Below are 245,054 nucleotides of genomic sequence, written 5' to 3'. Positions count from 1 at the left end.
ACAGAGGAGAAAACTTTGAGCATGCAATTACATGGCATGATCAGCAAGTGTCATCTTTCAACAATATAATGTCCACTAAAAAGTTGGCAAAAAGTCAGGATTTGCAATTGTTCATCAGTTTTAGGAACAAATGAGTGGGACATTTTACTTTCCTTTGTTATTTGAAAATTCTGTAATGCTTGATTTGTAATTATTAGGGGATTTTGAATCATCCCTATAACACCCACTCTGCCTCAATTTGCTTGTTATGCTACACAGATGACATTCTGTGATGCAGTAAAAATGTGATATCTGTTCTTTCATATATTTTCCAGTGGTTTCAAACTACCTTCTTTATTATTCTTATTTGAATGTTTAACTGAATCAATCTCGCAATCAGTCTGTTGCACAGGTAATTAAAAAGAGATTGTCGCAATGTTTAAACTTTATCAAAGAAATGTTAGATCTCTTCAGTGTTTCACTTTACAGCCCCTTTTTTGACACTCAAAAAACATTATAAGCTCCAAATTAATTCTCTGTGAATTACTTTAAGAGTGATATAGTTGTGTATGTATTAAACCTCACAACTTTACATCATTCTGTTGCTAAACCTCATTAACAATTCCAATCACAACCTACATTGTGAATATTCATTGTCCTCAAGTGAACTGTGATAATGGCTGCTTGCACCATGTGACTTAGCGTGGTATAAAGGTCAATCATGTGACATACTTTTGACCCCGGAAAAAGACCACACAAAATTGCACTGTAAGTTCTGCTAAATGTGAAGCTTAGTCTCTTGCAGACCGTGTACAATTTTGAATCACTTAAGGGCTCATTTTGGTGTGTCACAATCCTTGGACAAGTATTCAACAAAACGTAAGTGTTTCAACAAATCTTATCTTACGTACCACCTACATATGTCTAGAGTAAAGAATTCTGCTTGCGCTCAGAAGTTACTAGACTAAGTACTTGTATTTCTACTTGATGGTTATGAACAACATTAAATATTAACTCTAGTGTAACATTGATTAAAATATCTTGATTTCTAATATGATTGATATTAATGTGATTTTTGAAGTCAACTTTTATAAATTCAGGAACCTTCATTTTGAGATGTACCGGTACAGTGATTTCAATGACCTTTGACCTATTGTCAAGTAGCAAACCATGGTACTCGCTAGTACACCAGATTTGTGTGGCTCGATCACTGCTTCAAAATAAAGTCAGAAATTGTGAAGGCAATTAAGAGTCAATGAGTTCTATCAATGTAAGATTTCCAGGCATGTAAAAACAATCTATGCAACAATGCCAGCATGCTTATTAATTTGACACAACACTCTTCTGGACAACTGATTGACCAAAGTTCACTACATCTGCACTTGTGATGTTGTTACTTTGGATACTGAAGTATTCTGACCTCAAGTAGTGTTGAAGTTCTGACACATAGGCTATTGAAGTTTTTTGTGAGCTAGCTAGTGGAAAAATGATGGACTGTTACATATAAAAGGGATTGTTGAAGTTTAGATAAAATTTAGATCTCTTTTATAGAACTACGGTATACCTGGTGATTCATCAAGTTTACAGCAAAACCTTGAACATTCTAGTTAAAGCAATTTTTTCTCGTTCAGCCGTTTGAGTTAAATATTTCCTTCTCACAAACCTGTCACCTGATTGCGTTGAAATTGCATGTGCAGGTGCATAATTTAAGGTGTATAATACTCAATTTTGAGACTTTGACAATTATAGTTAATTTTAGTTTTCAGAATAGTGAATAACTGGTAAATTTGTCAATGTCTTGCCAAGATCTACACTGCACTGCATTAGAACTCCTATGAAAAATAACATTTGCATGAAAAATTTTTTGAACTAATTTTATGAATACAGTTAAGTTTAAAGTATCACTTTTGTTTGACTGGCAAACTTTACCAGTTACTGCTGAAAAATTGGCAAATTTTCTTTTCAGAAATAATTTTTTGTGGCCTTGAAATGTTGGTTAAACTAGGGTGTTTAAATTTTGTGTTTTCACCAGTTAGATTGATTATGTCCAAAAACAGATATTCACAGCCAAACTCCTTGTAGAACTCAAACGTTCTATAAAAAATACTGACCAGTATGAGACACAGAATATACTTTGTATCAACATCCATTCGTTGTAATGAACAATGGAGCCTGTCATCATTGAGAGTATTTTTCCAATAGCTGCTTTAATAGTTTAACATACATGTACCATATATCTAAGCTGTAATGGATGGTAAATCAACATTTTCAGTAAGGCCAAGCAAAATAAAAAGTTTGTTTCTCATCCTAGACAAATTGCAAAAATGATGCGGTGAAGCGTTTTCTTTTCCTCAATTTTTTTTTCTTCTTCAACTAAGAAGAACTTGCAAAAAACATTAAAACAACATAGGAATGGACGCAGAGATAAATGCACAGAAGTGTTGCTTTAGTGTTTTTGTATAGTAACAGTTCTGCGGTTTGAATTTTAGTGCAGCAATGCACAGTTTTGACAGCCTAATATAACAGTGACACATGTGTACAGTTCTGAATGGAATGTTAGCGTCAGTTATTTTGCTTACAGTTCTGTTTTATACAGCACTGTGTTATGCACTATTGTCGCATATTTTTTTCATTTTATTTCTGCATGATAATTATAATTCATGCTATTTACTTGTATTTAATATACACTTTTGATGAGTGCAGTGTCTTTAAATACCTAGAGATGATATAACTGACCTAAGTTTTGTCAAATGCCCGGATCAATCATTGGAATCTTTAAAATAAAACTTTATTTTTCAATCAGTAATATTGTGAACTAACAGAGTTCAGATTATGTTTCATGAAAATTACCATACAAAGTTACATTTTTGATTCATAAAACCTTACTATATGACTTCAGTGAAGTCTGACTTGACAACTTTTATCATGATGCAATTTTGTAGCTAAAATACAGAATAAAATGGCAATCACAATTGATATGACATTAAAGGCCATGATTACAATTAATTATAGTAGTTACAGTCAGCATGAGTTGACATCTGTTGTAAATGTATCTACCATCAGACCTGGAGTATTATGGTATGTCTTGGACATCAACTTGCACAAGAATTATACAGCGTTTACAGGCAAGCCTTGCCACTTCAATGCCTAAGTATGCATGTTTTTTTATACACTCTAAACGTTTCCATATCATTAACTTGAAGGAACCTAATGACTGGATTGTTTGTACAGGATAAACAACAGAAAACCGACACCGAAATATATCTGACATGTAAACCTTGAGACAGATTACCAGTCTGGGGTGCAAATTGATGTCTTTACGACCAGATGGCTACTGACTAACACACATCCAAATTAAAATCAGGCACACTATTACAAACAATTCAGTCATAAGGTTCCTTCTGTTAATGATATGAAAACGTTTAGTGTGTGTAAAAACATGCATACCAGGCATCGAAGTGGCAAGGCTTGCCTGTAAGCGCTGTATTACACTGATCACTTTCTGTACATTGCCAATTTTAAGTTAGACTTGTTGAAGCAGTGTAAACAGAGACATAACTGTCTGCTATATATCTAATTCTCAAAAACTTGTGCCAAGAGAAGTTATACATTTATCAATGCATTGACATGTAACGATCCAACAAATAGTATTTATGGCTTTCAACAATCCTAATGTCTGTTAAGTGGACTTTGGTCTCTGTACCAACCTATACTGGTCTACTTCCAAATCACATAGGGTCATACATACAGTATCTGTGGATGTCAGTCTGATTCTAACTGCTTCCCTGTGGATTACTCAAAACTTCAGCTTCAGATTTCAACGTATCTGCAAATCAGACAGACTCAGTGAGTGAGATTCAAACAATATACCAATGTGAGACAGTTTTACAGGAAGTAATTGTGTTGACAGCTTGTGTTGAAATTTCCACCAAATGGCATTGTTTACCAAAAGGTCAACTTACAGCAAGTATGGTGAATTTTATTGCCCTGTTTGTGCAAGAGTTGTCAAGCAAATATTCTGTTCAGATTTCATCATTACCGTCAAGCTACAGGAAAATTATTGCATGGATTCTTTTGTTAGCACGATTTGTGCTAATTGATCACACAACTATATAAATGCATTCCTATAAGAAGTTTCCCAATGAATTTCAAAGGTGTACGAGAAGTGTTATCATAAGAACCAATGTCTTGACCTAAAATGAGACAAGCGACCTAGCAGCCGATATAGCTCCTCTGTGTTTATGGAGAGAATAACTATTTTTTACACATGTTGATGAAGAAGGTGGAAATCTTTGATAGCTCAATGCAGTGGCCAGGAAAAAGTGGCTAAATAAGATGCAAAAATACACAATTGAAGATTTCATCATACTTTGAACATATCACATCGGATCATCCCTAAGAACATGTCAACCAAAGCTATCTGATGAGTAGTTTTTTGAGAATAAAATTTTCTGACCAAAAATGGCAACAATTGCCCCTAAAAATAAAATTGCAGATTTCATCGTAATTTCAAAAGATCAAATTTAGTTCATCTATAGAAACCTGTATACCAAATTTCAAAGGTGTTAGACCAGTACTTTTTGAGAAATACATTTTTTGACCAAAAATGGGAAAAATTGCCCCAAAATTTAAAATTGTCAGATTTCATCATAATTTCAACAAATATCATTAAGGTGATCTGTAGAAACCTATATACCAAATTGCAAAGCTATCAGATGAGTAGTTTTAGAAATACACATTTTTTGACAAAAAATGGCAAAAATTGCCCCAAAAATACAAAATCGCAGATTTAATCATAATTTCAATAAATATCATGTAGTTTATCTGTAGGAACCTGTATACCAAATTTCAAAGCTATCAGATGAATAGTTTTGGAAATACACATTTTTTGACCCAAAATGGCAAAAATTGCCCCAAAAATACAAAATTTCAGATTTCATCAGAAATTCAATATATATTACTCAGTTCATCTATAGAAACATGTATACCAAATTTCAAAACTATTAGACCAGTACTTTTTGAGAAATACATTTTTTGACCAAAAATGGCAAAAATTGCCTTAAAATGCAAATTTGCATATTTCTGCACAATTTGAACAAATCTGAAATAGATCATCCCTAGGGACATATGTACCAAATATCAAAGCTATCTGACTGGTAGTTTTGAAGAAGAAGATTTTTAAAGATTTTTTTACCAAAAATGACAAAATTGCCTTAAAAATACAAATATGCAAATTTCACCATGATTTGAACAAATCTGACTGGAGTCACCCTAAGTAGACTGCATATCAAATTTCAAAACAATCGGACAAGCGGTTTCAGAGAAGAAGATTTTTTTACCAAAAACACCAAAATTGCCCCAAAAATACAAATATGCAAATTTCACCACGATTTGAACAAACTTAAGTAAGGTCACCTAAAGTGAACTGCATATAAAATTTCAAAGCAATTGGACTTGCGGTTTCAGAGGAGAAGGCAATTGTTGACGGACGACGACGACGACGACGGACGACGGACGACGGACGACGAGGAAAATCAACCTATTTGATAAGCTCCGCGTCGCTGACAGCGGAGCTAAAAACTAGATCCAAATTTGCATATGCACATTTCACCATCGATTGTACAAATCTGAAAAAGGTCATCACTATTGACGTCTGATCATATTTAATTGCTGTTTGATGAACAATTTGAGAGATAACACTGAGAAAAAAATGAATCAAATTGTATCTGCAAATTGTACGCTAAATTATGCACAATCTCAATAGGGAATCTCTCAGAAGCTACACATCTAGTTTGAAAGCACTCACACCAGATATATAGACAAAATATTTACATAAAAACCTCAGACAATGAATTTTATGGTTACCATTTGAACACAATAGATAAGGTCACCCTTGGCAAAATATACACAAAATATTATTGCAATTGGACAGTGCCACAAAGATAATAATCTTTGCAGCCCTGATACGATTTTTGTGGACCAAGTTCGAATGGCGGATCACCCTACGACTGAGGTTCACAAAAACCGTATCAGGGCCGTAAACGTTTTATCATATACCTTATTGAATGACAAATATGTAATAAAAAATATTGTGCACAGATTGGGGATAGAAAAATTCATGCAATGTAAACAGTTATCGCCATGTTTGTACACTTTTCCGGAAAAGCGATGACCATATCCCGTCGCGTATTGAATACATAATGACGCCATTTTTCTACCTGTAGAACTTGTAGAGTAATGAACGTATCAACAAAGAATGAGGCGTAAATTGAGGTGTAAGAAGAGGGCCAGCGTGGTGTATCTTAATCCCCCTTATCATAAATGTCAGTGCACTGGGCAGGAAGATGCAATCATCAGTGAAAAGCTCGATTGAAAGAAATAATATGCCTTTACATGTAATTTTATGACGATTTCGCATTGAAATGACCGTGTCCATGAAAGTGGGCGATGGGTGACGGCGCGGCTTTGCGTATCTGTCGCATGATCACACTCGATCTATTTATAATCAGTTCACTTTCAAATCTTGCAAAAACGAAGACATTACCAATAATGTGCTTAGTCAACACTGGAATTTGGTCTGGGCGCGATTATTACATAAATCTGAGGGTGTCTTTTCCCACAGCGTTACACAGGAACGTGGCTGGAGGTAAATGAAAAATGAAGAAAATTGCACAAGAAAGGAAAGGCATTCTCCAAACTTAACATATGCAAATCCAATGATAATTTTAATAACACTTAATAACAACATCCCTAAGAAGCTAAATATCAAATTTGAAAGCTGTAAGACCTGTGACATCAGAAAAGTTTATTTCTCAGGTACACACTGAAAATCACCTCAGGGCAAAGTATCATTATGAGTGTGCCAATATAGAAACTAGGATTGCTTTTATCTTGACGCATCAGTAGCATTACTGCCATCCCAATACATTAAAACTTGGTATGCCATCACTTTAGATCATTTGAAATGAGTCATTCAACTTTTTGAAATGCTTTACTGTTAAGGAAATCTTAAAATGTTTTTTCATAAAAAAGGGTCACAAGGCAAAGTTTTGTGCTGTGCATCGAAATTATACGGTATGTCTAATCTTGACCAATATTTATTATTTAAAATACTATCACTGCTAAAATGCTAAAATTCAAAGATCAATTTGATTTCCTACACAACAAGATATTCAGCTATGTAACTTTAAAGGGCAATGGTCGTCGGAACGGCACTCAAAGGTCACTAGGGACCCCTACGACTGAAAGCTAATTTGGTGATTGATGAAAGTTAAAACATGTTTGTCTTAATGTACATTGTAAAATTTAAATGTTGCATCTATTTTGACATGATGCATCTATATATGTAGTGCATGAAATACATTGTTTGTATACAAGAAAGCTGCACATGCGCAGTTCCGACGACCACATCCCTTTAAGTATGTTCACACAACCTGTAAGCTTGAAAAAAATTGAAGAGTTTGGATTTTGAAATTTGATAACAAAGGCATGTACAACCTCAATCTGATTAAAACCACATGTTGAGATGGCGATCTATGTTTCTTTGTTTCTTTGCCGTTCCCTTTTAGTGATTGTCACCTCAGTACAGTACATCTATCCAACTGGCATAGAAAAATGTTAAAAATCATTTACTTTGCAAGAGCCTATCAGGTTGCATTTTTAAATGTGATTGGAATGTCGCCATCTCTACATCTATTTTTAACTGGACTAATTCAGCCTTCAGTTGGTTTAACAACACAAATATCACTTTGAAGGTGTGTTTTGTAATAGTAAGTATTGAACCAGTCTCAACTTAGTAAAATGGAGATACTGAAAGAAACTTACATAGAGGAATTGTTCCTCAAAATTCAGCGAATTTTGAAAATAATTACTTAAAATTTTTCTTTCTTTTGATACAGGTTTTCTTTGGACGATCAAGTAAATTTTTCCTTTTCTATATTCAAAGACAGCCTTAATCTGTGAAAGGCTACAGATTTGTTGATGTACACAGTACATTGAAACATTACCTAGTGACAAATAAAGGCAACTATGGCAGCATTGATTGTATCAATATCACGGAACAAAGACTCACAAAGTTCAACAACCTGGCAGCTGATCAGTGATTTCTGTGAAAAGATACTGAAGACGGAGGCAACCGAGTTGTCTGCAATTCACTGCACTGTCCTTGATGTTGAACTGAGTGAAGTTCAAAAGGAAGATGCAGAAAGACATGGAGTTACTTTGATTCCTGCAACTAGACCCAAGTGGTCCAATCCTGCTGAAGATCCACCTGCAATCCATTGGCTTCTAAATCACAACAATTACTATCCAGGACTTGCAAAGTTAGAAGATATCAAACATGTGGTTGGGTTGTCTGCAAAGACACACAATGCTGCATCTGCAATACGTGAAAGTCTCTTCAAAATTGCCGAACTTCATCTGGTGCATTCTAAACCTGCGGCATTATTTGTTGGAGATTCCTGGAACAGAGATGAGCTGGGTCTGACAGGATTTCACAGAACTCTTATCCAAGATTTCTGTGAAAGGAAGGCCAAGGCAGGAGAAGATCTGAAAGCCTACTCTACTGTACTTGACGTCAAAATCAGTGATGACCAGAAGACAGATGCCGAGAGCTGTGGTGTTACCTTGATTCCGGCACAAATAGACGAACTAGCTGATCCAGAAGATGAACTTCCTGCATTGAAGAGGTTGGCATATCATCAAATATACTACCCAGACCTGAGAAAATTGGAAAATATCCAGTACGTTATTGGTTATGCTCCAAAGACAGGATTTCCAGCAGCAGATATCAGAGCAAAACTGTTTCCAGGTGCAAAGTTAGTTCTCATCAATCATGTCTGTCCAGAACATAACTGTCTGCAAACTGTAAAGAGCAGATTGCAGGACTTTGAAGAAAAGATGCTGACAATGGCAAGTAAAGCAGATCTGATATTTTCCATCGGACCTAAGATCCACCAGTACTTTCAGAATGCATACAGGGCTGAGGTCAATGGTAAATGCTTGTCAGAGATTCCACATGAAGACCTTCTCCCAAGACCTGTCAGCTGTCAGTTGGGGAAGGATCCTAAAGAAGGGGAAATTCAACAACATCATATACTGACCTGTGGTCAGATCGATACACAAGAAGCCCTAGAAATATGTGATGTCATGGCGGCTTCAATTGGTAATGCAGCCAACCTTAGGAAAGCAAGTTACATGGACCTTCCTGAATGGAAGATACAAGGTGTCTCTCAACAAGTAGAAAAGACTGCTGAAAAGTTTCTATCCGATAAAATGCATTGTCCTCATATCAAGCCCACTCTTCATCCTGGACATTCAGCAAAAGCTCTACTCAGATCTCTACAACAGTCTCATCTCTGTCTGCCTGCACCATGGTACATCGATTACAGCTTTTATGGATTAGAAGCAATGGTATCTGGTTTACCAACGACTGTCTATGAGTATTCTCATCTGGCTCACTTCATCATGAAATACTTTAAAGATCATGCTGATTACTCCGTTGTAAGAAGTCCTGAGGAGAATCTGTCAGACACAATAGTTAAATATCTCAAAAACACTGCTTTGGCCTTTAAGAGAGCAAAGCAGCTGAAAACAGACTTGGTGAACAGTAAAGTCATATCAAAAAGCCATGCCAGATTTGCGACCCTTTTAACTACACCTGCCCAGCAACAAAGTGGAGATGACAGTGAAGATCAAGGAGTGGAGAGTAATGAGAAAGGTATTCATCTAGTTTGAATTTCTATAATGACTGCAATTTTTTAAAAGGCAATTAAATGATCATAAATTTAGAAATCATAGTGAACATTAACATTAATCTCTTCTTGTTGTAAATTGTAAAAAATTCATGTTTTTAATTGTATCATTTATAAGGCTTTCAAAAAATATGTTAAGAAGTTAGATTGAAAAAGAAATTTGCGAATAAGGAAAAGCTTTTGAAGGTACATTGCCAGTTTTCTAAAATGTGCAAACTCAAATTTAAATTTCAACACAAGTGTTTACAATTCGTCTTCAAGTGATTAAAATCATACACCTTAGGGCAATGAGACTAAGGATTTACTGTAACAGCAATACCTTCATTACATTTGTAAAACACTACAAATAAGTGAGTGGATAACAGAAAATGCAAACAATGAAATATTAGTAAGAGCGATTTTGTCTATTGTTTTCAATTTAATACTTGAACTGTTGGAATATCCCTCAGTGTAATAGATGGTACCGAAATCTAAATTACAATACCGGGTATTTAGGATTAATTTGATAGTAATATGAAAAGATTTGCAACAAATAATTTCCATTTACACTTTACATCATTAAATTAGATATCACATTGCATGAAAATGTTTTAATATTGGCAGAGGTGTATCCTTTATGTGATTTCCCCAATAGTATTTCTGTAATCCTTTCAAAGTGGATTTCAACAACTTGTGTCAGGCTGAGTAAGTTTAAATATCAACACTAGTTTCATCATCATCTGAAAGACCTAGGGGAACAAGTCACAACCTTCCTAGCAAAAATGACAGGCTATAATTCATGTCAATGTAAATACCAGTCAGCTGGAAAGACAGTTTTTCAAGAAAGGTCTCTTAATTGTCCATTCTTGGAAATTTAGTCATCATTTATTTCCTCAGAGTCTCTTGATCTACAAATAGATTTTGACAATGGTGTCTATGACCAGCATCTGAAAGAAGTAATACTTTCTTAGTCAGTTCTTCCAAAGAAACTTTTAGTCTACTCTTTTATCCTGTTTGTCCATTTAAGCTGTAGTGTATTCTTTACATCATTCATTTCCACAGAGTCTCTCGATGTCCAAATAGATTTAGACAACCATGTCTATGACCAGCATCTGAAAGAAGTAGAAGAAGAACTTAAAGCCCTTCCTGCACAACTGAAAAAGGAAAAGATGGAGGAAATGATCACTAAATTGAAGTCTGCATGGCGAGACTGTAAATGGGCAATGAAACGTAAAGTTGAAGAAGTAGTGGCTGATGAAGACGACTGTGGTGGTGTAAAGAAAGTCTGCAAGAAGACACTTGGTGATGGGGTGGATCCACTCAGTGCAACAGCAGAGTCCTTGGCAATCTTACTTAGGATACTAACTCTTTACAATCTCTACAGAGTAAAGCAGACTTGTAAATGTGGAAGTCTGGCCAAAGCATTTGAACCACTACTGATAACACATGAAATGAGAGAGATTGCTGCCAAAGTTGGAATGAAACTGAAGTTGAAGGCCACATACAACCCAGATAGGTTCAAGGAACTTGAATTCTTCTTCATCAATCGTAAGTTTTGATGATTTAAACTGAATATTTTGTAATTCTGAAAAAATTGTGTATGGTTTCAGGGAAAGTTATTATGATGATTGTTACTGTATTGAGTGTATCAGTATTTGCTTTTTCTTTTTTAAACCACTTATTTTATCATTAAACTTCCTCATTTTTTACTTGAACAATTTAAACAAATAAATAAATGATTTAAGAATATTGGGGAAATATTTCATTAATTGAAACAAAGAGCTTTTCAACTTCAAATGAAATAAGCCTCCTAATTTGCTGATGAATAATTAGTGAGTCATAAATATCATTTACAGTATTATCTTGCAATCATACAATACAGTTTGATTGGTTTCCACAATTAAGTAAAAACAGCCGATATAATTTTATTTATGTTGTATTAAAATATTATAATGTACATTATCCTTTAGGAGATGGTGGTGGAATTCAACCAATGGAAATCTATGATATCCTGGCGGAAGACAGTGATGAAGATGTGCAGATGAGTTCCAATGTAAGTAAATTATTATTTCATGTCATTGGATGTTAAGAGTTACACATATTCTGCCACAACAGCTATTGAATTCAGTAAAGTCTTGATTAAATTCAAACTTACAATATATGGCACTATGTCACCTATCATATGACACTGCAATGGTTGAGTTAGAACAAAGTTGTTAATTTGTTTTATTGTATTCAAGCTAGACAGAAAAGTGTTCACAATGGAAACTTATCACGTAGCACCATTGTGATGGCTTTGATCAACTCCTGGTGAATTGCAACTTTTATCAGTAGAAATCTGTGCACATGTATACATACAACATAGTTCATTTCAACTCTTTTTTGAGTTTTATTGGCTATTGGGTGAAAAGAAGTTCAGTTGCAATACTTTACTAAATCTAAATCCCAGGGATTAAACAAGCCAGTGAATATATTTGACTTATCTTGTCAAACACTGACAAAGGATACTGATGTTGGTGGTCCCATTGTTGTCTGCAATGAAACTCAGTTTTGACAATCAAATGATGTGAAATAATGAATTACAGTCTCATTATAACAAGCATGTATGTAAAGGTTAGCAAATGTACCATAATGCAGTAATATTTATCTTTTAGAAGGCTGAGGAAACTGGTTACGTTGAAGACAATGTCACCGAGAGTTCTCTGGATGATCTCAAAGAAGGTAGGGTACTAACTTTACAGGTTTAACCTTTGCCTATTGAAGAAATGAAATATTTTAAGTCAAGAACCGTACATGAAAGCTGCTTCTTAAGTACAACTTCCATATTCATTTTACTAAAAACAATCGTATCATTATCATGGATGACATCAAAGAGAACATGAAAAGCTTGCAATTTATTTCTAATTTAATTATGTCATATTTCACTTATACAGACAGGATGATTTCATATGCAGAGAGTTTAATTCATGACAAAAAAGTTGTTTTTCCATCAAGAGCCAAAATAATACATTTTCTTCTCAAATTCAAACAAAAATAACAAAATCCAAAGGAATTCATCTATATAACTTTCATATTATTCATCATTCTATTCCAATTAGTAGCAACCTTAATCATTTTCATATTAATTATTTTTGATGCAGGAAAGGATCCATCAAAGTTGTTGCTACTTGAGGTTGACCCAACACTGGAAATGAAGTCATCCACTGAGACTAGTGTACAGACAATGTTCAAAGCTGAGAAGTGTATCAGACTGAAAGGAAGGCAGTGTGATATGCTGCAAGTACTGACAACAAATACAGACACAGTTCAACATATCCTATCCTGTAGACAGGATGTCTTAGCACTACTGGGTGTTACAAGGTATCTCTTGACTGATGCACCAACTCAGGACATGGATACTCAAGGTAACAATTACTGATATTGTGATTAATCTAAGAAGATAAACTATAAAGTCAGTATAGGAATACTTACAGGCACTGTTGGCAAATGTACAATTTTACTCAAAGGTAATGCAGTGACTTATGTTCAGGTCTCTATGAAGACATTAACTTTAACTGTTTTCACTGACAGCAGGCACCAAAAGGTAAAGACAGGTCAAAAGTTGTATGTTGTTGGCTTCTGATCTGAATTAGGTGTATATTAAAATCTGCATTACTGGGAGAGCTCTGTATACTTTGTAAATTCTAAAATACAAGAAATGTGAGTCACAAATAATGTAATGTGTTTTGTCACAATTGTCTTTATGAAGACTCAACTCAAAATATATTTTCATAATTTGAAATGTTTCATGAGTAAAGAAAGCAATTTTCAATACTTCAAATATGGTCATGAAAAGTTGATTGTGAAACTGTTAAATTAAGCAGGAAAATTACACTTATTGATTGAAACAGCAAATATGTATGCTACACTGCATTTAAAGCAAAGTACAGTACATACTGGCTTGCACAGAATGTTATTTCATATTCAATATCAAGAAGAGAGGTTGTTTGGTTGCAACAATATCAATGGTAGCTTTTTGAAGAGGTAAACTACAAGATGCTTTTGAATATTGTGTAAGGGAGTATGTATTATGTTGATCTGTCATGAAATGCAGTCACTAGCATTCGGTGGCTGTCAGGCAGATCACTTTAATAGTTTATCTTTTTCTCTCTTTAAGAAAACTATCTTGATTATTACAGTCATTATCAATAAATTGCTCTTTTCCTTTATTACAGAAATGCAGTTACAACTTATCAGCGATGGCACTAAAGTTCTAACTCTACCAGTATCAGATGAAAATGTCAGTTTACTTGCTAGAAGTTTACTTCCATGTCAAATTAGCCAGGTCCAAATCACAGAGTACATAGTGAGGCAGCTATTAGCACAAATAAGTGAGAAATATTCTGAAATAGATCTTCAAAAGTCAGTTCTAAAGCATCAACTAGATGAAGCTAAACAGGAAAAGGCTACTTTGGTAGAACACATCAGAAAATTAACTCAGACAATAGACATAACTGAAAAGGAATTGACCAAACGTGTTGGCATTGAGTCTGTGTATTCATCTGAACTGGTAGAGAAGGAACGGATCATCAGTGATCTAGAGGCAAAACTGTCAGCTCTGGAAGTGATACAGTCTGAGTTGAAAATACAGGGACAGGATGAAATGAAAGTTGGAAGTCAATATTCCGATGAGGAGGAAGGAATAAAAGGTAAGACCGTTAGAGTTGACATCTGTCCTACTATTCATGATAAAAAAGGATAAAACTAATAATTAGATATGTTTTGAATCAAGGATAATGCCAAAAGAATTCTTATTTAGATATGTAAAAGAGCATCGCGTAATCAAAGCTTTCAGACCAAGATTTATCCTTCATTAAATCAACACACTCATATGTACAGCTAATAGTTCAGTGAAAGCCACTATTAATCTGAATCACATGAATAGATACTGTGTTGAAAAGCCAAATAATAGGAGTGCTTCAACAACTTGCTATTAATGATAAAACATTACCAAAGGTTGTAGTCACTGACTGGCCCTTTAAAATTCAGACAAAAAATTAAAAGACTTTACATCATTTCTTTAAACCTGTTTTCAGATCAAGATGTCAGTGGCACTATATTGGATTATACTTTGAGTATAACAAAAGTACCTGACAGCGAAGACAAAACAATGCAGCTAACTACCGGTACCAGTACAACTGTCTGGGAGGGAAGTGAGATGGAGACAGCCACACCAACACAACCTGAGATGACTGGCAGGGACGGAAGTGAGATGGAGACAGCCACATCAACACAACCTAAGATGACTGGCAGGGATGGAAGTGAGATGGAGACAGCCACACCAACACAACCTGAGATGACTGACAGGGAGGGAGTGAGATGAAGACAGCCACACCAACACAACCTGAGATGACTGGCAGGGAGGGAAGTGAGATGAAGACAGCCACACCAACACAACCTGAGATGACTGTCAGGGAGGGAAGTGAGATGGAGACAGCCACACCAACACAACCTGAGATGACTGACAGGGAGGGAAGTGAGATGAAGACAGCCACACCAACACAACCTGAGATGACTGACAGGGAGGGAAGTGAGATGGAGACAGCCACACCAACACAACCTGAGATGACTGTCAGGGAGGGAAGTGAGATGGAGACAGCCACACCAACACAACCTAAGATGACTGTCAGGGAGGGAAGTGAGATGGAGACAGCCACACCAACACAACCTGAGATGACTGGCAGGGAGGGAAGTGAGATGAAGACAGCCACACCAACACAACCTGAGATGACTGTCAGGGAGGGAAGTGAGATGGAGACAGCCACACCAACACAACCTGAGATGACTGTCAGGAGGGAAGTGAGATGGAGACAGCCACACCAACACAACCTGAGATGACTGTCAGGGAGGGAAGTGAGATGGAGACAGCCACACCAACACAACCTGAGATGACTGGCAGGGAGGGAAGTGAGATGGAGACAGCCACACCAACACAACCTGAGATGACTGTCAGGGAGGGAAGTGAGATGAAGACAGCCACACCAACACAACCTGAGATGACTGACAGGGAGGGAAGTGAGATGGAGACAGCCACACCAACACAACCTGAGATGACTGTCAGGGAGGGAAGTGAGATGGAGACAGCCACACCAACACAACCTGAGATGACTGTCAGGGAGGGAAGTGAGATGGAGACAGCCACACCAACACAACCTGAGATGACTGTCAGGGAGGGAAGTGAGATGGAGACAGCCACACCAACACAACCTGAGATGACTGACAGGGAGGGAAGTGAGATGGAGACAGCCACACCAACACAACCTCAGATGACTGTCAGGGAGGGAAGTGAGATGGAGACAGCCACACCAACACAACCTGAGATGACTGACAGGGAGGAAGTGAGATGAAGACAGCCACACCAACACAACCTGAGATGACTGACAGGGAGGGAAGTGAGATGGAGACAGCCACACCAACACAACCTGAGATGACTGTCAGGGAGGGAAGTGAGATGGAGACAGCCACACCAACACAACCTGAGATGACTGTCAGGGAGGGAAGTGAGATGGAGACAGCCACACCAACACAACCTGAGATGACTGACAGGGAGGGAAGTGAGATGGAGACAGCCACACCAACACAACCTGAGATGACTGTCAGGGAGGGAAGTGAGATGGAGACAGCCACACCAACACAACCTGAGATGACTGACAGGGAGGGAAGTGAGATGGAGACAGCCACACCAACACAACCTGAGATGACTGTCAGGGAGGGAAGTGAGATGGAGACAGCCACACCAACACAACCTGAGATGACTGTCAGGGAGGGAAGTGAGATGGAGACAGCCACACACAACACAACCTGAGATGACTGACAGGGAGGGAAGTGAGATGGAGACAGTCACACCAACACAACCTGAGATGACTGTCAGGGAGGGAAGTGAGATGGAGACAGCCACACCAACACAACCTGAGATGACTGTCAGGGAGGGAAGTGAGATGGAGACAGCCACACCAACACAACCTGAGATGACTGTCAGGGCGGGAAGTGAGACGGAAAGAGACACATCAGCACATCAACCTGAGAAGACTGCCAGGGATAGAAGTGACATGGAGACAGCCACACCAACAAAACGTCAGAAGACTGCCAGGGATGGAAGCAGGATGAAGACAGCCAAACCAACACAACCTGAGATGACTGTCAGGGAGGGAAGTGAGATGGAGACAGCCACACCAATACAACCTGAGATGACTGGCAGGGAGGGAAATGAGTTGGAGACAGCCACACTAACAAAACCTGAGATGACTGGCAGGGAGGGAAGTGAGATGAGACAGCCAGACCAACACAACCTGAGATGACTGCAGGGAGGGAAGTGAAATGGAGACAGCCACACCAACACAACCTGAGATAACTGTCAAGGAGGGAAGTGAGATGGAGACAGCTACAACAACACAGCCAGAGATGACTAGTAGGGATGGAAGTGAAATGGAAACAGCCACAACAACACAACCTGAGATGACTGTCAAGGAGGGAAGTGAGATGGAGACAGCCACACCAACACAACCTGAGATGACTGGCAGGGAGGGAAGTGAGATGGAGACAGCCACACTAACAAAACCTGAGATGACTGTCAGGGAGGGAAGTGAGATGAAGACAGCCACACCAACACAACCTGAGATGACTGGCAGGGAGGGAAGTGAGATGGAGACAGCCACACCAACACAACCTGAGATGACTGGCAGGGAGGGAAGTGAGATGGAGACAGCCACACCAACACAACCTGAGATGACTGTCAGGGAGGGAAGTGAGATAGAGACAGCAACACCAACACAACCTGAGATGACTGTCAGGGAGGGAAGTGAGATAGAGACAGCCACACCAACACAACCTGAGATGACTGGCAGGGAGGGAAGTGAGATGGAGACAGCCACACTAACACAACCTGAGATGACTGGCAGGGAGGGAAGTGAGATGGAGACAGCCACACAACCAAAGACGCTGGAAGAGGGTATCAGAAAAGACACAACAATTTCACCAACCTCATCTTGTAGAAAGCAGTTTCCATGAAGAAGGACTAGTTACCTTGGGAAAAGAGCGTAAGAAGAGTAACACCTTTTCTTGTATTTTTTATTGCCATGGATAAGTAATATCCATCGATTAGACTATGAAAGTGAAGCAATTTTATTATGATAGCCAGAGAACTTCATACGACAAAACATGGCATGTGCTTTCAGTTCTAACTATTATTATATAATTACCAAAACCCCATGGCAAGACTGAAAGTGATCTTTACTCAGGGTAATTGCTCTCAGATTAAGGATGATAAATACCAAATTGTTCATTTTTCTGTCAAATTTTCAAATTCTCTGAGAATATGCCTTGAAGTAAGACCCAGAATTGAGATGTGTCACCAGTTCAAGATAAGGAATGGTTTCCGTGTAATTCACAATTTTTAAAAATCAAAACAAATGCACGTGGCTATCCCGGATAAATCGGGAGCTTTTGTAAACATTGTGGACACATTTGCATTGCTATTTCCATAATCCATCTTGAGTGACACAACGTTGCGTTGCACTAGCTAATTTACATAATGACGTGCTGTGACTTCTCCAAACACCAGGATTACTTCCGTCTGTGAACAATAAACCATAATTAAATGTTTGTTGAAGCCTAGTCCAATAAACAAATACAGTTCCAGACATAGTCTACACGAGAGAGCAAGTCATTTTTCTTAGTGTGGTCTAGACATCGTGTCAACGACGATTTCTCAGCAGTGCGACGTTTTATCACTCTTTGCTTAGGGTTGGTCGGAGCCTGCACACGCCGCTTTACGGTGGTTGACGTCTTTTTCGCAATATTAGATAAACAATTACACGGTGTTCATTCTAGGATTTAAAAACAACGGGCCACTCCTGTCCCAAGTGGGCCATTTTAGAAAATCGGGGGCCATCATCATCACACATGTAAAAACCTTGAATTTTCTGCAGAAATACAATAGTCCATCAAGTCAAGAAAAGGAGAATACTGGAGATCGGGCCCCCCGTAACCAACCAAGCCTACTGCAAAGTTGTCCCTTGTACGTACGCAACAGGCCCAATAATGGCAACAGCAAACCGTTTGGTTTGATTCAATTGTTTACGTAACTTATGTGATGAATTATTGATATGTTGGACTTAAACAACTGTACAATTGCTAAGGACTGTCGGATTTTGACTGTGGAAACGATCATCAAAGCTTAGCGCACCGGTAGGATTTCTCCGAGAGTGGCCCTCGATTTGCACGCATCGACAATTAGGCTACTCATACACTGATATAGCACGAGACTGTAACCCGTACGACCTAAATAAAGTGATCGATACATCAACTTTTCAACATAACTTGTATGTATTAGCAAATTTACGATCATTGGTTCTGGCCAAAGGGTACACAGCGGTGTTGTTCTATGCAAAGACCTGGCTACTCTGGAAAAACGACATGTGTCCGACCTAAAATGTGTTGCTCTTCAAAACAATCATGGACGTTTTCCTTGCAGTGTTCAACGTTTCGTTTGTATGGACGGTAGATGTTGCAAACGCTTCAATTTAAGGGACTGCCCGATCATCCTGGGTTCATCAACTATACCGGCGTTAAAAATCCGAGTGTCGACTAGCTTTCCACCTTTACGCAGCGGCCAGTGCCGTTGTTTTATATTCATCGGCCATGCCACATGCGTACGGCTCCAAAACACCGTTGCCCCTACATCAGTCCTTTCTACCCAGCTTCCTATGTACCACCATATACCGTATGCTGTAGTGGGTATTTAATTGCAAAGGTTGATAGGTAACTGAATCGTTTTACATGTCACACTATGACTGAGGTAATGACCTTCGGGGAGCTACGCGAATGTATGAACTACGTGAACTCTGCGTGATCGACCCATTCATATAATGTTGCGCCCTTAGTGGCGCGTCAAACGTAGAAATGAGGGCCATTCGAGATTTTATTGCGCAATGGCGCGTCCTAGAATTAACTTTGCAATTAGTGCGATAGTACGCTATCAAGTTCTGCAATGTCTATATAGCGTGTGAGGGGAGTGTGATCTGGGGAACGCAAACAAGCTTATCTGCATATGAATTTAGGACACGCCCGCTATCAGTAATGACTGCTGACATCATTGTTTATCCAACTGAAGCCATTCGCTGTGGTGATGTGTCGACACGCAATGCTCCAAAAATTGGTAGTTTTCTGCGATTTATTTTATTTTCCTGGGACTTTTTCTCTGAACAACTGTCATTCCCAGCCGACATCATCACTTGGTAACAAAGTATGTCTGTGTTGAGGCTTGTGCACGTCTAATTATCAAATGCCGTAGCGTAGAAGTATCAAAACATGTTTTTTGCGTTTTTCTCGAATTCAATGTGTGAATGAAGTACCCTTCTTTGGCACCTCGTCAATTCGCTCTCACAAATACTAGCTGCTTGAAATTCACTCTGTCCATGGAAACATAATGAACTCAAAATCCGTGTCTGGGATTTCCTTTATATGCCTTTGTTATTTTTTAATGCGCTCTTAAAGGTGTTGGACGAAGGTGCTTTTCAAGGAATTTTAATTATCACGCCATATAATTTGAATGAAGCCTCCGAAAAAAATCGCAGACACGGTTTTTGAAGGATATTGTCAAGGCTTGTCAATGAAGAAATTCCAACCGAAATCTTGCAGCGTGTTCGCATAAGGCCGGGAAAACCGGTTTTTTGGAAGGTTCAGCAAAACGCTTGTCACGTGACTCTTATGCAAATAATGACCATGCACTGTGCTTGGTCGGATAGCTCTATATCAGGGCTTTCAGAAAATGTATACTTTATTGGGGTTTGGGACATGTTCAATCGAGAAAAAAATAAAACTCTGAAAGTGTCTAAAAGATATTTATCATCCTTAATGCAGTAAGGCTTGTGGTGTATTTGGCTGTCCCAGCATTCAAAAGTTGCTCTAGGAGGGATGGCTGCAAAATACATCGCAAGCCCTTGTGCAAATACTCAGAGTACAGCATGCTTTTACAAGTCTTCATCTTACTTCCATCGATTAATTCAAAAAAATTAAGTATACAGATGTTTACAAAGATGTCATTGGATATTGTGTTATGATAGCCAGTGAAAATGCACGATGAAAAATATCATTATTAAGTTAGTCAACTGGTTGTCATTTTATAATATGGAAATTCTTAAATTGAAAATTTTGATAAAAATGTTCCAATAAATGCCTACACATTTTGTATAATAGAGGAACTGAAATGAGCTGTATTTATTGAAGATCAGAGAATAGACCATAGTTGGCAAAGTATCATTGAAGGAGAAAAAGATCATTCATCCACAATTGCAGTAGTTGGAACTGCAATTTGTTATGACATTCAAGAGGTTTTCTGAGTAATCCCCCTGACAGAATTGTTGGATTAAGAATATTAGTCTCATAACTCTGTTTATGCTTGTAACATTATAAAGGTACAGCTGTGAGAATTTACTTTTATGTTACATGTTAAGTACAACAGTTGATGTGGATGAGTGATATCAATCAAAGGAGTTCATTGATACCATTTTTTTTACAATAAATTGCACTACTGTATTTGACTGTAGCTTTTGCAAGCATAAAAGAGACACAAGAAAATATTCCAACAAATCAACGGTCTCAGACCAGACTTCTTACACTTGGGGGGGGGAGGGGAGTTTTGTCTAACACTAACTGGAAAAAGAAATTCCCCAACTCACTCTCAGCCCATTCATGAATATCAGTTTTGTGTGTTCAGAATCATAGTACAGAACTTACTGTTGATGTAGGTATTTCTTATCCATTCACAGAGAAGAAAGACTCTGGTGGCATTTTCAGCAAGATCTCCAAGCGTATCTTTGGACGTAAAGAGAAATTTGATAGCAGTACAGTGATACCTAAAAGTAAACAGGAACAGAGGAGTTCAGTTAGCACTGGTAGTAAAGAAATGCCTAGTGGTCCAGTGTCCTCTAAGATGTCTGGTGGTGCAGCAACTACAAGAAGTAAACATGAACAGAGGAGTTCAGTTATTACTGGTGGTGAAGAGATGCCTAGTGGTTCTGTGTTCTCTAACATATCTGGTGGTGCAGGAACTACTGGAAGTAAATCTGGTAAGTAAGTGTCAATTGTAAACACTCTTTGTTTCAGAATTTAAACTTCCTGTGATCACTAAGCAGTTCTAGTATATTAATAATTTTACCATAGGTGGTGTGAGTTTTCATCTTATCAGAATGACAAACTGGTGTACCTCGCACATATATTAATAAATTTATGTATCTGAGGATGAGGGGGCAAAAATAACCAATGAGCAAACCTGATGACATAAGTGGGAACTGGATCTTACTGCAAAACTTCAGACGACAAAACACGGCATGTTTTCAGTTCCAACATTTGTTGTATAATAACAGAACCCCATGTCAAGACTAAAAGTGGTAGACACTTTGGGTAATTGCTCTAAGAGTAATCCACTAAGGCTTGTACTCCGCCATCCCTCCTCTCCCCCCCCCCCCCAACTCACCAGATGCACTAGCAGGGATGGTACTAGAAGGGATGGCCACAGAATACACCTCAAGCCATAATGAATGCAAATACCAAGAGTATGGCATCCTTGCACATAATTCACCTTAGATTAACGCAAAAAAAAATAAAGTATACAAAATTACACAAATATGTTATCAGCTGAAATATAAATTATACTACGGTAAATTTCTTTGGCAATGACTTCTCTCATTGTAGTGCCGTTGGTCCATGTTCTTCAAACTTTATTTGCCAAACTGTAAAAGCTCATTCAATTTGTAAGTTATAAATCAGCAGAAGCAAATATGCCCAGCGTTTTCACTAGTATTTATCATCAATTTACATAGAACTGTCATTAACTTTGGATAATTCCCTCCAGTAATCACCTATTAAAAAAAAATGTTAAAGTATACAAATTACCAATCAGTTGACATAGCAAATTTCATCAGCTTTGGTCAAGTGCTTTCAGTTAATGTGACAAATTTGGAATTCATTCTTTGAAAATGCAAATCATAAATTAGCTGACATGAAAATGCAAACTTCTTTCACCGATAAAATATCGTTGTCTTATCAACAGCAATTTTGAGAAATTTTGCCTAACTGTAAATATGCAAGTTAGTAGTTAGCTGATCTCAGATGATGAAATGACCTTCATGAACATGATATGGTATCTGTTATGTACATGGCAAGTTTTGTCAACTTTGGTGAAAACTTTGAAAGTTTATCAAATATGCAAATTCACAATTAAATTTCATCTCAACCTTTAATATCTTTGCTGATATATTCTTGTGTGATTAGCATTTGTAGGAAATCTCATCAAATTTTAAGCTGCCATTCTCTATGTATACATGTCTTTTTTTCAAAATCATTAATAAATACAAATAAGCATAAAATATTCAAGCCACACACACCAAACACTAATCACTTTTTACCATTCCCAACCGAGATCTTTGTACAAGATTTCATTCCAATCCCATCTGCTGTTCTTGAATTTTATCATGCCATCAGACAAACAGACAAACAGGAACATAGACATACAGACATACAGACATACCGGTACAGACAGACAGACATCAATGGGACGATCACATGTGTGAACATGTGATCTACCAGTATAAGTTGACCACATGTACGCTAAGTATTAGTAAAATTTGCTAGGTATTAAATCTCATCTTTGTCAGGCTGAAAACTAAGTTACTTTGCAGTACATTGGAAACACAGAAAGTAAAATTTGAAGTCCAGAAATTCATGACTTGTGAGCCCAATCAAGGCTGTACATGCTGGACTACCCCAGGTAGTATTCTGTGAACTGTAATTATAATTTATATATTAAGAGCTCAATTCTGCAGATTTACATAGGAAGTATTATGTAAGATGACCCACAAGTATAGTTGACCTTTAAGAAATATGCACTTTATTGTCCACCTCAAACCCCCCCCCCCCAAAAAAAAAAAATGTGAATCATACAAGAGACAGTGTTTCACGAGAGAAAAGCATAAGAAGCAAGCTGGTTGAAGTACTGCCTGAATTTCTCTGACATCCAGAATATTGGTTTGAGAATTCAATTACTATTTGCACTTATGCCAGATTTTAACATTGTTGACAACTGTGAACCATAATAAGTGCTAGCATGCAAGCACTACCATGAAATATTCAGTGTATCATACGATCCTAATTTAGGAGTGATATCAACACAACTTCCTACACACATATCAGTACTGTGATAAGACTTGCACATACAGATAATTAACACTGACAGATACCAGTTTGAAAGGAAATTGTTCAAAGGATAAGTGTAACACTTAATCAATAGCAAACACTTTTCCAATAATTTAATAACACTAGTGCCGATAAACTATGAAAATTGAATTATACATAAAATGTTGAACAGCTACTGTACATGTACCAGTAAACCCACACTAAAACTGTACATACATGCTGACATACTGTACATTGTATGTAAACTGACCAAAAGTAGATGAAAAGAATATATGTACCAAAAAGATCAATTTATGAGATAATAGGGATATTATCTGAAATAACACTTGCGTAGTGCAAAGTAATTATATTACCCATAATTCAACATGATTTGTACAATGACGTCAAAAACTTTAGTAATCCTGCAAGAGACAACTTTCAGTAATTTTGAGGATGTAGTTTTTGGCTCCCATTTATTTTCATTGTGTATTTTGGATCAACTGTGGAGAAGATGGCAATTTCAAGAAAGATTGAAATGTTTTTGGAGACAGCTTTATGATTACCATGGAGAAACTAGTTTCAGCTTTATTGCCGACACAAAGTGTGGCTACTTTTTGAATGTATGTAACAAAGGAAATTTGCATTTGTTCTCCTTAAAGACAATGACCAACTTGGTCAGTCATTTAAGTCGGCAAACAGAGCAAGATTTTATGTACCTGTAAACCTTGATATATCAATGGATCAGCTATTCATAAAATTTGGCAGGATATTTTCCAGGGCTGTGTCACCTTAAGTAATCCGACCATTATATACCAATTTTTGTTTTCAAGAGTTTGAATTAACTGAACAAAATATTTCTCTGAGCGGCATTCTGCTAAGTTTAACAGACAGGGTATGTAAATCATACTCAAGACAGTGTGTCACATGACATCAGCATGGGAGGCTAGCTGGCTAAAGTAATGCCTGACTTTCCCTGACATCCATAATGTTGCTTTGGTATTCAATTATCATTTCCACTGACTGTAGGCCAGGATATGAAGGTAATTAAGGTGATACCGAAGGATTTAAGTATGTAGGTAATGGTTGCTAAAAGGTAAATTTGTCAAATCCACGAAAATATGAGTTTTTGTGCTTTTATTGACCCAAAGATGTAATACAACGGCACCAAAACCAAGCAGATGCATGTTTGCCAGTCATGGAATGCGTGACATCATAGATATGCAGATATGACTTTGAGATTTGAGATATGCTCAAAATCGCCTGAAATTTTAGATAGCGATACTTGACATACCCTACACTCAATGACAGTCCGGTACATAGCTTTGGTGAGCCATGCAACAAACACTCTGTTTTGAAATGGCAAATGTGTACTTGTAATTTCGTAATAATCCTATTCTTGCCATATTTCAAGAATTATTGAGAATTTTCTAAAACACATGCTTTGAATTGGTGCTGTAAACAGTAACAATTTTCGGGTGCAATAGTGTGCACTGCCTACCATGGCTATCGCACACGCATTGAATCCTTTGGTATCACATTAACACTGACAGATACAAGTTTGAAAGGAAATAGTTTAGATATTAATGGTAACACAGAACAGTTGGCAGAATCTTTTCAAGAAATTTAGATACTAGTGTCCATGTGTTGAAAGAATAAACAAGAACTGAAAATTACTTAAATAAAATGCTGAGCAGCTACCAGTAAATCTACACCAATGCTGTATATGCATGTTGACTCCATTGTATGTGAATTGCTGGATGAAAAAAACATTTGTGATGAAAAAGATCAATTTGTAAAAAAAATATCCTGTGTAATTTTTGCAAGGTTTCGGTGCAAAGTAATAAATGCTACACACATTTTGTCAGGAATTTTGAGAATAATTTCTATAGACTGGCATTAACTAAAAGCAAATCACAATTCCCCCCCCCCCCAAAAAAAAAAGTACTCTTGCAGACAAATTTATGATAAAGGTAATATGTGAAAATGGAGAAACCAATTTCGTATGGCTATAGCAAAGTATGGTCACTTTTTTGAATGGATGAAACAAAGGAAATTTACAGATATTCTCCTTAAAGACAATGACCACCTCAGTTGGTCATTTCCAGTTCACACCCAGCTAGATTTTACAGTACCTGAAAGCCCTGATATATCAATGTATCAGCTATTCATAAAATTTGGCAGAATATTTCCCATGGCTGATGTGTCACCTTGTGTAACCCAGCCATTATACGGTATAATACTAATTTTGTTTTCAAGAGTGTGATTTTCAGAACAAAATATTTCTCTGTGTAACAATTTGGCTGACATTAACTGACAGAGCATGTGAATCATAGAATTGTCATGTGACATAGACTTGTCAAGCTAGCTAGATTAAGTACTCAGTACTACCTGACTTTTCCTGAAATCTGTAGTGTATATTGCTTTTCATTCAGTAGTCACTTGTACTGTGTGGAATGATATAGCACAGTACAATGTTCTTCCACAAACTTTGAGTACGGATGAGACCAGTGCTAAGGCAGAAAAAAAAATTGTGCTGTTCCGATAACCTGACCTAAGGTACTCTACTTTTTACCTGCTGACCCTAAACTTTTTAAAGCTACTTAAACAGAGAAGTAAATGAAAGAGAGAAAAAACCCATAAAAATCACGCATTAATTACCTGGCATTTGATTTTTGCTTGAACGAGGATGTCTGTTATGCTTTTAATACTCGTCCGAGTATAAGCCCCCGGAAATTCCTTTTTAAATGAATGATATTTTTTTCTGGAAATGCTGTGGTCCGTGTTTGATTGCCCTGAACCCTTGACAAATGGATTCTTAAAATAAAAATTTCTTTTGAAAAAAATCCCTGCCGACCTACCTACCCTATTTTTGAAAACCATGTTATCGGAGCAGCACAATTTATATTTTTTGGCCTAACCATGATGAATGTTGGTATGCCAGCACAACCATCAAATATTCACTGTATCTGTGCTCTCGCTGTCGCTCGTAACGTTCGTAAATTACGAACAAAAATGAAAATTTACGAAAAAAAATACATGCCCGATCGGCCATTTACGAACAATTTTGTTATTTTTGAAGCCTGATTTTCGGTCAAGATTATGAATTCCGGGAAATACTGTCATATCTCGTCTTTCAAAAACTACTCTGCCCCGGTATCGGCGCATCGAGAATGGCAATAGCTTTGGACTTTGACCTGTGCTAACATGAGCATGCGCGAAAAGGTTTCAAGATCCCCGCGTCGTGTACTCAGATACTGGTGTGCCATGCATTACGGTAGTTTCGAGATACCCAAACACTCACATGCTGTCAACTTTCCGAATGGACGGTTGAAGCGGATCGAGGGAAGCGGGCAGTCACAAATGCTTCAGATAGATAGTATCCTCAGCTGGGAAAGAAAGTTGGGCATAAATACGGCACCTGATATGAAAAAATTGGAAACAATGAAACCGCCGAGAAGAGATCAAGACACTGAGTCAGCCGGAAAGACAGTCGAACTGCAGTCTGGACCGCGTTAGCCCTGCGTACGATGCTGTGTGTTCCGCTACAGCTGTGGTGAGCGGGGCTATTAGCTGTAGCGGAACACACAGCATCGTACGCAGGGCTAGGACCGCGCATGGTTGAACGATGTACCGTACCGCAAAGTGTTTGTCTGTGCATGGAGGCAGCCGGAAATCTTAGCCGGAAATCTTATAGTTGTCATAGATTGGTCATTTGACGATCTGCAGATTGATTTTTTTTTTCAGTGAACTTGCCAATTTTAATAGGTTTCCTTCAAAATATTTTACAAAAAACTGTCTCAGCAAATGTTATGAATACTGATAGTTTTCTTAGATAATCCAAAGACAATGCTGTGCACAGTCCCAAGACGAAAACGTTTATCCAGACAAAAAATAAATGACGATCATCTGCAGCGTTTTAAAAGTATAACTGTCTCTAAGAAAACATTAGCAGGATCACCAGTCTCAGTTTGCGTACTTAAATTTGCTGTTATAATGAGACAAAATTTGTGCGAAACCACAGACTGCCAAATGTTCTGATCAGTGGTTGTTTTAAAAGAATTTTAGAGATGAACATGGCATAATGACTGCAGCTACCAAGAGGCACCACCTAACACCTATGGATGACATGCATACTTTCAAAGTAACAGAGCTTTCCAAATATGAAAAACTTGGCAGAGATTTTCTAGCATCTAAAACTTGTGCAAACACTGATAATATTAATGACCACTTCCCGATATATAATCATAAAGCACTGACTACACACACAAAGGGAGTTACACTTTGTGTCACAATATACTTGAAAATGTTATGTTGTGTAATAAAGATCGATTAATTGAATAACATTCATGGGCCGGTTGACCAAAATGACACACTTTATTGAAACAAGGAAGAAGTTTCAATGTTACAAGCACTCATGACCCATGATGTACTGTGTTATTTAATGGATCTTTTGAAAATGTGTATCAAAATATGAGTGTTCAATGTCAAAAAAACTAAAAAGGAATTTTTCACTTTCCTTTGTCTATAATGAAATCATTCATCTATACCCTTAACATCATTTATTGAGTACCAGAAGTGCTTGTTGAAATGGGCGGGCTCAGCATTACATAATTTGTGCTTACTAATTTATTTTGAACCAAATTCGTAAATTTACTAACAATTTCGAAAGGCCAGGGAGAGCACAGTGTATCATCACTTTTTCCTAATTTTGGGAAGTGACTATATCAACACAATGTCGTAGACACATACCAGTTTGAAGGGAAATAGTTCGATGTTCAGGTAGAATGCATCTATTCGATCTCTCAAATTTTTCTGTTTTGCCCTATCCTACCACTTGATGGGCTTATTGAAGCTCTTGAAGTGAGTAAAGTTTTCATCCGCTGTGTTTTGAGAAAATCAGGAATTTTATTTTCTCCCGTAGAGATAACACTGGGATGGTGGCCATTTTGAATTTAAATTCTTGTTGAATATTGGGCAATTTGTTTCCCTAGTACCAAAATTTACACAGTTACCCCGGATTTTGTTCATGGTTTTGAAAGATTATGGTTAAAATTCACTTGAGGAAAATTTAAGCAAAAGTTTAAGTTGTTCATTTTTTGTTTGCTATAAAGAAGAATTTAAGTCTTTCATTTAAGAGGCATAAACTACAATACCGGTATGTGTAACACTAACAAAGGACAAAAACCTTTTTAGTATTGTTCATGTTGAAAGAATGAAATATGAATTGAAATCAACTTACAGGTTCAAGAAGGCCCACACAAATCTCTACATGCATGATGACTCCATTTCATGTAGATGTAAATTGACCTACAATAGAGAAAAATGAACATGTGTACCAACAAACATCAAGTTGTAAGGGATAAATATCCTCTGAAATTACTCGGTAACTTTTCAAGGGTATGATGCAAATTACCCATAATTCATAGCAGTATTTCGATTAGGTCAGCACATAGACACAACAGATTCCAGTTTGAAAGGATATAGTCTAACATTTGCATAAATCTGTAGAAAAGGCAGAAACTTTTCAAGTAATGCAATGTAATTTGGTATTATTGTTCATGTGTTGTAAGAATATACTACGAATATAAATCTACTTACATTAAATTCTGAGTAGCTACCACTTAATCCACACTAAAGCTGTACATACACGCTGACTCCATTGTATGTGAATTGACCTACAACAGATGAAAAAGAACATTTGTAACAAAAAGTACAAATTTGTTAGCAAAAATATATATTCCTAAATTACTGTAGGAAATTTTTCCAAGGTTCCAGTGCAAAGTAATTGATATTACCCATAATTCAACATGATTTATACAATGGCTAGAAGTTTCTAACAATGGCAGAGACCTGTTTGAAAGGAAGTAGGTAGTTTGAAATTCAGCATAACTCTGTAGAAAAGGCAGACATTTTTCTAGTAATGTAATGGTACTCTTGTTCATGTGTTGAAATAATAAATTCTGAATTTAAATTTTGCGTACATTAAATTCTGAGTAGCTACCAGTAAATCCACACTAATACTGTACATACATGCTGACACCATTGTATGTGAACTGACCTACATGTACAACAGATGAAAAAGAACATTTGTAACAAAAATATCCTCCAAAATTACTTTAGGTAATAATTCAAAGGTTCTGGTGCTGGGTAATTTATATTACCCATGATTCAACATGATATGTACAACAACTTTGAAAACTCTAGCAATCTACTTATCTAGTGTACAGAAATTCAGAGACAAATTTCAGTGATTTTAGAGGATGTAGTTTTGGGTTCCTATTTAGTCTAATTGTATAATTTGAATAAAATCTAAAAGTAATGATGATTATTTTGTGGAGCAGATGGCAGTTTTCAGAAAGATTAAAGTGTTCTTGTAGACAGCTTTGTGATAAAGGTAATAACTGAAAATTGAGAAAACAGTTTCACATGTCTGGCCAATAGAATGTATCGTCACTTTTTTGAATGAATGTAACAAAGGAAATTTACATTTATTTCCTGAAAGACAATGACCAACTCCGTTGTCATTTCAAGTTGATACACAGAGCAAGATTTCACAGTAGCTGTAAGCCTTCATAAATCAATGGATCAGCTATCCATAAAATTTGGCTGGATATATCCCAGGTCTGTGTCACCTTAAAGGGTATATCTCACCTAGAAAACATTTTTTAAAATTTTTGTCAATAAATCAATTTATCAATCAGTACAGTTTAGGGAGCAACTAATTATGAAAGGCTTGAGTCTCATTCACATGATATTTTGGATGGGTTAGCCAGCGGTTGAGCTAGCTTGGCATGGGGTCGGCTGTTGGTATTATCATACTCTCACTCAATACACAACTCTACTATGCTCCCATGGAAATATTTCTAGGTCCACACCAAATTAACAGCACATATGTTGACTAAAACTATCCAGGTTGTGTTGTTGCAGCCCAAAACTGTGCATCTTGTCATCACAGCAAACTACCTGAGATTTTCTCAAAGTTGGTACCCAATGCATTGACTACTGCTTTCAAAGGATTGCTCTCAGAGGTTAGCCACTTCTGATGTCATGCCATGTGACCAATACACGGCAAATATGAACTCAGACATTTCCTGACAGGGTGAATTTTTCACAACTTTAACAGTGAAATACACTACCATAGAAATAGTTGCCACTACAACAATATTGATTTTTTGAAATAGTGAATATTGATTTATGCAATTCAATTAAGTTCAGACATACATATACCCGGTAGGTGAGATATACACTTTAAGTAATCAAGCAAAGAGTTGTATCTTTCCATGAAATGTATTCTCCGAATGACAATTTGGCTAAAACAGACAATCATACTAAAGGCAACGTTTCACATGAAATTGAAAACCAGCTTGATCCAGTACTGCCTGACTTTGTCTGACATTTAAAATATTACTTTGGGTATTAAGTTACCATTTGCATTGACTATAGAATGATATACAGTAATGTTGTGGTGCTGAGTTTGAATACAGATGAAACCTATGCTAACCATGATGAATGCTAGCATGTACCGGTAGGCACTAACCATGAAATATCTGAATAACCATAAAATATCATCACTTTCCTAATTCTAGGAAGTGATATCAACACAACTTGTAGACACATACCGTTACTGTGATAAGGCCAGCACATAGGGGTTTTAACACTGAAAGATACCAGTTTGAAAGGAAATAGTTTAATCATGAAGAATGCGCCTTTGGGAAAAATATTTGATGTCTCAAAATTTCACTATTCTATTGTGGCCTACCACTTGTGGGGACTTATTTTGAAGCTCTTGGAGTGAGTATAGTTTCCATCAGCTGTCTTTTGAGAAAAATCAGGATAATTCATTTTTTCCCATAGAGATACCACTGGGATGGTTGTCATTTTGAATTTCAATTCTTGTTGAATATTGGGCAATTTGTTTCCCTAGTACCAAAATTTGCTTAGTGGCCCCGGATTTTATTCTTTATTTTGAAATATATGGTTGAAAGTTTGCTTGAGGAAGGTTTTGAGCAAAAGTTCAAGTCTTTCATTTTCGAGGCACAAACTACATGTAACGCTAACAATCACCAGGTAAAATACTTGATATATTCCTGTATATTTAAGCAACAAAACACACCAAGCCATGGTATACCACAAGATGTTGATCAGTTCATGACATATATGCTTGAGCAATAGCGAGTGCATATGTCGTGAACTGATCAACATCTTGTGGTATACCTTTGCTGGGTGTAACTTATTGCTAATATTGTATCATAACAGTATATTGAAATTCTGGCGTGGAACATCAAAACAGGATTTTTGTTCAAGCCGAAAGGTCGCGCGTGTGCCAGTCGTGGTATATCATGAATATACCATGGGTCTATTCACGTCTCGACCAATCAGATAGCTGCACCATCAATATACTGGTATGATATAATTATGTATATGAAGGTATATGGAACACCACGTAAGTAGTATACGTAGTGTATATCTAATGTTGTGTTCCATATACGTTCATATACATAAATATACAAGAATGTATATCAAGTATTTTACTGGATGAATGTGTAAATAATCTATTAATGTAATGGTACTATTGTTTATGTTGAAAGAATGAAATGTGAATTGAAATCAACTTACATAAAATGCTGAATAGATTCCAGAAGGCCCACACTAATACTGTACATGCATGATGACTCCATTGTACGGTACGTAAATTGACCTACAATAGAGAAATGAAACATTTATTTTAAAGCAATAGACATAAAGTTGTCAGCAAAAAATATCCTCTGAAATTACTCTAGGTAATTTTTCAAGGGTATGATGCAAATTACCCATAAGTCATAGCAGTATTTGTACACTGACATCAAAACTCTAGCAATCAGTCGTATAGAAATTCAGAAATTCAGAGACAATTTTCAGAGGGTGAACTTTTTATTTTCTATTTATTCTTATTAATTTGAATAAACAGGGAAATTAATGATGACCTTTTGTGGAGGAGTTAGTAATTTCCAGAAAGATTAAAACGTTCTTACAGACTTTCAGTCTGACAGATTTATGATAAAGCTAATACACGGAAACAGAGAAACCAGTTTCACCTGTATGGCCAATACAAAGTATGGCAACTTTTATGAATGGATGAAACAAAGGAAATTTACATTCATTATCCTTAAAAGAGTGACCAACTTGGTTAGCTATTTAAATTTGACACAGTGCAAGATTTTGCAGTACCTGTAAGCCTTGATATATCAATAAACTTCATCATTTAAATTTTGATATCATAGGTTAATGATAACAGCAATATTTCTAAAACTGTCTAATGATGAGTTGAGGCTGTATGAAAACTTTGAAAAAAATAAAAATTATCATTCAATAAATAAATAACATGTGTAAAAAGAGCATTGTCCTCATTATTTAATTATAGTACCACTGTGCTTTGTGTAATTTTTAGAGAATTTTAAATAAACATTACCAACAAAGAGAGTACACTATAACTGAGTTATAAATTTTAACATTTGGTCCACTAGTGTTGCTATGACAACATATCAATAAATTTATCAAATAATAAATTGCACAACAGCAATCATTCACAAAATGAGTGAAACATTTAAGTACATGCTGATGTTATTTACTTTGTAAAATGACAGAATTTATCATAGGTGGAAAGTTCCAACTTTGTTTCATTCAGCAAAATTGCAGAAACGTCATTTTAACAAAAAAACCTGAATTTTGTCATTATATTTGATTCTTGAATTCACAATGTACTGACAATTCAATGTTTACTATAATCCAAAAAGGTTTTGTAAAGAATTTTCATTTCAACAAAAGAAACTCAGAAGATATACCAAAATAACAATTTTTGAACTAAAATCTACAAAATGTTGCCATGGTAACATGACTTTCCCTCAATCAGCTACATTGGACAAAGTTCCCTTTAATGCACTAATATGTCTGGGTCAAATTTGATAGAAAAACATATAAAGAAGCTGAGATATTGTGAACAACATTTGGAAATGACCTTTCAGATAAAATTAACACTTGTGTTGCCATGGTAATAATGTACTAAAATGTAAGATAGGATGATGAGAAAAAAAGTAGAAAGTTTGGTTGAATAATTGACTTTGTACTTTACTTTCATTTGTGTCTATATCTGTTTTAACTTCCAAGATATACGAGCTCCAGTACAGCCTGTCAGTGTATTTCTATTTCATGTTCTAATGATCCTGTTTTGACCTTTGACCTTTCAGAACATTGGTCAAGAAGAACTCTGAAGGGTCATCAAGGACACAAGTTCAAAGTTGTAAGAGATCTGGCATTCCACAATGATAAACTTTTGGTGTGTGACAGTGACAACAATATTGTACACATACTGAACAAAGATTACACTTGCGAAAAGGAGTTGGGCAGTTTTAGTGGTCAATTTGCCAAGCCATTCCAGCCAGTGTCCATAGCTGTCTCTCAGGACAACCTCTATTTCATCCTTGATGTCAGTAATGTGCAAATAGTTGTTTGTAATCAAGATAATAAAGTTATCAGAATAATTACCCTACCTGCAGACTCAGATCCCTGGTGCATTGCTCTTGGAAAGGGGTTTGTTATTGTTTCAGATGTCAAAGGTCACCATGTCCTGAAGTACAGCCAGGATGGACATTACATTGGACAAATTGGTAGTCTTGGTAGTGGCCATACACAATTCAACCACCCCCGTTTTGTCGCTGTCAACAGTAAGGATGTCATCATGGTGTCTGACTGTTGGAATCACTGCATCAAGTGTTTTGATGCTCAGTTCAATTTCCTGTACCAATACGGTCACCGTGGTCACGGCGATAGTCAGCTGTACTACCCACTCAGCATTGCCGTTGATGGCGCTGATCATGTTTATGTTTGTGATTCATACAATGATAGGATTTCGATTTGGAGTGAAGATGGAACTTGTATAGGTCATCTTTTCCATCGTCAAGGGATCTACCCCTGGTACATGGCAGTGACCGCCGACGGTGATAGAATTGCTGTTAGAGGATTACCCACCGATGAAATCGAAGTATTTTCTAAGTAGACAGAAACACCAAGATGATGTGTAATGTCTAAATTTCATCAAAATATTGAAATTTGTTCAAAAGTTTTGACGCGCTAATTTTAATCGTCACTCAAGCGTGACGAAACGATCGGCCTGCACTGTTTACATCACCCTCCAAACTAATAATCGGTTATTTCTCGCATTTAGAACCGATATTCTGGGGACAAAATATTCAAAGTTGTTGTCGCTACTTCTCTAGAGTTTGAACATGATGAAATTTAATAATTTCAGACACATTTTCAGTGAAAAAATTGAGGAACTTTGACAAGACGTGTATGACAATCGACGGTGATTTGTCAACATCACAACACATGAGTCATGTCAACAAATCAATATGGGGTTATTTTCTGCATTTCCAAACAGAATTTTGAACTGAAATATTTAATATGGCTGTCGCTTCATGTCTTCGATACAAATATACCAAAAGTGAGTTGTTTTGGAGAATTCGTACCGAAATATTTGAGTCATTTTGTCAAGAGGTGTGTGTTCTGCAATGCAAGCTTAGGGGCGACGTCAAAAGTTCAATGAAGGATAAAAAACTTAATTCTTTTAGTTTGGGGGTGGGGGGGTTTTGACCTAAAAAAGTTTCTATCCTACAAATCGATTTAAGGTACAATTGCCAGGGGAATGAATATTTTGAAAATAGAGCAGAAATGCACACTTTCGTGTTGAAGCCAGCGGATTGAGTGGTTTAAAACGGTGCAGAGCTGCACCTGGCCTAGTTAGTGTAAACAATGCAGGCTGTTGGCCTCTGTTGCACCATAGACGGTAGTTTCTCTACTGTCTAAATGGTTGCACTCGGACTTTATAATTGTATTTTGCTTCATTTCTGGTGCACGTGTAGTCCGCCTGAATGGAGTAGTGTGAACTGAGTTGTTACAACCACCAGGACAGTTGAGATAGTTTTTATACCTCTGGAAGGAGAAACCTGGACTTTATTGTTGTTGTTGTTGTTCATTCATTGTTAGTATGTTGTATTTATATTTGATGAAACACAAAGTGTGTTCCCAATCTTAAGCCCCACTAGCTTTATCTTTTAGCATTATTTTTATGATTTTACTTTCAAACTAAAATAATTTGGTGACAATGTAGTCATTTAGGTCTGTGTACACACTTATAACTACCTGCCGGGGCTATACTATATGCAATTTTGAACAAGATAAAGATTACACTGCGATTAAATGTTCGCCCAAACATTAAATCACAGCTCTAGCCCCATGCAGAAAAGCTAAAACCTTGATACTATGCATATCTGCACTGAAATCTTCATATAAACTGCACAGAGTAGTCCAAATTGTAATGCATAGGGGTGAATGTTTTCAACTGTGACACTGTATGTTCTGATTCCTTTTTAATATTACCAATTTTGAAAATGCCAGGAAATCAAAATGACCGTTAAAATTTTAATTTACATGTGAAATGTTTCTGAAAGGAATGGTTTCCTAATGCAGTAAAAGTTCATATCTCTTCAGAGGGTAGATTTCAGAAAGGAGAGAATAGGTAGATAATTTGAGGTCAACAAATTTCAAGAGTTACAGCTAGTGGGGCTTTAACGATGCATTACTTTATTTCACCCCTAAATTGACTGATCCTTAGCTTTGCTTTACATAGAAAGAGCCTGGCAACAGGTTCAATATAAGTCAATTAAGTTTCTAGGGGGGTGGGGGGGTTTGGGGAGAAACTAAGGGATTAAGTTTTTTATCCTACATTGAACTTTTGACGTCGCCCCTTACTGATTACAGAACTGATTCCATCACATCTCAACTCGTAGAGAATGGCGAAACAACAGTTGTGTGTGCAAAATAATGTTTTAAAAAGTTACCTGCATATCCTCTGTTATCTCTGTTATGTATGGTTTTAAGATTTCCTATCGATGAACCAAAATCACACCGACATAAGTCATTATATCCAACGTCCCCGCAGGCACGATGTTGATACGACGCCATTACGATGAACGATGACAGAGTTTGTATAGAGGGCGCTATCGCACATACAAACCTACTGACGCACATGCAAAAGATTAGCAATTTCAAGAATCGAAAATGATATTAATGCAACATCTGACATTATTTACTGTATTACTTCCTTTGTAAAATATGCAGTTTGGAATATTCGAAATTCGGTTACTCTTGATGGGATTAAAGTTTCCCTTCAATCCTATGTCATGCAATTGAAATGTTATCTCTCCTCATGGATGAATACATTGTATTTCACTTATAAGATGATGAACAAAACTGAGGATTTTATCACAAAGTTTTCAAGCCTTGTAAGACTTGAAGGAGAAGAATGCATCCTGAATGCATTCATATGATGATCTTTTTAATTAAGCAGCTAATTATTTGTTTGTTTGTTTTTTCAAACAAGACGCATTGTAATTTTAATGCATTCACGGTTATGTAGATTTGTTTTATTTGTGACTATGTTGAAATACATTTATCTTTTTCAAAAAAAAGACGTACATGCAGCTGAGACGAGTATACGTACAGGACAATAATCGGTGAATTCTTCAACAGTGATTGGCAATGCGCAGAAAGGATGATTTAATGTCAGCTTTCCACGGTTGTTTTATTTCTATATTGACAATCGTTTTCGTCACAAGACGACTTTTTTCAACATTATTTATCCATTCAGTGTTTTCCGTTTTCATCATGAGAAAAAAACTCCGGTGGCTTGGAGGGTCCCATATAATAAGTCAACTCAAAGTACAAATTCACAATTGTTTTCTGTGGCAATATAAACGCCGAAAGGGTCCGTCTACACTTTAGTTTCCCCGACTTCCCTTTTTGTGTTTAAGAGGAGGAAGGTAAAATTTGGTAAATGCAGACGGTAATTCTGAAACGGTGACAAAATGTTCAGTGTCGCCGGGTATAGGGCTGTTCATTCAGAGGTGAAAGTGAAAATAACATTTTGAGAACCTGAGGTCGTATCGAAGGTATGCAATTTTCATTCGAGACAAATAAACCAATATCATCCGTATTCTAATTATACAAAGCTCACGTCTTTGTACTCATGTCGGTGTCTATTACATCCATGGTATACTTTCCGCGTTAGATTCATGTCCAGAGTGACGACCGCAAGTACAGAGAACGCTATGGAGCTCGCTCTATGAGACACAGTGACTGTGATTGGAGACAAATACCCCGCAGCTAGGGAATTGATGATACTAAATTTTCTTAACATTTTGTTTTAATTATGTGTTCGTACTGATGACCAAAAAGACGATTAAAGTAGCATAGAAATCAATCGTGCAATGTTTAACTTTCCTTCGCTATTCTTGTTGACCCACAGGCGCTCCTTAGCTGGGTCGTCTGCTAAGTAGATCGATTTTCGGATCGATCTATTGATCCCGTAGTCGATATGCCCGCCACTGCAACCTAAATACTCACGTGAGTATTTAGGTTGCAGTGGCGGGCATATCGACTACGGGATCGATAAATCGAGCCGAAAATCGATCTACTTAGCAGACTAACCAGCTACGGAGCGCCTGTGTGTTGACCGACAGCTTGAAGATCTTCCGGTGCCCTAATATTTATTTAGTTCGAATAGTTTTTTCCCAATTTTAAAGCATTGCATTAAAGTCCAATCAACATTTCCTCATTAGTTTTGTGGCAGAAACATTGCGACACTGGGTTTCATGTATCAATTCGCCTTTGAAGAGAGTGAAATATGACGGTACATTTACACAACAGTTGACATTACTGGAGGAGCGGCCGGGCTTTGGTGTATAGCGCCCTCAATGTTGAATTCTTTGAAGTGCTTTCGTTCGTATATTAAATCCTATTTTAAACTTCAGAGCTTGAGTTTCTGATTCAGTTTAAAGCCATGACACTAAGATATGGAGACATATTTTCAGCACAAACGAAAAATGAAGTGGTACAGAATATGGCACTTTTAGGCCAACCATATTTCGATGTGGAAATCACAGAAAGACATGATAAATTATGTCTAAATTGCATTTTGTTCAATTCAGTTCAATTCAATTACTTTATTATCCACAATTAATGTAGAAATTTGCCTTCAGGCTCATCATATACAAATTAAAATAGTACAACTAGCAAAAGTATTCTATACAAAGGGACGCTATTAAACATTGAAATGCTTAAAAACACACACAAGGTAGCGACATAGATACAAAAATTGAAACACAGACGGATACAACAAAGGACCAACATACAGACGGATACAACAAAGGACCAACAGGAGGTTTAAAACAACTACATCGAGTTTGAGTTTAAAATTGAAACTGCTGATGGAAGAAATGACTTTTTGAAGAGATTTTTCTTTGCACGAGGAACCCGAAAACGTCTCCCTGACGGGAGTTTCTGGAAGTAACCATGGAGAGGGTGATCAGAATCATTGACAATATTTTGCACTTTCCTTTCGCTTTCCTCTGTGGCCTCTCCGCTAGGCGACTGATGCCGTATGTTGTGGGTTCCAACCCGATTGAAAACTAGCCGTATTTTCACTGCCAGCTGGTAAAGGTTTACAAGGGAATTTTGACGACAGACAATAATTTTTTCTGCCATCCTCACAATACGAGAAAGCTTACTTCTGTTTCTGACAGTCAAATTTCCATACCACAAAATGATATTATAGGTTAAAACACTCTCAATGAAGGATCTGTACACCATTTGTAAGATATTTTGACTCACATTGAACGATTTGAGTTTCCTGAGAAGGTATAATCTTTGTTGGGACTTTTTCGCTATATAGTCAGTATTTTCATCAAATGTGAGTTTTTCATCTAGAAATGAACCTAAGTATTTGAAACATGAAACGACTTCAACAGATTCATCGTTGATTGTGACAGGAGTAAAATCCAGGCAAACTTAACAGCCCATTACAAGCTCTTTTGTTTTACTAATATTCATATCTAAATAGCTATCTATGCACCAGTTCTTTAAAATTTCAACATTACTGGAAATATTCAGAAAGACAATCTTCCTTTTTAAGTAGCCCAACAAGAGCCATGTCATCAGCAAATTTGAACAAACAAGATATTGCAGTATTGCACCTCATGTGATCTGTGTAAATAGAAAATAGAGTAGGTGATAACATGCAACCTTGTGGAGCACCAACATTCTGTACAATTTCCTCTGACATGTAGCCATTTACATACCCGTTATGGTCTTTCTCTAAGAAAATCACTGATCCAGAGAATTATGTTGGCATCGACATTCATATTGATAAGACGTCTAAGGAGAACATATGGTTCAACTTCAATGGTGTTGAAAGCGCTTGAAAAGTCTATAAAAAGAATACGAATGTATGCATTTGCGGATTCTAAATGTTGAGAAAGTAAATTAAAAAGAGTGATAGATGCGTCTTCAACCCCTCTATGAGCTTTGTACGCAAACTGAAACGGATCTAACTTATCAGCCACATTACAAAGCAAATGCTTCCGCACAGTACCTTCCAGACACTTGCTCAGAATTGATGTTAAGGCAATGGGACGATAGTCATTCAGCTGCTTTGGGTTGGGCTTCTTTGGAACTGGAATAATTGTAGATGTCTTCCATGTACGGGGGACAACATGAAGATTTAATAACATCTGGAAAATGTAGGAAAAATGGGACCGAGTTGTCTGGCACAATTTTTCAAAACCCTTCCTGTAATTTTATCGGGACCTGCTGCTTTGTTACTGTTTAATTGTTACGGATTTCAAGACCTAAGGAAATGATGTTTTCAAGCATTTTTTACATAAATCGCTGCAAATTTGTTAACGAATTCGGTTGAATAGCGCGAGGTGCGCGATACATTTTGTGATACCTCAGAATGTAAAAAATGCTTTACAGGAATGCCTTACTCTGGTATCAAACTTTCTCTCATATACATACGAAGATTGCTTGCTGAACTTTTTGTATAGCAGCGCATGTGTAATGTTAATTTCGTAAACGTACCAGGCTGGACCAGCGTAAAACAGTATTTCTGGCTCCATATTACCATTGATTTGTAAATTTGTTTCTGCTTTTAATGGTATGAAGTGTATTATTTTTCATATCAGGGAAATAAAGTGTCTATATATATATATATATATATATATATATATATATATATATATATATATATATATATATATATATATATATATATATATATATATATACACATATATACCATACCATACCACACCATACCATACCACGGAAAGACTGCCATTATTGTAGAAGCCATTGCGTTGATACGGACGCATAATAAAGTCCAAGCCGCCTTCGCAGAATTCGCATTAAGCATATTTTACAAGCTAAGAGCAATTAATCAGTGCAAAGACATGTCTATAAGAGATGCAGAGAAAAAGAAGGCAAAAGAAGGTAACTGCAGGTACCTTTACAGAAATCCGGATCACAAGACCTAGTCTAAATATGCTGGGGCAATTAAAATATTTTGCCTCTGGTAAGAATACGGAATATCTCTAATACTCTTTCTATTTGAATCATGGAAAGAATATTACTCAGAGTGCCTGCTTTGCATCATCAAGTATGTATATCATCGAGAGTGAGTTCTGCTACAGGTTGCAGTCTGCAGATAGTGTCATGGATGTAACAGGAGTTACTTTGCGCTTAACATGTATCCTGTGTTTGGAAGGCATACGGACAGATTTGTCGTTCACAGTCCTCATATATATGTCTTGATGTTAGCTGTGAGTTTGTTCATCAATTACAGGGCCAGCTGTTCCTACATCAAACCAGCAAAAATGGTCGAATGCTACATGTAAACAAAATAGCTTGGAGACAGAACTGCCCTGGCTTAATTTGCTTGGCCACCATGTGACCTCTGGCTGTGATAGCGTCAGTTCTTTCAGAGGCAAAGGCAAGAAGGAGATGATAAAACTGCTGCTGGGAAGTGATACCTACACTTGTACATTCCATGAGTTAGGAATGTCATGGACATTGTCTGATACACTGATGACACAAATGGCGTCCTTTGTCTGTGATTTGTACGGACAAAGTGGGTGTAGTGATGTAGCAAGATAAAATTGCTATCGTCTTGGCCTGCAAAGTAATGTACCCTCCCTCCAAATAGAGACACGCAATATTACATACATAGAGTGCAAACTATGAAACTGAAAATATAAAGGCGGTGTTTGCGGGCCAAAGTGGATGTACATTATAAATTCCCATATGGAAATAGATGGATCATAGCAGACACGCACGGGTGCATACTTATCAACCCATTGGATGACTTTTCTTGATGCATATGACTCTGTCTTCAACTTCGTAAGCTGTAACGAGAAACGTGACATCTCTGTCTTTCAAATGTACAGAAGAAGGAGAATGTCAAAGTTGGAAGGCAGTAGAAATGCATTTTTGTTTGTTTGTTGTTTTTAAATTTTCCTTGATATGGAAACTGAAAACTATTAGATAGATTTATGAGTGTAGTCATTTCTCTTTAGAAATATTCAATCCTTCATTTCTGGAATGTACAACAGAAATCTTTAAGACATAGTCAAAGAGAATTCATGACGGTATGGTTTACTCGGTATCGAGTGAAAATGGAAATACAGGAATTTTTAACTATTCTGTCACAGTGTCAAATGTAATACCTAGACTCATCAAGAGTTTTCTCTTAGAGTCATAGTTTGTTTCAAAGAAATCGTCTGGAACGCACTTTTTGAGGTGTTTCCTCAAGTCTTAGTGAAAAAGTAGAATAAAAATGCGATTTGGGTCGTATCAAGGTGTGATTAATGTTTAAAAAACCTATGTTTATGCATGTCAGTAAATATGAGAGTAGTAAAGAAAGAGTGGACAACTGGGATGAAGTAAGAATTTTACACCCATTTTATTCATTTATCTACATGAAGCGAAGGAAAATTTAACCATCCATGTAACTAAAGTGTGACCCTGACCTATATATGAACTCACGCGCAGCAGTGCATTGTCCTGAACTAAGCGGGGAAATTCCCTGCTGAGTCATTCACATTCCAAATGGAACTTGCGCAATACACTAGCTATGACTCACTATCAGTACATCTGTCGGAACAACATTATCGGATCATTTGTTAGATAGATTCCGACTGTGCTGCAGCTCTGTACAGCTCCTTAAGGATTCCAGTGCTGATTCTCGTCTTCTGGAGGTAAGTATATACTTGTTTTCTATGTGTTTTTCCTACGCCTATCGGAACGAGATTTTAGTCCCTACCGGAACCATAGGGATGTTGCGCAACCCTCTTTTCCAGAAGAGTCTTTCCAGGACTTTCCAGTAGGGACTTTCGCAATACCGGACTTCAGTTACTTAGCAACTTGTCACGTGGTTTCAGAGGTCTGAAACTCTACAGTTTTCAGAAAATTTTCTGTGGAATTTTTTCTGAACGACTCTAGTTAACTAACTTTCATATCCATTCAATCCATAATATCGTAGATATCGCTCCAGCGGCGGACTAAATCCTTCTTGTTTTTGTATTTCTAGCGCCTGATGAAATATGTTCTGAATAAGTTCTGACTCCGGAGCCTCCTCGTTCCGAAGGGTTGCGCCTTTTTCTTGTATTTGTGTAAGCAGCTGTTTATATTGAACATAATAATGTTTATATTTCTCTCGTCTCTTTGCTACACCCGTTTTCCCTTGTATCACATCAATAACAACACCTGGTATAGGAGTTAAGGCTAACAGTACCGGAACTGTCGGAATTGCCGCTATTACAGCAGAGCTTACAAGAATTCCTTTAGTAATATTAAGAGCCATATCAATTCGACCCATTAATTTATAACTTCGTCGATATGCAGCGCTAGTTCTTTCGATATAGTCGGCCAATTGTTCAACGCTTTCAACAACTGAGATGTGCATTTTTTTTACTGTATATGTAAGGGGGGATAAAAAATAATTGTAGTAATATAGAAATACAATATGGCAGAAGGAGGAGAAGATATACCACTCCAGGATTTCGATGATGCAAATTTGAATGATGATGATGATGACGCTACTGCTGAAACATACTTTATAGACGATGATAATGCCCTTGCAGAAGCTGATCCTTTCCTTGCTAGCCCAAAGGTTGATCGTTTGACTGAACTTAAAGCAGATGAAAAATTAAGAATGGTTAATAAATTCTTAGATGAGAATAAAATTACTGATCCGGATGCACTAAATGTATTGGCTATGGAATCTGAGATTAGGGATGGAAAGCTGTATTATAAAAACCTCAAGCTGTCTAAAGATAGAGGAGGTGGATTTTATAAGCTCACCACACTAATGAGAAAAAAAGGAGGACATGAATTTATGAGAGATGTACTCGGAGGTCGCTCTAGCGCAGAGCCCGAATATGTGAATCGTACATTGCATTCTGAAGATGTGAAAAAGGATAAAATACCGGCTGAGAAGATGTCACCAAAAGACATGGGTATATACAAAGATAAACTGACAGAGTTACGGCAAGATGCTTCTGGTAATGCACACAAAATACAAGCTTTTGAAAATAAATCGAACAATGGAACAATCTAAACCCAGAATATAGAGCTTTTGTTGATGAATTAAAGATAGCAAATATGCGTCTTGATGAGCTTTACAGTGAAAGAGAAAATCTGTTAGAGCAGACAGAACTTACACCCGAACTCAGAACAAGACTAGCTAAAATTGATGATCGAATTGAAGTACAACTTGATATGATCAGTGGGGCACGTGAAAGACTGGCGTCGACTAGGTCTCTTCGTGATGTAATTTCCGATCCAGAATTGTCACTCAGGCTGAAGCTGACAGAATTATTTAAACGAAATGGTATTACAATCGCTGCAATACTGACTGCCCTTGGAATGACAATATCAACAATTGCCCTGGCTGTGACTAGAGGAGGAGGGGGAGCAGGGGGAGGAACTGGCGCAAACGCAGGAGGTTCAGGTCCACCCAAAGTATATACAAAAGCGAAAGAAATTATAAAACAATTTGGCGAATGGTTAAAAACTTGGCCGCAAAAAGTGCTGCTGCAATACCCGGTTTAATCGGTTCCCTCGTCAGTTTTCTATTAAAACAGCAGGATCGGTTGTCGGATTTGTCGGAGAACAGCTATGGGATATTTTTAACTGGATTAACATTAGTCATTATAAATAAAATTATGTATTAATATGGCATCAACATGTTTGGTGAAAAGAATATTGCAAAGTTTCTTTCTAAAATAAAGACCTGTTTGGTTTCTCTGTCGAATTGGAATGGTGCAAACTTCGACGGTAAATCGACATATCCTTCGAGCAAATCCAGGTGTCCGACTCAAAGATGATAATCTATATCATAACATTTTAGCTTTCGTGAAGGAATGTCAGAAGACTAACTTCTTTAAGCGACTAGAATTCATAGCTGTATTCCAGGATACTGAGGATGACCAAGAGGCTCATCATCTCCAAGAATATTGGGTCCTTCGATTGATTCGCGACACAGGCAATCGATTTATCTTTCAGGCAGACGGAAATATTTATGTAAAGATGTGATTTATTTTCTTTTTTTCTTCTACTATATACATTACACGAAAAATGGGGTACGATAGAACATTATCACCGACTTTCACCAACCGAATACCGAATGGAACGAAGTCAGAAAGAACTCATCACGTGATTGCTCATAATCCAAGTGAGGCAGATCCAGGCCAGACACTTATCATACGATGTCCAAAGTTAGAAAGCGGAGTACTCTTAGTTCCAGATACTTTCGACCTGGTTTTTGATCTCGAAGTAATGGGAGATGAATATAACCGAGTAGTACAAAATGTTGCAAAAAATTTGGTGGAGCGTATGAAACTCACATTTGAGGGTCAGACACTTTTCGATTTGAATAAATATAACCTTATTGAATGTTATCGCGATCTCTTCAAACATAAAAAGGAGAGAACTAACATGACACTGTACGGAATTCAGAACGAAAATCTAAGAAAATTGAGAAGTGTTGCGAAAGATGCAGATGCCGCCGTCGTGGGTGATATTTTACTTCTCAACACATATAGAACAAAATATGCTATTCGTCTTACTCATCCCCTAATAACAGGTCATGGAGTTGCATATCCAAAAGCGTTAGGGAGTCATATTGAATGGGAATTACGTTAGCCCCGCCCCCCAATTACTTGTCAGTAATCAGGTTGTTACAGCCAATTATAAATTAAAAAACATTCAAATGGAATACGAAACAATTTCTGACCTCGATCTCGCGAGGTCAACTGCTGGTTATTACAACGGTGGAAAAAGTTACCTTTACGAGCATATACATTATTTTAGAACAATCCCATTCAAAGAATCGGACACGGTTATCATGAAAATATAAATGTACCACGACGTAGCATTAGAGGTATCGCTATACTCTTCACTAAAATCAGAATCAGGCAGAACTGAACAGTGAACTTTTCTTTAACCCATCCATTGAATCTGTGTCTGTATCAATCGAAGGCATTGCAAATAAAGTGTACGCTCAGAAGATGATACCAAGACAATTTTGGCGAGAGGTGCGACGGTATTTTGCTGAAGATAAAGATTGGTGTGAAATTGATATAGATGAGGTCGATTATTTGAAGAATAAATTCTGTCTGTTTATCGATCTGCGTAGTTTTAAAGATATTGAGTTTCATGGAAATGGTCTTAAAGTAATGAACACAAAGGACGGAATTCAACTTGAAATTCTGAAGAAAGATACCGAGTGGGGTGGCGATGACGCTCACAATGATAATATATTTGCCCACATTTATGTTATCAGTGATGCCCAGGTCACTGTTGAAAATAGTAGATTAATGTCTTTACAATATAACCATAACCATGACCCGTCGTCCGTCCTATCGGCCATGTTTCTGCCAGCCATTCGCCTGTGTCTGGATTGTATAGCTGCACACGTTTGATATCATTTGGCGCCATCATGATTTTACTACGCTTTTCACTACGGATTTCTCCAGCCTTTTTCCGTACAAACTGTACAAACTGTGCCGGCTCCGGCTTCTTCCCAGTTTCAAATAGATCTTTATAATCTTCAAAGTTCAAATGTTTTCTAACACAAACATCTTTCACCCCTTTATTTTTTTTCGTCTCCGAAGTTGGAGTTCGAAAAGCATACACTTTGAGCGTATGCCGACAAAATCAAGAATAGGTTCACCATTCAACTCATCTTTAAATTTACCTATCACTTTTTTATTAATCTTCGGAAAGTTGGGGGCCACCATGGCCCCACTCATCCCACTAGTATCATATATAGACTTCTCACCATTCTTTTCAACATCTTCTCGGACTATATCATTGAAAGTGCTGACGCGTGAGCCGTCCGGGTCCGGGGAGGCGTTCGGGATCGGTACACTGTAAACAAAACTGTCAGTATCCATGTAGGCTAATCGTATTCCAGGAACTTGACCCGAAAGTAATTGTAATGGACTCATACATAAGCAGCTTAGAAGTCCAGTACTGCGGCGCCGATGAAAACTGGTTTTACATATCTATGCTCATCCGTTTTCAGTTCCAGTAGGGCACTGTCGCAGGAATCGCCATCCTCTTCGAAGTTATGAAAGTTATATGTTTCATCTTTGGATTATACTTCTGAATCTTTTACGTCCACTATCCGTGCCGTTCCAGTCCGAAACAAATTTAAAGTCTCTGTACTTTCGAACATCTTCTATTGTCTTACCGAACATTGCATTATTCATCAGCTTATAGAAATTCTTTTCGAAATCTGTCCTCCCCTTTGCCCTCATTTTAGTGTTAAAGTCAATATATTTCGCGAGACATGGAGCCTCATCGAAAGCAAGCACCCGATAAATCTTTTTCAATCTCATTCCCATCCGAAGATAGAATTCCAGCAACTTGTAGTGTAAGACATAGGACTCTCTGTCCAACACACTTGTAATCAGTCGACTGCCCTGCCTCGGAAATTCATAGTGATGCGGTGCTAATGGCAAATCGCTGTGTTCTTCATGTAATTCGGCTGGGTATTCTAAGTCTACTTCTAGAAAACTTGGTGGAAAGGTGGAACCAGGTCCCCACCCTCCGGCTCCGCCTCGGGCCCCGCCGGCGGCCCATTCCTCCCACTCTTCCATCGTCATCCAATGAAGTCCGCCCGTAGGCATTGCCTGACTCATTGCCCAGCCGTAGAGATTGTTTGCATCGAGATATTTTATTTCGGTCACCGGCTTCTCTGGATCGTAATTCCCGCCAGCTCCGCCGGCGACGGCCGGATGATTTGTCTGTAAATAATGAATATTACACTGGCTGATACCGCCTCGAATCCCCTCTGTACGAAAGTCATCTGCTCAGCATCTTGAATGAGCCCAAATTTATTACCGTGTAAAGTAACATAGCATCCCATGTCAAGCCAGGCGCTGACATATAGTGGGCTGGATCTAACTTGTACGCTTCTAAACATGTGTCACGGAAATTTTCGAATATATTTGCAAGAAGTAGAACGTCCGTCTCACAATAGAATTCCATATAATCACGGATCGTCTTACATCCAACTTCACCCCATACTCGCAAAGCATGTTCGTAATCGGACTCCGAAATTCCCTCTTCCGTCAATTCGCTATAAAATTTGCCCCTCTCCGGGAGCTCCTCCTCTTCTAGTCTGTCAACCGAGTCTAAATATTCGTAGGGGAAGAAACCTTTCGCCCTTTGAATGTCCGGGTACGTAAGTGGTACTGCCGTCCATCCGTGGTCCGGCACAGTCGTTGCCACTTCGCCAATGACCCCATCATCAGCTGAGCACTGTCCATAAACTTTATAGAAAAGAAACGTCTCTTTATCTCCCTCTTCCCTCCGGAAACAACAATTGAGGCGTGAAAATAAATGTTTTCGAGAGACCCATAATTCCTCCATTGCTCGTCTTAGCTATGATTTTAGGCTCTGGTCCCCCTCCGGCGTCGATTTCATGTAATTCTTTCAAATAAAAGAACCATCGTATCCCTTGAGGTTGTGAAAGTAGATAGGAATGGTTCTCGACGGCCGGCATCCTTCGCAATAGAAGGTCGCCTCCTCCTTCACTACTCGGTATCCTGCCGGCTCTCCACATGCAATACAGACTGGATCACATCCGTCGCGCCGGTAATTAGAAGGATCCCTCATCGGTATTATTTTCCAATAATACGATTTCGAATAATACTCGGCCCGTTCTTTCATATCCTTTAGAAAGTCTGTAACACAGGAGAGACCTGTGAATGTTCTTTTACCATAAACAGTGGGTCGGCCCGGGCCCCGTTCCACCATAACATACGAAAGACAAATTGGAATGTGCCGGCCGGTCCCCTTCTCAATAATTGCCTCAGTATCTGCATAGACGACGTAGGGAGAAGGAACCTTCTTCCGATGTCCTTCAAATTGACACACTTCCTTAGGAAAATCTGGCTGGGCAGTGTCTGTTCCACAGTATACCTGATGTTTTTCTAATTCTTCTGTTGACTTAAAACCTCTTTTACAAACCATACAAATACACTTCCGTCTGCGCTCATTCTTTCGATTAGTACGAGAATTACGAAGGCGATTTTCCGCAGTAATTGGTACGAAGTGAGAACGGCCGCCGTCTTCGCCAACTATCAGTAAGATATTTGCTATTTGATTCCTATCGGCTCCGCCTTCGGAACGGGCTCCGCCTTCGGAACGGGCTTCACCTTCCCCTATCGGAACGGTTCCGTCAGGGGCTCCGCCAGGGGCACTATATAACACAGTTATGTCGGACGGGGGAGCGGGATCATTTTCGTAGATCTGAAATACTTGAAGTTTGATGCCTGGATTTTGCTGCTCGAAGCGCCTGAATACAGTCAGATCGGCGGGCGTAGGAAAGGGAATACCTTCCCAACAGTAGTCAGCAATAAATGGGGCGTACGTATTCCATTTTCTCCTTACCTGACCACATTTCTTTTCACGAAACTCGGGGTCGGTCAACTTTAAACTTGCTACGATGGCGTATTGAAAACAGTTCTCGCTGCCCGAAGGTAGCACCAGATCGCTAACACAATGCTTATTTTTAACCATCCGGGAAGTTGGACTGCGCCAGCCCCAGCCCCGAGTAAAACTTCTACTAGAATTACTTCAAAATTAAGTATCTCCTCGAGAACGAGACCAGAACCCTCAACATTTTCAATTGTATCAAGCATACGATCGTAGCGATCTATTAATTGTTGCCCCACATCCAATCCCGATCCTCTTACATCTTTTGTGTATGTATCATTTAATTTAACATACAATGAACGCGGTTGTGTATTACCAGTTTTCGGATCCGATAATTTGACTTCCATTTCGGTATAAACAGAGTACATCTTTCGTTCCGTTTCTTTGACCATACCTTCAATATCCACCAGCTCCCCGATATCCTTGACTCGCTTGACTTCAGGAAATTCTTTTCGTAAACTGCTCCCTTGAATGCTGTATGTAATCGACGGGCCATAATAATCTTTATGATATATACTATCCTAAAATTTTTAAAATGAAAAATAATTATTCTATGATAGGTCATCAAAATCCACTATAATATTTTTGTCAGCATTTATTTGTTTATATATCTCACCTAATCTTTCTAAGTCGACTAGTTCTTCCACATCTTGAATTTCTGGTTTATTAGGCGCAGCACAAAATATTAATCTCTCAACAGTGAAAGAAAGGCCACGCTTACTTAAGCGCGGTTTAAATGCTAAGAATTCTATCTTACTACCTTTTCGGATATTACGAGGTACAATAGCAGGATTTTCTCGGACTGGTAGTAACGGACTCACTGTTTTAAAACCGCAGTCAATTTCTTGAACCATATCAATACATGTAGCGAAATCGTTATTTCTCCCTCTCCCTCTCCCTCTCCCTCTTTTAAACTGAAATTTAAAATACCTCATGCCCGGCTGTGCCTCGCTCCCTCGCTTCTGATACACTTTAGATGGATTGTAAAATCCACAGGAATTATTCTTGGAGTGAGCGGCCAGGCTTAGAGCATAACTTTTAGCAGTAGATGCATCGAAACTTTCACCTAGGGTACGGAATATTATTAAATCAGTAAACTTTTGAAGACTCAGTTGCCAACTGACACACCCCCATCACATGTAGCTGGATCTCTAGAACCGTACTTAGGTCCGATGTTGAAAACTACTTCTAGCTCACTGTCTACGTATATGAAAGGATCTACATATTCACCAAATACTAATTTGCCTCCATCATCAATTTTGATGTTTTCTCCGGTTTCAAGTATTTTTATTGCATCTGAAATAGAAAGGATTGTCATTGTCTTATAGTAATATCTTAATAAAAAAAAAATTTAAAAAAATTTCTATGATATAGTATCCTAAAATGTCATACATATTCATAAATGGACCACTGGAAGTGGTAAGAGTTACGATGCAGTAAATTTGGATCCGTATCACGTACCAGAATTTGACACTAGTTTTTCCAGCAACATTGCCGACTTTTATAATGGGCGTGTACTTGTTTCGATTGCCGATTTTCAGAACCAGTTTATAGAACATACGCTTAGTTTACAATGTCAGGCTGGGAGGAGGAGGGAGGAGGAGAAACCTCCTCCCCCTCCCTTCAGAACACTACATTATTTGTGACTCTTCCATAATTCAACATCTGACTTTTTCTCGAATCCGGGCGTTTCCACGGAGTCGGAAGAAAAAAAGATTGTTTCTAGAGCATTTGACCATTTACCCAGTTTCATTATCATATTCAAAGATATGCCTTGGGATTATTGCAGGCGGAATGTGTTGACTCGAGCCAGGTCGTACGAAATAGCCGCCTTAGAAGAACTAGAAGAGATTCACAACAAGTTCAAACAGACTTTCTTAGAAATTTGCCACGACTACAGACTTCCATGTTTGGTAATTCGGAACGCTCTTACCCCCCTCGTTCTCAAGAATATACTTAATCCAACAATTGATACCGAGACAGTCGGACCAGTAGAATATCCACGAGCTTTTGACTTTGGAATTGCATGGAGCGGCGGCAGCCAGGGATTTTTAATAGACGGTTTCAAGGAGGAGGAACTTGAAAAAGCGTACTTCCCACCTGGTCAAGAACAACTAGAACAACCTCGAGTCTCACTCAAGAACCTACACAAACTTCTTAACGCTTGTGAATCTGTGTGTGCTTATAATGCTTCGTTTGACCTACGAGCACTTGACATTATGAAAAGGGGGGACTTTGAAGTTACTTGTCTATGGCTTATGTCAGTTGTGTACATTATACTTCAACCAGAACTTATAGATAAAGCTGAAAAAGGGGGACTCGAAAGAACGGACTGTGGTAACATGAGAAGTCGTTTTGAAGATCTTGCAAACTTAATATGTTCAGGAACTGAGGGGGTACCACCTCATCCACATACGGCTGAAAAAGATGCAGTAAGTGAACATTACTTACGACAGTACATGATAAATACTTGGCCAGTGGGGGGTGGAAGTGGGGTGGTAAACTGACACTTTCGGCTTTCAAGAAATTAAGACTTTTTCCATGGTACTTATTGAATAACTTTCGTAAATACTTACGTTAGTACTTACGTAGTACTTGACAAGTACCATGGACAGGAACTTACGAAGTACTTACGTAGTACCAGCACAGGACTTACGAAGTTCTAATAACATTTTCCTCCGGCTCCCAACTATTGAAACTTTCTGGATAACCTTTCCATTTTATCAGATAATATTTCTTTCCTCTAATTTTTTTCGTCTTCAAAATTCGTTCTACTCTGTACAGCTCGTCGCGTTCTGAAGGTGCGCTCTGAAGTTCATCGGAGTAGAAAGTGCCGAGTATTTCCTCTCCATTCAGATCTTTTATTTTGTAAACTGGTGGTGTTCCCAAGCCAGCTGCATACACAACTTTTGAAACTACGAAAATCTCCTCTGTCCAATTTGGCAAATATCCTTTCTTAAAAGTGGTCTTGTATTTTGTAATTCGGACACGTTCTCCCCGGCTTGAATTCAGGGTTGGCTCCCCCGGCTGCCAACTCAGGACCGAATAGTGTATAAAATGCCTGCCAATCGTTCTCCTCTGTTACGTCCCTGGGTTTCATTTTGATACTTCCGTGAACGGTGTTATTGTAATTCTCGAGAAGTTCTGGTAAAATAGAAAGCCATTCACGTGTCTGTTTATATGTGAAGTATTTCCACATCATCGTCTTAAGAGTCCGATTAAAACGTTCAACGACGCTAGCTTTTTTGTCACTGTAGGTGTGAAACCAGTGAATTCCCACCTCCTCCAACCACCCCTGCATTTTTCGGTTAGTAAATTCCCGCCCCTCATCTGTCTGAAGTTTGTCGGGCCTTCTCCCGGATTTCTTAATCACGTCTTGTAGCGCCTCTAACGTATCATCAGCCGTTTTTGACTGTATCGGCCTGGCCATGCGTATTTGCTGAGCACATCGATTACTGTTAGCATGTATCGAATGTTACGGTTCTCTTTTGCGAACGGGGAGGGAATTCCACGAGATCCGCTTGCCATTGAGAGTCTATCGATGTTACAAAAACGCGCCGGCCGCCCGTAGCATGAGAACGAGGTACCGGTTTATGTAGATTATAAGTTAGCTGAGTTTTTAACCACTCCTGCACCTCTTTCTTGGTCACTTTCAGTCCGCTGGCCCGTGCTGCGTCATACAATTTTTGTACACCTCCAAAACCAGTTTTCGGGTTGTAATATAATTCTCTAAGAGTACCTTCGGCTTCCATAATTGCTATATTATACGAATAATTTTATGTCGTACGGATTCCGTAAACGAAATACTAGTTTACTGAATGGCCTACTTTTCAATTGCTTGATTAGGCCCACGGCTTCCCGTTCTGACACCTCCATTCCATATTCTTTTATAATAGTTTTGTTGTCTATCTTGTTCGGTGTGTAAAATAGTACTAACATCTGTATGTTTTCCCTAAATGGTTTACTAATACTAGTATATTGTTGAGTCAGAACCCAGACAGATAATCCGTCATGTCTTGCGCTGAAACCAAGTTGGACTAAAACGTTACTGCGCTTCTTCATATCTTTGGACGAGGCGCAGTCGTCGAGGATTATTAAAGTGTTCGTGCCGGCCCATTCTTTATGCACGTAGGTTAATGTATCATCCACTGCATCGAGTCCGACTGGAAATATAAACACATTATCATCGGTGAAAATGAATCTTCTATTATACGCTTTATTATTCATGAATGTTGGGCAAATGAATATCACATATTCGAATTTCCTTAAGTACGGACCGGTGAGGAGGTCCAACATAAATTCTGTTTTTGCCAGAATATGTCGGTCCAGTTATAATCATGTTGAATGGTGGGGTTACGTATATTGACATTTCCTCTGGATCTATATACTGTAAATTAATGAATCTCTTCTAGTTCTTTTAAGTTACTGGTTCGAGTTAGATGAAACCCAGTCACATCGACAGCATCTGAATGAACTATATAGTTAGTGACTTTATTCCAGTACCTACAATAGTAATGAATATTGCTAAAGATAACAAACCAATTTTACCATATTCGTGAATAGGGTCTGCAGATGCTGCCCGTTCTGGGGAAGGGAGGCCCCCCAGAGTCGTGTCATTGTGAGGAGGTGGTGATCCTCCGGGCTCGTCCTGCCACTTCACGGGATCCCCCTCCTCCCCTCCTCCTTCCATCTCGTGTACAGCACTTTCTCGAACTTCCGTGTTTATATCACCGTTCACCCCGAAGGACATAGATTCTGTTGCGTATTGCAATTCATTATTATAACCCGAGATTGCCGGGCCCGAAAGAATGACCATCTCAGACGGTAAGAGAAGTAAATTGGGGAGACTGCCATATCAAGTTTGACACCAGTATTCATTATTGTGTCTTGATATCGCCTATAACTAATTACTTTGTCGGTATTACGAATTTCATCTTCGAGGAGAACGCCGAATTCTTTTCGGACTTGCTGTGCACTGCCAGTATCGCCCACTATGGTACTACGAATATTTGCTTGTGCGCCGAGTATGCAATATACGTAGGCTTCAAGACTTTCGTTGAGGCGAGCGAGACCGGCCTTTGTTAGTCCCGAGTCTCCTGTCAGAGGAATGAAACTATTGTATTGTCCCTCCGATCCATCATTTCGGAAGAAATAGTAGTGCGGTCGTTCTTTGTCGGACAGTACATGTTTTTTCTTTCCAAAAATGGTATGTGTATAGAAAACGCCTCCGTCGGCGGAGAGGAAAAAGTCCCGACCGTTGTATATCGCTTTTGGCTGTCGAACGGGACCACGATTAGTGTAATATTCATAACCATAACCAAGACCTTTATTTTGACCTTTTCGATAACGAAAGTCGGACTTCGTTGGACTTATATTTCCAAATTCAGTACATAGAAGTTCATATTGGACGAGATTGTACGGATTGTCGCCCGCTTTGAAGGTGGGGGTATCGTCTGGAAGTGCAACTCCCATTTCGTGAAGGATACGACGTATTGTAAAATATACATGGAAACGGCAGAATGATCGTATTTGGGGCGGAAATTTCTTATCAAAGAGATGGGCGAATGATATACCACAACCAGTAGTGCTACACCATACAGCGAAATTTAATTGCTGGTCCCAGTATTTCATCTTTGGGCCGCCCAGCCAGACATTACTTTCTTTTGCTGTTCTATGAGTGATTACATTATCTTTGAACACATCCCGTGGATGAAAAGTAAATTTTTCTGTCGGCGTTACATATATTTCTAAGTCCATGAGAATAGGTTTTATTCCTCCGTTCGGTTTGGAAGGAATATCAGAATGCTGTACTGTTGGTATGCTCGTCTTATTCAATTGAAAAGCAACTGGGAATAAGTCTGTACTCATGATTTGTGTTTCTATATACAGATAGATTTAAATGGAGGAGAATTTTCCATACTTCGGAATGGTACTAACATTCCAGACCATGTTAATATTATATTTCGGATTCAGGTTTAAACGAATTTTTTATTTTTTACTAAGAATAGATAATATACTGCAAACAATGGAGAATTTAATAAAGACATCGGCAAATACAACTGTGGCACTACCAACCGCAGCGTCGGACAATAATCGATCCATAATAGAGACGAAACGTGAAAAAATACTCTGTGTCATCGCAAGTGGTCAAAGCAAGTTATTTTTTGGTAAGGAGATTTCAATTGCTGACGTAGAAAAATGGGGAGATGAAACGGTGAATAAAGCATTTAAAGTCTATGAAGCGAAATACAGTTCTCTTATAAGTGATAATATCACTCAAAGTTTCATAGATCTAGGAGCCCGTGCAATCAGTCAGGTAGTTCCAATCGATGATCGAGATAACTATGCCACTGATCTTAAAAAAGATTTTATTCTAAACAGTGAAATAAAAAGATTATCAGGACGGATAGCGTACACGTGGGGCCCCATACTTGCTCTAGTTTCCACCGGTTTAATTACGGGTAAACATTTAAATTTTAAAAAATCGGGTTTAATATAGTACCTGAAATAAATGGATTCAACTTCGCCGACTCAGCAAACGACTCCGTTAGAAGCCCCGCCGACGGAGCCCACACCGGAAACGGAAACAACGACTCTACCACCGACACAGCGCAACATAGAGAAAGTGACGTTACCGCCGAAGCATCCAGGGAGAGTTGCTGCGGGCAAGAAATTAGCGGAATGGAACAGGCAAAACAAGGAGAAGAAACTAAAAGCAATGAAAACGAATGATAGCGATGCAGTAGCGACAAACTGTATAAGCCTACCTCCTACAATGAAAGAACAGTGTGATAATAATTCACGCTGGTATAATAAATGTTATCTTGTTTTAGGAATTGTGGGAGTTTCATTGACTGCATTAGGGCTATATTGGGGGCGTGCTCGGCATACCCCCTGTCCCGTTAATCGATCGAGTCCAGATCGGAAAGATCCTCCCCAAAATAAGAAAGCGGAAAAAACAGAGCCAGTAGCGGCTCCCTCCAGAACAGTTCCGACGGGAGGGGAGGGAGAGGGAGGACCCAGCTCCTCTACATTGTATGAGATGGATTAACTCCCCATATTTTTTATTTTTTATTTTTTATTTTATATACTAGTCAGCAATCATGGATACTAAAACAGTTGTAAACACAATGTACGATGGTATTGTAATCGCAGGACTTGCGATGGGATATCTTATGATCTCCAGCAAATTTCTGAAAATAGAGGTTGGCGATCCAAGTCGACCAAATTTGACTCGCTTGGCAAAATTAGGTGGTGCGACTGCTGCTGCGGTTGCGACCAAAGATCTCCTTGAACAGAAAAATATTATTCCTGCTGAACCTTATACTGTGTAATAATATTCATCGAACACTTATACTTAGTAATATATACAACGTACAACAATGATCATTTGGATTGAAAGCCAAACAGGTGAACCAGTCACTGTTAATTTTTACCCTTGCATTGACACGACACAGTTTACGAAGATAAGACTGCTAGAGTGCGGACTATATAATTCATGGCATAACATAACATCGACGAATAATGTAATAAAATATCAGAAGGTGACCAACCGAAGAAGACTAAATCAATACGTCCAGTAACTACAATATCGATACGTTAAACAAAGCAATCGGGTTGAAGCAAAAAATTAATTTTGAAAAACATCTGCCGACAAACCATGTTTATCTAACTTTGGCTAAAGATATTAAAGTCTATTTCAATGCCACAGGTAGCTTCGCCAACGTCGTCGGCTTTTCAGATAAACCTGAGGACAACCCAGTTATAAAAAGTACTATTAGTCCGAAGAAAGTGGATTTCTTAACAGTCACTAAATATATAGTTCATTCAGATGTAGTCGATGTTACTGGAAATTATGTTTCATTTGGTTCGGGTGCCTCCGGAGGATACATACAGGGGAAAGTATCGAACTGTTTACAAATACTTCCCATCCGGGATACGAGAGAAATAAGTGAAAAGGTTACTTACGATTTTAAAAACGGAGCAATTTCTATGCCATTGAGAAAAGGGGGAGATTACATGAATTCAATGCGTATCTGGATAACAGATCAGGATGGGAACATGATCGATTTCAATAACTGGCCAATTAGCTTTTGTATTGAATTATTGTAGTCCCGAAGCGGGCCCCTACCGGTGTAACATAAACCATCCCACGACTAATCCTCCAGCATATAGATCATCTCATATTTCTTTTGCTCAGGGCTGGTTGATAATAATCTGAGAATTGAACTGGACTTGACGTAGAGTTGCTTTGCACCGCTTCTGCTTCTTCCAGGATTTCTGCATCTGTATCTCTTAATTCTGCCGCAGCATGTGCGTCCTTTGCCTGATTTTCTCTTTCCCAGTCAGCCTGTAGTAATCTTTTTTCTGACCAGACGTTGCGATCATGTTCAAATTTTTCTAATGCTTTATCATGTCGGACTTTCTCTTCAATAAGAGCATCACCATTCCCAGAAAGCTTTTGTCCGATAATATTTCCTCCTGTGAATGCCGTTGCATTTAGTACAGCACCGAGAACTGTCATTCCTATAGCTGAAGCCATGATGGTTAGTTGTATATTACAAGGTATTATTTTAATTTTCACTGTATATAGGTCCCTACGGAGTATGTCTGATCCAAGTGGCTTCGGTCTAGGTACAATTCGTATGCAAAATCTTGAGCTTGAAGATCTGAGTGATGTTAAAGTTAACAATAATACTAAGATGGCTGCTAATCATAATAAGGATTACGTCCTTCGTTATAAAGACCGCGAAAAATATTTCGTTTTAGCCAATGCCGCGGCGCCACCCCACGAACATGCTGTAGAATTTTCCGAACTTAAAGACATTGATGAAACTGTATTGACGCCACAAAGGCTTCGAATGATTCTACTCCTTTTGCTCTGACATGGGATTCGGCTAGTCAGAAATTCATGCCTTATAATGTGCCGCGTAACATCTTAGATATATTGGATAGTGAAATTGCAGGAGGTGTTGCTGGACCACCAGGAACTCCGAATGTGATTTATTTTGATAGCAATGTAAACAAATATAAATTGTTAGATTTTCGTAGTTGGCTTACTCCTACGAATCCATACATTGCACTTCTTGGTATACCAATTCATCTTAAAATTAGTCCTCTTAATACAATAATGAAGGCAGATAATACACTAAGAAGGTGGATAAACGAGGGGAGAATTATTGCTCGTATACAGCTAGCGGAGTTCCAGTTAGATTATTTTGGGACACAACTTTAAAGAAACTGGGTCTTAAAAGTGTCGGTGATGAGGCAGCTGTTCTCACTTTACAGACAGTAAATCAACAGATGACTGATAATATGAAAATACTTCAACATGGTACAGTTCTCATTAGATGTGTAAAGTTAGCTACTGGAGATGAATTTGACGATTTGGTTGGATATTATGCTATGAAAACAGATAACAGAACAACTTGTGATATTATCATAAGTATTGATAAAGATCGGGGAGGGAAATGAGTATTGAATGTTTGTTGGTGGGAATAGAATAGAGAACGACTTAGGAACTACATTTGTACGTAGAGATAAAAGAGTGAACACTTTAGATATCAGTACCATTCATCTGAAACGACTCATTTTGTTTGAAGTAATGGTCTTTCGTCATATTTTAAGTTCAGAGGAAATTACTAAAATTTTATCTATCGGGTGAACAAGTTAACTAGAGTCGTTCAGAAAAAATTCCACAGAAAATTTTCTGAAAACTGTAGACTTTCAGACCTCTGAAACCACGTGACAAGTTGCTAAGTAACTGAAGTCCGGTATTGCGAAAGTCCCTACTGGAAAAGTTATGCGAAAGACTCTTCTGGAAAAGAGGGTTGCGCAACATCCCTATGGTTCCGGTAGGGACTAAAATCTCGTTCCGATAGGCGTAGGAAAAACACATATAAAACAAGTATATACTTACCTCCAGAAGACGAGAATCAGCACTGGAATCCTTAAGGAGCTGTACAGAGCTGCAGCACAGTCGGAATCTATCTAACAAATGATCCGATAATGTTGTTCCGACAGATGTACTGATAGTGAGTCATAGCTAGTGTATTGCGCAAGTTCCATTTGGAATGTGAATGACTCAGCAGGGAATTTCCCTGCTTAGTTCAGGACAATGCACTGCGCGTGAGTTCATATATAGGTCAGGGTCACACTTTAGTTACATGGATGGTTAATTTTTCCTTCGCTTCATGTAGATAAATGAATAAAATGGGGTGTAAAATTCTTACTTCATCCCAGTTGTCCACTCTTTCTTTACTACTTATGAGATCAGTAACGATAGCGTACAGTAGCGGTTCTGGCGCACAACCCATACTCATAACCCCATTTTACCTTTTAAAACCCAATTAGCTAGGGTGACTTGTACATTACCATTTCTTCTGTTGAGTGTTTAAGAGAGTTGGTCACGTTCAATAGAGTTTGTCACGCTCGTGAGCATGACCAACTCTCTTGAGTGTGACTAACTATCTTGTAAGTTTGACCAAATCTCTGAAATTTCTCAGGATAACTGGTACTGTACCCTATACTACTATAAATTACCAAATAGTAAGATTTGATCTCACCCCTTTTATTACCATTGAAAATTTATACAGAAATAGTGGCAGGGGCTATAAAAGGTAAAAATGGGCGTTGTGCCTCAGAACCGGTACGGTTCTTGTTTTCTACTTTTCTGTTCATAAAAGAAAGTGAACATGCATTATGGCAATGCAATGAAATAAAACTGCTATCTTTTAGATAGAGTACGATTTTACTTGGTAAAAAATTCAATAATTTCAACTTTGGTTTCTTCATTTCAATTAAAATATGAAAATTTAGACTTTTGTGTTCAAAAATCCCAATATTGCAATTTCTATACAAGTATGTTGTTAAGGTATCATTCTCAGCACACATCAACATGGCCAAACACCATCCTTCAAAACCTCAACTTCTAGAGCCCTTTTCTTGTTTCGGCCCATAGAGTGTATTCAGAGTTTACACTTCTCTATAAGAAGGGCGTCACTATTATTTTTTCTAAATCTTGCCATACACGACATCAAATACAAGCCTCAGTGCAAATGATACCAATTCATTTTGCCTTATTAATCTAATCAATTCTTTGCGGTAACTTTTCTTTACGTTTATATCCCGGTTACAGAATGTGTATTTTGTAAAATGTTCTGGCATCAGGGATAAACTTTCAAAAGACAGTAAAATGTGTATTACTGGCAAGTTGTTCTCTGATGGCGCACCGATAATAGTGTGACTGGTTTACCTTAGCGCTGTTCAAGGTTACAGGTTTATTCCTAAATATACCTGCATGAGTGCGACATCGGACACTGCTACTTGAAATGCGGACAATTTTATCAACGTTGCATGCTTGGCTGTTGTAGCACTCTGAGTACTCTGAGTCGTGAATATGTCTTCAAGTAAACTTCACTAGCAGTCGCCTACCAAGCTGTATTTTCCTCATTCTTGAATGAGTAAGTTTTACATGTAAAAGCATAATCTAAAAATGCGGAGAAATGTTTATTTTTGCATAATAATGAGAGAACAATAATGTCAATAGTGAACAACCCATGGTCAAACTATCGCACTACGTTCAAACATGATTTTGTAAAATTCTGCGGTTTCTTCTGGATAAGTTGGACCTCTTTACGTAGACTTTGAAGTGACAGACTTAAAAAAGATGGAAAAAATTACATATGAAGTCACTGTATCCAAGGACTAAATCTTTATGAGTTCAATGTTGTTTTAGAGGCTGTGAATTTTCTCAGGAATGATGACGTTCGGTTCGATCCTCTGGGTGTTCCATGGACGTCCGTCGTGTGATGGCGCTCTTCATCACTACTTTTAGCATCAATAGTTGAATGTTTCAATGTATGTTTGATTTGAAGATGCGGAACTTCGTTAGCATTGACATCGTTCTGCTCTGTGTCTTTGGTTTCATCGGAAATAACTTCTTCCTTGACAAGAACTGGCACACAGCCGACAACTTTGTTTAACAAATCTGCTGCTGTTTTCACGCTATCAATAGTTGATGATTCATAATGACGGGCGACATGTTTCATCTTATCAATGTCCGTATTCGATGTCGGCGTCAGAACATTGCTACAACACACAGCACTTATCAACAGACCAATGCTTACAAGATCCAACCGAATCTGTAAAAGAACCGATGTGGAAATTATTGGTTTAACGTGATTTGCAGACGTCTGCAACACGTACATAAGTATTGTAATTATAAAGTCAATTGAGTCAATTCTTTTTGGCTCGAATCATTTCTTAAAAGAACAGTCTAAGCTGGAAATAGTCTGTAACGATACCAATGTCATCGCCAAGGACATCGTTAATTATTTGGGTGCCGATCTGGATCAAACACTATCAGGAGAGAGTATGGCCACACAAATAATTCAGAAGGCAAACATTCGTCTTAAGTTTTTGTTTCGCAAACGTCACTTTTTGGACAGGAAAACACGTATACTTCTTGCCAACAGTCTCATTAATTGTCTTTTTGATTATGCCTGTGCCTACTGGTATCAAGGTTTGAAGGTTGTCAGTAAACATAGACTACAAACAACACAAATAAAATAATAAGGTCTGTTCTAGATATGCACCCAAGGGAACATATTGGGCCAGCTCACTTTGAAAAACTTGGGTTGCTTTGTGTAGAGCAAAGAGTGTCGTATCTGAAACTGAATCTCATGCATAAAATAATAAGGGGTCAAGCTCCATCCTACCTAGCGTCAAATTTTATTACCAGACAGAATGTACACAATTATAATACACGTTCTGGCAATAACTCAGTTTTTATCCCTGGAGGAGCTAAATTATTTCAAACAAGTTTTCAGTACTCAGCTTCGCAGTTATGGAATTGCCTTCCACGTAGTATAAGGAATATTGATTCCAATTACAATTAAAAAAAAAAAGTTAAAACGTCATTTGCAAGATTCTTATGTCGAACGTGTCAGGAGAGATTTCATTTAATCTTTAGTGTTATTTTCAGAGGGTTTTAGTCCGTTTAACTTTTTTTGAAGTGCTTGTTTTACTCTTTGTTGTCGGATTTCTCACGTTGTACTTTTTCCATTTTTTGTTAGTCTTTTGTTAATATGGACCACAGTGGAAATAAGTCTTTCGACTTTTCTGTGTAATCCATGCACAATTTTGTTCATATTGTGGTGTTTTATGTATCATTTTGTGCAAATAAATAAATAAAATAAAAAAAATAAAAAAATAAAAAAGTATCTTAGTCTCTGTAAACTCCTTGTGGCACAGAAAAAAAGTTATGATCGACATCTAAACCCTATTTTCCCCGAAAAGTTAAAATAATAGGTTAGACTCGAAATTTGAATGCACTGCGGTACAAACAAAAAACAACGTGCACAAAAACGCACCGAAATATGTGCATTTTGTACTCATTTGCACACGACGTAGGTTAGTTTGTACCTGCATCACGTGATTTATTGGGCTTGCTGAGTCTATTCCTGAGTAGAACCATCGATAGAATAAACAAAGGTCATTTCTTTTGCAAGGCAATCATCCCAGAATGTTTCAATGATGTTATTTGCAATAAATACAATTTCCGACGATCTCGTGGTATTCATACAGTTCGCATTTCTTGCAACTCCAGTGGATCATCAACAGTAAATGTTGTACAAAACTGGAAATATTCAAACTTCATTAATGATGTGCCTTTTTTGTATTTCTAAATTTTAAAGAGTAAATATTTCAGAACGGACTATGGCAAACATAGGACATGGCACGGGAGTGGTCAAACCGATAAGCTTTTATTTTAATCAGAATACAGATTTATCATCATTTTGACCAATTCATCAGGAGTATGGCTCAACATGGGAAGTAATATAAGGAAGAAATTGTAAGACAGTGAGGGGAGTGGGTATGAAATTCGTTGGATTATTGTGTAGATCAGAATCAAAGTCAGATAATGTAATATCAAAAAATTAAGATTAATATTATGTTTAGTAGGAGTTTATAGTCAGAAGATTATCAAATGAAGTACTTTTCTCTGCGTGCCAATATTTGTGTTTTCACCATTTCCTGATTACCGATTAAAATTTCGAAAATTGTAAAGTTTCATTGCTCCGTAATAAAGGTTTATCTTGTTTTGCAACACGAAATGTTCTCCAATTAATTTTCCTTAGAAGCCTAAAACCTTCTGATTAATGGATTCGATACTATACCAGACAGTTTTAGCAAGTGTTGATTAATTATTCTAAATGGTGTTTTCGCAACTTAGGAATAATTAATTTTCATGAGTGACGTTTTTACCTGGTCTTCTTCATATCTTATCTTCAATTTCTTCTCACTCAAGATATTCACAATTTTCATGACGATTCCAGATTTGTAAATTTTTCTGGCGAAATCTTCCGATTCACAGCAAGGAATCCGAATACTGCGACACACTTCACGATAGAGTGACCACTTCTCAGCGTCGCTGTCTACGTTGACATGCACCGGATCCAACAGCTTTAAGTAACATTCAATAACAATGGTTCTGTTGATGAACAAACCAACTCCAAACGACCAGATTTGTCAAGTATTTCAGTTTCAAAGATATCTGCCATTGCGGATAGTATATAGCGACTAAGTATGCCATCATTTTGGTAAAGTTGTAAAATTTCAAGGTCGACAACGTGTTCCTTCAGTTGGTGTTTTCTAAGCTGCAATTCCTCGCGTCTAATCTTCTCTTGGATCAGCCAATTTTCCAATCGTTCAGAAACGTTGGATTCCTTCACATCAGATTTACGGTTGTCTTTTTGGAACAGAACTTTACCTGACAGACAGAATGAATAAAATAAACAGTGAGTTAACCAGAGATTGCTTGTTCATCATTTACAGGCAGTTCAGGTACGCTTTTTGTCAGAACTGACACCAAATGTATGGAGACATCATCTGGGACTGGGGAATTTTTCAATAAAAAATTGTCACAGGGACCAAAGCAGAAAACTACGTATTTACATACGAGAAAGGGAAATACTTTAAAAAAAAAAGAAAACCTTGTTTTTGAAATCACAAGGCCACTTGAAAGGTTTGCTAAGGGATGGAATTTGATTCTGGGGAAGACCGAAGGGAATGGAATGGCAACAATTTTTTCACCCATTCCGGCAGAAATATTTTATAAAGGTTACCCTGAAAAAATTGTTTTGTCAAAGCAACAACAAAAACTGTAGTGGCATTGAATAAGAAATAGTGATAAAAAATCAGCAAACGTTACAGTTGCTTGCCTTTAACATTGAGTTTTGTGAAAATAAGTATATCTTTGCATATGCACATCACTGACTGTACTTCAAAGTTACACAACCTTCAGAGATGAATTCAGAGATAAATTTAGTTAAGTCAATGTCCCTGCTTGATGTATAGCACATGGCTTTAGAAAATGCATCAGGGGATGACTGATCTTAACAATGCTGGCAACCCTTTCCTTGTATTTTCCTTCAATCTATCAACGCATAATATGATATAGTATTGCTAACTTTTGAAATGAACAGGGTTGGTGTTCAGTGTGTGAGTACATCATGCAGGCCTTCCCAAAACAGATCTCCACACTTTTTGATTATTTTACCTCTATACCTTTCTGCGATTTCCTATAAATTTTTGTTTTTATTTTTAAAATAACAGTTTTGCAGTTAAACCTACATACCAGGGAAAAACCTCGAGCTACAGTACTGCAGCCAGGGACAGTCTTTGAAATTTTGTGTAACCCCGTGCCAACCATAATGAATTTGAGTAACCACCCTCTCTAACTCAGAAATTTTGACTGACCCCTCCCCTCTCCACTTAAAAAAGTTCAATACCGATACATGTATTTGTAAAATTTACATAAAATACAGCAATAGTATTTTATCTTTCAAATTCTGGCGTACCCTGCTAGATTATCATCGGTTACCTCATGAAGGTTGAAAAATTTATCTTGAACTTCCAAGCGAGTTTATTTATTTATTTGAATTTCAAAATTAAAAACTGGAAAATTCGTCAGGTGTTGGCAACTTTGACCGCTCCGGCGGACCTTTTTTTTGGAGGTCTGGCTGTCCAAAAATGCCCCCGTACGGCCGAGTACTCGACACCTTCCTTTTAGGGACAGCATTTTCAGGTATAGAAGACTGTAGTATTTAAACAATGGAGGTACCCTATAGGTTATTTTCTCTAGTACAAATTTTTGTAGGGACACCCCTAATTTTATCCTTGGTTTTGAAAGAGTGTGGATGAAATATTGCTTGAGGAAAGCGAGATCAAATGTTGAAGTCTTTCATTGAGGCGAATACTACCTTAAAGTCTCCCCGCCTCTGGATTTACATTTTGAATTTAAAATACCGGTAAATCTTGGGTAATTTTTAATTTGTCGGACGGTGACCGCCAATTTGTATTTTTGATTTCGACAGAGTATGGCTGAAATATTCCTTAAGAAAAGCTTGAGCTAAAAGTTTAAGTCTTTCATGAAGGCGCATACTACCTATAAGCTTAAGTTTCCCTGCCTCTGAAGCTACAATTTGATATGAAAACATCGGTAAATCTTTGGTAATTTATATTTTCTGTGGTAAAAAAGTTTGACCGATGACCTCAAATTTTGATGTTTGATTTGGTCAGAGTATGGTTGAAATTATTGCTTGAGGAAAGCTTGAGCTAAAGCTTAAGTCTTTCAATGAGGCGCATAAGCTTACTAGGCGGCGGTATCTTGAGAAATGATCAATTACAGATTGGTCTTGATAGAGAATTTACTTATTTCAATTTAAGAGAAAAAAAATGGAAAATTCTGCCAATTTTTGCAACTTCGACTGCTCCGGAGGACTTTTTTGGTGTCGTGATTGTCAAAAACACCCCCACACGGCCATTTTCTGAAGCTAACCAAACAATGGCGGTATCCTATACTTGGTTTTCAGGTATAGGGTACCGTAGTGTTTAAACAATGGAGGTAGCCTATACGTGGTTTTCTCTAGTACAAATATTTGCACAGTGACCCCCAATTTTTATTTTTGGTTTTGAAAAGTATGGGTGAAATTTTGCTTGAGGAAAGCTAGATGAAAAGTTTAAGTCTTTCATTGAGGTGCATACTACCTTAAAGTTTACCTGCCTCTGGAGCTGTTGTTTCAATTAAAAATATCGGTAAATCTTGGGTAATTCGAAATGTGTGTTGTACAAAAATTTGCACGGTGACCCCTAATTTTTCTCTTTGTTTTTGACAGATTATTGTTGAAATATCGCTTGAGGAAAGCTTTAAGTATTTCATTGAGGTGCATACAACTTTACAGCTTACCTGCTTCTGGATCCGGTTTGCCCAATAATTGACCGGTTTGGCGGCTGTATGTTGAGAAATGGTCAGTTACATGCTTGAATTACAGCTTGATCTTCAAAGCGAGTCATTTATTTGAATTTCAAGAGAAAAAACTGGAAATTCGGCAGATTTTGGCAACTTTGACTGCTCAGGCGGACTTTTTTGGTGTTGATGTCCATAAACGCCCCACACGGCCGATGGTCGACTCTGCTTCCTTGAATGGACAGAATTTTCTGAAGCTAACCAATCTGTAGCTAGCCAAAACACGGAGGTACTCTGTATTTGGTTTTCAGGTATAGCGTACAGGAGTGTTTAAACAATGGAGAAACCGTGATATATGTAGTTGTCAGGTATAGAGTACTTAAGTGTTCAAATAATGGAGGTACACTATATGTGGTTTTCTCTTGTAAAAACATTTGCACGGTGACCCCAATTTTTTTATTTTTTATTTTGACAGAGTATGGCTGAAATATTGCTTGAGGAAAGCCTGAGCCGAATTTTAAGGCTTTAATTAAGGGTATTGTTACAGACTAAATTTTCTTTGGCTTATTGATATTGATTTTGTAATTTCGGAATCTGTACAAAGGTCAGTGAACGAGACGGCTGAACTTTCCAAGTCTGTGTAAGGGTTAATGATCATTACGAATTTTCCTTCATCTTGTTTAAAACTCCGTTGTCAGGGACATTCAATGTATTTGCGTCATTGATACCTAAGTATCAAGGATACAGGTAGAAACTTGTACTAGTGACATCTATTGTCAAGGCAGTAGAGTGAATTCGTATCATCAATACCAGACAGGACCCTGGGACGATTACATAAGGGAATGTTGTATAACGATGATGTCACTTATGCAGATTATGTAAAATTTTATATGATCAGTGTCCTATCAGAGAAAGTTTAGTATTTCTTGAAGGGAAGAATATTTTAATTATTTGAACCAATCAAGAAATACTAGTCGATTAGCGATTGGAGGCTTAACTAATTTAATCTAATTAGGATGCTACAATTTCTTTTAAAACCAGATATGAACTGTAAATGCTCACGTGTTTCATTATATATTGAAGTTATGTGTAAATTTGAACCGTTGCCACATGTTTGCAACTTCATTGAAATTATTATGATCAACATAATGAACAATAATCACTGCCGATTAATTCTAAAAGGTCATGAAGTATACAAATATGTAATTGGCTGAAATAAAAATATTAAAGTTATTTGACTGCTCTTATTGTATCACCACTATATATAGCAAGTGTAATTACCGTTGGCCAAGTCCTTCAAGCCATATATGCCGAGCTGTGAAAGCTCATTAGATATGCAAGTTATAAATTGGCTGACATGAAAATGTGAAATGACATCGATATTGTTTTAACCTAGTACCTGGTATAATCATCAATGTACATAGCATGTTTTGCCAACTTTGCAGTAAATCTCGGTATATATCCCTAATAAGCAAAGTTCATTAAATATGTAAATTAGGAATTGGCTGAAGTAAAAATGCTTAATGATTGTCAATAATGTTGTATCATGGTATCTGTAATATGTGTAGCAAATTTTGTCAACTTTGGTCAAGTCAATTCAGATATATATCTCTAATTAGGAAAGATCATTAAATATGTAAATTAGGAATTGGCTGAAGAGAAAATGCTTAATGACTTTCAATAATGTTGTATTATAGTGTCTTTAATGTACATAGCAAGTTTCATCAATTTTGATCAAGTCAATTCAGATAAATATCCCTAATTATGAAAATTCATTTAATATTCAAATTAGGTTTTGGCTGAAGTAAAAATGTCTTTTGACTTTCAATAATGTTATATCACAATATCTTTGATGTATCGAGCAAGTTTCAACAACTACATTCAAGTTAATTCAGATATATATCCCTAATTGGGAAAGTTCATCAAATATGCAAATTCAGAATTGGCTGAAGTAAAAATGCTTAATGACTTTCAAAAATGTTGTATCATAGTGGCTTCAATACATGTAGCAAGTTTCATCAACTTTGGTCCAGTCATTTCAAATATATATCCCTAATTAACAAAGTTCATGAAATATGCAAATTAGGAATTGGCTGAAGTTAAAACGCTTAATGACTTTCAATAATGTTAAATCATAGTATCTTTAATATACATACCAAGTTTGGTTAATTTTGATTGAGTCAAATCAGACATATATCCCTAGTTATGAAAGTTCATTAAATATGCAAATTAGCTTTTATCTTTCATGTCATCCCTTAATGGTTCCCACTGCTGATATATCTTGGTGTGATCAACATTTGTAGCAAATCTCATCAAATTGTGTGTAGTCCTTTTTAATGTATATGCGTTTTTTTCTAAAATCATTAATTATGCAAATGAGCAAAAAGTATGCAAGCCACACCCACCAAAAACTAATCAGTTCTTGCCATTTACTAACTGAATATATGTACCAGATTTGATTCTGATCTGATGAGCCGTTTTTGAGATATCGGACCAACAGACAGACAGACAGACAGACAGACACACAGACACACAGACGGACAGACAGACAGACAGACAGACAGACATCGCTGCGACATATGCCCACGTGTGTAAACACGTGAGCAAAAAAGGGATAATCACCCACTATCGTCAGTCGGAGATAGCTGGGCATCTGATGTGTAAACTTTACACTTCAGATAATAAACCACCATCATTGATATCCAACAACTCTGTGAGTCTCTACTCTGTCAAAGATCTCGAAGTACCTCTCAGCAGTGAGTACGCTCCTTAGACCGGCGAGATAAGACTATAACAGTATACTACCTTAAAGTTTACCTGTCTCCGTAGCTACAGTTTGAATTGAAAATATCTGTAAATCTTGTGGAATTGTAATTTCGGTAGTACAAAAATTTGCACTGTGACCCCCAATTTTTGTTTTTGTTTTTGACAGAGTATTGTTGAAATGTTGCTTGAGGAAAGCTTAAGCTCAAGTTTAAGTCTTTCTTTGAGACGCATACTACCTTAAAGCTTACCTACCCCTGGAGGTTCTTTACCCGATAATTGATCTGCTTGGTGGCTGTATGTAGCGAACAGGTGAATTACATGCTTGAAATACAGCTTGAACTTCAAACCGAGTTTATTCATTTGAATTTCAAGAGAAAAAATAAAATTCGGTCGACTTCGGCAACTTTGAGTGCTCCGGCAGACCTTGCTTTTTTGTTGAGATGCCCAAAAACGCCTCCACACGGCCGAGTACACGACTCTGCTCTCTTGAAGGGACAGCATTTTCTGAAGCTAACCAAAACAAAAGTGCACTTGGTTTTCAGGTATAGATTACCGGAGTGTTTAAACAATTGAGATAGCCTATACTTTGTTTTCTCTAGTACAAATATTTGCGAATTAAACCCCAATTTTTATTATTGGTTTTGAAAGAGTTTGGGTGAATATTTGCTTAAGGAAAGTAGATCAAAAGTTTAAGTCTTTGATTGGGGCGCACACAACATTAAAATTTACCTGCCTCTGGAGCAGCAGTTTGAATTGAAAATATCAGTAAATCATGGGTAATTTTGATATCTGTAATACAAAAAATTGCACGTTAACTTCCAATCTTGATTTTTGACGTGGACAGAGTATGGTTAAAATACTTGCTTGAGGAAATCAAGCTAAAGGTCAAGTTTTTCATTGAGGTGCATACTACCTTAAAGTTTACCTCCCTCTGGAGGCTTTGTACTCAATATTGACCTGCTGGGAGGCTGTATGTTGAGAAATGGTCAATAACATGCTTGAATTAAATCTTGAACTTCGCGTTTAATTATTTTGAATTTCAAGAGAAAAAACGGAAAAATTATTTTCTGTAGCCTGACGATGACAGGTTGTAGGTAGTGTGTTTAACAGTAGGAAGGTAAAATTTGGTAAACGCACATGGTATTTCTGAAACCGTGACAAAATGTTCAGTGTCGCCGGATAGGTTGTTCAGAGTGCATATAATTTAATTTTCCAGGTGAAAGTTCATGAAAAGAGGCCTAGCATTTGAGAAACGGACGTCAGTATCGAAGGTATACAATTTTCATTCGAGACAAATAAACCAAGATCATTCGTATTTTCATTTTTTTCCAAAGCTCATGTCTTTGTAAGCACGTCGGCGTCCATTGCCTCCATTGTATGCATGAGTACCTTTCCGCGTTAGGCACATCTCGGAGATACCTGTGGATCCATAGCTGTGGTGTTTTCAGACGGGATTCCTGCCTTTTATGGGCTGATTTTGAAATAGAAGCCATAAAAAGTTAAAATCAGCCCGTTAAGGCAGGAATCCCGCTGAAAACAATACAGCTATGGACCACAGCTTCGTCTTGAGAGTGCGAACAGAGCATGCTACAAGCTCGCTCTCTGAAACAGTCATTCCACAGTGATTGCAGGGAAACGCCCACCACCTAGCTGGGGAGTTAATGATAGTAAATTTTCCTTAAGTTTGTTCTGATTGTGATGTACTGATGATAAAAAGATTATTAAATTAGCATAGAAATCAATCATGCAACTTTTCTTCCGTATTTTCTTGTTGACCGACAGCTTGCAGATATTCTGGTGCCCTAACATTTATTTAGTTCGAACAGGTTTTTTATCTAACTTGTGAATAGTTGTAAAAAAGTCCAATAAAGATTTTCCTCACTGGTTTTGTGGCAGAAACAACGACAATGGTTTCACTTATCAAATCACGAATCCCTGTCAAGGGAGCGAAATGTGACGGTACATTAACACTGGAGGAGTGTCCTGGGAGCGTCTGGGCTTTGTGTATAGCGCCCTCAATGTTGAATTATTTGAAACGCTTTCGATCATACATCAAATCTTGTATATAAACTTGAGAGCTTGAGTTTCTGATTCAGTTTTAAGCCATGACACTAAGATACGATATTTTTAGCTCCAATGAAAAATGGAGTGGTACAGAATATGAAAATACATAAATAGGAAACTCTAATAATGATTTAACAATGCTATCATCCAGAACTTTGCAAGTAATTATCAATATGCTTGGAAAAATGTGACTGTCATTATTCTACTTTTTCAGCTTCCACATTTTCTCATTCAGGCATAGATTAATTGAAAGCTCATGATCTTGTATTGGCCTGTATAAGCTTTCATAAAGAGTAAAATTGTTTTGTTCAGTAAGTTTAAAACTTATGTCTAGCATTACATGCCAATAAATACTTCCAGTATAGCAGTGGACATTTGTATATCATCAGCTTTGTACAGAGAAATAGACAAACATCCTTTTGACCAGACTTGATGGTGACTGATGTAATATTTGTTTATATTATTTTGCAAGAAATGGTGAATTTGGCAAATTGTCTTGTCTTGTTTTGTTATGATTGAAGATGATCTAACAGTGGAAACAGTTTTTATGTCATTGATGTTGGTGTTACACTAGACAATATCAGTTACGGAAGAATATATTCAGGCTGTTTTCTCAAACACTTCTGGATGAGACCTGATTCCAGCAATATAAAATGTTCAAATTGTGAACTTTTGATTGAGAAACCCCATCCCCTAAAACAATGTCAGGAAATTGACAGTTAAGAGCCTCAGTTGTTTTGTTGGTTTGACCTTTCACAAAAGAGTCAACAACAGGTTGAGTGAGTGCTTTGCAACTCTGCCGAACAAGAATCTACCAGAGCAGTACACATTGTAATATTGAGAATACAGACAGTAATGGTGACATTAATGACATACGCACCAGATTGTAGAGTCTAGAATGGTGGGGGACCTGACAAATTGTAAACTCTGTGGCCTGTTATTTGTTTTGTACACAATCAGATAAAACACAATCCTAATTAATACACACAAAAGACTGACAAGACTCAACCACTTTCTCTGGAACTTGTGCCTGCAAGATCCAATAGCTGATTTTTTTCCCCCGGTATTTTGTTATTTCTGTAAAAGTAGTTTTTTTTCAACTCAACAAATCATATCAGACTCCTCAGTATTCAACAGGGTACATGTGTTCCATGCCCAATGTCAGTGAGGGTAACTGAATTTTATTCCACACTGAATTCATTTGTCAACAATAACATTGTATAGTGCACACCATAGATGTTTGTATGACTAATATACTTTTATTCCAACTTACTTTTTGGAGAAGTGTTTTTTTAGTCCCCACGGACACCGTCCGGGGTACTTATAGGTTTGGTCATGTCCGTGCGTCCGTCCGTGCGTCCGTGTGTGCGTGCGTGTGTGCGTGCGTGCGTCTGTGCGTCCGTCCGTTCACGCAGATATCTCATAGACGCCTGGAGCGATTTTGTTCAAACTTGGTTCAAGGATAGTACCCTACCTCATACAGATGCACGTCGATTTGTTTCACAATGCGATCAAATTTGGCCATGTTAGAGGACTTTTTAGTTTTCACCTCCATAGACCCCCATGTATAAGGCAGTCCATAGATTCCCATGTATAAGCACAGGCGACCCATAAAGTATTACTGAGATTTTCACACTAGTTTTCACCTCCATAGACCCCCATGTATAAGGCAGTCCATAGATTCCCATGTATAAGCACAGGCGACCCATAAAGTATTACTGAGATTTTCACACTGTTTTCTCTATCATTTTCTCTCCTTTCTTCATGCTCTCACTGATCGGAGTAAATAAAATAAATGGTTTATTAGTCCCACGGACACCGTCCGGGGCGACTTATAGGTTTGGTCATGTCTGTGCGTCCGTCCGTCCGTCTGTGCGTGCGTCCGTCCGTCCGTTCACGCAGATATCTCAGAGACGCCTGGAGCGATTTCGTTCAAACTTAGTACAAGGATAGTACCATACCTCATACAGATGCACGTCGATTTGTTTCACAATGCAATCAAATTTGGCCGTGGTAGAGGACTTTTTAGTTTCACCTCCATAGACTCCCATGTATAAGGCAGACCATAGACTCCCATGTATAAGGCAGACCATAGACTCCTATGTATAAGGCAGTCCATAGACTCCCATGTATAAGGCAGTCCATAGACTCCCATGTATAAGGCAGTCCATAAACTCCCATGTATAAGGCAGTCCATAGACTCCCATGTATAAGGAAGTCCATAGACTCCCATGTATAAGGCAGTCCATAGACTCCCATCTATAAGGCAGTACATAGGCTCCCATGTATAAGGCCAAGATAAATAAAAATTTAGTTTCTCATCGTATTCATATTGCAAAAAGGATGCAGTGACACAGTTTTTAGTCCCCACAGATAAAGTCCAGGGGGCTCATAGATTGGGTCATGTCAGTCCATGAGTCCATCCGTTCACGCAGATATCTCAGACACTTTGAAAAAATGTCATGTGACCTTGGTGACCTTTGACCTCGAATATACATATTTGTCCATAACTCAGTAACCACAAGTGGTAAACCTTTCATATATGGTATGATGGGACACCCTATGACGCCACATATTGTACCTCATTAATTATGTGCATATCTAATTTTGAGCAAGCCAATAGAGCTAGAGGTCTGATTTTTGGTATATATGGATAACTTAGCAATACAATTTTTTTGACAAAATGTCACGTGACCTTGGTGACCTTTAACCTCAAATATACATATTTGTCCATAACTCAGTAATCACTAATGCTACACCCTTCATATTTGGTGTGATGGGGACACCTTATGACACCACATATTGTACCTCATTAATTATGTGCATATCTAATTTTGAGCGAGCCAATAGAGCCAGAGGTCTGATTTTTGGTATGTAGGGATAACTTAGCAATACAATTTTTTTGACAAAATGTCAAGTGATCTCAATGACCTTTGACCTCAAATATACATATTTGTGCATAACTCAGTAACCACAAGTGCTACACTCTTCATATTTGGTATGATGGGACACCTTATGACGCCACATATTGTACCTCGTTAATTATGCGCATATGTAATTTTGAGCGAGCCAAAAGAGCTAGAGGTCTGATTTTTGGTATATAGGGATAACTTAGCAATACAATTATTTTGAAATAATGTAATGTGACCTCAATGACCTTTGACCTCAAATATACATATTTGTCCAAAACTCAGTAACCACAAATGCTACACCCTTCATATTTGGTATGATGGGACAACTTATGACGCCACATATTGTACCTCATTAATTATGCACATATCTAATTTTGAGTGAGCGAATAGAGCTAGAGGTCTGATTTTTGGTATATAGGCATAACTTAGCAATACAATTTTTTTGACAAAATGTCACGTGACCTTGGTGACCTTTGACCTCAAATATACATATTTGTCCATAACTCAGTAACCACAAGTGCTACACCCTTCATATATGGTATGATGGGACACCTTATGACGCCACATATTGTTCCTCATTAATTATGTGCATATCTAATTTTGAGCAAGCCAATAGAGCTAGAGGTCTGATTTTTGGTATGTAGGGATAACTTAGCAATACAATTTTTTTGACAAAATGTCACGTGACCTCGGTGACCTTTGACCCCAAATATACATATTTGTCCATAACTCAGGAACCACAAGTGCTACACCCTTCACATTTGGTATGATGGGACACCTTATGTCGCCACATATTGTACCTGATTCATTATGTGCATATCTAATTTTGAACAAGCCAATAGAGGTAAATGTATGATTTTTAGTATATAGGGATAGACTATAGGATAGAAATTTTTTGACAAAATGTCATGTGACCTCGATAACCTTTTACCTAAAATACACGATTATGTCAATAAATAAGTAACCACAAGTGCTATGTCCTTTATATTTAGTAGGATGGGAGACCTTATGACAACACATGCCTTACCTCGTTAATTATGCCCATATATAATTGTGGGCAAGCCAATAGAGCTAGAGGTCTGAATTTTGGCATATATGGATTAATTAGCAATACAATGTTTTTTTTTCAAATGTCACGTGACCTTGATGACCTTAGACCTTGAATATGCATATATATGCATAACTCAGTAATCACAAGTTCTTTACGCTTCAATTTTGATAGGATAATAGACCTTAAGATGTCACATCTTGTACCTCATTTATTATGCACATATGTATTTCTTGGCTGGCCAATACAGCTAGAGGTTTGATCTTTTTTCCCGATTTAGAACCAGAACTTAGACATGCCTCTTGTTTCAAATTGGGAACAATGACATAGACCTATGTGTCCATAGATCTGAACATATACACTTTAGTGATACTTCTTAATGACCTCATTTCCCTGCCCCCTCAAGACTAATACTCCTATTACAAGTGGGGACTATGTCATTGTCAATGACTTGTTATGAAGCAAATTGTACATTGTCATATTACCATAAATTCCTTTTAACAAAATACAAAAATATTTGTCACTTTTAATGTTGCATTTTGGTACTGAGGTTGACCCTTTTTCAGAAATTAATGCTTTATTTATAATATTAATTAGAGGAAAGAGAAACCAAACCGACAAATAATAGAAGTACTTTTGTACATCCTGGTTAGACCTGAGAAAATCATTCTTCCTCAGGATTTGCTTTTGAAAAGCTAAAGAGGCTGTGAGCAAAATTTTTTATTTATTTCCTTTTGACTAGTGACATTGTAACCCATGACTTGGATTCTAGATTTTACAAACTGTTCATAGAGGCATCACATATACAGGTAGTGTTGACATAATAAATTCTGAACATTTCCACATGGTCCAACATTAAAACAAAAACACTGTAAAAATATACATGACATTATTCCATATAAGTTGCAATACAGAACTACTTATGTGCTATAACTTCAAATACATTTCCAAATTGGCTAAAGTTGAAGCAATGTTATTCACACAAAATCACATACAGTCAAACCTGTGTATAGTGGTCATGCAAGGGATCAAGAAAAAGTGATCACTTTCTATAGAAGGTGTGTGGCATTAGTGTAGGTGGTGTGCTGAGTGAGAAATTTAAGAACAGATAACACAGTAACAATGTCAAAAACCATAAATCTATAATATATAGATGTATTTTCGGTAAGAGTCATTTTGCAGTCATAAAATCAGATCATATAGACCCATTTCTTGCTTTCTATTCTAATCATTTTTGGTGGATGTCATTCAAAGTCAGATATGCTGACCATTTATACACTAGTTTTGATCCAAATTGGAGCAATTCCATGTAACCAATGACCACATAACAGAGGTGGCAGGTTCTGTAGAGGGCCTTTCACATGTAAATACCACTGCTGTGTGCAAGGTAACCCACTCTAAAGAGTGACAGCTCTGTAAGGATGATCGGTCTGTAAGGGTGATCGGTCTGTAAGATTTGACCACAGGGGGCTCGTTCTCCTTGTTTATTTGTGTCTGTGTTTGTTTGTGTGTATTTGTTTGTGTTTGTTTATTTGTTATTTTTAATAAAATAACAGCGAAAAGCTATTTTGTTAATATTTGTCAATAAAGAGCAGTTTATTTATTTATTTATTTGTTTGTTTGTTTGTTGATATGTATTTCCGATGGTTAGGGTTAGGCTTAAGTTAGGGTTAGGGTTAGGGTTAGGCTTAAGTTAGGGTTAGGGTTAGGGTCAGGGTTAGACTTCACTGACCCTAACTTAAGACTAACCCTAACCCTAACCCTAACTTAAGCCTAACCCTAAGCCTAACCCTAACCCTAACTTAAGCCTAACCCTAACCCTAACCATCGGAAATACATATCAACAAACAAACAAACAAACAAACATATAAAACGTTTATTGACAAATATTAACAAAATAGCTTTTCGTTGTTAATTTATTAAAAATAACAAACAAACACAAACAAATACACATAAACAAACACAGACACAAATAAACAAGGAGAACGAGCTCCCTGTGATTTGACTCTATGAGTTCACTAATTGATAGTTTATTAGCATGCACCTTCAGCCACAAAACTAGTGTTTGATTCTCTGCAGAACCTACATTTGACAGTGAAAATTTTATGATCAAGAATGTCTATTACATAATCAAGATGTTATCAGATTTAAGTTTGCATCTACATTGATGAGTATTTGTTGAGTATTTGGTTCCAGCAGATATGACTGTTCAAGCACAAACATGACTCAGTAGTGTTCTAAAGACTATGTATGCAAACAATAATATGTTCACATGATAATTCAATAACAATATACTTGATTTCACAAATAATGCTACAAATATAGCAAAAATTTTAATGTGTAAATGAGTTGTAGTTATTCAATGACAACAATAAGAAATTAGATAGAAATACTCTAATATTAAATTTTTATGTTAAAAATAAAGGAAAAATATAATGATAAATGATTATAGAAAAAAAGTAGTTATCTTAAAAGATAAGCTCTTGAATAAATCCTTGACTGAATCTAAAAATGTTGAACTGATGGACAGACTACGGTACAGGGGAAAGAAATCAGTCCCCTGGGGTGGGGAGGGAAGGGATTTTTGTGCCTTGGTTTACTTTATTTGATTTTATTAATTTTGACTGTGATATTTCAAATAAAGAGTTCAACTCCAAACCGTCTGACTGCTTTCTTTATTACTACAAGTTATTTTAGTAATTTTGACTGTGGTATTTCAAATAAAGATTTCAACTCCAAACCGTCTGACTGATTTCTTTATTACTACAAGTCCATATCTCCGCTCAAATCTGTGTATAAATCACTGTAATTGCTCCGAAAACATTGCCAACTTGCTAACCCGCTGTCCGTACAGCCGTCCCACACGCAGTTTGATAGTGCATGAATGGTGTACATCATTGACTCTGACATCTGTGATAGCTCTAGTTACAATGTTGTAAGATTGACCAGTGACCTGACTCTGGACAGGGTGACCAGGCTCAACCATGTAGTTTTGGGTCTCTTCTGGGATCATCAGGTGGAATCCATAGCAACACAGCTGGACCTTGGTGTTCATCAAGTCTTTATGGAATGTTTTCAAAATGTCTGGAAAAGGAGAGATAAATGAAAAAAAGGATTTAGTTTCTGAACATTCAAGATGAATACAGAGGTGATGGTAATTACCCATGGATCAATTTCTTGATTTTAGTCACACTACTAATTGTACTGATTCCCCATCAATTAATAAAGACAAAAGGTATGTTCATTATATCTGTAAATCAACCACTGTTTCTCGTTCTACTCCCGATTTGAAATCATATTGAAATACCTATATGTTGAAATTGTCAACACAGCTTGTACGTGTGCAATGTCCCATGTTGATGCTGAACATTCAATTCTATGTATAACTTGAAATTCATTTGTCAAAAAGAAAGTTTCATCTTGTAAACGATACAATGTGATGTCAAGTTTACAACATTTTGGTATACTTTAAGTGACAGAAGAAAGAAAAGTTCTTGTTTTCAAGACTATAATTGAACAAAATATTGAAAAATGTATAGATTTTTATTAAAATAATGTGTCCCAACCTTTGACACTGATCATTTTTCCATCTCGGTAAAAGTATTGTCTTTCATTCTGGTAAACATCATTTAGGTTTCACATCACAAATAACATGATCATCAAAATATTTATGAAGGCATTACTCAAGGGATCTCTTGACTCTGACATTTGAGAAAATTGAAATAGTCTTTTAATGATAGAAAGTTGAAATGATCTACAGTGAGGTTATACTCAAAGTTTGGTGTGTGACTTACCAGAATATAATTTACATTATTCATACGGATCATTCTTGATGTTATAAAGACATGGTGATTTTGTTGGTTTACAATTTGTCGATGCATTGGTGGGTTTGTGACCGCACTCAATGATGGCTGCTCTCATATCATTAGTAGAACGGCCAGCTCTAATTCGTAGAATTACAAATCATAAACAAAATATTTATTGAGAAAATTCTTGAAATTAGAAGCAATCATTGATTGTATGCATTTCCTTGTCCATAAATAATTTCTACAATGTTATTGTGCTCTCTCAAGGTGTCAACTGCTCTTGTCCTGAAAGTTTAAAATAAGTAAAATATTTGGAATTTCAACAATGCAAATCCTCCCTCCCTTTCAAAGTGTGTTTAATCAACTGCTGGTAACTCTAGCATGCAGTTCAAGCCTTTCATTTGAAAATTAACAAAATATCAGTACAGTACACTTTTTCTAAAACTGAATTAATAACATTCTACACTATTTTTTTGCATCAGTGGGTGTTTAAGGTATCTAAACTGAAAGACTTAAACTTCTGCTTTTAAATCTGTCCTTTCTGAAAATGCAAAAAATAGTGATAATATCACTGTTCGCTCCCATATAGTTATCAAAACAAGCCAACAATTGTATGAAACATGGACATACATACATACAGACTGACACACTCACACTGGCACAGAGTGATGACATTGACCCCCAAGTGTGCCTTGGCCCATGGAGAGTGATAAAGATATAACAAACAGCTGAATGTAATGATAAAAATAGTTAAGTAAAGGCCTACAGGCACTGAGGGTGAATATGTTACAGCAATTCGATTAGTTTCTTTTCCTTTTCTACTTCTGTGATAACTTTTAAGACAATCAATCTGTAAGGCAGTTTATGTATTGACAAATATGTTATCTTTTACAAGCACATAGCAAACTGTTCTTGATTTTTCATTTACAATATTTGACATAGATTGAAATACAAAACATGCAACCAATGCACCATTTTACCCATACACCAGATACATGGAGAGATTTCAACATACAACCATTAAGTCAGAAACCCTACAGGTAAAAGTAAACATTGTTTTCTTCCACATCTGGATAACTTACAAACTTAACCAATTACACAAGGATGATGACACAAGAGATAAAGTTAAGAAATTTAACTGTGGTGAACTTGACTATTCCTTTCAAATCCTTACATAACTTGACATCTTAAACTAAAATACACAGCATGGTAAATTGCACGCAAAAATAAATTGGGGGATGGACCATTTGATAAGGGGTGGGGGGTGTCTGGAAGATTGATGAGGTACATTAAAGGCAGGGGGAGCCTATAAATACCCCTATCTCCCTGGGGATTCATAATCCAACATGAGTGGCACATGGTAACAACGTCAACGAATGCTCCCGAAAATCTGGATCTTTCAACAACCATGGTGTAAATTAAGCACTGTTCCAACATATTACGTTTTGTGAATACTTGTGGCATCACCCTGTTGGCGAAAATTCTCTCATTTTTTCCATTTTAAGTTGATTTTTTTGCCAAAACTGCTTCGATGCTGTGTTCGAAGCGTCCAACGAACAAAAGATGAAAGCATTCAAACAGCTGCCAATCACGAGGGGACGCGCAAAGGTGCAAACGATCAAACATTTTTGTGTACATCGGATCGATTACGATGTCAACAATGAACAAGTCATCGTTGATGACACAGTCCCCACTTGTTAATGGGTACATTGATTACATGTCCTCAGAGAGGATAGAGTCCTCTTCATTAATTAGGTTGTGATAAAAATACTTTGATAGAGATGGCGCTCAATGGCCAAGAATGAGATCCATGGTGATGAAAACATAAAACCAATTTAGGCACCATCCTAAAGTTCATAAAATGAGTCAACTAGGAATTAATCAACAGGATGTTGCAAAACATTTTGCATACAATCCTAACACTTAACAGATTATCACTGGTACCATATTTCATAAAGTTTGATGCAGTATTTACAAAACTATGAGATCAACATCTGTATCAAGTTTCATCAAATTTGACGTTGTATTAATTTGTGCTATATCACTCTAATTAGGTAAGTCCATTACTTATGCAATTACAAATTAATTAAAATGACACTGATAAATGTCTTTTTCAATGTTAAAGCAATGTGAGCTTAACATCTGCACAAAGTTTCATGAATTTGATGTAGTATTTCTTGACATATTAGCCTACTTACGAAACTTCAATAATTGACATGTTACTGCTACATGACGTGAAACAAATTGACGAGCATATGTATGAAATAGGTCAATGTCCTTGTACCAACTTTGAATGATACTGGTGGAAATATGTCTGAGTTACGGCTCTGTACATTAGAAAACTGTAACAAAATCACCACCATGCAGCGATATTTGATCTTACTGTTTAAAAAATCAACAAGTATATCAATGTTCATGTACCAACTTTGGATAAGATCAGTTGAGACTTGCCAGAGTTATGGCTCTCAACATGAAACAACCATAACAAAATTGCTACCATGTGGCCATATTGGACCATCTCGTGAAACCAATCCACATACATACAGATAAATAAATCAATGTCCTTGTACCAACTTTGAATAAATTCACTTGATACATGTCTGAGTTATGGTTCCAGACATGAAAAAATCGGGAAAAAAATGGCCACAAGGCGGCCATATTGGATTGTATCACAAAACAAATCAATGTGCATATGCATGACATAAGTCAATGTCCTTGTACAAAGTTTGCATAAAATTGGTGAATAAAATCAGTTGAGACGTGCTCAAGTTTTGGCTAAGGACATGAAATAATTGTAATGAAATGGCTGCCATGCAGCCATATTGGATCATATCATAAAACAAATTGACCTACATATGTATGACATAGGTTAATGTCCTTGTACCAACTTTGAATAAAATCGGTTGAGATATGCCTGAGTATAATGGTTCTGTACATGAAAAAATCGTAACAAAATGGCCGAATGGCAGCCATATTGGATCGTATCACATAACAAATTGACATGCATATGTATGACATTAGTCAATCTCCTTGTACCAACTTTGAATAAATTAGCTTAATACATGTGTGAGTATTATGGCTCTGTACATGAAAGCATCGTAATAAAATGGCTGCCTAGCGGCCATATTGGATCGTATCACAAAACAAATCGACGTGCATATGTATGACATTGGTCAATGTCCTTGTACCAACTTTGAATAAAATCGGTTGAAACATGTCTGAGTTATGGCTCTGTACATGAAAAAATACCGTCAATGACGCTGTACCTTCTCTAATGTGTGGCCAGGTCAGGTAATTGGTTGTTGGCATGGAGTTGTTGGTAAATAGTTGATGATGTAGGGGCATGAGGTGGGATATGGACCCAAAGAACCCAAAAGATGATTAAATACATCAATCAAAAAAATTCTAAGCTACAGTATAAACTGCCTAAAGATAGTTCAATGTGGAAAAAAGTTAAACAATTCAGAAATAAGAATTAACAGTCCAAAATAGTAATGACGCACTTCCTTACTGACCTGAGTGCATGTGAAATACACAACCTGGCATCTGTAAATTAAATGTATACCAAGTGATCATTTCCAGTCACTTTTAACTGTTTTTAATGGATTTTCCAAAGAGTCCTGTGGAAATGATGAAAAACGCTTATCTGGTCTTGTGTTTGTATAACCTCATGGCTGATAATTGTCATAGTATTGAAAAAAAATTGAAAGTGAAGAAATTACTGTTTTTAATAGGCATATTTTCCTTGAAATACATGACCGTGTAAAGAATATATGCTAAAAGTGTTTAAGAGCAAATGTCTTTTCAAAAAATAATTTTATCTGTGACGAAAGGTTCTTTATTCTTTGAGTTTACAAATTCAAACATTGCAATTTGTTCAATCATCTTGTGCAGTGCAAAATTTATAAAATGACTGAAAAACAAAAAAAATTGGCAGAATTACAGTCTTTATGATGTAAATTATGGGTTGACATCACGATAACTGTTAATCTGTTTGAAGTACCATATACTATAATTTAAAAAAGAAAAATTCATGCAGAAACGGTAAAATATATTGTCAGCAATGTAGTGTTAATTTTGACTTTACATCAAAATATGCCTTTGCTGGATACCAAATATATAGGGCGAAATATCAGCCATGTTCAGCAAAATCCACACAACAGCATTGATCCTTTTCTAATTTGATTTGATTTGCTTATGTTATCCTTGTATGACAGTCAGTACAATATGGAACTTGAACACAACACAGTGAATAAGTATGCTGTAAATGAAATGGTGTGGCTGCATCCACATGCAGCAATAGGAGTGCCTTGTCTCTCACCCCTCATTTCCAACCTGTCCCATCCCTGAAAAAATAGTTTGGTCTCATATTTATAATGTTAATAATTTCTGTATTTGTTAAAATGTGCGCATCTCAAAAACTTTTGATCGTAAACATTTTCATTGTTTTTTATAGCTGACCAATCAGTTAACCTGTTTATTTTGAATATTTGCGCATTTTTCCTCAGTATTTGACATTTTCTGAATACCTTCTTATTCAGTTTGTCATTTCTAAAAGTTTAAATGCTCCATTGTGTGGTCAAGCTTTCCACAAGCATCAAATGTGGTACTTCATATAGGAGGGTCTGCCTCTAGAGGGCGGGCATCATGAACACTCCTGTGTTTGTTGGTTAATTCCTCCACGTAAACTTCTGATTGTACTGTAAACATTGAACATGGCCGACGTCCGATTTTCCTGTCTAAAACTTTCACTCATTTTCGTTCATATGACTCTGAAACTCCAGGAAACGATTGGGAAGAAAGGGTTATCTTGAAATATTGAGGTAGTCGCCGATATTTTGCAAAATTAAATGAGAAAAAATGCAAGGAAAATGCCGACAGGCTTACACAATTACAGTTTTCAGACTCGGAGGCATATGATCATCTCTGCAGATTATGCAACTGGCCCAGATCACGTGAGGCCATGAGGGGATATCCACGCAACTCAGTACCAAACACTAGCGCTCACAAGAGTAAGCAAAAGCAAAGGGAGTACCCCTAACGTCAGCTCAGTAGTCTGTAATAGATTGTAGTCAACTAAGAAACCTTGGAGAAAGGCTTAACACTGTGGCTATGCCGCTAAGTCCCTTTTGATTTTTGTCATAGCTCAAAATAGTTCTCCAGCATCTCAACCTGAGCCATGAACACCCCCACCAGTTTATGATATGACCCATCACAATGGCATGACGTCAACGGATCTTGACAGACGGAAGTCTTGACAGACGGAAGTTCTTGACAGCAGCATATTGGTTTTCAACTCTAATACCTTCTCTGTCTATAAATAGACACGAGAAGGTAAAAAATTGTAATAAAATGGCCGCCTGGCAGCCATACTGGATCATATCACAAAACAAATTGACGTGCATATGTATGACATTGGTCAATGTCCTTGTACCAGCTTTGAATACAATCTGTTGAGATATGCCTGAGTTATTGCTCTGTACATGAAAAAATTGTAATAAAATGGCCGACTGGCGGCCATATTGGCTCCTATCACAAAACAAATTGACATGCATATCTATGACATTGGTCAATGTCCTTGTACCAACTTTGAATAAAATCAGTTGAAACATGTCTGAGTTATGGCTCTGTACATGAAAAAATCGTAATAAAATGGCCGCCTGGCGGCCATATTGGATCGCATCACAAAACAAATCGACGTGCATCTGTATGACATATGAAGTAATCCTTGTACCAAGTTTGAATGAAATCACTCCCTGCATCTCTGAGATATCTGCGTGAACGGACGGACGCACGGACGCACGGACGCACGGACGCACGCACGGACGCACGCACGCACATGACCAAACCTATAAGTCCCCCGGACGGTGTCCGTAGGGACTAATAAACGATTCTTACTACTGAACGAAAAAAACTTGACCAACGGTTACTGAACACGCGCCTCAATGAATTCAGACACAAACGGACTACTTCATGGTTTCAAGCAGATTGCCTCTCCTTTTGTTCGTGATATGTGTACCTGTAGGCCTATGAATGGGTGATGTTTTTGTTGACCTGCAGTACGATATTTTACGATAGATCGCCTTTGGAAGTATGTTGTGGCATAGCCCTGCGTACGATGACGTGTATTCCGGCGTTATACGGCCTCCCACCACAGCTCTGCTGATTACCATGGATCCATGCATGGACAAAACCGGCAACATGCGGATCCAATTTGGACGGAGCACGAAAAACTACTTTCTAACTGTTTTCCGCCGAAATCAACTCGATTCCGATCTACATGTATGCAGCCTACCCAAACCACTCAACCGCTCACAGACTGCGAAAAAAAATGCTCTCGTGACATCCAAAACCGTTGTTTGCTCGCGATGCACAGTCAATGGCTCATGCAGTGGACGGGCATTGGATACGTTCATGCCACGATTACATGTATACAGGTGCCCATGAGCTTCATTATTTCCTGTCGGGTCGGGGCGATGAAACTAAATCGTGATTGATTCATCTCTGTCGGATTTGACCAAAAAGAGACACTTGACATAGATTATAGCATCAAATGTTGACCGTTCAGACTGAAACATGATAAAAGATCTGAAGATCGCCGTGATCGGTGATGTCGTTCTTCTCTATACGTTTTTCTGAGCTAGTTTTTTACTAAATTGTTCGAGTATTAGCTGACGTTTTTTTGAAAACTTAATCAACTTTTCTTTCCCAACCAGGGCACAACATTACCTTTTTTACTTTCATGGTAACCTAGGATGAATTAAATCGCAGATTAATAGACTCTTAAGGTCCTTCTCTATTGTCTGTGACTGATTTTGCTATCTCCATATCGATATTGCGTTCGCACTCGGGTGTCTTGAAACTTACGTCATTCACTGAAATAGTTTTCGGACAAACTCAAGAAATTCGACAACTACTAACGAATAGTCGGCAAAATTTACAGAGACAAGCAATAATAATTATGGTCACTTTACCGTCTTTTTTACCATTTTTGCCATCTTTAGATAAGCGGACTTGGTTTGACGGAAGCAGTATATAACGATCTGAGTTCCCATATTTTTACCCTACCGTGCGAGTGTAGTATTCGAATGAGTGAGATCATAATCTTACGCTGTTCCGAGTGGTCTGGAGATTTTTTATAATATACAATAAATTGACCTTATCAAAATTATTGTTTTACATTGCTTGGATATTGATACTTTTTCCGTACGTTTTGACTGTTGATTTGAAGTCTTTTGATTCTCCATTGGCAGCAGCACATGTACGGTTACAACCGCCATGTGATGACCAGAGTGTGATTGTAAAGTTGTCGGGAAGTTGTTCAGAAGAAAAATCATTTTGTATTTAGAGGCTTCAGTTCGGGATTTTTCAAGATAAACAAATCATTATACATTTCCTACGTCTTTGAAACGGGGATTACGGTAATGTGATGAATGTGATGAAAATTTTGTGAACGTCTTTGCAATGTGTTCCCACGATGAGTGTGAACTGATTCTTTGTTAGTAAAAATCGTCAGAAATGGTCCAGTGACCGTGATAAAATAAACACAGATGCAAAACCATTGCGAGGAAGATAGTAAGAAATTCACATTGCAATATTTGCTGTCGTATTCCTCAGCAGGAATAATCAATTTTTACACGTTGTGTATAAGATCAGCAAGCAGGTGTTCGGCGGTCAATTGCTTCTATCATAATGATCTTGATCGCAGCTATTTGGCGAGAAGACAGCGGGTACTTATAATCTCGCAAAATTATTGATATCATGTCTTTGTGTTGAAAATTTTTGATCAGAGGCAGCTCAAATCAACAGCCGTGGTATATTGGGAGTCGTGTTCTCACTGGACATAGAACTACCTGCTATCAACAGTACGTTATGTACCAACGGCAGTAACACATTGGTCGTAATCTGTTAATTCTGCCCCGCCGTTTGTACAGTCCAGAAATTTCAAAGCTAGATTTTTTCACCCTGACATATAATACAGCGACCTTGCACTATGATCATTCCACTGTTTCTGTTGGGGTTTGTTGGGGTTTTAATTTGCTCCGTGGCCCCGGTAAGATTTTTTCAATACGATACAAAGTTTGAAATTTTTCAAGGTAAATTTAGTATATTCCCAGTTTGTGGGGTAAAGTTTTCTGGAGTGAAAGTTGAGTTGACGCTGATAGAGTAGACGTCGAGCCCGGCACAGTTGACTGGGACCCGGTCGGTTTGGGGTCGTTTAGTCCAGAAACCTGCAGCAGAGTTCTGTATGATCACCGTTCGGCATTTGGGTGATTTTTGGTCAAGGTAATGCAGTAACAATGTACGCCAGATTTTTTGTGTTGTTTTTGTCACAACTGTCATGTGCGTATACGGACGGTTTTCGATTAAAAACAGTAGTAATATCCAGTGCTCGTAAATGCGTGCAAAATTATTCAGTGACTGTTACGACAGCAGTCGTAAATACGACTAGGATTTACCACTACGTAACAACTGTAAACAACCGCATCAACAGTCCATACGAAAATTTTGTGCTGAATCGAGGGAGATAACAATTGCGGTAGAAAAGGTCAGTCCATCATCCGTCAAAGTTGTTGATCGAAAAATCTTCACTGAGCGCCAACTACATGAGTGGCTGTTATAGTTGTACACGTAGTTCTGTGGGCTTTCCGCTGTCACTTGTTACGAGCTATGTTCAAAGTGCGTCAAGCTATGAATACTTTCATGTACTGAGTTACAGACATCGGGAAGTACCGGGTACATTGATTTTGTTCAAAACCACTGCCTGTTTGTTCCTCGTGTGTTTTTGTGTCCCTAACGTCGACTGGCTCTATGTGCGTACAAACATAGCAGTCGGGATTAAGATTTCCTGGATAAATAGATTTATTCCGCCTCTGACGCAAAGATACACACTGTTTTACATGTGCCACTCCTAGGCCCTGGGATCGATTTCCATACCTTTAACTTTTTTATCCAAACCATTGTACATTCTTTTTTCCCACTCTCCCACCTTTTCTTTTTGTCAAACCTTCCTTCTCTGGCTGATTTTTTATTGACCTTTGTTTGGAACTTTTTTGAAAATCTGCCATGAACCAACCCCCCCACCCCCTCCCCCCCTCCACTCACTCTGAAACATTGAAAAAAATTTTGAATATATTTGTTGGAAACAAAACTTGCTAAAATCACCTCAGCTATGTTTTCTAATTATTTTTTTTACCGTATTTTAACACCAAATACAGTTTACCATATCAAATGCTTACTAAATCACCACATTATATACTAGTAGGTATAAAATTACCAAAAAAAAATCTTAAAAATACAAAATGAAAGATATCCCAGTAAAATTGACAGTTTCACAAAGTGCCCCAAAATTCAAAATTCCGGATTTCAACTTAATTTCAGTATATCATATTAACAAAAACACTAAGAACCTGTTTACTAAATATCAAAGCAATCAGACTGGTAAATTTTGAGAGAAATGAGAAAAATAACCCCTAAATACAAAATTGCAGATTTCATCTAAATTTCAATATATCTTATCAACATAAACCCTAGGAACCTGTACACTAGATATCAAAGCTACCAGATCAGTAGTTTTAGGAGAACAAATTTTTTACCAAAAAAGGCAAATATTGCGCTAAAAATTAAAAAAATTGCCAGTTTCAAATAACTTTGATGCATTATATTGAGATTAATCTAAGATACGTGTATACCAAACATCAAAGCTATCAAATCAGTAGTTTTTTTTATCAAAAATTAGTAAAATTGCTCCAAAATTACAAATATGACAATATCAATACAATTTGTACAAGCATGACTAAGGTCATCCTGAGGAACATGAATATTAACTTTCAGAGCAATCAGATGAGCGATTTCAGACAACAAGATTTTTTGACTAAAACAGAAAAAATACCCTAACAATACAAACATGCAAATTTCGCCCCGGTTTTTGCACACATAGTTAAGAATACCTAAAGGAATTTGCATATTAAGTTTCAACCCAATCTGACCAATGCTTACCAAGTTTTAGCCATTTGCAGGATTTTTCCTTTTTTCCCCCTCATTTGCATATTTTTGGCACTGACATGTTCATTTGGACAAATTCACATATCCACCCTAGGTGCACCTGTACACCAAAATACTAAGACAGTAGGTGTTGCGGTTTAGGAGTTTTCACGTGGTGGACATACATACATACATACATACATACATACAGACGACATTTTGCCACCTTATAAGAATACCTCCCATTTGCATATATACATATGTATATATGGGAGCTAATAAAAAATCAAGTGTCAGTGCAAAATTGAATTAACAACAAATCTTTTACTGATATTTGAAGTTCAAATCGGCCGCCGACCCTGTGTTCACCCTATTGAGGCAAATTAAATTATCGATAATCCATCAAACACTCTCTTTAATCCTTGAGCTTCACAATGCCTAAAATGGACAGGATAAAAAAGTATCATAAAAGTCTGTAGAGTTCAAATATCTCCTGAACACATTCCACCTTAAACATTGAACTTTCTGAGCATACCCTATACAAAAAATACTTCCTAAAGGTCAGTTAAACCTATAAACCTGAATCAGCTCTTGTACTTCTTTATTGTGTTTTATGTTTTCCATTCAAATGTGTAAGTCTTACCATCTTTGACTTGTTCAGGTTTAAACAAATCATCCCATTTGCCTTTGTATACATCACCAATGATGACTTTGTAATTTCCAACTCGAAGTGCTGCTGTCTGAGTTATTGGATCAATGTTGTGAAGTATTTCATTCTTGGTAATGCAGTGCCCCTGAAATGGTTAATACTTGAAATGTGAAAAAAACCCATGCAACAGGGTACATGTTTGTAATTTATTTCAAAGTGAGACATATCTGATCACAAGTGCCTGAAATTCATATATTGGTAAGTATAATGTGCCTCATATATTGTGATTCATATATTGTGTAGAAACACATCTGATCAGATATAATGTGCCTCAGGCACATAGAATGCTCCTAAGGTGTCATATCTTTTGTTAAATATGCAAGATTTATGTCCATGGAAATAAACTGATCATATGAATCAAAAACAAAACACACTTTGTCTTCTATCTGTGTTCACTTAAACACATCAAAGGACACAAGTTTCTAACACTTGATCAAACTCAAAGGCCTTGATATGAATGAACATTATGGTGGAAATGTTAGGTCTTAATTTTTGTCTGTCTGTTTGAAGACTAAAATTATTCATTAACAAGGCCAGGCCTGTATAAATATTACATAAAAATATGGCACTGTGCCACATGGTGTACATGTCTATGAAAAAATAATATTAATTCTTAATTCTATGCTTACATGGACAAGTGTCCCATAGATTGACACCGTCCAAATTCTGTGGTAATTCTGAAACGTTACCACCTGCTGCATGATAGAGTGTTGGTAACCAATCACAAACATGGACCATTCAGAATGTTGTGTCTGCCACTGTTTTTGACTTTGTAAGATATCGAGAAGGATAGTTGTGAAAACAAAGTTATTACAATTACAATATTCAGACCTATATTCAGACCTCATTCTAAAAAATATTGAAATTGAAAGCTACAAAATGAAATGCACTTCTGCAGTTTTGCAATTTCACTGTCTTATCAAAGTTTCCTGATGCAATTCTCACCTCTAAAGTCATGTGATCATAGTAATCTTCTCTTTTCCATTGTCAAAGAAGGAATCAAATCTCATGGAATGTTGGTGTATACTGCCAGGCAAAGAATCCAGGAGCCCTGCTGGGTGAACAGAAAATCAGACATTGTGATATCAGGATGTGATTTCGTGACTGTCTTGACAGAAATAATCAACTTCACTTGACTTTGACAGCTTGCACTTTGGTATTAAAGTTAATCCTTTCTGGCTTCTATTTGTTAGGTTTTGGAATCTTTGATGGTGTGTTGTCCTTTTTTGATTTCTTCATTTGGGTGACATTTGTGTAGGGGTGTGTAGCTGTCTTGTACTCTTCATATTCGATACTCTCTTAGGGTGGTGGAATTGAATTTATTTTTGTTGACTTTGCAGTGAATTTTTAGAAGCCGAGTTAGTCAAACAATGTAATTCTGTTGATCCTTTTAACCATCCATGTTAAATTTGCTGACAGTCAGTCTGGTCATCAGTATTGTAAACATTCACAGATACTTGTACATGAACTGCTGCAAATCCTGCATTTGATTGACAGTTTCTGGTTTCCCTAAATTACTGAATTTTGGTGAATTAGCAGCTCACAAGCATGAATCAAAGCATCTCTATTAAAATGTTAATATATCTTTACAGTTTTAACAATAGACATGATGTGCATAGACTTTAATATCCAAGTGTAATTTTTTAACACTGGTTGACTTATGTGTTTTAATTATCATGTAACAGTGACTTGATTGCATTGGCAAATCTGACTGTAATATACAGAATGAGTATAGTCAGAGTGTCGACAGGTGATAGACCATACAGATATATACAGAATGAGTATAGTCAGAGTGTTGACAGGTGATAGACCATACAGATATATACAGAATGAGTATAGTCAGAGTGTTGACAGGTGATAGACCATACAGATATATACAGAATGAGTATAATCAGAGTGTTGACAGGTGATAGACCATACAGATATATACAGAATGAGTATAGTCAGAGTGTTGACAGGTGATAGACCATGGCAGATATATACAGAATGAGTATAGTCAGAGTGTTGACAGGTGATAGACCATACAGATATATACAGAATGAGTATAGTCAGAGTGTTGACAGGTGATAGACCATACAGATATATACAGAATGAGTATAGTCAGTGTTGACAGGTGATAGACCATACAGATATATACAGAATGAGTATAGTCAGAGTGTTGACAGGTGATAGACCATACAGATATATACAGAATGAGTATAGTCAGAGTGTTGACAGGTGAGAGACCATACAGATATATACAGAATGAGTATAGTCAGAGTGTTGACAGGTGATAGAGCATACAGATGTATACAGAATGAGTATAGTCAGAGTGTTGACAGGTGAGAAACCATACAGATATATACAGAATGAGTATAGTCAGAGTGTTGACAGGTGATAGACCATACAGATATATACAGAATGAGTATAGTCAGAGTGTTGACAGGTGATAGACCATACAGATATATACAGAATGAGTATAGTCAGAGTGTTGACAGGTGATAGACCATACAGATATATACAGAATGAGTATAGTCAGAGTGTTGACAGGTGAGAAACCATACAGATATATACAGAATGAGTATAGTCAGAGTGTTGACAGGTGATAGACCATACAGATATTATACAGAATGAGTATAGTCAGAGTGTTGACAGGTGATAGCCAATACAGATATATACAGAATGATAATCAGAGTGTTGACAGGTGATAGACCATACAGATATATACAGAATGAGTATAGTCAGAGTGTTGACAGGTGATAGACCATGGCAGATATATACAGAATGAGTATAGTCAGAGTGTCGACAGGTGATAGACCATGGCAGATATATACAGAATGAGTATAGTCAGAGTGTTGACAGGTGAGAAACCATACAGATATATACAGAATGAGTATAGTCAGAGTGTTGACAGGTGATAGACCATACAGATATATACAGAATGAGTATAGTCAGAGTGTTGACAGGTGATAGACCATACAGAATATACAGAATGAGTATAGTCAGAGTGTTGACAGGTGATAGACCATACAGATATCTACAGAATGAGTATAGTCAGAGTGTTGATAGGTGAGAAACCATACAGATATATACAGAATGAGTATAGTCAGAGTGTTGACAGGTGATAGACCATACAGATATATACAGAATGAGTATAGTCAGAGTGTTGACAGGTGATAGACCATACAGATATATACAGAATGAGTATAGTCAGTGTTGACAGGTGATAGACCATACAGATATATACAGAATGAGTATAGTCAGAGTGTTGACAGGTGATAGACCATACAGATATATACAGAATGAGTATAGTCAGAGTGTTGACAGGTGATAGACCATACAGATATATACAGAATGAGTATAGTCAGAGTGTTGACAGGTGATAGACCATACAGATATATACAGAATGAGTATAGTCAGAGTGTTGACAGGTGATAGACCATACAGATGATGCAAACACAACAAACACAGCTAATGATTGTTGTTGGCATGACTGGTGGCTACCTGTTTATTTTTATCCAATATGGTTCACACATGAAGTATCGTATACACTTTCACTATGTCATTATAGCCCTAAAAATAAAAACTGTCATTTGACCAGATATGAACTGAAAATGCTCACATGTTTCATACAGTTATGTGTAAATTTGAACCTTTGCCACATGTTTGCAACTTCATTGAAAGTATTATGATCAACATAATGAACAATAATCACCGCTGATTAATTCTCAAAGGTCATGAAGTATACAAATATGTAATTAGCTGAAATAAAAATATTAAAGTTCTTTGACTGCTGTCATTTATATAGCAAGTGTAATTACCGTTGGACAAGTCCTTCAAGCCATATATGCCGAGCTGTGAAAGCTCATTAGATATGCAAATTGTAATTACCTGACATGAAAATGTGAAATGACTTTCGATATTGTTTTAAACCAGGTATAATCATCAATGTTGTCACGTTTTGCCAACTTTGATCAAGTAAATCCCAGTATATCTCCTAATAAGCAAAGTTCATTAAATATGTAAATTAGGAATTGACTTAAGTAAAAATGCTTAATGATTGTCAATAATGTTGTATCATGGTATCTGCAATATATGTAGCAAGTTTTGTCAACTTTGGTCAAGTCAATTCAGATATATATCTCTAATTAGGAAAGTTCATTAAACATGCAAATTAGGAATTTGCTGAAGAGAAAATGATTAATGACTTTCAATAATATTGTATTACAGTGTCTGAAATGTACATAGCAAGTTACATCAATTTTGATCAAGTCAATTCAGATGAATATCCCTAAGTATGAAAATTCATTTAATATGCAAATTAGGAATTGGCTGAAGTAAAAATAGCGTCAATGACACTGTAGCTCCCATCCTGGACTATTTAGTGTTTGTTCTCTGGTCAGATATTTGAACATGTGTGAAAGGGATAAAGTGCATGAAGTGAAAATACTTAAATGAAATGTACTGGAGACAGTGAAATATGTTTAATGTAATTATTCAGAATATAAAATGGAAAAAATACAGAATTAGATATATTGAATACTGTGATACAACCATTAACTCAACAAGTCATTTACAATGACATAGTCCCCACTTGTAATAGGAGTACTAGTCTTGATGGGGCAGGAAAATGTGGTCATTAAGAAGTATCATTGGAGTGTATATGTTGAGATCTATGGGCACATAGGTCTATGTCGTTGTTCCCAATTTGAAACACATGAGGCATGTCTAAGTTACGGTTCTAAATCGGGAAAAAAGATCAGACCTCTAGCAGTATTGGCCAGCCAAGAAATACATATGCGCATTATAAATGAGGTACAAGATGTGACATCTTAAGGTCTAATATCCTATCAAAATTGGAGGGTATAGAACTTGTGGTTACTGAAATATGCATATATATGTATAATCAAGGTCAAAGGTCATCAAGGTCACATGACATTTTCAAAAAAAAAATTATATTCCTAATTAATCCCTATATGCCAAAAATCAGATCTCTAGCTCTATTCGCTTGCCCAGAATTAGATGTGTACATAATTAATGAGGTAAAGCGTGTGTTGTCATAAGGTCTCCCATCCTACTAAATACAAAGGACATAGCACTTGTGGTTACTTATTTATTGACATAAACATATATTTTAGGTAAAAGGTCATCGAGGTCACATGACATTTGGTCAAAAAATTTCTCTCCTATAGTTATCCCTATATACCAAAAATCAGACATCCAGCTCTATTGGCTCGCTCAGAATGAGATATGCGCATAATTATTGAGGTACAGTATGTGGCGTCATAACGTGTCCCATCATACCAAACATGAAGGGTGTAGCACTTGTGGTTACCGAGTTATGGAAAAATATGTATATTGGAGGTCAAAGGTCACCGAGGTCACGTGACATTTTGTCAAAAAAATTGTATTGCTAAGTTATCCCTATATACCAAAAATCAGACCTCTAGCTCTATTGGCTCGCTCAAAATTTGATATGCGCATAATTAATGAGGTACAATATGTGGCGTCATAAGCTGTTCCATCATACCATACATGAAGGCTGTAGCACTTGTGGTTACTGAGTTATGGACAAATATGTATATTTGAGGTCAAAGGTCACCGAGGTCACGTGACATTTTGTCAAAAAAATTGTATTGCTAAGTTATCCCTATATACCAAAAATCAGACCTCTAGCTCTATCGGCGCGCTCAAAATTAGATATGCGCATAATTAATGAGGTACAATATGTGGCGTCATAAGCTGTCCCATCATACCATACATGAAGGCTGTAGCACTTGTGGTTACTGAGTTATGGACAAATATGTATATTTGAGGTCAAAGGTCACCGAGGTCACGTGACATTTTGTCAAAAAAATTGTATTGCTAAGTTATCCCTATATACCAAAAATCAGACCTCTAGCTCTATTGGCTGGCTCAGAATTAGATATGCGCATAATTAATGAGGTACAGGATGTGGTGTCATAAGGTCTCCCATCATACCAAATATGAAGGGTGTAGCACTTGGGGTTACTTAGTTATGGCCATATATGTATATTTGAGGTCAAAGGTCATTGGGGTCACATGACATTTTGTCAAAAAAATTGTATTGCTAAGTTATACCTATATACCAAAAATCAGACCTCTAGCTCTATTTGCTGGCTCAGAATTAGATATGCACATAATTAATAAGGTACAGGATGTGATGTCATAAGGTCTCCCATCATACCAAATATGAAGGGTGTAGCACTCGTGGTTACTGAGTTATGGACATACTCATATTTAAGGTCAAAGGTCATCGAGATCACATGACATTTTGTCAAAAAATTTGTATTGCTAAGTTATCCCTATATACTTATTTTCACTTTGTTTAGTGTGATTAGATATTATTTTAGCTGAAAAAAGGGTCCAGGGAAAGTAAGGAAAATCCAGTATTCCACAGTGTAACAATGGCTGAAAATATAAAATTTCTTTCAGTCTCTAGAATCCGAAACCGAATCCGAAACCGAATCCGAAACCGAGTCTAATTTCAGCATCGTCTAGCCAGAGTGTAACGTGGGGATAGCGCCCTCAAACCACAGATACCGGCTTCCCATAGACTACCATGTATCAGAAAAATTAAAACTGTGATAACTTCATTAATATGCAAGCCACGCCCACCAAAACCTTTTCAGTTCTAGCCATTTGAATTCTGAAGATGTCTACCAAATTTGACTGAAATACGTTCAGCCGTTTTTGAGAAAATGGACCAACAGACAGACAGACAGACAGACACACAGACAGACAGACATCGCTGCGACATATGCCCACGTGTGTGAACACGTGAGCAAATAAAATGATTTGATGTTTGATGGCATCATGTTTACAGAGGAAAAACTTTGAGCATGCAATTACATGGCATGATCAGCAAGTGTCATCTTTCAACAATATATCCAATATAAAGTTGGCAAAAAGTCAGGATTTGCGAATGTTCATCAGTTTCAGGAACAAATGAATGGGACATTTTACTTTCCTTTGTTATTTGAAAATCCTATTATGTTTGATTTGTAATTATTAGGGGATTTTGAATAATCCCTATAACATCCACTCTGCCTCAGTTTGCTTGTTATGCTACACATATTCTGTGATGCAGTAAAAATGTGATATCTGTTCTTTCATATATTTTCCAGTGGTTTCAAAACTACCTTCTTAATTATTCTTGTTTCAATGTTTAACTAAATCAATCTCATGTAAAAAGCACACAAAGACAGTACAACATGAAAATATGTTATGGTTATGTACGTTTTGATACAAACAAGATAAATATCCTCTGTTTGATTGCATTATTAGTCTGTGGCAAAATTCTGAAGAGGTTATATGTGCTGTAGAATTCTCTTCTTCACATACCGTACTTCAGAGTGTTCCAGTGTACCGGTACGATACAAATTGCAAAAATAAAACACATTAGGAGAAATTGCAAGAAGCAATTTTTTTTCTAAAAATTTTATTATGTCTTTATCCATCCTTTGAGCTGATTAGAAAACTTCATTGAATTGCAATCAGTCTGTTGCACAGGTCACAATTAAAAAGAGATTGTCGCAATGTTTAAACTTTATCAAAGAAATGTTAGATCTCTTCAGTGTTTCACTTTAAAGCCCCTTTTTTGACACTCAAAAAACATTATAAGCTCCAAATTAATTCTCTGTGAATTACTTTAAGAGTGATATATTTGTGTAGGTATTAAACCTTACAACTTTACATCTGTTGGTGAACCCATTAACAATTCCAGTCACAACCTACATTGTGAATATTCATTGTCCTCAAGTGAACTGTGATAATGGCTGCTTGCACCATGTGACTTGAATGGGGTACAAAGGTCAATCATGTGACATACTTTTACCGCCGGAAAAAGACAAAAAAAATTGCACTGTAAGTTCTCCTAAATGTGAAGCTAGTCTTGCAGACCGTGTACAACTTTGAATCACTTAAGGGATCATTTTGGTGTGTCACAATCCTTGAACAAGTATTCAACAAAACGTAAGTGTTTCAACAAATCTTATCTTACGTACCACCTACATATGTCTACAGTAAAGAATTCTGCTTGCTTTCAGAAGTTACTAGTACTTGTATTTCTACTTGATGGTTATGAACAACATTAAATATTAACTCTAGTGTAACATTGATTAAATATCTTGATTTCTAATATGATTGATATTAATGTGATTTTTGAAGTAAACTTTCATAAATTCAGGAACCTTCATTTTGAGATGTACCGGTACAGTAATTTCAATGACCTTTGACCTATTGTCAAGTAACAAACCATGGTACTAGCTAGTACACCAGATTTGTGTGGCTGGATCACTGCTTCAAATAAAGTCAGAAATTGTGCAGGCAATTAAGAGTCAATGAGTTCCATCAATGTAAGATTTCCAGGCATCCGGTATGTAAAAACAATCTATGTAACAATGCCAACATGCTATGTTAATTTGACACAACACTCTTATGGACAACTGATTGACCAGAGTTCACTACATCTGCACTTGTAATTTTGTTACTTTGGATACTGAAGTATTCTGACCTCTTGTAGTGTTGAAGTTCTGACACATTGGCTATTGAAGTTTTTTTGTGAGCTAGCTAGTGGAAAAATGATTGACTGTTACATATAAAAGGGATTGTTGAAGTTTAGATAAAATTTAGATTTCTTTTATAGAACTATACCTGTAGATTCATCAAATTTACAGCAAAACCTTGAACATTCTAGTTAAAGTGATTTTTTTTCGTTCAGCCTTTTGAGTCAAATATTTCCTTCTTATAAACCTGTCACCTGATTGCATTGAAATTGCATGTGCATGTGCATAATTTAAGGTGTTTAATACTCAATTTTGAGACTTTGACAATTACAGTTTATTTTAGTTTTCAGAATAGTGAATAACTGGTAAATTTGTCAATGTCTTGCCAAGATCTACACTGCACTGCTTTAGAACTCCTTATGTACCAATAACATTTGCATGAAAAATTTTTGAACTAATTTTATGAATACAGTTAAGTTTAAACTATCACTTTTGTTTGGCAGGCAAACTTTACCAGTTACTGCTGAAAAATTGGCAAATTTTCTTTTCAGAAATAATTTTTTGTGGCTTTCAAATGTTGGTTAAGCTAGGGTGTTTAAATTTTGCGTGTTCTAAATTTTGACCAGTTAGATTGATAATGTCCAAAAACAGATATTCATAGCCAAACTCCTTGTGGAACTCAACGTTCTATAAAAAATGCTGCCCAGTATGAGACACAGATATACTTTGTATCAACATCCATTCATTGTAATGAACAATGGAGCCTGTCATCATTGAGAGTATTTTTCCAATAGCAGCTTTAATAGTTTAATATGTACCATATATCTACGCTGTAATGGATGGTAAATCAACATTTTCAGTGAGGCCAAGCAAAATAAAAAGTTTGTTTCTCATCCTAGACAAATTGCAAAAATGATGCGGTGAAATGTTTTCTTTTCCTCAATTTTTTTTTCTTCTTCAACTAGGAAGAACTTGCAAAAAAACATGAAAACAACATAGGAATGGACGCTGAGAATAAATGCACAGCAATGTTGCTTTAGTATTTTTGTAAAGCAACAGTTCCGTGGTTTGGCTTTCAGTGCAGCAAATCACAGTTTTGACAGCTTAGTATAACAGTGACATATGTGTACAGTTCTGAATGGAATGTTAGCGTCAGTATTTTGTGTACAGTTCTGTTTTATACAGAACTATGTTTAATATGCACTATTGTCGCATATATTTTTTTTCATTTTATTTCCGCATGATAATCATAATTCATGTTATTTACTTGTATTTAATATACACTTTTGATGAGTGCAGTGTCTTTAAATACCTGCAGATGATATCACTGACCTAATAAGTTTTGTCCAATGCCTGGATCAATGGAATCTTTTAAATAAAACTTTATTTTTCAATCAGTAATATTGTGAACTGACAGAGTTCAGATTATGTTCATGAAAATTGCCACACAAAGTTACGTTTTTGATTCATAAAACCTTACTGTATGACTTCAGTGAAGTTAGCTGCAATAATTGTAGCCCTTGGTTGGTGGGGATTGGGCTTCTGTCGTGCGGCTCGCGCCTTGCCCCAACCTGGTTGGGGCAAGGCGCGAGCCGCACGACAGAAGCCCAATCCCCACCAACCAAGGGCTACAATTATTGCAGCTACAGTGAAGTCTGACTTGACAACTTTTATCATGATGCAATTTGTAGCTAAAAATACAGAATAAGAATGGCAATCACAATTGATATGACATTTAGGGCATGATTACAATTAATTATACTAGTTACAGTCAGCATGAGTTGACATCTGTTGTAAATGTATCTACCATCAGACCTGGAGTATTATGGGATGTCTTGGACATCAACTTGCAGAAGAATTATATTACACTGATCACTTTCTGTACATTGCCAATTTTAAGTTAGACTTGTTGAAGCAGTGTAAACAGAGACGTAACTGTACATAAAACCTGAGACAATGAATTTTATGATTACAATTTGAAGACAATAAATAAGGTTATCCCTAGCAAATATCCACCAAATATTAAAATTGCAAAAGGACAGTGCGAGAAAAATATATGAAGAAAATTACACAAAAAAGCCAAGACAGAATTTCTCCAAACTTTACATATGCAATCTAAAGATAATTTAAGAATACTTAAGAACAACATCCCTTAGAAGCTAAATATCAAATTTGAAAGCTATAAGACCAGTGACAGAAAAGTTTATTTCTCAGATACATACTAAAAATCAGCTCCAAATTTGAAAATGAAATTTTAATCATTATTTGATCAAAAGTAAGAGATGATATATCAAGACAATTTCAAAAGCACATTTCATCTGTGCAGAGAGAAGAAGATAATTTGAGAAAAAAGTCAAAAATCTATGTCTACAAAGTAATGGTAATAACTTGCATAAAACTAAATAAATATTATAATAGGGCCATTCCTGCAAAGATACATGTTGAATTTGAAAGCTGTCAAACAAGCAATATATAAGAGAAGCTGTTTGACTTAAAATATGAAAATTTGTCCACAAAATTGCAAATGCAATTTTCTCACCATTTAAACTACTCTAAATACAATCATCATGAGTAACTGGTAGATCAAAACAAAACATTTTAGAGAAGCAGTTTAGTGCCAAGTTGACAAAGTCTACTAGAAGCCAGACAATGATGGACAATATCAACAATGTATTGTAAGGAAGACTTTAGAACAATACGACCTGAAGGTTCTACTGGTCAACGTTTGTTATACATGTATCTGCCTACGGGATACCTGCAACTGATATAGAAATACACAGATATATGTCCAACTCAGTCGGTATGAGTTGACTCCTCTGGCCCACAAATAGTCATGAGTGACCTCTTTCATAAATCACAACAATACAATGGTGTTAATGTTTGAATTACCAACAACATAGATACTGATATGAATAGTTAGTTAAGTCAACAGCTACAGCCATTTTTGAATTGCAACAACATATATACTGATGTTATAGAAATGGCACTTTATTTCTATCTTGTAGTAGATCTGAAGGACAAGTTTGATTGTAATTGCTGGGTTGCGACAGACAGTATGTCATCTACTTTATTGCATATTAATGAGGTCATAGATCATAGCAGTAGGGTATGTTGAAAGGAAGGAAACTGAGTAAAAAAGCCAGAAATGTAGATCTCAAGTACATGAATTTGGAAAGGTAATTATGAATGGATGGAAAGATTGGATTTTTTGTAGACAAAATAACATGTCATGCTAACAGCTGAGAACTGCCTGGACTTTGGACTCCTATTCTACAAATTACCCAGTAATATGGCAAGCCATATAGTGAATATACTTGGTTAAACTGGTGAGCTGCTTCATTACATGTATCTTGATAGTAACATCATTCTTTGTTTGTGTCAACGGACACTTAGTACATGTATGAAGGGCATTTTGCAAAAAAACATCTGGTATTAAAATTAAGTATAGAGGAGGTTGCTCATTACTTAATTCAACTATATGCATGGTAATCATAACCATGCATAATAATCAAAAAGAAAAATTCCAACCAAGAATGTTTGCAAATAGTTGATTTACATACATGTGAGGAACTTTCAACTGACTAGTGAAACGTACTTTCATGACTCATCTCATGGTAAATTATCTTTATAGGTGTGCCAATATAGAAAGTAGGACTGCTTTTATCTCATAGCATCAGCAATATTCCTGCCACTCCTATACATGCCACATTCTCTTTATGTCATTAAAACTTGGTATTGGCATCACTTTTGAAATGAGTCATTAACCCTTTGGGTGCTGTAATTTTTCTCATCAAAATTTAAGTGCAACATTTACCAATTTTTATGAATTTTTGTATAATCTTTGATAATTCTAGACTAAATGGACATCACAATTGGCTACAGTTTTACATCAAAATTTGGCAAAAATTTGAAAAATATGTCTTGGGTTTATTTATAAAGACAAAAAAAATTGACTATGGCACTCAATTAGGGTTAAACTGTTTGAAAAGCTCTACTGTTCAGGAAATCTTAAAATGTTGTTTCATAAAAAAGGGTCACAAGGCAAAGTTTTGGGCTGTGCATCGAAATTATATATCTAATATTGACCCTCCAAAATAACAATCATTCCACAGAGATCAAAGGTTAATTTGATATCCTACAAAGCATAATAATCAGTTTATTTTATCAGTAAATATGTTTACACAATCTGTAAGCCCGAAAAAAAATTGAACAGTTTTCATTCTAAAATTTGAAGGAATGTACATGTCACCTCAATCTGATTACAATGACTTGTAGAGATGATGTTTTCTTTTATGCTTCTTTGCTGTTCTTCACTGATAGTCTCCTCAGTACAGAACATCAATCTAACGACCATAGAAAATTGCATTAAAATCCTATGCTTTGCAGGAGCCTATCAGGTTGATTTTCTAAATGCGGTGCAAACATCACCATCTCTACATTTTAAACCAGACTAAGTCAACCTTAACTGCCTTAGGTTGCTTTTAAGAACTCAAATATCACTTTGCAGAAGTGTTTTGTGATAGCATCCAGTCTAAACTTAGCAAATCAAAGATACTGAAAGCAACTCACATACTATTCCTCAAAATTCAAAGAATTTTGAAAATAATTACTTAAAATATTTTTTTTTCTTTTGATACAGATTTTTTGTACAATCAAGTGAATTTTTTCTTTTCTATATTCAATGACAGCCTTAATCTGTGATAAAGACTATGAAATACAGATCCGTTGATGTACCGGTACACAGTCCAAATTTGAAGGATTCTGAAAATGATTTCCTTGTTTTCTCTTTTGATACAGGTTTCTTCTTGTACAAACAAGTCAAGTCATACATTCAATGAATGCTTGCTTAATCAGTGGAAAAAATCCTGTGAAACACTGCTACTTTGACGTTGATTAGTTGTACCCTGTATGTGTATACAGTACACTGAAATATTAGCTGTGACAAACAAAGGCAACTATGAAAGCACTGCTTGTATCAACATCATGGAACAAAGATACTAAAGGTTCAACAACCTGGCAGCTGATCAGTGATTTCTGTGAAAAGACACTGAAGAAGAAACCATCTGAGTTGTCATCAATTCATTGCACTGTCCTTGATGTTGAACTGAGTGAAGAACACAAGGAAGATGCAGCATGGCACAAAGTTACTTTGATTCCAGCTACAAGACCTAAATGGTCTAATCCAGCTGAAGATCCACCTGCAATCAACTGGCTTTTACACCATGAAAAATACTATCTGGCACTTGCAAAATTAGAAGATATCACACATGTGGTTGGGTTGTCTGCAAAGACACACAACGCTGCATCTGCAATACATGAAAATCTCTTCAAAAATGCCAAACTTCATCTACTCAGTTCCAAACCTGCAGCATTATTTGTTGCAAATTCCTGGGACAAAGATGCGCTAGGTCTCACAGCATTTCACAAATCTCTTGTCCAAGATTTCTGTGGAAGGAAGGCCAAGGCAGGAGAAGATCTGAAAGCCTACTCTACTGTACTTGATGTCAAAATCAGTGATGACCAGAAGACAGATGCCGAGAGCTGTGGTGTTACTTTGATTCCAGCACAAATAGAGGAACTAGCTGATCCAGAAGATGAACTTCCAGCATTGAAGAGGTTAGTATATCACTCAACATACTACCCAGACCTGAAAGAATTGGAAAATATCCAGTATATTATTGGTTATGGTCCAACAACAGGTCTTGCAGCAGCTGATATCAGAGCAAAACTGTTTCTTGGTGCAAAGTTAGTTCTCATCAATCATGCCTGTCCAGAAGATAACTGTCTGCAAACTATTAAGAGTTTGCAAAACTTTGAAGAAAGGATGCTGAAAATGGCAAGTAAAGCAGATCTGATATTTTCCATCGGACCCAAGATACATCAGTATTTTCAGAATGCATACAGGGCTGAGGTCAATGGTAAATACTTGTCAGATATTCCACATGAAGAAATTCTCCCAATACCTGCCATCTGTCAGTTGGGGAAGGATCCTCAAGAAGGGGAAACTCAACAACACCACATACTAACATGTGGTCAGATTGATACACAGGAAGCCTAGAAAGATGTGATGTCATGGCAGCTGCCATTGGTACTGCAGCCAACCTAAGGAAGGCCAATTACACAAGTACTCCTCGATGGAAGATACAGGGTGTAAATCAACAAGCAGACAAGACTACTGAAAAGATTCTATCTGATAAAATGCATTGTCCTCATATCAAGCCCACACTTCTTCCAGGCCATTCAGCAAAAGCTCTGCTCAGATCTGTACAACAGTCTCACCTCTGTCTGCCTGCACCATGGTACACTGATTACAGCTTCTATGGATTAGAAGCAATCGTATCTGGTTTACCAACAGCTGTCTATGAGGACTCACATATTGCTCATTTCATCATGAAACACTTTGAAGATCACGCTGATGACTCTATTGTAAGAAGTCCTGAGCAGAATCTGTCAGATATAATAGTTAAACATCTTAAAAACACAGCTGTGGCCTTCAAGAAAGCAAAGCAGCTGAAAACAGACTTGGGAACAGTGAAGTCATATCAACAAGTCATGCCAAGTTTGCAACCCTTTTAACTACACCTGTCCAGCAACAAAGTGGAGATGACAGCGAAGATCAAGGGGTGGAGAAAGATGATAAAGGTATAATTGATTTAGTTGGAATTCTTCAATGACTGTTTTTTAAAAGCAATTAAATAATCATAAAGGTAGGAATCAAAGTGAACATCAAGTGCCGTGTGCAAGAAAGATGGGTAGCTAGATAACGGGTACTAAGATGTCTACCGTACAGCAAGATGGGTGGCTAGATAGCAGGTACTAAGATGTCTACGTCAGCAATGCAAATTGACTTCGGGACAGGTTTGTTCTGCAGGCAGCCTAGCTCCGTGGACTTACAAACTAGATTTGTGTTAACACAAATTGTTTACAAGGCTTTCCAAAAAATATTTTAAGAATTTAGATTGAAAATGAAACTTGTGAATAAGGAAAAACTTTTAAAGGTACAGGACTGTAATGTGCTGTTTTTCTAGAATGTGCAAACTCAAATTTAAATTCAAACACAAATATTTACAATTCATCTTCCAGTGATCATAATACATATATCAAGCATTTACTGTAACACCTTCATTACATAATTCTGTAAAACACTCTGTTAAGTGAATGGATAACAGAAAATGCAAACAATGGAATATTATTAAGAGTGATTTTTGTCCATTGTTTTCAATTCAATACTTGAACTTTTGGACTATCCCTCAGTGTAATATATGGTAGCAAAATCTAAGTCCTAATTTGATATAAAGGTCAAAGGATTGGCAACAAAACATTTCCATTATCACTTTACATCATCAAATTAGATGTCACATATATTATGGTCAATACTTTGCATAATATGTTTTAATATTGGCAAAGGTGTATCCTTTATGTAATGTACATGTATGTTTCTGTAATCCTTTTCAAATTGGATTTCAACAACGTGTCAGGCTGAGTAAGTTTAAATATCAATAGACGCTAGTTTTAGAACTAGGGGAACAAATCATAATCCTTAAGCAAAAGTGACAGGCTATAATTCATGTCAATCTAATATCACAATCATTTTTTTCACAGAAATGTTTGTCCATTTTTGGAAATTTATGCCACTGTCACTCAATCATTCATTTCTACAGAGTCTCTTGATGTACAAATAGATTTTGACAAAGATGTCTATGACAAGCATCTGAAAGACTTAGAAGAAGAACTTAAAGCCCTTCCTGCACAACTGAAAAAGGAACAGATTGTAGAAATGATCACTAAATTGAAGTCTGCATGGAGAGACTGTAAATGGGCACTGAAACGCAGAGTAGAAGAGGTAGTGGCTGATGAAGATGGCCTTGGAGACGTTAAGACTCTCATCATGAAGATACTCGTGATGAGGTGGATGCCAAAAGCTTGAGAGAAAAGTCCTTGGGAATCTTACTTAGGTTACTAACACTTTATAATCTCTACAGAGTAAAGCAGACATGTAGATGTGGAATTCTGGCTAACGCATTTGAACCACTACTGATAACAGATGAAATGAGAGACATTGCTGCAAAAGTTGGAATCAAACTGAAGTTGAGGGCAACATACAACCCAGAGAGATTCAAGGAACTTGAGCTCTTCTTTATCAATCGTAAGTTTTGATGATTTGAACAGAATACTTGGTAATTCTGAAATAATTGTGTATGGTTTAGTTATTATGATGATTGTTATAGTATTGGGTGTATCATTATTTGCTTTTTCATGTTTTGAACCACTTATTTTATCATTAAACTACCTAATGTTTTACTTTAACAAATTTAAATCAATAAATAAATGAATTAAGAATACAGGAGAAATGTTTCATTAATTAACACAATGAGCTATTCAACTTGAATATATATGCCTCCTAATTTGCTGATGAATAATTAGTGAGTCTTAAATATCCTTGGCTGTATGTCATGCAATCATACACGACAATTTGGTCGGTTTCCACACGGCAGTAAAAACAATGAACATAATTTTATTCATGTTGTATTATAACATTACATGTACATTTTGCTGCAGGAGATGGTGGTGGAATTCAACCAATGAAAATCCATGATGTCCTGGCAGAAGACAGTGATGAAGATGTGCAGATGAGTTCCAATGTGAGTAAATGATTATTTCATGTCATTGGATGTTAAGAGTTAGAGATATTCTGCCATAGCAGCTATTGAATTCAGTAAAGTCTCAATTAAATTGAAACTTACTAATACAATATATGGCACCTGGGTCACCTATCATCTGGGTGCATACAAACACACAAGGCAGTTCAACATTTTTTGTGAGTTTTATTGGCTATTGGCTACTGAGTGAAAAGAAGTTGAGTTGCAATACTTTACAAAATCTAAATCCAAGGGATTAAACAAGCCAGTGAATATATTTGATTGCACTTGTCAAACACTAACAAAGGATACCGATATTGTAGTGCCGTTCTTGTTTATGATGAAACTCAGTTTTGACCATTGGAAGAGGTGAAATAATGAATTACAGTCTCATTAAAACAAGCATGTGTGGAAAAGTTTAGCATTTGTACCATAATGTTTATCTTTTAGAAGGCTGGGGAAACTGGTTACGTTGAAGACAATGTCACTGAGATTTCTCTGGATGATCTCAAAGAAGGTACATGTAGGGTACTAACTTTACAGGTTTAACCTTTGACACAATAGAATAATCAAGCCTATTAAAGAAATGAAATATTTTAAGTCAAGAACCATACATGAAAGCTGCTTCTTAAGTACTACTGCCATGTACATTTAACAAAAAACAATCAGAACCAAGTCTCGATCTTTTTTTCATTATCATGGATGACATTAAACATAACATGACCAGCTTGCAATTTATTCTAACTTTATGTCATATTTCACTTACAGACAGACTGGCTTTTTTATGCAAAAAAGTTGTTTTTCCATCAAGAACTTTCTTCTTATATTCCAACAAAAATAACGAAATCAAAAGGAATTTGTCTATATAACTTTAATATGATTCATCATTCTATTAAAATTAGTTGCAACCTTAATTATTTTCATATTAATTGTTTATCATGCAGAAAAGGATCAATCCATGTTGCTGCTACTTGAGACTGACACAGCACTGGAAATTAAGTCATCCACTGAGACTAGTGTACAGACAATGTTCAAAGCTGAGAAGTGTATCAGACTGAAGGAAGGCAGTGTGATATGCTGCAAGTACTGACAACAAATACAGACACAGTTCAACATATCCTATCCTGTAGACAGGATGTCCTAGCACTGCTGGGTGTTACAAGGTATCTCTTCATTGATGCAGCAACTCAGGACCTGACAACTCAAGGTAATAATTACTGATATTGTGATTAATCCTCTTTCTACCAGACTCCATAGACAAACCATAGAAATAAATGCAACTTGGGAGAAAGACAATTAATCTAAGAAGATAAAGTTGATATTGGAATACTTACAGGCACTGTTGGCAAATGTACAATTTTACTCAAAGGTAATGCAGTGACTTATGTTCAGGTCTGTATGAAGACAATAACTATTTTCACTGACAGCAGAGGCCAAAAGGTAAAGACAAGTCAAAAGTAGTATGTTGTTGGCTTCTGATCTGAATTACTGGTGTATATTAAAATCTGCATTACTGGCAAAGCTCTGTATACTTTTTCAATTCTCAAACAAAAGAAATGTGAGTCATGAATGTAATGTTTTTTATGTCACAATTGTCTTTATGAAGACTCAACTCAAAATATATTTTCATAATTTAAACTGTTTCATGAGTAAAGAAAGCAATTTTAAATACTTCAAATATGGTCATGAAAAGTTGATTGTGAAACTGTTAAATTAAGCAGGAAAATTACACTTACTGATTGAAACAGCAAATATGTATGCTACACTGCATTTAAAGCAAAGTACAGTACATGCTGGCTTGCATAGAATATTGTTCATATTCAATATCAAGAAGAGAGGTTGTTTGGTTGCAACAATATCAATGGTAGCTTGTTGAAGGGGCAAACTACAAGTTGCATTTGAATATTGTGTAAGGGAGTACCAGTATGTATTATGTTGATCTGTCATGAAATGCAGTCACTAGCATTCGGTGGCTGTCAGGCAGATCACTTAGTTTGTCTTTTTCTCTCTTTAAGAAAACTATCTTGATTATTATAGTCATTATAAATAAATTGCTCTTTTCCTTTATTACAGAAATGCAGTTACAACTCATCAGAGATGGCACTAAAGTTCTAACTCTACCAGTATCAGATGAAAATGTCAGTTTACTTGCTAGAAGTTTACTTCCATGTCAAATTAGCCAGGTCCAAATCACAGAGTACATAGTGAGGCAGCTATTAGCACAAATAAGTGAGAAAGATTCTGAAATAGATCTTCAAAAGTCAGTTCTAAAGCATCAACTAGATGAAGCTAAACAGGAAAAGGCTACTTTGGTAGAACACATCAGTAAATTAACTCACACAATAGACATAACTGAAAGGAACTGTCCAAACATGTTGGCATTGAGTCTATGTACGAGAAAGTTTCATCTGAACTGGAAGAGAAGGAAAAGATCATCAGTGATCTAGAGGCAAAACTGTCAGCTCTGGAAGAGATACAGTCTGAGTTGGAACTACAAGGAATTGCTAAAATGAAAGTTGGAATTCAATATTCCAAAGAGGAGGAAGGAATGAAAGGTAAAACCTTTAGAGTTGATGTCTGTCCTACTATTCATGATAAAAAAGGCCATACAACTAATAATTAGATATGATGTTTTGAATCAAGGATAATGCCAAAAGAATTCAAAGCTTTCAGACTAAGATTTATCCTTCATTAAATCAACACACTCAAATGTGCAGTTGCTAATTTAGTTCAGTGAAAGCCACTGTTAATCTGAATCACATGAATAGACACTGTGTTGGAAAGTCAAATAATAGGAGTGCTTCAACAACTTGCTATTAATGATCAAACATTACCAAAGGTTGCAGATACTGACTGGCCCTTCAAAATTCAGACAAAAAATTTAAAGACTTTACATCATTTCTTTAAACCTGTTTTCAGATCAAGATGTCATCGGCACTAAATGGGATTATGCTTTGAGTAAAACAAAAGTACCTGACAACGAAGAAGACAAAACAATTCAGCAAAGTACAACTGTCAGGGAGGGAAGAGAGATGGAGACAGCCACACCAACACAACCTGAGATGACTGTCAGGGAGGGAAGTGAGATGGAGACAGCCACACCAACACAACCGAGATGACTGTCAGGGAGGGAGGTGAGATGGAGATAGCCACACCATCACAACCTGAGATGACTGTCAGGGAGGGAAGTGAGATGGAAACAGCCACACCAACACAACCTGAGATGACTGTCAGGGAGGGAAGTGAGATGGAGACAGCCACACCAACACAACCTGAGATGACTGGCAGGGAGGGAAGTGAGATGGAGACAGCAACACCAACACAACCTGAGATGACTGGCAGGGAGGGAAGTGAGATGGAGACAGCCACACCAACACAACCTGAGATGACTGTCAGGGAGGGAAGTGAGATGGAGACAGCCACACCAACACAACCTGAGATGACTGTCAGGGAGGGAAGTGAGATGGAGGCAGCCACACCAACACAACCTGAGATGACTGGCAGGGAGGGAAGTGAGATGGAGACAGCCACACCAACACAACCTGAGATGACTGGCAGGGAGGGAAGTGAGATGGAGACAGCCACACCAACTGAACCTGAGATGACTGTCAGGGAGGGAAGTGAGATGGAGACAGCCACACCAACACAACCTGAGATGACTGTCAGGGAGGGAAGTGAGATGGAGACAGCCACATCAACACAACCTGAGACGACAGTCAGGGAGGGAAGTGAGATGGACACAGCCACACAACCAAAGACGCCTGGAGAGGGTATCAGAAAAGACACAACAATTTCACCAGAACCCCGTCTTGTAGAAAGGAGTTTCCATGAAGAAGGACTAGTTACCATGGGAAAAGAGCGTAAGAAGAGTAACACTTTTTCTTTTATTTTTTATTGCCATGGATAAGTTATATCCATAGATTAGACTATGAAAGTGAAGCAATTGTATTATGATAGCCAGTGAACTTCAGATTACAAAACATGGCATGTGTTTTCAGTTCTAACTATTATTATATAATTAACAAAACCCCATTGTAAGACTGCAAGTGATCTATACTCAGGGTTATTGCTCTCAGATTAATGCAGTAAGGCTTGTGGTGTATTTTGCTGTCCCAGCATTCAAAAGGTGCTGTAGCAGGGATGGTTGCAGAATACATCGCAAGCCCTTGTGCAAATACTCAGAGTACGGCATGCTTGTACAAGTCTTCATCTCACTTCCATCGATTAATTCAAAAAAATTAAGTATACAGAAGTTTACAAAGTTGTCATTGGATATTGTGTTATGATAGCCAGTGAAAATGCACAATTAAAAATATTATTATTAATTTAGCCTACTGGTTGCCATTTTATAATATGGAAATTCTTAAATTGAAAATTTTGATAAAAGAGTTCCAATAAATGCCTACACATTTCTCACAATAGAGGAACTGAAATGAGCTGTATTTATTGAAGATCAGAGAATAGACCATAGTTGGCAAAGTATCATTGAAGGAGAAAAAGATCATTCATCCACAAATTTGCAGTAGTTGGGACTGCAATTTGTTATGACATTCAAGAGGTTTTCTGAGTAATCCCCCTGACAGAATTGTTGGATTAAGAATATTAGTCTCATAACTCTGTTTATGCTTGTATGATTATAAAGGTACAGCTATGAGAATTTACTTTTATGTTACATGTTAAGTACAACAGTTGATGTGGATGAGTGATATCAATCAAAGGAGTTCATTGATACCAATTTTTTTACAATAAATTGCATTACTGTATTTGACTGTAGCTTTTGCAAGCATACAAGAGACACATAAAATATTCCAACAAACCAACAGTCTCAGACCAGACTTCTTACACTTGGGGGGAGGGGGGAGTTCTGTCTAACACTAACTGGTAAAAGAAATTTCCCAACTCACTCTCAGCCCATTCATAAATAAGTTTTGTGTGTTCAGAATCAAACATGTACCGGTAGTACAGAACTTACTATTGATGTAGGTATTTCTTATCCATTCACAGAGAAGAAAGACTCTGGTGGCATTTTCAGCAAGATCTCCAAGCGTATCTTTGGACGTAAAGAGAAATCTGATGGTAGTACAGCAATACCTGAAAGTAAACAGGAACAGAGGAGTTTAGTTAGTACTGGTGGTGAAGAGATTCCTAGTGGTCCAGTGTCCTCTAAGATGTCTGGTGGTGCAGCAACTACTGGAAGTAAACAGGAACAGAGGAGTTCAGTTAGTACTGGTGGTGAAGAGTTGGCTAGTGGTTCAGTGTTCTCTGAGATATCTGGTGGTGCAGCAACTACTGGAAGTAAACATGAACAGAGGAGTTCAGTTAGTACTGGTGGTGAAGAGATTCCTAGTGGTTCAGTGTCCTCTAAGATGTCTGGTGGTGCAGCAACTACTGGAAGTAACAGGAACAGAGGAGTTCAGTTAGTACTGGTGGTGAAGAGATGCCTAGTGGTTCAGTGTCCTCTAAGATGTCTGGTGTGCAGCAACTACTGGAAGTAAACAGGAACAGAGGAGATCAGTTAGTACTGATGGTGAAGAGATTCCTAGTGGTTCAGTGTCCTCTAAGATGTCTAGTGGTACAGCAACTACTGGAAGTAAACAGGAACAGAGGAGTTCAGTTAGTACTGGTAGTGAAGAATGCCTAGTGGTTCAGTGTCCTCTAAGATGTCTGGTGGTACAGCAACTACTGGAAGTAAACAGGAACAGAGGAGTTCAGTTAGTACTGGTGGTAAAGAGATGCCTAGTGGTTCAGTGTCCTCTAAGATGTCTGGTGGTGCAGCAACTACTGGAAGTAAACAGGAACAGAGGAGTTCAGTTAGTACTGGTGGTGAAGAGATTCCTAGTGGTTCAGTGTCCTCTAAGATGTCTGGTGGTGCAGCAACTACTGGAAGTAAACAGAACAGAGGAGTTCAGTTAGTACTGGTGGTGAAGAGATTCCTAGTGGTTCAGTGTCCTCTAAGATGTCTGGTGGTGCAGCAACTACTGAAAGTAAACATGAACAGAGGAGATCAGTTAGTACTGGTGGTGAAGAGATTCCTAGTGGTTCAGTGTCCTCTAAGATGTCTGGTGGTACAGCAACTACTGGAAGTAAACAGGACAGAGGAGTTCAGTTAGTACTGGTAGTGAAGATATGCCTAGTGGTTCAGTGTCCTCTAAGATGTCTGGTGGTACAGCAACTACTGGAAGTAAAAGGAACAGAGGAGTTCAGTTAGTACTGGTGGTGAAGAGATGCCTAGTGGTTCAGTGTCCTCTAAGATGTCTGGTGGTGCAGCAACTACTGGAAGTAAACAGGAACAGAGGAGTTCAGTTAGTACTGGTGGTGAAGAGATTCCTAGTGGTTCAGTGTCCTCTAAGATGTCTGGTGGTGCAGCAACTACTGGAAGTAAACAGGAACAGAGAAGTTCAGTTAGTACTGGTGGTGAAGAGATGCCTAGTGGTTCAGTGTCCTCTAAGATGTCTGGTGGTGCAGCAACTACTGAAAGTAAACATGAACAGAGGAGATCAGTTAGTACTGATGGTGAAGAGATTCCTAGTGGTTCAGTGTCCTCTAAGATGTCTGGTGGTACAGCAACTACTGGAAGTAAACAGGAACAGAGGAGTTCAGTTAGTACTGGTAGTGAAGATATGCCTAGTGGTTCAGTGTCCTCTAAGATGTCTGGTGGTACAGCAACTACTGGAAGTAAACAGAAACAGAGGAGATCAGTTAGTACTGGTGGTGAAGAGATGCCTAGTGGTTCAGTGTCCTCTAAGATGTCTAGTGGTGCAGCAACTACTGGAAGTAAATCTGGTAAGCGACAGTGTCAATTGTAAACACTCTTTGTTTCAGAATTAATCAATTTCCTCTGATTGCTAAGTAGCATGTACTATTTACTATTTTACCACTGTTGGTATGACTTATATCTTATCAAAATGACAAACTGGTGTACCTTGCACATATATTAATAAATTTATGTATCTGGGGATGAGGAGGCAAAATTAACCAATGAGCAAACCTGATTACATAAGTGGGAACTAGATCTTACTGCAAAACTTCCGACGACAAAACACGGCATGTTTTACAGTTTCAACCTTTGTTTTATAATAACAGAACCCCATGTCAAGACTGAGAGTGGTAGACACTGGGTAATTGCTTTAAGAGTAATCCACTAAGGCTTGTATTCCGCCGTCTCTCCTCTCCTCCCCCCTAACTCACCAGATGCACTAGCAGGGATTGTACTAGAAGGGATAGCCACAGAATACACCCCAAGCCGTAGTGAGTGCAAATACCAAGAGTATGGAATGCTTGCACAGAATTCACCATAGATTAACTAAAAAATAGAAAAATACCGTCAAGGACAGTGTGCTCACATTCGGTTTGAATTGGTCCATTTTAGAAATATTTAAACCACGAAAAACAAGAATGACAAAAGCAAATATGGTCTCCAACTTAGGTACTGGAGGTCATCTTTAGGAACATGCATATCAACTTCTACAGCAATGGGACAAGCAGATCCTAAATACATACATAAGCAAATGTCAACAACAAAAAATAGACAGAGAAGGCTTGATAAAAAGAAAAGGTGGAAGTGGGTAAAAAAATGTACAAGGGATCTGATAAAAAGTAATGCTACCTCATCAATCTTCTAGACCCTACCCCCTCCTGAATATCAAATGTTCCATCCCTTGGTATTACATAACACCAGATTACAGGAAATGTATTACAACCTTTGGGAGTTTTTAATTAATGCTATGAGTGTTATCATTCTAATGTAAACAGCACTTAAGTTAGTTACAGATAGTGAAATGCCTTCCACTGTGGGCGGTGATTTACAACATCTGGAATTATCCTGGATCAAAATGTCTCATCAGTCCTTGTATGTCTTACATAGAAAAGTTGCAAAAAATTGGTCTGCAATGAAAAAATTCACCTCAGCTTTGTTTTCTGGATCAAATTTCCTACAAAATGATACCAAATATGACAAAATTATGTTCACAGCCTTCGAAACTGTCTCACAACATATCCTGGGTTGGTGTAGGTCATTTAAGGTCACAAACTGAGAAAATTACCTAAAATATACAAATTTTGGGGTTTCCCAACACTTCGAGCAGAAAATTTATCTAATAACATCCCTCGGGGCTTTATACCAAATTACAAAGCTATCAAACAAGTAATTTTGAGAACAAGTTTTCTTGACCAAAAATGACAATATTGTCTTAAAAATACAAATTTGTATATTTCAGGACAATTTCCACATATCTGACTATTGTCATGTCTGTACGTCTGTGTACAAAATATGAAAGCTGTCTGTCCAGGGGTTTTAAAAAGAAAATACTGTTTAAGATTTTTTGACCAAAAATGACAAAATTGCTCCAAAATAGTAATTTTCCCAATTTTGTCATAATTTCAACAAATTAGAAGAGTAACACCCTCGCAAAGATCCAACCCAAATTTGAGAGTGATTGGGCTGGCGGTTTCAGAGAAGAAGAATTTTTACTGAAAATGAGAAAAATCACCAAAAAATTCAGCAAAAATACAAAATTAAGGATATCTTCACAATATTCATAAAACTGTATAAGGTTCACCTAAGGTACTTGCACACAAATTTTCAAATCAATCACAACAGCGGTTCTCGAGATATTAATTCTTGACCATTTTCACATTTTGTAAGCTCATTTGCATAATTTTGGCAATGCAGACTTTATTTGAACAAAATCCCATCTATAGCCCAGGATGCATCCACACACCAAATACCAAGCTGAAATGTGCAGCGGTTTGCGTGTTTTTGATGTTGACGGACATACTGTACATACATACATACACACATACATACAGACGCCATCGACTTCAGCTTATACGATAAACTCACATTGGTATAACCAAATGTGAGCTAAAAAAATCAAAGTGAGACTTGAGTGGACACCGTGGGTCATCAGTATGTATTAGGGAGATGGTGCAGTGGCAAAGAATGTGAAATTTTCAGAAGAGTACTTTCAGAATGTGCTTTGGAATACAATTCAGAATAACATTCAGACACTCACTATGTGAGATAATATTCTGTATATTCCAGAAGAGTACTTTCAGAATGTGCTTTGGAATACAATTCAGAATAACATTCAGACACTCACTATGTGAGATAATATTCCGTATATTCCAGAAGAGTACTTTCAGAATGTGCTTTGGAATACAATTCAGAATAATATCCAGACACTCACTATGTGAGATAATATTCTGTATATTCTAGAACTAACAAGCTCTGCTTGTTAGTATGTATTGTCAATGTCACTGTTGGATGTTGTTGTCAAATGTCTGTGTAGTAAGTGTGTGTATTCTGATTTATTTTGGCTCTTTTTTTAATTAGCAGCTGCAGTAAGACACAGTGAATACCAGTGCTGCAAAAGAAAGAAAAATATGTCAGAGATAGGTTGTCTAGCTATGATTCACTAAAATGATTTAAATTTCATATTAAATATTTTGATTTTACATTCAATGCACATTATGCATTTCCTCTGCGAACAACATTCTCCCAATAGCCACTGTAAAACTGAAATCAGATGGATTCTTGATCAGTGTCATTATTCTAATTCAGCACAGATTTGTGCAATTCTGACATATAAATCCAATAGGAAACTAATACACCATTATCAGTTGATGTTTCAATTGCAGCTGGACTGCAAAAATTTACAATCTTTGTACAAAGTACCAACTATGTTATCATCACCACAAATATATGCATCTGAAATATCATCAGAATAATTTGCAAATTGTTCAGAAATTTTAGAACACTGCTAAACAAATATGGACTAAAGAAATAAAAAAATACACACTAAAGATGGGCTAAATTATTGAAATGAAATAACATACCAGTAATAAATATGCATATGTTGAAACAAACTGTGGACTACACTTCATTTTTCAACATTTTAAACTGAAATGTTTAGCCATAATTTGAACGCCACACTATGACACAGAGGGGTAATTTTAAAATTCGTTTTACAACCGAATGAAATTCATCGACTATCATATCTTGAACACAGAAATGCCTTGCGTATTGTGAATATTTCCGGTGGCGATAGCCCACTGTCCGTGCACCGCCGTACAATGGTCGGAAAGAAAAATGCGCCAGTTACATTTTGCAACACATGGGTTATAAACGTTTGATAATTGTTGTTTATTTTCGAAGTGTTAAATGTCTTTACATATTCTTTGCCCCACTTCCGCACGCTCGTATTTCTCTTGATATTGCGTTTACTGAGAAAATTTACCTCATGGCCCCTATCGACATGCCGAAGGGCATGAAAACGCTTCCGCCAATCATAGCAACGATTACGTCTTACGATATCTTGTACTATGTAATGTCGAATGTATTGGAAAGCGTGCAGAAGAACGCTCAATCTGATTGGGCATAACAAATGACGCCATTCGGGGAATTGTGTTTAACGGGAAAACGGCGTGGTCTACAAGTTCTATCAGGACATTTTGGCAAGTTTCACGATATCAGTGAAAATACAAGATATAGTAATTTACTAAAGTGAAACCGGAGGGTCATTTGTTTTCAGACTCGGTATGCTAAAATGAAAATATATCCTAATTTGAACCATGTAAACACCACATTTCGCTTACTCCGCTATGTCCGTGACGGCACAACCTTACAGTAACAATATCAGTCACGTGACCATCCGCCTCGGACATGGCACGGCGAGTACCTCATGAAAATTAAACTTCTTTCTTGCAGTTAAATAAGGGTTGTTACTTACTAAAATAATTATAATTTGAAAATATACGTGGTTTTAGTTCAGGACAAAGAGTAACAGTGGTCTTGCTTCTCCGCGTTTTGACATGAGCGTGGTGTGATTTGGGTGTGCATCGTGACGGCCGCCATAGTTCCTGACCGGGTTTGTTTACATTCTTTGCTTCTCTCACTGTGGTCTATTCATTTTTTTCACTTTTATAGGCCAACAGTGCATTTGAAAAATTGACCTGAAACTGTTACTTACAGGGGCCCCCGACTCGTACTCCACAAAAGTTACGATGCCCAAAAACAACCAAAAATTCTCTCAAATCGGGGTTGAACTTTCAGTTTCCACTATAAGAATCATTTCAATCGAAGTGTGGTAGAATCAGGGGAACATTTGTTTTTAATGCACACCCAAGCCCTAATTGGAAAACAATGGCGTCGTCATCACACGACTAACATTTTTCGAATGAACTCCGTGAATATTGAAAACACGATTACAGTCAATCCCTCGTAAATTTAGATACTCTTTTTAAACTAGACCATAATTAGGGCCCATACTGTATACTCGATGTGTGGTGAGATGTTGCCACACGTTTTGACGCGACTTATCAGTGACGTGCTTTGGATAATCTTCGAGGCCGTTTCTTTCTGCACACAGCTTCTCAACTCTCATTCACTCACAGATATTATCGGTACACGCAAAGTTAACACATGCTCTAAATACGGATAAATAATAAACCTCTTACCGAATGTCGTACTGGCTCCACTGGTGTGACTGTAGATAGACGTAGCAGGAACTGAATCTCGTAGCGACACACAGAAAGTATGGCTGCTCGATGCATGAGAGCGAGGTTGAAAGGCCTTACTGGTTCTGACCACTAGATGGCGCCGCAAACACAACTCTACGAACCCCTTACTGCTAACGTACACTCCTATGAAAAACCCACTGACCACATTTTTTATTTTATTGAAAAAAATAATCACACATAAAACAGTATTCATGGTGTAGCATTATTTTAAAAATAATTGTTTCTTAACTATGATGTTTTCTACAAGCTGATAAAAGTATGGCCATCACATTTGCTTAAGAAGTTCTTGAGTATACTGTAGTCTTATTACAAAAATTCATTAAATATGCAATTTAGAATTAATTAACCAAACTTACTAAACTTTTACCATAGTTATGCTATAGGGTAACAAGTCATTGACAATGACATAGTCCCCACTTGTAATAGGAGTATTAGTCTTGATGGGGCAGGAAATGAGGTCACTAAGAAGTATCACTGGAGTGTATATGTTCAGATCTATGGACACATAGGTCTACCGGTATGTCATTGTTCCCAATTTGAAACAGAGGCATGTCTAAGTTATGGTTCTAAATCGGGAAAAAAGATCAGACCTCTAGCTGTATTGGCCAGCCAAGAAATACATATAGCATAATAAATGAGGTACAAGATGTGACATCTTAAGGTCTATTATCCTATCAAAATTGAAGCGTAAAGAACTTGTGGTTACTGAGTTATGCATATATATGCATATTCAAGGTCAAAGGTCATCAAGGTCACGTGACATTTTGAAAATAAAACATTGTATTGCTAATTAATCCATACATGCCAAAATTCAGACCTCTAGCTCTATTGGCTTGCCCACAATTACCGGTATATGTGCATAATTAACGAGGTAAAGCATGTGTTGTCATAAGGTCTCCCATCCTACTAAATATAAAGGACATAGCACTTGTGGTTACTTATTTATTGACATAATCGTGTATTTTAGGTAAAAGGTTATCGAGGTCACATGACATTTTGTCAAAAAATTTCTATCCTATAGTCTATCCCTATATACTAAAAATCATATATTTACCTCTATTGGCTTGCTCAAAATTAGATATGCACATAATTAATGAGGTACAATATGTGGCATCATAAGGTGTCCCATCATACCATATATGAAGGGTGTAGCACTTGTGGTTCCTGAGTTATGGACAAATATGTATATTTGAGGTCAAAGGTCACCGAGGTCACGTGACATTTTGTCAAAAAAATTGTATTGCTAAGTTATCCCTACATACCAAAAATCAGACCTCTAGCTCTATTGGCTCGCTCAAAATTAGATATGCACATAATTAATGAGGTACAATATGTGGCGTCATAAGGTGTCCCCCATCATACCAAATATGAAGGGTGTAGCATTAGTGATTACTGAGTTATGGACAAATATGTATATTTGAGGTCAAAGGTCACCAAGGTCACATGACATTTTGTCAAAAAAATTGTATTGCTAAGTTATCCATATATACCAAAAATCAGACCTCTAGCTCTATTGGCTTGCTCAAAATTAGATATGCACATAATTAATAGGTACAATATGTGGCGTCATAGGGTGTCCCATCATACCATTTATTACATGCCTCGCATATCGAACGTCGCGCGCTCCATAGGATTCAATGGTAACTCGTCGATGACGTCGCGGGCCGCATAGTCATCATTGGACTAAAAGTGAACCGGAACTATTTTCAACTTGAAAACTTTTGGATGTAAAAGTCTTGAAATTTCATGTTTTGCACAGAAAATCCGGTTTTTGGAAAATTTCGCATTAAAATATTGATAAACCTCATAACAGTAGTTTAAATATATCAATGCGCCATTCGATGATGAAAATCGTTCTATTTTTAAACCGTTTTTCGTCTAAAATGAAAATAAAGCATTTGACTATAATTTGCCAATAAACGTAAATATTTTTGGTGCAAACTGAGTAAGAGAGGCATGTAATAAAAACATTATAGCCCAAACAAGAGACTATGTACCCTCGGGGCAGGAGACCATTTGCCCTCCTTACGTCGGGCAAATGGTCACCTACCCTCGGGCACATAGTCCCATGTTTGGGCTATAATATATAATATGAAAGGTTTAGCACTTGTGGTTACTGAGTTATGGACAAATATGTATATTTGAGGTCAAAGGTCACCAAGGTCACGTGACATTTTGTCAAAGCGTCTGAGATATCTGCGTGAACGGATGGACTCACATGGATGGACTAACGGAGTGACATGACCCAATCTATGAGCCCCCTGGACTTTATCTGTGGGGACTAAAAACTGTGTCACTGCATCCTTTTTGCAATATGAATACGATGAGAAACTAAATTTTATTTTTCTTGGCCTATACATGGGAGTCTATGGACTGCCTTATACATGGAGTCTATGGACTGCCTTATACATGGGAGTCTATGCACTTCCTTATACATGGGAGTCTATGGACTGCCTTATACATGGGAGTCTATGGAGACTGCCTTATACATGGGAGTCTATGGAGGTGAAAACTAAAAAGTCCTCTAACACGGCCAAATTTGATCGCATTGTGAAACAAATCGACGTGCATCTGTATGAGGTAGAGTACTATCCTTGTACCAAGTTTGAACAAAATCGCTCCAGGCGTCTCTGAGATATCTGCGTGAACGGACGCACGGACGCACGGACATGACCAAACCTATAAGTCCCCCCGGACGGTGTCCGTGGGGACTAATTAAGTATGTGTACAGTCACATCAAATTTGGTTCAATATTTCTTGAGATATAGCCCTATGGCAAAAAAGTCATAAAATATGCAAATGAGCAATTAATTAATAAGCCACACCCACCAAAATCTAATCAGATCTAAGTCTCATCATGATAATACCAAATACCAAATTGCATGACATTGGACCTAAGGGTTCTTAAGTTATGAGTGGAACAAAATCTGTCTACGGACGGACGGACGGACAGACGGACGGACAGACAGACGGACGGACGGACGGACAGACGGACACACACACACAGACATTGTGGCGACAAAGGACACCTTTGGTGCTTCGCACCACGGTGTCCAATAAAGTATACAAAAGTATACAAATATGTTATCAGCTGAAATATAAATTATACTAAATTTCTTTGGCAATGACTTCTCTCATTGTAGTGCCGTTGGTCCATGTTCTTCAAACTTTATTTGCCAAACTGTAAAAGCTCATTCAATTGTAAATTATAAATCACCAGAAGCAAAAATGCAAAATATTTTTACTACTATTTATCATCAATTTACATAGAACTGTCATCAACTTTGGATAATTCCCTCCAGTAATCACCTATTTAAAAAAAAATGTTAAAGTATACAAATTACCAATCAGTTGACATAGCAAATTTCATCAGCTTTGGTCAAGTGCTTTCAGTTTAATGTGACAAATTTGGAATTCATTCTTTGAAAATGCAAATTATAAATTAGCTGACATGAAAATGCAAAATTCTTTCACTGATAAAATATCATTGTCTCATCAACAGCAATTTTGAGAAATTTTGCCTAACTGTAAATATGCAAGTTAGTAGTTAGCTGATCTCAGATGATGAAATGACCTTCATAAACATGATATGGTATCTGTTATGTACATGGCAAGTTTTGTCAACTTTGGTGAAAACTTTGAAAGTTTATCAAATATGCAAATTAACAATTAAATTTCATCTCAACCTTTAATATCTTTGCTGATATATTCTTGTGTGATTAGCATTTGTAGGAAATTTCATCAAATTTTAAGCTGCAATTCTCTATGTATACATGATTGTGTTTTTTCAAAATCATTAATAAATACAAATAAGCATAAAATATTCAAGCTTACACACACCAAACACTTATCAGTTCTTGTCATTCCCAAACAAAATCTTTGTACAAGATTTCATTCAAATCCCATCTGCTGTTCTTGAATTTTATCATGCCATCAGACAAACAGACAAACAGGAACATAGACATACAGACATACAGACATACCGGTACAGACAGACAGACATCCATGGGACATTAGATCACATGTGTGAACATGTGATCTATAAGTTGATCACGTATACTAAGTATTAGTAAAATTTGCTAGGTATTAAATCTCATCTTTGTCAGGCTGAAAACTAAGTTACTTTGCAGTACATTGAAACACAAATTAAAATTTGAAGTCCAGAAATTCATGACTTGTGAGCCCAATCAAGGCTGTACATGCTGGACTACCCCAGGTAGTATGTTGTGAACTGTAATTATATATTAAGAGCTAAATTCTGCAGATTTACATAGGAAGTATTATGTGAGATGACCTATAAGTATAGTTGACCTTTAAGAAATGTGCCCTTTATTGTCCAACTCACCGCCCCCCCCCCCCCCCAAAAAAAAAGACAGGACATGTGAATCATACAAGAGACAGTGTTTCATGAGAGAAAAGCATAAGAAGCTAGCTGGTTGAAGTACTGCCTGAATTTCTCTGACATCCAGAACATTGGTTTGAGAATTCAATTACTATTTGTACTTATGCAAGATTTGAAACTTGTTGACAACTGTGAACCATAATGGGCGATTATGGCTTGCTATAATCATTGTTAACATCTGGAGGGACACGGGGGGGGGGGGGGGGGGGGGGGGGGGGAGGGAAGGTTTAGACCATGACATGTATGGGTCACCATGCGTCACCAACCCTGCCACTTGCTGGATGCATTTGAGACGTAACCTAATCTACCAACTGCCCTCATTTACCGTTATCTAAACAATTGCATCACCCTTTCCACGTCATTACATGAGGGGAACGCTCCATTAACTTGGACGTACCCGAGTAACCCGAGTTGGTTATCAGAGAATTAATCTCTATGTCAACATATGCGAACAGATTATCTTTTAGTGTAAACAAAACATTAGCACTGCCGGAACTACTTTTAGCATGGCCCGCGCCGTGATGGCTCTTGTCCGGCACTCATGATTTCCGACCAGTGTTATAAGTGCCGTCCAGCACTTGCTGTTACTTTGAGGTCATCATTTAGTTCATAAAATTGCATGGAGAGTTTACAAAAACAATGGTACTATAGAATCCCTTTCAATAAAATGATGTTTAAACAATACTAGCAGTTAATTAACGTACGCTGATTTTGCATACGAAAAGCTATTTTTGTATGAATGTTTATACCTCTATAAAAGAAAGTACGGTAGCGAACATCAGCATAAACAAAACAGGACTTTTACTAAAACGTACTCTTTCAATTTCAGTTCAGACTCATATTGCGGAAAGGTGCATGCAATGCAATGAAAGTCACGAGCAAACTTTTGTGTCAACGGATCCAGTCTTTGAATTATCAATGAACACTCACTTATTTTTCTGGTCAAAAGCCAAAGGCTACTTGTCCATCGCAACAAGCCTCTCTGTTTGAATCCGCGTGACATTTTTAGCCGGATGCCGGCCAAATTGACCGGCTACTTCCGTATTTTGGCCGGCTACTTTTCAGCAATGTTTCGCTCTCTTGCCCCGAAATTCTGGTTTTGATAATAATATTTTGATATTTGTTGTCTTGCAAGCCGGAGATAACATTTCAGAACTTGTTGCTATCTAGTATCAGCCTGTAGTACAGCGATCTGCGAACGTGTACTGTACTGGGAATCGCTCTCGAGGTCATCCTTGCTTTCCCGACTACAGGCCCTGAATTATTCCGACGTTCACATCGGGTGCAGCTTACCATTGGACTGACGTTACGCCCACCAATAGCCGGCCATTTCCGAATAAAGCCGACGTTTGTTTCTCTCAAACGCGAAAGAGAAGAAAGTCTCAAACGCGAAGAGAAAGTCGACGCTTCAGAACTTTTGTTTTCTGCGTAAGAGTAGGGCTTTGTCTGATGGGTTTGGTAGGTTTTTGATCAAATGTAAAGCGACCAAAAGTTACTGGGTCTCATTTTCATACTTTGAAACGCCACGTCAATCCATCCATAGTCGATCATAGATCGACATCGCGTTTTGTGGAGGGCCGTGGTTAAGCGGAAGGGAAAGTCTACGTGGGAGTCTACGCTTGAAAACTTTGATTTTCTGCGTAAGAGTAGGACTTTGTCTGTTGGTTGCCGGAGGTTTTAGATCAAATCTAAATAAACAAACAAAATTACTTGGTCTCATTTTACGTACTTTTGAAACGCTACGTCGATCACAGTGTCAAATTTCAGGTCGACCACAGTCCCTCTATCCACCGGTCTGGAAACGCCTATTGTAAAAGGTGTCAATCACCTAGACCGCACAGCCAAACCGCGATACGAGGGGCAGTCACGTGATAATGCGTAGCTTGGGTTTGTCCTGCATGCCACAGTCCCCCCGATTGTGTGTACGCTTTTCTCGAATTTTCGCTGTTTTTGGCTCTTTTAAGTGTTCTCTGCGTCTATCTACGACTGTATCCTGAAACCGGTGTTTGTTTTTCGTGATCCTTCTCCCTTCGTAAATGATGATAGTGTGCGATAATTTCTGGGGTTGATCGCTGCGAGTGTGTTGACGTAGCACAAGCAACGGCTGGAATCACACCGGAAAATTTGTCGTCCCTTTCTCTTGCAATGTTAGTATTCAGTGCCTCCAATTATGTTTTCTGTGTAATATTCTGTGAAATCATGTCTGTTAACTGAGCAGAATAGGAAAGACAACTGCAGAAATGCATGGATAGAGGGACTGTGGGTCGACCGATATTGCATTGTATGTAAGCTTACTGTGTCACAATCGACTAGTCGACTGCAGGTGTGTTGTACACACACGGTGTCGTACAGGTTGACGTTGGGTGTCGTCAATTTGGAATTTTATCAAACTTGAACACTGCAATTTAACTCTCTTTTTCAATTATATTCAACATCACCAAAAATCAATAGTAAGCTCGCGAATTCGTTTTATTGTGAAATTAATACCGCGAATTAAATCACTGAAAATTGTGCCGTCCACCGACCGGCCTCGTCAACTGCTATTTCTCCTTTCTTATAATATGTACAAATGGCCATACTGTTTACAGACGGATCCGGCTAGCAATTCATTGACTTAAATTCGCTCTATAGGAGATGTAATGTCACAGGATACGCGCAGCTCTTGGAGTCCTTACTCACTCGTTATGTTGTTTGCAAGTGCAAGAAAAATTTCGCACGTGCAAAGAACGTTCCATGTTGCAGATATGATCAATGCGCGTTACTGAAGTGAAGCGTCCGAAAATAGGAAACTTATATGAAAATGAACGGAGAACAATATTTTGTTTCACCATATTTCTAAAACTTAGTTTAGAGCCTAAATTAAAGAAGAAACTAGATTACTTGCATTGAAAAGAGGGCAGTTCACTTTTTCCTGTCAACATAGTTCCATGTGCAAGCATATGTGTGTGCCCGTGGTATTGAGTGAGTCGTTACAGCCCTGACGTTCCTATCATAGCACCAGCTCGATAAGATTATCGCAACAATGGAAAATTAACACCTTTGGGGATTAAAAGTCTTCTGTTTGTCACCCGAGTTGGCAGGCAGCAACTCGGGTTTCAGATACCATCAAAGTTAATGGAGCCTTCCCCTAATGATCCATGCGCACATCAGTGTGATCAAAGTTATATATCGTCCATTTCAACTTCTGCCACGCTCAAGTTCACACCACAAAATTCCCACCAACCCTCCGCAAAAAAAAAAAAGGTGCCTCGCTGCAGGTAGCAGCTCACAATAAAAGAGTACTGTATGTCACTATTTTGATAGCTTTTCCACAATAAAGTTCCAAGGGGGTACTGTCATGGCACACAGTCCATGTAGCGGACAATGAGATGCAAATGATATGCGGTTACGGTCTCCTCAACTAACTTTCTGCTGGTTGTTCACTTTCTACTATTTTATAGTATTTCATACAAAGGTACAGACTTATTCTACCTGCAACTTAAAACTGATAGTGATTTTGTAGCTCATTCTTTACTATTTTTCATAGTTTTCGGTAGCCGTAAGAGACACTTCGTGTCCGTGTCGGCTACATGGACGATCTGCCACTGTCATTGGCCTGTAGCGGGCGCCCGGTAGTACGTTGCCTGACGCACGGTGCCAGGAGTCCGGTACCGCCGTCCAGGCTGCCATGACGCCTCGACACCCCCGCCGTGACAGTACATGCATAACCTCGGATTTCAGCCAAACACTTGTCTCCATGTCGTTCCTTTGCGTTAATGAATGCTAGCATGCAAACACTACCATGAAATATTCAGTGTATCTATAAGATCCTAATTTAGGCGAGTGATATCAACACAATTTGTAGACACATACCAGTACTGTGATAAGGCCTGCACATACAGGTTATTAACACTGACATATACCAGTTTGAAAGGAAATTGTTCGAAGGATAAGTGTAACACTTAACCAATAGCAAACACTTTTCCAATAATTTAATAATACTAGTGCCGATAAACTATGAAAATTGAATTAACTTACATAAAATGTTGAACAGCTAATGTACATGTACCAGTAAACTCACACTAAAACTGTACATACATGCTGACATACTGTACATTGTATGTAAACTGACCAAAAGTAGATGAAAAGAATATATGTACCAAAAGAGATCAATTTATGAGATAATAGGGATATTATCTGAAATAACTCTTGCGTAGTGCAAATTAATTAATATTACCCATAATTCAAAATGATTTGTACAATGACTTCAAAAAAACTAGTAATCCTGCAAGAGACAACTTTCAGTAGTTTTGAGGATGTAGTTTTGGCTCCCATTTATTTTCATTGTGTATTTTGGATCAACTGTGGAGAAGATAGCAATTTTAAGAAAGATTGAAATGTTTTTGGAGACAGCTTTATGATTACCGTCGTACTTTTAATTGGAGAAACTAGTTTCAGCTTTATTGCCAACACAAAGTGTGGCTACTTTTTGAATGTATGTAACAAAGGAAATTTGCATTGTTCTCCTTAAAGACAATAACCAACTTGGTCAGCCATTTAAGTCGGCAAACAGAGCAAGATTTTATGTACCTGTAAACCTTGATATATCAATGGATCAGCTATTCATAAAATTTGGCAGGATATTTTCCAGGGCTGTGTCACCTTAAGTAATCTGACCATTATATACCAATTTTGTTTTCAAGACTTTGAATTAACTGAACAAAACATTTCTCTAAATGACATTTCTGCCAAGTTTAACAGATAGGGTATGTGAATCATACTTAAGACAGTGTGTCACATGACATCAGCATGGGAGGCTAGCTGGCTAAAGTACTGCCTGACTTTCCCTAACATTCATAATGTTGCTTTGGTATTCAATTACCATTTCCACTGACTGTAGGCCAGGACATGAAGGTAATTAAGGTGATACCGAAGGATTCAAGTATCTAGGCAATGGTTGCTAAGGTAAATTTGTCAAATCCACGAAAATATGAGTTTTTGTGCTTTTATTGACCCAAAGATGTAATACAACGGCACCAAAACCAAGCAGATGCATGTTTGCCAGTCATGGAATGCGTGACATCATAGATATGCAGATTGGCACAGCATGTCTTTGAAAAGATTGAGCGAAATTTGCTCAAAATCGCCTGAAATTTTAGATAGCGATACTTGACATACCCTACACTCAATGACAGTCCGGTACATAGCTTTGGTGAGCCATGCAACAAACACTCTGTTTTGAAATGGCAAATGTGTACTTGTAATTTCGTAATAATCCTATTCTTGCCATATTTCAAGAATTATTGAGAATTTTCTAAAACACATGCTTAGAATTGGTGCTGTAAACAGTAACGATTTTCAGGTGCAATAGCGCGCACTGCCTGCCATGGCTATCGCACACGCATAAATACTTCGGTTCGCATTAACACTGACAGATACAAGTTTAAAAGAAATAGTTTAGATGTTAATGGTAACACAGAACCATTAGCAGAAACTTTTCAAGAAATGTAGATACTAGTGTTCATGTGTTGAAAGAATAAACATGAACTGAAATTTACTTAAAATGCTGACCAGCTACCAGTAAATCTACACCAATGCTGTACATGCATACTGACTCCATTGTATGTGTATTGCTAGATGAAAAACACATTTGTGATGAAAAAGATCAATTTAAAAAAAAATATCCTCTGTAATTTTTGCAAGTTTTGGTGCAAAGTAATAAATGCTACACACATTTTGTCAGGAATTTTGAGAATATTTCTACAGGATATTTGGCGCTTTATAAATTTGTTAGATAAAAGATAGAGATACCGGGTAGACTGGCATTAACTAAAAGCAAATCACAATTCCCCCCCCCCCCCCCCAAAAAAAAACAAAGTGCACTTGTAGACAAACTTATACTAAAGGTAATATGTGAAAATGGAGAACAATTTCAGCTGTATGGTCTATACAAAGTATGGTCACTTTTTTGAATGGATGAAACAAAGGAAATTTACAGTTATTCTCCTTAAAGACAATGACCACCTCAGTTGGTCATTTCCAGTTCACACCCACTGCTAGATTTTACAGTACCTGAAAGCCCTGATATATCAATGTATCAGCTATTCATAAAATTTGGCAGAATATTTCCCATGGCTGATGTGTCACCTTGAGTAATCCAGCCATTATATAATACTAATTTTGTTGTCAAGAGTGTGAATTTTCAAACAAAATATTTCTCTGTGTAACAATTTGGCTGACATTAACTGACAGAGCATGTGGATCATAGAATTGTCATGTGACAGACTTGTCAAGCTAGCTAGATTGTACCTGACTTTCCCTGACATCTATAATGTACATCGCTCTTCATTCAGTTGTCATTTGTACAAACTGTGTGGAATGATAAAGCACAGTACAATTTGGTCTTCCCAAACTTTGAGTACGGATGAGCTGTTCTGGTAACCTGACCTACTCTATTTTTGCCTGTTGACCCTAAACTTTTTAAAGCTACGTAAACAGAAAGGTAAATAAAAGAAAGAAAAAAAACATAAAATCATGCGTTCATTACCTGGCATTTGATCTTTGCTTGAATGAGGATGTCTTTTATGGTTTAATTCCTTTTTATATGCATGATATGTTTTTCTGAAAATGCTAAGGCCCGTGTTTGATCGCCCTGAACCCTTGAAAAATGCATTCTTAAAAATAGAAATATTTTGGAACAAGTCATTGACAATGACATAGTCCCCACTTGTAATGGGAATATTAGTCTTGATGGGGGAGGGAAATGTGGTCATTAAGAAGTATCACTGGAGTGTATATGTTGAGATCGATGGGCACATAGGTCTATGTCGTTGTTCCCAATTTGAAACACATGAGGCATGTCTAAATTATGGTTTTAAATCGGGAAAAAAGATGAGACCTCTAACTGTATCGGCCAGCCAAGAAATACATATGCGCATAATAATAAGGTACAAGATGTGACATCTTAAGGTCTAATATCCTATCAGAATTGGAGGGTATAGATATAAAGGACATAGCACTTGTGGTTACGTATTTATCGACATAAACGTATATATCAGGTCAAAGGTCATTGAGGTCACATGACATTTGGTCAAAAAATTTCTATCCTATAGTTATCCCTACATACGAAAAATCAGACATCTGGCTCTATGGGCTTGCTCAGAATTAGATATATGCATAATTAATGAGGTACAGTATGAAGCATCATAAGGTCTCCCATCATACCATATATGAAGGGTGTACCACTTGTGGTTACTGAGTTATGGACAAATATGTATATATGAGGTCAAAGGTCACCGAGGTCACGTGACATTTTGTCAAAAAAATTGTATTGCTAAGTTATCCCTATACACCAAAACTCAGACGTCTAGCTCTATTGGCTCACTCAAAATTAGATATGCGCATAATTAATGAGGTATAATATGTGGCGTCATAAGCTGTCCCATCATACCATATATGAAGGATGTACCACTTGTGGTTACTGAGTTATGGACAAATATGTATATTTGAGGTCAAAGGTCACCGAGGTCACGTGACATTTTGTCAAAAAATTGTATTGCTAAGTTATCCCTATATACCAAAACTCAGACGTCTAGCTCTATTGGCTCACTCAAAATTAGATATGCACATAATTAATGAGGTACAATATGTGGCGTCATAAGGTGTCCCCCATCATACCAAATATGAAGGGTGTAGCATTAGTGATTACTGAGTTATGGACAAATATGTATATTTGAGGTCAAAGGTCACCAAGGTCACGTGACATTTTGTCAAAAAATTGTATTGCTAAGTTATCCCTATATACCAAAACTCAGACGTCTAGCTCTATTGGCTCACTCAAAATTAGATATGCACATAATTAATGAGGTATAACATGTGGCGTCATAAGCTATCCCATCATACCATATATGAAGGGTGTAGCACTTGTGGTTACTGAGTTATGGACAAATATGTATATTTGAGGTCAAAGGTCACCAAGGTCGCGTGACATTTTGTCAAAAAAATTGTATTGCTAAGTTATCCCTATATACCAAAAATCAGACGTCTAGCTCTATTGGCTCGCTCAAAATTAGATATGCACATAATTAATGAGGTACAATATGTGGCCTCATTAGCTGTCCCATTATACCATACTTGAAGGTGTAGCAGTTGCTGTTACTGAGTTATGGACAAATATGTATATTTGAGGTCAAAGGTCACCCAGGTCACATGACATTTTGTCAAAACAAGCGACCTAGCGGCCGATATAGCTCCGCTGTGTTTATGTAGAGAATAACTATTTTTGAGACATGTTGATGAAGAAGGGTGGAAATCTTTGATAGCTCGATGCAGTGGCCAGAAAAAAGTGGCTAAAATAAGCTGCAAAAATACGCAATTGAAGATTTCATCATACTTTGAATGTATCACATAGGATCATCCCTCAGAACATGTCAACCAAAGCTATCTGATGAGTAGTTTTTGAGAATAAATTTTTTGACCAAAAATGGCAACAATTGCCTCCAAAGTAAAAATTGCAGATTTCATCATAATTTCAAAAGATTAAATTTAGTTCATCTATAGAAACCTGTATACCAAATTCAAAGCTGTTAGACAAGTACTTTTGAGAAACGCATTTTTTGACCAAAATAGGAAAAATTGCCCCAAAAATTCAAAATTGCAGATTTCATCATTATTTCAATAAATATCACTTAGTTCATCTATGGAAACCTGTATACCAAATTTCAAAGCTATCAGATGAGTAGTTTTGAATATACACATTTTTTGACCAAAAATGGCAAAAATTGTCCCAAAAATACAAAATTACAGATTTCATCAGAAATTCAATATATATTACTTAGCTCATCTGTAGAAACCTGTATACCAAATTTCAAAGCTATCAGACCAGTACTTTTTGAGAAACACATGTTTTGACCAAAAATGGCAAAAATTGCCCCAAAATTACAAAATTGCAGATTTCATCATAATTTCAATAATTATCATTTAGTTCATCTGTAGGAACCTGTACACCAAATTTCAAAGCTATCAGATGAGTAATTTTGGAAATACACATTTTTTGACCAAAACTGGTAAAAATTGCCCCAAAATTACAAAATTGTAGATTTCATCATAATTTCAATAAATATCATGTAGTTAATCTGTAGGAACCTGTATACCAAATTTCAAAGCTATCGGATGAGTAGTTTTGGAAATACACATTTTTTGACCAAAAATGAAAAAATTGCCCAAAAATACAAAATTACAGATTTCATCAGAAATTCAATGCATATTACTCAGTTCATCGATAGAAACCTGTATACCAAATTTCAAAACTATCAGACCAGTACTTTTTGAGAAATAAATTTTTTGACCAAAAATGGCAAAAATTGCCTTAAAAATGCAAATTTGCATATTTCTGCACAATTTGAACAAATCTGAAATAGATCATCCCTAGGGACCTATGTACCAAATATCAAAGCTATCTGACTGGCAGTTTTGAAGAAGAAGATTTTAAAGATTTTTTTACCAGAAATGACAAAAATTGCCTTAAAAATACAAATATGCAAATTTCGCCACGATTTGAATAAATCTGACTGAAGGCACCCTAAGCAAACTGCATATCAAATTTCAAAGCAATTGGACAAGCGGTTTCAGAGAAGAAGATTTTTTTACCAAAAACACCAAAAAATGCCCCAAAAATACAAATATGCAAATTTCACCACGATTTGAACAAACTGAAGTGAGGTCACCTTAAGTGAACTGCATATAAAATTTCAAAGCAATTGGACTTGCGGTTTCAGAGGAGAAGGCAATTGTTGACGGACGACGACGACGGACGACGGACGACGGACGACGACGACGACGGACGACGACGGACGACGACGGAAAATCAACCTATTTGATAAGCTCCGCGTCGCTGACAGCGGAGCTAAAAATAGTATTGCTAAGTTATCCCTATATACCAAAAATCAGACCTCTAGCTCTATTGGCTCGCTCAAAATTAGATATGCGCATAATTAATGAGGTACAATATGTGGCGTCATAAGCTGTCCCATGATACCATATATGAAGGGTGTAGCACTTGTGGTTACTGAGTTATGGACAAATATATATATTTGAGGTCAAAGGTCACCAAGGTCACATGACATTTTGTCAAAATATCTGAGATATCTGCGTGAACGGATGGACTCACGGATGGACTCACTGACGGAGATGACCCAATCTATAAGCCCCCTGGACTTCATCCGTGGGGACTAAAATAAAACTGTGTCACTGCATCCTTTTTGCAATATGAATACGATGAGAAACTACATTTTTATTTTTCTTGGCCTTATACATGGGAGTCTATGGACTGCCTTATACATGGGAGTCTATGGACTGCCTTATACATGGGAGTCTATGGAGACTGCCTTATACATGGGAGTCTATGGAGGTGAAAACTAAAAAGTCCTCTAACACGGCCAAATTTGATCGCATTGTGAAACAAATCGACGTGCATCTGTATGGGGTAGGGTACTATCCTTGTGCAAAGTTTGAAAGAAATTGACCTGGGCATGTCTGAGATATCTGCGTGAACGGACGGACGGACGCACGGACGGACGGACGCACGGACGCACGGACATGACCAAACCTATAAGTCCCCCCGGACCGTGTCCGTGGGGACTAAAAAAAATCCCTGCCGACCTACCTACCCTATTTTTGAAAACCATGTTATCGGAACAGCACAATTTATTTTTTTTTGCCTAACCATGATGAATACTGGTATACCAGCACCACCATCAAATATTCACTGTATCATCACTTTTTCCTAATTTTGGGTAGTGACTGTATTATCACAACTTCGTAGACACATACCAGTTTCAAGGGAAATAGTTCGATGTTCAGGTAGAATGCATCTATTCGATCTCTCAAATTTTCACTATTCTGTTTTGCCCTATCCTACCACTTGATGGGGCTTATTGAAGCTCTTGAAGTGAGTAACGTTTTCATCCGCTGTGTTTTGAGAAAATCAGGAATTTAATGTTTTCCCATAAAGATAACACAGGGATGGTGGCCATTTTGAATTTAAATTCTGGATGAATATTTGGCAATTTGTTTCCCTATTACCAAAATTTACAGTTACCCCAGATTTTGTTCATGGTTTGAGAGATTATGGTTAAAAATTCGCTTGAGGAAAATTTTAAGCAAAAGTTTAAGTTGTTCATTTTCATTTGCTATAAAGAAGAATTTCAGTCTTTCATTTAAGAGGCATAAACCACTATATGTGTAACACTAACAAAGAACAAAAACATTTTTAGTATTGTTCATGTTGAAAGAATGAAATATGAATTGAAATCAACTTACAGGTTCAGGAAGGCCCACACTAATTCTCCACATGCATGATGACTCCATTTCATGTAGATGTTAATTGACCTACAATAGAGAAAAATGAACATGTGTACCAACAAACATCAAGTTGTAAGGGATAAATATCCTCTGAAATTACTCTAAGTAATTTTTCAAGGGTATGATGCAAATTACCCATAATTCATAGCAGTATTTCGATTAGGTCAGCACATAGACACAACAGATTCCAGTTTGAAAGGATATAGTCTAACATTTGCATAAATCTGTAGAAAAGGCAGAAACTTTTCAAGTAATGCAATGTAATTTGGTATTATTGTTCATGTGTTGTAAGAATATACCACGAATATAAATTTACTTACATTAAATTCTGAACAGCTACCAGTAACTCCACACTAATACTGTACATACACACTGACTCCATTGTATGTGAATTGACCTACTATAGTGAAAAAGAACATTTGTGACAAAAAGTACAAATTTGTTAGCAAAAATATATATATTCCTAAATTACTGTAGGAAATTTTTCCAAGGTTCCAGTGCAAAGTAATCGATATTACCCATAATGCAACATGATTTATACAATGGCTAGAAGTTTCTAACAATGGCAGAGACCTGTTTGAAAGGAAGTACGTAGTTTGAAATTCAACATAACTCTGTAGAAAAGGCAGACATTTTTCAAGTAATGTAATGGTACTGATGTTCATGTGTTGAAAGAATAAATTCAATTATGAATATAAATTTACTTACATTAAATTCTGAACAGCTACCAGTAAATCCACACTAATACTGTACATACATGCTGACTCTATTGTATGTGAACTGACCTACATGTACAACAGATAAAAAAGTACATTTGTAACAAAAATATCCTCCAAAATTACTGTAGGTAATAATTCATAGGTTCTTTTGCAGAGTAATTTATTTTACCCATAATTCAACATGATTGGAATGACTTCTAAAACTGTTACAGTAGCAATCTAGAGGACAGAAATTCAGAGACAAATTTCAGTGATTTTGGAGGACGTAGTTTTGGGTTCCCATTTAGTCTCATTCTCATTGTATAATTTGAATAAAATCTGAAAGTAATGATGATTATTTGGGGAGCAGATGGCAGTTTTCAGAAAGATTAAAGTGTTCTTGTAGACGGCTTTGTGATAAAGGTAATACATGAAAATTGAGAAACCAGTTTCAGTTGTATGGCCAATACAATGTATGGTTACTATTTTGAATGAATGTAACAAAGGAGATTTATATTGATTTCCTGAAAGACGATGACCAACTCAGTTGTCATTTCAAGTTGATACACAATGCAAGATTTCACAGTAGCTGTAAGCCTTGATATATCAATGGACAACCAATCCAAGTTGATACACAATGCTAGATTTCACAGTAGCTGTAAGCCTTGATATATCAATGGACAACCAATCCAAGTTGACTCACAGTGCTAGATTTCACAGTAGCTGTAAACCTTGATATATCAATGGATCAGCTAGCCATAAAATTTGGCTGGATATATCCCAGGTCTGTGTCACCTTAAAGGGTATATCTCACCTACAAAACATTTTTTTTAAAATTTCTGTCAATAAATCAATTTATTAATCAGTACAGTTTAGGGAGCAACTAATTATGAAAGGCTTGAGTCTCATTCACATGATATCCTGGATGGGTTGGCCAGCGGTTGAGCTAGCTTGGAGTGGGGTCGACTGTTGGTATTATCATACTGTCACTCAATACACAACTCTACTATGCTCCCATGGAAATATTTCTAGGTCCACACCAAATTAACAGCACAAATGTCAACTAAAACTATCCAGGTTGTGTTGTTGCAGCCCAAAACTGTGCATCTTTTCATCACAGCAAACTACCTAAGATCTTCTCTAAGTTGGTACCCAATGCATTGACTATTGCTCTCAGAGTCAGAGGATTGCTCTCAGAGGTTATAGCCACTTCTAACGTCATGCCACGTGACCAATACGCAGCAAATATGAACTTGGATGTTTCCTGAGAGCGTGAATTTTTCACAACTTTAACAGTGAAATACACTACTACAGAAATAGTTGCCACTACAACATTATGATTTTTTAAAATAATGAATATTGATTTATGCAATTCAATTTAGTTCAGATATACATATGGGTGAGATATACACTTTAAGTAATCAAGCAAAGAGTTGTATCTTCCATGAAATATATTCTCTAAATGACACTTTGGCTAAAACAGACATGGCATGACATGTGAATCATACTAGATACAGAGTTTCACATGAAATTGAAAACCAGCTTGATCCAGTACTGCCTGACTTTGTCTGACATTTAAAATATTACTTTGGGTATTAAGTTACCATTTGCATTGACTATAGAATGATACACAGTAATGTTGTGGTGCTGGGTTTGAATACAGATGAAACCTGTGCTAACCATGATGAATGCTAGCATGTACCAATAGGCACTAACCATGAAATATCTGAATAACCATAAAATATCATCACTTTCTTATATACAATGCAAGATTCGAGGTACATGAATATTCCACATTGATTAAGGGTCATTAGCATATCAATACCGAAACAATGCTCATTAGTGTAATCTGCATACTTGAATATCATTATACCTCGCATCTTGCACTAATACCTTTCCTAATTCTAGGAAGTGATATCAACACAACTTGTAGACACATACTGTTACTGTGATAAGGCCAACACATAGGGGTTTTAACACTGAAAGATACCAGTTTGAAAGGAAATAGTTTAATTATGTAGAGTGCGCCTTTGGGAAAAATATTTGACGTCTCAAAATTTCACTATTCTATTGTGGCCTACCACTTGTGGGGGCTTATTTTGAAGCTCTTGGAGTGAGTATAGTTTCCACCAGCTGTCTTTTGAGAAAAATCAGGATAATTCAATTTTTCCCATAGAGATAACACTGGGATGGTGGTCATTTTGAATTTCAATTCTTGTTGAATATTGGGCAATTTGTTTCCCTAGTACCAAAATTTGCTTAGTGGCCCCGGATTTTATTCTTGATTTTGAAAGATATGGTTGAAAGTTTGCTTGAGGAAGGTTTTGAGCAAAAGTTGAAGTCTTTCATATTCGAGGCACAAACTACTTTACATGTAACACTAACAATCACCAGGTAAAATACTTGATATATTCCTGTATATTTAAGCAATAAAACACCAAGCGATGGTATACCACAAGATGTTGATCAGTTCATGACATATATGCTTGAGCAATGGCAAGTACATATATTGTCGTGAACTGATCAACATCTTGTGGTATACCGTTGCTGGTGTGACTTATTGCTAATATTGTATCATAACAGTATATTGAAATTCTGGCGTGGAACATCAAAACAGGATTTTTGCTCAAGCCGAAAGGTCATGCGTGTGCCAGCCGTGGTATATCATGAATATACCACGGGTCTATTCACGTCTCGACCAATCAGATAGCTGTATTCACACCATCAATATACTAGTATGATATAATTATGTATATGAAGGTATATGGAACACCAAGTAAGTGGTATACAATCCGTGGCATTATTAGGCCAACCGAATTTGAATGTCGAAATCGAAGAAGGAATTCTGAAATATCGTCATTTTTCTTTCTGTGATTGTCGTTTTGTAGTTGGCATTTCCAACATCGGATTTTACATGTAACGCCGTGCATTACGCGGCCAGCTTTATATGATGATGATATTAGAGAACGAAACGCGTATTAGCTCGAAATCCAGCACATATGCAATGTTCGCACGAAACAAGTGAGAAGATGTAAAGACCATCGCTTTGCAATATGCTAGGAATAAATCGAATATCGAAATTTGGTGTAGAACAGGAAGTTAATTCGTTTGTCAATGTTTCATTTGTAAAGGCGGAGCCTCCTTTTAAAAGGGCGCGAAGCCGTGGTTGCGTTCACTGTGTAAGTGGACACCAAATAGGCAACACGCGGGCACACGCTCCAGAAACTGCCACTTTTTAGTTTTTTTTCGGCCGCAATAGGGCAGAAAACTGCCAAGCGGTCAGCGCGAAGCTGCTGCCGATCGAGCTCTGTGGTTATATTCAAATTCTAACGCGACTGGAAGATGATTTTTAGGAAATTCAAGCGTTGGTGTTGGGGAATCAATGACCATTGGCGATTTGAACATACTGTCAATCAAACGCTAATCTTGTATAAACTCTGTTTGCAGGATTAGCAAAAGAAGCCAAAAGGTTGAGATCAGTTTGTGTAATTAATGGTATAGAAATCAAATATCATACTGGCCAAGTGTTTGACTGGGAGGAGAACTCCACTAATGCGAGAACCTTGTATTGAAAATTGCGGCTTTAATGTTGACCTTGAAGTGGCGTCGCAAGTCGGACGGCTATGCCAAACATAATAAGTTTCACATTAAATGAAAGTTTCAGTCAGGCATATTTAATTACAAACCAGTTACTCTGCTTTGTTTCCGAAACAGACGGAACATGGTCACCATGCTCTCTCCCCCCTCCCCATCCAATAGAGCTGTTATTGAGTTGCGTTTGCCAGAGTGGACAAAGTTTCAGGGTACTTACTTTTCGGCTAGATGCGTTCCTTATTCAGAATAAAATAATTGATGGGGGTTGATAAACACGTAATTAATTTGCAGTTCTCTACAGCTCGATATCTTTTCTTACTTTCTTTTTTCACTTTTCCCGGGATCAACTTGAAGAAGTGCCTTTATGTAACTATCATCGACTGACAGCCGTTCTAGATCCATAGCTGTCCTTGTGCCAGACTTTCAGATCAGCCTCAGGCCGAGTAAAGAGCGGCTCAGCATAGACACTAACTTTGCAGTTTTATCAAAAAGTATCACAAGGGCAGGAAGGAGCGCGCTTTTTACATGTAGACACCAGCTATTGAGGAAACCGTTGACAGTATAAGCGCGGATGGATGTTTTGTCTAAAATGTATCAGTCTCAGTGATACGGGATTATCACTAAAATGTAACATTGTCGGGTCCAAACCAATATCGAAAATCGCATATCCGAAATAAGGGGCAGTGTATCAAATTGCAATATTCGATTTTGTTTCACGCATAAGACAGAACACGTCGCACAAGAGCAACTACTTCATGCGCAATATTGCTAGTCAACACTCGTAAACATCAATTTAAAGCCGATTCCACACAAATGTTTTTCTCTTTCAAAACTAGAAAGATGCCTGGCCGCCAAATGTATCGCGCACCTCGCGCAATTTAAATTTTTGAATTCGTTCACAAAATCGCAGCGGTTAATGTAAAATTAGCTTGTAAACGTCATTTCCTTGGGTCTGAAATCTGTGACAAAATGCAATTTAGACATAATTTATCATGTCTTTCTCTGATTTCCACATCGAAATATGGTTGGCCTAATAATGCCACGGATTGTATACGTACGGTAGTGTATATCTAATGTTGTGTTCCATATATGTTCATATACATAAATATACAAGAATGTATATCAAGTATTTTACTGGATGAATGTGTAAATAATCTATTAATGTAATGGTACTATTGTTTATGTTGAAAGAATGAAATGTGAATTGAAATCAACTTACATAAAATGCTGAATAGATTCCAGAAGGCCCACACTAATACTGTACATACATGATGACTCCATTGTATGTAATTGACCTACAATAGAGAAATGAAACATTTAAAGCAATAGACATAAAGTTGTCAGCAAAAAATATCCTCTGAAATTACTCTAAGTAATTTTTCAAGGGTATGATGCAAATTACCCATAAGTCATAGCAGTATTTGTACACTGACATCAAAACTCTAGCAATCAGTCGTATAGAAATTCAGAAATTCAGAGACAATTTTCAGAGGGTGAACTTTTTATTTTCTATTTATTCTTATTAATTTGAATAAACAGGGAAATTAATGATGACCTTTTGTGGAGGAGTTAGTAATTTCCAGAAAGATTAAAACGTTCTTACAGACTTTCAGTCTGACAGATTTATGATAAAGCTAATACACGGAAACAGAGAAACCAGTTTCACCTGTATGGCCAATACAAAGTATGGCAACTTTTATGAATGGATGAAACAAAGGAAATTTACATTCATTATCCTTAAAAAGAGTGACCAACTTGGTTAGCTATTTAAATTTGACACAGTGCAAGATTTTGCAGTACCTGTAAGCCTTGATATATCAATAAACTTCATCATTTAAATTTTGATATCATAGGTTAATGATAACAGCAATATTTCTAAAACTGTCTAATGATGAGTTGAGGCTGTATGAAAACTAAAAAAATAAAAATTATCATTCAATAAATAAATAACATGTGTAAAAAGAGCATTGTCCTCATTATTTAATTATAGTACCACTGTGCTTTGTGTAATTTTTAGAAAATTTTAAATAAACATTACCAACAAAGAGAGTACACTATAACTGAGTTATAAATTTTAACATTTGGTCCACAAGTGTTGCTATGACAACATATCAATAAATTTATCAAATAATAAATTGCACAACAGCAATTATTCACAAAATGAGTGAAACATTTAAGCACATGCTGATGTTATTTACTTTGTAAAATGACAGAATTTATCATAGGTGGAAAGTTCCAACTTTGTTTCATTCAGCAAAATTGCAGAAACGTCATTTATACACAAAAACCTGAATTTTGTCATTATATTTGATTCTTGAATTCACAATGTACTGACAATTCAATGTTTACTATAATCCAAAAAGGTTTGTAAGGAATTTTCATTTCAACAAAAGAAACTCAGAAGATATACCAAAATAACAATTTTTGAACTAAAATCTACAAAATGTTGCCATGGCAACATGACTTTCCCTCAATCAGCTACATTGGACAATGTTCCCTTTATTGCACTAATATGTCTGAGTCAAATTTGATCGACAAAGCATATAAAGAAGCTGAGATATTGTGAACAACATTTGGAAATGACCTTTCAGATAAAATTAACACTTGTGTTGCCATGGTAATAATGTACTAAAATGTAAGATAGGATGATGAGAAAAAAAGTAGAAAGTTTGGTTGAATAATTGACTTTGTACTTTACTTTCATTTGTGTCTATATCTGTTTTAACTTCCAAGATATACGAGCTCCAGTACAGCCTGTTGTCAGTGTATTTCTATTTCATGTTCTAATGATCCTGTTTTGACCTTTGACCTTTCAGAACATTGGTCAAGAAGAACTCTGAAGGGTCATCAAGGACACAAGTTCAAAGTTGTAAGAGGTCTGGCATTCCACAATGATAAACTTTTGGTGTGCGACAGAGACAACAATATTGTACACATACTGAACAAGGATTACACTTGCAAAAAGGAGTTGGGCAGTTTTAGTGGTCAGTTTGCCAAGCCATTCAAGCCATGGTCCATAGCTGTCTCTCAGGACAACCTCTACTTCATCCTTGATGACAGTAATGTGCAAATAGTTGTTTGTAATCAAAATAATAAAGTTATCAGAATAATTACCCTACCTACAGACTCAGATCCCTGGTGCATTGCTCTTGGAAAGCGGTTTGTTATTGTTTCAGATGTCAAAGGTCACCATGTCCTGAAGTACAGCCAGGATGGCCCATACATTGGACAAATTGGTAGTCTTGGTAATAGCCAGACACAATTCAACTCCCCCCGCTTTGTTGCTGTCAACAGTAGGGATGTCATCATGGTGTCTGACTGTTGGAATCACTGCATCAAGTGTTTTGATGCTCAGTTTAATTTCCTGTACCAATACGGTCACTACGGTCACGGCGATAGTCAGCTGTACTACCCAGGCAGCATTGCCGTTGATGGCGCTGATCATGTTTATGTTTGTGATTACAACAATGATAGGATTTCGATGTGGAGTAGACATGGAACATGGATCTAGGTCATCTTTTCCATCATCAAGTGAGTCTGCCCTACTACATGGCAGTGACCGCCGACGGTGATAGAATTGCTGTTAGAGGATATCCCAGTGATGAAATCTATGTATTTTCTAAGTAGACAGAAACACCAAGATGATGTGTAAATGTCTAAATTTCATCAAAATATTGAAATTTGTTCAAAAGTTTTGACGCGCTAATTTTAATCGTCACTCAAGCGTGACGAAACGATCGGCCTGCACTGTTTACATCACCCTCCAAACTAATAATCGGTTATTTCTCGCATTTAGAACCGATATTTTGGGGGCAAAATATTCAAAGTTGTTGTCGCTACTTCTCTAGAGTTTGAACATGATGAAATTTAATAATTTCAGACACATTTTCAGTGAAAAAATTGAGGAACTTTGACAAGACGTGTATGACAATCGACGGTGATTTGTCAACATCACAACACATGTGTCATGTCAACAAATCAATATGGGGTTATTTTCTGCATTTCCAAACAGAATTTTGAACTGAAATATTTAACATAGCTGTCGCTTCATGTCTTCGATACAAATATACCAAAAGTGAGTTGTTTTGGAGAATTCGTACCGAAATATTTGAGTCATTTTGTCAAGAGGTGTGTGTTCTGCAATGCAAGCTTACTGATTACAGAACTGATTCCATCACATCTCAACTCGTAGAGAATGGCGAAACAACAGTTGTGTGTGCAAAATAATGTTTTAAAAAGTTACCTGCATATCCTCTGTTATCTCTGTTATGTATGGTTTTAAGATTTCCTATCGATGAACCAAAATCACACCGACATAAGTCATTATATCCAACGTCCCTGCAGGCACGATGTTGATACGACGCCATTACGATGAACGATGACAGAGTTTGTATAGAGGGCGCTATCGCACATACAAACCTACTGACGCACATGCAAAAGATTAGCAATTTCAAGAATCGAAAATGATATTAATGCAACATCTGACATTATTTACTGTATTACTTCCTTTGTAAAATATACAGTTTGGAATATTCGAAATTCGGTTACTCTTGATGGGATTAAAGTTTCCCTTCAATCCTATGTCATGCAATTGAAATGTTATCTCTCCTCATGGATGAATACATTGTATTTCACTTATAAGATGATGAACAAAACTGAGGATTTTATCACAAAGTTTTCAAGCCTTGTAAGACTTGAAGGAGAAGAATGCATCCTGAATGCATTCATATGATGATCTTTTTAATTAAGCAGCTAATTATTTGTTGTTGTTTTTTTTCAAACAAGACGCATTGTAATTTTAATGCATTCACAGTTATGTAGATTTGTTTTATTTGTGACTATGTTGAAATACATTTATCTTTTTCAAAAAAAAGACGTACATGCAGCTGAGACGAGTATACGTACAGGACAATAATCGGTGAATTCTTCAACAGTGACCAATTGGCAATGCGCAGAAAGGATGATTAATGTCAGCTTTCCACGGTTGCTTTATTTCTATATTGACAATCGTTTTCGTCACAAGACGACTTTTTTCAACATTATTTATCCATTCAGTGTTTTCCGTTTTCATCATGAGAAAAAAACTCCGGTGGCTTGGAGGGTCCCATATAATAAGTCAACTCAAAGTACAAATTTACAATTGTTTTCTGTGGCAATATAAACGCCGAAAGGGTCCGTCTACACTTTAGTTTCCCCGACTTCCCTTTTTGTGTTTAAGAGGAGGAAGGTAAAATTTGGTAAATGCAGACGGTATTTCTGAAACGGTGACAAAATGTTCGGTGTCGCCGGGTTGAGTAGGGCTGTTCATTCAGAGGTGAAAGTGAAAATAACATTTTGAGAACCTGAGGTCGTATCGAAGGTATGCAATTTTCATTCGAGACAAATAAACCAATATCATCCGTATTCTAATTTTTATACAAAGCTCATGTCTTTGTACTCATGTCGGTGTCTATTACATCCATGGTATACTTTCCGCGTTAGATTCATGTCGAGAGTGACGACCGCAAGTACAGAGAACGCTATGGAGCTCGATCTGTGAGACACAGTGACTGTGATTGGAGACAAATGCCCGGCAGCTAGGGAATTGATGATACTAAATTTTCTTAACATTTTGTTTTAATTATGTGTTCGTACTGATGACCAAAAAGACGATTAAAGTAGCATAGAAATCAGTCGTGCAATGTTTAACTTTCCTTCGGTATTTCTTGTTGACCGACAGCTTGAAGATCTTCCGGTGCCCTAATATTTATTTAGTTCGAATAGTTTTTTCCCAATTTTAAAGCATTGCATTAAAGTCCAATTAACATTTCCTCATTAGTTTTTGTGGCAGAAACATTGCGACACTGGGTTTCATATATCAATCGCCTTTGAAGAGAGTGAAATGACAGTACATTTACACAACAGTTGACATTACTGGAGGAGCGACCGGGCTTTGGTGTATAACGCCCTCAATGTTGAATTCTTTCAACTGCTTTCGTTCGTATATTAAATCCTATTTTAAACTTCAGAGCTTGAGTTTCTGATTCAGTTTAAAGCCATGACACTAAGATATGGAGACATATTTTTCAGCACAAACGAAAAATGAAGTGGTACAGAATATAAAATCCGTGGCACTTTTAGGCCAACCATATTTCGATGTGGAAATCACAGAAAGACATGATAAATTATGTCTAAATTGCATTTTGTTCAATTCAGTTCAATTCAATTACTTTATTATCCACAATAAGTGTAGAAATTTGCCTTCAGGCTCATCATATACACATTGAAATAGTACAACTAGCAAGAGCATTCTGTAAAAAGGAACGCTATTACACATTGAAATGCTTAAAAACACACACAAGGTAGCGACATAGATACAAAAATTGAAACATAGACGGATACAACAAAGGACCAACAGGAGGTTTAAAACAACTACATCGAGTTTGAGTTTAAAATTGAAACTGCTGATGGAAGAAATGACGTTTTGAAGAGATTTTCTTTGCACGAGGAACCAGAAAACGTCTCCCTGACCTGACGGGAGTTTCTGGAAGTAATCATGGAGAGGGTGATCAGAATCATTGACAATATTTTGCGCTTTCCTTTCGCTTTCCTCTGTGGCCTCTCCGCTAGGCGACTGATGCCGTATGTTGTGGGTTCGAACCCGATTGAAAACTAGCCGTATTTTCACTGCCAGCTGGTAAAGGTTTACAAGGGAATTTTGACGACAGACAATAATTATTTCTGCCATCCTCACAATACGAGAAAGCTTACTTCTGTTTCTGACAGTCAAATTTCCATACCACAAAATGATATTATAGGTTAAAACACTCTCAATGAGGGATCTGTACACTATTTGTAAGATATTTTGACTCACATTGAACGATTTGAGTTTCCTGAGAAGGTATAATCTTTGTTGGGACTTTTTCGCTATATAGTCAGTATTTTCATCAAATGTGAGTTTTTCATCTAGAAATGAACCTAAGTATTTGAAACATGAAACGACTTCAACAGATTCATCGTTGATTGTGACAGGAGTAAAATCCGGGCAAAACCTTTACAAGCTCTTTTGTTTTACTAATATTCATATCTAAATAGCTATCTATGCACCAGTTCTTTAAAATTTCAACATTAATGGAAATATTCAGAAAGACAATCTTCCTTTTTAAGTAGCCCAACAAGAGCCATGTCATCAGCAAATTTGAACAAGATATTGCAGTATTGCACCTCATGTGATCTGTGTAAATAGAAAATAGAGTAGGTGATAACATGCAACGTTGTGGAGCACCAACATTCAGTACAATTTCCTCTGACATGTAGCCATTTACACATACCGTTATGGTCTTTCTCTAAGAAAATCACTGATCCAGAGAATTATGTTGGCATCGACATTCATATTGATAAGACGTCTAAGGAGAACATATGGTTCAATGGTGTTGAAAGCGCTTGAAAAGTCTATAAAAAGAATACGAATGTATGCATTTGCGGATTCTAAATGTTGAGAAAGTAAATTAAAAAGAGTGATAGATGCGTCTTGAACCCCTCTATGAGCTTTGTACGCAAACTGAAACGGATCTAACTTATCAGCCACATTACAAAGCAAATGCTTCCGCACAATACCTTCCATACACTGCTCAGAATTGATGTTAAGGCAACGGGAAGATAGTCATTCAGCTGCTTTGGGTGGGCTTCTTTGGAACTGGAATAAATGTAGATGTCTTCCATGTACGGGAGACAACATGAAGATTTAATAACGTCTGGAAAAATGTAGGAAAAAATGGGACCGAGTTGTCTGGCACAATTTTTCAAAACCCTTCCTGTAATTTTATCGGGACCTGCTGCTTTGTTACTTTTTTATTGTTACGGATTTCAAGACCTAAGGAAATTATGTTTTCAAGCATTTTTTACATAAATTGCTGCAAATTGTTAACGAATTCGGTTGAATAGCGCGAGGTGCGCGATACATTTTGTGATACCTCAGAATGTAAAAAATGCTTTACAGGAATGCCTTACTCTGGTATCAAACTTTCTCTCATATACATACGAAGATTGCTTGTAGAACTTTTTGTATAGCAGCGCATGTGTAATGTTAATGTCGTAAACGTACCAGGCTCGACTAGCGTAAAACAATATTTCTGAATCCAATTTAACAATGGTTTGTTTCTGCCTTTCATGGTATGAAGTGTATTATTTTTCATATCAGGGAAATAAAGTGTGTGTATATATATATTATTATAGACTTTATTTCGGACTCATTGTCCATATAACAACAAAAGAAAATCTGGTGATAAATATACATAGCTTGCTTAAGTTATACAAAAAGAAGCTTATTCCATAACTTTATCATTTCGGAGTTTAAATATAATGAGTCATACACACATCGTACAATATCATTACTGCTTCTCAGAAGTCTTTGCATTAAACCATAAATTTGCCTTCTTAGCAAGGCATCAAAGTTATTGATTCTGTTAGATATAAACATAGAGCTTGCACTACTACGTTTATCATAACCCAATAAAAGACGAGCAGCATTATTGTAAGCAACTTTCAATTTCCTCATAATATTAACAGAATATTTCATCCAAATTGGACCGCCATACAATTGATAACAATATGTTTTGAAAAGAACACTCTTGACTTCAAAGGTACATCGAGAAAATTTTCTCATAAGCATATTAGCTGATATATAAAAGCATCTCATCTGTCGCTCGATATCGTCATCATCACGAAAGTGATCGTTGAGAACAAAACCCAAATGTGTCTTCTTTGTGACAAATACTAATTTAACTCCATTGAGGTACACAGAAGGAATGTGACGAATCATAGAAGAATCGCATCTCACACACAAACATTGGGTCTTTTTGTTATTAAATAAAAATCATGAGTATCACCATATTCACTACAAATATTGACTAACTTCTGAGTTCCCTTGACAGAAGGACTAATCAGACAAATATCATCAGCATACATTAAATGATTGACGAACAGTCCTCCAATGTTACAACCTGTTTTGGAATTGGAAAGCATGAAGCTCAAATGAAGCTTTGGTGACAAGATCCCACCTTGCTTTACACCATTGGAGACAGTAAAACCACTGGAGGTACATGCACCCCAGCGAATAAAATCTATATATATATATATATATATATATATATATATATATATATATATATATATATATATATATATATATATATATATATATATATATATATATATACACATATATATATATATCGCATCTATCCTTCCTGCAACATTGCCGTTCGGAAAATGTCATACCTACTGGTTTATCTTTCAACAAGAAACCGCCACTAGAGAACACAAATTTAGAATACAAATGGAACTCAACGCTTAGAAAAACATCGGACAATTTACTGCATGTTCTTATATCATTCTATGAAAATGAACTTTGCCCAGGACTCGAAAGTAAAACTCAACTGTTGACGAGGAAGTTGCAAAGTCTTACAGACCAGCGTACATACCGTCGCTTCAATACCCAACTACGTAATCAAGTCAGAAACACAAAGAAAAAGTTGAACAATACACATCAAAATAAACTTATGAAACTCACATCAGCAACACTGGATAAGAAGAAGTCAGAACAACAAAACGTTTCTCACACAGTTAACACAACTCATACATCTGGTGGGAATCAACGTCGTCGGTTTAACAAATATGTAAGAAAACACAAGAGAAACGTGAGACTTCATATAGCCAGAAAATCTGCGGCCTTATCAGACATTAACAATATAATAAATATCAGTGGAAAAGAACTCACACCAGCAGCACAACATTGCTCAACAGAGGCTTGGGATTTATACCCACACCAAAATCCTGGGACAAATGGAAATTTATCGAGGACACTCACTCATACCATCGGCGATTACGATTAAAAGAGTTCTTTCACGACACTGAAAATGACTGTGAAGACAATGCTTGTGATCTCCCAAAAGAACTGAGAATACCAAGTAAATGGACTCCACGAACAGGTAGGGATCAAATGCTCGATAAATACTGTGAAACACAAATGAAAGAAGTATTGCAATACAAGTCAGATACGTCGTCCCGCAGAGACAATATCACTAAAGAACAGAGACAAGAAATCAGAAAACTGAGGGATGAACCGTCTATCTATATCAGCAAAGTCGATAAAGGTGGCTCTGTTATCATTTGGAATAGACAAAGCTATATAGAAGTTATGAAAGAACATTTGTCTGACATTAAATACTATCAACAGATTAGTGAAGATTTGACACCTACAGTTCATGCTAAAATCGTCGAACAAGCAAATAAAATGGAAAATAACTCAACAATCTCAGCCACAGAAGCAGCAGCTATTTGCTACGAACACAACACTCAAGTAAGTTAATGCATGGGTGTTTGTACCCATCAAGCCCAAAAGTAAGAAAATGATCAATTATCTTTAAAAACCACCAGATTTGATTGATATTTGGCCTAATTATTGAAATTATTAAATTCTTTAAAAAAATGTCTGCCTAAATCTTGACGAGTTGAGTCACGTGACCAAATCTGATATTTTCCCGCCAAAATTTACATCTTTATTAATTTTAATATTCCAACCGTAACCCGTTAAATTTTCTTGATTTTCTTTGCACTTTTGGAAACAACGTCTATCATATTCTTTCAAAAATACATGGCACTCATGAAACTCTATCTATACTTCTTTCTGATATTCAAAATATTCATGTAAAACGTCAAAAATATTGTATTTGTTGTTTTTTTGTGAAGAAATGTTATTCAAAATTCAATAATTTTGCATCTGCCACTAGTTCTAACCTAAATTCCCATCCCATGTTACATTAATTGGTCATAATATTTTAAATATATTGATGTTTAACGGTTGGAATATTCAGTTATTTGCAATATACAATTTTGGCGGGAAAATAACAGATTATGGTCACGTGATCTGACTTAGGTAATATATTATGATAAATTTGAACTTAATCAAATGCGAAACATATTTTTGGCAATTTTCACAATGTTCTGACTAGGTCTGATTAAAAAGTATGTTCAAACTGATTTTACATGTATGTAAGCCTATGCCCATGCATTAACATACCTGAGCATCACTACTCCGTATATGCATGGTTTGGCAAAATGGCATAAGATCCAGAATCCTGATACCAGCCTCCATCAAAAACCCCCAGTTAGGGCTATTATCTCTCAAATCAATAGCCCTACACAAAGAGCATCCATATGGCTTCATCACAAACTGATGGATATAGTACCACAGTATTGCAGGGAATTAGTTAAAGATTCCACTGACTTCTTACATCAACTTCATCAAGCAAATTCCTCACAGATTTCAACGTTACCGGCGGACTCTCTTCTGTTCAGTTTGGATGTAATCAGTTTATATCCCAATATCCCGATTGATGAGGGCCTGGAAGCACTTAAACATGCATTCGAAACATGCACCACATTCAACGCTACCAATACTGATGACATCATTGAGTTAGCCAATATTGTCTTACGTAACAATGGTTTCGAGTTTTGTGGAGAACATTATATTCAAATCCATCGGACAGCCATGGGTACGCCTTTCGCTCCTATGTACGCCAACATTTTTATGAGCTGGTTCTGGAGAAAAACCGAAAATTATAATGACCAACCCGATCTGCTCAAAGATTTATTGATGATCTCCACGGTATATGGACACTCGGCGAAAAAAAATTGCTCCGATATCACAAATACCTTAACAGTATACACCCATCTATCAAGTTCACTTTGGAGTATGGTAAAACCAAGCAACATTTCCTCGACATCTCTACAAGCATAGTGAACGGGAAAGTGGAGACTGATCTCTACACCAAACCTACTGACAGTGGAAGATATTTGTCTCCCTCTTCACACCATCCAAAACACATCTTCAACAGCATTGTAAACAGTGGAGTCATCCGATTGCGCAGAATACGTTCACTCGATATGTGGTTTGATCAACTGGCCAGTGAATTCAAGGACAGACTGATCAAATCTGGTTACCAGGCCAACAAAATACAAACCATTATAGATGAAGTTCGTAAGAAACCAAGATCATCCTTTCTCCATTACAATAAAAAAGAAATCCATGGATAGAGTGGTTTGGGTCAACGACTTCAATCCTATGCGACCAGACGTCAGACAACTAGCCAAAAGACACCATAAAATCCTGCAGCTCTCTGAAAGAATGTCTATGGTTTCCCCTACACCTCCCCTCATTTCGGACAGAGTTTGTGCCAATCTTGGCCAGTTGATTGTAAGACACAGATTACAACAACAACAACAACAACAACAACAGAATAAACGGAGCTCACGGCCATGTAATGATACTAGATGCAGAGTAATGTGTTCACAGATGGTCACCACGGACAGCATAACAAGTCATAGCAACGGTAAAACTTTCAAAATAAAGGGACAGTACAACTGTAATACTGAAAATGCCATTTATTGTGTATTTTGTGATATATGCTTATGTCAGTATATTGGCCAAACTAAAAACAAAATAAGGTACAGAATGGCCGGTCACAGAAGCATGATAAAATGTAAAAACAATGATCTCGATAATCCAGCACTATTTGTAAGTCAGCATTTTAACCTTCCCAACCATTCAGTAAAGAATATGAAAGTCATTATCTTGGAAACGGTTCATAACAGTGATCACAATGGTAAAAATTCTAGGGACATTGTTGAAACAAAGTGGATATTTTTACTTAACACCATGTATCCAAAGGGACTCAATAGAGAGTCACCCATTCCTGCTATAGTGTAACTTTTTATTCAATCATGACTTTCGGGTATTTTCACCCTCCCTGTCAGTTTGACTACATACGGGTGATACCTTTATTTTTATCACATTTTTTATCACATTTGTTTTTCAACACATTTACATCTTTTAAGTATTGACATTGAATTTTACCCTGTATTTTACCACTTTTTTATTTTGATGGTGATCATTATTTTTTAAGACTTTTACATCTTTTTTTTATAATATTGACATCGAATTTTACCCTCTACTTTTACTAGTTTTTTATTTTGATGGTGAAATTTTCACCTCAGTAGAGTTCAATTTCTCCTGGCTTAAATATTTCAGTACTGGTTGGTTTTCCTACAGCTGTCTCTCCACTTTCTAAGACATTGTTGGTTCATTTGTATTGTACACCGTATTGCACATTTCTTACGTTTGCATGTGATGTACATCACATTCAATATATGCTAATCAGCTTGTAGGTGTCAATCACCCAATGCATTTCAACCTCTGCTCTGGTTGGTTCAGTGTCATTTCCATCTTGACAGTCAACAAGTGAGTACAGTCTTGCGTTGTTCCACAACTCTTTGTGTAATATAGATCCTCGTGTTGAGTCCAAGGTCCAGTTACCACTAAAAGTACTTTTTTAGAGTTTCGCTTTTCAAGTTCGTTTCAATTTTTAGCTTCCTGTATTTTCTTTACATGCTTTATAGTCTGTTATCCGTTTATTTCAGTTTTTAACCCTGATGAAGCGGGATTAAGCCCACGAAACGTCGGACAATAAATTTAGTTTGTAGTGAAGAACACTGTGTCCTAGAGTTGGTGCTGCTTGACCTATCCTGTCAAATATATATATATATATATATATATATATATATATATATATATATATATATATATATATATATATATATATATATATATATATATATACACACCATACCATACCATACCATACCACGGAAAGACTGCCATTATTGTAGAAGCCATTGCGTTGATACGGACGCATAATGAAGTCCAAGCCGCCTTCGCAGAATTCGCATTAAGCATATATTTTACAAGCTAAGAGCAATCAATCAGTGCAGAGACATGTCTATAAGAGATGCAGAGAAAAAGATGGCAACTGAGGTACCTTTACAGAAATCCGGATCACAAGACCTAGTCTAAATATGCTGGGGCAATTAAAATATTCTGCCTCTGGTAAGAATACGGAATCTCTCTAATACTCTTTCTATTTGAATCATGGAAAGAATATTACTCAGAGTGCCTGCTTTGCATCATCAAGTATGTATATCATCGAGAGTGAGTTCTGCTACAGGTTGCAGTCTGCAGATAGTGTCATGGATGTAACAGGAGTTACTTTGCGCTTAACATGTATCCTGTGTTTGGAAGGCATACAGACAGATTTGTCGTTCAGTCCTGATATAGACGTCTTGATGTTAGCTGTGAGTTTGTTCATCAATTACAGGGCCAGCTGTTCCTACATCAAACCAGCAAAAATGGTCGAATGCTACATGTAAACAAAATATCTTGGAGACAGAACTGCCCTGGCTTAATTTGCTTGGCCACCATGTGACCTCTGGCTGTGAGTGCTTTCAGAGGTAAAGCAAGAAGAAGATGATAAAAATGCTGCTGGCAAGTGATACCTTCCTCCGGTACATTCCATGACCTTGGAATGTCATGGACATTGTCTCGTACACTGATGGAGTACACACAAATGGAGTCCTTTGTCTGTGATTGGTACGGACAAAATGGGTGTAGTGATGTGGCAAGATAAAATTGCTATCGTGTTGGCCTGCAAAGTAATGGTGCCCTCTCTCCAAATAGAGACATGCAATATGAAATTACATACATAGTGTGCAAACTATGAAACTGAAAATCTAAAGGCGGTGTTTGAGGGCCAAAGTGGATGTACATTATAAATACCCATATGGAAATAGATGGATCATAGCAGACACGCGCGAGTGCATAGTTATCAACCCAGTGGATGACTTTCTTGATGCACATGATTCTGTCTTCAACTTCGTAAGCTGTAACGAGAAACGTGTCATCTCTGTCTTTCAAATGTACAGAAGAAGGAGAATGTCAAAGTTGGAATGCATTAGAAATGTATTTTTGTTTATTTGTTGTTTTTAAATTTTCCTTGATATGGAAACTGAAAACTATTGGATAGATTTATGAGTGTAGTCATTTCTCTTTAGAAAGAATCAAAACTTAATTTCTGGAAATCTTTAAGACATAGTCAAAGAGAATCATGGCGGTATGGTTTACTCGGTATCGAGTGAAAATGGAAATACAGGAATTTTTAACTATTCTGTCACAGTGTTAAATGTAATACCGAAACTCATCAAGAGTTTTCTCTTAGAGTCATAGTTTGTTTCAAAGAAATCGTCTGTAATGCACTTTTTGAGGTATTTCCTTAAATCTTAGTGAAAAAGTAGAATAAAAATGCGATTTGGGTCATATAAAGGTGTGATTAATGTTTTAAAAACCTATGTTTAGGGACGATTCAGAATTTACTTCCAGGGGGGTGGAGGATTTTCAGGGGGGGGCCACCCATTTTTCCCAAGAAAATTTAGGGGGGGCCAGACAAAAATACCACAACCTTTACGGCCGGGGGGGGGGGGGGTCGGAGGAATGTTGAATGTTAGGGGGGCCAAGGAAAAAAAAACATCAATTCAATATTTGCCCAGAATTTCTGATCTCTACAAAAGAGAACCATAGACGCTACCTGGGTGACAGATAAACTCAACATGTTTAGTTAAACTCCTTTAGCTGCCAAATTCGGTAATATTCACAGTGGTTTTGTTTTATGCATCTACTGCAGTATCTTGTTCTCCTCCCTGAAGCGTCATGAAATGTCCAGTATTTAGCATGTCAACACAAACCATACAGTGAACAGTCAGGGTTGTTTTGTTGAAAAGAGATCTCGAATCAAGTCCAGACTAGAATTCATTTATCAACAATAACAATGGTCATTTATGTTCACACTTGTATGTTGCTAAATACAGCATTGGGTGTTCCATGTAGTGATAGAATAACAAACAAATGCTGATACAAAGAGATGAACATTGAACAAATGCTAAAAATTACAGCAAATGTCTTTTTAAGGTTTGGTTTACCTTGTAGCTTGTAAAGCAGTTGAAAGTTGTATGATAAAGAAGTGTTAATTTATGCAAATCACCCGATTTCTTGGCTTCTTTTGCCTCCCAATTTCAAAATTTCCAAAGAATTTAACTCCACTCTGGCTGGGTCAAATTTTCTGAAATTTCACATTATGTTTTTTAACATGCTATATAACACATCGACTATCAATTGGTTTGTTTGGCAATAAAGCTCTTACATTTTTAATAAGAGGCATTTTGAATAAGAGGCATTTTAATTTTGCTGATCATGATTTTAATCAATTATTAGTGTATCAGTCTTTAAACTCCTACAATTTTAAAATGAGGATGGGTAATGCCAAATAAAATAATTGTTTTTTTCTACATATACTCTCCTTTCAAGTGAAATATTACATTTCAGAAAATACTGTCTAGTTTTTGACTTAAATTAATTTTTATCATTAATACCAAAATTGAGGTTTTTTACCCCAAATATACACCCACTTCATCCTTTGAGTAAACTACTGCTACCATACTAAACTTTAGAGTCTCTGCTTTTTGAAAATATATGGTATGAGGGGGTTTTCTTGTCATCTTTGATGAGAAATGTTGCTTTGAAAAAAACTATTGGTAACATGCAGCTCCACCTTAATTCAAAACATAACGACTTGCTACTCTGCCACTTCTTAAAGTAACATGGTCACGTTGGTTCTCTGGGATTTTGTCAGTGTCAGTGTCTGTGTCACTATCATATTCAGAACCAACACCATCGTCATCACTCTCGATGACTCTATTGACAGAGGTTTCCAATTCAGAGTCACTGCTATCTGACTCTGACTCATCTGTGACATAAGTTGTTACAATATCTTTCCCTGACAGTTTTCTTAAATTGAATGAAGGTTGTGCATGTATATGTGCTGTTATAATTTGAACTTTTTCAGCTTTCAATTTGTTTTGTTTTGGTAATTTATGTTTATCAAGGTATTTTTTTAATTCTTTTACATTTAAATTTTGAAGGTTCCCACTCGAGAGAAACTTTAACCAGTCATAGTCCTCGTATTTTTTATCCTCTCTTCTTTTCTGCTCCTTTTTGTATGTTTCATTCTCATCAATTTTACCCTTTCTAAATTTTTTAAATGTTCTACATAACTTTTACAGTGCTTACATCTACTATAAACTTTTTTGAAAATAAATTTATGGCCGTCTCATCTTCAAGTTGCTTTTCAGCGAATAGTTTTTTAATGTTTAAAATAAAAATATAATGTATTACTGTCAAAAATATATGGTGATAAATTTACAAAAGGGTTGATTTCCAATAATGCTGTATGTGCATCCAGAAGATCATGTGGCACTGCATCAATGCTATGGTGTCGGATTGTTGAAATATTGTGTACACAAGAAATTTGCTGTAGTCCAAGAAGTGATCTCAATGTGTATGAGGCTAGGATAAATGTGGATAGGCTTACACATTGTGTATTGATGCTACGGTAATACTTTTGTGTCCCATTCATTCTGATATGTATAATCAAAGATTTCGCAGTGGCGGCGGGCAGAAAAGGCAAAAAAAAAACCCAAATTAACATGTATTGTTTCGTGTCATCTGAAAACATGTGCATCACGACTATTTTAAATTAAAGTTTGTTAAAAAAAATTTGAAATATGAATGCTCTGTCAATTTTGAAAAATACTGCTGACAAAATGTGAACTTTGACTTACACAGGGTAATCTGCATTTTAATATGAACATTGGATTGTGAATGGAATGAGCAGAATAACATGTGAATTCATGTTTTGGATAAGGTGTTTTGTTCAAGAAATGATCTAAAATATTCCTCAGCAATTGTTGCTTTCAGTGGCAGCTACTTGGTCTTATGACAACCAAATTAGAAAAAAAGAGAAAATTAAAAATAAGTTGGCTTTAACCAATTTTAATTCCTAATGTTTAAAACTTTCACCGTGATCTGCAAATATTCAGCATCATCAAATGAAAATGTGTGCTGAACGTGTGCATGTACATGTACATCTCACTTTCCAGAAATATCTGGATATCTGCAAATGATGTACCATTAAACTTCAAGATATATATCACTTTGCCAATTATCTGCTCCTCTGATTTTCTGTTCACTATTTCTAACTGACATCTTTGCTTGTCTTTGTGTGCATCATATTATCACTGAGACATAACGAAAAAAGTATTCATATTTAGTAATTAACTTTTCTTCAGAAATTTACAACCAGATATGTTTATTGCTACCCTTTCCAAAAGTGTGCCACTTGCAGTCCCTGCAAATCATTCTTTTTATAGTCACATAACCCTGAAATTATTTGTTATATCATCGATTATGTGTCCACTACAGTTCCTGCAACTTGTTAGACTGGATATGTCTATAATGTATAAGCATGCATGTATATATTAGTGGGGCCATGGAAAAAAAAACAGGAAAGATGAGGGGGGGGGGGGGGATAGATTTTTTCTATAATTTACAAGGGGGGGGGGGCGTGGAAAAAAATCACCCAGAAAATAGAAAATCCTCCACCCTCCCCCGGAAGTAAATTCTGAATCGTCCCTTATTGCATGTCAGTAAATATGAGATTAGAAAGAGTAACGATAGCGTACAGTATCGGTTCTGGCGTACAACCCATACTCATAACCCCATTTTACCTTTTAAAACCCAATTAGCTAGGGTGACTTGTACATTACCATTTCTTCTGTTGAGTGTTTAAGAGTGTTGGTCACGTTCAATAGAGTTTGTCACGCTCGTGAGCATGACCAACTCTCTTGAGTGTGACCAACTATCTTGTAAGTTTGACCAAATCTCTGAAATTTCTCAGGATAACTGGTACTGTACCCTATACTTCTATAAATTACCAAATTGTAAGATTTGATCTCACCCCTTTTATTACCATTGAAAATTTATACAGAAATAGTGGCAGGGGCTATAAAAGGTAAAAATGGGCGTTGTGCCCGAAAACCGGTACGGTACTTGTTTTCTACTTTTCTGTTCATAAAAGAAAGTGAACATGCATTATGGTAATGCAATGAAATAAAACTGCTATCTTTTAGATAGAGTACGATTTTACTTGGTAAAAATTTCAATAATTGCAACTTTGGTTTCTTCATTTCAATTAAAATGTGAAAATTTAGACTTTTGTATTCAAAAATCCCAATATTGCAATTTCTATACAAGTATGTTGTCAGGTATCATTCTCAGCACACATCAACATGGCCAAACATCATCCTTCAACACCTCAACTTCATAGAGCCCTTTTCTGGTTTCGGTCCATAGAGTGTATTCAGAGTTCAGACTTCACTATAAGAAGGGCGTCACTATTATTTTTTCTAAATCTTGCCATACACGACATCAAATCCACGCCTTAGTGCAAATGATACCAATTCATTTTGCCTTATTAATCTCATCAATTCTTGGCGGCAATTTTTCTTAACGTTAGCCCTGTTACAGAATGAGTATTTTGTAAAATGTTCTGGCATTAGGGAGAAACTTTCAAAAGACAGTGAAATGTGTATTACTGGTAAGTTGGTCTCTGATGGCGCACTGATAATAGCGTTACTGGTTTACCTCAGCGCTGTTCACGGTTACAGGTTTGTTCCTAGATTATGAGTGCGACATCGGACACTGCTACTTGAAATGCAGACAAATTTTATCAACATTGCATGCATGGCTGTTGTAGCACTCTGCGTACTCTGAGTGGTGATATGTCTTCAAGTAAACTTCGTTACACTGGCAGTCGCCTATTAATTAAGATGTATTTTCCTCATTCTTGAATGAGTAAGTTTTAAATGCAAAAATGTTTATCTATGCATATTTGTGAGAGAACAATAATGTCAATTGTAAACAGCCCATAGTCAAACTATCGCACTGTACGTTCAAACACTATTTTGTAAAACTCCACGGTTTCTTCTGGATAAGTTGGACCTCTTAACTTAGACTTTGAGGTGACAGACTTAAAAAGATGGAAAAAAATTGTATATGGAGTCACTGTATCCAAGGACTAAATCTTTATGAGTTCAATGTTGTTTTAGAGGCTGTGAATTTTCTCAGGAATGATGACGTTCGGTTCGAACCTCTGGGTGTTCCATGGACGTCCGTCGTGTGATGGCGCTCTTCATCACTACTTTTAGCATCAATAGTTGAATGTTTCAATGCGTGTTTGATTTGAAGATGCGGAACTTCGTTAGCATAGACATCGTTCTGCTCTGTGTCTTTGGTTTCATCGGAAATAACTTCTTCCTTGACAAGAACTGGCACACAGCCGACAACTTTGTTTAGCAAATCTGCTGCTGTTTTTACGCTATCAATAGTTGATGATTGATAATGACGGGCGACATGTTTCATCTTATCAATATCCGTATTCGATGTCGGCGTCAGAACATTGCTGCAACACACAGCACTTATCAACAGACCAATGCTTACAAGATCCAACCGAATCTGTGAAAAGAACCGATGTGGAAATTATTGGTTTAACTTGATTTGCAGACGTCTGCAACACGTACATAAGTATTTTAATTGTAAAGTATCTTAGTCTCTGTAAACTCCTTGTGGCACATAAAAAAAGTTATGATCGACATCTAAACCCCATTTTCCCGAAAAGTTAAAATAATAGGTTAAACTCGAAATTTGAATGCACTGCGGTACAAACAAAAAACAACGTGCACAAAAACGCACCGAAATATGTGCATTTTGTACTCATTTGTACACGTAGGTTAGTTTGTACCTGCATCACGTGATTTATTGGGCTTGCTGAGTCTATTCCTGAGTAGAACCATCGATAGAATAAACAAAGGTCATTTCTTTTGCAATGCAATCATCCCAGAATGTTTCAATGATGTTATTTGCAATAAAATACAATTTCCGACTATCTCGTGGTATTCATACAGTTCGCATTTCTTGCAACTCCACTGGATCATCAACAGTAAATGTTGTACAAAACTGGAAATATTCAAACTTCATTAATGATGTGCGTTTTTTGTATTTCTAAATTTTAAAGAGTAAATATTTCAGAACGGACTATGGCAAACAGGACATGGCACGGGAGTGGTCAAACCGATAAGCTTTTATTTTAATCAGAATACAGATTTATCATCATTTTGACCAATTCATCAGGAGTATGGCTCAACATGGGAAGTAATATAAGAAAGAAATTGTAAGACAGTGAGGGGAGTGGGTATGAAATTCGTTGGATTATTGTGTAGATCAGAATCAAAGTCAGATAACGTAATATCAAAAAATTAAGATTAATATTATGTTTAGTATGAGTTTATAGTCAGAAGACTATCAAATGAAGTACTTTTCTCTGCGTGCCAATATTTGTGTTTTCACCATTTCCTGATTACCGATTAAAATTTCGAAAATTATAAAGTTTCATTGCTGCGTAATAAAGGTTTATCTTGTTTTGCAACACGAAATGTTCTCCAATTAATTTTTCTTAGAAGCCTAAAACCTGCTGATTAATGGATTCGATACTATGCCAGACAGTTTTAGCAAGTATTGATTAATTATTCTAAATGGTGTTTTCGCAACTTAGGAATAATTAATTTTCATGAGTGACGTTTTTACCTGGTTTCTTCATATCTTATCTTCAGTTTCTTCTCACTCAAGATATTCACAATTTTCATGACGATTCCAGATTTGTAAATTTTTCTGGCGAAATCTTCCGATTCACAGCAAGGAATCCGAATACTGCGACACACTTCACGATAGAGTGACCACTTCTCAGCGTCGCTGTCTACGTTGACATGCACCGGATCCAACAGCTTTAAGTAACATTCAATAACAACGGTTCTGTTGATGAAACAAACCAACTCCAAACGACCAGATTTGTCAAGTATTTCAGTTTCAAAGATATCTGCCATTGCGGATAGTATATAGCGACTAAGTATGCCATCATTTTGGTAAAGTTGTAAAATTTCAAGGTCGACAACGTGTTCCTTCAGTTGGTGTTTTCTAAGCTGCAATTCCTCGCGTCTAATCTTCTCTTGGATCAGCCAATTTTCCAATCGTTCAGAAACGTTGGATTCCTTCACATCAGATTTACGGTTGTCTTTTTGGAACAGAACTTTACGTGACAGACAGAATGAATAAAATAAACAGTGAGTTAACCAGAGATTGCTTGTTCATCATTTACAGGCAGTTCAGGTACGCCTTTTGTCAGAACTGACACCAAAATGTATGAAGTCATCATCTGGGACTGGGGAATTTTCAATAAAAAATTGTCACAGGGACCAAAGCAGAAAACTACGTATTTACATACGAGAAATGGAAATACTTTAAAAAAAGAAAGAAAACCTTGTTTTTGAAATCACAAGGCCACTTGAAAGGTTTGCTAAGGGATGGAATTTGATTTCTGGGGAAGACCGAAGGGAATGGGTATGGCAACAATTTGTTCACCCATTTTGGCAGAAATATTTTATAAAGGTTACCCTGAAAAATTGTTTTGTCAAAGCAACAACAAAAACTGTAGTGGCATTGAATAAGAAATAGTGATAAAAAATCAGTAAAGGTTACAGTTTCTTGCCTCTAACATTGAGTTTTGTGAAAATAAGTATATCTTTGCACATGCACATCACTGACTGTACTTCAAAGTTACACAACCTTCAGAGATGAATTCAGAGATAAATTTAGTTAAGTCAATGTCCCTGCTTGATGTATAGCACATGGCTTTAGAAAATGCATCAGGGGATGACTGATCTTAACAATGCTGGCTACCTTTTCCTTGTATTTTCCTTCAATCTATCACGGCATACTATGATATAGTATTGCTAACTTTTGAAATGAGCAGTTGGTTTTCAGTGTGTGGGTATATAATGCGGGCCTTCCCAAAACAGATCCCCACATTTCTTGATTATTTTACCTCTACCTATCTGCAATTTCCTATAAATTTTTGTTATATTTTTATTTTGTAGTCATAAAATCTTCCTAGAAACAGCTTATATTTCCTTTGAAATTCACTTTGCTCGTTCCTACAGATCTTCACATTCAGATACCTTAACTTGTAAGTTGTGACAAAATTAGCTGTTTTGATTTTAGGATAGCTTAGCTTTTCAGCGAATCAAAAACATATTCTGTAGAAAATGCTTTTCTGATTGCTTTAAGTTTGAACTATGGTTTGCAGATACCAAGCGATCCAAGAAATGTGCAGTTTCATAAAATGTTTTCGGAAAATTGTTAAATGGAAGTTCTTAAAGGGACAAAGTGCCCTTTTTACCTTTTCCCTGAAGTACAGATAGGTTTTCAGGTTTACAGACGTTAGCAGTAATGCAAACAGACTACAAGTCAGGTGCAGCCAACGGAGCTATTCATCGAAAAAGCTATTCCAGGAGCAATTTTTGAGGGCAGGGGAAATTTTAATTTTGCTAGGGCAGGGGACATGTTTTTAGGTGGTAGGGGAGCAAATTTTAGGGTTTTTTTGTAGGGCAGGGCGGATATCGGTTGATTGTCCTGGGGACAGGGCTTGGCGAAAAACTTTTTGAGGGGAATTGTTTCCAGGGCAGGGGAAATTGGCAAGTTTGTTTTCGCCACAGGGCGGGGGAGCTTCAAAAATTCACAGTGGGGAGGGGAAACAGGCAAAAATAGTGGGGAGTGGGAAAAAATGAAGTTTGAATGTAGGAGGGTAAGTCGAAAAATTTTCTGTGGGAGGCAAATTATGAACAGCTAATTAATTACCCTCTTGACTTAAAATTAGTCAGTTCACATTATTTGTCATGCACAATATATCTTATCATAGTAAGGACCTTTTTAAAAGTGCATTGTTCGTTGGCTGCACCTGACAAGTACACATCTATGCATCTTCAGATTTGAGCTTGTACATTTAGACTAATCAGTTTATCCCAAATATTCTATGCAGTAAATTAATTATCAAACAATCTATGAAAGCTTGGCCATATTTAATCGCCGAAGGGGGCAGCTCCCAAGACTACTGAAGACACAGTCTTCTGTCTCAAGATACATGGCAACATTTTTACAGCCTTCATTGAAGCAATTTTTCCTTCCCCCTTGGATGACATTTTTCCCTATAAATGGCCAGCAATATTTTTTTCGAAATCTTCCAGCCCCGCTCAGAAATCAAATTGGCCCATCCCTCTTATGGTTCATTTCATTCACTCCACCCTGGTTATGAAATGGCCCATCCCTCTTATGGTTCATTTCATTCACTCCACCCCTGGTTATTAAATGGCCCATCCCTCTTATGGTTCATTTCATTCACTCCACCCCTGGTTATGAAATGGCCCATCCCTCTTATGGTTCATTTCATTCACTCCACCCCTGGTTATGAAATGGTCCATCCCTCTTATGGTTCATTTCATTCACTCCACCCCTGATTATGAAATGGCCCATCTCTCTTATGGTTCATTTCATTCACTCCACCCCTGGTTATGAAATGGCCCATCCCTCTTATGGTTCATTTCATTCACTCCACCCCTGGTTATGAAATGGCCCATCCCTCTTATGGTTCATTTCATTCACTCCACCCCTGGTATGAAATGGTCCATCCCTCTTATGGTTCATTTCATTCACTCCACCCCTGGTTATGAAATGGCCCATCCCTCTTATGGTTCATTTCATTCACTCCACCCCTGGTTATGAAATGGCCCATCCCTGACAGATTTACAAGGTTATGGTGATTCGAAATATTACATTTCAGGGGGCGCTGCACCCAACATAGCGTTTTTGCTCCAAAAATCGGGTTTTTTTTGCAAATATTTATTCAATTTTAATCAATTTATTGACCAAAGATTACAATATTGCTTGGGTTCACCTTTTATAGTTTGTCAATCAGTCGTAAGTTGCGTGATAAAGAAGTTAATTTATGCAAATGTATGTAAATCACCCAATATCCTGGCTTCTTTTTACTCCCAATTTCAAAATTTCCAAAGAATTTAACTCCACTCTGGCTCTGTCAAATTTTGTCAAATTTTCACAATATATTCTTGAAATTCTATATAAAAAAGGACTATTTTGTTTGGCAATAATTTGAATAAAAACATTTTAAATTTGCTAATCATGATTTTAATCACATTTTTGAGTGTCAGTCTTTCAACCCTTGCAATTGTAGAATGAAGACAGATTACGCAAAATAAAATAGTTTTTTTCTACATATACTCTTCTTTCAAGTAAAATATTATTATTATACACCTACTGCCGTAACCTATGGGAGTTTGACCGTCCAATAACTTTCCGTATTTTGTATAGACATAATAACAAAATGTATTCGTAGTATAAGGTTTAAAACATGCCAAACACAAAACTGAGTCTAAATGCAAGTGATTTTTATTTTAAAAAACTAATTAAATTGAAAACATTCAGCGAAGTTTGCTTGTACTGCACTGAAAATTAATTGGCTTCGTGCCAACACAAGGGACTTGTACTACGGAGCAGTCAGAGATCGCGAGCGTTCCACTCATATCGCGCGTGCGGCATCCCTCAAAATTTACCATAGAATTAGTTTAACCCTATATTACATTTTTAAAAATAGCGTCAAGTTTTTGACTCAAATTAATTTTTATCATTAATTCCAAAATTGAGGTTTTTTACCCCAAATATACATCCACTTCATCCTTCGAGTAAACTACTGCTACCATACAAAACTTTAGAGTCTCTGCTTTTTGAAAATATATAGTATGAGGGGGTTTCCTTGTCATCTTTGATGAGAAATATTGCTTTGAAAAAAACTGTGTTGGTAGCATGCAGCTCCACCTTTATTAGAATTTCCTCTTTCCGTTTGCTTTTTGTTATGTTTTAAAAATTCGACTTCTGCATTTTTAGAAACGGAGGCAGAAATACTGATCCTCAAAATCTCTAACACGAGGCGGCGCACTATTGTTATGATCGTAACACACAATTTCCCACAAAGGGTGGACCATTTGATATCGTGGGGGTCTGGAAGATTTTCGAAAAACAGATTCCCGGCAAATGTCAATTTAAAAAAAATCAGCCAGAGAAGGTTAGACAAAAAAATGGTTGGAGAGTTGAAAATAAATGATGTCCGATGGATCATGTAAAACAATGCAGCCTCATCAATCTTCCAGACCCTCAATATCAAATGGTCCATCCCTAATGCATATGTACACATTGAATTGTTTGTTATACAACATGAAGACATGATGACATATTCACACATTTATTGTTTGCAATCAATGCATCCATCATCAACTTAACAATGAGAACATAGCCATTTGGAACATTGCAATGCGGAGCTCTTTGTGAATTAAGAAATTATTTTCTAAATTATTTTCTAAAAATATAATACGAGCATGACTCCCTGGTCTTATATCTCGTATTGTGGCGCTTCCATCACATTTCCATGCAGCGAAGTGAGATTGTTACATCAAGACAAAATTTTCTCTAATGATCACGCGTCACATTTTGTCTAAAAACTACTCAGTCTGTCCACAATCGACCCTTCTACCGTGGTTTCACAATCCCCATAGTTGAAAAGCAGTTGCATTGCCAATCAGTACTTACCTTTAATGGCGTCAACAATGCGAACTACTATACTTGCCCCAAACATAAACGACTCGGAAATGTAATTAAACCAATTGTATGACGGAGGTGGGTGCTTCATTTCTGTACACGGATCAATCAGATTCTGCAAGAAATAAAAGCCATCAGCTCTCTATACGAATGAGGTACGTGTAACTGATCATGTAAAAATTGCAAAGTGTAGTGTGACCGATATACGAATTATCCCGACGACGCCCTATACCCGGCCTGGGTACGTGTCGCGTTCAGTTGCCCAAAGTTCAACCTGTGTCGAACTTTGTGCTGATTTAACCACGTGGGGACTGCATAGCGACCATGTACAGATCCGTTACTGGTCTGTTGGTAGTCAAGATGGAATGCTCGAAACATTCTGTATCCAATAAAACCTCGTACACTTTTGAATCTACTGAAGTAACGCTTTGGCCGAGCCCTTCTAAATATTTCTACGGTCTACCCAAGACCACTTCAATTATAGTACGATGGTAACCTCACAACATGCATAATTGGCAAATTTCGTCTTAAAACTTTGACGATTTCCCGACGGCTATATTTGTGAAATACTAAAAGTGACAATTCAGTTCGCATATTCTCTGCAATAACTTTGATCATTTGAATACAAGCGTACAACAGTCACACACGGCTCCTGTTTACCTGCTAGACAATTGCAGTAGGATGCCGGTTAGTAACGCCTTCCACCGATAGAATACAAGTTGTGTTCACAGAAACGTTTGATTTTTCGGAAAATCATTTGCTGTCGATTTCACTTCCAAAAATCGTCTACGACATTCTTGCAAGTTGTCTTGTACATGCATTCGTTGTATTTTTGGCTATCGCATTTATTTTACACGGAAGGTTTTAAAGCCCCATCATAAATCGTTCGGAAAAGAAACAAAATAATGTTCAATATTATGATCAACATATCTATGTTTCTTTGTGGTGACGACTCAAAAACTTTCTGTAGTTTATTTAATATCGTGAAGATCGCATATGATATGTTTTTGTGTACACTGTAAATTATCGACAGTGGGCTTCAACATACATCTTGTGATCAGTATAAAATATATGATGTACTATATCATACCAATATATTGATGGCGCAAATACAGAAATCTGATTGGTCGAGACGTGAAACGAACCGTGGTATATTCATGACATAGCACAGTAGACACACGCACGACCTCCCGGCAAATTCCAACACATAGAACTAATGTCATCAAACTTAGCGTAGTATTTACATTGTAATTTCTTTCTGCAAAGAATCACGGCAAATAATGAGTTGATATGATAAAGATCCTCCGAACATTTTATACCTGATGACATGGGCCGTCACAAATTGTATTAATATGTTACTTTCATTTAAAGCTAACACTAAAATTGAACGAAACTGTTATCAAATGTTAATTAAATATAGACGATATAGAAACGAGTCCAGAGAAGTGTCTCCGTTGTATGCAACTGTACGTTAAAACTGCAAATTATAATTTCCCCCACAGTTCAAATCACAGTTCAATATTCTCTTTTCATTCACATGTCAGTATTTCTTGAGAATATTGATGCCTTGAGAGGTGGCAATTACTGTGACGTATTTAAATATAAATTTTGACTGACCCCTCCCCCCACTTAGAAAAGTTCAATACCAACATGTATTTGTAAAATTTACATAAAATACAGGAATAATAAAGACCTTTCAAATCCTGATGTACCCTTAGATTATCATCAGTTATCTCATGACGGTTGAAAAGGGTGAAAATAAGAAATGAAATTAAAAGTCAGAACATAATACAGACATAAAAGCTCACGTTATAACCAGTATCCAACCATATAGTATTGTTTGACTTGGATGTGTAACATGACATGCAGGGTTTTCACTAGGATATCTGACTGGGCAGAATTTGAAAGTACATGCAGGGGGAGAACACGTGAGAGGCTAAGGAGAAAGTATCAGAGGGGGCTGCCCCTTTTTTGCATGGAAAATTTTGAGAAATTGATGTGTGTAATGGTGAAGTCTGGTGCTATCTGAGAGGTGTGTTGATTGTTGTTTTTACTAAATAAAACTGTAGAACACCTAAGAGGGAGAGAACGAGGGGGTCCGGTCCTCTCGATTTGAAAATTTTGAGAAATTGATGCGAGTAATGGTGCAATCTGAGAGGTGATTAAATTTATTTTGCAGTCGGTAAAATTGTTTGAAAATTACATTTAACACTGATATTTTTATTGCACTTTTTGTATGATCAGTGTTTGAGTCACAATTTTCAATAATCAAACAATGACAATACATTTTGTGAAAAACAGTTCTCAGTTTGCCAGAGACTGAAGGCCAATGAATATGCAAGAATGGAAAATCTGTGACCTTCTTGTGTCATTTCCCCAGCTGCCAGCTTCTAATGAAAAGCCTGAATTCTGTACAACAGTTCAGTTTTGTCCAAGATCCTGTGACAAAATTGAGAAATTGATGTGTGCAATGATGCAGTCTGATGCAATCTGAGAGGTGTTTTCAATTTGTCTCTTACTAGTAAAGCTGTTAGGACACCTGAAGGGGAGAGCATGAGAGGGGTGTACCCTTCACGCATCGAACATTTTGAGAAATTGATATCTGCAATGGTGCAATCTGAGAAGTTTTTCAATTTATTTCGCACAAAAAAATTGAGCAACGCCCTTCTTCCTTTCAACTTTTTGAGCAACCCCCCTTAAAGTTTTCAACATTCCTCCAACCCCCCCGGCCGTAAATAATGACTGCTCCCTAAGACTAGGTTAAGGCTGTAGCCGCGGTTAATGACACAGGAAAAGCGAAAAAATGTGTTGTGGTTGTCGTATTTACACAGTTCAATTCAAGAAGAACTGCCTCGGTTTGCTACGCCTTCTTCGACCCGATGACGTAGCAATAACCTCGTTTTGATATCGTACCATGGCCTACAGTCATTTATTGGTTACCTGTACGTCCTATAATACTGTCCATAGTTTATATTATCGACCGGAGTGCTAAGGTCGAACGAACGAGTATTTGCAATTTTGATTTTAACTAAAGTCGTTCTAGTCAGAATTCACTGAAACAATCATATCTACAGAATTATCTGAAACAGAGAAATTCACCACCATAGACCGTAAATCTGCGAATTATGAAGTATGATTACACGAAGATTTTGTAAAACGGAAGACCGTTGACATTTCCGTGTCTCAATGGGTTAGTTTAAATAGAACAACTGTTCTGATACCACTGTGCACAAACGATGAATAATGTTTGAACTTATCATAAACCACTGTGTATCGATAAAACCTTACAAAATGATGTCATGTATAACTCACCTGTCCCTTAGAAGTTCAACGAATGTAGAATTCGATGGTTTACAACACGCGGCATTCTACTTCACCAACACTGCTATTTGTGACGACGTGAGTTACATTTTAACATGATGCATGGATCAACTCAAAATGACATGAATTTATTGACCATGGTTCAACCTACAGCGTGGACGACAACCACTTCAGACTCGACGGAGACAGAGGCAATCATTATGCATTCTTTATTGTGTTGACTCAAATTGTTTTTACGAGTTGCATTTGCATTGTAAGTCTGCCAATAAACGTAACTGAAGAAAAAGAACCCCACACTAGTATGATGTATTCAACCGAGATAACATAATTTGAATTAATAGGCACAGAGCCAATGTGGACGTATCTAAATTAATGTTTAAAGAAGGCGACAATTATATTGTGAACAAAATGATAGGATAAATTGTCAGTATTTACCGGTGTAGCTGTGAGTTTTTCAATCGGTACAGTGTTCTTTATACTTGCGAACATAGATGATGTTTTGCTTACAAGAAATCCCTGATATAAAAATTGTGTTTAGCAGTTTGAGATTATATCAAAAATGTTCACCTGCTTCGATATAATCTCAAACTTTCCAATTAGACTCTCGGGAAAGCAGAAAACTTGTCATAAACTGACTTTCCTTTCGCTGAAAACATGAACTGTGAAATATTTACTGAACAAGGCAACATTTCCACAAACTTTATTTTAATCGGGTAACGGTAAGTACAATGGAGTGTAGTCTAGTAGCTATACGGGTTTTGTTTTGCCTTCAGAGTGAGGCGAAGGCCAGAAAAACACCGACTTAAATAGTGACTATATGAAGTGCTAAATGCAGAACATATAACCACTTTCACGAGTCGTTACTTCGATTAGTCTCCCTACAATCTGATCGGTGCATCAAGCGGACTGGACATGACAGACTGGCCTTGCAATCAAAGATATGGTGTTAGCGACCCGAACAGAGTTACAATGATATAAATATTCGACAGCTCGCACATTGTGTACCATACCATTGCTGCGAATCCGTAGCCTCTGCCACTCGGGTAGCTTGGTCATTGGCGAATCCGTAGCCTCTGCCACTCGGGTAGCTTGCAGCAGAACACGTCAAGGAGTGGCAGGGCTCGTTTTCGCAGCAAACCATACTACAGTCGCCTGCTTTCTGCGCCTACGCGCGCCCAAAGACATGCCTGAGAATATATTCTCAAGCATATATTCTCAGGCATAGGTGCATACGTCTTTGGGGCGCGTAAGCGCAGAGCGGAATTTTAAAATACAGGCGACTGCGACCATACTGTAAATCTGTAAAAACATCAGCGTGAATATGGGCTTGCTCTCTCTCTCTCTCTCTCTCAGCAGTTTTCTCAAATGTCTACTCACAATTAGTGAATATACATAATGTCAAATGAAGAAAAGCAAAAGCTGTTGTTGAAAATTGTATTATGGCTGTCTGTGAGAAAACTACGTTCACTTTTAATATGACGCACATGCATTATGTAATTGGCTGACCGGACCAGAATCTTGTAACCATGGGAACAAAAAATGAATAAGTTCAACACCGCAGAGGGTGTCACCTGATCTCGTTGTTTGCGGTTCGCATCGGATTACATTCGGACACTGCAAACCTGAACTCGCCCCGACGTGTGTGCAGAAGTCGATGAAATATGTCAATCGATATGCAAATAAGGTTGGTTCCAGGTCATTTGTTACACACAGCATGCAGCACCAGGAGACATCGGTGTGCGTAAAAATACCCCACGGCGTTTTTTATAAGACCTCCTGGGATCGGATACGCATCTGGCAGGTCAAAGGTCACTATTGAAGGGTATTTGTAACGTCAACAGGTGTTGGATATCACTTTTTGTTCTTTTATTTGACTCTGTTTAGAAGGGCAACCTTCACTGTGCTTAGTAAACCGACAGACACTGTACTTAGTAAACTGCTTGGCACGGTACTACTACTTGTGAAGAAGTTGGGCAAACCAAGGAGGTGGCGGTGGCTGAACAAACCTGTCGTTCAGCCATGGAAAATATTTGAACAGGATTTGAAGATGACAAATGAAGATTTGGATGTGGACGCGGTGCAATTCTTTCAAGTTGCAATGCAAATTTTACGTACTACTCATGGCGATCTCTTCAGAAAGAACAGTTAATCCTATTACACTGGCTATCTTACCATGTCGTGGGAAGCAATTCTTTTTTTGACAGACGGAACTTTATACGGTCAAGATACTTGTGGCGATTTGCATTCAATATGATAGCAGTCGGTGAGTCTTTCTTTCCTTCAAGTAAAACACAGTATACCTCTGGTAATTTCCAAACACGCCGATATGTCAACACATGATGATAATGCAGTTGTAGCAAAGAGCAGGGCAGGGCAGTTTAATGTTTGAAACAGAGAGATATCACCCATCAAACCAATTTGATAACAATTGCGATAAATTAGTTTTCTTTTTACCATCAACACACACACAATGGTCAGCACGATCTGTACAATGGCCGTGCAAATGATGGCCTTATCTCATAGTTTGTCGTCTGGACAGTTAGCAAGCACACGCGTAATCTATTTTACAAATTGACTCGTAAAGGGCATCCGTTGTTGTCCAAACACTTCACTGTATCACCTTTTACTCGGACTGAATATAAAAATTAGCGACGCTAATCAGAAAATTGACTGTTTCTGCCCAGTTGCCACGGCCAACATCATGGACACAAGTATAAATTGCATAGTTTCCTTTTCGTTGCCATGGTGTTTATGCATCGATGCATTGGTCAAATATCGTACGTGGTTTACCAATAGTCGTTGGCGCAATCCCATCTTTACCGTGCTAAGGCGTAGTTGGCTAACGAACTTCACGGAAATCCGCGTAGCCTTTCACTTGAACGCAACGGCCGTGTTATGGCTGTGTAATATGGCCGTGCATGTGTCTGGCTAGAACTGAACTGTGTATAGATGTAACCATGGCAGCAGATCAGCTGGCTTACAACACAGCCACCAATGCTGTAGCAAGAATATCTCTGATTGCGTGAAATTGCTTGGTTGAAGTGGAAAAGATACACAAACGAAAATGCAGGGTTGTCATTCATTGAAATAGTTATTACAAAAAATATATCATGTTTAACTTTCCATGCAAAAAATTGATCGGATTTCAACAGAAAGACTGTGACCAGGGCTTCTTGTTGTAATTTGCAGAGAGACATCAAGCTGATATTTTGCTTTAAATTGTGCGAAAATACTGCATAAAACAGTGAAAATACTGCATAAAACAGTGAAAATACTGCATTAAAACAGTGAAAATACTGCATAAAACAGTGAAAATACTGCATGAAACAGTGAAAAATACTGCATAAAACAGTGAAAATACTGCATGAAACAGTGAAAATACTGCATAAAACAGTGAAAATACTGCATGAAGCAGTGAAAATACTGCATAAAACAGTGAAAATACCGCATAAAACAGTGAAAATACTGCATAAAACAGTGAAAATACTGCATGAAACAGTGAAAATACTGCATGAAGCAGTGAAAATACTGCATAAAACAGTGAAAATACTGCATGAAGCAGTGAAAATACTGCATAAAACAGTGAAAATACTGCATAAAACAGGAAAATACTGCATAAAACAGTGAAAATACTGCATGAAGTAATGGAAACAATGCATGCAGTTTAAAAATAACACAGGAAAGCGATGGTATATCATGGATGGTTTAACAAGGCCAACATGGGCAACCATAAAAGTCAATTTACAATAGCATACCATTGTTGCTAGGTAGATTAAAGCACACACCGAATCAAGTGTCAATTCTAATACCTTTACAAATGTCATTGCATTGTTACCACTCAGCAGAACAACTTGTCTTCTCTCTCAAGTTGTTTGTCTTTATAATGAAGTATCATTCTTGTACTTGGATGTTGTCTGTTTATTACTGGCACATACTTCAATCGTCTACAGACCTGAAACTCTTTGACTTTTTCTCATGAATTTGTCTCTCATGACAACTGTCTTACTCATCAAACTGAATATGAAATGATATTAAAATGTCAGGTTGAATTCTGAAAACACACAGACTCTCATCTGCTAAATTAAATGTGAAGCTTGATTCATTGCCTGAGCCCAAGGACACTTTGCATTGGTCATGTGACCAACAATGCGATACTGGGAGGTGGTAAAAAGTGAAAAAAGGGTAGTTTGTAGCCAGGTTGCTTTTGTAAAATAACATGACAGGACGGTGGACAGAAATGTGCATGTCCTGTCATCTCTAAAGATATATCACATTTTGCAAGGTGTAACCACAGTCCCTCTATCATAGAGGGACTGTGGTGTAACTAACACCAATAATACCTGCACATTCTTATTCTGACCACCCCTCAATCTCTAATGGTTTTGTCCCCTTTGAGGAGTCAAAGGTCATGCAGAAGATTGCAGGTCAAACGACATTTGCAAACACAGTGAGGTAGAAAAGTCCATTCATTTGAGATGTAGAAGCAGTGCACACTGGGAAGGTACATACTGAAAGTCTATTGAGACATCAACTCTACGATCAATTTTGATAGTAAATTAGTTTAATATTCAGGTCTTAAAAACTGTCTGAACAGATCTTTCTGCAGATGAATATACTTGTACTTCTACAGAGTATGATAACATTGTAATGTCTAGGCAATGACTAGTACTAGATAATAGCTTGCTACTAAAGCACTCATGTGTCCAGTGTGTACAATGTATGTTATAGCCAATCATTGTTGTGTGTGTTGTAACCATTGTGTTGTAACCAATCATTGTGCTGTGTGTTGTAACCAATTATTGTGTTGTAACCAATCATTGTGTTGTAACCAATCATTTGTGTTGTGATTTTCACAGGCTCAGATGCATTGATCTATGATGTGGTATTTCTGATTTTCTTAGTAACCTTAACAACAATCTATCAAGGTAAGTCACTGATCAATATACCCTCTTTAACTATGTTTTTATACTTTTCAAAGACTATCACAAGAAAAAAACATTTTTATGAATATTTCAGTACACTAGCAGAACCATAACCGTTTCTTTTGATAATATATTTTGAACTTCCAGACGTCAGCAATTGTTTTATATCTTCTCTGTGTAGTGCAGTGTGTTGAAATTCACAGTAGTTTTACCTTCACAGTGTCTCTTGTACAAAATGCAATATTTCTGTTGACTTGTGAATTCTAGTCTGTATGAAAATTCAGTCATCAATGATAAGGTAATGACGTACTGACCTACAATTTATGTCGACAAATTTGAATTCTTGACATTTCAACACCACTTTGTGAGTCAAATAAAACACTGTATCGTACATTATAGTTACAATTTATTAGTATACTGTACTTTAGAATTTCAAAAGTCATTTTGTTTCCATGATTAGGTTTGTAAATCAAAGTATGATAAACTACACAGTGTAAGTTGTAATTGTCTTGTTATTTGACTTTACCTATAGCTTTTGATGTGTTTTCCATTTTTTCCCCCTGTGAAATACATTTTCTTTTTCTTTACTATTAAAATAATGTTACAATCCTGTATGTGTGTTATATGGAATGTCATTGATGACAAATTTTGGTCAAGACTTGAATTCATGAGTCAACAATGACATCACATATCATACATAATACATTGTGTTGGCAATGTTAATGCACTGTATTTCAAAATACTGCATGGGAAAGGAAAGAAAACGTTTTATAGAACAAAAATAGAGAACACTGTATAAAATGTTATACCTATTGTCGTTTAAAATGTAGTGTTTTAGCGCAACATGAATTAGACATCACTGCCCAGAAATGAAATTTGAATAAAAATTGGAAAAGTGGCTTTCCAGAAAAATCTGTCAGGAGTGATATTCCAGTCTCACTATGTCCTGACATCTTCAGCTATTTTTATGTTTTCTTTGGCAGATGAAATCTTAATTCTCATCAATGTATTCATAACAACAAGTACTGTATTATACTTCAAAGTTGTCACATGGCTGGTGTATCTCATGGTACTTCATGTGATATTTGCAACTTTACAAGAGATATTCCAAACTGACAAAGGTGAGTAAAGACAGACAGCAATGTTGGTGAATTCAATAAGTTAATAAGTCAGCAAAGGAATTCTACAGGAAATAAGTGCTACCAACAGGCTGCCTGTAGAAGTAGACTTATAAACAATAAAAATGCAGTTAATGGAGCAGGGAAAATATTAAATGTCATAAAAATACTAACCACAAACATAAAAGAATACAAAAATGTTGACAAGGATGTTACACTGACACTTACAGTGTACTTTAAAAACTGACCTATGTTTTACAATTTAGTTAAAACTGACCTTTGTGTGTTATATTGTAGTTAAAAACTGACCTATGTGTGTTACAATGTAGTTAGAAACTGACCTTTGTTTGTTACATTGTAGTTAGAAACTGACCTTTGTTTGTTACATTGTAGTTAGAAACTGACCTTTGTTTGTTACATTGTAGTTAAAACTGACCTTTGTTTGTTACATTGTAGTTAGAAACTGACCAATGTTTGTGTTACAATGTTGTTAAAAACTGACAAAAAAATTACATTGTAGTTAGAAACTAACCTGTGTGTGTTATGATGTAATTAGAAACTGAGGTATGTTTATTACAATTTACCAGGCCAATTAAAACATCAATATTGAAAAACCCAAAGGAATCAACTGTTCTGCACAGAGTATTATACTGATTATCAGCATAATGTGGATAATTAAAAGATGTTTTTTCAAATTTATGCCAACTTAGAAATCTAGACTGTACACTCCATGTTTTTCCTTTGTGCTTTTTCTTAAAATTTCATATTTGAAACACTTTGAATACTACTAAGAATGAGATATGTTGATGTTTTTAGAGTTTGCACCATAATAAATTTTGTTGATTTTGTAGTTAAAATGTGTCACGTCAGCAACTGTCCACAGTTACTTAGATCAAAGAGAAAGGCAAAAGGTTAAAGTTCTGTATTGACTGTACGCCGTCCAAAAGCTGTTGAAAACATGCAATATTATTGGAATATTAATATATAAATTAATAAATATTAATTTATATATTGGTGTATTTTCCATCACATTTGATCAGTGTGTCAAACTAATTTCTTGTTCAGCTCCAAAAGTCATGACAAAATATCTAGTGTTCAGTTTATCAATATGGTTGGTATAATTATAAATGTTCATGTTGTCAGGTGAATTTTCTGAACCACAAGTCATTTTCTAACAACAACAAATCAGCATAATGTATACAGTATGATGTGTGCATTGATAATCTTTTGTATTTCAACATGATTTTGAGGAAAGTAGAAAATGATTTGATTTTAAAGAACAAACCAATGAAAATATCACAAGTTACAGTTATTGCCTCTTTAAGCTGCAAAGTTTGACCATAGACTCTAGGGTCTATGGTTTGGCCATAGACTAGGGTCTATGGTTGGCCATAGACTCTATGGTCTATGGTTTGGCCATAGACCAGGGTCTATGATTTGGCCAAAACGATGAATTTATTTGCAGGGGATGGTATTGACAAAGGGTTTTGGGTGACAAGGGATAGTAATAGCAAAGGGTCATATGCAAGAAATATTCACAAATCTCATGAGAAAATTTCCCGTTGCTGCTTTTCACTTTTGCAAAAATTATATTTTATATTAAAAACAAATTGACCGCAATATTTGTGTGACTGAAAAATCACTAATTTAAAATTATTTTAACAAATGTACATGAAGTAACAGTTTCTACATAATTATCAGTTCTGTCATTTGTTGCAGGAAAAACATCAGAAATGAATGAAGAGACTGTGATGAATAACTCTGAAAGTGAGGCTAAGGACAAGCTGATGATTTTGCCTCATTTGCTGAAAAATGTAGTAGTTGATATGTACAATGCATTGTGGGATAGTGGCGCTGATGACAACTCAACTCATCAGGAGCAGTGTGGAAATACTGGAGATCAAAGTGACAATGAAAGACTTAAACCACAAAATATCTTTGCCAGATTAGATAACTTCATCCTTAAATCTCCATCATCAGTTGACACAGACCAATGGATGAGACAGGGCTGCTTCTCTGACGATGCATTCTCTGGTGGAACACACGATACGGAGAAACTATCTGATGAAAATCAGATTGATCATAATGCTGTCAGCAATTATACAGCAAACTTTCTCAGCAAAAGTGTTGTGAGAAGTAACCATGGCAACCAATTTAAGGATGCAACTGGCAGTGATGAAAATATTGGGAATGATGTCATTGATGTCAGTATGACAAATGATACAGTATACAAAACAGTAACCCATGGTTACCAGGAAAATACAGTAGTATGTACTAATGACGACACAGAAATATTTGAAGAGCGTGTTGAGAGTACTTCCTTGGAATATTTGGGTGACATCTATGAAGAAACAGTCAGCTATCAAGAATGTATGGAGAGTGGCTGTGATGGTAACTTGGAAATCGATGAAGAGAGTTTAGCAATCTATGATCAAGATGATCATCAAGGAGATATGTACAGCACAGATGAAGAATTGTATAACGATGACACAGGTGAAGTCCATGAAGAAAGGTTGGTTGTCGGATCATCAAAGCAGTTCATTGATGTTGACATTGATGGCATTGGCAGTGCTGCTATCTATTTGGAAGATACTGATAGTGATGAACTCTATGAAGATAACATGAAAGATATCTCTCCTGGGAATATCAGTGAAATATCTGAAGATGACGGATTGTATGAAAATGACGAAGCAGGAGATTATGAGAGTGATGAACAATCTGATACTTTATTGCAGAATGGTGGCTATATTGACACCCTGGATAATATTGATGAAAATCAGGACAGATTGATCTCTGATGAAGTTTTGACCGTCAGCAAAGAAAGTGGGATGTATTGTGATGGGTACGGAGGTGAGGTCCTTGAAGAGAGTTTGGTTGTTGGATTTGAAGACCAGAATGGAATTTATGAAGATGAAGTCCTTGAAGAAAGTGTTGTTGTTGGATTTGAAGACCGGAATGAATATGAAGATGATGTGGAGAGATTCCATGAAGATAGCACTGATGATGATGTCATCCATGATAATGGTCTTATCGAAATCCATGGAGAGGGAGCCAGTGAAATCCATGGAGAAAGAATCCATGGAGACACTATCCATGCCAACAGTATCAGTGGAATCCATGGAAATGATGTTAATGGAATCCATGGTAACGGTGTTAGTGGAATTGGAATTTTTGCCAGACAACAAGATGGAATCTATACAGGAAATTTGGAAGACATCTATGAAGACAGTGAGGGAGAAACCATTGAAGAAAATGGGGGTGATGTAAACAACACAGAAGATGGGCAAAACCATTCTGAAAGTGTACAGGGAATTCAAGGGAAACAGTCACCAGACAATGTTGGAGATCACATTGGGACAATCTGTGAAGAAAATATCAATGAGATTCTACGTGTTGAAGATGTGACACTAAACTTTGAGGGACGTGACTGTGATGGCAATGAAAACTTTGAAGAAAATGTTTATGAGAAACAAGCTGACAATATCTGTGTAACCATAGACAGTAGTAAGGGTAGAATTGTAACAGATAATGATATTAAAAATGTAAAATATCAGAAAAACAGGAATGCTAGGGGAATGTACAGGAGAATGTTATCCAAGGATGACACAGCGATAAACTCTGTAGAAACTCAAATACTGTCCAGGTCTTTACCTAATTTGCATATACAAGATGGTTACACCTGTCCAGCTTCCGACAGGGACGAACTTAACCATACATTTCCACAGATGTTCAGAACAAAGATGTGGGGACAATTTAGAAAAAAAAGAGTATATGGTAAATTTAAGATCAATAAAAGACAGCAGAGAGTAGCATTAGATGATGAACTAGAAACTCAATCATTATTTTGAATTCTTTGATAAAATGTACCTTGAATACCTAGTATACCAGCAATACAATGATAGATAATTATGTACTTGACCCATAACCCATGAGATAATTTTTATTCGACCCATGACCTCACAGTCTTCTCTTGTTCTGGAATGATTCCAAACAATCTATCAAAATACTGGTAAAATGTATTTCATTATGGGAAGGTTTTCTTCACCTAATTATATCATGAAAGAATTCAAGTTATACTATGCTGACCGAATTTTATGATAATATGAATGTTTAATTGTAGCATTTTTTGAAATGGAGGAATATTAGTAGAAAATTGCTGTGTAAAACTTAACACATTCAGTAGCTATAGAATCAGTGAATTCACAGTACAGCGTTCAGTAGCTATAGAATCAGTGAATTCACAGTACAGCGTTCAGTAGCTATAGGATCAGTGAATTCACAGTATAGCGTTTAGTAGCTATAGGATCAGTGAATTCACAGTACAGCATTCAGTAGCTATAGAATCAGTGAATTCACAGTACAGCATTCAGTAGCTATAGGATCAGTGAATTCACAGTACAGCATTAAGTAGCTATAGGATCAGTGAATTCACAGTACAGCATTCAGTAGCTATAGAATCAGTGAATTCACAGTACAGCATTCAGTAGCTATAGGATCAGTGAATTCACAGTACAGCATTCAGTAGCTATAGAATCAGTGAATTCACAGTATAGCGTTTAGTAGCTATAGGATCAGTGAATTCACAGTACAGCATTCAGTAGCTATAGAATCAGTGATTTTACAGTACAGCATTCAGTAGCTATAGGATCAGTGAATTCACAGTACAGCATTCAGTAGCTATAGAATCAGTGAATTCACAGTATAGCGTTTAGTAGCTATAGGATCAGTGAATTCACAGTATAGCGTTTTGTAGCTATAGGATCAGTGTATTCACAGTACAATATTCAGTAGCTATAAGGTTCAGTGTATTCACAGTACATTCAGTGGCTATAGGATCAATGTATTCACAGTACAATATTCAGTAGCTATAAGGTTCAGTGTATTCATAGTACATTAAGTAACTATAGGATCAATATAATCAGTGTGTAAAGTATGAAGAGTTGCTAGTGTAACCTTTGATCTTAGATCGTGTTTCAATCTACTTTGTACATCAACTGTTGACATGATAAATGTGACAGTATCAAACATTGTGTGATACTGTCCCAATACTGGTACTATATACAAATGTATTGGATTGGCTTGGTGCAGTCTAGCAAGTGTGAAGTCACCAGCATTTTGACACTGATGTGTAGCTTAGAAAGAATAGACATATATTGAAATATACATGTATGAATATTGTGAATTTTCCAATCTTTATTTTACTTGTATAATGCCAGATATACTTGTTCACTTTTTTATTTACGGGAGTATGCGCTTTGAAAATGAAAGATTCATTTCAAAATCAAGAAGGAAAATTGGGGGTCACCATGCTAAGTTTGGTACTAGAGAAACAAATTACCCAAGATTTACCGATATTTGAAATTCAGAACGGCCACCATCCCTACTTTAACTATGGGCAAAAAAATTTGATTCACAAGAAACTAAACCAGTGAAAATATTTCTTGCACCAAGTGCTTCAAAACAAGCCCCACAAGTGGTAGATCAGAAAAGAATTGTTAAAGTTTGAGAGTTCAAATATCTGTGCATTCTACCTCAAAACAATCAAAAGTGTGTTGAAGAGTACCCAGAAAATACTGTATTCATGGTCAACAAGTAAGTCAGACCTAGTGTATTTGATGTGATCATTTCTCAAGGAAAGGTACATATCAAAGTTTTCCAATAGTTCAGTGCTAAGTGGATCTTGACAACCAATAACAACTCAGTTCATAGAATACAAGTACCTGAATGTACAAACACATTTATCTTGTCAAGCCCCATTGGTCCAAATTTGACAGTTTAGTTCATCAGTCTATAATTCATGATAGCAATCAGTACTTTTTGTCAATATCATGACACAAATGTTTGTGAAGTCTCATGGGAATGCTTGGTAACTATAATAAACGTACAATCTGTACAAGATATTGTCAACTTTTCTAGTTCTACAATGCAGTGTACTCTTTATCTTATTACTTTAGCTGCCTTTTTATCGATAGAAAAAGTGTTGCAGTTTTGTAATTTCCGATGAAGTTGAGAACTTTGTGACTATGGCAACCAGATTAAAGACAATAATGCAGGTGCAGCAAATGCATGGTAGATTATGGAATGCAGTGAAGATTTCTGGAATATCGCCAACATTACTGATTGCAAGTCTGTACATGTACCTTTGTGGAAGGCTAAAAATATTACTAGTTTTTGTCTTACCCCAAGGTCTTTTACTAAAGTGACGTTGCGGTGACAAAGTTATGTATTTTATATTTGTGGGTTCACAGAATCCAACTGATGATATGGAGAGAACAAAATATGTTTGTATACAGTGGTAATTCCAACCATTAACAGTGCCCAGAAGTTCAAAGTTCATGACTTAAAAGTGTCTGTATAAGGTGATCTGACTGACATGATACTATACTTTCTTTCAATGAAGTCAACACACACACAGACACAGACACAGACACAGACACAAATGCTTACGCCGCTAGTCTACATCAATGTATTTGATGATGAGAAACAAACTGTATTTTTTTGCCATGAGGGTCGATTGGAATTTTGATTTGTCCATAAATTTTTTATTTTTTCATTCTGAATAAATGACATGTAGTCAACACATCTAGTTTATTACAAGTTGTCTTTATTTTGAACACAAATATGATTAAAAGACATTTCAGGTGATTTACCACGTTGACCAGTTTTAGGTCATAGTTGAAAAGGTCATTATAAGGTCATCCATGTGACAGGTCAGGCACAGCTGATTTTGGTTTGACCTCTGACCCTAACTCATCATTTGCCATGACTTGTGTACACTTTGTCAAATCTCACTATGCACATTCTTTGCATTGTCATAGTGTTTGTATCAGGATTTCTACATACATTAAGGTAGTACATTAAGGTAGTATACGCCTCAAAAGTGACAATCTCACACTTTTGCTCAAATTTTCCTAAATAAAACTTTCAACCATTCTCTTACCAAATGAACAATAAAAATCGGGGATCACCGAGCAAAGTTTGGAATAGCGAAACAAATCATCCAACATTTTACAATATTTGAAATTCAAAATGGCCACCATTCCTGTGTTAACTCTATGGGGGAAATTTAGTTTTGGATTTTCGCAAAACTAAGGTTGTTAAAGTTTTTCTTTCAAGAGCTTTAAAATGAGCCCCCACAAGTGGTAGATCAGAAAAGAATTGTAGAAATTTCAGAGTCTGAAAATCTGTCCCAGAGGTGTCTTCTACCTTAAAGCTTTGCAAACTATTTGATTATTGAAATGGTAATTCATTCTGGACTACATGATGCATGTGATAAATTTGAATTGAGCCGTCTTACTCAATGCAATGACCTAAATCTATAACATTGTAACATTACAGCAAAATGAGCCAAATATATGTGTCCTGAAATAATCTTGTAACCCTTTCACCACCATGGTTTGGCCCAAACCTATTGTTATCAATGCTGAGTATGGACCTATTCACAGGGATTTAGGGGTGACCAGCTTTAATGCTGAAAATTAATCTGCGGGTTTCAAACCCAGGGTTTCAAACTCCTGCTGGTGTGTTGGTTTTTGATCTTCTATGAAGCATATATATTGTATCCATTACACTGATATGTGATGAATGAAATCAAAATTCCTAAATTTGAACTGATATGTGACAAATGTACATGTACTCTTAATTCCTAACTTAGAATTGCAATGTCATGTTTGTACTTTTTGAATTGCAATGTCATGTTTGTACTTTTTGAATTGCAATGTCATGTTTGCACTTTTTGAATTGCAATGTCATGTTTGTACTTTTTGAATTGCAATGTCATGTTTGTACTTTTTGAATTGCAATGTCATGTTTGTACTTTTTGAATTGCAATGTCATGTTTGTACTGTTTGAATTGCAATGTCATGTTTGTACTTTTTGAATTGCAATGTCATGCTTGTACTTTTTGAAGGAATCATTGTAAATAATATCAATCATGTCTTTCTTGATACAGTTTTGAAAATAACATTACTGAGATATTCATCAAATATTCTACAGACAGTATTATTATTATATTATACAGACAGTATTACAGTATTATTAATACTGACAGTATTATTAATGGGGAGGCTTGTTTTTAAACTATTTGATTTTGTAATTTTCAGTGTTTCAGGATCTGTGTGAAGATATTTCACAGACTTAGTATTATCACACTGTCCACTCCATTCATAAACTGAACTTAGTAGCAATAGAACAATGTCAATTTCAAATCCACTCCTTCCCATCAATGACATTTCAAACATGAGAATTATTCAAATCTTGAAGAGTTAATTCAGCAGTTTTGTTTTTGTCTGTTGGCACATTACTCACCTGTGTCTTTGGGACGACATTAACAATTACATGTGTACTATTTTACTTGTGGTATATTTTGTGGTCTGAACGATGTACAATTGAATCGCTTAATTTGACACTAGCCTGCCTGGTCTGGTGTGTAGACTGCTGGGTCTGGTGTGTAGACTGCTGGGTCTGGTGTGTAGACTGCTGGGTCTGGTGTGTAGACTGCTGGGTCTGGTTTGTACTTTACACATTAATTGCAGCAGTACTGGTATATCTTGCAGTCATCAAATGTATGTCGCAACAAAGTCTACTAAACTGAATCACTATAAACTCCTTGAATGAAAGAACTTTACTGTTTGAATATATTGGGAATTTGAGACAGTCCCTTACCAAATATTCATATTTTGTTTAAAACTCTGTGGATTCAATTTGCCTACAATTATACAGTAACATTTACGAATTCTGATGACATAATTTGTTTAACCACTTCTAATGACATAATTTGTTTACCACTTCTGATGACATAATTTGTTTATCACTTCTGATGACATAATTTGTTTACCACTTCTGATGACATTTGTTTACCACTTCTGATGATATAATTTGTTTACCACTTCGGATGACATAATTTATTTACCACTTCTGATGACATTTGTTTACCTATTCTGATGGCATCATTTATTTACCATTTCTAATGACATTTGTTTACCAATTCTGATGACATAATTTGTTTATCACTTCTGATGACATAATTTGTTTACCACTTCTGATGACATTTGTTTACCACTTCTGATTACATCATTTATTTACCACTTCTGATGAAATAATGTTTACTTGTTAGCAGCAGCTTGATACTCTGCAAACAATTCTTCATTTTCTTGAATCCATTTTTCTGCTGTGTTTTCCCTCAGCCAATCAGAAGTCTTCACTTGGTTTTGAAACAAAGTCACCAGGTCATCCAAATTATCTGAGAGAAAAAATCAACAGCTTGAGAATTACTTGAGAATTACCATGGAAATCAAAAATTCTGAGTATTCTCTCAATCTGTCATACAAACAAAGTTCTCTCCATATGGTTTTCTGTATTTTTTGAATTAATTGTCATTTACTCATTCATACCTGAATCTTTGCCAGGAACAGCGCCCTCTATGAGACTTCCAAGACCGGCAGCACTTCCAGCCACTACATTTTCAAAACCACCAGAACAGAGTCCATCCAAACCTTTAAAAGCCTCAAATTCATCTCCACAGATTTCCTTCTTAATTTCCTCTATTACCTTTCCCATTCTTTCAAGGGCTGTAAGGAAAGTCAAATACAAATTAAATAATTAATGCTGAAGAAAAGATTTCGACAAAAATCCATCTACTGTAGTGCCCTTTGAGTGCCAAAGTCAATTTTTGTCCACTGTAAACAATATAACTCAGACAATTTTTTTTCCAAATCGAGACAATTTTTTAATGTTTTTTCCAAAATTTTGTTTAAAAATTGTAGTCAGTGATGAGTAATGTCAATTTGGTCAAAAATTATCACAAAAATTCAGCAAAATAGGTAAATGTTGCACTAGAATTTTGGTGGGAAAAATTACAGCACTTGATGGATTAACTGTATTATTAAACCGAGTCTGCTTTTATTGTCTTTCTTCTGTAAATTATTTTTCTAATTACCTGTTTCTATGACATTAATTGGATGAGCAAAGACAATCCGGAACCATCCCGGTTCACCACAGTCAAATCTGCTCCCAGCACTGATTCCAACACCAGCCTTTTCAAATCTACGTTCTAGAGATAATTCTTCTTCAAAACTTGGTTGTGGAAGATACTGTACATAAAAGATAATAAATGTCATAGTACATCAGTAATTGTGAATAATAAAAATTTTCATGCACTAAAACAGTCCTGGCCATCTGTCTATCTATCTTGGAACATGCATACCAAGTTTTAAAGCAATCTGACAAGCAGTTTCTCAGCATAGATTTTTTGACCAAAAATGGAAAAAGTTGCCCCAAAAATAAAAATATGAAAATAACACTACAATTCAAACAAACCTGACTAATGTAAACCATAGGATCATGCACACCAACTTTCTTTAATTCTAAGTAATGTGACTAGCAGTTTAAGAGTACAAGATTTTCCAAAACTTGCCTTAAAAATTCAAATATGAAAATTTTACCATTCTCTGAACAAATCAGACTGAGGTTAACCCTAAGATAATGCATATCAACTTTCAAAGCAATAGAGCAAGCAACTTGGGAGAAGAGTTTTTGATCAAAAGTGGGGAAAATTGTCCTAAAAATACAATTATGAAAATTTCACCAGAATCAGGACACATCTGACTAAATTACTTAAAGGAACCTGCATACAAATTTCAATCAAATCTGGCATGTGGTTACAGAATTTTAGCAATTTACAGGATTTTGCCTTTTTGTGCCTCATTTGCATATTTTTGAAAATACCCATAACATGTTTATTTGCATGATTCACAACTCCATCCCTGGATGGAGAGTGTGTAACAATGGTTGTGAAATATTGAGATGACGCCGTTTTTTAGTTTTGATGTGAAAGGACATACATAAATATATATACAGACACTACCACCAACCACATTAGCTCTCTTGGTAATATATAAAACTACCAAGTGCGAGCTAAAAAACCATGTTGTGATGGTAACACATGAGAGTACAATTGAGAGTTCAAGCAATGTTATGTAACACTATATCAAGACATTCAATGGACATTTTTGAAGTGATGAAAGGTCAGTGGTCGGTTGAATATTAATGATGGAGGTCAGTGTTTGGTTGAATGATGGAGGTGAGAGTCCATGTTTGGTTGAATGTTGGAGGTGAGGGTTGATGATTGGTTGAATGTTGGTGATCATGATCAGTGATTGGTTGAATATTTGTGATAGTGATCAGTGATTGGTTGAATGTTTGTGATAGTGATCAGTGATTGGTTGAATGTTTGTGATAGTGATCAGTGATTGGTTGAATGTTTGTGATAGTGATCAGTGATTGGTTGAATGTTTGTGATAGTGATCAGTGATTGGTTGAATGTTTGTGATTGGATCAGCGATTGATAAGTTCAAACTTACAGGCTGTGAAACTAAAGATATTTGAACAAAAACATATTCTGCTACACAACTTTATTGTACCGCTCAGCATACAAAGAATTGATCGTCTCATGGAATTAAATTGACAATCAGTGTGCAACAATCATTGTGAAATACCTCAGCCGTCTGTATGTTTTACAGCTGAAACATGGTATGAACTGAAATTATTCTACTGATGTGCAGCGTCCTTGGAAGGTTATATCTGATTGGTTGATTGTCAGTATTCACACCAACTTAGGGAGTCTATTTGTATTATTCTATTGTAATGGTAAGATAATGCCACCAAATTGGATAACAGCTTCCAAGATGCTGCATATCAGCCCAAATTATTTAACTGTTTTCTCAGGAAATACAAAACAATCATTACTGTGAGAAGAGTTATGTAGAATTCTTACCAATCTAAAATCTGCCCATATAAACAGACCAGCAGATCGGTGTAAATGTGGAATGCCCAACTTGGTCAACCCATCTGAAATACACTGATGTGACTCCCTAAGTCGTTGATGATTTGTTGGAAAGAAGACATTGTTAATCCATTCTGGAAAGAAAGAGGATTATGGAACTCTGAAGATTATACAAATCCACCATGTACAACAGTTCAATGGCTTGAGTACAAGTGACATTGGTTTTTGTATCAAAGGGGCTGGCATAGGAACAATTCTTTTACTTCAAACAATGTACATTAACTCGTCATTATCTGCCTGGGGAATTCATTCATTTAATCTTAAAATAACCATGTGATGTCTAGTTCTGTTCTACAAAAACAATATTCTGTTTTCATTTTGGATGTCCAACTTTGACCTTTGAACAATGCACTGAAAACACATGTTCAAGGAAACTCCCGCAACCAAATGATTCAGAAATGTTAAAATTTTTTATTTGTCCATCATCCAACAAGCCAATGCCAAATTTTACAGGATGAGGTACCCAGAACCCACTACCCAATGGAGCAATGAGGAGTAAAGTGCCACGCTCGTTAAGGGCATAACACCGTGCTGGAGTCTCGAACTCGCCATCCTCTGACAGTTAGTCAGTTACTCTGGACTTATCGGGTCTCGAACTCACCACCTCAGATAGTGAGTCCGGTGCCTTAACAATCACTGCCCCAGGGTGCCTCCTTTATCAGTAAAAGTAGTCAGATTTGTAATTACTTTCACCGACACCATCCCAGGTAGTAGGGCTTGTTATTATTATGCTTGCATGCTCATTAGTGCGACAATGTATCCACATTCTAGTACCTGCCTAAATTCAAAATTAAAGACAGCAAAACCATAACTTACCATGATCTGATATGAATTCTGCCAATAAATTTTGTGTGTGAGATGAAACAACATTGAAATATGCCAGATAATCCACTGCTTCATGTAATTTAGAATTCTTACTGTGTAGAACACCACAACGAAAACCAGCAAGACCAAAGTCCTAGAAAATAAAATACAGACCAAATTCCAGGAAAAAATCAAATATGATACCCACAGTGTATCTGTCAGCTGGTGTGAGACGACACCAGGAATGGTTTACTAGGAATATGTTATGTCATCAATATTAAAAATATTTTCAAGAAATTGAATTTTAGATACATGGACATCTGTTACCATGGCAACTTAATCAATCATTATCAATCTTGGAATAAATTGAACAATTTCATCAATATTTTTAAAGCCTTGTTAGCTGTATCAATTTGTATTTTGTTTACCAAAGATATATCATTCAATTTTCAGAGAGATGTTTTTGATTCCCATAACTTACTGATAATGTTACTCCTTCAACCCTTGAGTACTTGATTGTGTTGGACAAACATGACTTACAAAATGAAAATGATTAAATTGTTAAAATCTTTCTTTGGATTATAAATCTAAGAGTGAACTAGTTCCTTGAAACTGGCTGTCTTTGAATTGTACAATGTGGCAGCTAGGTCCTTGTGGAACAGGCTATCCCTGGATTATACATCTAATAGTAAACACTTACCTTGCTGAAGCCCCAAATCAAATGAGTTCTCTGTGGATCTGGTAAATCATGCAGATTTAATACACTGGTAAAACTATTATCTGGCTTGAATATTGTTCCCATGTAAATCTCATCTATCACAACATGCAGTGAATTTCTACAATCAGAAAAAAAAACAAAGAAAAACCAGATATGAACTGAAAATGCTCACGTGTTTCATTATTATTGCAGTTATGTGTAAATTTGAACCTTTGGCACATGTTTGCAACTTCATTGAAAGTATTATGATCAACATAATGAACAATATTCACCGCCGATTAACTCTAAAAGATCATGAAGTATACAAATACGTAATTAGCTAGAATAAAAATACCTTCTTTGACTGCTGTCATTGTACCACCACTTTATATAGCAAGTGTAATTACCTTTAGCCAAGTCCTTCAAGCCATATATGCCAAACTGTGAAAGCTCATTAGATATGCAAATTATAATTTAGCTGACATGAAAATGTGAAATGACTTTCAATATTGTTTCAACCTGGTATAATCATCAATGTACACAGCCAACTTTGATCAAGTAAATCCCAGTATATATCCCTAATTAGAAAAGATCATTGAAAATGCAAATTAGGATTGGCTGAAGGAAAAATGCTTAATGACTCTCAATAATGTTGTATCATAGCATCTTTAATGTATATAGCAAGTTTCATCAACTTTGGTTCAGTCAATACAGATATATATTCCTAATTAGCAAAGTTCATTAAATATGTAAATTAGGAATTGGCTGAAGTAAAAATGCTTAATGATTTTCAATAATGTTGTATCATAGTATCTCCAATACATGTAGCAAGTTTTGTCAACTTTGGTGAAGTCAATTCAGATATATATCTCTAATTAGGAAAGTTCATTAAATATGCAAATTAGGAATTGGCTGAAGAGAAAATGCTTAATGACTTTCAATAATATTGTATTATAGTGTCTTTAATGTACATAGCAAGTTTCATCAATTTTGATCAAGTCAATTCAGATATATATGCCTAATTATGAAAATTCATTTAATATGCAAATTAGGAATTGGCCGAAGTAAAAATGTCTTTTGACTTTCAATACTGTTATATCACAGTATCTTTGATGTATACAGCAAGTTTCAACCACTACAATCAAGTTAATTCAGATATATATCCCTAATTAGGAAAGTTCATTAAATATGCAAATTCGGAATTGGCTGAAGTAAAACTGCTAAATGACTTTCAATAATGTTGTATCATAGTATCTTTAATGTATATAGCAAGTTTCATCAATTTTGGTCCAGTCACTTCAGATATATATCCCTAATTAGCAAAGTTCATTAAATATGCAAATTCGGAATTGGCTGAAGAGAAAATGCTTAACGACTTTCAAGAATGTTGAATCATGGTAGCTTCAATACATGTAGCAAGTTTCATCAACTTTAGTCCAGTCAATTCAAATATATATCCCTAATTAGGAAAGTTCATTAAATATGCAAATTAGGAATTGGCTGAAGAGAAAATGCTAAATGACTTTCAATAATATTGTATCATAGTATCTTCAATACATGTAGCAAGTTTGGTCAATTTTGATCGTGTCAACTCAGATATATATCCCTAATTAGGAAAGTTCATTAAATATGCAAATTAGCAACTATCTTTCATGTCACCCCTTAATGATTCCCACTGCTGATATATCTTGGTGTGATCAACATTTGTAGCAAATCTCATCAAATTGTGTGCAGTTGTTTTTAATGTATATCTGTTTTTTCTAAAATCATTAATTATGCAAATGAGCAAAAAGTATGCAAGCCACACCCACCAAAAACTAATCAGTTCTTGCCATTTGCTAACTGAATCTATGTACCAGATTTGATTCTGATCTGATGAGCCGTTTTTGAGATATCGGACCAACAGACAGACAGACAGACAGACAGACAGACAGACAGACATCGCTGCGACATATGCTCACGTGTGTGAACACGTGAGCAAAAAAGTCAGTCAAGTCACGTTCCTTGATGTGGATCCCCAATCATGTGTTCACCCAGCTACTGACATTATAAACTTTTCTATTCTGTTGAATTCTAGATTTGATGAAGTAATTGTCTTTCTGTTTTTTCTCATTGGGAATATTCCTAGACTTTAAGTCCATAATGAGTAGTTTCTACCTTGTGGTGATGATAAAACATTATGGTACATGTATATGTACAAAACTTTCCTTCAATTTAAAACATTACTCACAGTTTTTGTACAATTAAGGTAGAATGTGCCTCAGGTACAGCTACTTTGACTCAAACTTCAACTGACAATTCTCTTCTAATCTACCACTTGTGGGGGCTCATTTTGAAGCCCTTCAAGTAAGAAAGCTTTCATCAACTTAGATTTTTGAAAATTAAAATTCTAATTTACTCCATACAGTTAACACAGGGATGGTGGCCATTTTGAATTTTAAATATCCGTCAATCTTGGGTTATTTGTTTCTACAGTACCAAAATTTGCATGATGACCCCCGATTTTTATTCTTGATTTTGAAAGTGAATGGTTGAAATATTCCTTGAGGGAAATTTTGGCAAATGTTTGCCTTTAACTTTGAGGCACATACTACCTTAATTAAAAAAAACCCCAAAATTTAAACTATGAATTGTGGGATTGCTTTTACTGAGCTAAGAAGATCTCACAAGTGACGTGAAACAAAACATAGCGTCAATGACACCTTGCTCACATCTGATTTGATGTGGCAGGCCAGAGTGAGTGTAGTACATAATTTAGTTTCAATGGACCTAACTTGCAGTCATCATCATGCCAGTGCATTTGAACAAATTTTGATGCATTGTCCATCAAATGCCAAGGTGAAGTACCAGTATGTAATGGTTGAAAACTGTTGCAATGGACACACAAATATACAATACCATGCAGCCTGGTACATCAAAATTAGTGATATAGTCTACCATACCAAGGTAAAGTGTCCTCCTTTGATATTGTATTACATGGGATAATGTAAACAATATTTGGTAATTCATCAAGCAGTAATATTTAAGAAAACAACTTATTATTGGCTTGTAGGTCTTTGCTTGTGTTTCTGCACAAATCATCACCAATATGTAAAATTCTGACTTGCACTTATTGAGATTTTCACCAAGTTTACACTTTTGATTTTAATTAGCATACTTTTGGTAAATGATAACTTAATCCAAACAAACTTCCGTTCACAGTTGAGTATGCATTTATACACTAAACAGATAAAACTACTGTACTAGAAAAATAGCAGATAAAAAACACTGGTGTTAGGAGATCAAACAACACATGTTTCGTGTTTGACCCTCCATCAGTGAATAAAAACACTGGGTGTCAAGAGCTATAAGCATGGACGAATACACTAAACACCAACAACCATTAGAGAACCAAAAAGAAAAAAGACAACAAGGAGTACACAGAAACTAAAACATATGGACACATTAAAACGAGGCAAGGATGGAGAGCCAATCAAGGGCCAGTCCAAGAAAAAGCATAAAACTGGGCATTGATAGCAGCTGGTACCAAAGTGTTTTTCTTGAAAATAAATGACTGCTCCTTGATGTGGCAAATGATATCTCCTTGTATCAACACCAAAGCTGTCACAATCATGAGTGTTTTCTTTCAATGGCTTTGTGGTGTTTGGTCAGTGTTACATTTTGAAAACAATCGCATTAAAAGTTTCAAAAATGCTGAATATCACAAATGTTACACACAGACAATTTATTTATTCCAATTTATTTATGTAATATAACAATTGATTAATACCTGTGTGCAAAATGAAGACAATCCATGATGACTTCTGCTGGATAAATATCTCCTAATGGATTATGTGGATTTATCAAAAATAATCCACGAACATTTATCCCCTGTAATGGATAATAATAATAACAGACAAATAACAAATATATTAAGATGGATTTTGATTGAGTGATTGCCATTAGAATATTTTCATTGGACATCCAAATACCTACCGGTAGTTGAAGTTCTCTCATTAAGGGAACAGTAAATGGATACACCATCTAAACTGTAACAGTGTAAAGGCAACATCATCTGCAGAATACCTTGACAGATGAATTGCGGTAGTATGCACCTAAAAAGTAAAAGACTTATGCTCAAACTTTCCTACAAATATCTTTCAACCATTCTCTTTCAAAATCAAGAATAAAATTTGGGGATCCCTGTGCAAATTTTGGTACTAGAGAAACAAATTACCCAAGATTTATCGGTATTTGAAATTCAAAATGTCCGCCATCCCTGTGTTAACTCTATAGAAAAAAATAAAATTTCTGATTTTTGAAAAACTAAGACAGTGAAAATTTTTCTTACTCCGAGAGCTTTAAAATGAGCCCCAACAAGTGGTAGATCAGAAACGAATTGTAAAAGTTTGAGAGTCTGAATATCTCCACCGGGGAGCATTCTTGTGACCTTCAAACAAACCTAAAAGCCCAAATAGCTGCAAATGTGTAACAAAATGCTCTCAACATATCCACAGTTTTCCAAGAGTTTTCTTTGAATAAGAGACCCATTAGAGACTAAAAAGTGTAGAACACCATCATAAGTGTCGAACGTGGCGTGTAAATTCAAATGTTTTAACATTAATTTAAATTTCCCGCCATGTTCAAAAACTAATCCTATGACAGAGAAAATAAAGATTACAAAAGCAAAAGGATTGCCATTCAATGTTGTGAAATCAAGTAAATGGCATCATTCTGTTTCTGGAATGATCAAGATGTGTATGTGCAGGAAATACTGTGTTTTTGTACTTTTCCATGGGATGCCATTTTATGAGTGCAGCACCCGTTTATTATTCAGCCTGTTAAAATGTGTAGCCATGGTCCAAATCAGTAAGCAGTGATACTTCAATACACATTCTTCAGTTAGCACATTTACAGGAACCAACTTTGGTTTGAAAATAAAATGAAAATAATGGATTAAAACACTTCATAACACAAAATCCATTATCAATTCAGCAGTTTTATAAAACAAAGATGAGTATTTTACCTGCAAATTGACATTTAGATGTACTTCTCTGTGTTGGAATATTTCATTCATGATTATTCAACCATAATAATTCACCTACAAACTCAAATCCTGTGTGACAACAAAGATCATGGGGCTCAAGACTTGCAATTTATTTCCCACAGACATGAGTCAATTCCTGCTCAGAGGCACAAATTCTGTTGACAAGTGCTAGATTGATTTAAGGGTAGGGTGCACCTCAGGGACAGATATTTGGACTCCAAAATTTTTCCAATTTTTTTCTGATCTACCACTTGCGGGGATTCATTTTGAAGCCCGTTGAGTAAGAAAAACTATAACAGTCTTAATTTTTTGAAAATCCAAATTTTTATTTTTTTCATAGAGTTAACACAGTTATGGTTGCCATTTTTAATTTCAAATATCGATAAAGCTTTGGTAATTTGTTTCTCTTGTACCAAAATTTGCACGCTGTTTTTCTTGATTTTGAATGTGAATGGTTGAAAAATTTCTTGAGGAAAATTTGAGCAAAAGTTTAAATCTTTCACTTTCAAGGCACGTATTACCATAAGCATGAGTACTGATTACATGAAAATTTACAAGTCCATTGAAATTCTGAACTGGTAATAGAGATTAATAGAATCTCACACACCAAGGACCTGGGATCAGATTTCTCACACGAGTTGGGGATATTTTGTCTCACACGAGCCGCAGGCGAGTGTGAGACAAAATATCCCCAACTCGTGTGAGAAATCTGATCCCAGGTCCTTGGTGTGTGAGATTCTTTTTCTCACATGACCACAAAATGCATTAAATTCATATTGGACACGTACAATATTATCAAAAATTGTGACAACTCTGTTGTCTGCCACTGTACTTTGACCTGCTTACTTTGTAGTTCTAGTCCGTGTGTTACTCGTTGTGCCATTGGATAACATTTTGCGCGTGGAACAAAACAGACTGTTTATCATCCAATCAGAGCTCGTGTAATATTTACTGCAGAGTGTGGGACGGTTTCTGAGAGTGTGGGATCGATTTTTCCCACACTGTCGATCCCGCACTCCCGGCGGCCAGGAATGTGAGAAACTGCCCTCAGTGGTGTTCAGTAGATCACAAGTCCATTTTACTGATTTAAAGTCTGCCTACTACAGCCATGATTACAGGTCTGACAAAATCAGCAAATCAAACACATGATCCAAACCAGAAACAATAAAAAATAGCGTCAATGACACTGTAGCTCCCATCCTGGACTATTTAGTGTTTGTTCTCTGGTCAGATATTTGAACATGTGTGAAAGGGATTAAGTGCATGAAGTGAAAATACTTAAATGTAATGTACTGGAGACAGTGAAATATGTTTAATGTATTTATTCAGAATATAAATGGAAAAAAACAGAATTAGATATATCGAATACTGTGATACAACAATTAACTCAACAAGTCATTTACAATGACATAGTCCCCACTTGTAATAGGAGTATTAGTCTTGATGGGGCAGGAAAATGTGGTCATTAAGAAGTATCACTTGAGTGTATATGTTGAGATCTATGGGCACATAGGTCTATGTCGTTGTTCCCAATTTGAAACACATGAGGCATGTCTAAGTTATGGTTCTAAATCGGGAAAAAAGATCAGACCTCTAGCAGTATTGGCCAGCCAAGAAATACATATGCGCATTATAAATGACGTACAAGATGTGACATCTTAAGGTCTAATATCCTATCAAAATTGGAGGGTATAGAACTTGTGGTTACTGAGATATGCATATATATGTATAATCAAGGTCAAAGGTCATCGAGGTCACATGACATATCCCTATATGCCAAAAATCAGATCTCTAGCTCTATTCGCTTGCCCAGAATTAGATGTGTACATAATTAATGAGGTAAAGCGTGTGTTGTCATAAGGTCTCCCATCCTACTAAATACAAAGGACATAGCACTTGTGGTTACTTCTTTATTGACATAAACATATATTTTAGGTAAAAGGTCATCGAGGTCACATGACATTTGGTCAAAAAATTTCTCTCCTATAGTTATCCCTATATACCAAAAATCAGACATCCAGCTCTATTGGCTTGCTCAGAATGAGATATGTGCATAATTGTTGAGGTACAGTATGTGGTGTCATACGGTGTCCCATCATACCAAATATGAAGGGTGTAGCACTTGTGGTTACTGAGTTATGGACAAATATGTATATTTGAGGTCAATGGTCACCGAGGTCACATGACATTTTGTCAAAAAAATTGTATTGCTAAGTTATCCCTATATACCAAAAATCAGACCTCTGGCTCTATTGGCTCGCTCAAAATTATACAAGTGCATAATTAATAAGGTACAACATGTGGCGTCATAAGGTGTCCCATCATACCATACATGAAGGCTGTAGCACTTGTGGTTACTGAGTTATGGACAAATATGTATATTTAAGGTCAAAGGTCACCGAGGTCACGTGACATTTTGTCAAAAAAATTGTATTGCTAAGTTATCCCTATATACCAAAAATCAGACCTCTAGCTCTCTTGGCTCGCTCAAAATTAGATATGCGCATAATAAATGAAGTACAATATGTGGCGTCATAAGGTGTCCATCATACCATACATGAAGGCTGTAGCACTTGTGGTTACTGAGTTATGGACAAATATGTATATTTGAGGTCAATGGTCACCGAGGTCACGTGACATTTGTCAAAAAAATTTCTCTCCTATAGTTATCCCTATATACCAAAAATCAGACCTCTAGCTCTATTGGCTCGCTCAAAATTAGATATGTGCATAATTAATGAGGTACAATATGTGGCGTCATAAAGGTGTCCCATCATACCATATATGAAGGGTGGTAGCACTCCTGGTTATAGAGTTATGGACAAATATGTATATTTGAGATCAAAGGTCATCAAGGTCACATGACATTTTGTCAAAATATCCGAGATGTCTGCGTGAACGGATGGACTCACGGATGGACGAACAGACGGACATGACCCAATCTATAAGCCCACTGGACTTCATCCATGGGGACTAAAAATTGTGTCACTGCATCCTTTTTGCAATATGAATACGATGAGAAACTAAATTTTTATTTTTCGTGGCCTTATACATGGGAGTCTATGGAGATCTGCCTAATACATGGGAGTCTATGGACGTGTAAACTAAAAATATGCAAATTTCACCACGATTTGCCCAAATTTGGCAAAGGTCATTCCTATGCACTTCCATACCAAGTTTCAAATCAATCGGACTTGTGGTTTCAGAGAAGAAGATTTTTTGACCAAAAATGGGAGAAAATTACAAAAAAATTCATGAAAAATAGCAAGTCCAAGAAACTGACCCAAGATGTGCACAATCATTTCATGTCAGCCCAAAGTACTTTTACATGCCAATTTTTCATGTAATCTGCTCAGTGGTTATTGAGTTTTTTCAATTTTGACTGTTTTTACATTTTTTCACTTAATTTGCATATTTTTGGCAATGACAACTTCATTTGAACAAAATCTCATCTACAGCCCATCATCAATGTACACACCAAATATCAAGATGAAATGTACAGCGGTCTTGGAGTTTTGATGTTGACGGACAGACATACAGACATACAGACATACAGACACACAGACAGACAGACATACAGACATACATACATACAGACATTTCCCTAGCCTATAAGAATAGCTTCCATTGCCATATATACATATGGCTATGGGAGCTAAAAATGCATGAATCAAACAAACAATGATTCTGAATTGTGTTGGAAATCATAATCATGGCATATTTTATCATCCATTGTCACTGTTTTCAATCTCATCCATTGGTTGTCAGATGTGATGTTACTGAGATCATCAGTGTTTCCATATATTTGCATCGCATTGCAACATGTACAGTCATACCTCGTCTCTGGCTTTCCTCAATGCAGTTTCTAATCTATCAACTGTTAATTGAAAAGGCCTTTTCTCACCAGCATCAAAATTGACCTGAATGAAACAGATAAGGTAAACATGATTAAATATAAAATCTAGTTGAATCAAATAAGTAGTGAGTGTATGTATCATGATATCTCATAGGACACTCATAATTATATCATTCCAGTTTATTGATGGCCCAAATACAGCAATCTGTTTGGGATGTGAAAAGAACTATGGTATATTGGCAAGAGTACAAATCCTTTTTTGACATTCCATGTCAGAATTTCAACATATTGTTATGATATAATAGCAATAAATCACACCCAGCAACGGTATACCACTCAGTTTTGACCAGTTCACTTCATATATGCACTCACTATCGCTCGTGCATATATGTCGTGAACTGGTGAAAATCTTGAGTACACTGTCGCTGAGTGTACTTTATTTCTTACACATACCACAATGTCAATGAAATTTTCAAAATATATTATTCCTGTCTTTCCTTGTCCATATTAGAAATTTCATAAATATTTGACTCGTAGACAATGTTATATATGACTCAAAGATGCTCAGTTAAAGGCAAAGATGTTGATCCCAGTGTATCAGGGTAACACTGGTAAATGGCTGATTTGTTGATTGCATGGCATTATAAGTACAACTACTTAAAGCCCAACATATTGATCACGAGGGATTGTGGCAGGACCACTTAAAGGGACAACTTTGATATCAGCTTTATCTAGAAGCAAGCTGATTATCATGATAAAAAATTCAATGGAAAAAAAAGAACTGACGCCATGCAATTTATACACACTGTCAACAAGTACCGGTATTAATGTGAGAACCAGGGATTGAATGCTGCCCCTTTAAAAGCTAATGGTTTGATCCTCTTTGAAGAAAGGTTGAATTCACTTTAGAAATGATTGTTGCAGTGTTGCAGTCTGGTGTTTTTAATTGAAGCTGAATTCACAGTCAAAGTAATTCTGCACTCAAAGTCACCTTTCACTGTCAAATTTTAGTTTGAAATGGACTTCCATAGATGGAAGTAGGGAAGGATTATGGACTTCCATAGATGGAAGTAGGGAAGGATTATGGACTTCCATAGATGGAAGTAGGGAGGGATTATGGACTTCCATAGATGGAAGTAGGGAGGGATTATGGACTTCCATAGATGGAAGTAGGGAGGGATTATGGACTTCCACAGATGGAAGTAGGGAAGGATTATGTTATGGACTTCCATAGATGGAAGTAGGGAAGGATTATGGACTTCCATAGATGGAAGTAGGGAGGGATTATGGACTTCCATAGATGGAAGTAGGGAAGGATTATGGACTTCCATAGATGGAAGTAGGGAGGGATTATGGACTTCCATAGATGGAAGTAGGGAAGGATTATGGACTTCCATAGATGGAAGTAGGGAAGGATTATGGTCACTTTGATTTAATTCTCCACTTGACACTCTCACAGAACATCACATTATGCTATATAACTAAATATGCATTGTTTTATATTGTAGGAATTCTAATGGATTTATCAGTATACGATAATAGTTTTGATTAAATGGTGATGGGCATCCCTATGTGTATATCAATATGGTTGATTTACTTTACACTCAGTCCATTGCTGGCCTGTGAGAGTGTCAGTAGACGCTTTCTTGGGACAGATCTATGAAACCTGGTACTGTGGTTGCAGCTATTATAAGTCAGATAGTGGATGAACTCTGATTGTAAGAATTACCTGGCTTTGTAGATATGCATACACTGGTTTGACCTCACCCACTCTGGTCATATCTGCAGTTAAACCAACATTGATTCCTCCATAACACGGTGCAGGTATTAGAAAACCATCTGTAATAAAATACAGCAAAATAAAACTGTTTGAACAAATTCAACTGTTTGAACATGGTGTTTCATTTTCAGATCTGTATTTCTTCTCTCATTACATGAGTTTAAATCATGAGAAGTACAGTATTTGATTGTTCACGAATTCAAAGAAATACACATCTCCATTGCAATAAGTCTACAGCTTAATGGGCAAATTGTCACGAATCTGAATATCTGGCTGTTTTGACGAATCATTTTGTCTTTTGCTACTGGTAGACAAGGCACAAATCAACACTGCCACAAAGCAATCGTTGTTAAAGTTTGTCTTGTCAAACATAGCTGTGTTTCTTTTGCCTGGCTTTGATACATCAATCTAGCTCTAAAGATATAATGCTGTCATGGTAACAGCTAATGATAAAAAAGGTGCCATGGCAACAACAATCACATGACTTGATTAATCTTATGTTTATAGTGAGGGCTCCCTCTTATCGGTTTATAATTTTCCATACGATCAACTCTTGCTACTGCTAATTTGCTGCAGGAAGTGTTCCTGCAAACAATAAATGATTGAAGGTCTCTACATTTGATATCTGTACTCAAAGTGCCAACTGCCTTAAACAAAGGGATATAGTCATCGGAACTGCCCTCAAAGGTCGTATGGGACCCATACAATCCACAGCAACAATGTATCCAAGGCACAATGGTGATTGATGACAGTTAAAACATGTCTGTCATAATCTATCATCGTATACTTTAAATTTTGCAGCTATGATGATGAGATGCATCTTGATATCGTGCACGAAATACATTGTTTGTAAACAAGAAACTTGCACAGGCGCTGTTCCGACGATTATATCCCTTTAAATCTGTACAAACAATTGGCAAAAAAGATTTGAAATTTCTTGTTGACCGATACTGCTATATTGGGCTTTTTAAACTATAGTAAAGTTTTAATATTTCATCGTACTTTATACAAGGAATTCATGGAGAAATACTTTAAACTGTAACACAGCATTTACAATGTCAGGACTAGCTGTGACATAATGGGTCACAACATTTTGGATCCTTAACACTGTATGAGATAGAAATGATAATATTCCCATTGTGGGATCTAGTAATACTCACCTCCTGGATCACAAATTATATATGTCAATGTTGTTATAACGCTCTCAGCTCCATTAAGTATGGATATCTAGTAAATAAACACATATGTCAATGTCATTAATGCTCTCAGCTCCATTAAATATGGATATCTGGTAAATAAACACATGTCAATGTCATTAATGCTCTCAGCTCCATTCAATATGGATATCTGGTAAATAAACACATGTCAATGTCATTAATGCTCTCAGCTCCATTAAGTATGGATATCTGGTAAATAAACACATGTCAATGTCATTAATGCTCTCAGCTCCATTCAATATGGATATCTGGTAAATAAACACATGTCAATGTCATTAATGCTCTCAGCTCCATTCAATATGGATATCTGGTAAATAAACACATGTCAATGTCATTAATGCTCTCAGCTCCATTAAGTATGGATATCTGGTAAATAAACACATATGTCAATGTCATTAATGCTCTCAGCTCCATTCAATATGGATATCTGGTAAATAAACACATATGTCAATGTCATTAATGCTCTCAGCTCCATTAAATATGGATATCTGGTAAATAAACACATGTGTCAATGTCATTAATGCTCTCAGCTCCATTAAGTATGGATATCTGGTAAATAAACACATAAGCCAATGTCAAAGCCAAATACCGATATCTCTGAGTTTCAGATTAGTCTGCTTGATGTGCTAAATACGTTCAAACTTGATAAAACTAAATGTATTTTAATGGGAGATTTTAATATAGATGCCAGAACACATACAACTAATGTTAATTCCTATTTTACATCTCTTGAATGCCTTGGTTTTCACCAGTTGATTTCTACACCTACCAGAGTGACCAGCTCATCTGAAACATTAATTGACCATATCTACACTAATATTATACAGTATCCAATTCATGCCGGTACTTTAATTACAGATATTTCTGACCATTTTCCAGTTTTTATTGTCATAGAAAATATGACAACAATTAATCTCTCAAAACAGTATAAAGTCTCATATAGAAATTACAAATTCTACAATTCTACTCGCTTCTGTGAAGATCTAACTCATGCTCCGTGGGATCGAGTTTATAACTGTAAGGATGCAAATGAAGCATATAATAATTTTCAGAGTGTTTTCGATGAGTTGTACAGTAGACATGCTCCCATTAATGTACAAATTCGCAGTACAAAGAAAAACCGGAAACCATGGGTCACTAATGCAATTAAAAAATCAATTAATACAAAACACAAATTGTATAGTAAAGTGCTCAAATCAAACTTTGATGTCATTGTTGTTGATAGATATAAGAAATTTAGAAATGTGTTGTCTACTGTTCTCAGGAAAGCTAAACAAATGTATTACAACAGCATTTTTACGGAAAACAAGGGTAATACCAATGTAATTTGGAAAACTATCAAGCAAGTCCTCGGAAGTCATGAGGAAAAGGCTAAAAATACCTTGCCAGACAGCCTACGAGTACTGACAAATGGAGTGCATAATACATTGTCAGCAAAACCTGACATAGTAAATGCATTCAATAATTATTTCGTCAACATTGGACCTGACCTTGCCAACAACATCGATTCTCCTCATAAAAACTTTAATAGTTACCTCACTGAACCCACAACACATTCCTTTTTTATGTCCTCCACTACACAATCTGAAGTTCATAACATCATCTGCACCCTGAATCCAAAAAAGCATGTGGCCATGACAAAATGCCAGCCAGACTTATAATTGATGGGGCAGCTATAATATCAAAACCCTTGGCATATATATTCAATCTTTCATTTCAGACTGGAATTTTCCCCCAATCTCTAAAAATAGCCAAAGTCACACCAATCTTTAAAAAAGGCACAAAAGATGATCCAGGAAATTATAGACCTATATCAGTATTGCCCCTGTTAAGTAAGATTCTAGAAAAAATTGTCAATGCACGCTTAATTCAGTACATAGAAAAAAAAATATTTATATGAGCATCAATACGGATTTCGTCATAAATACAGCACAAAACTTTCAATTGTAAATCTAATCAATTATCTTATCAAACAACTTGATAATGGCAAAGTAACACTCGGTATTTTCCCTGACTTCTCTAAAGCTTTGATACAATCAATCATGAAATTCTTCTTTCTAAGCTTTCTCACTATGGTATTCGAGGTCTTCCTTTACTTTGGTTTAGAAATTACTTACACAATAGATCCCAACTAGTCTCTGTCAATAATAATGCCTCATCATTCCTTAATGTTACATGTGGAGTACCACAAGGATCTGTCCTTGGACCTACCCTATTCTTACTATTTATCAATGACATTGCCCGTTCCTCCACATACTTCAATTTTAGATTGTTTGCTGACGATACCAATCTATTTCATACTTTCCCTGCTAACCAAGTTAATATAAATTTAAATACTGTCGACATTCACCTCAATACTGTAGTGGACTGGTGCAGGGCTAACAAACTTACTGTAAACTACCTCAAAACAAATTACATTGTCTTCAGAAATCATACAAACACATTTTCTTGAATGGTACTCTACACATCAATAATACAGTTATCAATGAGGTTGAAGTGACATCATTTGTAGGTATTCACATGGACAGACATCTTAAATGGTCAAAGCACATTAAAATGATTAATTCTACTATCAGAAAAAAGGTTGGCATCCTTTTCAAATTGAGACAGTTTTTACCACGCAATATCCTTATTCTTCTATACAAAACTTTCATCCTACCACACATCACTTATGGTCTTGAAGTTTGGGTTCAACATATTCCTCACATCTCAATAGTATCTTTCTTTCGCAAAAAATGGCAGTCAGAGCTATAACTTTCAGTGACTTCACAGCAAACTCAGCTACTCTTTTCAAACAACTTAATATTCTCGATATATACAAATTACATAAATTACATATCAGTACATTCATGTATGATCTTATAAATAATAACTTGCCACACAGTCTTACAACATACTGTCAGTTGCCTTCTCATTGCTACAGTACTCGTCATAAAATTAATGGTAACCTTTATGTCCCAAGTGTCAACACTTCCTTGGGTAAATTCTCGATATCATATACAGGCTGCATCTATTGGAATACATTACCTAAACAAATTAAAACAAAAACCACTAGAAGTTCGTTCAGACACTCCCTTTCAAGTCTCCTCATACACGGTTAGTGTTTTACATGACGAAGAGTTATATTCAACTTTACAAATATGTATATCATAGATATATAAATATATATATTTCACTATACATTTTGTTTTTTGGTTTGTTTTGTTTTGTTTTTTTTTTTATTTTACATATTTTCTACTTATTCGTAATGTATTTTATGTAGTTGTTCTTATTTAGTTAGTTAGTTACTTAGCACTTTCAAGTCTACTTTTACACGATTGTTTTTTGTTTTTTTAAGTGATGAAGAGTTATATTCAACTTTACATATATGTATATCATATTTAAATATATATATATTTTATATACGTTTTTTTTTCTCTCTTATCGTTTTCTTTTTTACGCATTTCTACTTACTCGTAATGTATCTATTTAGTTATATATTTATTTATGTAGTTGTTCTTTTATTCACTTAGTTACTTTGTTACAATTAGGTTACTTTGCAATCCCACTACTTTCATGTACACTACCCTCGATATACTTCAGTTTTCTTTTTTCTTCTTCGTTTCCTTGCTTTAACATCAAATGGCTTTGGGAACGGACTAGACTAGCATTTGCTATTTTCCGTTTCCATTTACCCTTTATCACAGCACAACTCAGATGTACATTCATCATTGAATTGTAATATTATTATGATTAAGGGTAATAAAGATTATTATTATTATTATTATTATTATCATCATTATAATGCTCTCAGTCTCAGCTCCATTAAGTATGGATATCTGGTAAATAAACACATGTCAATGTCATTAATGCTCTAAGCTCCATTCAATATGGATATCTAGTAAATAAACACATAGCAGAGCTGGCTACTGGTTCTTTATTCACACTATTCATGAGAGTTAATATGCACATCTAAAAATCAACTAATGTCCCCTTTTTCAAATGAAATAGACACAGTCCCTTTATATATGCATGGTATGGTACTATAACATCTATCTCCACGTCTTTGCTCTTTGTTGCCTGTCTATGCATGCATTGATGAAATATAAAATATGTTTGATGAATGTAAATGTTATTTGTATATAAATACCACTGAATAAATAAAACACCCAATACAAAGTAAATAACGGTGAAAATGATTACATTACCAAAATTTTTTGTTAGAATACAGCCATTATATGATGGAGTACGTCTGTTGTTAGAATACAGCCACATACTGTGCCACAGTGCAATGATTGTTATACATGACCATTTCATAATGGAAAGAAAATTAGGGCAAGAAATATTGTATTACTCTGCTATGGCGATGGTTAGAGTACAGAATTACCGGTATTTACATGGTTTCAATGCTCAGAAGACCTTGTGACATCTCAAAACATTTATTTTTTTCTCATGACATGAAAATGCTTTGTTAGTTATACATGGTTATATAAGTTTCAAATAATCTTATCACTCAGCTTTGATGTTTCTTTTACTCTTGGATTGACCTTTGACCTTGCTTTTTCTCCGGTCAGCCTCACGCCTATCAATTTTATCCACAACATTTATTTTTATATGAATCATTGATTTGTTGTGATCAGCTGACATAGAGATACTAACATGTTCAGCACTGACAGGTTTCGATGATTTGGTCTTCATTGTCAAGTAATCTGCCACAGCTTGCCGAAGTTTCAGAGTTCCTCTGTTATCACAGTACTGTAACATCCAACTTTCAATGACGTGATGCTTGGGATCTTCTAGCTGTACAGTGAGTTGGACATAAGCAATAGAAATGTGTTATAGTTGTACAGGAGGGACTGTGGTACTCGTTTGAAATGTAACCTAGTGCCTGTAGAATAACTTGGTGTTTATTCTGGTTGATAGAGGGCAGTATTGTAACAGCTAAGATTCCTCCATATGTACAGTATATAGCACCCATTCAGATTGTCATGGATAGTTGATGATGGACTAAGGTCACCTCATTTATAATGTCTTTGTTTATAAGAATTTGGAATTGATCATTGAATCTTGGGTGCATGGAGAGAAGTAAAAGATAGAGAGAAAATTTACAAGGGAGAGATTGCTAGCAATTACCTTACATTTTTTGCTAGGTGAATGACAGTGTAGAATTGTGGAGTAAGGAGTGCATGGTTAACCAACGCCAAAACAAGTGTCAAATATTGCAACATGCACAAGTATGTGCAACCCCTTTTTTCTGACCATCTCCTCCCCAAGATCTAATGGTACATCCCAGTAGAGATGCAATCAGTGCAGCTATCTGTTTGCCTTTCATCAGATTTTAATGGTGTCACATATTTGTTTCTCAGATATTCTTGTTCAAATCCTGATACAGCCTAGCCAACTATGACATGCTTTTACAGTAATGTCACTGCCTCAGTGAGGGAACAAGTTCACTGGCAGATTGAAAGTGTGGAAGGTATCAAAATATGCATAAACCAAATGTGAGCCAAACATAATATTTTGAAGTTTGTTACCTTTTCTTTGATAATGTCATCACATAGGTGATTTTCGCTCAGTGAAAGACGTATAAATCCCTGAAAATGAAGCAAGAAAACCATTTGAATAGTTTTTAATTTATTAAAATGACAGCTTAATACATTTGTCAGCTCATTTCCTTAGGTTCTTAAGGAATCTAAAAAATTGATAAACTTAATTGAACAGGTCAATAACTGTAAATAAATCAACAAAAAAACTTGGTGGTATACTCAGAAATTAAAGTCATGCTCTCTTCAGTGATGCAATCATAAAAAGACTTAACTTCTTGCTTTACTTAAAAAAAAATCAAGAATGACACACCAGTTTCCATCTCTCCAACAAAATTTCAAAAGTACGTAGAAAGCGCAGGAGACCTGTTCTTGTGTGTGTTGGTGTGTGTGGCCAGAGACCTATCACATGTAGAGCTGCTACCTCTGCATTGCAGGGCTGTAGTTATTTGGCTAGCGCCCTCCTCCCCCCAACCCAACCCCCCTCCCGCCATACACTGCCATGCAGAGCTAGTGTCGTACCACTACCAGCATCGTCCGCTCGCACGGCTCGTTAGCCAGACAGGAGTCTTCCACTAAGGGAGCCGTCATTATTTACGGCCTGGGGGGGGGGGGTCGGAGGAATTGCTTTCGAAACTCCAAAATTTCGAGTAACCCCCCCCCCCCTGCCAACCATGATGTGTTTGAGTAACCTCCCTCTCTGCTACAGAAAATTTGAGTGACCCTCCCCCCCAAAATTGGGAAAGTTAAATATCTATACAGTAAAATGGATTGCTGCTGCGACACGCCCTGTACAGACCCTGATTAAACCCTGTGGTATACCGGTAGGTCTTTGTCGGAAGGAGGTTCCAATTGCTGTGGCAGGGGCTGATGTACAGGTCTGTATCCAGTGCTCTGGTGACATGCAGTTATTCTGTAGGATTTTTTAAAGAGGGGGAAGATGTGGTGCGAAAGCACCACAAGAGACCGCATAAGTGGTCGCGGGGGAGATCAGGAGGGGGGTGCCCCTCTCCTGCCATTGGAGCTTTTGAAAAATAGAGGTTAAAATGGTGTTATTTGGTGGCACTTGGGGAGTATTTTTTTCGTATAAAAAACTCAAAGGAAAATAAATCTGAGACAGTATTCCAAAACTTATATTTCAGTTCACTGATTTCAACTATATTTTTTGAAACCGAAAAAATAGCGACAGACATATATTTATTCACATTTATTATTTATTATTATTTTCCTGCAATAAAAGATGGGTTTGTTGTCAAGGCATTCAACTGGTTTTAAACTTTATAGCATCAGAATAAGCTTGCTTTACACATTTTCCCCTATCGGTAACCTATACAATGTAGAATATAGAAAGCAGACGTTTCTCATTAATGATCAGGCAAGTATATCAATCTTTAATCAAGAAATACTGAAAAATGTACTCAGTACTAGCCTCTAACATAAGGCTTGCCACGTCGAATAGCTGATCATTCTCGTCTGAAGATCACAATAACGTGAAACACATAGTGTAATGAGATTTTAGTTTCTACTTGAAACCATCTGTATTATGATATATATATATATATATATATATATATATATATATATATATATATATATTATGTGTGTGTGTGTGTATATATATATATATATATATATATATATATATATATATATATATATATATATATATATATATATATATATATTATGTGTGTGTGTGTGTACACAAATACCGGGTATGAATATACATATCTTTACTATTATTGTTGTATTAATTCGTAACTCCACTAAATGCTTCAATACATCAATGTCAACAAAATTGAGTAGCCCCCCCCCCCTTTCGTGTTCTCCACTTTTGAGCAACTCCCCCCCCCCCTTTTAGCTTTCGATTTTTTGAGTGACCCCCCTCAGATTCCTCCGACCCCCCAGGCCATAAATAATGACGGCTCCCTAACTACGGGAAGCATCCAGCTGCCCGAACAGCAAGCCTTGGCAAGCGAAGACGCACTACCAGTAGACAGATCTAGCATTAAAACGGCTAAGCAGTAATTTGATTGTACGTAGTATCTACAAGTTTATACTAATTGTTTCAAACTTATCGTATGAAACTTTTCTGTTTATAAGGAATAATGACAAACAACATTCCGATAAATTAAAGAAAGACTGATAAATGATTTCAAGTCTAATAACAGTAAATATTTACTTTTGGATTTGTCTCACGATCGTATGGTCTTCTTTCACAGTCTGACGCTCTGTCGATCTCTGGTTGTGGCTTGTTCAGAAATCGCTGACGACAACGTTCCGAGAGGATATCTGACACTTCCGATGTGTTTTCCATTGCCATTCTTTAACAGGTGAACAGTAATGTGAAAAAAACAAGTAAAGTATGTACGCTGAGAGGCAGGGCAGCCACGCATACACACATCTCCTGCATGAACAGCCTGACAACCTGACCTGTAGCTGTTTGTTAAACGTTGTCTAATTGGTCTACTGTGACCTCACCCTTATGTTAATGAAACATTTATCATGATTGGTTGTCTACGACTAAAACAGCCAATAGCATTGACTGTTATAAATCCAACACAACGCGCTTATTTTGAAGTTAGTGGAAGAAGACTGCAAAGCATCACGACCACAGTCAACAGCAGAAATCAAAATAAGTGCGAATATTCACTTGTTTACGTTTTAACAGGTATGACACAATCACCTTTAAGATTGTACAAATTACATTAGGTACACAATCGGCCTGTCAGTTTGAGAGATTCCATCCATAGCACTGCAGTTTGTTATTGCCACAGCACAATGAAAACGACTACGTCACTTGTTTAGCCCTGTGTACAGGTTTGTGTGTTCCCGGCGTTATACGGCCTCCGGAGGCCGTATAACGCCGTATACTAGCTGTAATAATTGTAGTCCTCTGTTGGTGGGGCTTGGGCTTCTGTCGTGCGGCTCGCGCCTGGGTCAATGGTATCCCCTGAAGAGCATCTAAAATGATGATCATTAATTGTGAATTTCATGGCTACATTTTGCCAAATGGAATGGTGTCATGTATTGATTTTCAGTGATTTTCATGAAAAATAGGGACTTTCCATAGTAGGTTTGCATAAAATCAAGCATGGTGACCCCTCTTTTTCTTTAATTTATTTATTATTCTAATATGCCAGAATTCAAAAATCAAGAATTCAAAAGTATAAGCGATCATTTGTGTTGGATCCCACAATATAACACAGTTTCAATGTTTCTGATTCATCTTTTAGCAAACAACAAACATATTTCTCAGCATTTCTGTTGTATAAACTCCAATCTCTTGTTTTAAACCTTATCATATTCAGTATTCAGCTTATCAACACAATCTGTATATGTGTTATGTAAACTTATATTGCTGTCAGTTGCATTTCAGTCTAGCCGTAAATTGAAACGTCAATACATGATATATTGATAAGACTACTGCATATTCATACTCTGGGTTAGTGGAAACAAACTTAAAGTATTTCAACATGATTAAAAAAAATAACTAAAATAAACATGATGTTGATTAACAATGTAAAATTGAGAAAAAATAGTAAGTTTAATATACCTACTAACATCTAATGTTTACTCTCTATGGACAATGTATGCTTTGCAAAATGACAATGACAGGTAGCCATTATCCCATATAGGAATGGAAGTAAACTACCAACAGACAAGCAGACAAGAAGATGTACTTTTTTTCTATATACCATAGTCAACGCTATTTTGTGAACCTTGATACACCTAGTGTCACTTTTGGCCATTGTTTATTGATAACTGTCAAGTCTCCTGCTCCTCCATGTGTTTCTGTCGGGCCTGATCTTGTGTACAAGTATATTTCACTGTCATGAATGTCATATGACATAGAACTTTACTCTTCTTCAACTACATCAGAGTCAGAGCTATCTCTGTACCAGCAGTGACAGTGTCACTGCTGGTATGCAGTGAAAGTGACACTTCCCATATGCAGTGAGTAGTTGGGCAGTAGCTGTATTAATTTTGACAATATTTTTGTTCAATTTTTACAACTATGTTCTTGTTCTTCCCAACAGTATGTTGAACTGTCCAGTATTTAGCTTGCAAACAGAACCTGTGTATGTACTGTGCATTGTATCATTGACAAATGTTAAGGGAGACAGCAAGAAATTGTACTTGATACCTCGCATAAAAATATTGAAAAAATTACCAACAGGTGCAGCTTCTTTCCTGTTCCAAGGTCCACTAGTACTTGTTATGAAAATTGAATTGCATTCATAAATAGATTTTCTTGAAATTAAAAGTAATGAATTGTGATAAATGGTTCCATTGTTTGTTCAATTATTACTAACCTGAGAACCGTTGGATGACATAAAATATTATTCATTTTCAATTGAATTATCTACCAAACTATGGAATCTGATACTGTTAAAAAATACGGAACCAAGATATTTTCAGATTCCCTTTTATATACCTAGAGAAAAAACCTGAAAGTCCCCCTCAACTATCCCAAGAATTTTCAAATCTCCCCTTCACCAGTATTAATGAATGCAGCGTAAGCATGATAGAGAGAAAATGTGTAGAATGAGGTTGGTGGAATAATCTATTAAGGTGTACGGATTAAAACTCTCACAGGATGATAATAATAATTACAATAAATTTATTTATTATAATTAATGATTTTCTTGTTCATTGTACCCCGACCACAGACCCTGAGCTCCCTAAGGTGTTTGTAACCACTAGCAACAGTTCCTTTCCCAAAAATGCCCCCTGATTGAAAGAGCTCTCATTTTACAATTACAGCCCTTGGAAAATTCAGAGGTGATTGACTTTGTCCAAATATGTATGCCATACCATGGTGTTTTCACAGATTTTGCTAGACAAGATGACAGACTACAAGGAGGAAGGCAAGATTGTGGTCCCTGAAATGGCAAATGCCTTGAAGCAGTTGGAACCAGTAACACTATTGAAAACAGTGCACCAGCTACTCAAAGAGGTCAATGACCTCTACCAGAAACAGCAAGAAGAAATTAAGTCAAATCTGCAACAGTACATGCAAATAACACAAGACAAGGAGAAGAAAACTGATATCACCAGGAAAGAAATTGAAAATGTTGAAAACGAAGAAAAGTTGGTGAAAGAGAAAACAGAGGAGGAATCGGAACATAACAATAAAGTGTTACAACAATACGAATATCCTTTACTCATAATCATCAAAGTTATCTGATTGTTTTAGAATGCTATAGTGCAGATTTTGTCAAATTTGTCCCCTGTTTGTTTTTGAATGCTAACTGCTTGTTTATCTGTTTTGTTTGTTTGGCTTTATCTTGTGGTTTATACAAAACAAAAAAATGCAAATTCTCTACATCTTTGTAGAAGAGTGTCACATACTGAAAGATACCATCCAAGTCAAATTCACTTTTAACAAATTGATTAATGTGTAACATACAGGAAAACGACATGTTAAAATTCATACCAGTACTCAGTGTCAAAGATAGGCAACAATTAGATACCGGTACACTCACATTGACAACTTTTCATCGGATTTGAACGAATATGATTATAACGATGGCAATTTACACAATAGGTTCAAGTGATCTGACATTAAATTTGGAGATATTTGTTGGTTACTAAAATATGTGTTGAAGTTATCACCTTGACCAGCAGAATTACAGCCTACGTAAAAGCTATCAGTGAGAAGATAGACGAAGAGAATGAATTGAAAGCGTACAGAAAACAAGTTACAGAGAACACAACTGATACCCTACCACAGACAAGGTATGTCTATACAGTACAACACAACACAACTGTTACCCTACCACAGACAAGGTATGTCTATACAGTACAACACAACACGACAATTACTCTACGACAGACAAGGTATGTCTAGACAGTAAAACACAACACAACTGATACCCTACCACAGACAAGGTATGTCTATACAGTACAACACAACACAACTGTTACCCTACCACAGACAAGGTATGTCTAGACAGTACAACACAACACAACTGTTACCCTACCACAGACAAGGTATGTCTAGACAGTACAACACAACACAACACAACTGATACCCTACCACAGACAAGGTATGTCTATACAGTACAACACAACACGACAATTACTCTACGACAGACAAGGTATGTCTATACAGTACAACACAACACGACAATTACTCTACGACAGACAAGGTATGTCTAGACAGTACAACACAACACAACTGATACCCTACCACAGACAAGGTATGTCTAGACAGTACAACACAACACAACTGTTACCCTACCACAGACAAGGTATGTCTAGACAGTACCAACACAACACAACTGTTACCCTACAACAGACAAGGTATGTCTAGACAGTAGCAACACAACACAACTGTTACCCTACAACAGACAAGGTATGTCTAGACAGTAGCAACAACAACTGACAATAGCTGAAGTTATGTGTCTGTCGCATCTCAAGACATGACTATATTCTGACCCAAAGAAAACATGATATCAATAGAACAGTTGATCAGACACCTTAACATTATGACCAAAGTAATGTTGGGAAATAACTTTTAAACAAAGTTTATATATAAAAACCAATATTTTATTTGATTTATTTTGTACTGTAGGGACTGTCTTGGTCAATCAACAACCTCTCTGTAGCGCCCTCTTTCAGCTGCATTTCATTGTGTTGCCCTTTTGTCTAATCCTTTCAATTTATTTGTTACCCAAGACAGAGTAGAGTAACTCTGAGTTACTCTGTTTGTATACTGCCCTCACGCTATGAAAACTCTTTCTGCAACCATGTGATTAGGAATTATTGAATTTAAGATGTTTTTATCTTTTTCAGATTTAAAGTGAATTTATTTCAGAAGTTACTTGGAGTACAATGGGATTACAATAGTGATCCCAATGAGGTCAAAGGATGTATCCTTTTATAAATCAACACATTTTGGCTTTTTCTTCACATTGACAACTCATCAGCCTTTCTGCATTGATATTCTTACCAGCTTAGTTTGCACACTGTTATAACTTCTCAATTGATTACTTCTCACAGTCTTTTATTGTCAAGTGAAATTGGATTATTGGTTTACTATCTACTGCAGTACAGAGAAACTACCAAGCTGATAAATAATAAGAGTTGAATTTCCTCTGTGTATGTTATTTGATAAATTGTTTTCGTTGGACACCATTATGACATTTCTTATTGTTGAGACATGCATCAATATGCATACATGTTATAATCTGTGATTTTCACATGCTACCTCAGAAGACTTTACTTAGCTACTCTGTAGCCAAGCTGATAAATAATGGCAAATATGACACTATGTGACTTAGCTACTGTGTAACCAAGGTGAAAAATAACGGCAAATTTGACATTGTGTGACTTAGCTACTCTGTAGCCAAGTGGATAATAAACAGCAAATTTGACACTGTGTGACTTAGCTACTCTGTAGCCAATGGATAAATAATAATGGCTAATATGACACTCTGACTTAGCTACTCTGTAGCCATGCTGATAAATAATGGCAACTGACAGTGTGACTTAAGGTGGTTGGAAAGGCTTTTTTGCACCAATTCTTTTCTCAGAGTTAATGTCAAGTTTCAAGTGTTAGAATCAAGATATTTAGTTTAAATTTTCAGGATAAGTCTCTTTGTTATTACTTTCTCCGAAGGATATAAAAATTGTATATTTGCAGCCATGATTTTGAAATATGACACCAGTAAATATTAAAATTTAGTTTTCCATTTTTTTTTACATATTTTAATTTAATAATAATTGGATAGTATTAATATTACCAAATTAGTTATAAATATGTTGACACTATTTATTGTAAGATTTGTACGGCAGGATTTGTAAATAAATTTGTTTTTATGATTTTACATGGGTTTATATATCAAAAAATTATTAAAATTCTTTCAAATTTCAAAATGTGATTTTTCAAAAGTACTTCAAATACAGGAAAATTGTGCCGTACAAATCTTATCTGTAACCTTGTTAATAGCTGTAAAAATTCCATGTCCATATCTCATTTCAAGTTGGATTAAATTGGTATACAATTATGTAGGAAAACTGTTATTCTGTCAAAAATGTTGAAACAAGCCATATTTGCACCCCTCGTTTGAAGTCACAGAGCAGTGTTTTTGGTTAATCTCACTTTTGACACCTCTTTGACACTCAAAGAATCTAAAAATGCATTTACAATAGCAGTCACTCACTCTGAATGCCAGCACCGCCTTGTCAAACTTTCCAGAAAAATAGCAAATAATGACTTTCCCTTTTCAAACATTTTATTAAAGCTAGGGGACCTCTACCATAGTTAATACACTAAGGACTCCCCAACTTCTTCTTATTTGGTCAGTTTTTCAGAAGTTTTAACAGGCTATAACTCTGCAATGCCTTTGTGCCCAAATGTCTAGTTTTTTTTATTCCACAGAGAATGTTGACTACTTTTATATTTTAATAGTTTTGTTGAAATTTATAACTGACGCTCTAGCCTTTCCAACCACCTTAACTACTCTGTAGCCAAGCTGATAAATAATGGCAAATATGACACTGTGTGACTTAGCTACTCTGTAGCCAAGTGGATAAATAACAGCAAATCTGACACTGTGTGACTTAGCTACTCTGTTGCCAAGCTGATAAATATATATAATGGTAAATGTGACACTTTATCATACCGGTATAACCTATGCCAATATCGCTTCATCCTAGTGATGTTTAGCATAAAATATCAGCCATGATATTTCACGGTAAATGTCGAGATATACACGATAAATGTCATGAGATTTGGAGTGTTCCCGTACTACATTTGCAATTTGATGGTAAACAACGTAATCAAACAAAATGGCTGCCGTATCTCCTCCGCCTTAGAAGTGATGTGGCTGACGTAAAAATTTGAAGGGCTTTGAGGAACGCAGATATTTTGGGTTGCTAAATACAGAAATAACATGTTGAGTCTTATAGTGGTTTCCAATAGTTTTTCTGTTAAAGCCGCACTTTTCAATCCCTGGTTCTCGCATTAGTGCAGATCTCCCAGTCAAACACATGGCCAGTACGATGTTTGATTTCTATAACATTAATTACACAAACTGATTTCAATCTTTTGTCACCTTTTGCTAATCCTGCAAATAGAGCTTATATAACCATTTGATTGACGGTCGGTTCAAATTGCCAATGGTCATTTATTCCCCAGCACCACACTCGAATTTCCTTAAAAAACGTCTTCCAGTCACGTTAGAATTTGAATATAACCACTGAGTTCGATCGGCAGCAGCTTCGTGCTGACCGCTTGGCAGTCTGTCAGCGTTTTTGCGGTCGGAAAAAACTAAAAAGTGGCATTTTCTGGAGTGTGTGCCCTCATGTCACCTGCTTGGTGTCCACCTACACAATGAACGCCGCCATAGGTTGGCCCCCTTTTAAAGGGAGGCTCCGCCTTTAAAGTTCTTGTACTTTTTAGATAAGCTCTGGCAATCATGCTGAGCTGTTTGCACGGCTGGGTCTACATCTGAACAGGTAGAAGCGCATGGCATGACAGCGATGTCACTCACTCGACATCTGTTGACATGGCAACTCTCAGTGTCAAACAAAATGGCAGCATCTCTCCATGCCATACAACGATCGAGCGCGATCAAAATGATTTTTAGCAAAGGACACAGTTTTTGAATGGTTACAATTGTAATAGCATGTTGCACCTTAAAAGCTCCCCTCTGCAATGATTTTTGAATCCTGGAGTTATTCTTTTAGGGGTTTATTGAGATATGGAGGATTTGCAGCGATGTCGGGCGTGATGTTGACTTCTCGTATAGTCTATAAATGAAGCCTTTTCACACAAATAGTTCGATATTTATGCGCAAGGCATAATTCTTGGCATGGGTATATGATAAATTGGTTATTACCAAATCTTGCCTGTTCCTTATGTCGTATCAACATGAGTGTCATTTGTGCTGCGTCAGACACTCGACTTTATCTCATGTCTGACGTAGCACAAATGACACTCATGCTGATACAACACAGAAACAGGTGATATTGGGTATTAACCTCTAATTGTCCATCATTGGAACTTGAAGAGTTTTTAGATTTGAAATTTGGCATAAGTTTACATATCAACATATCAAGTGTCTGAAATTGACTATTTATGGAGGTCAAAAACATGATGGGTGAAAATAGCATATTTTATTGCACTTCTTTGATTGACTCGTTGAAATCTGCTGTATTTGACTTAACTATGTGTTTCAGATGTCAGTACCAGACATGATGTGCGTCCATTCTGTTTGAATACGCAACAGAATTCTGAATTCTTCATTGCTAATCATCTATGGGATCTTGTAGAAGCTGCACATAGGGAATAGTGTGCGGAAGATATCATCTACAATTTTCATTTTTTAAAGGTTTAACCCTTTGAGCGCCAAAGTCAACTTTCGTCACCTTTATAAAATGTACCTCAGTCAAATCTTTTCAGATTTTTGCCCAAAATTTTGATGAAAACCTGTAGCCGATGAAATGTGATGTCCGTTTGGTCCAAAAGAATAAAAAAAATTACAGAAAAATCTAAAATTTGGTTGGAAAAATTACAGCACTCAAAGGGTTAAATATTTGTAACTTACACATTTCAACATTAACACTTTATCTCATTATTTCTGTGATCCATGTAAATATGATGAATTTCCAACTTAAAAAAAAATTAACTACCAGTTTTTGACTTTGTTGTAAGTGAAGTTACATCTTCATAGATTAAATAGGATATTTAAATGGATTTGAATCATGGATGTGTTGAACGAGAATAAGAATTAGATTGTATTATTATGCAAACAAGGACTTGAAGCAGAGCTACAGAATTGTCAGTCTGGCCACAGAGGGTGCCTCTTGAAAGTTGGGGCTGGCCACAGAGGGCGCCTTTTAACAGTCGTCAGGAACAGTCTTTTGCATTACTATACAGGTGGTTCATACCAAACTACATAATCTACGATTTCAAATTGAAAGCCGTAAATTGCTGTTATATTTGTAAGAAATGGTGAATGGGTTTTCTAAATTGCTAGCCAGGCCATGTTAGAAAACAAATTTAGTGAAGTAAAAACTCCCCACTCAGCTGTGGGTTGTTCAGGGCCATGCAGACTAGTGTTATGAATATCATGTCATTAATTTTTTTTCTGTAAAACTTTAAGTGGAAACTTTGTTTGAAAGGTCTTTTACATTGTTTTGTTGGATTGTAGTGACATAAGGAGAGATTACCAAGAAATAAAACCATCACTGCCAGTTTATAGTCGTTTCAATTTTGAATATATACTTATTTTATCTCTTTTATATCTCCATACAAAGTGTGTGATCTTTGCAGAGAATGAAATCTCATTGCAGTATTTATCTAACCATTGAAATAAAAAACTTGCAAAATGAATTTGATCAGTTCACAAAGAATATTCTTAAAGCTCCGTAAGCTGTATCTTTTGGCTATTTTTTCAGAACTTTTGTTTTGTGGTTTTCCTACACTTTCTGCATTGAATCCCTTAACAATAATTTCATGCCAAGTATTTAGCATATCAACACAACCTATATTAGTATAATCTACATTGTTATTGTTGAAATTGTATTCAAGTCTGGACTAGAATTCATTTGTAAACAATAAACTGATCACTACACACATACAAGCTGTGTTTACAAAAAGAATACTCAAAATTTCAGCATGACAAATGGATTAGGCTCAGACACGGTAGTTGATATACAGAAGCAGAATACTGAAAAACTTGCCACAAGTTACAGCTTTATATCCCTCTAATGGAACACATTTGGAAAGTTATCAATTGTTCTACAAATCACAGTGTGTATGGATCATTGCAACACCTTGTCATGTCATAACCAATGAAATCCATGCCAAGTTACAGTATTCTGAGCATTTCATTGTTATAACCATTGTTATAAATTTATGAATAAAATTGCCAATGCGGTAGATTTATTTACAGACAAGAGTGAATTTTTTTGAGAATCAAGCACAATTATTCTATATCTGTTTAAAATGCTTTCTGTCCAAGGAAATGGTCATTGAGTGATGTGACCTCTTTTTGTTGTTTCAGTTTCTTGAAATTTTGACAATTATATCTGTGCAGTATTGCAGCCAGGACGCGTCCTTGTAACAATATTCCCAGATATGAAACCATTGTCCCCATTCTCATGTACTGCAGGTCACTTCAGGCACACTCATGGCAAGTCCACTGTGTAGGCTGTAGTCTGCATGTAATATCAGTCTCTGACGATGACCTTAGTTTTGCATGATTATTTTGAGGCTTTATCCTTTTGGAGCTGTGATGAGAAGCAATCAAAACACTACACTTGATATTATAACTTATCACATGCACAAGCCAAGTTTGTCGTATCCGAACAAAAAATACGGGATTTATTCTCTGGTCGTTCTACGTCACGACAACCCGCGTCTATGTCATCAATTTTGGTGCGTCGGACCTTTTTTTGTCGATCTTCGGTGTGCTCGTAAATATGTAAACAAACAACATGGCGGCCGATGTTTCTCCCACGATCAAAAGTCATGTAATGAAATCGATATTTTCACAGACTACGACATTAATAATCCGAACAATGTAAACACAAGAGTGTACCGCCTGTATATTCCGAAGGAATTACGTGAATAATTTGCGGAAACAACGAACTGGAAGCTGGTCGCGTATACCGTGGGTTCCGTACGCATTGCAAATAGGGTCAGGCGCGATGTTTACAGTGTTCGCGCCGTCAAGATCCAGTCGATATTTGTTCCCGAAAAATAGCGTATCTTCGTCTGTGATAAATTTCTAGCACTATGCTATCTTTGAAATAGAGGATAACTTTGCGGAAGGTAGCCTACGTGTAGACCGAGAGCTGTCATTTGCTCCACACACGAGCGAACGTGAGCGCCAACGCACACGACGGTCGACTGGAAATGATTGACAACTTGTGCACCGCGTACTGATATTATTCCTAAAGTAGTTCAAAAGTTTAAACGTGGAATCGTCATGGAAAACTTATTTATTTTGCAAAAAAATAACGAATTCTTGGCTTGTGCATGTGATAAGTATATTATTCCCTAATATTTTTCTTCGTTCAGCTCGGAAAATACTCGTGACGTAATGACCGTGTCACCACTCGTCTTCGACTCGTGGTGACACGGTCATTACATCACTCGTATTTTCCTTCGCTGAACGAAGAAAAATAGGGAATAATATCTATTTGCTTGTAGTCTGACTGAGCTCTGATTGGTAGCAGATACGGAACACTGCTACAATTACTTACCTGAAATTGAAGTATAGAGACATGGTTCTGGTAGCTTAAATTGTGTTTGTTGAAACCAATTTGGCGCAAAGTAATACAAAATTTAACTGACAACTGACACATATAACTTGCTTGTAGTCTGACTGACCCAAAATTGTGCAAAATGTCCCTAAAATAACCTTTAGTGGGACACGGCATCCTCTGGTTTAAAATCCCTGGTTGTAACACTGTGGATGAATCCTTATAGATATTTCTCATTGGTTGACATCAGCTGAAGCGCTCACGTCTGAGCAGTGGCTGGACTTTCAAACATAATTGTCACTGATGCAGTGACTTGACAAAATAATCTGGGTCTGTTTTACATGTGGTATTGCAAGACTCTAAACTGATGATAACGTGTGATTTACCTCAAATAATGAGGCAAAACAAGGACTTGATAGTAAATTGCGTTGTGGGATTGAAGTTGTGTTGACAGTGAGTGGGTAGTAAATTGCATTGTAGGATTAAGGCGATACCGAAGGATTCAAATTGCTAAGCAACGGTTGCTAAGGGGAATTTCCAAAATCAATCAAAATGTAAAGTTTTCATGGTGTTCTTTGCATAATAAAGATTTACAGAACCATACGATTCCAAAAGGTGGGTTTGTTGTGCGATTGGTCAGTGACGTTACACATATACAAACATTCAGAGCTCTACTTTAAAACGTTTCAGCTCCTACAAATTTGCACCAAATTTTCCAAATTTCAGAATGTAACACATGAGATACCTGTTTAGAGCCCCAAGCATGGATTAGGTTATCTGTTCGAGTGCAAACTATTTTTGAACAGGAAAATATCTACTGTGTCATTTTGTGAAATTTTGAAGGTTTTTACGGCGATATCTCACAAACGGTGTGGAATTTTTAGAAACGCATGCTTATCTATATTCTCATGTATGACTTCAATAATCCTACCAAAAGTCAGCTAAATTGGTTTACAATAGAGAGAGTTGAAACTGAGATTTTGAGCATTTTCAAAATACCAGTAGTCGATAATCCATAGAAAACAACGGAACGATAAGACTTTGCACGTGCAAAAGTGCACGTTTAGAACGTTGTCAGCGATGGCAACCAATGCGCGCTTTGAATCCTTCGGTATCGCCTTAAAGTTGTTTGTGTTGACATGACTGGGTAGTAAATTGCATTGTGGGATTGAAGTTGTTTGTGTTGACAATGACTGGGTAGTAAATTGCATTGTGGGATTGAAGTTGTTTGTGTTGACAATGACTGGGTAGTAAATTGCATTGTGGGATTGAAGTTGTTTGTGTTGACAATGACTGGGTAGTAAATTGCATTGTGGGATTGAAGTTGTTTGTGTTGACAATGACTGGGTAGTAAATTGCATTGTGGGATTGAAGTTGTTTATGTTGACAATGACTGGGTAGTAAATTGCATTGTGGGATTGAAGTTGTTTGTGTTGACAATGACTCGGTAGTAAATTGCATTGTGGGATTGCATTGTGGGATTGAAGTTGTTTGTGTTGACAATGACTGGGTAGTAAATTGCATTGAGGGATTGAAGTTGTTTATGCTGACAATGACTGGGTAGTAAATTGCATTGTGGGATTGAAGTTGTTTCTGTGACAATGACTCGGTAGTAAATTGCATTGTGGGATTGCATTGTGGGATTGAAGTTGTTTGTGTTGACAATGACTGGGTAGTAAATTGCATTGTGGGATTGAAGTTGTTTGTGTTGACAATGACTGGGTAGTAAATTGCATTGTGGGATTGAAGTTGTTTGTGTTGACAATGACTGGGTAGTAAATTGAATTGAGGGATTGAAGTTGTTTGTGTTGACAATGACTGGGTAGTAAATTGCATTGTGGGATTGAAGTTGTTTATGCTGACAATGACTGGGTAGTAAATTGCATTTTGGGATTGAAGTGTGTTTTGACAGTGACTGGGTAGTAAATTGCATTGTGAGATTGAAGTTGTTTATGCTGACAATGACTGGGTAGTAAATTGCATTTGGGATTGAAGTTGTTTATGGTGGCAATGACTGGGTAGTAAATTGCATTGTGGGATTGAAGTTGTTTATGGTGGCAATGACTGGGTAGTAAATTGCATTGTAGGATTAAGGCGATACCGAAGGATTCAAATTGCTAAGCAACGGTTGCTAAGGGGAATTTCCAAAATCAATCAAAATGTAAAGTTTTCATGGTGTTCTTTGCATAATAAAGATTTACAGAACCATACGATTCCAAAAGGTGGGTTTGTTGTGCGATTGGTCAGTGACGTTACACATATACAAACATTCAGAGCTCTACTTTAAAACGTTTCAGCTCCTACAAATTTGCACAAAATTTTCCAAAATTTCAGAATGTAACACATGAGATACCTGTTTAGAGCCCCAAGCATGGATTAGGTTATCTGTTCGAGTGCAAACTATTTTTGAACAGGAAAATATCTACTGTGTCATTTTGTGAAATTTTGAAGGTTTTTACGGCGATATCTCACAAACGGTGTGGAATTTTTAGAAACGCATGCTTATCTATATTCTCATGTATGACTTCAATAATCCTACCAAAAGTCAGCTAAATTGGTTTACAATAGAGAGAGTTGAAACTGAGATTTTGAGCATTTTCAAAATGCAGGAGTCGATAATCCATAGAAAACAATGGAACGATAAGATTTTGCACTTGCAAAAGTGCACGTTTGGAACGTTGCCAGCGATGGCAACCAATGCGCGCTCTGAATCCTTCGGTATTGCCTTAAAGTTGTTTGTGTTGACAATGACTGGGTAGTAAATTGCATTGTGGGATTGAAGTTGTTTGTGTTGACAATGACTGGGTAGTAAATTGCATTGTGGGATTGAAGTTGTTTGTGTTGACAATGACTGGGTAGTAAATTGCATTGTGGGATTGAAGTTGTTTGTGTTGACAATGACTGGGTAGTAAATTGCATTGTGGGATTGAAGTTGTTTATGCTGACAATGACTGGGTAGTAAATTGCATTGTGGGATTGAAGTTGTTTGTGTTGACAATGACTGGGTAGTAAATTGCATTGTGGGATTGAAGTTGTTTGTGCTGACAATGACTGGGTAGTAAATTGAATTGAGGGATTGAAGTTGTTTATGCTGACAATGACTGGGTAGTAAATTGCATTGTGGGATTGAAGTTGTTTGTGTTGACAATGACTGGGTAGTAAATTGCATTGTGGGATTGAAGTTGTTTGTGTTGACAATGACTGGGTAGTAAATTGAATTGAGGGATTGAAGTGTGTTTTGACAATGACTGGGTAGTAAATTGCATTGTGGGATTGAAGTTGTTTGTGCTGACAATGACTGGGTAGTAAATTGAATTGAGGGATTGAAGTTGTTTGTGTTGACAATGACTGGGTAGTAAATTGCATTGAGGGATTGAAGTTGTTTATGCTGACAATGACTGGGTAATAAATTGCATTTTGGGATTGAAGTGTGTTTTGACAGTGACTGGGTAGTAAATTGCATTGTGGGATTGAAGTTGTTTATGCTGACAATGACTGGGTAATAAATTGCATTTTGGGATTGAAGTTGTTTATGGTGGCAATGACTGGGTAGTAAATTGCATTTGTGGATTGAAGTTGTTTATGGTGGCAATGACTGGGTAGTAAATTGCATTTTGGGATTGAAGTTGTTTATGGTGGCAATGACTGGGTAGTAAATTGCATTGTCGGATTGAAGTTGTTTATGGTGGCAATGACTGGGTAGTAAATTGCATTGTGGGATTGAAGTTGTTTATGCTGGCAATGATCAAAATCAAACTCAATTCATACCTGTCACATTCAGAGTAACCTGTCACACTCAGAAGTACATGGTCAAACTCAGAAGTAACTTGTAACACTCAGTTCATAATGGTTATAGTTACTAGTAACACTCAGTTCATAATGGTTATAGTTACTAGTTACTTGTAACACTCAGTTCATAATGGTTATAGTTACTAGTTACTTGTAACACTCAGTTCATAATGGTTATAGTTACTAGTTACTTGTAACACTCAGTTCATAATGGTTATAGTTACTAGTTACTTGTAACACTCAGTTCATAATGGTTATAGTTACTAGTTACTTGTAACACTCAGTTCATAATGGTTATAGTTACTAGTTACTTGTAACACTCAGTTCATAATGGTTATAGTTACTAGTTACTTCTAATACTCAGTTCAAAACTCATACTCATTTGTAACCTGTCACATTTCATACCCGTCACATTTAGTTCATAACTGACACACTAAGTAGTAACTTTTCACACTTAGTTCATAACTCTCATATACTCATTTGAGAGTACTATACTGTAAATCATGGCTTATTAGCAAGCATGCATACCTTTGTAACAATTTCAGCTAGTGTCAAGGGTTTGCTACTTTAAGATACAGCTAATTCAAACAGTTCCCCGCACATTAACAATGGCCAAAGTTTATTTAGCTTAATTCAGATCTCTTTCAATTCAAATGCCCATATAGCGAAGATAAAATTCAAGTAGTCCAAAGGGTTTCACAGTACATGCTGAAATTAATACACAGGAAATACTGGTTTCACACTGACATAAAAATAAAGACAAAATGGAAATACTGGTTTCACACTGACATAAAAATAAAGACAAAATGGAAATACTGGTTTCACACTGACATAAAAATACCGCCATTATACGATGTCGCTCACATTTTATCAGAACTGGTACATACCAGTATGGGTACCAAAGATCAACCAGAAAAACAAGAATGACAAAAGCAAGTAAAGGTCTGCAACTGAGGTACTGGAGGTCATCTTTAGGAACATGCATATCAACTTCTATAGCAATGGGACAAGCAGATCCTACATACATAAGCAAATGTCAACAAAAAATTAGCCAGAGAAGCTTGACAAAAAGAAAAGGTGGGAGAGTGGGGAAAAAAGAGTAGGAAAAATCATAAAAGGGATCTTTTAAAAAGGAATGCTACCTCATCAATCTTCTATCCCCTACCCCTCCTGGATATCAAATGTTCCACCCCTTGGTTGACCAGCTGGTAGAAAATGTATTTACAACTTTGGGGATGTTTTAATTAATGCTATGAGTGCTATTATTCAAATGTAAACAGCACTTAAATCAGTTACAGATAGTGAAATTCCTTCCACTGTGGGGGGGGGGGGGGGGGGATAATGACATCTGGAATTATCCTGGATCCAAATTTCTCATCAGTTCTTGTGTGTCTTACATGCAAAAGTTGCAAAAATTGGTTTGCAATGAGAAAATTTACCTCAGCTCTGTTTTCAGAATCAAATTTTACTACAAATTGATATTAAACAAGACAAAATTATGTTCACAGCCTTCGAAACTGTCTCACAACAAATCCTTGGTTGGTGTAGGTCATTTAAGGTCACAAAAGAAAATTACCTAAAATATAGATATTTGGGGGTTTCCCAACACTTTGAGCAGAAAATTTATCTAATAACATCCCTCGGGACTTTTGTACCAAATTACAAAGCTATCAGACAAGTACTTTTGAGAACAAGTTTTCTTGACCAAATATGACAAAATTGTCTTAAAAATACAAATTTGTATATTTCAGGACAATTTCCACATATCTAACTATTGTCATCCCTGGACATCTGTACACCAAATGTAAAAGCCGTCTGTCCAGGGGCTTTAAAATGAAAATATTTTTTACAATTTTTTGACCAAAAATAAAATTGCCCCAAAACAGTAATATTTCCAATTTTGTCGGAATTTCAACAATTAGAAGGGTAACACCCTTGCAAACATCCAATCCAAATTTGAGAGCAATTGAGCTAGCGGTTTCAGAGAAGAAGAAATTTTACTTAAAATGAGAAAAATAACCAAAAAATTCAGCTAAAATATAAAATTCAAGAGATCTTCACAATATTCATCAAACTGATTTGGATCAACCTTTAGTAACCTGTAAACCAAATATCAAAGCTATCAGATTAGTTATTCTTGAATAAAAAAAATTTTGACCAAAAATCGGAAAATTGCCCCAAAATTACAAATATAAAAATTTCAATTCAATTTGTATACACTTGACTGATGTCATCCTGAGGAACATGAGCAATCAGATGAGTGGTTTCAGAGTTAAACATTTTTTGACTAAAAACTGAAAAAATTACCTGAAAAATAGAAACATGCAAATTTCATCCTAAATTTTACACATCTGCTTTAGAATACCTAAAGGAACCTGCACAACAAGTTTCAACCCTATCTGACCAACCGTTATAGAGTTTTAGCGATTTGCAGGGTTTTCCTTTTTTCCCCCTCATTTGCATATTTTTGACACTGACAAGTTCATTTGAACAAATTCACATCTCCACCCCTAGGTGCACCTGTACACCAAATACTAAGACAGTAGGTTCTGCCGTTTAGCTGTTTTTGATGTGGACGGACATACATACATACATACATACATACATACATACATACATACATACATACATACATACATACGTACATACATACATACATACAGACATGCAAATGAACTGATTCAGCTTATACGATTACCTCACATTGGTATACCAAATGTGAGCTAAAAATAAAGACAAAATCCATGTCTTATTAGAAACATTATAAAACTTTATTAAGGATCTAAAGTTTGAAATAGGCTGTAATTGATTTGGGAATACTACTGGAAAATGTCAAACAAAGTCCCATCACTCAATCCTTGTAAGGAAATCTGGTTGTCAAGGCAACCAATATGATATTTTCAAGTTGATGCTCACTTTATCACAGTAGGTATCCCTAACTTACACAAAATAAGCAGAGTTGGCATTCACTAGTATTAATAAGGAGGTTGTGAGTGCAAAGTAACTACAGTATTGGTACTGTAACTAGCTGTAACCATGCCAACCTCACTATGGAAACCACTGGATGACTACCTTGGAGGACATGACCTTTTAAATATTATACAAAGCTAATACAACAACCTACCACTTGATATATTGCACATCTTAACTCTTGTGGAAACAAATGTTAAAAAATATAATCCCAGTGTTGTATTTTGGCAAGTAGAAAGAGTTCCTAAAAAGAAAATGATGAAAGATTTGAAACTGATTTTGACCCAGACATTTTAAAAAATGACAAAAATTCAATAAATACAACTAATGAGGATACCTCAATTACATAAAATTACCAACAACTTAGGGATTTCATATTTACATGTCACCTTATTTATACTAAATTTATACTAAATTCATGAAATGCTGCTCCACAGAGGTTGCCATGGTAATAGTAACAATGTTATGGAAAGGTTGCCCATGTAACTAGAACATTACTTTTCTAGTTGCAATGGGAACCAAAATGCCCCAAACTGAGGTTGGCATGGTAACATGATGATGACACTATCTATATGCTAATTTTTCTAAACTACACTAGAGAACATCAGAATTCAAGTTAGAGTTCAAAGGTCATTGAGGAGGAGACTATATTGAAGATGTTTGACCCCAAACAACAGTCTAATGCTTACCATCAAGTCTTTCATAAATAATTGGATATTTACAAAAAATGCATTACTTTTATTTACACTCGGTTGGGATTGACAAGGGGATTGCTTTCATTAAAAAATGAAATGGGAATCCAAAGTGGTTTACAATATCCCCTATCTTGGATGTTTTTATACAATTCACTACATAGTGGAGTTCAACATTCCAGTATTGATGATAATATCTAATTATCCTAGGTCTTTTAATTAACTATCACTGTAAGGACCATATACAATAGATTACATAAGAATTCTACATGTACTAAAAAGATGCAATATCTTTCAACAGCTTTGCATAATTTTTTTTTCTTTTTCAGTAATTTTACAATATTTTCATTTTTAATATTTGTAAGAGCAATACACCTTGATTAGAATATTTGCACCGTTGCTAACCAGATATCAGAAAGAGAATTACTATTTGATGAATTACAGGTATTTACAAGCATTAAGAAAGTTGAGACAAGACTCAAATAACATTCCATTGTCAAAGATTCTACCAATAAATGTGAAATTTGGTTTGAAACATGATCACATTGTATGCTTCAAACTCATGTATATCTAGATTCCACAGCTCTGCTACAATGGTGACGGCAAGGCTTTCATGATATCAATACTTCCAACTATATTATTTACCTACCATGCTTTGAGTTTTGACTCCCACATTCTACCATTTACCTACAATACTTTGATTCCCATGATTCTACCATGTACCTACAATGAATTGACTCCCATGATCCTACCATTTACCAACAATGCTTTGATTTCCATGATTCTACCGTATATCTACAATGCTTTGACTCCCATGATTCTACCATTTACCCACAATGCTTTGACTCTTAAATATACTGCCTGACTCCCTCTATTCATTCACTACCCATGATTCTTACTTTGTACTGGTGCATACCCATAATGCACTGCAACACTACCACTTTGCTATGAGGTTGGATGATAACATATCTAGTAAGCAGAGCGTAAGTTAGGCAGAATGACAACTGAATTCTAAATTTGTAAGACCTGGATTCTGGTGAAAATAAAACCAGAGATAAAGAATAAACTGAGGTAGCCATTGTCTTACTCCTCCTTGTACTCAAACTTTGCATGCAAATATTAGATCCACTTCTAACTTCCCTGCCTTCAGCATTTACAGTTATAAATAAATTAGACAACACACAGACTAAAACATCCTATTTTTACACTTTTGTCAGACGACTATCACCTGCCACTCTAGGCGATGCAGTTTTACTATAAGAAAGTTCTGCACAGCAACAGAAAAAAATAAATAAATAGAATAAGTGTGGTAAGAACAATAAATTTGACTGATAAGAGATAAAACAAAGCCATTGGTAGAAACAATAGCTACACAAGAATTTATAAATGACACATTGAAAACGATGTGCATATTATAACGGATTGTCATGAAGCAGAAAATAACAATGCAGCTGACAGAATAAATAAGATGCCAAAACAACAAAACAATAAATAAACTGTTTATTATTGCTTGTCAAAGTGGTGTTTGCCCTGATTTAGTAACAGTTGCTCAACATACACATCAACAATGTCATCTTCCTACAAAACTAACAAACATTTCAAATTTCAATTACGGCAACTTTTCTGCTACTCAAACAAATCTCCTCTTTAAAATGTTTTTGAGACAGTTCCTTGAGGCCAGTTCATCATCTCCTTCAAGACACTTCATTATCTCCTTCAAGACACTTCATTATCTCCTTCAAGACACGTCATATCTCCTTAAGGATGGATCCAATTTAAGTCTCTCTTGTCACCTCTCTTCATCTTTGGCTTGTTACCTTGTGTTGGTTCCATCCAAAGTTCAGAGTCAGCTCCCTAGGTGAGTCCTTTGAAGTCTGCTCTGTGAGGTTAGTCTTTTGAAGTATGTTTTCATACAGGACTTCCTAAACAATCCTTCTTACACATTGTCAGAATTCAGTCAGATTGTCACATGGTAGTATCCTCCTTTCATACTTGTCCTGCAATACCTGGCAAAGAGTAGCAATTTCAACATTAACGACAACAATCTTTTCATGATGATCTAGCCCCCTCCCCAAATCACCTTATGCGTTTTTACTGGGTCCAAGGAACATCAATTAAAACAAGAAGAAGTTTAAATGTTTTGGAGCTGCTGTTATAATCTCTCAAAAAGCTTTCTTTTGAAGTTAGGCAAGGATGGTGCACAATCATATATTTCTCTTTATAACAATGGAATAGACTGCATGAAAGACTAGCATGATAACCTATCATTTCAAATAAAGCATGCATACAATAATACATACAACACTTTAAAAATTTTCTAAGTTCATCTAAACCATTACCAAAAGCCACACACAGCTATTTAAACATACATATATGGTACGTGATGATACTTCAATAAAGTCATTGTCAATGACATAGTCCCAGCTAAATATAAGTTTGTCTATGTAAAACAGTAAAAGTGTACAAATGTGATTGTAAATGCAGTTTCCAAGCCAAGAAATGTCAAAAAGGCAAAAGTGGCGACATATCCTGAATATGCCTTGTTCATTTCAACAAATGGGATCATAACATCAAAATTACACAAATGGGATCATAACATCAAAATTACACAAATGGTTGTAGAGGACACTATCACATACAATCTTTAATGACTATTTGATTATGGTCAAAGTGTATTGAAATGGGGTCGACTTTAATTTTCCTGTAGCATGCTGGCAAAAGAATTGTTTTGGCTAGGTCAGGTTTTGTAGAGGATGACAATGGCGATAGCGAAATAGTCCCAGGATAGAAATTGAAGCAAGTATCTTAACTGCAAGTAGTAATGGACAGTTATCAAGTTAAGTGGTGGTAACAGGGGGCTATCAAATGTAATCTTGCAAGAGTAGCTGGCGTTTTGTTCCAAGTGAACTGGATGGGGTTCACTTAGATGTTCATGTTCAATTCTAAAAAAGTGAATAATGATGACATCTTCCCTAGGTTTTGTAGAGGAGGACAGAACTACAGTAAAATACTTCTGGGATAGAAATCAAGATAAAAAGTACCCAGTGTACATGTATAAACTTGTGTTTCACTACACTGCATACATCTAAACAATACATTTAAACATATAATCAACAACAACAGTGTTCTGTTGTAATGAAAAATACTATGATAATCATGTCATGTACAACATAATGCAATCAAGCAAGCATGAAAAACTTCAGAAAATGGCTGCCTGGCAGTCAGTCATATTGGATTGTATCGTGAAGAAATTTGATTTCAAAGATGGCGGTTAATACAGCTTTGAGCTATATGAAAGTCATAGAGTGTTGTCGTTGTGCCAAGTTTAAAGACATTTACCGAGGCATGTCTTAGTAATGGCTCTGGTTACTAAAAAAATGCAAGAAAATTGCTCTATGGCAGCCATATTGGATCACATCATGAAGGAGTTTGTTATGTAAGCAGTTGAGTGTTCTCCTTGGGCCATGCAAAATAAATTTGCCAAGGTATGTTTTAGTAATGGCTCTGGACATTAAAAGGTGGCAAGAAAATGGCCACCTGGTAGCCATGTCAGATATGGTACCATAAAAACATTTGACTTGCTCATAGAGTATTGTCCTTGTGCCAAGTTAGTAAGAAATTTGTATGTAATGGCTCTGGACTTGAAAAAAATACCGCAATTATACGGTGTCGCTCAAATTTGATCAGAATTGGTACATACCAGTATGGGTACCAAAATTCAACAATAAATGTTGTTTCTATCTGTTCAGTGCAGGAAAATTCTACGTTGATGTTATGACAATGATTTCTGCACTGTACAATCAGAAAAACAACAAGAAATACTTAAACCAGAAAAACAAGAATGACAAAAGTAATTAAGGTCTGAAACTTTAGGTACTGGAGGTCAACTTTAGCAACATGCATAGCAGAAAGGCAGCTAGCCCCCCTTAGTTTGACCATAGCAATCTTCCTCCCCTCTACTGACGGTCTTCCTCCCCTCTACTGTCTATGGTTTGAGCAGGTCTGTTAATATGTGACAGTTCATAAGCAATGACAGGAAATGACTCAAGTCAGTGGAGTAAGCCTGTTTCAAGCCTGTTTCAGGATTTCGCTTTTTCTTATCTCATTTGCACATTTTTGACACTGATGTGTTCATTTGAACAAATTCACATCTCAACCCCTACATCTACCTGTACACCAAATACTGAGACGGTAGCTTTGGGGGTATGGGAGCCTTTGTGTAAGACGGACACACATCCGCACATACCCACAAATATACAGACATACAGACGCCACTCAGACTCATCATATAAGCTCTTTTTTGGTATTTATATATAAAACCAAATATGAGCTAAAAATTGCAAGAAAATGGCCACCTGGTGGGCATTGGATCCCATTATGAAGACATTTAACATGCTTAGTGTGTTGTCCTTGTGCTAAGTCTAAAGAAATCCTTGTTCAAAGTATGAAAACAATTGCTTCGAGCATGTCTGAGATATCTGCATGGACGGACGGACATACCGAGCACAATTTATAAGTCCCCTGGACTTTGTACGTGGAGGCTAACAGAGGAAATTCTTCAATCTAAATAAATGTTTTCTTATATTAGTTTAAGTTATAAACATACCAATATCAAAGATTGACATGTTGAGTGAGATACCTGATTGAGATTCTTCATCCAATGTTGTAAATAAGCTGTATCATTGACTTGATTTTATCTGATGGATGTTTGTCGGCTGATGTAATAATACGCATGATAGGATTCACAACGGACTCTACAGACATCTCAGCTCACACTGGCATTGTTCACTGTCATCTCAGGCAGTCACTGTAGAAGTCATTTACAATACCTTGGATTACACTTGATTTGAAAGTCTTCTTTGACAATATTTGGTATTTAGCTCCAAAAGATAAATTTGTCTTCAATGATTCTGATGCAACGACTTTGCTGGCTGGCTTGATGAAAATTATCAGGAAATGTCCATGGTGACCTCGAATACTGTAGATGGTCTGACCAATCATGTAGATTGTACATCAATGAAGCAATAGACTGGTGGTCTGCATCAATATAGGTAGACTTTTTTCTATGAGGCAATAGGTCACTGTCATTTAATGTTACTCCAATGATGAGATGTGCAATATGTAGATCTTCACTGAAGGTGTCTTGTGCAGTGATTGGTTGTATGACTTCCATCTTAATGTCAATAAATTATTCTTGGACTGCGATTATCAGCTTTCCATGCACACTGAAGTAATGGATGTTTTGGCTTGGACAAACATTCATGTTGTCATATGGATCTTCAAAAGCTCACTGTCACAAAAATCATGGCAACTAATTCAAGGTTCAGGTAATGTTATGCTTATCATTGATCAGTTCCATCATACTAATGAAAAATAGCTTCGTGCGTAGATCAAATTATAAATGTCATTTGTGAATAATAGAACACATATGTACAACATTGATAATGTCATTAAATGCTTCTCAGGTAATGAGCTGTGGACTATACAGAGTTAAATGTCAGCCAATGATTCTTGAAAATGACGAACTACAATTCTGTAGATGGCTGGTGTAATGGATTCTGTAGATGGTCAGATGGTCTGGGCAATGAATCCTGTAGATGGTCTGGGCAATGAATCCTGTAGATGGTCTGGACAATGAACCCTGTAGATGGTCTGGGTAATGAATCCTGTAGATGGTCTGGGTAATGAATCCTGTAGATGGTCTGGGCAATGAATCCTGTAGATGGTCTGGGCAATGAATCCTGTAGATGGTCTGGGCAATGAATCCTGTAGATGGTCTGGGCAATGAATCCTGTAGATGGTCTGGGCAATGAATCCTGTAGATGGTCTGGGCAATGTATCCTGTAGATGGTCTGGGCAATGAATCCTGTAGATGGTCTGGGCAATGAATCCTGTAGATGGTCTGGGCAATGAATCCTGTAGATGGTCTGGGCAATGTATCCTGTAGATGGTCTGGGCAATAATGGATCAGCTGTACACCAACATCACTAATGTCACTTTACATTATCATAGCATAGAAACTGATGAACTTTGCATTAATGGTGAGCTGTGTGTATGTAGAAGATACATAAATGCAAGTAAATGTTTTGTGAGCAAGGAAAAGCTAGGTATCACATACAGCAACATAACGAAATCTTGCTTCTACGATGATGAGCTGTGCGCTATGCAAATAAATGTCCCTAAATGAACCTAAGCGGCATAGAGGTGGATTAATTCCATCAAATGTCATCAGGTTCAGATGAGCTGCCATTGGTTCAATGTCACCATATGTCTTTTGGGCTATGATGAGCTGTTCCATGTTCCATGATAATTTTATGAGATGTAGATCACTATGATAAGCTGTGCACCACGTTTCCCAGTGTCACGTTTTCTTGGCTAATTATGAGATGACTGCTGCATGGATCATGTCAATAAAAGCTTCTTGGGCAAGGATGAAGTATGCACTAAATGTATCAATGTCACAAATTATTTCTTTGTAAATGAACCACACACCATTTGAACCAATTATGTAATCAAGTATTTCTTGGTCAAGGATGAGCTGTACTTTACACAAATGTTGCTACACATGTGTCTGGGAAAATGGCTGGATTATTGTCACAAAATGTTTCTTGGGCAATGAACTGCATTGATCATTGTATTGTTGTATCAATGGCAAGGATGAGCTGTATATCAAACAATCACTATCCCTAAATGGTTTGTGAGCATTGAGATGGGCATTACATAGATCCACATGTCATTGATTAAACATGTCTCTGCCAATGATGAGTCCTGTAGCCCCAGATCGATATAATTAAATGTTCCATTGGCAAGATGACCTGCACATCAGATGATGAACGTCACTAAATGTTTCTTTGGCAATGGGTTGGATACCACATACATCAATGCCACATAATGTTCTTGGGCAATGAGTTGGTTACCACATACATCCATGTAACTGACTGTTTCTTGGACAATGAATTGGATACATCAATGTCTCTAAATGTTTCTTGGACAATGAGTTGGATACCATGTACATCAATGCCACTTAATGTTTCTTAGGCAATGAGTTGCTTACCACATACATCCATGTAACTGACTTTTTTTGGACAATGAATTGGATACAACATACATCAATGTCACCAAATGCTTTTCGGACAATGAGTTGGATACAATGTACATCAATGCCACTTAATGTTTCTTAGGCAATGAGTTGGTTAACACACATATGTTACTAAATGTTTCTTGGACAACAAGTTGGATACCACATACATCAATGTACTAAATATTAAAAAAGAAATGAATAACAATATCAAAATGGATAACAATATCAACAATCTTATTAATTGTTAGTTTGATAATGTTGAGATGAATAGAATGACTTTCAATCACGCTCAATGTATCTTGGGGAATGTATCACATATAATTTTGCCATTCAATCTATAGATTGCATGATCATGAGTTGCACTGTATGTGGAGTATACAGTGTAAAAGAGGTTTTGTAAAAATGGACTGTGTATATTCAATTAATGTTGCTATCTTTGACCTCTTAGTGCTGATGAGAGCAATCACCTGGAGATATGCTTTTCTGCAAAAGCACTGGAACCTGAATATCAGTGGGAAACTTCCAATTGCAAAGTTTCAATATCATGTTGGATGTGACTGCTGTTTGTTTTACTACAAGTAATGTTGGCCATCAAATTCAAATTTCACAGAATGTGTTTTTTCATATGTAAACTTATCAATAACCTATCACAAAAAAACAGTAGTCATATCTGACACATTGATTCATTATGGCAGTGATAGTTTGGCTGAATTCTTGTCATGCAGTCACTGAGTGAAAATATGGTAGAGAATCGTACAGTCCAGATCAACCATTTCACCAATGTGGCTTGGTTCAAACGTATTCTTATGTTTGGCAATTGTAAACAGGGAAACAGGTGAACTTATTGAAGTTTTTTCTGTAGTTTGGAAAAAAGTTCTGCCTCATACACTTTCGATCCTTTCCTATATGAAGCAAACCAACCTTTTCCTGCTGAAAAAATGCAATTTACATGTTGAATGAATTAGCATATTTGGTGGGTCTTTTTATCTATTTCATAACCCTCTGTAAATCTGGTGGGCAGATTTATGATAATAAGTTTTGTGGCAGTTGTTCAGCTGTATTCAACATAAAGATGAAAAACTCCTGTCCATGTACCAAGTACTGATGGCAGATAATTGTATTGGTTGTTAACTACCAACAACCCTACCTAACAACCCTATTATTATTAATGATATGTGGTATCCATAACTTATATTATCCATTTTGTTGATTATTGTTTCTATTTTTCTGCAATTAATGGCAAACATTGAAAGACAATGCTTAGCGACAACAATATTCAGGCTGACTGCATGCAGGTTACGAACATCACTTCAAGGTGCTGATAAGATATAGCTGGAATTTGAACTGCTTGAGCTGAAACTCAGAGCCTCATTGTTGGCGTTACATTTTATACTATTGCTGCTTGCTTCACTTCGAGAGGTTCACTGACAGCTGTTTATCTGGGATCATCACAGATGGCATTCAATAAAATTATTCTTTATCATAGCCAGTGTGGATATTCACGGTCAGTAAACAGAGTGGGACAATCATTATTGGTGTTTGGTACATCACAGAATGTCAATTGTACAGTTGATGACTGTCCCTGCCACTGTTCAATTGGTGACTGTCCCTTTCACTGTTCAATTGGTGACTGTCCCTTTCACTGTTCAGTTAGTGACTGTCCCTGCCACTGTTCAGTTGGTGACTGTCCCTGCCACTGTTCAGTTGGTGACTGTCCCTGCCACTGTTCAATTGGTGACTGTCCCTGCCAGTGTTCAGTTGGTGACTGTCCCTGCCACTGTTCAGTTGGTGACTGTCCCTGCCACTGTTCAGTTGGTGACTGTCCCTGCCACTGTTCAGTTGGTGACTGTTCCTGCAATTGTACAGTTGATGACTGTCCCTGCCACTGTTCAGTTGGTGACTGTCCCTGCCACTGTTCAGTTGGTGACTGTCCCTGCCAGTGTTTCAGCTGATGACTGTCCCTGCCACTGTTCAGTTGGTGACTGTCCCTGCCAGTGTTCAGTTGGTGACTGTCCCTGCCAGTGTTCAGTTGGTGACTGTCCCTGCCAGTGTTCAGTTGGTGACTGTCCCTGCCACTGTTCAGTTGGTGACTGTCCCTGCCAGTGTTCAGTTGGTGACTGTCCCTGCCAGTGTTCAGTTGGTGACTGTCCCTGCCAGTGTTCAGTTGATGACTGTCCCTGCCACTGTTCAGTTGGTGACTGTTCCTGCAATTGTACAGTTGATGACTGTCCCTGCACTGTTCAGTTGGTGACTGTCCCTGCCACTGTTCAGTTGGTGACTGTTCCTGCCAGTGTTCAGTTGGTGACTGTCCCTGCCAGTGTTCAGTTGATGACTGTCCCTGCCACTGTTCAGTTGGTGACTGTCCCTGCCAGTGTTCAGTTGGTGACTGTTCCTGCCAGTGTTCAGTTGGTGACTGTCCCTGCCAGTGTTCAGTTGATGACTGTCCCTGCCAGTGTTCAGTTGGTGACTGTCCCTGCCACTGTTCAATTGGTGACTGTCCCTGCCACTGTTCAATTGGTGACTGTCCCTGCCACTGTTCAGTTGGTGACTGTCCCTGCCAGTGTTCAGTTGGTGACTGTCCCTGCCAGTGTTCAGTTGATGACTGTCCCTGCCACTGTTCAGTTGGTGACTGTCCCTGCCAGTGTTCAGTTGGTGACTGTCCCTGCCAGTGTTCAGTTGGTGACTGTCCCTGCCAGTGTTCAGTTGGTGACTGTCCCTGCCACTGTTCAGTTGGTGACTGTCCCTTTCACTGTTCAATTGGTGACTGTCCCTTTCACTGTTCAATTGGTGACTGTCCCTGCTACTGTTCAATTGGTGACTGTCCCTGCCACTAATTGGTGACTGTCCCTGCCACTGTTCAGTTGGTGACTGTCCCTGCCAGTGTTCAGTTGGTGACTGTCCCTGCCACTGTTCAGTTGGTGACTGTCCCTGCCACTGTTCAATTGGTGACTGTCCCTGCCACTGTTCAGTTGGTGACTGTCCCTGCCACTATCTAATTGGTGACTGTCCCTGCCAGTGTTCAGTGGGTGACTGTCCCTGCCACTGTTCAATTGGTGACTGTCCCTGCTACTGTTCAATTGGTGACTGTCCCTGCCACTAATTGGTGACTGTCCCTGCCAGTGTTCAGTTGGTGACTGTCCCTGCCAGTGTTCAGTTGGTGACTGTCCCTGTAACTATCCAATTGGTGACTGTCCCTGCCAGTGTTCAGTGGGTGACTGTTCCTGCAATTGTACAGTGTGACTGTCCTGCCAGTGTTCAGTTGGTGACTGTCCCTGCCACTGTTCAGTTGGTGACTGTCCCTGCCAGTGTTCAGTTGGTGACTGTTCCTGTCACTGTTCAGTTGGTGACTATCCCTGCCAGTTTTCACTTGGTGACCGTCACTGTTGATGTTATGTCTCTGACTGTCATTGTTGTGACCTGTAATTCTAACTCTGTGCTTGCATGGTTTTCTGTTGATGGCAGTTTTACTTGAGATATTTCTTCAAATAAGGAGAATTCTGCAAGTATAACACATGAAAAGTTGTACTTTAGAGTGATTCACTTATAAAGGCATGCTCAAACTTCTTTATAAACAGAAATTTACAGTGACTACAACACTATGTCTCAATATCAACTCGATACAGAGAAAACAACTCTTTGGATATACCTCCGTAGTTGCTTTGTAATTGATGTAGATAAGAGTAAAAGGTTCCAAAAACGTTTTGCTTCAAACATTTCCTAAGAAATCTACAAAACAATAAGTAATACTTCATACATGCTTCAACGGTCTTATACAGTATAAAGTGCAAAATATGCATTGGTTAATATTGCAAGTACTCTGCATGCAAACAAGTTTAGAGATTTAACATACTCTACAGGGAAAATCATAATGCTCTTTCCATTTCTAAAGTATCATCAAATGAAAATCTTTCAACTTTATTAGTGATTTTCAATGAAGTCTAAATGTTTTATAAAGATCAGTGTTGAGAACATTTACTGTAAGAGTTAGATTGTTTCAATTTTTATGTTGGCGTTTTTTTTTAAATAAGTACCGCCACACACTATGACTTGTAAAATGCAAAAGTAAAAATAATATATTTTATTTATAAAGCTATTACTTAAAAAAATATGTACACTGTAAATATTTTACAATATTCACAATTTAGTATTTCTAATCAAAAACATAAAAATAGAGATTATGAACTTTGTGAAAAAAATTAAGAGCATTTCACATCTCTTTCTCCTTGAAAGAAATAACCTTTGTGTGCAGTTACAAAATAGTCGTAACAACAAGTTGAATGGAAAAGCTTAATGCTAAAGATTATATACCATAGACAGTGGAGGGGGATTATATACCATAGACAGTGGAGGGGGGATTATCCACAATAGACAGTGGAGAGGGAAGATTAATTTATACACCACAGACAGTGGTGGGAGACAATTATACACCAATGGAGGGGAAGATTATACACCATAGACAGTGGCTGGGAGGATTGTACAACATAGACAATGGAGGGGAGATTATACCATAGATGGTGGAGGGGTCTAAGCCCCCACCCCTGACCAATATATGATTACTAACATCAAGGTTAGAAACAGATATAACTATATTGGAAAATAGCTTCAAACTGATCCAGTATGATGACACAATAATGACACATGATATTTCATTACTCTACACCATACTACATTGTACGGTACTCGACCAGACTACACTAGATTCTGTATTGCGTTCCATTACACTACATCACACCACACCACACTATTCTATATTGCGTTCCATTACACTAAATCACACCACACTATACTGCATTAGACTAGACAAGATTAAATTCTGCATAGCATTTAATTAAACTACACAACACTGCATAACACAAGGTGCTGCACTGCACTAGCCATGTGTATAGCATTGCATGTATATGCAGACTAAACTAAGTCAAGATTGCACAACACACACAACTATCTACTTGCTCAAGTCCATTCACTGGCAATTGTTATTAAATTATTAAGCAAAAACAACAGTCAATAAAAGGTACTCTCATATTTACAACTGCAAACATAAACATGAATACCTCTGACCCAGCAGGGAAGTCATAGGTCAGCTAGATAAGGTCACAGGTCATAGGTCAGCTACATAAGGTCACAGGTCAACTAGAATACTGGAAGGTCACAGCTAACAGATTCAAAGAAGATCTGTGGAGAGAGACTCCTTTGGACTGAGCACAGTGAACTACAGACAACTACACACAAAATAGAGGTTACATTGATACCTCAGAAAAAGGAAAGTGGTAGAATTAATATTAGTAGAATTCAAAGTGCATTCAAAGATGGCCAGGATGAAGACATTTTTGGTATAGGTAGAAAGTTGGAGCATGTAATAAAGTGATATAAATTCTATTTATCTGAAATAAAATGCTCTAATTTCACTTTCTCCAACATGTACAAAGAAAGAATGTAATACTGTAATTTCCTGCAGTATCTTGGCGATGGGCTAGTGGTATGTAATAATCAACAGAGTCACCTATGGTGATAGCCTAGTAAATGGTGTTCCCTGCAAAATCTATCAAGTGGTTATGCCTGCAGAATCTATGATAATAGCCTAATATGTGGTTATCCCCCTAAGCTGTATATGATGATGATCTTGCCTGTGATAATCCTGTATCTATAGTGACAGTAGCATGTGATAATCCCTCAGTATCTATGATAATGTGATCATCCCTGCATCATCTATGCTGATATCCTATGCCAACAATAAATATATGTGTTGCCTGGCATGTAGGTATCCCTGAAATTTATCTATGGTGCTAGCCCAGCATGTGGTAATCCCTGTGGTATCTATGGTGATAGTCTATAGCATGTGGTTATCTCTGTGGTACCTATGGTAACTGCCAAGCATGACGTAATCCCTGTGATATCTACAGTGATAACCTAGCATATGGTGACCCCTGTGATATCTTAAGTGATAGCCAAACATGTGGTGATCCCTGTGATATCTAAAGTGATAGCCTAGCTTGTGGTGATCCCTGTGATATCTAAAGTGATAGCCTAGCGTGTGGTGATTCCTGTGATATCTAAAGTGATAGCCTAGCATGTGGTGATCCCTGTGATATCTAAAGTGATAGCCTAGCGTGTGGTGATCCCTGTGATATCTAAAGTGATAACCTAGCATGTGGTAATCCCTGTGATATCTATCCTACATAGTGATAGCAAAGCCTGTGGTGACCCCTGTGATATTTTAAGTGATAGCCAAATATGTGGTGATCCCTGTGATATCTAAAGTGATAGCCAAACATGTGGTGATCCCTGTGATATCCAAAGTGATAGCCAAGCCTGTGGTAATCCCTGTTATATCTTAAGTGATAGCCTAGCGTGTGGTGATCCCTGTTATATCTTAAGTGATAGCCTAGCGTGTGGTGATCCCTGTTATATCTTAAGTGATAACCTAGCATGTGGTAATCCCTGTTATATCTTAAGTGATAGCCTAGCGTGTGGTGATCCCTGTGATATCTTTAGTGATAGCCAAACATGTGGTGATCCCTGTGATATCTAAAGTGATAGCCAAGCCTGTGGTAATCCCTGTTATATCTTAAGTGATAGCCTAGCATGTGGTGACCCCTGTGATATCTTAAGTGATAGCCAAATATGTGGTGATCCCTGTGATATCTAAAGTGATAACCTAGCATGTGGTAATCCCTGTGATATCTAAGTGATAGCCTAGCGTGTGGTGATCCCTGTGATATCTAAAGTGATAACCTAGCATGTGGTGATCCCTGTGATATCTAAAGTGATAACCTAGCAGTGGTGATCCCTGTGATATCTTAAGTGATAACCTAGCATGTGGTAATCCCTGTGATATCTAAAGTGATAGCCTAGCATGTGGTGATCCCTGTGATATCTTAAGTGATAGCCTAGCATGTGGTGATCCCTGTGATATCTTAAGTGATAGCCTAGCATGTGGTGATCCCTGTGATATCTATAGTGATAGCCTAGCATGTGGTGATCCCTGTGATATCTATAGTGATAGCCTAGCATGTGGTGATCCCTGTGATATCTATAGTGATAGCCTAGCATGTGGTGATCCCTGTGATATCTTAAGTGATAGCCTAGCATGTGGTGATCCCTGTGATATCTATAGTGATAGCCTAGCATGTGGTGATCCCTGTGATATCTATAGTGATAGCCTAGCATGTGGTGATCCCTGTGATATCTATAGTGATAGCCTAGCATGTGGTGATCCCTGTGATATCTTTAGTGATAGCCTAGCATGTGGTGATCCCTGTGATATCTTAAGTGATAGCCTAGCATGTGGTGATCCCTGTGATATCTAAAGTGATAACCTAGCATGTGGTGATCCCTGTGATATCTAAAGTGATAACCTAGCATGTGGTAATCCCTGTGATATCTTAAGTGATAGCCTAGCATGTGGTGATCCCTGTGATATCTTAAGTGATAGCCTAGCATGTGGTGATCCCTGTGATATCTATAGTGATAGCCTAGCATGTGGTGATCCCTGTGATATCTATAGTGATAGCCAAGCATGTGGTGATCCCTGCAGCATGAAGGTAGTATCTATGGTGATAGCACAGTGTGATTGGACTATTTATGATGATAGGAAAGTGTGTTGCTACGACTGTGGGTGAATCTTTGGTAACTACCATGTGTTAGAATGGCTGTAGCATTATGTTTACATGCAAGACTTGTTCTGTTTTCATATCTATGCTGAATGGATGCATGGTTGTTATAGCAGCAGCATTCATCGGGATAGCCCAATGTGTAGCAATGCCTGGGGTTGCTATGGTGATAGGTAAGAGCACTTGAATGCCTGTTGTTTCTATGGTGACATTCAAGGGTGTTGCTGTGTTTCTTGTAGCCTTGGTATTGCAGCCGAGAAACTTGCCATTCCTATAGTGCTGCATGGTGATTGCAGCTGATATAGTCTGAATGCTGAGGGTATAGTGCTAACTTTCACTATTGGAAGTTTATAGCATACAATATAATACTTTATGTGTATCAGGACCATGGTCCATCAAAGTAAATTAATTACAGTATTTATTAATCAAACTCTTTTAAGAATTCTATGTTGTGTTTTGACTGCTGTCCAGGGACAATTGAAATGTAATAAGACAATTTATTATTTTTGTTTGATAGACAAATCTTGCATGTTACTACTCAGAGGCATTTAGTAGTAATGGCGGAGTGTATGTCTGTCTTTGTCTCTTGTAATGCAACCTTGTATGAAGGCATACGTTTCAATTTGTACTGGCAGTATACACTACCATTAGTATCAAAATGATAATATATGGTTGTACCGAAGCAGATTGTGACAGAAATTACCATTGGCATCAACACTACTATATCATTATTTATATAATAAATCAGTAGAGCCCTGATACAGCAACGGTATTATTCATTTGGTGCCAAGTTAGTCATAAATGTATTCAGCAGGTGATAGAGAATTTCCTGATCACTTAGATTTTCAAGAAGAAACTTCAGTATTTCACTAAATTTTAAGACGAATTTTTACTTAAATGGAGATACTAAAGCTAATGAGTTTGTTCCAGACTTTTGACAAACAACTCCTTTCAATGACTGAATCAGACCCCTTCATTGAGTACAAATGCACAGCTAAATGACAACAATTTGAATCAATGACAACATCAGACGCCATCATTGAGTACATAATGCACAGATTAATGACTACAATTTGAATCAATGACTGAATCAGACACCTTCATTGTGTACATAATGCACTGATTAATGACTACAATTTGAATCAATGACTGAATCAGACCCCTTCATTGAGTACATATGCACTGATTAATGACTACAATTTGAATCAATGACTGAATCAGACACCTTCATTGAGTACATAATGCACTGATTAATGACTACAATTTGAATCAATGACTGAATCACACCCTTCATAGAGTAGGTTCCTTCGAGACTGTTTGCTCAGCTGGTTTACTCTCATAATAATGCTACGGACCACGCTTTGGCCCTCATTTTGCACTGTCATGTGATCTCCACACGCACGCTTTCTTTTTGTCAACAAGTCATCGTTGATGACACAGTCCCCACTTGTTAATAATGGGTACTTTGATTACATGTCCTCAGAGAGGATAGAGTCCTCTTCATTAATTAGGTCTGTGATAAAGATACTTTGATACAGATGGCGCTCAATGGCCAAGGATGAGTTCCATGGTGATGAAAACATAAAACCAATGTAGGCCACCATCCTAAAGTTCATAAAATGAGTCAACTAGGAATAATCACCAGGATGTTGCAAAACATTTTTGCATACAATTCTAACACTTAACAGATTATCACTGGTACCATATTTCATAAAGTTTGATGCAGTATTTACAACACTATGAGATCAACATCTGTATCAAGTTTCATCACATTTGACGTTGTATTAATTTGTGGCTATATCACCCTAATTAGGAAAGTTCATTACTTATGCAATTACAAATTAATTAAAATTACACTGATAAATGTCTTTTTCAATGTTAAAGCAATGTGAGCTTAACATCGGTTAACATCTGTATAAAGTTTCATGAATTTGATGCAGTACATATTTCTTGACATATCAGCCTACTTACGAAACTTCAATAATTGACATGTTACTGCTACATGACGTGAAACAAATTGACGAGCATATGTATGAAATAGGTCAATGTCAACTTTGAATGATACTGGTGGAAATATGTCTGAGTTATGGCTCTGTACATGAAAACATCGTAATAAAATGGCTGCCTAGCAACCATATTGGATCGTATCACAAAAAAAATCGACGTGCATATGTATGACATAGGTCAATGTCCTTGTACCAACTTGAATAAAATCAGTTGAGATATGCCTGAGTTATGCCTCTGTATATGAAAAAATCGTAACAAAATGACCACACAGCAGCCATATTGGATCGTATCACAAAACAAATTGACGTGCATATCTATGACATTGGTCAATGTCCTTGTACCAACTTTGAATAAAATCAGTTGAGATATGCCTGAGTTATGCCTCTGTATATGAAAAATTGTAATAAAATGGCCGCCTAGCGGCCATATTGGATTGTATCACAAACAAATCGACGTGCATATCTATGAAATTGGTCAATGTCCTTGTAGCAATGTTGAATAAAATCGGTTGAAACATGTCTGAGTTGTGGCTCTGTACATGAAAAATCATAATAAAATGGCCGCCTGGTGGCCATATTGGATTGTATCACAAAAAAAATTGACGTGCATATCTATGACATTGGTCAATGTCTTTGTACCAACTTTGAATAAAATCAGTTGAAACATGTCTGAGTTATGGCTCTGTACATGAAAAAATCGTAATAAAATGGCCGCCTGGCGGCCATATTGGATCGTATCACAAAACAAATCGACGTGCATATCTATGAAATTGGTCAATGTCCTTGTAGCAATGTTGAATAAAATCGGTTGAAACATGTCTGAGTTGTGGCTCTGTACATGAAAAAATCATAATAAAATGGCCGCCTGGCGGCCATATTGGATCGTATCACAAAAAAAATTGACGTGCATATCTATGACATTGGTCAATGTCCTTGTACCAACTTTGAATAAAATTGGTTGAAACATGTCTGAGTTATGGCTCTGTACATGAAAAAATCGTAATAAAATGGCCGCCTGGCGGCCATATTGGATCGTATCCCAAAACAAATCGACGTGCATCTGTATGACATATGAAGTAATCCTTGTACTAAGTTTGAATGAAATCGCTTCTTGCATCTCTGAGATATCTGTGTGAACGGACGGACGGACGCACGCACACACGCACGCACGCACGCACGGACGCACGGACGGACATGACCAAACCCATAAGTCCCCCCGGACGGTGTCCGTGGGGACTAAAAAGACAGCCTACATGGTGACGAATTTGCCTCGGGAGGCAAAAAATATAAAACACATTGGATATTTTGCTCAACTGCTTGCGAGGATAAAAACTTACAAAAAATTGCCCGCACATGAGAGCAAACAGTCTCAAATGAATTTTGCTCAGCTGATTTCTCTCATGTGTAGCAGGCTTTATGTACTGATTGAGCCCAACAATTTGAATCAATGACTGAAACTAACTCTTCATAGAGTACGTAATGTACTGATTTAATGCTGACAACATGAATTAATAACTGAATCAGACTCTTCAGAGATTACATAATGCACCAATTAATGACAACAATTTGAATCAATGACAACCATACCCTTCATATAATGCACTGATCAATGCAAAAAAAAATTGAATCAATGATTTAATGACTCTTTATAGGTTACATAATGCACTGATTAATGACAAAAAATTTGAATCAATGACGATCACACCCTTCATGTAATGCACTGATCAATGCAAAAAATTTGAATCAATGACTGAATCAGACTCTTCATAGATTACATAATGCACCGATTAATGACAAAAATTTTAATCACTGACAATCACACCCTTCATGTAATGCACTGATCAAAGCCAAAAATTTGAATCAATGACTGAATCAGACTTCATAGATTACATAATGCACCGATTAATGACAAAAATTTCAATGAACGAATCAGACCCATCATTGAGAATATATAATGTACTGACTAATGCTGACAATGTGAATCAATGTCTATTATGACAATATCAATGCGATATATGGGGCAGCTGTCAAAGGTTAACAAACTATTCATGTTTGAATATATCTAGCATCAGCATAATGACATGAGAGATATTCTTCAATTTATCTCTGACACAGCAGGTTTCTTCTACATATTTGTCAAAGTTGCCATATTTATGAGAAAACGAATCATGTCCCCACTGTGCATTACTGAGAAATAACCCTACGGACTTTTACTGTTGAA

The 245,054-nt window shown here is 36.7% G+C and overlaps 9 protein-coding genes and 4 long non-coding RNA genes across 15 annotated transcripts; 8 read left to right on the top strand and 5 right to left on the bottom strand.

Annotated features, from left to right (window-relative positions):
* The first annotated feature begins 723 nt into the window (after nucleotides 1-723).
* On the top strand, nucleotides 724-16,091 carry LOC139146444 (uncharacterized). The gene is made up of 9 exons (XM_070717774.1): nucleotides 724-858; nucleotides 7,925-9,697; nucleotides 10,773-11,258; nucleotides 11,681-11,763; nucleotides 12,365-12,431; nucleotides 12,851-13,114; nucleotides 13,925-14,398; nucleotides 14,786-14,956; nucleotides 16,081-16,091. Exons 2-9 carry the CDS (start codon nucleotides 8,008-8,010, stop codon nucleotides 16,089-16,091), a joined length of 3,246 nt encoding a protein of 1,081 aa, XP_070573875.1. The 5' UTR covers nucleotides 724-858; nucleotides 7,925-8,007.
* Nucleotides 16,092-16,663: 572 nt separating this feature from the next.
* On the top strand, nucleotides 16,664-17,047 carry LOC139146428 (uncharacterized). The gene has a single exon (XM_070717773.1). It carries the CDS (start codon nucleotides 16,664-16,666, stop codon nucleotides 17,045-17,047), a length of 384 nt encoding a protein of 127 aa, XP_070573874.1.
* A 44,430-nt stretch (nucleotides 17,048-61,477) lies between these two features.
* LOC139142667 (uncharacterized) lies at nucleotides 61,478-64,270 on the bottom strand. The gene is made up of 2 exons (XM_070712723.1): nucleotides 64,068-64,270; nucleotides 61,478-61,942 (listed from the first exon to the last, which is right to left on the bottom strand). The coding sequence occupies exons 1-2, from the start codon at nucleotides 64,125-64,127 to the stop codon at nucleotides 61,514-61,516; spliced, it is 489 nt and encodes a 162-aa protein (XP_070568824.1). The 5' UTR covers nucleotides 64,128-64,270; the 3' UTR covers nucleotides 61,478-61,513.
* A 56-nt stretch (nucleotides 64,271-64,326) lies between these two features.
* Nucleotides 64,327-168,832, bottom strand: LOC139142721 (uncharacterized). 2 transcript variants are annotated; one of them, XR_011554463.1, is made up of 3 exons: nucleotides 168,669-168,832; nucleotides 165,348-165,471; nucleotides 64,327-64,572 (listed from the first exon to the last, which is right to left on the bottom strand). It is a non-coding gene; the product is annotated as an uncharacterized lncRNA (long non-coding RNA). The 2 variants fall into 2 exon arrangements; XR_011554462.1 differs by lacking the exon at nucleotides 64,327-64,572 and adding an exon at nucleotides 160,479-160,941.
* Nucleotides 98,183-107,489, top strand: LOC139142658 (uncharacterized). Its single transcript, XM_070712711.1, has 4 exons — nucleotides 98,183-98,313; nucleotides 103,644-105,488; nucleotides 106,508-106,992; nucleotides 107,406-107,489. The coding sequence occupies exon 2, from the start codon at nucleotides 103,804-103,806 to the stop codon at nucleotides 104,902-104,904; it is 1,101 nt and encodes a 366-aa protein (XP_070568812.1). The 5' UTR covers nucleotides 98,183-98,313; nucleotides 103,644-103,803; the 3' UTR covers nucleotides 104,905-105,488; nucleotides 106,508-106,992; nucleotides 107,406-107,489.
* On the top strand, nucleotides 107,936-109,696 carry LOC139142734 (uncharacterized). Its single transcript, XR_011554466.1, has 3 exons — nucleotides 107,936-108,002; nucleotides 108,430-108,692; nucleotides 109,559-109,696. It is a non-coding gene; the product is annotated as an uncharacterized lncRNA (long non-coding RNA).
* Nucleotides 110,601-112,980, top strand: LOC139148528 (mucin-22-like). Its single transcript, XM_070720048.1, has 2 exons — nucleotides 110,601-111,345; nucleotides 112,490-112,980. The coding sequence occupies exons 1-2, from the start codon at nucleotides 110,601-110,603 to the stop codon at nucleotides 112,978-112,980; spliced, it is 1,236 nt and encodes a 411-aa protein (XP_070576149.1).
* Nucleotides 113,678-142,550, top strand: LOC139148445 (tripartite motif-containing protein 2-like). The gene is made up of 2 exons (XM_070719939.1): nucleotides 113,678-114,268; nucleotides 141,856-142,550. The coding sequence occupies exons 1-2, from the start codon at nucleotides 113,710-113,712 to the stop codon at nucleotides 142,548-142,550; spliced, it is 1,254 nt and encodes a 417-aa protein (XP_070576040.1). The 5' UTR covers nucleotides 113,678-113,709.
* Nucleotides 134,748-135,533, bottom strand: LOC139142730 (uncharacterized). The gene is made up of 3 exons (XR_011554465.1): nucleotides 135,456-135,533; nucleotides 135,068-135,147; nucleotides 134,748-134,774 (listed from the first exon to the last, which is right to left on the bottom strand). It is a non-coding gene; the product is annotated as an uncharacterized lncRNA (long non-coding RNA).
* Nucleotides 168,833-170,396: 1,564 nt separating the features above from the next.
* Nucleotides 170,397-181,297, top strand: LOC139142623 (uncharacterized). The gene is made up of 4 exons (XM_070712663.1): nucleotides 170,397-170,940; nucleotides 173,534-173,602; nucleotides 174,583-174,720; nucleotides 176,437-181,297. The coding sequence occupies exons 1-4, from the start codon at nucleotides 170,928-170,930 to the stop codon at nucleotides 178,563-178,565; spliced, it is 2,349 nt and encodes a 782-aa protein (XP_070568764.1). The 5' UTR covers nucleotides 170,397-170,927; the 3' UTR covers nucleotides 178,566-181,297.
* A 2-nt stretch (nucleotides 181,298-181,299) lies between these two features.
* On the bottom strand, nucleotides 181,300-207,909 carry LOC139142628 (1-aminocyclopropane-1-carboxylate synthase-like protein 1). 2 transcript variants are annotated; one of them, XR_011554431.1, is made up of 14 exons: nucleotides 207,644-207,909; nucleotides 205,453-205,512; nucleotides 204,578-204,718; nucleotides 199,883-199,949; nucleotides 198,672-198,781; nucleotides 196,923-197,006; nucleotides 191,830-191,930; nucleotides 188,064-188,199; nucleotides 187,376-187,517; nucleotides 186,491-186,633; nucleotides 184,655-184,808; nucleotides 184,110-184,286; nucleotides 183,632-183,958; nucleotides 181,300-183,555 (listed from the first exon to the last, which is right to left on the bottom strand). XR_011554431.1 is itself a non-coding variant. In XM_070712676.1 (13 exons), exons 1-13 carry the CDS (start codon nucleotides 207,782-207,784, stop codon nucleotides 183,822-183,824), a joined length of 1,593 nt encoding a protein of 530 aa, XP_070568777.1. In that variant the 5' UTR covers nucleotides 207,785-207,909; the 3' UTR covers nucleotides 181,300-183,821. The 2 variants fall into 2 exon arrangements, 1 of the variants encoding a protein (XP_070568777.1); XM_070712676.1 differs by having other exon boundaries at nucleotides 181,300-183,958.
* Nucleotides 207,910-207,979: 70 nt separating this feature from the next.
* On the top strand, nucleotides 207,980-217,363 carry LOC139142641 (kinetochore protein spc24-like). The gene is made up of 5 exons (XM_070712689.1): nucleotides 207,980-208,132; nucleotides 210,296-210,619; nucleotides 211,100-211,203; nucleotides 212,263-212,339; nucleotides 215,653-217,363. Exons 2-5 carry the CDS (start codon nucleotides 210,311-210,313, stop codon nucleotides 215,763-215,765), a joined length of 603 nt encoding a protein of 200 aa, XP_070568790.1. The 5' UTR covers nucleotides 207,980-208,132; nucleotides 210,296-210,310; the 3' UTR covers nucleotides 215,766-217,363.
* A 7,860-nt stretch (nucleotides 217,364-225,223) lies between these two features.
* On the bottom strand, nucleotides 225,224-235,155 carry LOC139142608 (uncharacterized). Its single transcript, XR_011554426.1, has 2 exons — nucleotides 230,776-235,155; nucleotides 225,224-228,142 (listed from the first exon to the last, which is right to left on the bottom strand). It is a non-coding gene; the product is annotated as an uncharacterized lncRNA (long non-coding RNA).
* Between the last annotated feature and the right edge of the window lie 9,899 nt (nucleotides 235,156-245,054).

The sequence above is a fragment of the Ptychodera flava genome, chromosome 1 (genome assembly GCF_041260155.1).
Source record: "Ptychodera flava strain L36383 chromosome 1, AS_Pfla_20210202, whole genome shotgun sequence".
Lineage (NCBI taxonomy): Eukaryota > Metazoa > Hemichordata > Enteropneusta > Ptychoderidae > Ptychodera > Ptychodera flava.
The sequence above is the reverse complement of the archived record's forward strand: the minus strand, read 5'-3'. Positions and strand labels throughout refer to the sequence as shown.

What these genes read in the sequence shown, in the direction of transcription:
- LOC139146444 (XM_070717774.1), top strand. Translation starts at nt 8,008, where the DNA reads ATGGCAGCATTGATTGTATCAATATCACGGAACAAAGACTCACAAAGT. An exon ending in ATGTGCAGATGAGTTCCAAT is followed by an intron (nt 11,764 to 12,364) that starts GTAAGTAAATTA and finishes TTTATCTTTTAG; the next exon opens with AAGGCTGAGGAAACTGGTTA. An exon ending in TCTGGATGATCTCAAAGAAG is followed by an intron (nt 12,432 to 12,850) that starts GTAGGGTACTAA and finishes TTTTTGATGCAG; the next exon opens with GAAAGGATCCATCAAAGTTG.
- LOC139146428 (XM_070717773.1), top strand. Translation starts at nt 16,664, where the DNA reads ATGACTGTCAGGGAGGGAAGTGAGATGGAGACAGCCACACCAACACAA.
- LOC139142667 (XM_070712723.1), bottom strand. Translation starts at nt 64,127, where the DNA reads ATGAAAATTGTGAATATCTTGAGTGAGAAGAAATTGAAGATAAGATAT. An exon ending in TAAGATATGAAGAAGACCAG is followed by an intron (nt 61,943 to 64,067) that starts GTAAAAACGTCA and finishes GTTCTTTTACAG; the next exon opens with ATTCGGTTGGATCTTGTAAG.
- LOC139142658 (XM_070712711.1), top strand. Translation starts at nt 103,804, where the DNA reads ATGAAAGCACTGCTTGTATCAACATCATGGAACAAAGATACTAAAGGT.
- LOC139148528 (XM_070720048.1), top strand. Translation starts at nt 110,601, where the DNA reads ATGACTGTCAGGGAGGGAGGTGAGATGGAGATAGCCACACCATCACAA. An exon ending in AGTTACCATGGGAAAAGAGC is followed by an intron (nt 111,346 to 112,489) that starts GTAAGAAGAGTA and finishes ATCCATTCACAG; the next exon opens with AGAAGAAAGACTCTGGTGGC.
- LOC139148445 (XM_070719939.1), top strand. Translation starts at nt 113,710, where the DNA reads ATGCCTAGTGGTTCAGTGTCCTCTAAGATGTCTGGTGGTGCAGCAACT. An exon ending in AACTACTGGAAGTAAATCTG is followed by an intron (nt 114,269 to 141,855) that starts GTAAGCGACAGT and finishes TTGACCTTTCAG; the next exon opens with AACATTGGTCAAGAAGAACT.
- LOC139142623 (XM_070712663.1), top strand. An exon ending in CTTAACAACAATCTATCAAG is followed by an intron (nt 173,603 to 174,582) that starts GTAAGTCACTGA and finishes TTTCTTTGGCAG; the next exon opens with ATGAAATCTTAATTCTCATC. An exon ending in GATATTCCAAACTGACAAAG is followed by an intron (nt 174,721 to 176,436) that starts GTGAGTAAAGAC and finishes CATTTGTTGCAG; the next exon opens with GAAAAACATCAGAAATGAAT.
- LOC139142628 (XM_070712676.1), bottom strand. Translation starts at nt 207,784, where the DNA reads ATGGCAATGGAAAACACATCGGAAGTGTCAGATATCCTCTCGGAACGT. An exon ending in ATGACATTATCAAAGAAAAG is followed by an intron (nt 204,719 to 205,452) that starts GTAACAAACTTC and finishes CTCACTGTACAG; the next exon opens with CTAGAAGATCCCAAGCATCA. An exon ending in TGTTCCTGGCAAAGATTCAG is followed by an intron (nt 183,959 to 184,109) that starts GTATGAATGAGT and finishes TTTTTCTCTCAG; the next exon opens with ATAATTTGGATGACCTGGTG.
- LOC139142641 (XM_070712689.1), top strand. Translation starts at nt 210,311, where the DNA reads ATGACAGACTACAAGGAGGAAGGCAAGATTGTGGTCCCTGAAATGGCA. An exon ending in AAGTGTTACAACAATACGAA is followed by an intron (nt 210,620 to 211,099) that starts TATCCTTTACTC and finishes AGCAGAATTACA; the next exon opens with GCCTACGTAAAAGCTATCAG. An exon ending in GATACCCTACCACAGACAAG is followed by an intron (nt 211,204 to 212,262) that starts GTATGTCTATAC and finishes TATCTTTTTCAG; the next exon opens with ATTTAAAGTGAATTTATTTC.